The sequence below is a fragment of the Nipponia nippon genome, unplaced genomic scaffold (genome assembly GCF_047370975.1).
Source record: "Nipponia nippon isolate SJK-2023a ecotype South Korea unplaced genomic scaffold, ASM4737097v1 scaffold_5, whole genome shotgun sequence".
NCBI lineage: Eukaryota > Metazoa > Chordata > Aves > Pelecaniformes > Threskiornithidae > Nipponia > Nipponia nippon.
Genome location: NW_028262369.1, coordinates 72,501,544 through 72,788,103, shown reverse-complemented (window position 1 = coordinate 72,788,103; position 286,560 = coordinate 72,501,544). Strand labels below are relative to the sequence as shown.

At 40.7% G+C, this 286,560-nt stretch overlaps 5 protein-coding genes across 23 annotated transcripts; 3 read left to right on the top strand and 2 right to left on the bottom strand.

Annotated features, from left to right (window-relative positions):
- Positions 1-2,226: 2,226 nt before the first annotated feature.
- On the bottom strand, positions 2,227-12,229 carry LOC104010274 (alpha-aspartyl dipeptidase). Its single transcript, XM_087733924.1, has 8 exons — positions 12,062-12,229; positions 11,884-11,972; positions 10,594-10,668; positions 9,930-10,009; positions 8,340-8,513; positions 6,804-6,863; positions 5,903-5,985; positions 2,227-5,366 (listed from the first exon to the last, which is right to left on the bottom strand). Exons 1-8 carry the CDS (start codon positions 12,160-12,162, stop codon positions 5,288-5,290), a joined length of 741 nt encoding a protein of 246 aa, XP_087590050.1. The 5' UTR covers positions 12,163-12,229; the 3' UTR covers positions 2,227-5,287.
- A 10-nt stretch (positions 12,230-12,239) lies between these two features.
- Positions 12,240-27,691, top strand: CYP20A1 (cytochrome P450 family 20 subfamily A member 1). Its single transcript, XM_087733923.1, has 13 exons — positions 12,240-12,372; positions 13,055-13,104; positions 13,192-13,358; positions 18,443-18,588; positions 19,267-19,434; positions 20,140-20,218; positions 21,376-21,491; positions 21,898-21,952; positions 23,348-23,468; positions 24,335-24,446; positions 25,090-25,154; positions 27,075-27,164; positions 27,334-27,691. The coding sequence occupies exons 1-13, from the start codon at positions 12,301-12,303 to the stop codon at positions 27,482-27,484; spliced, it is 1,392 nt and encodes a 463-aa protein (XP_087590049.1). The 5' UTR covers positions 12,240-12,300; the 3' UTR covers positions 27,485-27,691.
- Positions 27,692-43,316: 15,625 nt separating this feature from the next.
- Positions 43,317-112,931, top strand: ABI2 (abl interactor 2). Of its 19 annotated transcripts, XM_087730784.1 has the most exons (13): positions 43,324-43,547; positions 70,786-70,953; positions 79,193-79,369; positions 83,181-83,198; positions 90,358-90,455; positions 91,218-91,364; positions 92,391-92,515; positions 93,499-93,681; positions 96,255-96,413; positions 100,846-100,932; positions 101,258-101,431; positions 106,595-106,651; positions 107,103-112,931. In XM_087730784.1, exons 1-13 carry the CDS (start codon positions 43,431-43,433, stop codon positions 107,195-107,197), a joined length of 1,605 nt encoding a protein of 534 aa, XP_087586910.1. In that variant the 5' UTR covers positions 43,324-43,430; the 3' UTR covers positions 107,198-112,931. The 19 variants fall into 19 exon arrangements, with proteins under 19 accessions (XP_087586911.1, XP_087586922.1, XP_087586921.1 ...); XM_087730782.1 differs by having other exon boundaries at positions 43,321-43,547; positions 92,394-92,515; positions 106,595-112,931; XM_087730780.1 differs by having other exon boundaries at positions 43,330-43,547; positions 106,595-112,931.
- A 763-nt stretch (positions 112,932-113,694) lies between these two features.
- Positions 113,695-214,228, bottom strand: RAPH1 (Ras association (RalGDS/AF-6) and pleckstrin homology domains 1). Its single transcript, XM_087733545.1, is given in 15 exon segments — positions 113,695-121,557; positions 121,560-121,725; positions 126,380-126,522; positions 128,175-128,295; positions 128,971-129,069; positions 132,181-132,291; positions 133,510-133,653; positions 135,118-135,183; positions 136,866-136,987; positions 140,690-140,849; positions 142,202-142,279; positions 170,147-170,664; positions 171,555-171,660; positions 175,207-175,326; positions 213,844-214,228. Coding segments are annotated over 14 exon segments (3,756 nt in total). The 5' UTR covers positions 213,844-214,228; the 3' UTR covers positions 113,695-119,755.
- A 58,747-nt stretch (positions 214,229-272,975) lies between these two features.
- Positions 272,976-284,697, top strand: CD28 (CD28 molecule). The gene is made up of 4 exons (XM_009462306.2): positions 272,976-273,145; positions 279,494-279,847; positions 280,120-280,238; positions 283,192-284,697. Exons 1-4 carry the CDS (start codon positions 273,091-273,093, stop codon positions 283,330-283,332), a joined length of 669 nt encoding a protein of 222 aa, XP_009460581.1. The 5' UTR covers positions 272,976-273,090; the 3' UTR covers positions 283,333-284,697.
- The last annotated feature ends 1,863 nt before the right edge of the window (positions 284,698-286,560 follow it).

The following is a 286,560-nucleotide window of genomic DNA, read 5'->3' as shown; positions in this document are numbered from 1 at the left end:
TTCTTTACTGGTAAAAAAAATCCTCTTAATGATTGATTAGTGTGTTGTGTAAAGAAAGTTGCGTTGCTTTTTCTTAACTTCTGTAAATTAAATAAAAATCAGACTAGTGAACAAGTGGGTCTATGCATAGTTGCAATATTCTAACTAATCACTGTGACAGACTGGATCATCTGGAAAGCTTGTAGAAAATAGGAATTGTTTCCCTGAGTCACTTGCCAAGTGAGCATTGAATTTCCAAAAGTAGAGCGGTGTGTTTTTTTTCAGACTCCATGTATGTAAAAAACCCACATCCTATATTTTCAAATAAGCTATAGAGAAGTGAAAAACACTATTTTTAATCAATTATCTATTCAGTAAGAATACTAAGGGTACTCTGGATGTATTAACTGTGTATATGAGAATGTGAAGTATGTTTGTCCATTATGATTTCATGAAGAAAGGATTTCAGGGGAGCTCTTTCAAGAGTAGATTAGATTTTCAGCTTAGAATGCGAGATTTTTCTGTGTTACGGGAAGTTGAAAAAAGAACTCATTTGGGACATTGAGTTGATGGTTTTTATAAGTATGCATATATGTTCTGTTTAAAGGCATATATGAGGTTAAGTGTTTACTTGCAGGGGAAGGGGGCAGGAAATTATGATGTTTCGGGCTAGCAGAATCAAGTGGAAAAATTGAGGAGATAAGTCTTTTGTAATGTTTGGTGAGAGCATAGTTTTCTTTTTGTCACTTGCACAGAGGGGTTTGCATAAGGGTTTGAAAATGTCCTACTGTGGGTTAAGTATGTTTATACAACAGTTGAATTAATGCCTTTAGTAGCTTAATATTAAGGAATACTCAATACACTGTGTCAGATTAAGCAAAATATAATGTAGTTGTAATAATTGGGGATGAAAGAGTATATGGTGAAGAGCTTTGGCATTTGAATACCATCATTTCAGTGCATCACAAGCATTAGGTGATCTTTACAAATATCAGGGACAGGTTTAAATATGGACAGTTCTTGGGCTCTCAGACTTGAGGCTAGTTTGTGCCCTGCACAAAGCAGAATGAGGAGAGGGACGGGTGAGCTCTGAGTTGCTTCGTGCTCTATGCAGAATGGCAACATCCATTGCCATTTGATCTTTCATCTGGTCCTTGACGATGGGAGGTATACACCATCATGCGCTTAGTGTTCTTGCCAGAGGCCCTCTGGAAAGACCCCCATAGGTTTGAAGGTCTGCACTTTGCCTTTATCTAAAACCAGCTTTAAATAAAAGATACAGGTGGTAAGTGTGAGCATTAGCTGGTATGTTGTTTCTTTTGGTTTTAACTTATTTATATAAGTCTTTTTAAAAGTAGAAAATAATTTTTCTGATCAGCTGTTTAGGTTGGTTGAATTGCAGTCTGTTATGCAGTGCACTGTGAATTAGTGAACAACTGACTTTCATAATTCTTTGATTTCTTCAAGTCAGTAAAGCTTAGGTTCACATTTTGGTTTTCACATAGCATTGGTGAAATAAGAGTCTCCTTTGTTTTTGAACTAAGATTTATTTAAGTGTAAAAAGTAAAGCTGTGAGATGAGAGAATTCTGATTAAGAATTCAGAATAAAGTCTTCAGCGACATTTGTTTCATAACACTACGTTCGTCAAGATCTTCTTGGTAGTATCTTCTTACATTTAATTTTTGGAACAACCCTAATGATATTTATTGAAGTTTAAGATATGCTTACTGTTAAAGCTAAGTAAGTAGGAGTATAAATATATATATCTATCTCTAAAAGAAACTGAAAACTGACTCTCTTTTCATACTTGTATATAAATGAGATCAAGTAGTTAGCAGTATTGTGTAACTTCTCCCTAACACGGTTTTGAACTTGCATACCAAAGGATATTTTGAAGACATCTCTCCTTTATTTCAAGTAAAATGTTTAAATTTCTCTTTATCAATTTACTTATAATTCTTGATAGTATTTTTAGTTGTCTTTTTATCTATAGTGAAGAATCTCATCTAGTCTGTGCAGTTCTTTGTACTATATGAGCATTCAAAAAGCGAAATGTGTGCTGTTCAAGTTAGCGTCTGACTTAGGTGAATTATTCTATATCAATATAATTGCTATCTAATACCCGCTCATAGGACATCTAGAAACCACATCTTCTATCATCCATATACTTTACCAACACCAGGGCAAAATAATAATCCCAATCTTAAACTAACTGCATTTTTCCTGATGGTTAATACACATTGTGGAAATTAGGTTTTAGGAAGCCTGTTTGATTTAAAAAGAAAAAAAAAAACAAAAACAAACCACCACAAAAAAAAAAACCACCCACACACAGATTACAATTGTTTTGCTAATCTGCAACATTGATATAAACAAGCTTTTGCCCCCCGGTATACCTTAGATCATGAATATTATCACAAAACAGGTTTATCAAAGCCTTTACAGGCTTTAAATATTCTAGGCAATTGGCTGCTTTATAAGGATCCTCTTTAAAGTGTATTTCTGTGTCCTTTAAATGAAGTGCAAAGAACTAAGTTTCTGTACTGTAAAAATTCTGTATGGGACTGGTAATAGTCCTACATCAGTCTGCTTTAAGATAGTCCTGCGGGAATGATGAATTTATTTTTATTTGTAATGCACAATAATTAGGTAGGTCTTTTGACTCTTGCCTTAGTCAATGGGAGCTGTATACCTCACTTCCCTAGACTGTGTCTCCCTCTTCCCTGTTTCCTCTGCAAATCTTTCCCAATCTCAATTAACAAAATCATTAGAAAATACATGTACAGCAACCAAATGCTTCACAAAGCTTTTGCTGTGTATGTGTATTTAGTGGAAAATGTGTATCTATATATGGATTATGGTATGGTAGGGAGCTTTAGAGCTAGGGAGGGGAGCAGAGGAGGTGTCAGCCTCCTTCTGCTCCTACATTGAGAGTCTGTGTAGACACTTGCTCTGTGTTGTCACCTGAAGGCACTCCTCTCTTCCACTGCTAAACACACCTTGCTAGCTAGGTTAGATGCTGACGCAAGGTGCTGTGAATATTTAATTTTTTTTCCTTTCAAAGAATTAAAAAAACAAAACCCACACATATAAATGCATATCCTAATGTGAACCTAAGGCCTGATCTAATAAATACTGTTAGATGGAAGTACTACATAAGGTTATATTTAATTGGGTGGAAATTCAAGCATGTGCTTCAGTGCTTTCTAGAATGGGCTTTTCATGCTTTTGGTTTAAAAGCTATGCTGGTTTCAGCTGTAAACATGACACTTGTTAGTAGTCTCCTTTTGGGGAGAGTGATAGTTTTTGTGCAGTCATATGCATGTGGGTTCATTGTATACCAATGTTAGACTCAACTGAATAGTTTGGAAGATGTCTTTCCTTCCATCCCAAAGAGCCAAATTCCCCTTATTATTATTAATTGCCCTTGTTAGCACATACTTTTAAAGGAAGCAAGGGTTTTCTGAAAAGCTACTGCAGTTAAAAAGAAGAAATTGGTAAAATACTGTTGTCCCCTTCTTCACTATTATAGTCATCAGGTGCCTGAATGCAGAAATGCCTCTGAGTGGCAGCACAGCATGCTCTGCACAGTTTGAGTTGAGTGCTATTCATCTTACTGCAGTCTTGAACACCCCATATGTGAGGAACTGCTTGTAGTATTTAATCAAAGGTACCCTTGTGTTTGTTTTTAATTCACCTTTTTGCTGTGCATCTGTAGAAGAAAACTGGTGTGTCTTTCTTTTAGTTACCATTTACCCAAATGGCCCAGATAAAATAAGTGTTTCGCTGCTTTTCTTCAGGAGAGAGATCCTCCAGTTGTGTGTTCTTTCTATTTTCATCTACTGGACTCAGGAAATTTGGCAAGTATTTCCAGAGCTTAGGTCTGGGATTATGCTCAGCACACACACAATTTCATAACCCGTCTTCTGTCCCAGAAGCACGATTGTCAGTATAGATTATGGTTTAAAGCTGCTAAGGTGTTTTGAGATTGAAATATAACATCCAGCCATATATATCATAGATCTAACTGAACTTAGAGGCCACTTGTTTATTTAGCTTCCTATCTAGTCCATATTTTCCTCTTGAGGGAGCCATATTTTTTGCCTTGAAGTAACTTAAAAATAAACTTAGTCTTGCACCTGACAGTACTGCTTTAGTCATACGTAGCTGTGAACTGTTGCTTAAAGAAAGCCATGAGGGGGAAAAAAAATTAAAGGAAAACTTGCAATTTTAAATTAAAGGAAAACTTGCGATTTTGCGAAACAACCCTTCACTATGCAGGAGCAGCTTAATATGAGATTAGAGAAATGCTGCTTATAAGACTTACCTCCATTTGGTCAGTGTTTTGATGGAAGCTGTCATGCTACTCAGTTTGCTTCATGAATTTTTACTAAAGCTAATGAGGGAGTGGAAACAAAGGCCTTACAGCAACAGTTAACCATGTCTTCTAATAATTCTTACAGATTGTGCAATTATGTGATTATAAATGGATTTTTAAATGCCAAAAAATGCCTTTTTTTTAAGAGTTAAATGTTAGGTCTGAAGAGAGTTGGAAATATCTACTTTCAAAAATGAGCCTTCAGGCACTGTAATGAACTTGCTGTCAGTCTTCTGTGCAATATCTTTTTCCCTTCTGGGTGCTTTAAGAGTATACTGTATGTCTTCTTTTGTTTTGATCAGTATGTTTTAAGAGTGTGTATATTGGCTAATGATGGATTTTTTTTCTGTACAGCATGGTGGAAGATGTTTTAAAATTTTGCACTTTTCTAGGATTTGCAAGTTTGTAACCTGACAATTTTTAATGTGCACACTTTTGTACATAATTAGCATTGTATATATTTAACATGAGACTGAAGCAAATAAAAGTAATTGAATGCATAACTTCTCCTTTTTATTATTAGCTCAAAAATGAAATTAATAGTGTGGGAGTACGCTCAATGAACAATTCTTTCATTTAGCAGGTAAAGCTAGGCAGCAGGAACAGCTGATTCGGTGTTCAGTCTTAATTGTGTTAAAGTAGCTTTTTTTTTTTTGGTGGGGAAGGAATCAGAGTGGACACATGAATGTGCAGACCCTTTCAGACTAAGAATAGCTATGATTACTCAAGTATTGCAATAAAAATAGTCTTTTTGCTGGGAAGGAGAGATGTCCGAGACATGAATTAGGGTGGGGAAAAGAGCCCACTAATGCATATTTATCTTTATTTATAAAGCTAAGGTTCTCCACCCACCCTGGGTCTAGAAGCATCTCTTTCCTTCCTCCTCATTGTCTTCCCATATAGTGACTTTTGCTGCAGAATACGCAAGGCTACAGATTCTGGAGATTACTGTCAATCAGGAGGAAACTGAAATCTGTTCCAGGCTCATGTTCAGTTGGTTTCTTACCCCTGTAAACAAGACAAACCATGCTGTGAGCTTTCACAGGAGCTAGGACTACTGTGCTTCCATCTGTTACTAGGGATAGAACAAGGCTTCCTTATTCATAACAAGCAGAGCTCCCTTCCTTGCCTGCATCATGGGACGTAGATATTAGATTTCTTAGTAATGACTAAAGACATGAGTTCCCTTGTTCTAGAGTTCAACGCATTAGGGCCAAACTGGCGTTCCCCTGGCCTTCAGTAACAGAGCTGACTACTAGGGCGCTTTCTGTGAACGGTAACTATAGTTTGGAAACATAAGCATCACTGGGTGTAATGCCATAGAACTTACTGGGTAAGTTAGGCATCCTTTAGAGTGCTCTCATACTGTCCGCTCCTTCGGAGCATAAAGCAATACTCATGTTTTCCCCAGAGAGAAATGGAAGCAAGGGATTAAGTAACTTCTGATGTGGGGGACAGGCACCATGTACCAGGAGTCTAACAGAAGTCTCTCTTCCTTTCTATCTGAAGGAGGATATCCATTCAAATTCAAATGAAGCATTTACCTCAAGAACAGACGCGCTCCTGTCACTCCTTGCAAGGTAGCTTTGTCTCCTTCCACTAGCAGCATCGCACCTTCCCGCAAGCCCTAATATAGGTGGAAACATTTAACAGTATTTTCAAGCTTTTTGAAAGGCTAGAATGCTTGTCGTAATCAGGCCAGTCTTAGTGCAGCTCGCCATGACTACAAATTACTTTCTCGCTCACCTATTTCTAACAAAGACGCCAAGACAAAATTAGGTGAGTTACCTTGTTTTAGAAGCTGGTTTTCTTGTTTATTTTATTTTTCCCTTGTTATAAAGAAGGAGAAAAGGAAAATGTGTTTTTTCCACAATTACTTCCACTACCACTACTCTTAGATCCAGTTTGGGCCAAGCAACAGCCAGCTGGGTTTGTTAGAGCACCAACTTCATACTCTGAGCTCAAGCACAGGGACAGGAAACCCAGAGGTCCCATTTCCTCAAACAGACATACTGTAATTACAAACATACTACTAAACGAGCAAATTCAGAAACTTACAGAGATTAAAACAAAATGTAAAGTTAACAATATCTGCAAAAAGATTAAGGGGAGGTATCTTACCATCTGCATGCACGCCACCCCCAACATACAACGTATGACTGGTGGCCAGTAACTGGAAAGATCAGAGCTGCCCAAAATTCAGTGCTTGGCAACAGAACTCCAAGCATCTAATAGGCAGAATGCATTTCATTTGTTCTAACCCATTTTCTGCAAGTGAGCAAAATCCAAGGTTGAAGCTCTTAGCAAGAATATAACTAGCCTTCCGTGCCACAGTTCTGTAAGTCTTGTCAGGCAGGGGAACCCATGCTGAAAGCTAGCAAGGATTCATTTAAAATGTTTACCATGCTACAGCCATGAGCTTCCTGACTGGGAACTACTACTCACCAGAACTGGAGGGGTGTTTGGTTCTTCATGATATTGACGAATTCTTTCCTCTCTTGTCTCCTGCAATAATGAGTGTAGATTTAGCTGCCCAGGTAGTAAGGTAGGACTTGGAGCTATCCAAGTAGCAGGACACTGAGCAATTTCTTAATATTAAACAAAGCGGGTACTTCCCCGCAAGTAGAATGCTTTCATTAGACTAATGTATTGAAGGAAGTGGCAAGATTGACTTTAATAGATACTTATTCTACCCTTCATCACTAGCAGCAATTGCTGTAGGTTGAGCAAACAGAACTCACACAATCCCAACTCTGAAAAGCCTTAAAACTTATTTCCACTCAATTCATCCAGGTTTTTTGTTTTTTTTTAAATGCCATCTCTATGTGCTCGCCCTCAGAACAAGAGCACTGAGGGAGGTGATGGAAGCAAATGCCTGAGATGCTACCTTCGTGAAAGGGGGTAGTGAACCATGGATTTCCACTGATTAAATATCTGCTTGTTTGTTTGTCCTCAAGTAGGTATTCCATGGAAGAATTTCCTTTCTCTGCCATGTTTCCTGAGGGTTTGCTGCTGAACTGAGCAACAGTAGTTAAAGAAATCAAACCAGAAGGATTTGTTGGTAAGGAAATACAGGAACACAGCAGGGACTTGGTACAGCACAGAGCTTCCAGCCTCCTCTTGGAGAAATAGCAAAAGTTATTTATAGGGAAAAGACTGCCTGCTTATCTAGTGACAAGCTGATTAAATGAATACCTACAACTTCATTTAAATTCTAGAAGCACACCCTGATCCTCCATCTCTTCAGTGTCCCCTAATTCTTAATACTTCCTCTAACCATGAAGTAATGTTGATTACAAGGAGGAAAGTATTTGGGCTGTTAAAAGATGCACCACGGAAACTATTCCCTGAGGAATTAGCTCCTCCATACAGTGGAGATGTTAGTCTTTGTGCTTGATGGTTAAAGTGTTTTTCTTTCAGCTATACTGGTACATGTGCTTGCTCAGTACTGGACACGACAGGGTGAGCTTTCTGCAGAGACACTAGTGCCTATTTATTTTCTTACACAAGTTTGCACGCAATCTCAAGATCTCCCTGTTCTGATGGATCCTTCGGACCTTTAGATATTTTAGCCTCTTAATGTATGTTTAAGTTAGGTCTTCTCAAGCAGCAGGCAAGGCAGACTATGGCAGGACTTTTCAGAAACAGTGCAGTGCATTGCATCTTAACATTTCAAGTTTATCTTCCCTCCCACCCCACCAATACCATGCCAGGTATGAAGCAACAGTATTTCAGACATTGCACAGCTTCTGTTTTGTGAAAAACACTTTGTTCCACCTCAGTAATACTGTTGCCAGCTCCTCTTCCCACTCAAAGAAAAGCTTTAGGAGGGAGTAAAATGTTACTGCCGCACTGGCATTTCCAACTGCTCTAGGGAGCAGCTGTTAGACATTCTATAGCTTTGTAAGGCCTTGCAAATGCACGCTATCATTACACCTCTGCACCCTGGTTACTGTGTTAGCTCTGGCATGCTTTACTTACGCCCATGTGAGTGCTTTTAACATCTGGGTCCAGGTAGTGGGGGTTAATATTAAAAGGAACTAAACCTAGGGCCTGCAGGGAAGGTGGATAAACAATTGGCATGTCATTGGTAGTATTGATGCTGACGGTAGCAACGTTAGTTCCTGCGCTGGATCCCATGTAAGGAATCCCATCCTGAAAGACAAAAGCAATGATTAGTATGCAGTATCACAACTAGGAACTGCATTTTGTAGCATCTTCTATCAATCTCAGAGACTCGGCAATCAGATCAGACTTAGTCCTTCTAGCTCATCTCATTGCTAACTTTACAGGTGAAAAGCAGAAGAACAAGAATTCAGGTTTTGAGGTGGGCAATAGTAGTTTGTATATGTCATGGTTGTCAGAGCACTAGCTGTTGAATGTCCTGTACTCACAACTCTGTGACCTCATCACAAGAGAGAACTGGTAAAGGTTGTCAGTGCATATATTGGACTTCACTATTAAGAGAAGAGAGACTTCTCTACATTGCAGTTACAGAAAATATCTGAACTAGCTTTTCAGTAGCTTCTGAGGAGAGTAGACCATCTGAAGCTGAGTACAGTGTTGCCACAGCATCAGCTTACCAGTACCGTGACCAGCCAGTTCAGCTCTAGTTTAGGTATTACTGCAATGTACATAGTACTATGTACTATGCTGTATATGGAAGTATTCCACACAATCGTGCAAGTATATGGATAATGCTGAACAATTTGTAAAAATAAGCTATCTTGAGAAAACTAGTGCTAATATAACCAAATAGCTAGCTAGACTTCACTGGGACTCGAACATTTTGTGGCTTTTCTGCCCACAACAGGCATTGAATTTCTATATATTACGACAGCCAAGCTAACCTTTCTTCTCAGCAGCTGGCCTTTTCAAACATGCTGTGCTTGCATAAATCTGCCTGAAGTTGTTTGCAGTTCCACTTTGCTAGGGGAACACCTTACTTCTGTTCTCCATGGATGGCGTATCTTTGCTGTGCCTTACGAGATTCACCAGCCAGAACAGGGCTGCTGACCAGAAGGGCTCAGTGGCACTCGCACCTCTCAGTTCCAGGTCAAGGAGGTACCCAAGGTAACTACACCATTTTCAACATCAACAGGACATTATCTAAAAGGCATGTATGGATCCAACTCTATTGTCGGTTTATTAGCAGACAGCCTGCAACTTGAACACATCTATATCTATTAACGAGGTACGAAGTGGACATCTCAAGCTGAAAAACAGGGTTTATGGACATAGATTAAATCCTGCACTGCTCTTCATTGGTATTTTAAGTTGAGGGGCTTACTTCTAAGATACTACACAGCATTGTACATCCCAAGGTCTTGCAGTCCCACATCTGTGAAACTGCCCTAGAAAGACAGATTGCTGACCTTAGTCTTTTCAGGCTTCAGTGACTAATGACAGCCTTATTTGGCCACAGATTTCAGTTCACCAGGTTGCATGAGATGGCTCAATATGTGACGTATATTAAAAGAAAAGATGTAGAATCAACTTGGATTTGTCTGAACAAAAGCTTATGCGTGAGCTCCTGCCATTCTGACTTGGCCTGAGTCCTGTAGTTTTTACCTCAAGAACTCTTTTCCTGATCTCCTGTATCAGACAGTTGTCGTAGAGAGCTTTCAGGAGTCGGAAAGTGTTCCCACCTCCTGCAGAAAGAGAGTCCAGCTTTCTTAACGTGCTTTCACCACCAGTTTTAATTGAAGCCTTCACAAACTTGGCAGGCTCAATGATTCTATGCTCTGTTCAGGGTAGTATCCTGCTTTGAGCAGCAGAAAACCAGAAGCTCCAGAAGAACGGTCATTGGGCCGGCCACAGGCTCATGCCCTGAGGGCTTCTTGTAACACTGACTGTTTGACAGCAGACACTGTTCTAATACCCAGGAGCATAGTATTAGGACTACACTCAGTTTGAGCACAGTAGTCCTGAATCTTCTTAGACTTGATATAGCGATGATACAGCTGTGATGATCATGTTTTTAATGCTGAAGTACTGTTCAAATTAATAATTTGAAACTTACTTGAGATGAAGTTCCATTAATAAATCTCTCCTACTTCCCTCCCCACCACTAAATTTAGGGTCTTACTGTTCCCAATTAAAGTACCGTTTTCCGTAGTTTCTAATAATTGCTAGGCCCAACTTTTTCATTTTTGTCTCTACAGTGCCAGCTCTGAGCAGGGCTAATCCAGTGCCCTATATAAACCCTCATCAGGGAGCATGAAGTAAAACTTACCGATAAATATTGCTTCAGATTTCCTTACAGCTTCCACTGGATCACAAGATTCATGAATGCTGTCCAGCCCATAACCTTAAATGAAAAAGTATTTACCTTTGCCACTTCAGTTTGGCGGAAGAACGTGGCATGTTCAATCCCTCCCTGCCCCCCCGACCCCAAGCCAAATGTGTCGCCAGACAACCAGGGAAATTTCAGAGAACTCTACAACATAAAACAGAGTATACGTCCTACATTAGTGCAGGGCTTCTGCATCCAGCTGTACCAAAGGAAATATTTGCTTTATGGATATACGTGCTCGGTGTCTAAGAGCAGAGTATTTCACTCAGCAGGTGCAGGCTGAGGCACAAAGTCCTGCTGAGTATTACCAGCTAAGTAGAAAATAAGGAAAAAGCCATCAGTGTTCAGCTTGGCTGTGAGTCTGAGCAGTATGTGCCATCATTGGTCTAGCATTACTAGTGCAAATATCTGATCGGAGTATTTTTTTGTAATGGTTAAAATGTCTGGCTTTGACAGATCTGCCTCGCTGGGTTTCACTGAGTACAGGAGGTGCCCGGAGAGCCAGAAGAACCCGGACATTTGATAGCAGCAATCTTCCTGCAAGACAAGGAGCAAAGTGTGCTGCCCAGGGAAGTGAGTACTGATTATTACTAGAGTAACAGGTCCAAAGTTACCCTGAACAGTGATAGATATTAGGTGGAGGCGTTACTGTAGGCTGCTCTGAAAGATCTTTGCTTGAAGCAAAGCTCAGTTGCTGTTCATCATGGAAATATCTCGCTGGTTGAAGTGCATTATAGTAACGGTCTTCACTTAACACCAGTAGTTGCATGGCTTGAGCAGAGGTTTAAGATGTATGGGAAGAAATGTTCCCCCATGGGATTAAGGAGCATAAAAAGATGCCACTTAGTATTCAGGAACAAAAACTTCCTCCCTGAAGCGGTTAGAAGCGTTTGCAACAAGATTTCTTCCGGAGGCCTCTAAAGCACCTACTTCTAGGTAGAAGTCAGCAAACGGCTCCCTGCTGCTCTCACTCCCATTGCTGACCGTAGCTTCCCAGCGCGCAGCAGAGCCAGCCAAACCCCTCTCCACCGCTGCCTGCAGCACTACCCCCTCGGACCCCCGCACAACAGAGTGTTGCGGAGCTGCTGGCCCAGAGGCGCTCCCCGGCTCGTCCCCTCGGACGGCAGCGGCTGGCGAGTGCCGGCCCGGCCCGGCCAGCCCCCGCGGCAGAGGCGACGTGTCGGCGGCAGCTGCCCGAGGGGCTCGGCGCCCGGGGCGGGCCAGCCTTACCCAAGCTTTCAAACTTCTCCCTCGCGGTCCGGGCGTAGGCATCGCGGTCGTGCAGGGCGTAGGGAACGAACAGCACCCGCTTCACTTTCCTGGGAGAAGAGAGGGGAAAGAGCGCTTAGAGCGGCGGAGGCGGGGGCCGGCCCGGGGCAGGCTCCCGCAGCCCCTGCGCGGCGCTTACTCCCCGAGGAAGCTCTTGATGTGCTGCTGGCAGTGGCCCAGGTACCCCCCTCCGTGCAGGGTGGAGTTGGAGACCAGCAGCAGGCGCCGCGGGCCCCCCATGCCGCCCCGTGCTGTGCCAGCCGGCGCTGCGCGGAGCCCGGCCCGGCCCGGCCCGCCCCTTCCTGCCCCCCCGCCGGCGGCCCGCGGGGTGGGGCCGAGCCGCCGCTCCCGCTCCCGCCGCCCCGGCCCGGCCCGGCCATGCTGGACTTCGCCATCTTTGCCGTCACTTTCCTGCTCATCCTGGTGGGCGCCGTGCTCTACCTCTACCCGGTAAGGCCGCCGCCGGCGGGGGGAGGGCGCACGGCACGGCCGTGCCCGGCACGGCCCCCGGTGCAGGCGGGCAGGGAGCGGGCGGCCGCGGGGCCGAGCCGCCACCGCGCCCCGGGCGGCCTCGGCCCCTTCCCGCGACCCCTGGGCTCGGGCGGGGCTTCGGGCCCGCCCTGGCGGTGCCCCACGCGGGCGCCCCGCGGCCCGGGTCCTGCCGGGGACGTGGCTGGCGGCTGCGGGAGCGCTTGCCGTGGAGGGCGTCCCCGGCCGGCCGGCCCTCCCTTTGGCACGCCTCATCTTTTGCATGCCCCGCTGAATCCCTCTCGGAGAGGCTTTATCTACTCACCTCGCCGTTTTGCACGTGTTGAGATCTCCAGGGCAAAATCTGGGTGTAAGATCCACCTTGCAAACCTGACCCCTTAAACCTTTATGCAGGGATCTTTCATTTAACCAGATGAATAATCCTGTTTTAGCCAGTGGGACCGGGCACGCACTTACAGTTGATCGGCTTCATAAGCCTTAGCAGGTTTGAGGCCTGAAGATGTGGCTTATCCAGCTTTTGTTTAATGTTTGTAAGTAGTGCAGCAGTATTGATGTGGAAAATCCAGCTCTCCTGCCAGAAAGCTGTGGGGCTTGTATAAAATCTGAGTTCAAGGAGGTTGATGCGTTTCCTTTTACTCTCTAGGCATCTAGGCAAGCATCAGGTATCCCTGGGCTGGCTCCAACTGATGAAAAGTAAGTGCTTTCCATCCTCATATCAATCAAGTTCAGCCTTGCCGGTGGATGCTGTTCATGACCAAATATCTTCATTGTGTTCCTCAGGGATGGCAACCTGCCAGATATCATTGCCAGCAGCAGTTTGCATGAGTTCCTGGTGAATCTTCATGAGAAATATGGCCCGTTGGTCTCTTTCTGGTTTGGAAGGCGTCTTGTTGTCAGCCTTGGCTCAATTGATCTCCTAAAACAACATATTAACCCCAACCGGTTGTGTAAGTGCCCTTTGCTTTGTCTTTGAGTCCATTTGTTCCTTCTGGCCTTGCTGGGCATCTTATGTCAAAGGGAGCTGGGGTTTCATTCTAAATAGAAAGAAAATGAGACTTCATTTGCAGCTGATGTGGTGGTTCAGGTATGTCTTTGGTCCTGCTTATTGGATTTGAATATCAGTGACAAGAGTTGCTGCTGTCCAATGACCATCAAGAAATTAGTATGCTTGTGTCTTTTACCATCTACCTATAGGCAAATGTTTATGGAAAGCATCACGCTTGTTAGTCACTTGAAACGGCAAGGCGAAGATCCTGTAGGAACATACATTTTAAAAGCAGCTTGAAATACAATTTAAGAGGGGGAAATTTGCTAAATTAAGTCTGAAAAGAACTGTGCTAGTTTGTGATAGCTTCCTGGTGTGGTTCAGTGTGGAGGTTTTTAAAGTATTATTTGAAGAAGTTATTTAACTTTTGTTTTTCTTTGGCATGTAGAATTTTGTGCTGAAAACCTCTAGCGATCTTCCAGACTTGGAAGCAGTCAGTGGTGCCGGTAGCTGAATTGACCCTCTTAGTCCTGGGAGGATATTTTAATTTATGGTGTAAGTCTTTTAGGTGGATGTTTTGCTTCCTAAGGTGATCACAGACAATAAGTTAACTCAGTTGATGCTTGCATTTAACCTCTTGTTTTTCCAGTTTTCATCTTACAAGGTTGAATGAGGTGCTGGTTGCACACCTCTGACCTGATACTGTAGGCTGTCTTTAGACACAGGCAGATATCTCAGTATCCCTTTATGCTGGGGTGGTGATAGGTAAGCTTCTTGCACAGTTGCATGACAGACTCAAAAAAAATGGTGATGATCTGGGAAAGGAGTGGGAGTAATGAAGATCAGCAAGACACAGTCGATAGCAATGGCACTCCAGAAGGTGGAAACCTACCCTGAAAGGTCTGAATGCACTCAAGTGTGTTTGGGGGAAATTGAGCAGACAGTCACTTTCTCAAAGCTCAGAGAAGTGGTGACAGGACCCTCAGCAGGCAAGTTCTCAGAAATGTACTAAATTTGGGAGTACCCAAATACTGGAGAAAAACAAATAGGGTGCCTGGACTTCAATGCAGGAAAGATGACCCAGGCAGTTACAGACTAGTCTGGTGTCCTGCTATACCAAGGGACAAACAATTTTTTAAGGGTGGGGATAAATAGGAAATGCATACCATACTTCTTTGATAATTAGACTTCTAGACAAGGAAAGTGGTAGGAATGTGTTCTGTCAGGGTTTCGGTTCAGCATTTGCTTGGACACTGCTTGGGTCATCACTGAAGCTGGTGATAATGGGATATGAGAAGTGAAAGAGGGAGTGAGGCTGGATTGTGTTGAGAAAGAGAAATGCTGGGCTGGGGAAGTTAAATACTCCCACTTAGGTTAGCAGCTTGCCCGGATGGCGTCACGCTGGGACCCCCTGTCAACACAGTGAGGCAAAGTGTTGGAGCAAGGAGATGGGTACCCCTGAGGGCTGGGGTAGCAGAAACAGAGAGAGGAGAAGCAAGAGCAGGCTGTATTAATTGCCTGCAGGATGACATGGCCATGGAAAAAAAGAAAAGGGTGCACTGAGTCATCTATTTTCTGTAGAGAGAGGAAAGCATCTAGGCTATTGCACAAGATGAACATGAGCCAGACCTGGAATCCTGTGTACGGCTCTGACCTCTGTACTCAGGCATGATTTTGAATAAAGCAAGTGCAAAGAAAGGCTGCCAGTGCTTTCAGAGGAGTGGGGAGCCTGTCGTGCAGGAGGAGCCAGGGAAAGTGTGTTCAGCCCAGCAGAAGGAAGAGCTTATGAGGGGATCCTCGTAAAGGCAGCAGCAGCAGGCTTAAGAAGAAGGGTTCTCATGATCTGTACTGAACTCAGACCTGAAAATGCAGTGACGTTAGTTCTATCAGTGCTTTCCTTTTAGCACTGATGCTTGTTAGAAGTGCTCAAACTTTATTACAGGTGAGGAGTCTTACTGATTGTTTTTCCTGGAGCTTTGATGTATAGACAACACATAGTAGCTGAATGGCTGTAGCAGAACAGTTCCTGTACCATTTCCTGGTGAGTGGGAATAGGTGTTGTGGTAGCTCTCAGCCACCAACTGGCTCTGGGAAGCTTGCAGCTTTGTCGGAGACTTGGCCTTGCCTGGATCTCTTCTGTGCACACAGTGCTGTGGGGCAGGAGACAGCCCACTGTGGACTTGGTTATATCCAACTCCTGACTCTCCAGCCCCACCTGAAAACCCTTGCTATGTGACTCCTCCTCAGTCTGCTGGGGTACCTGAGGCCAGAGCTGCTCTTCACAGGTGCCTGCTTGTTGGTTTCCAAGTTTGAGGGGTAGGGTTTGGCTCCAGGAAGCATAGAAAGATTCCTCTCATCTCATGTGTGTGTCACAGGTATGGCCAAACTTCTTGGAGAGATAAAAAGAGAGAGGAGTTGATAGTGGATCTCTCGTGAGATCCTTGAAGTTGGACTAATTGCATTCATAGTTATTAACAGGTTCCCAATGCCAGGAAACTGTTTTTCCTCATGCTTAAAGCAGTGTTTGAAGTTGGTATGTTTTCATGGCCTCTTAAAGCTTGGTCGAGGTTAATTTGCAAGGAGAATTCAAAGGAAATAAAACTTCGCTGCTGATACTGGTGATTCCCATGAGAGGCTCTGGGGAAGCAATCCAGTCCTGCAAAGGCTGTGGATGAGAAGAGCGTGGACTAGTTCAGGATTGCCAGGAGCAATGGGTTTACAGACCCACTTGGAAAATTCCCATGAGTCAATGTTGCCTTTTGGGTTGGGACAATGCACCTGAAGCACATTGAATGCTGGAGATGGGGCTATGGGTCCTGGCCTGTTTGAGCAGGACAGCTTCATTGCTGTTCTGTGTGCATTGGTACTGTGCAGCTTCAGAGGTCCTTTCCATCTCTGATGTTCAGTTCTACTTGGCATTTGTCTTGACTATCCAGAGTTAGATCTTTTCTCCATATTTACTTACAATGGTGTCCAGGACAGCACTCTGAGGTTCTTGGGATGAGGGAGAAGATTTCCTTGTAAGCGGAAGGAACAGTTGAAGTTTTGATATGCTTCACTAAGAGGACTGAAAATGTAACCTGAGAGATGTTTTCAAGTCAAGGACAAAGGAAGAAGTCTGTGGAAGTTCTGGCAGGACAGAGCTCCATCTCCAAGGGGTGGTTTGTGCCTTGTGGAGTCACTAGTCTCCCATAGCTGTGGAGAAATAGCCATTTCCCAAATACAGTGAAGCCGGACCAGCCCTCAGCAAAGGGCAGCCTGGGCTCTGCAGTCCTGAGTTCACAACAGTGAATGTATCAGTGGCATGAGACTGCCAGTTTGCATTAGGGACAGGGGAGAAAAAAATGGAGCCTGTGGCTGATCCAGCAGTTTTCTTTTGTATGCACCAGGAGAGCTGTGCAGTTTCTGCAGGTGGTGGTGCTAAGCATCCTCTGGCCCCTCCAAATGCCTCTGCTTGCCAGATTTGCTGTGTGGGCTTTACCACCAGCCATGTGTCTTTCTGGCTACCCCAGTACTGTGCCTAGCTCTGCCAGGGACAGTTAGCAGGGATTCGTGGCATGAATAGCAGCAGCTACTCCACGGCAAAGTACCTTGGAGGAGGAATTTTCAGCAGCAACTAGAGTCACATAACAGCCTGCTCCACATGGAGAGCCGCAGGTACCATCTGCTGTGCCAAAAGACACATGCACGTAATCCTTGTCATTCAAAGTGGGAAAGAGGGTGAGATGCAGAGCTTAAAAACATTGGAAGGGAAACGATGTGAGAGAAGAGCATTTAGGAAAGTTTACCTTATTCATGCCTCTGGCCTCATTAGCTGCTTTTGTGTCATTAGGTAGTAAGTCCTCCACAGGTGGGAATTGTCTCTTCTTGTATGTTTGTCCAGTAGCATAATGAGGCCCTGATCTCTGCTGGGAATCCCAGATACATCCACAGTTGGTAGAGTCATATGTGTCTAGCCCAGCCTTGATGTTTTCTGATGCCTCAGAGGTTTCACTCTCCATCTGGGAGAAATAAGAGACTGTGATAAACAGTGAAAATATCCCTCTTGAAAACCCCCTGATTGCTGCTTCCAATTAGTTCCTTAAAGATTCTGCCAGTTCTGCAATACTCACAGAAAAGTTTACAAAAAGGGAAAAGCATATGCTGTGCTTTATTGCACACTTTTGCATTGACTCCTAATACACTTCAGCAAATTTATTAAGTAGAGGCCCCTGGTGGTGAAATTCAGAGTTAAAAATCTAACTGAAGTGAGTCACAGATATGGAAGATGGAGGATATGTGGTTTTGTCTAGTTTGTACACTGTTGGAAGCGTCTGTGCGGAAGGAAGGTGGAAAGCAAGGCGATTAGAAGTAGAAAGCATTCTGTATCTTAGTGGGGTACTGTTTTCTGTAAGAGCGTCTCTGCTGGAGGCAGCCCTGACTGAGAGAGGTAGGTGTTAATTTGGGAAGAGCTCATCAGCAGGGAACTCGGTACATGCAAGAGAAATAATGCAGGAGCACTAGGGTGTCAAATGAAGTTTGCTGGGGCTGTGAAGCAGGGTGAGGAGTGCAGAGAGCAACCTCTGTCTAAGTCTGTCATGCGAGCTGATACGTCTTGAGTGCATAGCCATGGTCGGGGTAGGTGGGCACACCAGATGTCAAGGGGGAATGTGCTAGAGGGGCTGCAGATCAGGCTGGAGGAGAAGGGGAAGGAGCATGCCACGCTTACTGCTGTCACCAAGTCAGTGGCACAACCAGCGGCAAGCTGGGAACAATCTTCCAAGGCATTATTACTACAGAGTCACTTGATAGAGCCAGCAGGCAACCTCTGCAGGGGGAGCTGATCACAGGATGGTACCCTGCCATAGAGAAGAGGCCTTAGGAGGTCCCAGCCAACACTGAGCAAGAGAAGCTTGACACCCCAAAGAGACTGTTCCTGGGGGAAGGAGCCATGCCTTGCTCACTGCCCAGAAGTAGCAGCGCATGATTAAAGAGATTGCTGTTTTCATCATCCCTATGTGGTGTGACTGCCTGACTTTCAAATGTGTTTCCTTTATTTGCTTTCAGTGGATCCCTTTGAGACAATGCTGAAGTCCCTCTTGAGGTATCAGTCCAGCCTGAATGGGGATACAGGAGAGAGCCACATGAGGAGGAAGCTGTATGAAAATGGTGTCACCAAGTCCTTGCAAAGTAACTTTGCTCTCATCCAGAAGGTGCGTAACTGCCTTTGTACAGCAGAGTAGCCCTGTGTGGCTCACAGGGGAAAGTTTAGTGAGAATGATCACTCAGATAAAGGAGCTACGTTCAAATTAGTGCTGGAACTATAAGCATCTGAGACAGCAAACAGCCTCTGCCCGTTCAAGCACGGTGTGAATGTTTGGTTTCTCTTAGCTCCAGTGGGTTAGGAGGAAGGGCTGAGCTTGGTGCCTTTTTATGCCAAGATAGCAGATGCAGTTAAAGATACTGGAGCATCTGAATTCTAGATTTATTTCCCAGGACAGGAGGGAGGAGCAAGGAACCAACTATTGGGACCACAAACAGTTGAAGAACTGTTCTGTTGATTCAGTCTGGCAGCCAGAATATTATCTGTTTTCCCAGCTTGGAGCTACTAGTATTGAAGGTTTTAAGGTTTCTTTTGAGGGGAAGGGGAAGGAAGAGAGGAGGACAGGGCTGCCTTGTTGGGGGAAAACCTTGGGAAGAGGCAGAAGATTTGAGGCTAAAATGTTACTGTTTAAGTTAACAATGGAAAGAAACCCTGGAAAGAGTGTAGCTTCATGCCATAGCAATGAAAGTGTGGTCTGCCTTAGGAACTGGGTGGGAATGTCTCCAGGGTATGTTTGGTAAATAGGCTGCTGATATTACTGCCAACTAATGGTTCCTTCCCTCTCAAGCTGTCAGAAGAGTTGCTAGCCAAATGGCTCTCCCTCCCTGAGGCACAACACGTGCCACTCTGCCAGCACATGCTGGGCTTTGCCATGAAGTCTGTCACGCAGACAGCTATGGGCAGCAGCTTTGAAGATGACCGGGAAGTCATCCGATTCCGCAGGCACCATGATGCAGTAAGTGTCACAAAGAGCGAGGAAATCTCCTATTATATTTTTCCACACCAAGAGCACACAGCTTGTGTCTGTGTACAGTTTAGTACAAGCTACTGCTGAGACTTTAACATTAAGCTGACATTAAGCTTAAGAGCTTGAGGGCTCTGCCTCAATTGTCCCACGCTGAAACTATCAGAAAGATCCGACTGCTGATCCTGCTGTCATTAGTCTAAGGTGTTTCTAAAGGATCTGTGGGGATTGGGAACTCAGATCCAATGGCAGTGGAGAGGTGTTTGGTACCTAAGTCAGTTAAATTCTACTAGGAATGCCAGTGCAACTTCTCTTTTTCAAAGATCTTCTGAAGGCTCTGTCACATTGTGGAGAAAGGAAAATCTGAGGAGGTCCCAAGCTGTGTCCACACGTGGGGATGTTAGATCTGCTGGTGATAGGGTGGGAAAGAAACAGTTTCATCTCCCATTCAAGATTCCCATGTCTTTTCCCCTATAGTTGTAATTACAGTTGTTTCACTTCAACTCAATTTCAGCGATCATAGATGTAATATCTGGAACGGGACATGGTGTCCTAAAGAGGAGACCGGTTCCGTATTCACAGGAAGTCTTCATTTTATTTGGTGTTTTTATTTTCCTGAACAGGGAAGAATAGAAGAGTCCCGGCAGTCTCAGCCTGTGGTGAGTGATGGTGCTCTTCTCTCTGTCCTTCTTTCAGATCTGGTCGGAGATTGGGAAGGGTTTCTTGGATGGGTCCCTTGACAAAAACATGACTAGGAAGAAGCTCTACGAAGATGGTAGGTTCCTCCCAAAATCACAGTCTTCCTCCCGCTCTGATTAATACTTGGAGTTAGCTAGTGTATGGAAGCACTTAATTTGTCCAGCTGTCTTGGCTTTTCTGCAGTTAATCATTGTTCCATAAGCTACCAGATGTGTCCTCCTTACTCTTGCATAAGATCATTGTTTTGGAGTTGAGTGACAAGCCTGCCATTGCACAAGAAGTTTGTAGGACTAGAACTCTAGTTCCAGGTCTAGTTCTAGGGTCTGTCCAGTCTGGAGGCTGATAGAAGATCCTGGGAAGTATCTTGTGCTTGCTCCCTTCCTGTTCTGTTCCCTAGTGTCCACTTTTGACATCTGTCTCCACCTAGTACAGTTGTCTGCCTCCAAGAGAGGCCAAACCAAGAGGCTTGGTGTTTAAGTGTTGCAGGCCTTCCTATGCGGAGAGGAGGGAGGAAGGGTAGTTCTAAGATGAAGGGGCTGAATTGGGCCTTGGTAAATCAAGTTTCAGATCCAACTGCTGCTCCATGTTTCCTGGATAGTCTTGAGTAGGCCATTTAAATCGGACAGCCAATGGCATCTAGGTCCCTAACTCCCCCCAGTTCCCACAACAGCCACCAGGCACCCAGATATCTTCAGATGTGTGGACAATTTGTGCCAAAACCCTCCCATGTTTTCCCCATCTTCCTCTCTGTTTGTGCAGACTCTTTAGCACAGAGCCATCCTCTTACACCATGCTTGTAGAACCCCTAGCAAAAGGGAGACCGTCAGTGGCTGGAGGTGCTGTAACACTTTAGTAATTATAACTCTACAGGCCATGAAGTTATCTGGCTCAAACGTTTTTTATGGGGGCTGATTAAACACGTTTTCTGATGGTTCAACACTAACTGTTATTTGACTTCCCCTTACGTGATTTCAGCTCACAGAGTACATGTCTCAGTTACACCTGTAAGGGTGGCTTTTTATAGGCAACCCGTCTTATTTGGTTCCTATATTTTCAACTAAATTGGAGATGCCACCTTCCAAATTGACAGTAACATGTAACAGAGGCTGCTTCTGTAAGTGAGCCCAGCAGGGACAGCTGGTCTGAAAATCTGCTTGGGGGAGATGGATTTGCTTCTCTGCAGCACTCAGGATGACCAGGTTTTAAAATAAACATTTCTTTTTCCTTCCAAAGCTCTAATGGAGATGGAATCAACCTTAAGGAAAGTTACAAAGGAGCGCCGAGGCAAATCATTCAACAGGCATGTCTTTATAGACACCTTGCTGCAGGGGAACCTGAGTGACCAGCAGGTCTGTGCAGCTGCTATGTCATTGTACAGTAATGGACTTTTGCTATTACAAGCTCATTACATTGTAGCCTTTGATTAATTTAAGTTTTTGCATCTTAGGTCAGATTCCTTGCTAAAGCAGGGTTTCTTGTTCTTTTTCCATTCCTACAATGTTTAATTGCATTAGACTTTGGTAGCTTTCCTTGCCACTGCTTTGTTGCTATTTTTATAAATCTGAAGTATGCTAGTATTAAGCATGTCTCATGTGCCATTCCAGTGGAAGTTCTGTAGAGTTCAGTCTGTGTCTTCTAGATGTATTTCCTGCTCTCTGCACTAAAGGGGTTTCACGCACTTCAATGGAGAATGTGCCACTTCTTATCTTTACAGTCGTATGAACTTCATTCTCTGAAGTAGATTTTATTTCCTAGATTCTGGAAGATACAATGATTTTCTCCTTGGCAGGATGCATAATCACTGCTAACTGTAAGTATAGATTGTAGGCGACTTTCCATCCTTACACTCAGCTGTCTAAAACTGTGTGTGATGACATGAGACTTATTCTAGGCTAATAAAAAATTATATTCATCATTCTGTTTCTCCTGAGCTACAGATGCATAGAGGAAGCTAATTTTACAGCGGACTCTCGACACAGCCTCACAGCTAGTGAGTTGAAACTAAGCTGTGTTTGACAATCTTCCCAGTCTTTTGGTGAACCTTAGAATTTCTTCCCATTGCTTTTTGCTTGCACTCTAACCCCAGCCAACTGATGCTAAATTTGATGAAAAAGCACCAAAAGATGTAAGCCACAAAGATCATGTTGTAAAATAGGTTCTGGCATGTGTGAGCAGAGTGCTGGAATCTCACTGGCCGCTTTGAATTTCTGGAGGATAGGTGTGTTCCATGTATGGAAGACTTTCAAAGGAGCTACTTTGGGATTGGTGCAAAAATTATGGAAAAAAACCCAAACAAACAAAACAAAAACCAACAAATAAAAATACATACTGGAACTGTGTAAAACCTCTTATGATAGGGGGATGATTATCAGGCCCTGTATCTCAGCCAGTGGGGCCAGGACTCCAGAGAAAACCTCCCAGGTGCAGCTGGGTGTTAAAGAACGTGGAAAGTAAATTTGGCAACTATGATAATACTCTCCCCAGAGAATATCCTCTCCAAGTACTGAGGAAGACTGTCATTTTAAGGGGCTTGACTCCTCAGGGATTCTAGATAGTTCTCATGAATAGACAATTTGGAGTGGTAGAAACATATCCTTGTAGCTTTAGGGAAACTGCATCCTACACACTTATTTCTTACACAAGGTTTCTTTTTCACTCTGCTATTGAAGATCTCTCTTGAGTACCTCACAAAATAGATGTAGGGGAGACAAGTGCTGGCCATCCTGCTGCACAGAGCTATACTGCTCTCTTCGCTCCCTGTCAGGAGCCCCAGACATTGGCTGTCTGGAGCACTCACCTGAGATGTGCTGGAGAAGCCCCCTAAATAAGGGAATTTTCTGATGCTTTGGACAAACCAGCCTTTCGTTTGCATGGTTGGTCTAATAACCCTGGTTCCCCAGGGTTTGTTGGCCTGTGTGGTCCCTTCCCCAGAGCTGTGAGGCTGAATGGCTTAGCCTCCTGCACAGCTCCCTAAGCTCTTCATAGCATTGGAAAGAGAATTTTAGCTTGCAGGGTCTCTTGTTACACAGGAGTTCAGCCTTTACTCCTGCCACTGAATACAGAATCAGTACAGCCTGCTGTGAACAGAGGTCACCTTTTTCTGGGTCAAAAAGTAATGTTGCAAGTACAGGAAGTAAGAAAACTGAATGCAGTTTGTAAAGGATTGAATTTTCTTGGTCCATTCTTGTCTTGATTTCTTCCCCAGTATGTACCTGGGTAGTCTACTTCCTGACAACCTCAGAAGATGTTCAGCAGAACCTCTACAAGGAGATGGACCGCGTTCTGGGGAAGGGACCAATTACACATGAGAAAATTGAGCAGCTCAGGTGGGTCCCATGGAAGGAACTGCAGAGGAAGGTTATCTCATGTGGTGGTGACAGGGACTTCATGTGCTGGAGCCTGATGCCCAGCCTATACTGGGCCAGGAGAAGGCATCCAAAAGCTACTCCCTTCTTTTTTCTGGAAGTGATCAAACCACAGGATGACTTGCACCACAGAGAGAATCTGCTGTAGGGCTCCAGACATGGGGACCAAGCTGCTGTCTTCATGTTGTCTATAGAAAACCCTTTAGGTTTGTCAGCAGAGGAGAGCACAGAGCTGCCAGGCCAAAATTTGTTTGCTTACTGTCTTGTTTGGTTTCTGTCCTAGTTTTCCAAAAGTAGAGGTAATCAGTGATTTTAATGGTTGGATTAATGTTAGACATATTTAGAGAGAAAGCATGGAATAATCTTTTCAAAGGGTCACAAAAGTAGGATGATGACTGGTCAACAGTGTGCCTTTATTTTTCATGCATCTGGGTGCATTTTGTATTTGGACTGGTGTTAGAGGTTCAGTAAGGGAGTATTGAGTATGTGGGTTTCTTGCTGCTTCTTGTACAGGTGAGAGGTCCAGGAAAAGGGCTGGTGTGTTTATGCTTTTTAGCAGAGTTAGTTTGGTTTAAAATCTGAAAAAAGTGTGGTGAGGAGAGATTTCGATAACCTTCCCTAAAAGCTGATAATGAGATTTCATGCTTCTTGCAAAGATGCTGAAACTCCTTGCCAGAAAAAGAAGTGCCTCAGTGTGGCTTGAGACGGCTCTGGGAGCAGAGTGTGACCCTAAATGCAGAAGGTTACTCAGCTCTCCTTGCTGCCACAAGGACGTGGACAAGCTTCTCTCTGGGAGTGGTAAACTAACCAAGTCTTACTGGTTGCAGATACTGTCGGCAAGTCCTGTGTGAGACAGTACGAACAGCAAAGCTTACTCCCATTGCGGCACAGCTGCAGGAGCTGGAGGGCAGAGTTGACCAACATACCATCCCCAAAGAGGTAGGGCAGTACTGGGAGCACCAGCCCACTCTCCTTTCCTGGAGGGGAATTTGCTGTTTCCTCTTCTTCCCGTGGAGGGGTGAGGCAGGAAGACCATTTCTTCTGACACAGTGGAACCTGAGCAGCCGCTCTGTCATCTGAAAGTACAATTTAGCTCAAAGTTTGCCCTGTAGTTCCTCTGTGGGAGAGGCTCTGGGAATTCATGTTCTCTTGCTGAGCAGATTTGCTTCTGGTTCTGGGTCCACCAGGGATGAATCATTTTTAAAGGGGCTTATGGGCTCAGTTCTGCATAAAAAAGAATGATTTCAGGCCTGATCATATCACCCATATTTCCCACACAAAGTAGTACCTTCCATTGCAGAGAATAAAGTAGTCCATGCATACATGCCAGCAAGAGTAGAGGAACGGGATCAGACCCTCTCTAACCACCAACAGTTGCAGCATGGGCCTTAGAAGTTAAAATCCTAACATCTGGGCATGGATTATGGAAATCTGTAGATGAATATAGAATATTATCTTTTTAATCCACCTAATAAATATGAGTAGTCTACAGAATAATCATCATCCAGCAGGACTGTCCAGAGGTGTCTTTAATTGTGCATTTCTTTCTGCTCTGACATACATCTCTTAATTTTCTTTGCAGACACTTGTGCTTTATGCTCTTGGTGTGATGCTGCAGGATAGTTCGTCATGGCCATCGTCATACAAGTATGTAGAGTCAAGACTTTTATTGCAACTAATTCCTTTCCTTTTTTGAATTAATATCCTTTAGATCTTACAGCATAGCCTGTTTGGCTGCAGGGCGTGCCTTAAGCAGATTTTGGAGATGAAAGGGAGTCTGTAAGAAAATCAGTTTATGAAGGTCTTGGTTTGTTTGTCTCCATGGGTGGGATTTTGGGGCAATTCAAGTCATGATCCTCCCATGCTCCAGTCTGCATGTGTGTATGTGTTTAATAATTTTTTTTTTTGCACACACACACACACACACACACACACCCACCCACCCACCCACCCCCCTTCCCTGGCAAATGCTGGTAAATTCTTTTTAAGGTTTTCTGTGAGAGAGAAACAGGGATTTGAATGGCTTTTGGGATCACTGCTTGTCATCATGGAACAATGATGCAAGGGAGGAAATGTCAGTCTGAAGTTTTGTTTTTTCAGGGGGAAGGACAATGCTACCTCATTACTTCTATCTGTGAAAACAAAACTGGATCCAGGCCAGTATTTTGGAGGTTAGAGAAAAAAATTGCTGTAGCTTCCTGTGGCCTCCAGGTGGCAAATATTAACACGTATCTGACTTACTTCACTTGGGCTGGGAAAAAAATGTAGGTCAGCTATTCTAGACAGAGAGAACCAACAGCTGAGATTTAGGAGAAAGAATAGAGCCTTTAGAACAGCGCTTGTCCTCTCCTGCAAGTGTAGCTCTTACAAAAGGTTCAGGCATTGACGCACCGACCTACAAGCATCTTGGCAGGGGTTGCCCACTAGGATAGGACACGCACTGTGTGTAGGAAGGGTTTGCTGAGGCCTCGTAGGAGGGACAGTGAGGACTCCTATGAACACTGTGTGTTTATTCCAAGGAGAAGGAGGTTGATGTTGAGGTTTAGCCTGAGGTAGATGTGTATTTCTCTGACGGAGATAGATCAGCTGTTTGTGATCCTTTCACCTACCTACTGTACAAAAACACTGTGCGTGGCTATATACACTGTACCCTCCCTATTTTTTTTTGCTAGGCAGCTGCATTTTCTTTCCTATTACAACATCTGCAGTTTGCCTCTTCAGGGGGAATGTAAGTTTGATGCTGCTTTTGCTGAGGGTCAGCACCCACGTGCCTTTTCACCTTGGTAGAAGCAGAGCTTGGATGTTCAGGCAGGGAGCCAAAGGCTTGAAGTATCAGCAGAAATATTTAGCAGAAAGTGAAAGAGAACTGCCTTCCATCCATCAAAATTCCTGTTTGTTTGGGTTTTTTTATTTTTAAATTGAATGATATTTTATTAGTTTCCCTGTGGTTAGTTGATTATGGGAATCTTGTTTTAACTCATGCCAGCCCTGGATAATAGGGCTCACAGCCTCCACCATCCTAATGCTGGAAACCACTTTTCTCACTTGAATGAGTCACCAGCTTCCCTCCCCCAGCAGATACACATACATATACACACACCAGCTGCTTGAAGAGAAGGGTGAGGGGCAAGGAGAAAAGGGAAATATTTTTGGAAGTGAGAGAGGAAGGGACACGAGGAGAGAGAGAGAGAGGGAGATAAATCAGATTGTGTGTACCCTGGAGGGGAACAGAGGGCAGGTAGCAGCATCAGCTCAGCTGTGTACTCAAGCTAAATACCCACTGCTGAGAGGTCATGCACATTAGTTCCAGCCCTGTGTCACACTAACTCAGTTTATCAGCATTTTGACCAAGCTGGGACACAGCTGACCAGCTGGGGACGTAGATGGAGTGGATGCACAATTGCCTTCTTATATCTGTGTGGAATTACCCAGCATGATTTAGAGAGAGCAAATTAGTGAGATTCTGTATTTTGTTGCCAGTTTCTTACCTCTGTGTGTGTGCACGTGTGTCCGGGGAAAGGATCCCGTGCCCGCACAGAAAGCCTCAGCGTATTTTGTCTTTGGTAGGTTTGACCCAGAGAGATTCAATGAGGAATCAGCCATGAAAAACCTCTCTTTGTTGGGTTTTTCAGGAAGCCAGGAGTGCCCGGAGTTGAGGTGAGCATAGGGAAGGAGGTCTTTGTGTGTCTCTGTGGCAGACAGGAGAGAAGGTGCTTTCAGCCTCTTCCTGATACTGCTGAGACAATCTGTCCAAGCTGGCACTTGTCCTTTGGCAGACTTACATCATAGCAAGGTTTTTATTCTTTTTTCCTGCCTCTTCCCTCAGGTTTGCCTATATGGTGGCTACAGTTCTGCTGAGCGTCCTGGTAAGGAAACTGTATCTCCGCCCAGTGAAAGGACAAGTCATGGAGACCAAATATGAGCTGGTAACCTCACCAAAGGAGGAAGCCTGGATAACGGTGTCTAAGAGAAGCTAAGAGCAAGCAAAACAAGGGGCTAAAAGTGCCAGCAGTGGAGATCTGAGCAAGGGTCTTAGGGGAAATCATGCTGGCGCCGCATTGACTCACTCAGCCAAGGAATTTTACATCCAAATTTTGTTACCTTCCACGTTCTTAACCACATACCTCTCTTGGGTACTTTTTCTAACTCAACTAGTAGTCATATTAAAGTAGATTTAATCTGTATGCCTTTTTTACATTTGCTTTTGGATCTCTGGCCAAACCATTGCAAAGGAAGCAACAAAACCTTGCAGTGGTGTATGTATGAACTGTTGGGTGCCAGCTAGTAAAAGACCAGACCTCTGGTTAATCCAGCCCCTTTCCAACAGCAGCCAGAGCTGATGAGACTGCCTCTCTTATGCAGTGGAATGCTTCTTCATGGATCCTAGCTAGATAAGACCTTGGAGGCACAAGGACAAAGCCTTTCTCTCTATATAGGTATTTTTATTCAAAGTGTCTTTCCTTCCCTTGAGCTATAGCTATAACTGTCAAGAAGAGCAGATACATCTTGTGAGAAGTATGTGTGAGTGTGTGTGAGAGAGAGAGAAAGAGAGAAATAAAAGTGGGGCGGGAATTGCACCACCGGATCTCTTGCTGTGTAACCCCACACTGAGAAATGCTAGTAAACCAAGAGGAATAAAATTGGTTTGGCCCCTGAGAAAACAGAAGCATCAGTAATAATATAAAGAAATGAAATAAAACCACAGAACAAAGCCCTGAGAAAGGGATTCTGTATCCTGACAGGTCTGAGGGCAGTGTCTAATCTAATCAGCATCAGAAACTGACAGATGCTTGCAATTCGTTCAGCACTGGGTCAGCATGAGACTGGTCATGCAGATACTGGAAAGGGAGAGTGCTGATTTTATAGGGCTCTGGATTAATGTTATACTTAATAACTTAAAAGCCTTTCAAAGAATCCTTTTCCTCCTCCAAAACGGGTGCCAGTCAAAGCAGCATCACATGCCACGTGTTCACATGCTTTTCCATGCTTCTTTCTTTCTCTTTTGGCCATCACAGGCCAGCTCCTGAAAGATTTTTCAGAGCCCCACTGAACGGCTTGCAAGGCAGGAACCTCTTACCCCGTCGTCTCATTGGAGTAATTGCCACCTGAGTTCCTTTTCAGGTTGTGTTTCTCCCTTACCCCCCTGCCCCCCTTACATAGGATCACCCTTTACCTGATCTTTATGAGTCTTTTCCCCCTAAACCTGACTTCTCTGTTCCTAGCACCCTTCCCACCCAAAAGCTGTGTGGTGGTAGGTGAGGTGTTGCTCAGGCTGCAGCTGCCCGAGCTGCTTTTGTACACAGCTACCGATGCACCACAGAGCAGGCCAGGAGCGTGTGGCTCCCGTTAGAGCTACTTTCTACCGCCTCTGGAGACAGGGCACACTTTATGTAGGGACACATACCTGGTAGCTGCAATTCCCATTTCTACAGACGTTCCTTTCATTGGCACCTTCCAGGTCAGGAAACGTGCTGCTCTTATAAAAATGTTTTGGCTCTTGCATTGCCGCTGAGTGCCAGCCTGAATGCAGTCCTGTCAGCTCTTACGGGGTTAACATCTGATGCCAGCCTCTGTGGGCACCAGACAAAGAAAATTCTGCTCTTGGGTTTAATGTGTCAGCTCTGCTTTTGGTGGAGCTGTAGAGATGCAGATCCCCCTCAGTGTAGTTCGTGTTGGGGAGAGGTGAGACAGAGATGCTGTTCTGTTTTTTGTCTGCTGGGCAGAAAAAGGAGGGTTGTGCAGTTCAGCTTGCTGCCTCTCTTGCATTGATTTTTATAATGAACTGTAAGAAAGCTCTTGCTAATCTGACCTCCATTTAACTGAAGGTTGGTCATGTCCCCAGATGGCAATTCTTGTTAGGCTTTGCTTCACTGGTTATGCAGAAAGGCCCGTTTTTTTTGAAGGTTGCAGATGTTTCCTAAACCTTCTGGAGAAATCAGTGTGGTAAAGGATTTTACCTTAAAGCATCCCTGGTGTGCAGAGGAGGCAAAATGGAGGCTGTTATTGCCTTCTTGGGAAAAAATGGTAGGATAGCACTGTCCATGCTAGGAACTGGACAAGGAATAGCTGGCTGTCATATAAATGAGTGGCGAAGATCTGCTTTCTTGCAGCCATGTTGTAGGAGTGAAGCTTTCAGACACCACAAAAGCTTCCAAAGTGTAATTGTCTGGCACTTCTGTTACAGCATTTCTCTGTCTTGCTGGAGCTGTACAGGCCAACTGCCTTGCAACAGCCCTTCCCCAGTTACAGGAATCAAAAATGGGAGTAATTCCATATAATTTGTTACAAATTTTCCATGAGCCTGCAAAGGTATTGCATCCCGTAAGACTGTGCTCTCAGTCCAGGCCAGTAACCAAGCCTGCTACAGGAGTCCATGACTGATATGAGAGAAGAATGTGGCCCAAAGTGCTGGAGGAAGCCAATGATTAGTTTGTGTTTGCTCAAAACTGCTGTCAAAAAAACACCCTGATTCATCAGTTAAGGAAATGTGTTGAGCGTGGAGGGAAAGGAGGGGGGTAAGGCGCTCTCAAGCATTTGTTATGCACTGCTCGGAGTGACACTGAGGTCACAGCCACATTGTTTGCTGAAGTCTGTAAGATGCCATTCGTCACTCTATGTGTGCTGGTCATTTCAAACAGCCGAACTATCAAGATTTAGTGCAGCCCTCATCAGCTGAGCTGTGGATCCTTTTCTTGTGCAGCAAACCCCCTTTTTTGTATGGGAATGTTCGTGGATCAGAGCTTTCTTGTGAAGTTTTAATCTATTTTGTTTGGAGGCTTGAAATACCAGTTTTGTCCCATTTCTCCCCTCACCCCTTGTCCAGCATGCACTGTCAGCTGGCTCTTGTTTGGCCTGGTTTCCTAAGAAAGACTTGTGTTCATACAGCGTGCCCACCTCCCCCGTGATGTTTGGCCATCTTCCCCTTTCTCTTCCCACAAGAAGTAACTTCTGAGCCCTTGGGCCAAATGAGCTGCATTTGACAGGGATCAGGGTTTGAAATCTCAACACTGCTATGTTCCTACAAATTTTGTGGGGAAAAAAAAAAAAAAAAAAAAAAAAAGACTGCGCATAGGGAGTCTATGCTAGACGTGTCACAAGATTGCAGCCAAAGCCGAAGCATTGTTAGATACCAGCCTGGGGAAAAGCCTGAGTCAGCGCCGGCGCTGTAGCAGATAGCCAATCTCGGGAGTCCAGTCAATAGAGAACAGAGTTTTGTCAGACCTGCTCAGACCCACGCACTAAGGACATATCTAAGGCCCAGAGATCCCTTCTGGCTGTAGCATGGGGATGCGGGCAAGCATTGCAACCTGTGGGAAAAAATGCCTAGTCTAGGAACAAAGCCAAGAGGGGGAGGTTGCTTCTATAATATAGGGAATTATTGCTTTTTATGCTTCATATTCCTGCTCTACACGAGAAAGCTGCTTCACAAATTCCACAGGATGGTTTTGAAAAACATACAGAAAAGCTGTCATTTCATTCCTTGGACTCTTACTGTAGAACAAGCTTCTACAGAGGGCTGCAAACTCATGGAAGGTAAGGGGCTAAATATATCTCTGTGCCTATGCAACCTGCTGCTCTCAGGAGCAGGCAGCCACCACAGGTGCTGAGAGCAGTCAGGCCATTGCTAATTGAGTGTCATGGCTGTTTCTGGCTGACAAAGCCTTATACTTTTGCCCCTTGTACTGGTGGCAACTGGTGAGACAGTTGTTAACATAACTTTGAGCACAGCAGACAGCTTATTGAGCTAGCCTCTCACTACCTCCAAAATATCCATGAATGGTGTTGCCTCTAGATTTTAATTAACCTGGGCTGCATATGGAGCCATTATTGCAAATTAGTAATAGTCTTCCGTTACCAGCAGTTCAAAGACTTGCTGGTAATGGCTGTGGCATGCAGCAGAGAGTTGAGGGCTGTATGTTTTATTTTCCATCATTAAATGGAAAGGATGGTCTTGGCGACTTCTGTCCTACTTGATGCAAAAGTAAATGTTGGTTGTCGGGCAGAGTGGATGTTTGCTGATTTAAAATAACTTGGGCAGCTCTCGTGCCAGCTCCCCCATTAGCTGTGCAGTTATATGAACCCAGGGCTGCTGGCAGTCCAAACTGGGAAAACAATACATCTATTTCACCTGCATAGTTCGTTAGTGAACATTTTGGTACTGCTTAACTCGCAGGTGAGTAGCATTGCCTTCTCACTCTTTCTGTCTCAGGTACTGTTCACGTGTTCTCGCTGACAGCAGGAGATATCTGTAGAGTCTCACCCCTCAATAGGGCTGTGTATAACCTTCCCAAGGTCTCTGTTAATGCTACCAAAGGGGCTCCCTGACATTGACACTTGGATATAGATATATCCTGATCAGCAGAGTGAAGTCTACACTTCATTGGCTTCCTTTCTGTGCTCAGATCCTCTTGTAGCTTTGGGGCAAAAGGAGTGGGGTAGAGCAATACCTTCATGAAAGCACTTTGAGCATACAGGACTTCACCCACTTCCCTACCCCTTTTATCAAGAGTGACAGGGAAGGGAAAAAAAGGCTTCTAATGAGAAGGAAAATCTTCATCACTTGTGGGTTATGCCACCAGGAAGTGGAACTGGTGGTATTACCGTGGCAGCTCTTGCTGCTTCTTTCCACTTGTCCGAAGCAGGAATTGCTGGAAAATATTCCAGGCATCTTCCTCTGGAGCCTGAGACTATGTACCCATCTTGGCATCCCTCTCTAGTTGAGCTCAGGACTGTTTTTTAGCAATCACTTTTCAACTAAACAAAAGGCCTGTTTGACATCTCTTGGGGTTCAATGCCAGGTTTTTGGCGGTAGCAGACGGGGAAGAGGAACTACCACATGCAGGAAAAAAAAGACGAAGAAAATGTTCCTCACATATGGAGGGTGGGGAAGGAGAAGATAAGGGTTTCCATGGCAACATTCCTTGAAGATAAGTATTTTTAAATCTGTGTGAATTTTAGCATTCAAAACACAGTTGTGTTTCCCACAAAAAGATTTGGGGGAGGGCTGGAATGGAAAGAATTTTTTCCCCTACTTTTCAGGTCATTCCTATTTCTTTCACAGAGGAGCCTGAAGCCAAGATAAATGAAGTACGTGCAATTGCTCTGATGTTAATGCTCCTGCAAAGAAAAGCCTTGCTTCCAGAAGGCAAAAAGCATCAGTCATAGCTCTGTATCTGCACCAACATCTCTGGCGCAAGCACTTGATCATCTCTTTAACGGGAAAAGTAGTTTAAATAGATCAATGCTAGGCCAGTAAAAGGTCACAAGGACAAATCTTGCAGGATTCCACATTAAAACCAGTGTAACTTGGAGCAAAATCTTAATTATAATTGACATACAGATAAGTGATAGTAGTGGTGGTAAGGTAGCCAAGGCCTTTTGCCTTGGCCAAAGAGGAGAGGCTGCAGAACTGAAAGGGCAAAGGAACCAGGTAAAATGTGTCCCTGGTGAGTGTCTCTGTTACCTCAACGACAGTGAAACATCACTGCAGGTGGGCAAGTGATGCTCCAGTGACGCTATTAGGCAGGAAATGTTTGCCCTTTATATGGGGTATCGGTGCTGGGGCCACTTCTGAACCTCTCTGAAGCTTCTCTGCTCCAGTCTCTGCAGTGCTGAGCAACTCACGGGCACTGGCACGCTCTGCTCCCACCTCCCTGCTGGCATCCAGGCAGGTCAGCTCTGTCACAAGCCTGGCAGCGAGACATCCAATGCTGCGCCTCCTTGGCTGCCAACTTTCTAGTCTCACCAAAAAAGGCTTTTTTTTTTTTTTTTTTTAATCAGTCTCTTCCAACTCAGTAATGACTCAGACACTGCAGCAAGGGTAAAGCGATCATCTTCCCCTTCAGAGCTTTACGGCAGAAAGCCCTGGGTATCCTCTCTAAACGAGAGCTTGCTGGGCCCAGCCATCAGCTGGATTCAGTTCTTTAATTTAACTGATGGAATGAGGTGCTCCAGCAATGCTGTGCATCTGCTGGCTCAGGGGCTGTGTTTCAGCAATAGACTAAATGATTGCTACAAGTACTTTCTTATCAGGGGAGGCTGGGAGGGAATGAATAGTCATATATAAAAGAGAAGATGCTATTCACCCATTAAGGCTCTTGCCCTGACCAAATTTCCCTAGGCCATGAATCCAGGAAAGGAGCAAAAAATCTACTAGAACAGTAAGAAAAATACAGTAAGTCATATTTGGCCATTTATCTTTTGGGGTGAGGGAGGGGAAGCAAATAAAGGTATCTGAAAAAGCAAAGTTCATATTGTCAAAAGTGTGGAAATTGGCATTTGGTAGCATTGTTTCCTATTGGCTGAGACCCTGATAGAGAATAAGCAAGGCTCAGATCTAGCTAAGGCAACTTTATTACCCTTGTCAACTTCCCCACATCTTCATTGATAAAGCCTACTGCCAGTGTGGAAAAAAGCTGCGCTTTTATGTCACTGTTGGATCCTCTGTTGGAATTCACTGTTGTCAGATATATTATTTTTAATTCTGGGAATAATATTCATGCCCTGATGTCAGCACTAACATGAAAATGCATACTCTGGCTTTGTAGTTTCTTGGACTGAAAAGCAACTGACTTGCTCATGCCAGGGCTTGTTAGCTGTGAGTTATTGATTATATATACCATGTCTATTCCTTCCCTTCCTTTAAGACCACTGGTGTTTTGTGCTGCACACTGATGCTCTGGCTCCCAGGCATTTGCCTTACAGCTGAACCCTGGGAGATGCAGGAACTCTGCGATACCTGACAGAAACACAGCAACTCCAGTCCCTGCTCAGCAGCCTTCAGTATCCAGTATGCCACAAGCTGACTCTTACTCCATCCTCGGGTGCTTGTAAGTCAGCCTGGTACAGTGACGGGGTTCGGGGCACCATGGACGTTAGACAGCAGTAACTAGATTGCTGCTGTGCAGGGGAGCGGAAGAACTGCTGCCTTGTTGCAACATGTATGAGCGTTCTCAGGCAGCTCTAAGCTTCCACAAATACAGTTTCCAGGCCAAAAAGCCCTGCCTTCTGGCAGCTTGGCTACCACCTGCCCCTGTCCTGCTTGGGGAAAAAGGAGGTTGCCCACTGTGTGGCAGATTAGTTTCTGAACGTGCCCTGGCTCTGTGAGGTGGCTGTCCTGCTTTTAAAAGCTCTTCCAGGGGTCTGAATGGGGGAAAGGTGCCTTGGGAGGAGTGAGCCATGTGAGTTAATGAGAGCTGGCAGGGATGCCTGCATGAATACACCATCGCACATCATGGAAAACCAACTGGACCAATGGTTGCAGCCGCCCCACATTCATTGGTGAGCAAAATATTTGGGAACAGAGAGGGTGTGTGAAGCACTTAGTACTTCCACTGTGCAGAATTTGTATTAAATTTGCCAGAGCCTGCGACTTGATTTGGCGGTATTGTTCTTGGAAAAGGAAGGAGCAAATTGATTGCTTGCTAACAGACTGCTCTAAATTAACCTCAAGCGTGGGCCTGGGCCTGCAAACCTTTGTATGACTGTGACTATTATTTATGCTGTATGAGTGCATTGAATACCACTGACTGTCATATATTGGCCTAGCACAGTTGCACTTAAATCTTAGTTGTGGCTTTCAGTCATTAGAAACCAAATTTTTGAAGCTGTTTAGATGTTTGGATTTTGAATATCGCATTAAGCACCTACTTGACTATTTAAATGCCTAGATGTCTTTCTAAGTCCAGTATTGCCATAATGCAAAGAAAAAGGAAATTATATAGAGGGTTTGCTGGATCAGGCCTCCGGTTTCATATCCCAGCAGTGATAACTAGGTAGGGCCTGTTGCTATATATATGCCAGTTCATAGTGAACCTCTTTTGTGCTTGAGGAAGCTTGATGGTGACTTTTACATAGTAAAGGTAAAAATACTGCAAACGTACATCCTGCATTAGCTTTTATGTATTTTATAGCTGTATTGTTCCAGTGTGGTAAACTGAGCTGAGCAATCACATTTTCTCAATTACCCTCAAGAACTGGAAATCCTTATCACCTCTCTGTTTCTTTCTCCCACTACTGCAGCACTGGTCTTCAAATTGTCACCACAGCTAAAAATCCTCATTCTGTAAATTAAACTGTGATTTAAAAAAATTGTACAGTGCAGCCTCCTCATAAAACTCCACCAAGTCTTTTGCTGATGTGACTCACTCAATTACTCATGTGGGCAGACGTTCAGATAATAAAAGTAGTTAATGGAAAGCTGTGAGAAATACTGCTGGTTCCTAAGGAGGCAGGGGAGGGGGAAGGCTACTGCGGGTATTTTATCCTAAGAGCTGCTGAATTCACTGAGCTCCCAGCCGTTTTTTTAAGATAAGGATTTCTCCATTCTGCTTTTTTCCTTTGTATAAAAACAGCTTGAAAAATCAGATTGGCAGTAGAGGAACAAAAGTACACCAGCTGTATATGTTTGCTCCTCTGCTCCTCTTCCTACATATTAGAGATGATAGCCAGTCTGTGCCCTGAAATAATCTCTTTATCCTAGCGATGTATATACTTCAACAACACTCAGTACTCTAATGAAGTCTGGATTCCTACATCAAGCAGTACAGCTAGCAAGTGGCTAAATGAGCCCTTTGGTTGGAGGTGTCACATATACTGACAAGGACCAGATTTTTCTGGAATAAATAACAGGCCCTTGAGATTTGGTGTGCAATAGGTCAGGTAATACAACTAGAAGGCAGATTTCAATGACATTTCAGTGAGTGCACACTGGAGGAATATGACACTTTTTGAAGATGGTGAGGCAGAAAGTCACTGAAGAATAGCACGATACCACTTCAGTGTGAGAGCCCCTTTACGCAATGAAATTATACATGTATGATGGCTTCAAAGAGATTTAGAATTAAGCCAAAACTGGAACTAGTGGAAGTGGACAAACTGATTAGAGCTGAGGGCTTGCTGGCATTTGCAAAACAACCAGAAGAGTTAACTCTTTGTTCTGTGGCTCTGAGGCTGCTAGATTTTTGATGGATGTGCTACTGCAAATGGCTGTGCAAGCCCCTTCCAACAACAGCGACGGATGTGAAAAGGGAGAGGGCACAAGGATGTGCTCATTCCTCATGCAAGATGAGCTGGGAGGGAGACTACGGCTTGACTTGTAAAATAGAGCTTCTGGCACAGAGAAGCAATGCATGGGTGTTGAGGCTGTGGACCTGAGAGAGTAAGCTGTCAGATTATATTTAGTGAATACATGCTGCAGAAAAGCGCAGAGAGGGAAGGAGGGGAACTAATGTGTAGCTGGGCCCCATGGGTAGTGAGCACACAGAGCAGGGAATGAGGCTGTTTAGAGAGGATGAATTGCCTTGGTGTTCCTGATTCAAATAAATTTCTGTGTGAGGCCAGGGATCTGCACAGACTTGTATGATTATTTTGAACAGCAGAGCTCAGCTTTATTTATCCTTCAGTAATGGCTCAACCCCAGACTCCATTAGGTGAAGGGTGACCAACCTGTGGCCTTCCAGCCATTCACCTCTGGCCCCACGCTAGGGATGTCTCCCGCAGCAACCCCCTTCCCTAGCTGGGGAAGCAGTAGTCCGATAGGGGCTCTTGAAACCAATGTCACAAGCCGCTGTACACCCCAGCTGCACACCCAGCTCAGCCCCAACCGACTAGAAGCTTGTTAGCTAAGGCTGGCGTCTGCAAAATAGGTTAAATACCCTGCCCCATTTGAATTCAGGGGTGTGAACACCTTGCTCCATTGTGTTCCCTAGAAAGCTCAGTCCTGAAGAGACAAAGATGGAAAAAAAAAATCCTTATACCTGTATGAGACACATCAAACCTTGTGTGCTGACACACGGTAGTTGGTCATTTGGGTCCTGTCTTATATTCCAGGGTGCAGAGGCTGTGACTTTGACTAGTTTGCAGCAGGATGGGTACACCTGAGGCTCTACCTCTTTCCTGCTAAAAGCTCAATTCAGAGATGTCTTTGCCTCTGAAATAAATGAGTCCTTTAAGCTCCCTCTCAGAGGAGACAATGCAGGGAGGGCTGGCTGCCTTCTGCACATAAATATTCTGTCAAACCAGATTCAGGCTGAGGTGGGTGAAGCTATCAGTCTCTATCTCCTGTTAGGCAGTACTGCAGCGTTCGGATTTGCGCTGTTACCATACTGTCAAAAAGAGCTGTGGGTGAGAGAAAGGGCTGAAATGCTCCCATGTGTTAGCCAAGCGGAAGGACGGAGCAGCTAGGAGAAGGAGAGAGATGCAAACCTGATAGTGAATAAAAGCTGCGCAAAGACGAGCGGCCTTCGCAGCCTTGTGAAAGGGGATTACTTGACTAGATGCATGATGGAAGGAGGAAAGATGACTTCACAGATGTGATTTATTATCCTTCCCATGCAAGGGAGTTAATGCTAATTCCAGGAACAACACACATTTGTTTGGTGGCTCGTAAGAATATGCAAGGCCATAAAAAACTTTTTAAAGTGGTTTATGTGGTAAAAGCATGACTACAAAGAGGACAGGATTAAAAAAGCTCCAGGGGGGCAAGTTCCTGGAGTTACGTAAGTAGCTAAAAATCTGAACTTTAATTACGTACAGGAAGAAACAAAGACCTCAGAGAATGGCTCTAACCATTGTAGCTGCACAGCAAACCTGCAAATGTGAAAAAAGCTTAAGTAGGCCAGTAACATCTGCTCCAGTCTGTAGTAAGCCGGAATCAATAGTTGAGAGAGGATGAATTTTCCCATGTGCTGTAGTAGAGCATTAACTCCACTATCTGCCCTTTAGGGTCTGTCTCCTCAGCAGCCATATCAGACCTTACCTGGGGGATGCCACAAGGGTCTGGACAGGGTGGGAAAGGACTGGCAGTTGGTCTGGGTTGGCGTCTTTGAGAAGGAATACTGGCAGGAAATAAAAACAAATTAAAGCGGTTCTTTCCCCCCCCCTCCCTGAGTGCTCTGTCGTTTGAACCCTCGGAGGGAAACTGATGAGCAACTGCGCTGGCTTCTCTTTGAAGCCATTTGTTGCCTGTTTTCTTTTAAAGTCTGAAATGTTAGAAAGAGATCATTATTTTTCTTATTTAGCTTGACCTCTTCCTCCCTTGAAGAGTTTCTCCCTTGTACTGGCTCTGTCCTCACACAGTGCTGTGTTGAAATACAGTTCAAGAGAAAACTTGAATTCCTAGAAAAAAGCTTGGTATTTAGAATGAGACATGTCCTAGAACAAACAGTCTGAAACTCTGCAACACGTCCTGTCCCTCTGTGGAGGTGTTGTGAGGTATCAGGTGTCAATCATGCACTGCCTCTGTCTGAGGTGGTTCTGCAACAGCAGTGTTAGGGCAAACGCTTCCATGAGGTGTAAACTACCCCATGGGTTGCTTCTCCTACCCTTTGCGCAGCAAGCGCTTTACCCAGATGCAGTTTCTCATAAGCAGAGAGGTTATCTGTGGTTACAATCTTGATTGCCCAGCAAATTGCTGAATGCTCGAGGAAGCAGGAGGAGAATGTGCAGCTGCAGGGTATGTGGGTTTTTCATTCTGTTTTACAGTGAGGACTGGAGGTTGAGTGTTTAAGACACCTCAGGATCCTGACACCCTTTATTCCAGCGTTGGACTTGCATGAGCTGCATTCTGTGCCAGGAGGCCACCCCTGGCAGTCTGGAATAGCCGTGGGAGTTAAATAAGCTGCTGTTTGCTTCAGGTGCTTTGGATTATGAGACTGGCAAAGACCTGCCACCCAGCCAGAGGCAGATCCAGACACTATGTGAAGTGAACAGGATGGCATGACTTTGTCTTTGTTGAGGGAGTGAAGGCTACTGTACTTCAGTTACGGACTATTTTCTTCAATCCTCCAGTTTTCCCTCTCTCCCCCACCCCTTCAGCAAATGTCACCTGCCAGCTAAAGGGCATGGGCCTATGTATATGATCAGTAAGCATAACTGTATGTTTGGTGTCAGAGCCCTTTGTCCTTTATCCAGCTGCAAATCTGCTCAGCTCCATGTGATGCAGCAAGCACAGGGATTTTCGGCTTTTGTTTCTACCGTTTACAAAATGTGGGGGGAAAAAAAAAAAAAAAGGGAAAAATCCTTATAAAACTAGAGTAATTTACACAAGTGAACTGAAAACTTGCAGCAGGATCTGTCAGAGATCTGACGTGGTCATCTGTCTAAACGGGATGTTTACTCACATACATGTGGTGATTGTGCTGTTCAGTTTTCCATATAGCAAAGAAAACGGAAGAGGCTTTTGATGATTGAGATTTCTTACTGTCATGCCAAAAATAGGTGGCCTTTGAGTTACCCCATTATTACTTCTCTCTAATTAAGAATTGGTAATTCAAACTGTGGCATGTGGGACACGCACCCTAAGTGCCCACCTGCAAGATTGCACATGACCAAAGGATCTGCTTGTCTGTGCAAGTTTTTGTGAGCAGGGGACTTCCTTGGGTGATTGGCAGAGGCAAAAACCTAACGCATACAAGAGAACTTGGAAGAACCGTGGTCTCCCTGTGCTTTTGGATCTCGACCTCCAATTTGGAGTCTCCAGCTAGATGCTTGCCTTTCTATTTCCTGGTGACTGTTTGAACAGCATGTTTAGGTGGAAAATGTTTGCTTCCCAGTCTTGAAAATATTGATCTAAGGGAAAATCTTGCACAAAAGGATTAAAAAAAAGTTGGAAAAGTTAAAGTGTGTAATACTGTAATTAGGGCTGAGGGAGTATAAAAACTTAAAATCAGTTTAGCACATCACTTGACAGATGGGAAGGCATTTATATAAATTTAGGGAAGTGGTAGTTGCATTCAGTTGGTCTAATTTAAACACTATTTGTAATTATTTTTTGTATGTGTACAGAGGATTATAGGATGGCCATTATTCTGACAGGAGGGCTCTTCATATTTAAATTTAAATCCACAAAAGAGTACCCTATTAAAATGTAAACATGCTGTGATAAGAAGCACCTAATTATGCAGATAGGTTAGTCCAGCTATTCTGGTGAACAGCTGTGTGCACATATTTCAGATAATGCTTTTTCTTACACCCTAAAAATCGCCAGCAGGGCTACTGAGAGGTCAAGAGGTGCGTGACCCACAGGCGGGAGCTCCCTGTAAGAAGGTTTGCTGATGCGGAGTGCAGATCTGAGAGCAGACGGGCTCTCACAGGTTTCCACAGAAAGCAGGCCCTGACAGCACCCAAAAGCACAGAGAGAAGATGACACAATTAACAGTTCCCCCTCCCTACAGTCTGGTGCTGCTAATCCAAGTTAAAACTCCCAACAGCATCTTTGGAGAACCTTCCTCTTTACATCTTGACAGCTTTCTCCTTTTGCCAAGAGAAAGATCATGCAGGCTTACTGGGGAGCTGCCAAATGACAGCTTGACTTCACACCTGAAAAGCAAATGAATGAAGAGAGAAGGAAAGCCTCAGCCTGCCACAAACGTCAGGAGTCCTGGGAGCGTGGGCGTGAGCAACCCCTGGAGCTGCAGCAGCAGCAGATGTGACATGAGCAGAGTCCACGCTGAAGCTACTGTGGAGGAGGGAGCATGGAGCCCATTACCAAAGTGTGAAGGTGTTATTCATCAGCTGCAGGCCCTCGGGTGAGGTGGAAGCCTGGCCGTGGCTCATTCTTAGAGGTGTGGGACAAGGCTTGGAGCTCCACACTGTACAGAGCCCTTTGTGAGTTAATTTGGTTGGCTTTTCTTCCCAGAGCCCTTGCAGCAAAGGCTCAGATCAGCTCTCTCAAAAGGCGCATTAACAATCGGGGCTGACGACCAGGATTTATTCTTTAACTACAGCAAAATCAGTATTTTTGGACATATAACTCATGCTTCATAAACTTAGCGGGTAGAGGACACTAAAAGCGAGGTTGCATGACACTCACTTCTTCAGTTCTTGTCATTTTAGGGCAGGGAGTGTCGGTATCCGTTGCAGGGAACTGCGGGTGGCCTGACACCGTGCCAGCACAGCCCTGTGCTGGAGCGTGGCTGCTAGGTGACAGAGTACGGGTGCTCTTGAGCAGTCACCCCTCTTCGCAGCACACACATCGTGGTGGTGGATCTCTAGCAGCGTGTTCTGTGATTCTTAAGCTTTTTGTGAGATTAAGACTACTAGAGCTGTAAAATATGAATTACCCTTGGCACTTTAACTGCCTGTAGAAAAATTAAAATACCCAATCAAGTAGTTGAAGTTGTGAATTTTAGCCCACATTTAAAAATGGGAGAAAAATGCTTTGCACAGGAGGGTTTTTAAAGCAGTATAATGAACACTGCGCCTGACTCATCCTTCACATGGGAGAACTAAGCAAGCTAAGAGGAAATGTCTCCAGGCAGACATCCCTCCAGGCAGGGATTTCTATCTCATTTTTCTTCTAAGGGAAGAAACTTAAAAGGACTGGCCCAAAGACTACATGCTTGCTGCCTGACCCCACCAGGTGTCTTCAATCTGTTTGTAATTCTAGACATCACCTGGAGGCCAGGCATATCTAGCTGGATGCCTTTGCAACAGCTTTCAAGGCATGAGAACAACTGTTCTCATAGCACCAGGTTGGTGTACAAGGACCACAGCACTGGATCTACTGGATCTAGCTGGTGACTACCACAGAAGTGTCTGTAAAATGAAGGCTGGCAAAACATCAGGCTGTCGTATCAAAGTATGCAAGGGATGTCAGATAACCCAGGCAGAGGCAGCAGGAGCTCTGTGGAGCCTCATGGGAACATGAGGTGAGTAATCACAGCTGCAGTTCATTACAAAGACACAAATGAGCTCCCCTAGACAAAGCTGGGACACTTCTGCTGAGAGAGCTAATCACTTTTTTTTTTTTTGGTGGGAGAAAGGCAAGTTTTAGGTTCAGGTGAAGGAATTCAGTGGGAAAGCCTTCCACATTCCTTTAAGGGTGGGCATTTTCATCACAATTGTAGAGATACTGAGTGCTTGCCCGGGACATAAAGGAAATCAGCGTTAAAGCCAGGAACTGACCAAACAGACCTCCTAACTCATGGCTTCAGCGCTGGGCTTCAGCCATGAGGCCCTCCTTCCTCTGTTTCTGCTGACCCTTCATTATACGCTTTTCTCTGTAAAAACTGAAAAGCTGACTACTTAGCAGCTGACAGTTTACCCTTCCTCTCGCCCCTGGACAAAAGCAGCTTTTCAGACAGAATCTGCACAAAAGAAACATTTGGTTCTTCCTCTGCTGCTCAGAGGAGCTGAGCAGCATCTACGTTAAAAGCATGAGGGTCTGACCCCGGCTCACACTCTATTCAAAGACAAAGCTCCAAGTGATATCAACAGATGTGGCGTTAGACCTAGGCTCTGGAAAGAGCGCTGCTAGCTAGCTGCCATTGAGTAAATTAATGCGAAATGATGAAAAAAAAGCCAAGACTTCCTAAAATGAAAACACACGTTATTATTTGGTATTGGCCCTTCGGACTAACGCTGCGGCGCGGCGGCTGGTGCCGGGGGAAGCCCCCAGAGCTACAAGACGCTCGCCGCTGGCCTCCCCCGCCCCGGGGCAAGACTGCGGGGGCCGAGCCCCCACCTGCAAACGGCCATTAAAAAAATAAAAACCAAAATAACGCAGGAACCGCTCGTTCCAGTGGCTTTTCTTACGAGATGCTGGCGGTGAGGGAGGCGGGAGGGCCCCGGGCCCCCTCCCCTCTCGCTCCGGGGGCTCCGGCTCGCAGGCGAGGCCCAGGCAGGGCACCGCCGGACGCCGCCCGCCGCCCTCGGCCGGACCGGAAGTGGGCGCGCGGGGGGCGCGGGGGGCGGGCGCATGCGCAGGAGGTGTTGCCCGGCCGCGCCCCGCCCCCGCCGCGGTGGGGGTCTGGCGCGCTCCCTGCCCGCGGCGCGAGGCCGGGCCCGGGCGGCGGGTAGCGCCGTGGGGTGGGGGGGGGCTTGTGGCGCGAGCGCGCGCGCGGAGGGGGCAGGGGGTGGAGGGGGGCGAGGAGGAGGACGGACGGACGGACGGACGGACGGACGGGGTGAGAGGATGTGAAGATGGCGGAGCTGCAGATGCTGCTGGAGGAGGAGATCCCGGGGGGGCGCCGGGCCCTGTTCGACAGCTACACGAACCTCGAGCGGGTGGCCGAGTACTGCGAGACCAACTACATCCAGGTGCGGCGGGCGGGGCGAGGCGCGCGCAGCCTAACGGTCGCCGTCCTAGCCTAACGGTCGCTGTCCCCGCCTAATGGTCGCCGGCCCCGCGGCGGACCCGGCGGCGGCGGGGGGTGGGCATGGGGCAGCCCTGGCGGGGCAGGGTCGTGCCCTCCCCCGCCATTTGCTGTGGGGCTGCCTCCGCTGCCCGGTCCCGGGGTCGGCGGCGGGTGAGGGGAGCGGGGTCGTGCCACCCTCGTCCCCTTGGCGGTGGGAGGGTGACAGGCGGGTGGCAGCGGCTGCTGCAGCCCGGGGAGGAGGAAAGCTGGTTCACCTCCAGAATGAACTACCCCGGCGTGACGAGGCGTTTAAATATTTAATTGATTTCTAAATTAAATTCCTTCCACTTTGTAAGCGTGTTGAATATTTATTTCGGATTGTGTCTCTGTCGCTCCTTTTCGTTCCCTTCCCACCTTCCGCTCTCCTTTGCTGACAGCACTGAGATGATGTGATAAACCGAGGAGATATCTGACTCCTGTAAATATAGTATTTGTGCTTATTAATTTAGAGTACAATGACATATGTTTTAATTGGGATATGCCTGTCCGTTTATATTTGTCTTCCCAAGCAGGGCTGCGGTATTCGACAGGATGGGCAGCTACCAAGTGGTAGGTGCAGGACGAAAGCATGATGTAGTAGAGATGATACAGAATTAGGGAGAAAGAGATCAAGCACGAGTTGCTACTGCGGTGTGTGATTTTTGTGGTGACCACTCTGAAGTCAGGTTGGTGTTAGGACTCTGGGTTTTTCCTTTCTTTCTCTTTTTACTAGGAAGAGAAGCAAAATATAGGCAGTTTACTTTGATAGTGATAGGGCCAAATGAAAGAGTTCCCCCCAAAACAAATTTAAAAAAAAGGGAAAAAAAAACCCAACACATTAGTTGTGGGTCATTCCTAAGAAGGGTCTGAGTGTGTAGGAAAGAAAAGAGGGGGACTTGGGTTTGTGGTGTCAATGTTGAGAGAAGTACAAAGGGTCCCAGTTTTATTTTTGCTTTCAGTCCCCTAAGTGGAGAGTGCTTGTGTGTTTCCAGGGGGCAAGTAGGGATGAGATCTCTGGTGAGACTATTCTGTCAGTGAAAATGGGAGAGAATATTTAACCAGTGACAGAGAATACTTAAAATGTCCCTGTAAAAAAGCTCTGACTGTTTCTTTTGAATTGTTGAATGACCAACTGTCCTTTAGAGAGGCGACTTTGTGTATTTTGGGTCATTTACAAAACATGAAAATTACAGTGTAATTATATAGATATGTTTTTATCATGTAATAACTTTTCCTGTGTTGAGTTAGTGTGACTTACATTCTTTAAGAGAAATATATTGAAATATTTTCTTACAGTCATAACCTGACATATGTAAATTTTTGCTTTTTTGAAAACTGGGAAACTGATTTTTCTGGAATAGGGGAGAGGAGTCTTGAAAGGCAGAACTGGATAGGAAGAAGTGGATGTAGTTTGGTTTTTTTGTTCTTTGACCTTTTTTTTGTGTTCTTCATATAAACCAAAGTTTATAAAACCTTTACTGAACAGCTCCACTTTTATTGTTTTAGTAAAAACTACAGAGGAGGACTCCATTCTTTTTTGTACAAATAGAGAACGAAAAAAGATGGTTATTGCCCCAGACAGCATACAGTCTGTAAGGACAGTCTAAGATAATAGGAGATGGATACAAGCAGATGGTGAGTGAAGGAAAAGAATGAGGCACTCTTGGTCAGCCTGATGGATTCTGGCTACCACACAGCAATACCCTGACTGTCGGCAATTTATCCAAGCATCGTGACAACAGAGAGCTCGAAGGGGGAGGTGGGAATGAAAGAATGGAATTGTGTTGTGAGTGTTGACTGTGAGGTGCAGTATGGGTCACAGCATGAACATGTTGAAATTTTAAACAAGTGGGGAATGGAGGACATCAGCCAGGTGATAGGCTCCAGCCTTTGGAATTGGCTGAGAGACCATAGAGTGGGATTACTGTAGAGAAGACATCCAGCGTGAGGGGATTCTGGATTTAGTGATGTGAGTGTCCTAGTAACGAATCTGTCAGCAAACCCACCCCCCCTTCACGGTGCCAGACCTACATAGACTCCTGCACAGGATCTGTATACAAAGCTGATTTTTCCTTCTCTGCAAGAGTAGGAATAGGTAAACGGATATAATTATTGTTTATTTGGATATTGGTGATTTTGCTTCTAATTATAATTATTATTCCAAAGCTGTTATGTCCAATTAAGTCCAAATTATATTAAAAAACAGTAGCCTTGGATTTTGTGGCAAAGATGAGCTTGTGATTGCTTGGAAGCATGTGGAAGAGTAATTGTCCAGAAGGTCACGTGGTGAAGATGGACTAATTCTACTGTAATCCTTTAGTGTTTCATTGTTGACAGAAGATTTTGTCGTGGATATTCTTGAGATCTCCTGGAGGAGGCTCAGAATGTGACTGAGATCTGAACTTGGTCTGCAGGATGATAGACAGTGCGGTGATGGGGGCACTGAAGGCATTACATTGGCCTGTATTTGTCAGTAGACAAGCTGCTTCCTTTTCTTTTTGTGCCAGTTGGTGCTTCGAGGTTTTCTTGTCGAGTACAAAAATTGTTGCAAAAGTCAGTGGAGGCATAGGTCAGTTTAATAGAGAATTTGACGTTCAGTGCTAAGGTGAATGTGTTTTTCCTCTTTCGTCCCGTTAGCAACATCATAGCAGCTTCAAAATAATCGAACGTGTAATCTCTTACATGTGGAAATTGCTGGTTCATAGCAGTAGAGTTGTGGCGACTGCAACTCATTTGACTTCTGCTTATGAAATGAAAAATCCATTCTTTAAAATTTTGGCAGTGTTTATCCAAATTATGATTGATACTTGATGAGCTCCATTAGTTTAGCAACAGGGAATGTTACATAAATTGCTACCCTTCCCCTGAGTCTGTGATACAGTAGTATATCAGAGCACATCAGCTTAAAATTTTGTGGAAAATGATAGGAAATACAGCAAATAGATAAGAAATGGACCTGCAGCAATGAAAGACGAAAGGCTACTGTTTGGGCAAAACCCGAGTGGTTTTCATTCATTGTTCTTCACCAGTGGTTGTCCTTTTTAAATTTTCCCACCGGGTAAGTCAGTCTCCCAGCCCTCCAGCCAATCAGTTACCTAGTAAGGTGATGTATTTTTCAAGAGACACTACTCCGTTAAATAGGAAAAGAAATTGATAGAAGAAAAACCTAAAGTATAATTTCAGCTTGCATACTACAGCAATGAGTTTAATAAATTTTCTGTGATTATGATTCTACTTTAAATAATAATAATAATAATAATTCAGTTTAAGCATAAATTGCTCACTTTAATCTGCTTATGTTACTACAGAAATCAAATAACTTTTCTTACCAAAAAGGTCTTATTCTTCTAATAACTTGGAGAAATCATACAGTTATTTCTACGTCACACCTCTTCTTCTTAAAGAGAAGGGGAATATATGCATTTTTATTTCGGAGGATGTTTTTGTGGTATCTGATGCAATGTCAATCACAGATTAAATTTTATACCGTCTGTTCAACACTTTATGTGCTAGTGCTGTGTCCTCTGTTACCCAAGTTCAGTCTCAGTCTAAACTGTGCAACAGAGTAATTCTATAAAATTTGGTTATCTGGTATACTTGATATTATAAAAACCCCATGTTTGCAGTCTGCGTTGATATACCTGTGTCTCTCATAAAAAGCAGAGAATAGTTATACTGGACAGTGTGCCATGTTTACAAAATTTTCATATTCCTGCATTATTTTTGATCAGGGGTATCCTAAAGAAAATTTCTAGCTATGATTGTGTAAGTAACAAAACCAAGCAATTATGCGATTTGCACATCTCGTTACTGGTATACTAACATAAATTTTAATACTATCTTGGCCTGTCCAGTTTCTTTGAGCTTGCCCTGTATAAGTCTATTCTGGAATAATCTTTTGTTTGTTTCTTGTGATCATCGCTCTTTTAAAAAATCAGCTTTTCATTTTGTGCAGTGCATGGAGCTTTCTAGAGTAACTGAATGCTTGTGTCTGTTAACTCTTTGTTGAAAGAGTCAGAAAAAATTACCAGATGGAGACATTTCAGCCAGTAAATATCTATTGGGAACAGATTCAGGGTGGGGGGGAAGTCCCACCACCAAAGTTAATGTGCAGAATTGAGTGAAAAGCCAAGCCTCTGTGCCCTGCTCAGCTTTCAGAAGGAGCATACGATTTCTGTGTGCTGTGTTGCCCAGATTCTTCTAAAATGCTCTGTATTTCTTAGTTTTTCAAGATTATTATGCTTTACTTGTCAGCTCTAGAGACTAAAAAGGAAGAGTGAGCTTCTGATTCTCCTCTCTTGATAGTCTTCAGGTTACCATGACTGTATTGCATTTTATGTACCGAAACAGCCTTCTAGTGTTTGTGAGGGGAAGGATGGGAAGGGGATTTTTATCGCTGTTCTTAGTATTCCATCCTTCTGGTTATTAGAAGTACCTGCTTTCAGCTCCTGCAGATAGCTTTATTTAAATAGACATAAAGGTCAAAACTACTTGTTTCTCAGTAATTTTGCTATAGTCTGTACATTGATGAGTTTCATAGTAATTTTCCACATACCTGTTAATTTTACTTAGACCTCCTAAGCAAAACCAAGTAGCTGTAGATTTGGAAGCATCTTCCAGTAGGTTGAACAAGAGAATAAGCCATCTATTAGCATACTAGTTTTAAATTACAGAAATGGTGGTCCTTTACAAATACTAACCTAGTGCTTACAGCTTTAGTAATGTAATGTGAAATTTCTGCAGAGCTGCTTGTAATGACTGGTATCAGTATGTAACTTGTGTAAGTATATAGGGAATTGCAGGTGTTATGGTTTATAAACAAGTTCAAGAAAGATCTCTGTTGTCTTTACTGAAGATGAGATGTGTATTACCTTAACAAAGGCAACTGAGTTAGATTTCTAAAATTTATTTAACCATCAGAAATGTGAGTATCAGAGGAAAGTTGTTTTCAACCTTTCTGTTCCTTAAACTTATTTCTTTTATAATCCAGCTTTGGTGATTAAACTTAGCGTTGATGGAACACTTGTTCTGCAGGCATGAAAGTGGATATTGATTAGGGCCAGCGAATATTAGTCCAGAACTTCAGGAAGATGCTGACAAGTTGAAACTCTTTAAAAATACTACTAGGAAATGGATAATATGCTGTAATATCTTAGTCCTAAGTGCAATGAATGAATACATAGGTCTGTCTCCCTTAGCCTCCCTTGCATTATCAAGACATATAAAACCAAAACTCTTCTGAAGTGACACCAAATGTTTTCAGTGTTTATGACAGAATTAGAAAAAAGTCCTTAAAGGATGTTGTTTATGTGTGTTTGATTCTAATTTTCTGAAATAAAATTCCATGGTAGTAGTTCAGTCACAATATATGCCCATCGGAATTGTAGCTATGTTAAATGGTTGCACAAATTGTTACTGCGTGTCTCTCTGTACTCAAGGTTTCCAGTGAGCTTGTTGTTAGTTTGGTAAGTTTAGTGAGCATAATCTAGGTAATAGCACCATCTTGTCTGTTTCCTTTTAAGTGAGTCAGTGTAGCTGGTAAAGTTGGTGAAGTATTTATCACTCAACCAATCTACTTTTCCTTTGCATTAACGATGCCGTGTTTTGCCAGGAAGGCTAATTTAATGCATTTAATAGTGTCACAAGTTCAACCTGGAGTTCAGGAAGAGTAGGATTGATTCTCTATTGAGTGGATGTGGAAATAGCATGAGCCATTTTATTAGTGGTAATGGGAGTTGCTGGTGGTAATACTGTATGTATAGGGGTGAAAATAAAATTTGTAAATATGAAAGTTGCTAATATAAAGTAAGTGTTGTAACCCTAAATGTTAGTTACAAGTGGCATTCTAGTTGTTCCCTTCTGTAATTTATTTTCAGATTGTGGTTATTGAATAATATTGATCAAGAATTGTAATTCAGAGTAGCCAGCTTCTGCATCCTACAGTTAATAAGCTCTCTAAAATTTATTGTCTGTTGCTCATGTTTTACTTGCGTTTGCAGTCATTAATCTTTGTGGCTTAGTGCTGTAGGTTTTAAGGCAGGAAGTGGTGCACCACTGTGGTGCACCATGTAAGACAAGAGCTTCTCCAGTCAGTGCTTTAAGCAAGTGAAATCTTACTCTGTTACGTTCAGCAGAATATTTTATTGGAGAAGAAAACATTGATTTAAGTACCATGTTTTGCAGCAGATTTTCAGTAGTCTACGTCTAGAGTCTGCTGGCCTATTTTTCTTGGATTTTGTTTTCAAATATTATGTTTTCACACTTAATCGTGCACTTGAAATTAACCTCTTGCTTAGTAATCGAAGTTCTGTAAATTTTGTTGGATACCGGTACCTGGAACTTTAGTCATTGGGCTACTCATACGTTATGAAGCAAAACTGCACGTCAGTAGAAACCACAGCACGCTGAATTTAGGTGCCTTTCCTCTTTTCAGGGTTCTCACAGGTTAGGTTGGCAATTTTTTCTTGAAGTGAATGAATGAATCTGTTCTTGCAAATGAGTTGTGCCTATTTCAGTGAGAAATCTTAATTTTCTGGTTCCTAGGTGCAACGAACAAGTTGTTCTGCCAAATTTATAGTGATATGCTCTGAACTATGGACTCTCTGTATGCTATTCACTTTTCTTGTAGCTTATTTCCCAGTAGATGTCATTGTAATATCTATTCTTAATGGTCTTTCAGTTTGAAAATATAAGTGCTTGTTTTATTATTATTGGCTTAGTGTCACCGTAGTGAAGTTATTTTATGCTTAGTGAATTGCAGGGTAAGGAACAAATATTACTTGGTTTGGGGTTTTGGTAGCCTGTATGTGTTGTTTATATACAGAGCCAAAGCTAGTTTTGTGCTGAACTCATAAATTCAGTATTTTTTCTTAAAGTTAAAAACTCTTTAGGTAAATGTGAATGTTTTTATTAGGGTATTTTGTAACTTTGTTGTGAATTTACTGCTTTAATACATATGAACTCTGTCAAAATTCTTGGTAATAACTTTTGTCTATTTTTGATCTGGTGGTTGTTTTGTCAAAGTTGATCGATACAATAGATCATATCAGGTTTTTAAAACTCTACTCTTAGAAGATCAGATCATGGCTATTAAATTGCTATTTCAGCTGATATTATTAACAGATTTTAGGGAAGCCTGAGATGCTTTCGTTTGAAGATGCTTATTTCAACCTGCATGCCGTCATTAGCAAAATGATTTTAATTCTTCTCAATTTTCAAACTGATATTTACACGAACAAATAGATAAGCTTCAGAAGAACTGAAGAACTGTTTCCTGTATTGTGAACTACTGTTCTTTTATGTTTTTATGAGTATCTGTCATATTATGAATTCTGTTGGAAATAAATGATAAAACAAGCTGATGATCCTGATTTTTGATGTCTTATGGGAAACGTTTTATGGGCAAATTATTGTGGGGTTGATAAACATTGCTGGAAAGCAGATATTAATTTCTGTTATTTTTTGGTGAATCTTTTTGGTAAAGGATTAGGATAAACCTTACAAGAATTTATGTGAGGTTTTGTTTTTTAGTGTTAATATAAATAGGTTTACTGGATTCAAGGAAGGAGAAGAAAGTGATTTAAATTTGGATTTTAGAGTTGAAGGAAATCTTTCTATCATAGCTACGTAGAATACAAATGAGGAATTTTTGCTTTTGAGTGGCTTGTCAGAGGAAGGTTTGAAAAACATATTTGCTTGCTTGTCAGTGTTAAATATAGAGTTTCAGTGATGGGAATGAGGGTTTCAGAAGACTGCCCCAGTCTTTCCAGCAATGGAGGGCAGATAGCAATTTTCTCTTCATCCAATGTATTACCAGCTGGGTGGCTCTGGCAGTGGCTCTAAATTTTGTGTTGCGTGCAGGACTATTAAGAGGCATTCAGATTGAGATTTATGAAGGCCTGTCCTAACAGGCTTGTCCAGTGTTAAAGTGTTGAGATTGAATGAGCTGCCTTCTGGACCATCCTGAAAAAGACTGGGTTTTGTAGATTTGAAAGCTTGCATTTAAAATTGCTAAGTGCATAAATTCTTCCTGTTACCCACCTGGAAACCTTTGGAATGTAAGGTGGCTAGAAATTAAAGCAGTGCCTGTCAAAAGCTGCAAATATTAGGTTTTGCTGCTGTTTAAGGGCAAGATTGCTGAGCTAATCTAACATCTTTCTGCTTCTAATTCTACCTATATCCTTGTCATGGGTCTGGTCCTTATCTGATCGTTTGTGAGCCAGTTCAGTTAGCTAAACCAAGAGAAAACTAACTAGGGCAAGAAAAGCATTGTCGTCTTTGCTCAGTGATGGTGGGAGTGTGAAGCGAGGGAGGAGGGGGGAATGACGTAGGGAAGGAGTGGGACCATCCCTGATGAGGGCAGTGAGCTGCTAGATTAACTATTCTAAGGTAAGAGAGTTGTTCTTCAAGATATCAGGCATCAAACTTGGTTATTTCAAGCTTTTGTGCAGCAGCAGTGTCACTCTTTGGGCCTGAAGGTTAGTAGTGAAAATGTCAGTTGTTGTTTCTGCCCCCCCCAGTGGAAACTGTGAGCGGTAGGGACTGACACTTGTTAAACATGAAAGGGTCATGACAGGCAACCTTTGGTAATGTGTGACTTTTGAAAGCAGAATTAGTGCCTGTCTTTCTGTATAGTCTGTCTCATAGAACAATCTAAGTCTGGTTTTGGTACTGCTGTTCTTAGCAGACAGGGGTATGTAAACATACCTGGAATAGTACTTTTGAGTCTGATCTCTCTTCAAAGAGAAAATTTTAGTCTGTTTAAGAAACAATATATACGAAGCCACTTATTACTGAGTAGTGCAGTATGAATTCAAAGCAAACAAATTTGTCTTGATTTGCTTTAATGATTAAATAGTATGTGTTTACTGAATATACAGTGCAAATTCTCAAAATAATTTCAGAGTGTCTTTTTAAACTGTAAGTTTGAGAGGTGTTGGATATTGCAAAGTTTGTAATTCACTCTAATTTTTTAACTAGGTGGTAAGTTTGTAAGTTGGCATGAGAAGTGGAGCTTGTCTGCAGCTTTATAAGTGAGGCAGAATGTTTGCTGCAGAGTGCAGAAGTTTGTTGTTTAATGACTTTATTGGGTAAAAAACACAGGTCTGCTGCAACTTGTGTGGACTATAAATATGTTAAATATCCCATATTAAATGGCTATCTTGAATCAGTTATATATTTATCTGTCTGGAGAGTGTGTGTGGGGACTCACGAAGTATTTGGCCAAAAGGAGGAAAAAACCTCTTATATAATAGAATACTAAAGATACTATGTCATTATGGAAAGTTTACAGTAATTTTCGCTATTTATAAATATATCTAAAAGGACAAACAATAAAAACAAAAGCCAACCTCTTATCCCCCACACTGCTAACAGCAAAATAGGAGGCTGAGGTGGATAACAGACATCAGAGAGACTGAAAAATGCCCGTATGTGGAGAACATTGAAAAAGGGGCTGTTATTTTTGACAGAGAAATAATAAATTATAAGGATACGCAAATAAAGTTGTGAAGAGTATGAACTATATACACTGTTTTTCCACTTTTCTTGGGTAAAGTACCCGGATACAGCTGTTGGTAATCTCAGAAATTATCTTCAAAGATTTAGGCCTGTTTGTTTTCCTGTCTTCAGGGAAATGGTGCCCATGGAGTTACCCTCTCTCAGAAGGAACAGAATGACTGAGTATGCAGAAGCTTCGAGGAGAAAACTCTGAATGAGAGAGTAGTGTGTAGTCAGCCTAAACTAGTGAGGCTGTTGATTTTGTAGCCTTTTTTGTCAAGTTCTCAGTGCATTGTCACAAGAGCAGTCCTTTCTGGAAAGAAAGAAGAAATTCTTTCTGACTATATGTGCATCTCTGTAACTCAATCAGTTTCAATAATAGAAGGTAAAAAGTTACCTGTAGACTCTGAATCTCTGTTATAGTTGTCTGGTGGTGATAATACTTAATTTAAAGTATCTCCAAATTGAGGACACTTCTGTAATCACTTGATGGGACAAGTTAATAGAACTATTGTAAATCATTACCATGTTGTGATGAACTGCTTAAACTTAAACTTTAGATTTTTTTAAATATATGTGCAGTCTTTACATTTATTTTAGTCAATAATTTGATATATAACACAAATACAATAGGGCAAATCCAGTTTTGATGACTGGAGCAAGAGGGAGGGATAGAAGTCTAATTTTTGTTTTTCTCCTTTGTATACATAAGTCTATAATAATATGTACCAAATGCAGAGATGCTTGAAAACAAGAATTTTCACTGTAATGACCCTGTTGTAAACATTTGTAGCATATTAAGACCCCTCATTTAAGTAGGGTTTATCAATTGTTTGTATTATGCAAGACAGGTTCTTATGAATTGTCTCACTTGATCAACAGATGGGCAGTTAATGCTGACATATAAATTATTTAACCTTTTATGCATATATAAAAGAAGAAATTTTTCATGAAATGAACAAGTGGGGAATACAGCACCAGTAATCAACTTGTGGTCTGGAATGGCTGTGCTTAAAAGTGCTATAAAGAGAAGAGGATTTTGCCTTTGCTTATTTTCTTATGATAAACAAAGGTTAATATTTTCCTTGTATTTCACCTTCCATGAAATTTTCTTACCTTTTTTTTAGTTGTATCTTCTGTTAAGGATCCAGAGAAGAATGAGAGATTTCTTTGCCTGCTGAGGGTTCAAAGTATTGTATTTTACTAAATTTAGCTTCTTTTATAAACAGCATGCTCAACTTTTTAATATTCAGTGTATAATCTCAGCCAGATTTTCTGTGTGACATCTTAAAAATGAAAAACATACGTAAGGAAATTCTTTCTTTTTAGTTTTAAATGAATTATACAAAAAAACGCCAAAACCAAATCCTAAAACCGAGCAGCATTTTCTTCCATTTTCTGTGCGACCCTTGAGGCTGCATAATGATAGTTGCAACAGTAGGAGTTTCTGTGGACCTGTCTTTTTCCATAAACAGTGTGATGTGTTTTATAATTTGAGGAAGAAATATGTGGAGACAAAGTACCAATTTTAGATCTGAAGTTTGGTTTGGGGATCTACCGCAGAGTTACTATACGAGTACGACTTCAATTCCCCTTCTGATAAAGGGGACCAAAAATGCTTTTTTTTTTTTTTTGAGGGAGAGAAATTATATTCTTCCTGTGATATTTTTTTGAACTGATTTGACCTTAGTTTTCAGGCCTCTTGGCATTACCACATGGTAAATGCTATGTTCAATGAAACTCCCAGGGCTGCTCTGAAAGGCCAGAATTCTGAAAATGACGTTTGTTGTTTAGGTTCTGTTGGAGATGGAGATGTTAAGCCGTGGAGATTGAAATGCAAGGATTATTAAGGGTTTTTTTTTGTTTTGTGTGTATGTATGTATATTTCTTTATCAAACTGCATTCTTTTTTTTTTTTTTTTGGGGGGGGCGCGAAAGAAATAGATGCCATTCTCCTCATTACATGCCTCTGCACAAACCAAATCACAACTTGAGCAGTCAGCTGCTTCTGCTTAATTCTTTTGATTTTAAGTAACACAGCTCTTATGTGATGCTTTTCATCTCTAGATCTCATACTTTACAAATCAGGGTAAATACTGCTTTTGTTTACAAACAGTGGAAGTAGCTTTTTTTTTTCAAGGACATTTTGGTCTGGATTTCATATGCACTTAAGGCTGTGTTTGAGCACAGTCTTTCAAGAATTGTTTGCATATGTTTCTTCTGCCAAATGTAGAGGGGAAAGAGGGTGGTATTTCCTGTGTTTTAGGGACAAGCTGTTGAGTAAGATGACTGGAAGATGGCGAGTGTTACAAAAAAGCCAATTGCCTGTGTCTAGGAAGGTGGAGCATTAGAGGTTATGCAGTTGGCGGGGCATTCTGCAAAATGAAGGAGAGAATTGCTTGTCTAAAAAGCAGCTTGAAAATTCCTGCTTTCTCTGTGCCTCTCTGCCTTAAAGCCTCTCTCTCATATTGTGAAACTCTCCGTTCCTTTCCAGGATAGTTTTATTTATTGCCTAGCTAGATAGGTAGAGAGGTTATATTATTTAAACATGTCTTGTCAAATGAAAAGGTCATTTGTGCAGCACTTCAATTCATTAGGCTATAGAGAAAAGCCTTTTTTTTCTCATAGTAGTAGAACTTGCTTAATATACAGTTGTAGCAATCTGTTAGGACAACTTGAAAACGAATGAATTCACATAAAAAAAAAGAAAGAATGCGAGGCAAGAGAACCTTTTGTGACATAGATAAGGCATTCAGCATTTGAAATGTTCTTATTTTGTTGTTACATCTCTCTAATATTTCTATTCTTGTGACCATGAAGAGCTCAGAATTGTCAGAACAAGAACGTTGTTGAAACTGGGTGAATAAGCTAGGTTTGAGACTCTCGTTCCGTGTCATGGTGAATGTAAACACAAAGGTGGGGATTCTTATGCTATCTAAGCATAATGACATTACAATATAGTGCTTACAGGTATGCTTGTAAGTTGCAGGCATGCTGTTGGTGCGGTTTGAGTAGGCTGGCTTCAAGTCCACATGTAATACTTGCATCCTTAGTGATGTATTTTACAGCTGAGAGCTCCTGCCATTGTGAGAGTTACCAGAATGCGTGAAACTATCTAGTATTCCTGCTGTAGTTGGATACGATGAAATTTGGCCTATATGAGGAACAGCGTAATAATTCTTAACTGCGGGATTAAAGTTACTTTTTTACTGAAATATTTGTGACCTAATTTAGATTGTATAGCAGGGAGGAATTGTTTTCCCTATTTGAGACAACCATAGTCTGTATATGACTTTTCTTTGAAAATTGTGTGTAAAAATTGACTTTTAAGACTACTGCATCTAAAAGAGTTCATTAGTAGAAATTTTTTTAGGTGAGGATAATAATGGATTGATTTACTTCATGAATGTTCTGAGTTTAAGTTCTATTGGGCTACTCTGGATGTGGCTGTTGCAGGGGAAAAATAGCAGTACATTTTCAGCTTCTGCCAAGATGTCTGTGACAGATGGTGTCTTGTCTGTCCAACATGAATTCTTCCCTCTCTATAAATATTGATTGGAGAAAAAAAATGGTGTTCCACAGCTTTAAAAAAATGTGTCCTGGTTGATACAGGAGCGACTAAGGAATATTTATACAGATCTTGGGCAGAACAGCACCAGTACATGCAGAAATCAGTATCTGAACAAATCTAAAAGGACCTGATGGAAATCTGGCTCACATTAGACAAACAGAGAAAAAAAATGTGTGCATGTTTTGAGGAAGTAATATTAAAATAGTCCCTGCAAGTGCTTTTGTGGTAAAAAATGTTCTTTAGTGGAAGCTGAGGTCTGGAACATGATTTAATACATGTGCAGAGATGGATAGCTGCTAAGTTTTGGGCATTGCAGATGCTCTATACTACTTTCAGAGGCCTGGTCTGATTCATTCATCTGTCCTCTTCTGAAGCACCCTTTCAGCTTTTGTGATAATCAACTTTTTTGGGACAGACTTGGTAGAACTTGTGCAATTGTATGTGCTGCTTATCTTTCATTTTGTAATTGCTGTCAAGTTTACACAGATCTGGATCCCAAATAACTTGACTGTCCAAATGCACAGATTTGGATCCCAAATAACTTGACTGTCTGATTCTTTGCAAGGTGTGCTGATAGAACTAAGTCCTTGGCTGCTGCCTCTACAAGGTCCTGCACAGAGATTTGCTTCTGGATGTTGACTGGGATATTGCTGAAGTTGTGTATTTCAAAGAGTCTTAGCATGTAATTTTGCGTGGCGTTCACGTGAGTTGTAGTTAAGTGCTGTCTTCAACTGACATTTGAACGTTAGAACAAAGGAACTTAAACTTTTTAGAAACAGAAACTCTTGTTTGGTATTGTTGTCATTCTCATGGGGTTAGTCATGGTCATTTAAGTTTATTAACCTCCTATGCTCTTGATTCAAAGAAGGTATTTGGTACATGATCTACTTTCTTTGGGTGAATGAGTAAAAATAACTGTGTATAATTCATAGCACTTCTGCTGAAGTGTCCAGTTCTATTATTTTGGCTATCAGGTAATGCCAATACTTTGCTCTAAGACAGTAGTCTTAAACATTCACTGGATGAAATCCTTCATCTTTAGCAGATGGACAACTCTCCACATTGCTAGAGAGAAACTCTGCAATGGCTCTGTGACCTGCAATACAATCATAGTGTTTTCCAGTCTGAGGAATGTAAGAATTATTGTATGTGGAGAAAAACTTTGCCCAAGTTGGATTTGTTTATCAAGCATACTGTTTTTTATACCTCAGTGTGATACTTGTTAATTCTTAAAATAAGTAATTGGCTAATTTGCAGAAAGAAGTAGTATTTAAATTGTGTGGAGATGACTGCATTGCAATTGCAGTGTAGTTGCAGTGCATGGGAGATCAAATGCACATCCTTTTATGCATGTAAAATGTCCTTATATTGCTTTAAAAAATTGAGTTACCACTGGCATAGAACAGTCTCTTTCTGGGCAAGAAGCACTGCAATTAGTGTGAAAGTAGGTCATGTTAGGAAAACGTGTGTGTAAAATACAGATCTCACTGGAAATAATTACAGAAAACTTGATGCTGTGGTGGTAAGTTATATGCTGCAGGTTGAATATAGCAACTCTGCTTACTGTTCTTAAGCTACATAGCAATTGACAGAAGATTTGTTTCTAATTTTGAAGTAAATGGACCAAAACTACTGGTTAAACTGGGAAAAAGAGAATAACTACTAATTACAGTGCCTGCAGAAAAGGTTTTTTCTGCTTACTTTCTGAGATTCTTAAATTGTAGCAGCATAGCAAAGTTTGAGTCTGGTTAAAATGAAAAGCCTCCTGCAACATTCTGGTTTTTTATGTGTTGACAGCTCTATTACAAACATGAACAAAATTGATAAACTTCTGAAAAACCGTGGTTTATAGCAGTCTACCCTTGGGAATTAGGCTGGGACTCCTCTCTTGAGGACGTGACTTTTATATTTATTAAATGTTCACTAGTTACTCAAGAAGTGCACAACAGAGATCTAGGGTTTGGAGATCAGTCTCTGCATAAGAGGCCAGAATCCCATTCTCACTCTGCCAATATTGTGTTTTGTCCAGTGCTATGGTAACGGGAGCAAAAGGTTGTAAAAACATTCTTTGCCAGAAAAGTGAGTAGATACAGCTCTCAGGGCACATAGGGAACAAATCTATTGAATAAGAAGGCGCTGGTTTTGCTTAGCAGTTTTCAGAGTGAACTTTTACTAACTTTCTTTCACTTTTTTTTGTTGATCATGATTGTTTAGTTAGACTTCATCCTTGGTTCAGCTATGGGTGGGTATCATTGAGTGTTACCACCACCTTCAGCAGATGGGTAGTACAACAGAGGTCAGCTTTCAGCAGGCTGAACACGGGTATCAAGAACAAATCGACCTGTTGTCTGCTTGCTTCTGCTCTCTTTCTGGCAAGATCTTCCAGTGAGGGCAAGGCCTGTGAGTTGTGTGGACTGTTGTGGTTTTTTCAGCGTCAGACAAGGGTATATTTGTGTCTGGTCATGTAACAGGGGTGCAAATACGCATTTTGGGTGATAGGACTCTGGCATATGTGATGATGCAGCGTTGAAGGAGCCAGAGACTTTGGCCTTTAGATGGTTCTACAATAGGCAAGGAAGGCTGTCCTGTTTGTTTGTTTGTTTGTTTAAAAGCAAAAAAGAAAGTGGGAGAGATTGGGGAACCTTTCATGGAGAAACACAGGGAAGCTCCTTCTGATTTTTTAGTTCTGTGGTTTAGAGCTGATCAACTGCCACTGCAGCTCTCCCAGGCTCTGCTAATTTGAGCATAAATCTCTAGGTTTTGGAGTTCTAGTGTGCTGTCAATGGTTCTGTTGCCTCCTAGAGGAGTATTGTATGTTGTAACTGTTGTGTGAAGGTTTCTTGTTTTGATCTCTACTTATATGAAATAAAAGGATTATTTTTTGTTGTTCTGTCAGATTGTGGGCATGTATCTGAAGACAGTTTGTTCCTTTCAGTATGTCTGAATTGGCAGCAGCTTTAAAAAGTGCCAAGTAAGAATAACTTCAAATTTAGAGTTAACTGATCACTGTGAAGGGATTTGTGTGATCCAAGTGTGGTTATTTCCTAGAAATGGAAGAATGATTATGCAAATTCCTGACCCCAGTTAGTTTAAGCCCTCTCCTCTGTCTACCTTCTTTGAAATGGCATACTTCTGTTACCTGGTAGCCATGCCATTTTATTTCTCTTAAAGCTTTTTTTTAGCCATAGTTATCAAAGTAGCCGATTTAAAATATAATAACTTCTAGAATGATAAAATTTTGGGGCGTGCTCATGTGAGGCAGTAGGGACAGTGAATGGCAATCGAAAGGCTTGTGTTAGTTGGCTTGACAACGTGGGAAGAGTTCTGAGGATAACAGGATTGTATTTGTTGTGGACAGACAGCAGAGGCTTTCCAGCAGCTTGTGTTCCTTGGATTACCTTACTTCTCCTTACAGTGCCTAGCGAAGTGGGACTCTGCAACACAGCTCAATGGCGGCCTGATGTAGCTGTGATAACTGATGCGGGTGTCATCTCCACATTTGCCTGTCTCTCTTTTGGGAGCTATTGGCTGAATAGGGTGTATATCTTCCCCTTATATGCTGCAGTTACACTCTGGCAATTACAAGCTGTCCTGCCATCTGACTAATTACATTAGTACATTAGGCTATAAACTGTGATGGTGGATGACATGGCTGCATGTCCTACTTAGCTTTTCTTGCTATGAGATTGTAACGTCTGGCAGTGGACACTTGGAAGCAGAACCTGCTTCTACTGCCACAGATAACTCTGCCTGTGATTCTAAATTAAAGCCATTAGTTGGCCTCAGTCATTGCTATGTAATGAATTGAATTTATAGTGGAACGAAAAAACTGGCAAAGCTGGGAAATAACTCAGATGTTACATAAACCCCTGTGACTGGATAATGTTTTGGGAAGCTGAAATAGACATCCTTTCTAGGCAATGGTAGATTTTGTCAGATTTCTTGAGAGAGAGAGAAAAAATCTGTTCATCTGATATTGCTAAGGAGGAAACAATTGGTGCAAATAACATTTTTTGTACAGCAGAATGTAATTACTATGGGATTGTAGTTTACCTTCTGAAGGCTGTTTTGCATCTGAAAAGTAACTTTTGCAAATGCTACAATGACTTGTTTTATTTTTATCAAGTAGCTGTAAAATCAAATATGAGTTGAATTGAATTAATCAATGATTTTTACTTGTACACTCAGTGAAAACTCTGCACGCTAAAGCACCTGTGGTGAATGAGGAATTGTAGAACAGCAGATAAATGAGATAGAGTTAAGCCTGCAGATCTTTGCTGTTCTGAGGTTCTTCGTTCAGCAGATTTGTATTGGCGTAGTCTCTTATGGCCACAAATATATTGATTTTGTACTGGTATTAAAGCCAAAATTCGCCTTGTATTTGGAACTCTAATAATAATTATGTTGTTGTATGAACTAGAAAATGATGCACTTCCCTCAGCTGTGTTATTGCAGAAGCACTAACAGAGTAAGGTGAAGCCTGCATTGATTAACAGAATGAGCAGTGAGTCTTAAATGCACGTGGGGAATAAGTTTCTCTCACTGCTGCTTGCTTCTCAAGTGAGAGCTACGTCTGATGCTGTAAAGCAGTGATGAATAACTATTAATATAACTACGTTAACTACATTTCAGATGCAAATACATTTGGATGCTATCATGCTGTTCAGTTTCTTGCAATCTATCATTTTAAACTATATTATTTATGTGTTGAACAAACTTTATTACAACCTTGTCTAGTAGGTTTATATGAATGCAGCATGCCCTGTTTTTTTTTTGCATAAACAAGACTACGGCTCTACTTTCAAAGAATAGGAACTTGCTAGTTTTGGAGAGCAGGACATTTGCATGTGAAAAACAGCATCCTGGCTTGTATCAGGAATAGTGTGGCCAGCAGGACCAGGGAAGTGATTGTCCCCCTGTACTCAGTACTGGTGAGGCTGCATGCACCTTGACTACTGTGTTCTGTTTTGGGCCCCTCCCTACAAGAAAAGGACATCGAGGTGCTGGAGCGTGTCCAAAGAAGGGCAACGAGGCTGGTTGCCTCTGGAACACAAGTCTTCTGAGGAGCAGCTGGGGGAATTGGGGTTGTTTAGTCTGGAGAAGAGGAGGCTGAGGGGAGACCTTATCGCTCTCTACAACTACCTGAAAGGAGGCTGTAGCGAGGTGGGGGTTGGTCTCTTCTCCCAAGTAACAAGCAATAGGACAAGAGGAAACGGCCTCAAGCTGCGCCAGGGGAGGTTTAGATTGGATATTAGGAAAAACTTCTTCACCAAAAGGATAGTCAGTCACTGGAACAGACTGCCCAGGGAAGTGGCTGAGTCCCCATCCCCAGAGGTATTTAAAAGGCGGGTAGATGTGGTGCTTAGGGACATCGTTCAGTGGTGGACTTGGCAGTGTTAGGCTAACGGTTGGACTTGATGATCTTAAAGATCTTTTCCAACCTAAACGATTCTATGATTCTGTGAAAACTGGTCATCTGTGCTTGTGAATGTATGGAAATAAATACTAAGTGTGATCCTGGTGACGGTTAAGGGAAACAGATGACAGATTTGTTGCAGTGATGCTGGCAGCATCAAAACAGTGGTGCAAGTGATTCGATGTCAGGGAAGCTGTGCTTGTCCACAGCTATCATTTGTTATCTTTTTCTTTTGAGTGCAGTAGGCTGATATTCTTGTCATAGATTTCAAACCAGTGAGTTAGTTTTGCCCTCACTGGCAGCCTTGAATGCAGTATGTATTTTAAAAAGTTGCTTTTCCATTTAGGAGGTATGTATATTTCATGCATATTTTTTTTGAAAGGTAGCTTTCCTAGCTGTTAATCAAACCTACATTTTGAGGCTCAGCACAGAAATGAACATATCAACTGCAATGAAAACACGACTTCAACTTAATGCAAATGACCTGATATTGACTGCAGTGGATTATTGATGCTGAGTTTCAGCTGGCTTAAAAATTAGGAAGTCACATTTATGATCAAGAAATTCTAGTGACATTTAGTGTGTCATTATAGTTTTTTAGTAATCTGAAAAGCAGAACAACCTGATGTCAAAGACTTTACAAAAGCATGAATACTGAGAGTATACTCCTGAGCTAGCATGCTTGTTATTAGTGTGCAGATAAATTAACCTAAATTATCATCATAATCTAATTATAAAAATGGAAATAACCTTATTTATATTTATATTCATATCAGTGGAATATGATGAATGCAATTAACCTTGCATTTGGAAATGGCTTTTCTTTTTTAAATATTGCATTTATTGCTTGCTCTTTGAAAGTTGTTTGAATTACAAAATCTAATGATAGGTTTTAAGCATTCTTAATTCTGAAACTGGTATCTTCTGTAATGATTACGTTTGGCCTAAATGCCAAAGTTCCATATACAGCTTTCTTGATTGCTTAGATTACTGTGTGATCTCAGCTCAGAAGGTGATATGTTTGATTAGATTTAGAATATACAGAATTCACAGTACTATGAGAGTAGTCCTAATCCCATTTCTTTTGAGTTGTATTCAGAAGAGTTTACTTCAGTAACTTAATATTTAAGGGTGTTTAAATTTTAAAAGCACTTCATGTGAACAGCAAGTTAAATGCTTTCATTTAGGTGTTGAGGAGAGACTTTGGATACAATTGTGAAGAAATGTACTTTTCGGTTTGACAGATGTTTATAAGGTGGGATGGTTTAGGTACCTGACTGTAACCTCTGTCTGTGCCTGGAAGGTCCACCTACAACTCCAATTTCATTGTAGTACCAATTCTTGCATTGTGTTCAGTTCTGAGAGTAGTTCATTAATAAAAAAAGGAGACTAACATGCTCCGTTCTTCACAGATGGGACAAAAAGTTGTCCAGCAGGTTACTTTAGTTAACTGTCCAGATAATGTCATGTTAAAACTATTGTGAAGTAAAATATTCTATCTCCAAAGTCTAGAGCTACCATTTCTACTAAGTTGTATGCCAAATTATCACTCCCATTAATCTTGTTGCTTACCCTGTTGCGTGGTCTCAGTGTATCTTGCTGCTAATGTATTCTTTTGAATACAGAATGACAGAAAGTTGACAGAGAACTTATCAGTGGATTTGTGGAAGGGTATGTGTGAAGAAATGTTTCCCATTTGTATCTGAAGTGTTGTTTGCTTATGTTTCTTAACATTTGATTAATTCATAATGTTTAGGGTGTAGAGTACATGTAAATGGGCAAGCTGACTACCAACTCTCCTTAAGTTTAAAATAAACGTGTATACATTTGAGGAGGGTCATGAGGTGATCAAGCTAGCCCTCCCACTTCCTAAAATAATGATAACAGCAATAATTACATGAATAAGTAATTATGTAGAGAAAAATGTTTACACATAGAGTTGAATTTGGAGATTATAGTATCACAATTGACAGAGAACAAAAAAATCTACCCCCAACTCCAAGTACTTTGGAGCTCTGGTTATACTGAAGAACAGGTAGACCGGGTTTCCCCCCGTGTTCAATGTACTGATAGAATGCATGGATCCTCCTGCACACCCGAAAGGGAAATTTTGAGGTTTTCTGGTAGTTCTATGGCATTTATTTTTTCAGGAGCTCTGGGAGATCTCATTTCCTTCTGTTCTAACATGTCAGTGATTGCTTCTGCTGTTTCATGCTTGTTTCACCTGCATGTTATAGACCAACTACTTAACGAATTGTATGGTATATGTTTTTCATGCTGGGAATGAGTGGTTCTGGTAGTGAAGAAGGAGTAAGGGATATTCTTTAGCAAGTAAGTATTTAATGAGGTAGTTTGTTAAAACAGAAAGCTATTGTATTTTTCACTGGCAGTTATGTAACTTTTTGGCATGACTTTGGCATAATTATTGGATAATGATGCTCAGTTTTCTTCGCAATCGTTTTTTCTAGCTTACGAAAAGACCTCAGAAAGCACTTGGATGGGCTAAGCAAATACCATCTGTGCAGCTGAATAAATGTGTGTAAAATATTTAATTATGTATGAGGCTTTCAGTAACTTCAAGGAATTCAGCAACAAATAAAATGGAAAGGATGATATAAGAGCTCAGTCTTCTATTTTTCACAGAAAAACTGAAGTGTGCTTTGTGAGTATCACAGTTGGGCACATTTCGTACCGAATAACACAAGTTTATTGAACTCTGTGGCATGCAGCTTTTGTTCTTGAGGCTTCTTGAAGCTGATGCAACCCCAACAGAAACCTGAGGGGTTTTGCTTGCTGGTCTTAGACAAATGCTTGCTTGGGTTTATATTAACAGTAATCAAAAGAAACAACTGTTATATTGATTAAATGAAACTAATCTTCTGCCTCATTCTTAAAATTTCAGTTACTTTTTTGTCACATATATTAAATATGAATTTTGTTTCACTAAACAGTACTGTTTTAAACAGTAGCAAGAAATGTATATGTTGGGGAACTGATTATTAGATTCTGGACACACTTTTCAGTGTAGTTAGTCTGATGTCAAACTGTATAACTTCAGCTTCCACTTTGACATCTAAATATTACTATGTAAATGCGTAAATTCATTTGGCCAAATTATTTTGGCATTTTGCATACTTTACTGCATGTTTTATTCTCTCATCTGCCCCACACTCTCCGTTCAGTATAATTTTTTCTTCTTTGTAATTTGCTTTTATATTGCTTGTATAAATACAAAAGTTTGTATTTCCCTAGGCAGGAGAAGAAACATTGAGAGGTTTAATTCGTAAAGTAAAAGGATATCTTACATACTCAGGAGTCCAGGCCGTTTCTTATGCAAATTTGGTAATGTAGTTGTGCTATGTAAATGGAACTTTCAGAGTGGCTAGAAAAAGTGATGCCTAGGCTCTGCATCCTGACATGAAAAGTAGTCATCTTTGCACTTAGTGCAAGTTGAATTCCACATCCTTTCTCGTGCTAGCAATTTGGGGTATACAATCTAATATAAAAATGAGAAATATTTTCAGGTGAACATTTATATCATCTTTCCTGAGCTGTGTTAGACTTAGTGTCCATCTTTCTTTGGCATGTGGAAGTGGAAACTGTTAATAGTTCTCTAGGGTCTGAAAGCGAGCACATACTATTGCACCGTGTATGTAATACATGCCTTTTCTGACTGAATTTGAAGTCTGTACATTCATAGCTGACTTGAATGACTTTGATCTCCTGTTATCTAAAAGCCCGGCGTTGTATAAAGTAGTCACTGTAGTCTATGTTGTAGCTCTCAGACTGGATCCATCCTGTCTATAGGTTTTCGTTTGTTTGTTTCCTGGACGAGGCAAAAAACCTGTTTTAGTAGTGGGTGCTTCCTACAAATGGAAAACATTCTCCAGGGGAGAGCTGGGCAGAGCAATGGCTGCTGCTGTGTCTAGGTGCATGGGGTACCATTTCCTGCTGCAGTGGAGGTAGTAGCCTCTCCCAGTGGTAACCGACACCATCCTCGCCCCATACGTGGCGGGCAGGAGCATCAGAGGAGCAATCTGTGGTGAGTTAAAATAGTGCTCTTGCTTACTGCTGAAGAGCAGGAGAAAAGGATGCTGCTTTGTGACTCAGCGTGGACCACCTGATGCGTGCATTGTGTGGAGAAAAATGATAAACAGAATAGATGCTAAGCTGCTGTGTGTAAATTGGATAACGTGGGCACAGAAGACATCAATGATCCAAACATTTTATCTTTTTAAGGCTGTGAAGATGATCCAGCTGTGATGCTCAAGTATCTTCTTAACATTGTTTGAAAAGTCGAAGATGGAAGTTTAAGAGGTGGAGACACAGCAGCATTCTTAACACAGTTAATGGAAAAATATTAAGGGAAACAAATGTGGCACTGTGCACAGGTCTTGTGAAAAAAAAAAGTAGGTAGTGGAGGGCTGGCAAAACTGCAGTGATATCTACTTTCCTCTACTTGTTCCTTTTCTCTAGCAAGCAGAGCAACTCTGGGTAGTTCTTCCCTCATTATTCTTGATTGTGTGCTCCCTTGTGTGTCTGTGGCTGTGCAGTGGTCTGCATGAGGGAGAACTCATAATTTGGTTTATGGATCAAATAACTTTCATTTGGGACTTGCCTCCTGGTCTAATTCACTACAGCAAAGGGATTGTGCAGTTTGTGTTGGGAAGCTCTACTTCCACAGGTGAAACTAGATGAAACTTCCACTGATGAAACTAGAACCTGAGGCTCCATAATATGATTAGTTGCTCAAACCATAATTCAGCAAACATGATTTGCGCTTCCTTTGTGGCATCTACTTAGTTTTGCTAGTGGAAGTGTTTGCAAGTTTGCATGGCAGGGAAGATAATGGAATTGATTGGAGTTTAAAATAACCATTTGTTTCTTCGGTTATCTGTAAACTAGATTAGGTACTCAATCCACCATGCAGCCCTACAGATATAGTACTGCCACAACTGAATGGATGTGTTGGGACTAGGAATGAGAGGCTGACGATGTTGGCAGTGTTGTAGAAACCTTACTTGCCAAACAATGGCTTTGATTTCTTAAGTTTAATATCCATTTAAAAAAAGTACAGATCAAGCCGATCAAACAGTTGGAAGCATTGCTTCCCTAAGAGTGACGTATGTATAGATGTTATGATGTCAGTTTTTTTCATAGGCATGCAGAAATTCATGTGCATGAGAGCTAGATTAAAGGTATTTAAAAACTTTAAAATGGAGAGATATTCAATGGTCTGTTTCATGGCATTTAATTTAGGTCAGGGCACTGAAAACATACTTGCTACCAGTTCTTGATCATGCGACTGCAACGTGTCTGAGAACTGAAGGGCTTCAAGGACTCTGGTTAATATCCTTAAATATTCATGGTAATGAGTCTTTATTTTGTTATAACGAACATAGCAGAATATGTTTCTCTTGTTTTCAATATTCTACATAGAAACAGTATTCCATAGGTTACTGAAACTACTGTAGAGAGGCTATCAGTTTGATTAGGACCAAGGTAGTATTTTTATCTTTCTCTAGAGAATTTTGGTAGGTGTGGATATTGAAATAACTTTTTGTCTGCCTTACAGTCAGGTATGAGGCATATTGGCTGGTATTTTGGTTTTCTGAAGATCAGAGTATCAGATCTTGGTCTGATGAGGGTTATGTTTGAATTTGGTTTACTGATAACTTGAAATCATGACCTTACTTGCAGAAATCCCTTTAGTTACATAGTTACATACTCAGATGGTTATCAGTGTACCATTTAGTTGTCTAAATCTGTTGCTAGGTTTGAGCATGGCAGCAGTTGTAAGCAATATGATTTGATGTGCATTGGGAGTATGCATGGGGAGCTTGTTACATAGGAGCATATGATAAGATACCATCTCTGGAAATCTACTTTCCAAATTAAAAGCTAGATTTTGTGCTAAACAGAACTTACCATTTCAGGTTAAATTTTAACTGACATTTATTATTACATCTCCACAGGGGAACTTTAGATTTGCTAAAAGTATTGCAGACTGTTTTTCCTAGTTGTGTGAGACCCAAGTTTTCATCTCTTGAAAGTTTTTAGGGTAAACTTGATTGTTTTAAAATGCTGTCATTAATTAATTTTTTTTGTTTTTGTTGTGAAATGGCTTGGCAATAGTCGGTTCAAATAGTCATTTTAATTTGACAATTCAACACATTCTGCATCTTTCAGTATACAGGAGAAAGTTCAAACTTCAATTTTGCTGTGCCAAGCATGAGTGGAGTTTGCTTCAGGGAACTTTGGGCTCTGTAAAAAGGCCTGCAGAGCAAATCATAGTTGTTCAGGTTATCAGCCAAATACACAAACTAGACCTCTCAATCAAAAGAGTTTTTGTACTGATAACTGTTCCAAATGTGTTTGTCGGATTGTTGTTTTATGAAATTTTTAACGTGTTTGAACACTGAGAAGCCAGTTTCTTGTTGGTTTGAACTGGTGTGAATGGGGGTGACTTGAATTTAGCTGTTAGGCTACGTAAGTGGAAGGACTAGCTCTGAACACTTATTCATATTTGTACTTCTTTAAGCAGTGAAACCATAGCAGAGGCTCATAATTTCTAAAACGGTAGATTGTTTTCCTTTTGTTCAAACACTTTGGCTATTAATGAAAAAATACTGTGTTTGCTGGCTTCTACTTAGCTATTCTGGATGTACAGTGTGCTAATGTAAATCAGCAGTTTCTGCTTCTATAAATAGACTTTTTCAGCAGCTGCAGAGCAAAACTGACAAGCTTCTGGTCATTTTTGTTATTGCCATTCAGAAATTGTTTGAATAGCTGTGAAAGTGTCCAGTGGTATCTATGCCTTCTGTAGTGACATTTGCAGACTGAGCTTAGGTTGTCAGTAGGGAGGAGGAAAGAGAGTGAATTTATAAGTCAACAGTGTGAGAGCAGAGGCAAAGAGCTCTGTATTCCTTCATTTGGGAGTCCTTAAGCTGAGTTTGGAGCTCTTTTATATAAAAGACACGCTATCCAGCTGGCTAAAAGTCATGAGTTCTTTAACAGGGTCTGGGGATAGAATTTATGTAACTTCTTTATAGCTGGATATAAGGCAGCCTTTACAAGCGTTCTCTGTTGGGGAACATCATCATACTGTGCCTTGAGAAACTGTCTCCTAAAATTTTCAGTTCCTTCTGCTGCTGGGTCTGGTTTTGTCTGCTGCATGGGAAAGAAAGAGCCAGGCAAGAATGCTTACCTTCTACAGCGTTCCTCCCCTCCTGCACCATTGTGGGAGCTCTTGTATGGCTGCAGAGCAGCTGCTGCTGTTCAGAAGCAAACTAGGAAGTGGTACCAGTGTGGCTTGCAAGAAGAAGAAATGCTAACAGGCCAACCAAGTTACCGTTGTTGTTTGTGGACACAGGAGAGGTTGCCAGGAAAGAAAAAGTGTTGAATATCTTTCATGTGCGCATTTAATTGAAGTCCCGTGTCTGTGTTTACATGGGTGTTTTGTTTTTTTTTTTTCTTGAAAGCTAGCAGTCTCACTACAAGGTCTTAGGAAATATCTTGGGCTGCAAGAATTATTTTCCTGAAATAGATATATGCTTACTTCCAATGTTTCCCAAAGTACATATACTAAAATGGATGGTAGATTCAGCTTGTGCTGAAAGACATGGAATGACTTTATATTCCTCCTCTAATAAAAGCACGTCTTGAATCTTGATACCCAACCTCTGTGAATAATATATAAAGGAAAGGAAATTATGAAATATAGTACTATAATAGCAGGTGGGAGTAGAGAACATTTGTCAACTGTTGCTTTAGAAACAGCACCATCAGCCTGTGAGGTGGCTAAAGATCACCTAAAAGTGAAATTCAGTGTATTCCAAAGCCTTGGAAACTGGAAAGTTTCTTAGCATCTTAATTGTATGTTTTACCAGTGCTTTAATCTGTATTCTTTGTACTGAATTAGATCTTAGTGATGTTAACTATTATTCAAGAAGAAACACAGAACCCTGACAACTAGACTCTTAGCTTATTATTTTTAATGTTTGAAATGTATGTATGTTTTTAAACTTCTAATGGATGTCTTCTGGCTTGATTGCTTAAATATTTTTAGTGCTCTGCTACTAGAAAAATGGATCATACTAATTCATCATAGAAGAAAATACTGACAATGTGAAAAAGCACAAAACGTTTAAAAAGAAAACGTGGACTTGTTCTTTTTAAAAATGATTCCTCTCACATTTTATTCAGCATTTTAAGGGAGTAATTATAGTTCATTCACTGTGAACGACCATTTGTGGCATTAATGAGGTCTAAATAATTAGGAGAGATGAGGAATATGGTATTTGCCAGATCCTGCAGTCTGTTATGAGATCTAATTGAAGTACAAAGTTTAGAAGAACTAAATGGTTCTAAATAGTACAAACTTTAGAAGAACTAAAGAATAAGTATCTCAGAGTGCTTTTAAAGTTTATTGCTAAAATGCAGTATAAAAAGTTGCACTTTTAAGTATTTCAAGAAAAGATGAGCGTGTTGTGTAGTAGCTTAATTCCTTAATTCTTAATTTTGTGGAATGAATGGAAAGGAGGAAAAATCGTAATTTTGATGTAAAATTAGTTTGACTGGTATAATTCTTTGTCCTTTAAAGACGGACAAAAGGAGTTCATTCAAGAATCTTTGTGTGAGAGACTTTACTAAATAAACCTTTTATTTCTGCTTTTAGTCAGCAGATAAGCAGCGAGCCCTGGAAGAAACCAAAGCCTACACAACCCAGTCATTAGCAAGCGTAGCCTATCTGATCAACACTTTGGCCAACAATGTTCTCCAAATGCTGGATATCCAGGCATCCCAACTTCGACGCATGGAATCTTCAATCAACCATATTTCACAAGTGAGACTTTTCTACTGATTTTTTTTTCTCTTTGTTCTTGAAATTAACCACAGCGAGTAAAACTCTCACCTGACATTTTGTGACTGAGAAAAATAGTCGCATTTAGAACAGAAGGATGCATTTCTTCTCATATTAATTCTGGGAATGGGTCTCATCATGTGATTATGTGTCTGTGTTAGTGTGAGCATTTTACATAGGATATGAGATTAAATGTATTCTTGGCCAGTTTATTGTTTGGAGAGGGGTCCATTCTGCATAAGTGAAAAGCACAGAAAAATCGCTAATGGAAAAATCAGAATACTATGTTAAGGGATAGATTAAGCTTTCCAGCTCCTGTTTGGTGACCTACTGTACCTGGTATTTATTGGCTACAGCACTTAAAATTAAAAGAAGGAAATATGAAATGGATGGTGGAAAACAGTACTTGTCATTTTTCTACTTTTCCTGTTGCTGTAATACTGGTATCTAGTGACAAAAGCATAGATGACAAAAATAGTTTGCTCCTGGCTTTTCTTAATAAAATGCAATTTGCAATGACATGAACAGAAGGCAAAATTAATGTTTCAAGTTTGTGTATGGCTGCAGAACTCCTGCCATTGTTTGCAGTTTTTCTGAGCAGCAGTAAACTAAGCTACTGTTATCAGGAACCCATGTCCCATCACCATGCTGATGAGAGAATTTTGACTGCCAGAATGGGCTGAGGGTGCATGATAGATTTATTGGAGGTTTACATGCCAATGATGGATTAAAAGAGAAATTAAGAGCAATGATACAGCACTTTCTGTTTTTCTGCTACTGGTGAGTTGGTTGGCATCCTTACTGAATATTTTGTGTCTTATTTGACCGATAAATTTTGGCTGCTAGGGTTTCTTGATCTCCATGTGATAACATCATAAATTAAATAAAGAATATTGTGGTATTTAGAAAGGCCTTTGAAAGTAGGAGCTGTGTAAGGTAGGAAATAAGCAGATTGAGCTGATCTGTTAACTTGCTGGGGCTGAAAGGATTGCTGAGCTAGCAGAGGTTTGAAGCAGCAAAAGTGAATACTTTTATGCTAGCTTATTGGGCTGAATCACTGAGGGGTCAGGTGAATTCCAGAGCAGGTGCAAAGGAAGGGGTGGGGAGGACTTTCCCTTCTGGTAGTAGTACGCTATTAGATTGCCTCGGTTCTCTCATGCAACTGCATCCTCAAAAATAAGCTGAAAAGTTTGGGTTTTTTTCTGCTACATGCTTCTTGTTAATCCATGGACAAGTCAATTCATTTTTTCCCCAGAAAATGTCAAATTACTCTGTGTGTGTGTGCGCGCGCGTGTGTGTATGTGCTATATATATATGCGCTATATATATATATATGCTGTGTATGTGTGTATATGCCTCTGTGCATGTATATAGGTGTGTGTGTATGTATGTGCGTCTTGACAGGCTAGTGCCAGCTGACAAGTATTTCAACTATTTGAGAGCCTGACACAAAAGACAGTATACGAATAAAAATATTCAGAGTTCACTGGATTGTGCATTTTGGAGATGTGGAAAGTTCATTTTGTCACACAGTTTCTGTAAAGTAGTTTTTGGAGAAAGGCCCATAGCATTTTAAATTTTTTCCTTCTGAGAAACAGATTGAGATGCTAGGTTAGATTGTCTTTGGCATTTGTACAAAATGGCTGGTTATTTAAAATGGAGCACTAAATTACCAGTGCCCAACACCTAATGAAGATGTATCTGCCAAAATTCATAGGCTGCGCTTGAACAACCAAATAGAAGTTATTTTTTTTTAAAATATAGCTGTAAAATTAAAGGGGTTTTTGTTGTTTTGGGGGGGGGGGTTTGGTTGGTTGGTTGGTTTTTTTTTGTTTTGGTTTTTTTGGAGTCTGCATCGTTCATATGTAGGATGCTCCCCAGATCTTCATGGAAGAAATTATATCAGAGGAGGAGACAGTACTCGACTTTTGGATATTACATACATGAAGTGTGTTGATCCAATGAACTTTATTAAGCTGAATTCAGTATGTTCGGAAATGGCTTCATCCCATGATACCAGTGTTGTAGATGGTTATATTATCTGTCTAAATTTCAGTGGTTGTTTTTCTTTTAAAAATAAATTTATTTTCTCACAGTTTCTGTGTAATAAATAATTTCTTTTCAGGAAATTTGATTATACTTCTCCTGGAACAAGCCTAACCTGCAGAAGACTTCCTCGGTCTTTTTTATGTTGGGTGTAAAGTTTAGTGGACTGTTTACTAGTACCACTTAAAAAGCCTCATGATATAATACCTCATTGCCAAATTATGATTTCAGTCAGTCTGACTTGAAATGGTGTCAGTAACGTAGAACAGAAAACAGGGCGGTAATTACCATCTGCTTGCAGTGCATTATTGCACTAATGCTTTGGTCAGTAGGTATTGATATTTAAGTTTAGAAAACACTAATCCAAATTATGGTATCTGGATGTATAATACTGCTTTTAATTCTGATTAGGAATTCCACATATTCTCCAAAGAAGGGAACAAAATCATGTGGTTCTTAGTAAGAAAACTTTTTCAAAAGTGCTTGTTTTGTTCAAGTGTAGCTCCAACTGGAAGAGATGTGATTAACTTTAGAAGATAAAATATTCTGGTTCTCCGTTCATTGATAGAATGCCAATTTATATAACTTTCCGTGTTTCCTTCTAAATGCCAACTTAATCAAAGAGCTGAAAAGGAAGCTGATAACCATTTGTGTTTTTTCAGATTATATATAGGTCCTGAATAAGGAAATTGTTACTATTGAAACTATTTTTATGCAAGTGATTAAATCCTATTGGTTTAAAATTTAGGATTACTTTGATTTGGTCTGAAAGCTGATGAATCTATTCTTATTTGCCTTCTTGTCCAGAATGAGATGATATGCAGCGTTTCATATTTGGCTGAAAATTTAAATCCTAAACACAGATCATCTGTATAAATATTTATACATGTTAAAAAAAATTGTGTTAAAGTTTTCAAGTTAGCAGACACTGTGAAATGTTGCTAATGTCCAAATTCTTTAAATTAATCTGGCAGATTTTCAGGTTTTAATATTTGTATGATGAGAAATATTTTTTCAGGTTTAGTTATAGAATACTCTTAGTTAGCAAAGTCATCTTTAAAACTCTTCTCTGATGCTAATTATATGAACAAGCGCGTTATCACAATGACGAGTGATAGTGATGAATTATCTCCAATGGCACTGCGTGATCTGCTTCATCCTCTTCTTACAGAATCTGACTCCCATGATATCGGCCGTGAGAACAGATATTGAATAGACTGCAGACTTGAACTTCTCTATAGTTAGCATGTGTTGCTTAGCTGAACTGTAGCAATATGTGTGAGCTGGTTGGTCTCTGCAGGTTCACTTGGACCTTCCATTGATACGCCAGTAAAGGCTTGTAGCCGTTTTCAGTTGTCTTATTCTTGCAATTTACAAGAATAGCCAAATGCTTTCAAAAATGGTAATGAAAATCTAATTTTCCACAGTATATATTACCTGTTTATGGAGCAAGTAGCTTTTCAGCATTTTTGTATCATTATGACCTCTTTCTTTGTGTATAAATTACGTACAAGTTGAGTGGAGGCAGTTAATGTCACATTTCTAACGTGTCAAAATTAGACAGTTACTCATTTTAAAGTAATAATCTAGTTTTCAAGGTAATTTGCAATTGGTTTGTTTAAATGCTATCAAATTAGATTTAAAAAAAAAAATAAAAGCCCAGCAACACTATATTTAAGCATTCTTGTAAGATTTTTTTTAAACTGAATTTTAAAAGCCCAGACTAATAGACTGATGATAGATTTAAATTAGAATGTTTTGAGAAGAGGAAGAAATAAAGGCTTCTGGAGACTTTTATTTATGAAATGTCATTACAGTTTAGACTTTCAAAGTGCTGTCATGGTTTAACCCTGGCCAGCAACTAAGCACCACACAGCTGCTCACTCACTCCCCCCCAGCAGGTTGTGGGGAGAGAATCAGAAGAGTACAAGTCAGAAAACTTGTGGATTGAGATAAAAACAGTTTAATAATCAAAATAAAATAATAATACTGATAATAAATTGCAATGAAGAGGAAAATAACAAAAAGAGAGAAATAAAACCCAAGAAAGAGAAGTGATGCAAATGAAAACAATTGCTCACCACCAACTGACCGATGCCCAGCCAGTCCCCTAGCAGCAGCCCCCCCGCCAACCTCCCCCGGCTTTATATTGCTAAGAATGACATCATATGGTATAGAACATTCCTTTGGTCAGCTGTCCCAGATGGGTCCCCTCCCAGCTTCTTGTGCACCCCCAGCCTCCTCGCTGGTGGGGTGGTGTGAGAAGCAGAAAAGGCCTTGACTCTGTGTAAGCACTGCTCAGCAGTAACTAAAACATCCCTGGGTTATCAACACTGTTTCTAGTGCAAATCTAAAGCATAGCCCCATACTAGCTACTCTGAAGGAAATTAACTCTACCCCAGCCAAAACCAGCACAAGAAATTTCACTTACAGGTAGAACAGAATATTTCTCAAAACTCTGAGTTCAGTGACTTTTAAGTGAAGTGGTAAATAGTGTTAACTTTAGAGTCCTAGAAATGATTTAATGTTTTGTCTATTTTAATCTTTACAGATCTTGAGACTGTTTTTAGTGTATTCAATATGGAAACATGATGTTTCAAAATGGCCAGCAAATTCCTAATAGAAAAAAATGCAGTGGTTTATACTTTTTCCCCCCCTTAAGCTATCACTTCTTTTAATTGCAGGCATCTTGGAAAGCATACGAAAAGATGATAGTAATGAGCCTAAACTCTAACCAACTGTCATTTAAAAGCTTTTGCCAAAGGTAATGGAGCTATGGGGGAAAAAGTGTGTCATAATGCTGTCAAGAGTCTGAAATTTCTTGTTAGAAAACAGTGTTTTAAGTTATAGAAGGGCACAGTGTATCCCATCTGCTTTTCCTGACAGACTTTCCAAGCCAGGTGTTTTGTTAGTCTAGCTCTAACCCCAAGAATTTCTCAATGAATGTTTCTAAACTGCTGAATAAGCATTCTGCTAGCATTCTCCTGTCTCGCTTAAGGGATTGATGCTAGTACTGGAGGCAATAATTACCTGTGTGTTGAGGATAAATGTTTTAATTTTCTGCAGTAGCAGGTTAATCTTTGTTCCTTTCTGTACTAATCAAATACCTCAATGTTGCTTTCTGCTGTTTTATAGGTGTCTTAAGGTCTTATGACTCCAGTAGTCTACTAAGCAAGAAAATGAAATTTTTTATAAACCTGCCAGCAAAATGCTTTTCAATACAATTTTAGGAGTATGTACCAGAATTACATGCCGTTTTTATACTCTTAGTTATTCCATAGCTATTCAAGGTAAAGGAGATGTTCTGAATTGTCATGCAAGAGAATTCCCATTAGATGAGCTTCAGGTTTTAATTAGGTTTTATGCATTTCATTGTTTGTTACTGTAGCCATGCCTCACTGATCACCTTAAGGATCCTTAAGGAAACCAGTTGTACTCACAACTCCTATGAATAATTAAAGAACCACACTTTTCATTCATGGAAACAAGTTTCCACAGTGCCAAGATACCATCGCTACGATAACCTATGTATTAAATATCTGTACTCGTATTTATAGATAATTGTGTAAGCACATACTAGAAGAACATCTTTAAAGTTGCAGAGGTCAAGCACTTGAAATGGAGAGAAAGGGAGAAATCGTCTTGCCAACACTGCACTAATTACTTTACTTTCTGATTTGTAGATCGAAATTAAGGCTCTGAGAGTGTAGTGTCCAAAGCATAAACTAGTTTCGAGTGCCCAGATTCAGACCCATAAGATTTTGATGTTTCAGTACATTTGAAACATCATATGGCATTTGAGGTGCAGCTGCTATTGCAGCTGAGGTTGTTTAACATTCTAGCAAATGGTATCAGAGGCCTGTGAGACAAGGAACATACAAGTCAATGTAATGTTTTTGCACTTCTCTAGTGACATGTCTAGATCATAGATGAAGTCGGAGATAATCGTTGAGATTGAATTCTTCAGTGGTATTAAACACGAGACTGTCCTCCAAGTTGTTGCAATAACATACCGTTTGCTTAACCCCTCAATAGATGAGGTGAGGATTCTGTAGATGATCTCTTTGGCATGACTGCTACTTGTTCCAAAACTTCTCCTTCCACTATGCTGCAAAAGCAAAGGTCTGGCACGGATAAGGGATAAAAACCTGCAATGGAAGATAAAATATTGAATCTTACCCTGATGCAGAATGGTACACTTTTGGTACTCTGGCCTGGAACATGTTTGTGTGTTCTGTTTGCACTGGTGCTTGTACAATCAATAATATCGTAAGAGCTGTGAAGATCTGATCTGCACTGTTGTATTGGAGGGTGGTATATAGACCTGGTCATCGCAGGGAGCTTCGAGAAGGACTTTGGCAAAATTGGTTGGAGACTGGTTTGGCTGTTAAGTAGTCGTGGAAATATCTGTGTTTCTGATAAGCTTCTATGAACCATGGATTTCTGCAGAGTTTATATATTGGCCAAATCTTGGTGGGTTTTTGTGAGGGTGATGTTAAGATGTGTCCCAGATAGTTTAACTACCCCTATTAAATTTCAAATCATGCTCAATGAACTTGAGCTTTCCAAAGAGAGGGTTGCCGACATATTTTGACCTTGAATAATCTATTTTTCTGTAGCTTTGTTTTAAGAAATAGCTCTTCAGCTTTAGTAGAAACCTTACAGTTCTAGGCAGGTGGTACTAGAGGTGGCAGAAATGTACATGACAAAGCTGTCTTCAATGCTTAATTTTAGCAAAGTTGCAAGATTTTGAAAATATGCTGCTGGGAAGTACTGGGTAATCTTGATAGGTAATAATTGAAGTTGCCATATAATGCCCCTGTTATCTGTGGAAATTCTTCTCTGGAAAGAATGTGAAGAAACAACTTCTTGGAAGTGGTTGGTTGTTGGTTTTTTTATTTATTTTTTTATAGTTTTAAAGGTTGTGATGATTACACAAGGTAATACACGGTCCATTTTGCTTGTTTTCCTATCAGTAACACAAACAAAAGGGTAAAACAGTGTAACCAACCCCACTGCCGCAATCCCTGCCCACAAAAAAATAAAATTAAAATATGTTATGAGGATGATTCTCATTTGTACCTGTTCCTTAGTTACTACAGAGCCTGTCTCCTAACTGTGAGAAGTCGTTCTGGTACCATTCATAATCACTGAAGTGGTAACAAGAAATCCTATGAATGTTTAGAAATCCTAATGGTAGTGATTCTGGCTGTTTTCTTACTCTTTTGTTAACCCTGGAGCTAAAAATGTTTGTTCACAACTCTGGCAAATTTCCACATAAGGAAAGCTGTTTTGTGAGCAAGGAGTTATTTTTGTTTTAAATGATGCAAGCAACTCCATGATTTAAGAGATTTTATTTTCCTGGAAGGGATAGATAGACTTTTTGGTAACTTTTTCCTAGTCTTGTGGCCTAACAAGATTCAAATATGTGTTTTTAGGCAATGAATTTTCAGCAGGGCTTTGTCTTACACTAGAGATTCTCCTGTGGTACTCATTGTAATACGTGGAGGGAAGGATTTTCGGTGTTGGCCTTGGGCATTCTAAGTGAAGGTACTAGGCTTAACCGCTGGCTTCATTGTGAATAAATTAGTACTGAGCACCTTCTACAATCTAATCATTGCTTTGTGATGAGTGATTTGTAATGACTGAAATACCTTGTCGATTTGTCTGAGTGAAATTTTATTCTATCATATGACTACCAGTCCTAGTGTAGCAAACTGTTCTGCAGTGTAAGAAAACCTGCTTATGGTTTGTTTTTGAGGTCATAAAAATTAAGGTTTGGGAAGGTATCCTTGCACTTAATCTAGTTGGAGACTATTTCAAAGACAAGCTTAGAGAAAAATTGTAAATTTAAAAAGGATGATTGAAAGAATTGTATAAAGCAGTGTCAGTAAATTAATGGGAACTACTAAGAATGGAAAGGAGAAGGAATTTGGCTGAACTGTAAAGAATGAGAGTACCAGAAAACCCAAAGAACCTGTGGCTATTAGTGTGGGTTTAGAGGTGGCAAGTTTAACAAATTGAACAAAGATCATGTAATCAAGTATATGTAGTGATATGTTTAGCACAGTGTACAGAGATCTTAGAAACGTTGGAACTGATTCAATTTTTTTTTTATACTGACTCTGTATTCAAATGCATACCACTGTTAGTAAATACACTGCGTCTTTTGTAGACGGTGGACATTCACAAAGAGAAAGTTGCTAGAAGAGAAATTGGTATCTTGACTACAAACAAAAACACCTCAAGAACTCACAAAATCATTGCACCAGCTAACTTGGAGCGACCAGTTCGCTACATCAGGAAACCTATTGATTATACAATTCTAGATGATATTGGACATGGAGTGAAGGTAGGTGATATTGTTAAAACAGCCAAACTGCAAATACGTTGTCTTTGTGTATTTTCAAAATAACCTGATGCTTTTCATGGTAATATACCAGTTTCTCCTTGCCTAGCCAGTGTGTCTCTAAACATAAGAGGAGTCCTGTCCAGTTTGCAGTTGCCCCTTCCCGTTCCTTTGCCCCAGTGTTTCTAAACCTTGCAAACCCACCGAATCTTATTTTTGAGCATATTCGGGACTATGGGTCTCACCTTTTAAAATGCTTCTGAATACCTACTTGTGTGATGCTGCTATTATTGTTTGGATCAGTTGCCAGGGATATACCTGGGGACTGAAAGGCTAATGACTGTCACTTTTCTGCCTGAATTAGCACCACAAAGTATGATCCAGCTGTAATTGCCACTGGTTTACTTTGAAGCTCACCCGAAGAAAGGGTTTGCATAAGAAGTATTATGTGCTCCCTTTTCTTCTTTCTGTCAGAGTCAGTTATACCCATCTCCTGTGATGTGCTTTGTTAAAGTGAGCTCTCTATGACTTTTGTGCCATATGGGGTTTCAGAATGGGAATATTGCTGCCAAGTTTGAAGCCAGCTGGTCCTCCCTTTTAAGACTAGGAAAAAAGGAGGAATTTCAGGGCAAAGATCAGACTGAGACACAACTGGTGGCTTTTGTATGCAAGTGGTAGATCAGTGTACACGACACCAGTAATATTGTGTGTGAGATCAGACATGCATTTTTTAAAAGGACGTCCTGAATGTAAACACAGTCTCAGCAGGTGTGAGCTCATTATTAACTTGTGCTGCCAGGAAAACAAATACGGAAATGAGAACACTGACAGTGTTAAAGTTCCAGGAGAAGAAAGGTAAATAACACAAAGTGGTGTCATTTTTACATGACAAACTAACAAATCTGTAAACCTGCTAAGTAGCAGTAAGGTAAGATGCTTCTTCCAGTCAAAGTACACCAGAATTTCTTTTGCTTGACACCTAACTGCATTAGGTTGTCTATGTTGTTCAGTTGGAACTGTCTGGATAGTCATGTAAATGACAATAGGTTGTTTAACCAAACTCTTAAAAATTCAAATTCTGAACAGTGCTATTTAAATATCTTTCCCAAGCGATTTTACTCAAGGTCGTCTCAACATTCTGTTCGTTAACAGAAAGTCTTTTTTCCCCATTTCCTACCAAAAGAGTCAACCTCACTCTGTAACCTTAAACAGATGTAAAAAAGACAAGTGACTCTTTAAGCTTGATTTGGAAAAGGAAACCAAACCAAACCAAAAAAGCCCAGCATTAATAGCTACAGTTTTGACCAGGAAATTATTATCAGTCTTGTGTTAAAATCTACTGCCAATTCTTACAAATTTTGAATTTATGCAGGTCAGCAGAACTCCTTCTGGATATGGATGGAGCATATTAACCTGTAGGATTAATGTTGCTAATATTTTAATGATCACTTTTGTTTTAATGAGATTATTTTAGAACTCATTAAAGAATAGTTTTTAATTGCTCTGCACTGAAAGCGCTGGCTCTAAACCATTATAATTGGTATCCCACTTACCTCAGTGTAGCAGAATCATGCTCACTCTGATGCAATGAATTACGTTCTTCTGAAAGAACATAGTTCATCAAATGGATGATGACTCAAATGCGTGATTGCATCCATTTGTTATGCTTGTGATATGCTTGAAACATATTAAAAATTATATTTACAATGTACTGTATTTATGTAGAAAATAAAAAAGTATTGCGTACTTGTGAAACTATAAGCAGAGAACTTGACATCATGCTATCCTTAACATTAAGATCCATAGAGCTGTTCCAATCCGGTTAATCCTGTGTTCAGCACAGAAGAAAGAACCACTCTCTTGCTAATGGGGAGAAAGTGGCCAGTTGTGCTTATGAACCTGTTGTTTTTGTTCTGCTTGAGTAACTGCAGATTAGTTTACTAGATCTCTGCCTGGAGAACAACGAGCAAAAAAAGAAAAAGGGTAGGAGCTTTAAATTTGCCTATTTATAGCTCTCTATTGCTTGAGCTGTGTCATTTTTCCCTTCGAATGAGTATTCAGAAGGAGTTATTGGATAAATAGCATTAAAGTTCCAGTTAGCATCACGTGCTGCAGTCTGCATTCTTTGTCCTCTTTCTGCTTTTTCTGCTATAGGGCTTCCCCTCTAGTACTTGGACCAGAATTGTGCATTGTCAGGACAATCAAAGAGCTAATGCAGCAACCATTCATTGCAACCCCTGAGAAAGATGGCAGACTGGACAGAGAATTATACAGTAGAAAAAGGGAGCATCGTTGGCCAAGAGATCCAGTATGCCATGTTGAGGGAAGTAGTATAGGCACTTGAGCACCTATTCCTTCCATTCAGAAATTCAAAGCATCAGTGGATACCATCTTCAGGAACAGGTGCTCTACAATATAGTTTCTTAATCGGTGAGAGAGAATTTAAGTGCCACTATATATTTCCAGCAGTCCCTCCTCATCTTCCCTCCCTGAGGCTACAATGCTGCAAAAATTTAAAGAACCTTTTGTCTTAGAGACTTGCTTTCAATTTTTTCAAATGTTTCCTGAGTTACAAAGTCTTCCAACCTGTTCTTCCCTCCAAAGACTTCTTTCGTCAAGAGAATGAAAAAAAAAAAAGTTTGATCCATTCAAAGTGGTGTGTATTAAGGCACTGTAATTATTAGGCAGTGCTGCTGAGGAAAAGCTCTCAGCTCACGGATCCTCTAATGTACCTGGCCACCCTGTCTGGCCAGTACAGGGGGACCTGGTTTTCCAGTGTAGCTGTGTGAAGCAGAGACCGTTTTGGTTAATAGATCCATGGAACAGTAAACTCAGACAGGAGATTTTCTAGTAAATCAGATTATGTTTCTTTTTTAATACATTGGGGTCTATTTGTGATCTAAATGGATGAAACAGAGTAGTCACTCTGGATGCTCCACTGTTGAGATTCTGTATATTTAATGTTTGGTGTTACAAAAAGTGTGAGAAATGTAATGATACGTTTAGAGTAGCTGAACTGAAAACGGATCAAACGATACTCAAATGGAAGGATGAGTATTTTTTAAAAAATTATTATGAGGAAAGAAGATACATGGTATTGTGCCCATAAGTTGTAGGACTTAATGTCATAAAGCTAGCACTTAGGCTCTAAAATAAGATTTTGCTGTTGGTTAATGTCTTAATATAAAGTTTAGAAAATATTGATATGTGGTGCATTGTCCACATAGAGTGCTGTATCTCTTATAAGGCGTAATGATTTGCTCTTGATCTTTGTTCAAGAGATATCTCATGGCATCAGGTTAAGAGTTAACTAACAGCATTGTCTAGGAAAGAACATATATTAGCTTAATATTCTAGAGGCTTCTGTTTCAGCTAGTTGTAAATATGCTAACTCATGTAACAATTTAAATGAGCTCAGGGTATTGATAAGGCTATTCTTTGGGAGCTCAAATAAATTCATCTCTGAAGTTAATCCATCTAGATCTCATGATCCATTCTGAAAGAAGTTCACTTTTTGTTAGCATTGTATGAACTTGAGTAAACGGTGTACAAGCATTTGAGCGTTAATTTTAAGGTGTTAATCTAAAGGCTTTATGGTCAATGTATATTAAGAGTTTCAGCTTGAAAATCTTTTGTTCATGACACATTCTGCTTTAACCACTCTTTCTATGATCTACTGATACATTATTTTGTTAATGCTGAATGCTTAACTTTTTTCTTTCTTTTTCCTTTCTCTTCATATCCTGAAGTTCCAACTAACCTTTCAATGCTTTTTTTTCCTTGCCTCTTTTGTTTGCTCCATTTATGCATTAAGTGGTTGCTTAGATTTAAGGTAAGAAACCCCAGGGCTGGATTTCCATTCTTATTCTTCTGAGACTATTACACACGGGGAGATGATTAACATGAATGTTACTGATGGTTTAAAACAACGCCTGTTCTCCCTCCTGTGTATCAGACCTTTTGTTGAATGATTTCATTGCAGATAAACATTTTGTGATATAAATTGATGTATTTATGGAAGGAAGCTACCACAGTTCATTTTAAAAGCTTTGTGGCAAAATATTGACTGCCTTCAGCCTATCTACCAGATCATTTGCAAGGGAGGAATGTTGTGCTAACCTTGTGTAGACAAAAAGATACAGTGAATAGATAGCATCTGAATATGAGCCTCCCCCTGTGTAATATTCTTTTTATCCTATATACGGTGTAAGTTATGATTTGATTGGGATTAATGTTTCAGCGTGAGATTGCTCAAATAATGGGCTCCAAAGGTGTGTAACAAATTCAAATCTGTGTATTATTTTTTTTTAAAGTTGCAGTATCCTTAATTTTTTCAGAAACTGCTAGCACTATTTACATACTGAGAGGCACTCATATATGGAAATTTTGGCAAATTTGATAGTTGTGTAAAATATTTAATAACCCTTAAACAAGCTAAGTGATTTATTTAGTTGAATATTAAATGAATAGTGCATCAAAGAACTCAGACTGAAGCATGTCAAATTCTCAAGGGTCTTAAAGAGGTTTAAATGTTAGTAGCCTTAGTGGCTGCAGAAGTAGCAATAAAAAGCATCAAATCAATTAGACAAGCAGTTAAATGAAGTTACATGATACTATGTTGGAGTTCATAGCATATTAATAGATAGGTTATAGCCTTTATTGAGTATTGTGATATCCTCCTCCTCCTGAAGTGCAGCTGGTTTGGGGAAAGAGGGAATGAAAGGTTTTTAGTAGCAGGTGTCACAGTTTTAAAGAGGGAACTGTATTTTAGAACATAGAATATTAATATGTAGTGTGAGTATATTAATTAAATGACGTTCCAAGATGATGTGAAATATTTTTCATGGCTAAGTATTTTCCATGACTGGAAAAAGCTAAAAGAAAATCCTGCACATTCCTGAAAAGATTGCCTGTAAAACCAGGTATTACTGTAGATATCCCAATGATGTCCCTATGGAATTGACCAGATGGTACTTTTAGTAAGGTATTGAAGTGTATGTAGCACATCTGATCACAATGGAAAATGTTTAATAGATGAGAGATTTCTCACATGTAATTTGAAATTTATGTTTACATACCTCTGTGAGGTACAGTATTTCAAGTCACATAGTGTTAAAATGCTTTTTATTGGAGAATTGCAAAATATATCTCCTCCCTGGCCCTTTCTGACTGTCCATGCAAAATGGATACTTCTAATGCTGAATATGCCTTATTCTGCGTGCATTTCATCTTGGATGATGGTTTTTCCCAGTGATCTTGAAAAAACAATTTGCAAACTCAGTTTTTGTTGCTCTCTGCAATTGCAGTTATAAAAAAGTAAGGACCGTCCTAACAAAAATTTAAAAGTTGTATAATTACAGATTACGTCCTAACAAAAATTTAAAAGTTGTATAATTACAGATTATGTGTGAACTGCCATATCTGTGCATCATCTGCAGTAGAGGTAAGAGTCTCTTCAGCTTTACAGGGAAAATAATTTTTTTCTATTTATAGGTTTGAAATGAAAATAACATTTTTTTATATAATGCCAGGTAAAATATTTCTTTATTTTTACTAGAGTGAACCTGATCAGAAATTTGATTTGGGAAATCACAATATGTCAATCAACTTCTCATTGCCAAAACATGAGGGTTTAAAAAAAAAAAAAAGGCAAAAAGCAGCACAGCACCTCTCAGTGGACATAAGTTATTCTTTAAGTCTCACTATAGTCACTGTGCATCAGCCTGAAAGAAGAAAACTAAAAAGCAGCTACTAACCCTAGTTTTGTGTGAATAATAATTTTACTTCACTTATGAGAGACTGGATATGAAGTGTTTAGCCTGCATTTATTTTTATGGCTGCAAGGAAACCTTAGTCTTAGGTAACAGTTACAGTATTAAACTGACTGACTGTAGCAGGGCTAACTATGCTTGTGTCTAGGTAGCTTAAATTTTAAACAGATTTTGAAGAAAATTCCGATTACAAGTTGGAGGAGTATCTGTAGCATCTCCTGTCAGCAAATCAATTGAAAATGACATTGTTTAAGCCTTTTTTGTATTTACCAGACTTGGTTCTTCAATTACTTTATGTAGGTGGATGTGGTAAAAACAAGTAAACTCACTTGCTGAAGCTTCTACTTGTGGTTATTTGCCAAGACAGGGTTGAAATTTAGACATTTCACTTCCATATTAACTGGTTAATCAACTGAAAAACATATGGTTTAATTAGACATGCAGAGTAAGTATTCGAGTGGCTGAGCACAGCCTGGAAAGGAATTTACTTTGAGGTAGCAGATGATGGGCCAAAAATCTGTTTATCCTCTCTGTAGTGTTAATAAGATGAAGCAAGGTGTGGGAAGGTAGTTTTCATTCAGCCTTAGGTTGTTTTTTGCTGGAGTCAGGTATAGTCAGCTCAAGAAGGTTGAGTAGCTGCTTGAAGTTCCTGAATATAATCCATGGAACATCACTGATGGGACACGTTTTCTTACTAGATTTTGAGCAAAAGATGATTCTTTTGATGTTCTGTAAGCTCTAGAAAATCTGATGTGACCATGAAGCACCACTTAAAAATTTCTGGGCTGAGTCCAACTTTGGCTTTAGATAGTAGCTCCTCCTGAGGTTTGATTGCACGGAATATCTGGTATTCAGGATTTCTGGAAAAAAAAAAACCAACACTTTGTTTCGGTAATTGAACTGACAATGAGATGTTCTTCAGAAAAGTAAAAATGTGGATTGAAATCTTTGTTGCAGGTAAGTGCCTTACAGCCGCGTAAATACATAGTGCATTCGTGCAAATAGTTTTTGCACATCTGATGACCAGCTCTTATGTCTGACCAACTATGTATTTCTGTACTTCTTGTTCAGTGAATTTTTTTGCTCATGAAAACATTCCCAATAATTGAATGAACTGCAGGATTTCTCAGTTTTAACCAGTTTATTTCACTACAAATTTCTTATACAGTGGAGTGCTAAAGAAGCTCAATATGTTAAATGTTTATAAAAATGTAACTATGAAGGAAACTCAGTCATATGCAGGACCATAAGAAGATGATATAATCAAATAAGTCTTAATTATTAAAAAAATTAAACTTAAAATTATATTTTTCTAAGGGCTCTAGTCAGTCCCATATCATGTCTTGAAGTCATCAGACTTTCTAAAACTGACACTGTAGCTCAATATTGAAAATATTGGATGAAGTATGTTGTACGCTTTTTAAACAGAGTGGTCTGTAGTGGACCATTTCTTTACAGTTCATTTTGCGCCTGTTGCTGTGGAGTTGGATCTCAGAGCATTCTCCAGGATGTGTTACTTACCAAGGACCCGCTTATTTTAAGTTGTATGTGCAGTTTCTCCCTCAGCAAAACTTCCACTTCCAGCTCCAGTGCTGACAGAGATACAGCTTTGGTAGAAGACATTTTGTTCTGTAGTGCAGGTGCTTGCTAATTGACGTATAAAAAGCTTCTGCAAGGTATCCAGTGGGGGGAAAAAAAAAAAGCTTATCCAAGCTCTCCCTAGAATTATTTGGTGTTCTTCCATGTAATTTCAGTTGGTAATATTTTCTACTCTTTTGCTTTGGTGAGAAGACGCAAAAAAAGAATTGGAAAAATCCTTGCGCGCATTCTGTGTAGACCCTGCGCATTGCTTGTCTGCTCACACGGTTGCCTTCCTGCTTTTAGAACACTCAGCTGTTTTGTTTTTGTTTTTTTTTCTTTTTTTTCCCCTGAGCTTTGTGCCCAAATCATTACTGCCTCTCTTAATCTTTTTCTTTTTTTAGCACAGCGGTTAGCTGTTTTGGCAGTTGTGAGCAAAGGCAGAGATACTCCTTTGTGTTTCTGGTTGCAGGCTCTGTTTTGCCACACAGATTCCTAAAAGAATTTGCAAGCTCTTAACTACAAACCAACCACAGATCTGTGGGGTACTGCAGTCAAACAAACCACCGACAGATGCATTCCTCTGCTTTCACCCTCTAATTAAACCAGTTGCATCTGGATAGTTCCAGCTGTGCAGAGTTAGCAGAAATGTTGTCAGAAACAGTGCAACTTCTGGCAAATTCCAACTTACTCCAGAAAACGGATTTTTGAAACTTGACAGCAGATGCAAATATGACCTTGACTTCTAGTGGTTGCTTCAGATTTTAGAAGTTTGTAAGAGGGATGTGTGTGGATGAGGATTTGTGTATGGAAACTATCTTTATAACCATATGTGCAAAATGGAAAGTGCAATAAAGTTTTGCAAGAGGTGGGGCATTAATGGCTTTCCTTTTTTTTTAATTTTTTTTTTTTCATAGTAGAAGTCATCATTGAAGGGAACAGTTGGAAATGTTACAATGTTTGTATCTCAACTGAAGTTGCAAGTTGTATAGTTTTAAATTGTCGTCTTTTTTTTTTTATTCCTCAAGGCAGTCCGTAATCTTTTTTAGTGTCTTGCATGATATTATTTCCACAGATTTGTCTATTTTGATCAGAACTGTTGGAATCATTTTATATTCTTCATTTCTCTTCTGTGATTATTTGGCCATAAGTCAAAGGGGAAGTTATTCAGATAGGGTTGTTTAACTTACGGTAGCTAATCTTAAAGCCATCCATCCTGTCAGATTTGAAGACAGCCCTGTAAACTTCAATTACTTGCTCTTTCAACATTTCGATTTCAATGTTGAAAAGTCATTTCAAAGAGCCTGAAACAAAGCTTACTGTCAGTGCATTTCCCCATCTTTCAGTTTAGTTGTTCTTAAGAATGGCTTCTTTGTGACTAAAGTTTCTTAGCTAAAAAAGGATCACTTTTTCTTTGGGCACATTTTCTAAAGCTTTCTTCCCATCCTGTGTCAAGGATATGTTTATTGGCAGTGTTAATGAAAGTGGCTAGCAGTCACTGGAGTTCTGCGTTAGTCAGGCAAGTATTACTTCCACATCTTACTGTATACTGTGTGATGTCACCGCATCTTCCACCTCTGCTGTCCTTTCTTTTCATGTAACTCTAGCTCAGTGGAAGCCTAAAACTTCATTTTTGTTCCTGCGATGAGTGTATATGAATAATAAGATTCTTTATGGTTAAATATATGGAATTTTATGTTAACTGTACAGTGATAGCTAGTGGTTACATCATCTGGTCAGAAACAATAGTGTAGCCAGTTAAAACACCTGAATGGACTATTCAGGGGCACACATATTGGTCCAAGTTTGCTGTCATCTGAAGACATCCAGAACCGCTGCCCCACTAGGCTTAATGGGCTGTTTGAAATATAGCAAGTGACAATGCACCGAGTGTTTAATTAAGGTGGGGGGCTTTTGTTTGGTTTTTTTGACAACTCAAATAGTGGGTAAAACAGGCATCGTTAATGAAAGAGGAAATACAGGAGGTGCTGCAACTTTAAAAAAAAATTCAGATTTTGTGCTATTTCTTAATGTTCCGTGTATAGAATAAAATATACTTCATTTTACACTTTCCCTCTTCCCTTCAAGTAGTTGTAGTTCAGTGCTTACGTCATCCCTCACTTAAATTAGCTTTAGATTTCTTGTTGCTTAGAGTTGGCTTAAAGGACTTCATAATGCTGTGCAAAACAATTTTGTCTTAAATTGACATTACAAAGTACTCTTGCACAACTAAATCCAAACATCTGTTTTTGAATCTGACAAAAAAAACCCTTCCAACACTTGGTTTTCTTTTCCTCCCAGCAGATTGAAAATGTGGTAGCACTGGGATTATTTAGCGCCAGGGAATCAAGTTTCAGTGGATTAAAATACTGAATATATTACTCTTCACACTGTTCTCAATATTTATCAATTCACAAATCTAAACATTGCCAGGGTTTTAAGCGAGTTGTTAGACTCAAATTTTAAAGGAGTAATTTGCTTTTAATGATGTTTGCAAATACTTCTAATGCCTTGATCACTGTGCCTTTTTATATGGGAGGTGTGGGCAATAGGCAAGACTTATGCTTTGGAAATAAGAAGCACTGTGAAATAGAGCATGACAGGAGCAACAGAAAAAAGGGATGTAAGCGTACTTATTTAGGTTTGTTGAATATCTCTGGGTCTAAGGAATAGTTTGAGCATTCATAAACCCAAACTGTTTAACAGAGACTTGTAAGACGACCATGTGCCGATTGCTGTAAGGGTGCATGCATTGAGAGAATTATGCTTGGCTGGCAGTATACAGATAAGCAAAATGCCCGCATTGGTAACAATTGTTTATGATTCCTAGATTGATGAATTGGTCAAGAATGCAGATGAGTGTTTTAAAGAAGTTAGAGTAAATTCTTTTATATAAAAGTTACTTCATGATTATTTTAACCTGAAAGAGGGGGAGGGGACAACCGCAATTACATCATATCACATCACTGCTAAATATTTTTCTCCCCATCCATTTATTTATCGATTCTTAGATATTAAATTGCTACAGATTTGGTGGGGAAAAAAAGTGCCTCTTTCTATTTTTTTCCATATAGCTTTCTCTCTATGTTTACATACACATAAATAATATCTACAATAAATATTATCTTAAAAAATTTTGATGTCATACTGTGAAAACATCAAAACATTAATGGATCATATTTGGAGATTACTTTGACTTCTCTGTATTTGTATGAATTACATTGTGGCCTATTAGATAAACCTTAGTATTTTTAAAGAGTATTAGAAAATATTTTTGCAAATTTACCATTCAGTAGTGCAACCTGAAGCAACTGCCTTTATCTCAAAAGATGACTGGGAGGTTTAACCAAGTTAGATACAGTGTCTGTATTGTCAGTGATTTAATGTTTATGTGATAGCCTAAAGGCAAATTCACTTTTTGTATATACAATTTTTAAAAACCCTGTGTAATAAAGAGTCCTTTGAGCACAACTCTTGACTTCTAGCAGAGTGGAAATTGCATATAAAATGCATGGCCTCTCAATTTTTTTGTTTGTTTAAACCTTCCCCTACTTAGAGTTAATTGCTAAAGGCATCTCAGTGTCTCTCCCCCTAGAAGCTGAGCTTAGTGAAGGCCATTTTTCTCCCCGTTCTTTCATGCAGGTCAGCACACAGAATATGAAGATGGGTGGGCTGCCTCGTACAACACCACCCACCCAGAAGCCACCAAGTCCACCAATGTCGGGAAAAGGAACTATTGGGTAAGTGCAGTTACCAAATGTGTAAATGGCTTTGGTGAACAGAAGGGAAAAAAGGGAAGATACTTTCTTTTTCTGTAGTGGGGGCTTTTTTTTTTTTTCTTCCCGTTTTAACCATTCACAAAGGTCAAGAGGTGTTATATCCGCATCCCCTTCTACTGATCATGTCTTATATATCAGTTAGCACGTTTCTGCCAGAAGATGGTGGGCATCATCAGCCTTTCCCAACAGGAACCTTTTTATCATTGCAGATCACTTTCTACATGCTTTAGAGTAAAAAGTCATTAACTGTGTGGCTTTGACAGGTGGTGCTAAACAACTGGAAAATTAGTATGTGGCACTGTTCATTAATTATTTGTGCTGTGTGTGATAAAAGTACTTTCCTATTAAGTCTATGAACTTGACTTTGACCGTAGGAAAATGTGTTACAACTGAGATGAACGCTGTTTGTTGGTTTGTGATTGTGTGTATACATACAGACCGTGGTGCTTTATTTTAAAACAAGATATGGATTACTTTAAAAACAAGAATGGGATGTGCAACACAGAGTTTATGAATAGGAAATAGAAAAAATATCTTCATCTGGAGACTGAAGTACATGAAGAACATCCTTAATTGTTTTTTCTTATCCTACAAAATAGATAACTGCAAACTTATAGAAAAACATTACTGATTAGTATGTAGCTCTCTTTTAAAGAATGAAAAATCTTTGGTTTTGTCTCTATTGTCTTGATTTGCTTCTGAAATATGCTTGTCCTTGTGTAGGCGTCACTCTCCCTATCGTACGTTGGAGCCAGTACGTCCTCCGGTGGTACCAAATGACTATGTGCCTAGCCCAACACGCAATATGGCTCCCTCGCAACAGAGCCCTGTTAGAACAGCTTCTGTGAATCAGAGGAATCGCACGTACAGGTATCCAGTGTAGTTCTGTACAAAGTTTGGTTAGTATTGTATAAGCATATGGACAAAAAATGCTACAATGAATATCAGATCCATCAGTGAATTCATGATATGGACTGCTAACGTCATTTGGCATGACAAGAATGCACTCTAATAAAACCAGAACAGTGGATCACGTTAAGATTGTTCACTTAATCCCCTAGTCACCTTAATTTTAGTGCTATCACTTAGTTATAGTACTTAATGAATTACTAAAATTGTGAAGCATTTCAGGTAGGTACATCATGATATTATTATATGAAATGCTTACAAAACTGGGAGAAGACTTTGTACACCAGTTGACTTCTACATGTTGAAGGACTGCATAGTATGCTTATAGTTCACGTTTTTGTTTGAGCAGTCTTTGATATTTATAGATTGAGTAGCTGAAAAGGAGCATTGTATTTTGAGGATACTGATAACTTCAAACAGAATAAAGCTGAACTGTATTACCAAAGGTTTGGCAGAAGGCTAGCCTTTTCTCTAGGATAATAAGTGTTTCATAATGTGACAGGTCTAAATACTTCCCTTGAAATCTTTCTTTTTAAACATCATAAGTACTTGAAGATGGCTAAACAGATGCACTTAAAAATATAAGAAAATCTGATTTTTACTATTTACAATTTCCAAATTTCAGTAGTCCCCTATGAAAGCATATAAATCAGAGTCTAAACAGTCTATGCATGTTGTAAGTTATAGGAAAAAGGTCTGCATTTGCTCAGTAGGGGTTTAGCAATATTGGAATGATGTGCTTTGGAACAAGGTTCTGGAAGTGTTTCATTTTTGGGCATGTTCACTAAGACTAACTGAAAAACCTGTTTTGTGGTCAAAGTGAAGAGTTTTAGAAAAACTAAGCTTTCTATAGGTTTATATCATCCTTGTTTCTTTTCTCTTGTTCCGTGTTACTTCTTTGAATTAATAAGGTGCTATATAAGGGATCTTATGTTTCAGCATGCACAGCAGCAAATTCATACCCTGGGTTATTTTGGTTTCTTACAGCAGCAGTGGGAGTAGTGGAGGAAGCCACCCAAGTAGTCGGAGCAGCAGTCGAGAGAACAGTGGAAGTGGAAGTGTGGGTGTTCCTATTGCTGTTCCCACACCATCTCCTCCCAGTGTCTATCCAGGTAAATGGAAACTTGCGGTTTCTCTTTCTGACTCAGCATTAACCTTTAGCATTTGCAAGCCTCCTAAACACAGTGCTGAGTAAACGCCAAGAGAAGTCTCAAAGTTCATTATCCAGAAACATGCAAGCCTTGAAAATTGCTTGCTATTGATAGTATGAATTTGAATCAGGTAGTGTCTTTTGTGGGAGTGTCTGATGTGCTCTAATGCTTCTTTTATATATTAATTTGTTTATCAGAATTTTTTGCCTGGCTGCCTGCATGTGACTAGGTATAACACAATGCCTTTTTCAATGGGCTGGGGGAAACTTCTCCCTTGTCCTTTTAAGCAAATAAATGTTTTTTTTCATTGGCTGTTCAGGCAGATATATAGAAGCATGCTTTTAGAAAGTTAGATGAAATGAGAGGCAGGCACAGGATAAGCCTTTAGTACATTAATGCAAGCCTAGCTGAGTTGTCACAAAAAGAAACTTGTTCAATTTAATCGCCCCAGTCTTTCCAGAAATAGGAAGTGATATTAGTACTCCTTTTTCCTTTGCTCAGCCCTTTCAGTGAAGAAGAGTGTATAGTTGGCTTGCAGTGTGATCTGAAATGCATGATGCTTCTGAACCAAAGAGCTGGAAATCTTTGGCTTTCCTCTTCTGTATATTTTCTAATTCGTACAAAAGCTAAAGGCAGCCATGCAACAGTTCGAAGCGTAAATAACAAGGTGTAAAGACATCTTTCAAAAGTAATGGCTTTCAGTGAAAAGTTCTGGGTTCTCTTCAGACATGGAAAGAAGTGGATTTTCTTGACCCTCATTTACTGTCCACATAGGAATGAACCTTTCTTTAACAGCTCTGTTTTTCTCTCATCTCTTCACGCATTCTAAAATACTGTGCATCTAATAAATAGCTAACACTGAATAGTAAAAGGCTTTCTTTTTTTTTTTTTCTTGCTAACATATCTCCTTATTAACTCCGCCTCTTCCTCCTCTCTTCACTTAGCCCCTGCTGGCTCAGCTGGCACTTCTCCCCTTCCTGCTACCTCTGCTCCTGCCCCTACTCCTCCTGCTCCTGCCCCTTCCTCCGCTGCCCCAGATGCTGCTGCTGCTGCTGCAGGAGCTCAACCCCTTGCTGATGGCTTCACCTCTCCAACTCCCCCTGCTGTTTCTTCTACACCCTCTACAGGTGAGTGTCTGCTCCAGCCGGTGGGCAGATGAACCCAGATGTGATCACGATCCCAGGCTTTTCAAAGTTACTTAAGAAGCAGTGATTTTTTATTTTTTTTTTTTAATATAACTGGAAAATATTTGCTAATACCCAACTATAAGGTAATGATCATAGCAGACAATTCAAGGTGTGCTAGTTTTATAAACAGCAATCATTTAATTTTATCATTTTATTATTTTTACATTTATATAATTATTTATTACATTATCATTTTATTGCGGTTTGAATACTGAGGATCTCATAGAATAATTATGTTTGGGGGGCAACCAGCACTGATAGTGCTGGGTCTGATTATTCTCTTTCAGTAATGGAATAAAAAAAGTGCATCTAGCAAAGTATAATTTATATGACTTGTCTCTTCAATGCTTTCAAATGACAAGTCTCCTTTCAATGAACTGATAAAAAGGGCATCTTTTTGTGTTCAATGCCAGGTAAAATACAAGTTTTTATTATGCAGAATAGTACTAACGGATTTTGGTTTAATAGGTGGTACTTATGGTGTATATTGCAACTTGCTTTTCTTAATGCTTATGAAATCACCCTACGTTTTTTGGTTTTTTCATACAATGAAGTTGCAGCATATAGTACTTACTAACCGTATCAGCTTTTGATGAGGAGTTACACCTGCATTGTAAAGATCTCCTTTAGACAACCAAATTCATATATAGCTACCTACGTGCTTTGTTACTTTTCATTATAGTGGAGGCTGATCACAATGGTATGAATTGGTCTGTGTGTTTATTAGTGTTGGTCTCTTAGTAAGAATTTCACCAGGTGCCAGAAGTGTTCTTGAAATCGTATTTAGTATAAGGTGCTGTGGTTCATACAGAATTAGAAAATACTTACACTAAAATCCATTACTATGACTAGAAGCTTCTGAACTGTGATGAATTTTGGTATCAGAAGATGATCCTGATGTCTAAACTACTTTCATGTTTAGAAGATGAGCGGTGTCATATGGGGCCTCAGTCAGTTTTACATTTTTGGTGCACTGTCAGTATCCCAGTTCTTAAGCCATATTGCTTCTGTGTTTTTGACAAGTCAAAATCAAGCAGAGATTAATATTTTAATGGCTATAAAATCATACTCACAATTCCATAAGAGATTTCAGGTTACTTACTATTTTTAAGATCTTTTGTTTCCCTGTGGTATTAGTGAGGTTGCTTGCATGGCTTCTCTGAAATAAAGTATTTGAAGAGACTGGATAGTTTACTGTTTATGAAGGTGTAGTTTTTGGTAATTAAGGATCTCTTACCTGTTTCTTCTCTCCTCCCTGCTCTCCAATCACCACCGATTTCTACCAGTGCATCAAGTAACAGGGATACAGGCATATTGGAAAGACACGTTAGGAAAAATGTGAAAAGGCCTATATACTAGGTGGATTACTTCTTACCTGTTGTTCTTCCTCATCTGTAAAAAGTGCATTTTTTGAGATGTACCTACCTGTACAAAGCAGGAGGAATTTGAATCTCTAGTTCATGCATTTGCTCTTAGAAGCAAGTAACACAGCAAGCAACTTGCATTTTATTTACTGACGTAGTGTGAAGTTTTGCAAAGCAATCAAAACATAGTGGAGAACAATGCAGGTTTTTAAAAAAGTGCACATTCGTTTGTTCTGTTTCCCTGTTTACTTCCCTGCATGCATGTCTCCTCAGCCACAGTGGCCATCCCTTCTTCCCTGATTTTCTTGAAAACTCTGAAATTTACCTCTAGTACAAATGCTGGGGGCAGAATAGTTAGGGAGGGTAATAACCTATATATGGGTATAACAAATCCAGTTTACTGTTATATACAGTATATAAGGCAGAGAACTTTCTGTGAGCACAGAAGATAGCTTAATGGTCTTGCTTCATTTATTGCTTGCTTAGATTCAGGATCATTTACTTTGATACAGGAAGTGATTAAAATGGAGAGCAAGTTTTTAAGGAGTAGTTTCAATTGGCAGCTCCCTGAAAGAGGGTCTTTGAGCATCATTTCATTTATTCCATCCTTCAAGCAGTTGCTAACATTCTCTTCTCCCCAGATGATTTTCTGCATATTTCCTATACAGCACTAAGATAGTTAGTACTGTGTTTTTCAGTTGTACAAGTTAACAGCTTTGAATCTTGGGAATGGCACAGAGTTAGTTTGTATGTGTATGTTGCTTAATTGCTGGACTGTGAAGTGTTATTTTTTTGCAGGTTTGTAAGTAACTAAATTTGCAAGAAGTTATTATAATACATTATATAAAATGGATAACTGGGAATTATTTTCTTTCGTTTTGAAACTTCATAGCTTAGACACCTTTGTATTTTCATACTGGCCTTTGTGAGCAGTGCTGGGTACAGGCAGTTGGGAGAGTTGTTTTTTGTGTTGCTGTTGAGACATCCAGTGTCCTTCCACTCTGGCAGCTGAACTGGCTGACTGCTCCCAGGATGCAGACTATCTTGAAAAAAACAAAAACTTTTCTAAGCCTTTGAATCTTGAATGCAGATATAAAAAAGGCAGGCATTGTTCTTCTCTTTGCTAATACATTTCTCTTTCTAACCTAGGTCACCCAGTTCAGTTCTACAGCATGAATAGGCCTGCATCTCGACACACCCCCCCAACAATAGGGGGATCTTTGCCATATCGGCGTCCTCCTTCGATCACATCACAGCCAAGCCTTCAGAACCAGATGAACGGAGGACCGTTTTATAACCAGAACCCAGGTAAGAAAGTTTTTCTGCTCTGTTGAATTCAACCCAGTGGTGAATGGAGTGGCCTCCAGATCTCTGAAATCTTACGTTCTGTCTCCATTGCAGATCTTGCAGTTAGTCTCAGGTAACTTTCAGTATGTTGCTGGTAGCCATGCCAAAGCTGCGGTCCAAGTACAGAGCATTCAGCTTCCATTATGGCAAGCAGCTTAAAACAATACTGGCTTTGTTGCCAAATAAATTACTTTTGATCTCACAGTCCCTATTAGACAAGCTTTAGTCCTTTACTACACCATGTGTCATGTATCTGCTTTGGTGTGTGATGGGTATTTGCTTTTGCACCAGAACACTGATTCTTCATTAATCAGTCTTTATCTTGTATGGTTTTTCCTTCTGATTAATGGACAGTTCAAGAAATTGTACTTGTTATACAAGGGTAAGCATTAGACACCTTAGAGACAACAGTGGTGTTTGGTATGGGATGCAAGGGAACTGTGTCATCTGCTAAGTCCACAGGTGATGTTATTTTGATGGGCAACCTGTCTTAAAAAGGAGGATGGGATATTAACAAGGAGTGGCGTGTCTTGCATGTCAGGCAGAACGCAGTAGCTTTTCATTGAAGGAGTCCTTTTCCCTGTGCTTCTGATGTGAGGTGGAGGTTTTGCTACCAGAGTAGGGGAGACTTTCTTTTTTGACAAAGCTACAGAAAGATGCAGGAGGCATACTGGAGGTTCCTTGTTAGGAAATGCCCTATTACCAGCAACGCTGAATGTTGACTTGCAAGCACTGCAGTGCATTTGTGTTTTGTTGTGGTGGTGGTGGTGGGTTTTGGGTTTGGTTTTGGTTTTGTTGTGTTTTGTTTTGTTTTTTTTTTTTAAATTGAGCACTGAACTTGGAATTAGATCAAATGCTGCAATCTGCATTTAAGGGATTTGATCAGGTTCAAATATTACTGCTTGTGAGCTGCTCTGCAGAGAGATGTGTGTGCTTAACTTGAAGGAAATGGATGGTCCTGCTGGGGCCAGGAGGGAGGAGGAGGTTATATGACTAAATTGCAGCCCAGTTGCCTGAAATATGAGGTGTTTGTTAAGCACATTATGTTCATATTGAAGGCTGAAGCAGAACAGGCGAGAAGGAGAGGGTATCAGCAATAAAAGAAACCCTTCAGGATTACCTTTGCAGTAAAGAGGATTTTCAGTATATCCAGAGAGTTTCTGACAACTGCTGTGTATTTCTGCTTTAGCAAAGGGATAATTTTCTGCAAGCTACCATTGCATTGTTAATAGGTAATCACAGAAGATGCCAAATAGACTTTAAATAAGTTACATAACCACAGTTCAGTCTCTGTACCTTGAAAAGAAGATAATGATTATGGCGATTAGTCACTTGAGCTGTAAATCACAAACAAAATACTTCAATTATACTGGCATACTTGATACAATATAAATAAGCAGTTGTAGTAAGACATTTTTATATACCTAGCAGAATACAGAATTTTATATTATACTAAATAGCTTTGCAGTTACACTAAATCAAGTTTTTTTGGCCTGTACCTTGAAAAGAGAGGATGCCCAAGCATGTATAATTGATGAAGACCCTAAGAACAGAGGGACTGTTGTGTCTGTAAGGGGCAGGGTTAGTAGTGACAGGACAGGGGCCACAAATGGTTCTCCGCATTCCTGAAGAGAGGGAGAAAACGCAAACTAAAGAGGTGAAAAAGAGACCTTACAGAGGTGAAAAAGAGACCTTACAACAGACAGAGGAGCATGCCAACTATGGCTTGTTCTTCTTCGCAGGCTGTTTGGCAATAAAGCAGTACTGTTTTTTCCACTTCCATTTTTTAGTATGTTGGCATAGTCATTTCTGTTTATTCACTTCTTGGGAGGATGAAAGATAGTTGCCTTGCCCTGTTCTTTTGAATGCCACTTCTAAGATAATATAATTTCTCTACTTCATGGTGAGGCCTTTTTAACAACTGAAAAGAAAATATTAAGAAATGCAGACTCTAAATGATCTCAGCATACGTCTGTCCCAAAGCCACTCTTGCCAGCCGTGCCACCTAACAAGCGTTTTGACTTTGCAACCTTAGATACCAGTATCTAAGCAGTATAGAGCTCAGCACAGGATAAAAACCCTGTGGGAGAAACTGGGCAAGTACTGAGATGGTGGTCTGCACTACACACTATTTATATAGCTGAATTCTTATCAGGCTGAAGCTATCTAGTGGAAGGTGCTCTTGAGTATTTCTGAATTAATTTACAGCAACTGTGTAGATGAACTCTTAATCTACCAATGGTCTATATGGAAGGAAGCTGGGAGGGAACGTTTAAGCTGGTGTTTATCTCATCTTTTGAGACAGCAGAGGTACAGTAAAGTTCTTCTGATGCACTTTATAAACAAAGTCATTATTAATAAAATATTTATTGTATTGGCTCCTAAAGGTCAAAACTAGCTTAGCCTCATTATATATCGTATAGAGCCAATATAACGTGATAGTCCCTGCGCTGTGCATAGACTGAAGCACAAACCAAATGGTTAAGATGAACAAGGAATGATGTCAGCTAGTGTTAGCATCACCATTTTGATTAAACTACACAAGCCAAACTAAACTAAGGGATTTCTTTTTGTATTTGCTTGGAGTGCTGGTCTAGAGTGATTTATTTTTCTACGAGGAAAGCCGCATTATTTCTTTCAAAGAAATATATATAGCACACAAACAAAGTACACTGAAGGGACTTAGGAAACTGAAGCTAGTCTCATGTGATGGATATGAGTTGTATGAATCCATATGATGTTGAATAGAGGAAACATTTTGAAACTGAACATTTTTATAGCATATATTAATTAAAAAGGCAGGGACTTCGTAGTTGCACAAGAATGCTGAATTCATGAATATTACTGCATTTCAGTAGGACTTCAAATTCAAGTTCCCTTTTCCTGCTTTGAAAAAATGCAAGACCAAATCTTTTTCTAGCTACTGTGGTTACACTTGAAGGAATAAATATTCTCAGAGGTCAAAGGAGCTGTAATTAGAAACATACTTTGTTTTTTGTCACGAAATACCAATTAAATGTTGAGAGAATAGAGCTTGCTCTATATGGAAGTACAAGGATATTTTTGCAACAAGAAGGATGGTTGCTCTGTTGTTTTTTTTTGTTTGGGGTGTGTGGTTGTGAAAGGAATGTGCATGTGAATGACAGAAGAAATTCAAAGAACTTCAGATAATAGTTACTGAAATAAGCAAACAGAAGAAAATTTGAGACATGAATTTTAAATGCCCTGGAGTCCTTTTCATTTGCTATGATGATATGAATTAATTCTGAAAAATACTACATCATACCTGGCAGTTTTCTTACCGGCTCTGGAATTAGTTTGAAATTTATTTAGTTCTGTTCTGCAAGCTAAATAAATGTACTGGTACATGAAGTATAGACCTTTTTCCCTCATTCTTTTGGACATGACTAAACGTTTTTGTATGTGACTACTAACAAAATTATTTTGTTGTGCTTTTCTTGAGGTGTGGTTTCTGAAAAAGGATCTTGTAACTTGCTTAAAGAATATTACTGCATTACTCTTGCAAAGTGATACTAAAACTAGATAAAACTAGTCAACTATTTTTTTTACTTAACTAGATAACTTTCATTCCTGGCTTCAACCACAGTTCAGTGTTACAACATTTGCAACTGGCTGATAGTATATTCTTTAAATGTGAATTCACACCTATCGTACAGAGACAGCTCTTCTGGTACCAGTAAAAGGGCTGTTCAGAGTTCAGTGCATTGGTCTGCAAAATCAGGTGGGAAGGAAACGAGGCAGCACATCTGGAATAGGCCCTGTTGTTTGGCAGCAGCACAGTGCGCTTTGTTCTACCAGTAAGGTCAGAAGTCCTGTGTCGTCCAAGTACACTCGGTTCTCAAAGGCGTCTTTTTCTGTTTCGCCTGAAATAACTGCCTCATTTGATGGGGTTTTTTTGGCTACGTTTTGGAGAAAACTAGTTATATCCATTGTCATTACTAAGGATTTGTGGATGCTGTTACAGAAGTCACCTCTACAATTATAAATTTGATCTGAAAGGTGGAGGATTATAGGGAGAGAATATGTTATTCATATGTTTGTTAGTGGGGTCTGTTCATAAAGTGCTATATTGTAGTAATAAACTTCAAGTTAAGGAATCTCATGGTCAGATCAGAAAAATACTTCAGTATGGATTCTTAATCTTATGAAAAAGAGCTGGGTTGGAAATTTTAAAAATAGAGAAATCTCCTTGAAGTAAAGATTAGGAATATGCTTAAACCACCTGAGACATTTTTCTTTGAATGGCAGCCTTTTAATCTCAGCTTTTTGGCAGACTGCTACACTGTCTGAGTGGTGATGATGTCTACTTTTCTGTTTGCTGCTTTGTTGTGTTTCTAACTGAATGCCTCTCTCTTTTTAATTTCTGTGGCAGCATCCCTTGCTCCTCCTCCCCCCTCCATCCTACAGGTAACTCCACAGTTACCACTAATGGGATTTGTGGCCAGAGTTCAAGAAAACAGTAAGTTTGCTGCTTCCTTGTGCTATGATTTATTACTGGATGTGGCTTTTGTTTTGAGTGGATGAAGGATTTGTCTGTATATAGCCAGAATACTGCCGTCTCTACTGCCTCTGCAAGTTTGTCTTCAATTGTGAAGAGAGGGAAAAGGAAATAATTTTATTGGAGGAACCTGATCCTTCCTTCTCTGAATTTTATTGTCTCTAGTGTATTTCCACAAGTTCTAACTATTGGTCCCAGTGCAACTAACTGGGATAGGGAGTATTACTTCAACCTGCTACCATGGTTCTAGAGACATTTTCATGGTTATACTATTGCTTATTTTTAGTTTCAGATACTCCTCCCCCGCCACCGCCTGTGGATGAGCCAGTGTTGGATGAATCTCCACCTCCACCCCCACCTCCAGAGGATTATGAGGAGGAGGAAGCAGCTGTGGTGGAGTACAGCGATCCATATGCTGAGGAGGACCCTCCTTGGGCACCAAGGACCTACTTAGAAAAGGGTAGGTTTAGAGCTAGTAGAGATGGTAGGGTCATGTTTGTAACAACGTTTTGTATAAGCTCCTGCCATCCTGCTTTGGACGTGGAGTCTGCCTAGACTCCTTTGTAGCCAGTATTTGGTATTGTGGTAGAGGTGCTCCTCCAAATGGCAACTTAAAGAACAAAAGTTAAGCTACTCTTCTGCGTCTGACTCTTTCACTCCTTTCTCCCCAAAGGAAAGATAATGATTAGATGGCTAATTACATATTTTTTAGGTCCTCTGTAATCTACTTAAGACTCAGCTTTCAGTAGTCTGCTTGATCCTAATAATCAAACTCGTATTGAGGTCAAAAATGAACGAATCAGTGCTGCAATTGCACTTGAACTTTGAACATATGGGTGCTTCTGGAGAGGTGCTGCAATGTGTGTTTGGGGCTCTGGAAGCTGCAGTGCTGCATCAGTGTGGGGCTGTGCTGAGCTAAAAAGTGCTGGGTCTGTGTAGGACTGAGTAACTGTGGCATTGCTGCGTGGCTGCATCTAGATGTCTTCCAGTTCTGAAGCAGGTGTGTGGAAGCATGCTGGAGTAAAACTACAGGTAAAATAAACTGAGTAGGTAAAGGGCTTAGGGGCACTTGAATATGAAAAGATCTACTGCCTGGTGTTCTCCTGTGAAACAGGGTCACATACCTCTTAGTAAAGGGTGATATAAAATCTAATGTTGCAAAGCAACCAGGCATCTCAGCTGAGTGACTGTTAGACACATTTAGTCTGCATCGGGGAAAAAATTCAAGAACGCCAAAAAGATATACCCAGTGCAGGACGTGGCGGTCGGGGGAGAAGATGGAAGAGGCTCTTTCTGCCAACTCCAGCCCAGAGAAAATATTACTATTCCTGAGGAATATGTGGGAGTGTTTTTGTTATTCCCCCACCCTCCTTCTAGCTGGTGTAAGTGTTTAGTGCAAGGAGTACCCAGGCTTTGCTGACAAGCTGAGACCGTTTGTCAGACAAAGTGGCTGACTTGCAGGGTGTTTACATGACTGACTTTATCTATTGACTCCCCATACCCCTGATTGACAGCAAGCGTCACGATTATTCTGTTGAGGCGTGCAGGCTCTTTGTTTGATTAAAAGTTGCTTCAGCTTATTCTTGTTAGGGAAGCTTATTTCCATGAGCAAGGACAGGGAAAAAAGGGATCTCATATACAAAGTACTCTTCTTGCTGTGCAGTTTGGAGGGTATTCCTGGTTATTGATATTAGTTACCTGGCTTCACAAAAATCAGGTTTTAGAGTGGGGTGGGGTTCCTGATGTTGCATTTCTTTCTTTGGGGGAGGATGGCAAATTTCTTCAGGTTCGGACCACTACAGATCATTTCAGCAAATACTGGATGTGCTGCATTACTTTATGAACTCCTCCATATCAGGCAGTTCTGAGAATGCACAGTATCTGCTCAGTTTCATTGTGGCTGATGTATTTTGTGCTGGATGAAGATTGCAGGCATGTTACTTTTTGATAGGGGAGAGAGTCTCAAGATTTTTCTCTGTATTTTTCCAGGCATAAGACACTCTTTAGCCTCATTCTACATTCGTATCACTATCTTTGTTATGTTTCTGTTACTCCTGCCACCTGGCCCTCAGCAAATCCTCAGGGGCATTTCAGCTAGGAGCAAAAGAGAAAAAAAGAGGATGCTGATGTGCATTGCCTGTTTATAGTGTCTCATACTAATGCAAACGGTGGGGGGTGGGGGGGTGGGTGTGTGGAAGAGAAGTCACAAAATCATGTGGCACGTGGCCTGGGAAAACAACTGTCTATTTGAAGAAATAATGACATTTGAATTATAGCATATTGTTCTGATCTGCTTTTCTGTGTGACTTCCATGAGCTTGTGAACTAAAATAATTTATATAGGTGCATGTATGCACAGATCTATTCCATCTCAGCAGGCATTCCAGGCACTTCTATTTTGATATTTACAGGGAAAATCACATGGGATAGCAAAACTGTAATGGGAGTCTTTTAAAGGCTGGAGAAAGTCAGGTTTTTAGTCAGAATGTTTTTCCTACAGAAAAGCAAAAGTATAGGAGACTAGACATTCTCCTGTATTGATGTAGGGTCCCATGCAAAACCATAATTTTGATCTGTATTTTGAAAACTAGATGACTAAAACATCTAAAAGGTTGGTCTGTTCTTAGAAACACTCATAAAAGTAATAAAATTAAAGTGCTTACAATGTATAAAGAACTGTTAAATAGTAATTTTAGGATACCAGAAAAAATGAGATTCACATAGGTGTGGATTCTGTTGTAGTTATATGAATAGCTCTACTTACATTCAGCCCATGTCTTGAGATTTGACTGCTTTGCTGGAGTTGGGAGAGAAGGGCTTGGCTGCGATTTGGTTTTTTTTTTTTTTTTTTTTTTTGTAGCAAACGAGCTTTGAAGTTAATGAAAAGCCCCATGCTAAAAGAGGACTTTCATACTCAAAGAATGTGTATACTTAACCTGCTGTGAACTAATAATGCTCTATCTTCTGCAAAATAATTATTCCTATGGCAACTCCTTAAGTTCCCATAAATAGTATTCTGTGCCACATGATTCAAAGCAGACAAAACTGACGGAAGGAGGTGTCAAATACAGAGGGTTGCTATATATTGAGATGGGATTCAGTATGATCCTGTTCTGTAAAGGGGTCATGCAGTGTGGGAGGTACATTTAACATTACGACATGCTCTAACCTACAGCTGAGGAATGAAGTGAACAGCATTTTGAACAGATGGAGAAACTCTTAGGCAGGATACAGTTACTCGGGATGTTCAAACTTGAGGGTGCTACCACATGGCTGTAATAGCAACAGCCAACCAGCAATGTCCAGGAAGGCGCACTGCAGTTTTCCGTTGAGCTGTGTGTCTGGGTGCGTGGCATGAAAAGGTAAGAAAATGACCCAGCTTTGCAAATCAGGTGAACAGAAATGGGTATCTAGAAGGAAAAATTGCCCTCATACCACATAGAGAAAGTGCGTGGTCACAGCTATCGGATTTCAGTTGGATAATCAGTCTGGTCTGCATTTGTGGTCAGTTTCATATAACGGAGTTCTGCCAAAGTCTGTGTAATTGTTGAAGAACCAAAGGTCACTGATTGGAAGAATATCAACCTAAATGAGTGATTCTGGTTTTCATATCTGCATTGAAACGTGTTCAGATAGAAACTAAAAGAAGTCCTGGCTCAGTCTCGCAGGGAAGGATGCCACCTCCTGAGTCAGTATTGCTGCTTCCTGTCTCATCTGGAGCCTTTTTTGCAATACTGGCCTGGGCTCCTGGTAACTCATGGTATGTGAGAAGCTCACAGCTTGAACTGGTGGGACTACAGAGAGAAGGATTAAACAGTCTTTTAGGGAGAGGGACATGGCCAGTACAAAAGTAGCTGCAGGAGGAAGCAATGGTGATGTAAAAACAAAACCAGGCTTCAGGTAATTTTATAAGAGGTTTAACAAGAAGCGAATTTTCATCACAAACTTAGGGAAGAGTTTCCTACTTGTGATCATGAAATAATCCATTCAGTGTCAGAAGGGACTAGAGTACACTCAAAGATGAGAAAGAAAGACATTGGAAGTTACTGTGATCCTTGGATTATTATTATCAAGAGAATGAAGAACGGCAGCTCAGTGAATCTAGGAAGAAATGTTTTAAAATTAACTAAAGGCAGTTAAAAAGGAATTTTGAAGGACTTCAATTGAATGTATCACATGTTCATATAGTGACTTCCGTTTTTCAAGCTAAAAATTTACTCATTTTTCCATATGTGTTTTGTTTCCTTAGAATGATGTGTCTAAAACTAGTTAGAATGAGTTACTTAACAACTGTGCTGGTATAAGTGTAGAGCCAGCAACATGTGGTTTTTTAAATATGCTCTGGTCAAATGATACAAATCTCCTGTTTGGGAGATTTATTTAAAAAAAAAAAAAATTCTCTGTACATACTCTGATTCCCCACTGGGATTGATTTGTATATTTTACTTTATAATTTCTTCAGGATCCAGGTTTCCCTAGTAAATATTTGTATTGATCCTTTTGCTCCCTCAAAAGGAAATGACCTCTGTTCTTTTGGAAAGAATGATGAGTTTAATAGGACTCTTGGACACTGTGCTCATGAACACATGCTGTTAATATTTTTTTTTTCTCCTTGCTTTGTTTCAGAGTATCTTCCCTTCTGTCCCCAGTACAAGATTTTAGGATCCCTGTCCAACATCCATTTTGTTTCCAATGGCAGCACGGCATGTTTCATTGCCAAGTGCTCAAAGCAGTGACTGATGCTATTTGTTAAAGTATTCAGAGTCCGGCATAGCTAATTTTCCATATGGAACACATAACGATAGGACTGAGAATGGAAAAACATATTGACTTGATGTCTGTCTTCTGCCATTTCAGGGCAATACTCTCTTTTAATATTTGCCAGTGCTTTGTCCAATTTCTTTGACTTTCCTAACAGCTTTTGTGCCTTCAGTAAAATATTCTGCAGCTGTAAGAAAAATGTCCTGATACAGTAGGCATACATTTTGTTTCAGAGGACCACCTTACTACTTCCTAGCTTCTAACTGGGATTCACCCATCTTGGCGCCGTATTACCCTCAGAGTGACTTTAGCTACTGGGACTGCACATACGCATTTTACAGATGTAAATGTGGAGGTAGCTAAGGTAGATGGAAGTCTCGGGCATTAGCCTTGGCTCATTCTTACTGTGATCTGAAGAGAGCTCTTACTACTCTCCCTCTTCCACGTTTTTCTGCTGACTGTTACTTGTGCAGAGACCTGGTTTTGCACATACATCTAATACATGAATCTTGGAGTTGGTCTGAGTTGTCATAGCCATGGGGAGTTACATCCACCTTCTTGTATCATTCCACAACAAAAGTTTATCATGTATTTGTAAACTTTTCCTCTAGTGGGTCTGGAAGTAGTAAGAATAGACGAGTTAAAGTAGTCCTGGCTCATATGCTTCAAAGTATGAACTCTTATAGAAGGGGTTGGAAGAAAGTGCCCCTCTCAGCAGGTCATTCTGCACCCGTAGAGGTGAGGCAGTGCAGCTCTCTGAGATTGCCTTGAATGTGGAGAACTTTGTTCGAGGTAGGCTAATTTTCCTCCTCCTCCATGTATCTCTCGTAACAGTCATGCTGTCATGCTCTGTTCTTTCCTAGTGGTGGCGATCTATGACTACACGAAGGACAAAGAAGATGAGCTCTCGTTTCAAGAAGGTGCCATCATTTATGTCATCAAGAAAAATGATGACGGCTGGTATGAGGGGGTCATGAATGGAGTGACGGGGCTCTTCCCAGGGAACTATGTGGAGTCGATCATGCATTACTCGGAGTGAAGACTAGAGGACAGAACACTGCATCTCCTGCTGCAGGAGCTGTCAGGGCTTCCCAGGTCTCCACCAGCCTCTGGGGCCCCATCCACTATAACTGAATGAAGGATAATTGTAACAACCACTCTTTTTTTTTTTTTTTTTTTTTCTTTCTTCCCTCCTCTCCTCTCCCCTCATTATAAAACAATAGTGATTTGAGTTGTTTGAACAAATGGCTCTTCCGGCTGCCAGCTGAGGCCATCCTGAGCCATCTGACGTTGAATTAAGCTGACCCATTCAGATGTAACAAACTCATTGAGTAGCTGATACTTCACTTGAATTCTCACTTCTCCTGACAGGCTTTGGGATCTGTCTCAGGAATCCTGTGTGCCCTTGTGGTACTACCCTTGGCAGCAGTGCCTGGCGCTTGGGATGTCCTGGATGCTTGTGGTGAAGGGTTACTGGCCAGTCGACATCCCTCCTGTTTCTACACTACGCTCCTGTGCAGCTGGAAGAACAGTCGTGTGCTAGCAAACACTGGGATTTCTACACAGAGCCGTTCCTGTAACTGACTTCCAGATAGCTGGATACATCTTTAGCATAAACACTTCTGCAGCTGCTCTGCACATGTAGGCTGACACAGGGGCACACAGAGCTGGCTTTCATTCACTCACCTTTCAGTTTAGACAATTAAGATGGCTGCAGCCCAGAGGACCCCCACCCCCATTTCCTCATCTTTTGAATGCCACAGATTTGTTTTGTGTTCTGCACTGATGTAAATGTGCTCCTCTCTGCAGTGAGCTACTCGCCATGGGTGCTGCCGGTTTAAACAGAACTCACAGATGCCGTTGACGGTGAAGGCAAAACAAAGTTTACAGGTCCTCCTGGGGTCTGAGGATAAACTCTAGGGGCTGTGATCTAAGGTTCAAGTCTACTCACGCCTGCTTGCACTAGAGAAACTTACCCCCAACTTTAGTCTTATGCACAATATAATCTTAAAAATTCAATCAGGTATTGTAAATTGGCTATTTTGTACTTGATGACTAGATTTGCATATGTACTGTGAGAGCCCTGTGCAGAGGCAGGACAAACGGCAATTGTCGTCTTCATGTCTGTTGCCAAAATCTCTTCAGTGGAAGTAAAAAGGGCTGTTGTGTGTACTGGTTTCCCATGGAAATCCAAGCAGTAACTAGTAGTAGTCCTAGCTCTTCCCCCAGCCCTCTCCATTGTTTATTATAAAGAAATAGATATTTTGAGCTGTACTGGTGGATCTGGGGTGGAGTAATATCAAGTGAAGGCTCTGTAGCCCCTTGCGTTGATAGTTTGCTTTTTAACCTAGTCTCAGTTAAACATGCTGCTCACTGATTCTGCCTAGGAGATAAGTGTAAAGTGATGGCTGTACTAGTCTGCCCTTAGGAAGGACTAAATGTTATCTTTGGGTAAATGTCATGCATTAACAGAGTGAACTGATTAAACCTCCTGTTGCAGTCCTGTCAGCCTGCAGACTGAGCTGACCCCTGTATTGTGAGAGCCTCCTGGGCCAGGGCATCTTCCGGGCAATTTCTGACTGTTGCCTGGCCAATTCCAGCTGGTACCAACCGTAGCTTGTCAAAGGTGAGACAATGCTGCAGCTGTCTTCGGAGGCCTGTGTGTCAAATAGAGCAGTGCACAAGAGAGCACTTACCGGGGCTGTGTTTGTGTCGGTCTTGGCGACAATACAGGTAACTGACCCAATCCCCTTGCTTGGTAATAGTGCAGTATCAGGATGGAGGTGCAGGTTTGGCGCAAACCTGGGCAGGGAGGTGCCATAGCTGCTCAAGGGGGAGGAAAGAGGAAACAGACAGCTGCGGTGTGTTTGTGGGATATGGATGAATTTGATCATCTGCTGTGAGCTTGCGGAACAGTGCGTTAACTCCTGTGACAGTGCGTAAGGAACTAGTTTGGTTGAAGCCTACAGGAGGTACAACTTTGAAGAAAGGGGTGTGAAGATAGAAGTTACTTTCTTCCCTGCTGAATCCACAGCCGTGTAGCCAAGACATTTGTCTTCTTTCTGGAAGCTGACAGCATTATTGTTTGGGATGAGTGTTAGCCAGAATAGATACCCTTCTACCTTCCTCTGTGAAAACTTTTGTCTTGCAGCAAGACTAACAGAAGCAGCCATGTTCAGCTCTCTCAGCCCGTCGTTTCTCTGGGAGCGAGCCTAGAAACATGGGTTGTGCAGTCACTGGGACGACTGTTCCTAGTGTCATAGGGCAGGTCTATGCTTTTTGCACAGGGAGGTGGTGCTTGCAGCCCTGCTAGCAGCCGGGGTGATGGAACAGCAGTATTGCACAAGCCTTTGGTGCTCACAGGGTGGCTGTGTTTTCCAGCTCTTTCCCAGGACTATCAGAGCTTTCCTGGTTTCTCTTGCCCTGGGTATGTTTGTGGTGAAGGCTGAGCACACAGTGCTCAGATGCACTATGTTATGGCAGCTTAGTGAGTTACTAAATGAGAGCTGAACCTCTCTCCCTGTGAATCCATGCTCCAGCCAGGAGGTCACATATTAGTGAAATGTGTCTTTAACTCTGTGTAAGAGCATGGGCTTGAATACTTCTGACAGCTGGGTGGGGATAACGTGTTCTTCCACTGTGTGTTGTACACACGTGTCTCATCTTCATTCAGCCGGTTGGTCATCTTGCAAGTTTTCTGTGTTGCAAGAGCAGAGCAGTGTGAACGCTGGGAAGTGCTGAATGCTCGTCAAAGCTCAGCACAGAAGATGAGGCTGCAAAACCTTGAAAGTGGAATGTGTGAAGCTCCTTAAAGAACTGGCTTTGGTCTGATGGGCCAGGGGTTAGTCTGGTCCCTGCTGATAGCGTGTGGAATTGTTTATCCTGCAAGAGCTCCTGTGGATGGAATTTTTGGGTCACCTCCTGCTGGTTTTATGCTTTATTATGCAGTACTAATGTAAAGAAACTTGTTGAGTTTTATGCATATTTTTTATTTTGTACAGATTTTAATTCTGTGGCTTGTTTAGGGATGATGTGGTGTAATGGTCATAGACCAGGCCAAGGTAAACAGGCTTTGTATATTAATGTTACATAGATTGCATGCTAGTGAAGTCAGTGAGGGTTGTGTTTCCAGTTTTGTCCCTGTTACTTCTCCTTCTCCAAAACCTTCACCCCTCTCCTTTTTTAATTTACATGTTTACTTTGGGGGGGGGGAGAGAGACACCTCAGTATTTCAAATAGGTGCACAACATCTCTTCACCGAGTTCTGCTGCCACAGCTGAGGGTTGTCAGCATCACAGGCTGTTGAATCAGCAGTGTGTATGCATGGGGGGGTGGGGTGGGGGAACGGGACACCAGACGCTCCAGAATAGCCCAAAGAAAGAGTGCTGTATGGCCAAAATGAGTATGTTTCTCCCTCTGTGAGAGCTGCCTTAGCCCAGCCAGCTGTTTTCATTGTGTACAGAAATCAGTCAGCATCCTCTAGCGGTGCATTTTGCTTTGGTTTGCTGTATCAGACATTTCTTCCTTGCTCTTGGCCCCAGGGACAAAGCTATTAACTACAGCTGCCTTTCTGCCATGTGCCTGTGTGAGAGGAGGTCCGACAGAGTCTGTCCCCATCTAGTGAAGCAGGTTTTTTTTGGTGCCTTCATTCTAGCCTAAGAGAGAGAGATGGCTGAGGTTGCATGTGTCTCACTCATTTCCCCTCTCCCTTCTTTCTCTTTTTGTTCTTCTTCCCCCCCCCCCCCCCCCCCCCCAAATGGATTCATGTTCTTTGTTTCTCTCCCTGGCTGTTGCAGCAGAGGGCTGAGAGGGACAGGCGAGGCAAGCAGCAGATTTTGCGCTTGAGCATCCTGATGGTGCGCCCATGCCCACTGGCTGGAGAGCACCAGAGAGCTGAAGCAATGCCTGAAGACTTGCTGGCCTGACTGGTGAGACACAGGCAGACACAGAGCCATTGCTCTCACTGGAGGCCAAGAGGTGGGGCACGGACCTAGGGCTAGATGGCAGAGTTTGGTGCGTGTTACCAGGAGGCTGACCGCGTTCCTGGGACTCAGCTTGTCCTTGTGGTTAGGGATAATAGGAACAAGTTGAGTTGGGTGTTCCTCAAAGTGGCTGGAAAGTGCTGTTGGTTTGAACCACAGCTCCCCAGTGGTCTGTGGCTGGGTGGCTTACCAGTGGGTGCCAGGAAGGCTTAGACCCAGCTGCTAGTTCTTGCTACAGCAGTTTGTTCTCCTTTCACAGTTCCTGAGCATTTTCTTTCTTTGCTGCTGAGGGCTCTTGGTGACAGCCAAAGTTGACAGTGGCAGTGATGCAGCTTCTGAAAAGTGGCACTTTTATCTAGGGTGTTTCAGTTGATCATGAAAAGAAAGCGAGGCAGCAGCAGGACTCGTGCTCCTTTTCTGGCAGAGGGTAGGCTGCCCACCTGGTGTGTATGTGCGTATTGTTGACTAGAGGTGGAGGAGAGTTGTGCACTGATTCAAACTGTCGTGCTTCTGTGGTGTCTCCCACCTGTGCCTGATGGTGACTAAATGCTCTGCTCTTCGCAGCAACTTCCACTACTACCTAGCAAGTGCTGCAGATGTGTCTCTCTGCTGGAAATGAGCTCTCTTTTTGTTTGGTATGTCTCTGGGCTTCAGGCATAAATCAAAAGCAAGACTTCCACATTTTCCTTTCTGGAAAGGATGGCACTTCATGTGGGTTAGTAAGCTGGGAGTATTTACAGGGCTTCTCCTCCCAGAGGTGGGACAGGACATCTTGTGAAAGAGGTGGTGTCTGTATTCTCTGCAGGGAACTTTTTGGAAGCTGCTAGAGGATGCTGTTGGAAAGACCATGGTGCTGTGGCTCCTACTGGGAGTGGCACTTGCATTGAGAGCATGGAGTCACTGATTGAGCACTGCAGCATTTCAGGACGCATTACAGATGCCAGGCAGAGACTTCAGTTCTATGCTGCCAACAGTGGCAGTGAGAAAGGTTGCATTCACTAAGGCGAGTATTTACAACCCTAATCTCTAGCGAAGCTAGTGGTGTAAACTGAGCACTAGTAGGTAGACGATGGGCTATAGCTTATGGAGCGCCACTTTAAAGGATTTAGCATGCTTACCGGTGTCTTCACCTTCCCCACCTTTTGGCATCTCTCAGTATTAGGCACCACCACATTTTGTGGATAAAATGGTATTACACAGAGGTCAGAATAGTGCAAGAAGGGAACAGTTTGGGGCTGGTGGCTCCCCCCTCCCAGTAGCTACAGTCAGTGTGTAGTAACAGCCCCATTGATCTACTTTTGATTTTGAAACTGCAAGAACAGTGGGACCCCCACCCCGTGTCCATGGGAAGGTTGCTGAAAGCTTGATGCGGCCAAGGTTTGCCAACTGCTGTTACAAAGAATGCTTTCACAGACCATGGTGTTCTGCTGCTTTCATTCAAAAAAACTCACCCATGTGTTTTGTGCAATCTCCTGCCCATGCAGGAAGTTTTTTTTTTTTCTTTGGTACTCTAAACATAATAATTTTATTAGCACCTTTGCTTATTACAAGACATACTAGAAAACAGTAAAGTCAGCAGCAGCCTGTTGTCCAGAGGTAAGCCTACACCCAGCATCCTGCTGAACACTGACGTGGTGACTGTGCTGAAACCTGTGCAGTACGTTTGTTCCTGTTTCTCTTAAAACCTCAGAAGGATCCTACCACTACTGACTAATGAGGAAGAGCTGTGTACAAATCCATTTCCATTACAGCGCCTTGCTAAAGTGCTGACATGTCTGAGATTTTTTTGTAAAGAACAAGTGCTTCTTTTCACATTTGAAAAAGTGTCTTTTGCAACTTGCATGGACAAGTAGTTTCTATGAATTCTCTGGAAATGTCAGTGTCTAACATGGATTTTGTCCATGCACTTTTTTCTGAAAGCAGATACCCCCACCCACCCCCCACCTTTGGTTTGCAGGCAGAGGAGAAGCACACCGTGCTTTTGCTTTTGGCACTGCTGATGCAGTGGATGAGTGCAGAGCCCACTGTAAATGACCAAGCCCGCAGGACTCTGGGGAGCTGTATGCCACCAGTAACGTTTTATTGTGTGTGCCATTTGAACCACCTTCCAGTGAGTGCAAAACCCAATTTTTAAATTTTTTTAATTGTACTTGGAATTAACTGTTGCTGTGTACTAAACCCTCTTGTTACAAGCCCTAAATAAAAAGAACAAAGCACACACCACGTGTTCTGTGAGCGTGCCACTGCCGCGTCACGTTCCTTGTCTTTGGCTACAGACTTTTCAACGCAGCAGGGAGAGGGACAGCGGCTTGTGTATGCAGGAGCCCTGTCCCCGAGGAGCTCTGAGCACAGCACTTCCCACAGCAAAGGTATGAGTATCATTGGCATCCAGCCTGCTGCCTTCAGCAGCTCCTCTCCCCACTTCTGTACGACTACTCTGTTCCTGTAATTGCCACTAATGTACCACCACAACTCTCTGCTGTAAAAGCTGATGACTGATGCAGGGCCAGCCTGCGAGCATGCCCCAGGAGGAGGTGAACAGAGCTGAATTCCCTACAGCGGACCCCGGAGAGGGGCCGCAGCAACACTTACCAGCCATCAGCTGTTCTTGCATGAGCAGAGCTGCACAGGACCCTGCAGGCCTGAGGGAGGAGGCAGATGGAAAAGGTGAGCCTTCACACTGGGTCCTCTTTAGACCTCTAACTGGTGCGTACCACGCTACTGGTACAGCCAGCTCTGACCCACTGGAAAGGACTGTGCAAAGGAACAATAAAAAGCAATTTTATTGAGAGTGAGCATATAAATGGTAAGCTGTAGGCCATCAGACACCTGATCCCTACAGAGGGGAACCACCGATGCCCTGAGAACACAATGCGGGTTCTGAACTCATGAAAAAGGAAAATGGCAAGACAGAGGATTAAAACAGATTATTAAATTTAACTACATCTTTATTGAATTGTGCATATTCCATTGTATAATGATCTATATTGGGTACTCTATAACGTAGTATTTCTTTTGTCCTCTCCCATGCTTAAAAAAGTATATTTATACATATATTTATATATATTTATAATATGGCAAAGCTCCCCCCAACCTGAAACTATCAGTCTAAAAGAGCTTTGATTTTTCTTTTTGGAAAGGGAAGAAGAGGGGAGGCAATCCCATTGAAGGACAAAATGTGCAATTTTCTTTTTAAAGCAGTAAACATGAATGTATTTACAGCACTCGGCACAAGTTTGCTGCACAGACAAATCATCATTGCAATGACACTTTTTTCTTACTTTTGCATCCCCAGTATTACACAGAATATCACCAGTGGCTGCTAACATTTAGTATAAGCCATAAAACAAACTGCTGCTCCAGTTAATTTCTGGTCCACTGCAGTCCACTAGAAGGAGACCTAAGATCTGCAATTACAACTTGTGACAACAAAGCATTTAAGTTTTCCTGTTAGAAGTACAAGCTTTACAGTGCTGCACCAAATCAGCAGCAGGGAGCCTTGGGCACCGGTTCATTTGCTAAACTGTCCTTTGCCCCTGCCCCTTGCACTGGGCACCCGGTTACCAGCGCTGGCTAAAGGCAAGAGATGCACAACAGCTAACAGGGGCAGCCCTGTTCTCTTTGCCAAACGGAGCACTTCAGCTCCCGGCAACTTAGCCTCAGGAGAGGCTGGTGCAAGCACATCTGCGTACCTGGAATTTAGCTCTGAACGCATCTTTGGCATCTTGGAAAAGGTGGGAGGAAGCTGTTTTCCATTGTAGGGACCAGTTGCTTCAATTCCTAAGTCTCCTAAAAGCCAAGTCGCCTTTAAGCACCTAAAATAACAGGGGGTTCCAGAACCTGTTACTCAAGTTCCTTCTCATTTCCCTCGCTAAATCCCTGCCGTGGGGGATTGTGCATACAGCACTAGTTCCTCTTCCTCCTGTTCTTCCAACTTCTCTTAACTCCTCACCAGAGAGACACGCTTCTGACGAACAGAGAGCTCACTGCGTCCTTGCCCTGCTGAGTGCCTCCGAGCACCAAACAAACAGCCATCAACCCAAATCACTACTGTTCCCGCATTGGTGGCGATTAATTTACAGTGCGAGGGATAAGCATGTTAAACTGCACCTCAGTTGCAGTTTAGTGTCTTAAACTTTTCAAAACTAGACAAAGCCTGTGACTGACTGCATCACAGTATTAGCGAGTGCTGACCCCTGCAACATCACGCTGGTTTTGTCAGTCTTCATGGGCATTTTTTTAATCGAAGGAGAAAAAGAATTCAGAAAGAAAAATTACTCAACTTTAGACAAACTTATAATTCCAAAATAAAAGCTTAAAACCCACCAGCACGTAACGTCTAAGAAAAACTATCCCCTGTAGTGTTGAATCCTCTCTGGTTTGGAGTCTGCCCCGACTGTGCGAGGGAATGCAAAGCTAAAACACCAGGAGCCACAAATAGGCTTTGGGAAAACATCTCCTCCCCCAAAGTAGTAAGACTCCCCTCACCTCCAAAGGAGGAGCACTGAACAAGTACGTGATCTACACCTCAACAATGAAAAAAGGAACAAAAACCCCCCCAAACTCACATGTTGTGGCTGCATCCTCACTACCTTCTGTCAGGAATTTATATAGCTTTCCTGGAGTGCAACTGATTTTAACATGACACTATCTGACGTAATAGTCATAGTAAGACCCACTTATAATCTTATTTTGAATAAGAGACAAATTTACCTGCAATGGTAGCATTGAAGTAGAACAGTTTAGTTCTATGCAGTTTTCTGTAATAAGGAGAAAAATTCTCTTTTGCCCTTCTGCTGTTGAAATGGCACTTTTGGTTCCTTTAACTGTGGAAAAAATAATTTTAACTCAGAGGAAAACTGGCCACACTTTATCTCTGAGCTGATTTCAGTTATCTGGTTGCCTAAGGGCACAGAAAGAAGAAATTAGAAAACCTTTAAATGTGCAAGTCTAGAACAGTAAATCTTAAAATGCACTTGTTGAAAAAAACTGCTCCCTCTCCCATCCGACCCGAAACCAAAGTGATCCAGGTACCTTCACTTTGTTTCCCTGACGTGCGGGTCAGTCGCTGTTGCCCTGTAGGAAACACTAAGTTCAGGAGAGGAGCTCTTTGGCTTTGAGGTCCCGCACCAAGTCAGAGCAAGCAGTGGTGGTTTGCCGCAGGAGGAAAACCCTGCACAGGGGGAAGCAGGAGCTTTCCTCTGCCATAAAAAATAACAGAATTATTTTATTGTGAGACTTGTGCCTAACCTCCTCCCCAACCACGGGATATGAAAGACTGAACAGAACCCCCAGCATATCCACCTCAAACATGTTACCTACAGGTAGTTTAGGACCTGTGGGGTTTTTGTTTTTTTAAAATGATTTCTCCTCTAAGGTTAGTGCTGATACAAGAGCCTAGTTTTCCCTTCCAAAGCAACTCCCAGAGACCTGAATGACAATCAAAGTGTCCGAGAAGACTGGCTCCCTGCTGCTCGCAGAGGTGGATGCTACTGCTGCATGGCAGAGAGGAAATGAAGACCACATCTGGAACAGATTAACGAATGCAGCTGTATGCTCCCAGCTGCCCTGGCAGCAGCAGGGCTTTCCCCAACACCCTCCTTAAAGGCCATACGCTTCATCATGTAACACAACTACAGCTGTACTCTCTCAGTATTTTAGGATCAAAGCATCTGCTATCTGTGTCCAGAGTATGAAAACTCAGCTCTCACACGTTCATTTCCATAGTGCCAAAAGGATTAAAGCCCATGTTTGTAGCAGGAAGCTTCTTGCTGTGTGTCTGAGATCTGGCCCCTTTGTTTTCTGATTTAAATAAATATAACGGTGCAATTAGGAGACCAGCGCACACAGGGAAAAAAATAACTTACTTGCAAATAAGGCATAAATATTTGCTGTCACCACAACAGTAAATACACTGGAAAAGCAAGTTACAATGAGGGGTCTCATAAGCTGAAAAGGCAACCAGGTTGTCTGAACCACACTGTAGCCAAATTTCAGTGCTCAGCTGAGAGAAAGCAAGCTGCAGCCACTCGCTAGATTTCTGTATCGCTACTGGCTGAGGAAGTCAGCTGTAACAAGAAAGAATACAGGGTGCCACCTTTGCTGACGCTCATTCTTTTTGCTGCAAACTTAAGAATTACACTTCTGTCTCCCAGCAAGCTGTATAGCAGCCTGCAGTAGTAAGCATGGAGTCGTGTCTAGGGAGATACTGGGTAAATGAACTCGGGCACAGGAAAGTGAGAACAAAGCTCGAATGCCTCTGCAGAAATTGCACTCAAAACATTGCTCTGCCGAGACCAAAGCCCAGAGGTACCCGCACTGAATGAACAAAAGAAAAAAGGCTGGAACTGACACGCACCAGTGGAGCTGTCTTGGGGGAAAAAGAACAACAGATGGGGCCAGCAGAATTCCCTGACTGCTCTCATCCGGGAGCACAGGCTGCATCAGCCTGGAGGCATCTTGCCAGGGAGCAGGAGAATGTGCCCGCTTCCCTGTCGTCAGCAACAGCTGGGGAGTTGCGACCGTACCCGCAAACTTTTGCTCCACTGGTGGGCGTGAGCCCCAGGGGCTGCGTACAGTACAAAGCAGCAGGAGGACCAATGTTGAAAATTACAGCACCCATGAATTGCAGTGTAGCTTAACCACCTTCGCCAGCTACACTGAGCATGCTTAAAATCAACAATGCAAATGCTTTTAAGGACACTTCATAAGCACAAAAATAGTAGAAACAAAACTTTGTGAACAATTTGAAAGATACAAAAAAGTGCCTTTCCATAGCAGTGCTTTAAAAATGCACACAATGGTATATATACTCTTATTGCTCAAAAAAACTAGTCTGAAATCTTAAAACAATTTCCAGAGGTGCTGAAACAGATTTTTAAAAAATCATATGAAACAGGTCAGCAGAGACAGCACCATTAGTTTTTCTCTTTTCATGATGCACTTATTTAAAACTCTATAGTTATAGACGTGTCATTTTTCCTCTCTAATTAGCAAAGCTTTTTTCCTATTCATAAATTATTCACAAAGACATTTATTTTATTATTTGGATTTTTTAAAAAACACTTTATAAAAAGAAAGGAATGGGGGACACTGTCACAATATTTCTTAAACCTATCAGCCTGAATTACTCTAATGAGAGATTGGTTTACATCTTTTTTTACACGCTTGAGGATACTGTCAGGTCAGGCTACTTCCTTTGTTTCGTTCTTTGGGGGAAGGAAAGCATCTCGAATTTGCTTTTGGAGGAAAGGTAAACAAACAGTAAAATCATTTCCCATCTGAGCCTTGTGACAGTATCCTCATGGTGACGAGGCAAGTTGTAACAATCGAAGATGGGGTAGGTACAGTCCAAGTATTTTAGTTACTTTACAAAGGCTGTGTAGCACTACCCGGTAATGAACGTGCATGATACATAAGACCACTTACGCTAACTACGCTACTTTATCACCATGTCCGAATAGGTGGGTGAGACTGTACGATCGAGCTACTGAAGTACAAGAAAAAGGACCCTAGTACTTGATCTGGTGATTGACTGTGAATCGGTGGAAACGAAAAAAACTAAGCAAATACGATAGTCCATTTCCTACTCATATGGACCCTTAAATTAAACTATTAGCAAATGTTATTGCCTCTCAAGGTTGCATTTTTTTCCAGTCTTCTCCCTTGACTGCTAGAAGTGCAACTTTGTAATTAACAGGTTTATGCACTGGTCAAAGTCTCTGGCGGGTCAAAGAAAAGAGAGAGAATTCCCACGGTGCTTGGCCTGAAATTACCAATCCCTTCTCTTTCTAGAAGGGAAAGCTTCCTGACAGTTTCTAATGAATTACAAACAATACTTTCTTTCAATGTTTCCAGATATTTGCTTTTGTAAAGATAATACATCTTACCGGGCACAGACAAGGTGAGACTGTACGCTGTGTATGTTTGTGCGAGAATGTAACACTCTCTACAGAAACCTACCTTTTCATTCAGGGAAAGAATTACACGTACAAGTGATGTATCGGTGTGGGTCAGCCTTGTGGGTCGGCATCAATTGCAGGAGTCCTGGCAGCTTTCAGAAGGGGTTAACGCAAATATATTCATCTTGAGCCACAGAAACAAGTGATCAAGCCTACTATAAAGTTAGAATGCATAATGGATTGGAATGATATATATTTATCCGACTTACCGCATGGACAAATAACCTTGAAATAATTTGTAGCAGTGTATATTTTTAAACTGTTTGGAAGGGAGGGGGAGGCTCTTTATAGTATAAATATATTTCACTCCAGCCCACTATATATAAAATCTATTTTCTTCCCCAGAACATACTAATTTTCAGTAGTATTATGACCAGAATGTTTTGGTATGTTGCAGCTGTACTTCTCAATCAATGGACAACGTACAGTTACCAGCAGAACGCTTCAGCCCTGCACCACTTACCCACCACAAACTGCCAAGAGGTTTGTGGGGGTTTTGGTTGGTTGGTTGGTTGGGTTTTTTCCTTCCTTTCTTTAAAGTGCCCCCTACATCTTCATCTTTGTGGTAAGATTTGACTAGTTGCAGAGTCTGATTCCAGATAATATAGTGACTGAAACAATAAATACGGTTCTACAAAAACATTCTGGTTATCTTCTATAATTGCGACGAAATATATCACAATATATTATATACCTACACTTATAATACATGCACAAACATGTCTCACATGGACAGACACTACAAAAAATTATCTCCCCCCCTCCCCTAAATGCAGAAAAAGTAAGAAAATGGAGTTTTGGTCCAATCCATATGAAGGGTAAAAGAAACTGAAATGGTAAGTCAATGCCTTTCTATCCACCTTTCCCCATAAAATATCAACACCCCCAAGCCCCCAACTTTTTTGGCCTAGCCATGAAAGGGGACTGTCTTTACACGCAGCCTTAGCTACAGTTTGAGATCACCTCTTTTGACGGGGCTATCATCCACGTCCCCACATTCTCTCCAAGTGTGCAAGGTCACAGGTCGGCCGATCACGGAGCGGCCCACAAGTCACGGAGAGCACCGGCCCCTGGGGACTGACTACCAGTCCCGAGACAGCTTGGTGTTCTGATCCCTTTTGGGAGGAGCGGGGGGTGGCCCCCTCCGTAACGTTGCATAGCCGGATATATGACTGCCCCCGAAGCTGCTCGTCTTCTGCTGGTCAGCCAGCAGCTCCGGCGGAGGCGGAGGCAGGGCCATGTCGTCCATGGTGGCTGTGGGTTCTGTTCTGGACATCCGCGCGGAGGAGAGGGAGCCGTGCCGGGTGATGGATTTCCGCTGCAGCGTCCGGTTGAGGTCTGCCAGGAATCCCGGCTGAACGCTAAGGCTGGACTTGGGTGAAGTGGGCACTTGAGGGCCAGCTGACCCTGGTGGCTCTGCGACCTCCGCCTGCGTGAGTCGAGTGCTGTCGTTCCGCTTGGGACGTGTGGGTGGTGGGGCTTTTTTCACAGATGGTTTTGACCATGCCTGAGGCTGGGGATTGACAACCGCGACTTTTGGGGAAGTGCTGCCTGAAAACACAGATGGGATCTCAACTGGTGGGAGAGGAAGATCTATTTCAGGTGGTGGTGGTGGAAAGTCTGAGTCGGATGGTGGTGAAGGGAATTCGACCACAGGCTCCTTCCCAGACACACCCAGAGCAGAAGCCTTGACTGGGATCCCTCCTTGTGGAAGGACAATGGGCAGGCTCACCCCAGAAAGGTTCAGCTTTCCTGGCTTTGGAGGGGCTGCAGGAGGCGATGACTCCTTGGAAGGAGACCCTGACGGCTCTGGTGGGTGTGCAAATTTGCTGACAAGGCGGTCCACTGAAGATCTCTTGGACTCATGGTACTCAGTGGAGCTGGTGGACTTGATACTGGAGTTTCGCTGAGGTGTTGGAGGTGGTTTCTTCCCTCCGGGGCTTGATATCTTGCTGGTCTTTTTGACTGGAGACCCTGATTTGTCAGGGGGGGGAGAACCTGCAGAGGAAGCTGGGGAAGGAGGTGGAGGAGGAAACACTAAGCTGCTCTCTGGCGGAGGAGGGGGGAAATCTGGGGAGGGAGCAGAAGCAGGCTGCCATTTGGGCTTTGCCTTCACTGCTGGAGGCGACTGTGGAGCCACGCTCAGTGGAAGGGGTTTCAGAGGCTGGGGCTCAGTGGCAGGTGGGGTGGGAGGAGGTGGGAACTGGCTAACTATCTGTTTCACCACTGACGGCACTGGGGACTGAGGGGATGGAGGAGGCTTCACAGAGAAACTCTGCTGCTTTGGGAACGTTGGCGGGGGAGTGGGGCCAGGAGGGGCAGGGGGCAGTGGAGGCACCTGGGGAGAGGTGACACTTGGTTGTTTCTTTATTGCAAGGGGCAAGGGAGCTGGCACGGGGGGAGTGACATGTGTGACCCCCGGTGACGCTGCCTTCCCACTAGGCTGCGGGGACAGAGCTGCCATGACAGGCTTTGGGGGTGCCTGGGGCAGTGGTGGGGCAGGCACAGGAGGAGGAGGTGGTGGCAATGAGGAGGTGGCAGTGGCCTGGCTTATGTTTGGTTGAACCTGATGGATTTTGGGGGGCGGTGGCGGCGGTGTGAACTGTGGCACAGAGGGGGCACAAGGTGCCGGCTTCAGTTGCGCCATGGCCGAGCCCGGTGTGGGGGGAGGCGGCGGAGGGGGGGGGGGCGGCATGACCCCGTTGGGGGGCACCAGTATTTGAGGCTTCCCCGAGGGTGGGGGAGGCGGGGGGGCCTGCTGGGCAGCAGGAGCTTTGGAAAAAGGCCCGCCCTGCTGGGCAGCGTTCTGCAGCCTGGTGATGGTGCTGTACTTGACAAACATGGTGGCGGACGGGCCTGCAGATGGGGCGGCCTGGCTGGGGAGGGGGGTGGGGGTGGGGGAGGCGGGGGTGGGGGAGGTGGGGGTGGGGGAGGTGGCGGGGGCAGTGGGGGGGACGGCTGCGATGCTGTGTAGGGGGTCGCCACTTTTGTCTGTGGGGACACAGGAGGTGCGACAGACATGAAGGGCCGACCTGCAGGCTCCATTCGGGCCTATTGGGAAGGGATTTTTAGTGAAAGTGGAAAGGGAGAAAAGGAAAGAGACAGAGAGAGAGGGAGGGAGGGAAACAAAGAGATTATAAAGTCAAGGTCTAAATGTGCCTGTCATTAAAAACTAAGTGGCAGATTACAGCATGCAGGAAGTATTAGCAAAACAATGCAGCAAGAGACAATTCCATACGCGGATAAGCCTGGACCGTGCAGTCTGACTGGGCAGGCAGGGAGGGGAGCTGGCAAGAACCAGTTGAGCCAGGCCTACTCCAGGCTAGGCGGAATGTTGTCAGGGAGAAAATACACCTTGACACTTCTGGGGGCAGGCAGCTGTACCCAGTGAGAACGGCTGGTCCTCCTCTGGGCAAGTACAACGACCCACACAGAGCACTCCCCAGAGCACCACAGGCCGCGACAGAGGCCATCAGGCAGAGCAAGACTCCGCGGACATCTCCTCAGCTCAGTAAGACTAGAGTTAAACACACGTGGCCTCCCAGAGCATCTGTCACGCCTTTACGTTGGTTAGCTCAGGCCTGACACTGTTCAGCGTTACAAAACGCACAAATCCTGAACTGCTCTAAAACATGTGATGAGCAAGCTTTACGCAGGAATACTATTGAGATTCTTCCACTCCACATGCTCAGATACCCAAGACTGGCAAGGAAAAAAATAAGGAAAAAGAGGGAAAACTGAGGTTTCCTAGGAAAACGTCCCCAAGAAGGAAATGTTTACAGCTCTGCAAAAGAAAGTTAGCTTGGGAATGAAAAGCTATACATGCAACCATTACGTTAAGCAGAAAAAGAAAGGAAAGACAGGGTAAAACTGACTAAGGGAAGGAGAAATGGGAAAGCAGCAGGCACAGTTTTAGTCTCCTCATTGGGTTTTGCTCAACTGAAATTGTTTCTCTAAAATTGTAGGCCTACATTCCTGTTAAAAATTAAAAAGATAATTGCATTACTCCAGTTTATAAACATCCCCCTAATACAAAGTGGTTTGGCTACAAGCCAAGTTGTGAATTTCACAGTGCACAGCATAGAAACATGCATCAGAAATGCAATACCAACATGGCAACTGACCACACTGGGCACCTATACTTCATTAGTAGATACTTTGCCACAAGTTAGCCCAATTATGCTCATTTGCACTGTATGAGCAGGTTTGCATATTGCTCTGTTCTAAACACAGGTGCACAGAGTTCCTGTATGCGCAAAAGAACACCAAAAGGATTAAGAGTCAGAAACAACAAACAGTGATTTACAACACACATGGGGTGTGCCTCTACCTGTCACACCAGGTCTGGAAGGCAAGAGTATAACAAAGTTCTGAAGCTAAATCAAAGTGTTCGCATAACAAAACAGGAGAGAAATCTTGATGTCTTGCAAGTGTTAGTCTGTAAATTACCATTCTCCCAATCACCCAGGTTAATGAATTTTCAAGTAGCACCACCTGACCTTAATTGTGCCCTGTATAAGGCACCACGGGTGTGCTGACCTTAGCTGTGCTGAGCTTCACTTTTGACACCTGAGACAGCAAAAGGCAACAGGAAAAATAAAAGCGGCATAAAACAGACAGAGAGGGAGACCAAGGCATAACAGAACAGCTATCCCTGAACGGCAAGACCTTGGAGAATCTTGAATTTGTCACTTAAAGCACACACAGTGAGCACACATTTTGATGCCTGTTGTAGCACCCCATGCGAAATAACGTGTTCAAAATCTAACAAGCAAAATGAGACATAATGAGATCTTCACTGCCCAACTGTGAAGAATGTGAACAGATGAATAAAGTATTCTTTGGGCAAACAGCAATCTTTCAAAATATGAAGTGGACAGATCACCTGCATTTTGGGAAAGGTGGGGGTTTTAATCTTAGATACATTTGAAACAGAGAGGAATTTTCCTCATATCCACTGACAGTCGTTTTCACAGTGAGCAAATTAAGCACTCAGGACAGGGAAAAGAATACTGTGCATCTCGGGAGGGGGAGCCCCTCCCATCGCCACAGAATCAAATTAAATTTCCACAACCAGAAACACATTCAGTGATACTTTGTTTATAGAAGGAACCTTGAAGCAGACCATTGGCCTTTTTCGTCCCTGTGTATCTTGAAAAATTTCTTATTGCATACTATCAATTCATATTTATAACATGCATCTTCATGACTACCTGGAACTCTCAGAAATGCTATAAAAAGAATAGTACCTATTTTTAAAATAACAGCTGTGCTTTTTTTTTAGCTGTTTTTCCTAAGAAAGCAAGCTTTTGCAATTGAACTGTTTGCCATCTCTTTTCCTATGCCAGTTGCTTTTGGATTGGTTAGCAAATTTCAGTCAAATATGACAGATCGCTAGAAATCTCAATGTATTTTCAACTTCAAGAAATTGTTGTGAAGTTACTGGCACCTGGTAGATGAGGGAAAAGCAAGCAGAACTCACCCATTTTTAACTTGTTGAGCAGTTAGCCACTGGCCGACCAGTACAACATCCTGCCTGGCTGGCCAGCCTCAATGTCATCTCCCTGCTGAGCCAAAGCGTGCTCTGTTCTGCCCTGCTTGCTGAGGGGGGTGAGACAAGGGGGACAAGGGGGGAGAGAGCTGTTGCAGAAGGAGAAGGGATGTGCTGGACAAGTCTCCGTTAATTCTGCCACTTGCAGCAACCTGCCTGTATGAACTTCTGAAGCCAGCTTTGCCACCACAGCACTGTGGAATAACTACCTCTGAAATAACTGTTTGGAGACTAATCTGCCTAAACCAGCGTGTCTCAGTATCACTGCAACTGCAACTACCTTTTCATGTAAATTACAATTTTTTTCAACACTGTTATTTCCTTTCTTGCCACACAGTTTAACATTTTCCACTGCCAGTCTGATTTATTAGTTATTTAAGTTCCTTGGGCCAGACCTGTACAGGATAAAAAAACATGTACTGTAGTTTCACTGAAGGTAAATTTGTCACCAATTTACTCAGAATTTTTTAACATGGCTTTGAATTATAATTTTACATGGTTCATTTCATATGGATTCTTTGGAAGTTTTACGGCAATCCATTCACCTGTGTTACTCATGAGGAAGAGAAATATACCTTTTCTTGGATTTGTGCATAGAAAGAAATTCAAATCGATGAAACCTTGAAACATGGATGGCCCTCAACAGGGAGAAGTCTGAATGTTTTATTTTTAAAATGGCTTTAATCAGATAACATAAAAATTCTTGGGGTTCATTTAAATAAGCAATTGCCAGCAGCACTATGGACTTCATAAGAACAACAGTGACCCCATTGTGGTAAACTTCAGACTTTTCTCTCAAAGCTCACAGAGAGTGTAGCAGCAAGATTTTCACACCAAAGCCAAAACTTCAGGAAACAGCACCATTACCTTTCTCGCAGCAGTACTCTTTCACCTCTGTCAGATACATGCTAGACAGACTCAAGTGCCCTATCTTTTGCATCTACCCCGCTCCTGCAGAGACGATGCACCCTGTACACATACACAAGCCATCTGCTGATGAACATGCACCAGGTGTTGCACTCATGCAGGAGAGAAATTTGGATGACAATTTAGCAAATGACAATTCCTGAGCTGAGTACTACAGTACTATTAGAATCAGCCGATTTCCAAGCCAGCAGGCACTGCAGAGCAGCTATGAATCCCAAAGAATGCAGCCATGTCAGTTTTCACGTTGTGCCACATGTGCTTTCTTATTTGAAAATGTGATGTTGTGTCTTATTTTTAGTTATTCATCTGATGCACCAATGTCAGGTGCGGTGACCCATGGTTTTAGTTTTAAAATACTTGCTTCTCTAGCTTGAACCCAGGGTCTAGGAAAGATTGAAAATTGGCAGGAGTGAAGATAGCTTCTCATAGCATCCTGCCAATGTACTTTCATATGTAATTGCTGCAGTTAATACTGACGTCATGGCTGTTCAGGAACCTGGAAATTCCTTTGAGCCTGACAACAAACCCGCTTAAGTGGCAATTCTGCCGTGTTTGGAAGTATTCCCCAAGAACCACACCAGTCAACTACCGCAGAAAGGACAGAAAACTAACCAAACCACAACAGACCTGAGCCCCAGGCTTCAGTGGGTTAAAATCTTTTGTAACTCTCTACCAGGAACAGGAGATACCAAACCTGCCTCAATCCACAATTGCTGTCAATTTTAGTACTTTTGCTTTGACCATATCTATGGTTACTGTTTCCATTTCCACCGAATATAATAGAAAACATTTGAGTAAAAACTACTGGAGTACTTTTTAAATAGATATACCTGCCTTCAGGTCTCAGTTATTCACATCTTTACAATGGAAAGATGTGACTAGTTAACTGGAGAAAGATCTTAGTGAAAGAATTTCATTCAACTTGTTAAGAGCTGATCTTTTTATTTTGTCTTTATTCAACATTAGTTAATAGGATTCTATGGGAAGGACTGTATCATGCCTTCAAAGAACAGAGGGCTTCTGTGCACACAAATAAAAGCAAGAACAGAAGGGTCCAGGGCTGAATTCCCTGAAAAAGTGATTCCTGAAGAAACAATTATATGGCAGTGTATGTCAATAACATAGAGTAAAAAAGAGAAGAAATCCCACTCAAGACAGAAGTGGAAGAGGTATCTGCCTCGTACATTTTGCTGGGCGTTGGTTCTCAAACTAAAGTCTTCTTGTTACCTTGCTGGATTCCTCCAGTTGAGTGCCTCGTTTCCAGGCCTCGGAGAACATGGAGCTGACAATACTTTGGGAACGGACATGTCCGGCTGGCTGGGTGTCAGAAACTCCACTGTCAGACTGATTAGAATGATTTGATTGAGATTCTGTTTAGAAGAAAGTTAAGAAACAATTAGCAGATGCTTCTGAATGTAACGGTAAAGCCGGTGTGCTTATAATGCAACTCTGTGTGACATTTATTGGTCACACTTGTAAAACATGTTATCCCACCAAAGGACATTGTTCCCACTAACTATTGCATAAGCTCTAGCTCACATCTAGGCCGTTGCTGTCTGGAAAACAAAACAGTGCAACAGATCCCTGGTATTAACCAAATGTGAAGCTCCACAAAGATGACAGCATGTCAGATATGCTGCAAAGTAAACATGCACTGCATTTGTATAGGTTCTGAAACACCCAACAGCTCCTGCACTTTGGGAAAAGCCCCTTTTCATGCACTGCATGCAGCCTGCTCTCTCCAGCACTCCTTCCCAGCACAGCCTTAGAAACAGACACAGGACATATGCTGAGGACAGGCAAACTACGCTAGCTGAGGCAGCAGTCGGCTTCTGACTCCTCCATTCCTCAAGGGAAGAGCAGCAATGATGTGCCTCCTGCAACTAGCAAATGCAGATGATGCTCTGTGTCCACAGGGTATCTTGAGAAGACAGCAGCAGCCACTGCCAGACCGATTTATCCAGCCTGGCATCTGCTTTCTGTGTAATCCCACACTGTCCTGGGGAAAAAGAGCATCTAGGCACAGGCTGGACTGTAGCTCTGGCAGAACATACATGGCTGGTGGGCTGTGGCTCAGCTCCCCACAACAAGAGAAACTTTATCAGAAAAACACCCAGCTTGGATGGAGAAATTGTCAGTAACTGGGAATTTACCACTACGCCCGGCAAGCTGTTCCACACAGTTGAAAAAACATGGTGCCTTCCCAGTTAGGCTGCATTTGCTTAGCTCATTCTCACAGGCTACTTTCTGAACCTTTCCAATTCAGTAGCATTACTTCCTGACCTGTATCTGCGATGGACAAAACACTTTCACACAATAACCTGTTTTCAATAATGAAACTTGCCCCTGAGGGTTCAGAATAACCTGGCAGAGCATCAGTCAGCTCTGAACAGTGAAATGAGACTATATAAACCATTCATCAATTTTTAAACTGTTATGTGCTACAAAAAAAGAGTCCCAGTCCTGCTGAGAGACAAACAGGAGCATATTACTGCAGGCACACACAGTTTGACACAGGAACAGAAACAGTACTTTCCAAGTTTGTCTCTAAAGAGATTGTTTGGATCTTTGCCTTTGGGAGGGACTATTTCTCATTTTCCAATTTCAAATATTTCAGTCAACAAAAGCAGTTTAAGAGCTACACACACAAGTCTCTATGCATCATTAGAACAGATTTGATTTCTTTTTTTCAGGTAGGTGAAGATAGAGGCATCAGGAATTTGAAAGGAAGTTTCCTCTTCTCAGTATCAGAAAAACATTCTTTTTTTGGAGGTGAACAAGAAAGTACTATATGTTCCAAATACATACACCACTGCAAGTAATATAATAAAATAGGGGTTTATATGTTTTTTTATATATATATATATGGCAAACATAAAGTCTATGTTTTAGACTAAACATAGCATAGAAGACTTTGGAGGAACAGTCCATTTCCTGCAGTAGTCTCTCCTGAGGTCTCCAGATAGCAGACGATAAAAAAGGTAATTAAATCTTTCTATTATGAGACAGATCACATTATTACCTGGCAAACTAGATGAGCTGGAGCCTGACTTGATACTGGAGCTAGACAAGGAAGTCCAGTCATATGCCGATTCTGTTCTCTTCAGTGCTTCCTGATAGTTCATGTATAGCTGCTTCCCATACTAAGCAAAATGACAAACATATTTAACAACTGTATAGACTGGGTACCCTTTTCACTGTTGAGCTCCACCTCTGGCTTCTCTATTCCACCTTTTTTTCCCCCAGAGAGAAACAACAGGCTCTTTGTTAAGGAGCTCAGGCAACATTAATTCAGCGCAAATTTCATTTAGTTTCATTTAACAAAAGTGGCAGCTCCCTTCCCCCAACCTTTTGACTTTTTATTAGTGAATTGCTGAAAGAAGGACAAACAGTTCTCTTATGCTAGAAGAGATAGTGTCAAGCAAGAAATGGGCCAATGAATAAACTAAGCCAACCTGGGGATCTTAGAAAACAATTGTTTTCTCAATTCTCTTTTTTTCCCATAATGCTTCTTTTTAAAATCTGTAAGGGAGCTGGCTAAAACCTAGCCACGATGTCAGTTAGAACTTCGCCATGTGACAAAGAGGTGGAGCAGAAACAAGAAGAAAGGGCCCAATTACTGAATTATCATAACAACAAAGCCTAACAATTTCGCTAGGGAATGAAATATATAAGCAGATTGTACAGTTCTTGTTCAGAATGGTTAAACAGAGGGAAGTTAGATTTAGCATGTATTTTGCTAAGTAACTGTAAATGGTTTCAAACAGATAATGACAACAACTCATAACAATGGTGCAAGACTGCCTACAGGAGGTTACCTTAGCAATGCGGATGCCATTGATCCATTGGTGTAGAGTTCTTACATCATCACAGCAAAGATACTTTATATACTGGGATTTCTTCTGGATCTGCGGATGCTGCAGAAAAATTGTTAATCCTCATGAATATTTTAATAGCTAGGAATGCAAGGAAAGCCATTTATCTGTTGAGGTCTATACAGGCAAACTTAATGCTGGAAGCTCTTCAATAGTCGTCTGTATTTTGAGCCCACTTAAAAATGTTTGAGAGTATTTCAGGAGGTGACAGTGGGGATTGCCTCACACACAGATTGGCAGTGTGTCCAGTGGACACTCATTTCAGATTTGAAACACTAAGAAAGGGTGAATCTTTCAGCATTTTAGTGCTGTACCTTCCACTTACCAACAGAGTCTTCTGTACCTGTAAAGCTCTTTAGAAATCTTCATACACTCAAGCCAAGTGGTCAGAACAGTCTCAGCTTTTAAAAACCTTTCCTAAACACAAGCAAGAGACTGCCAAAGAGTAAAGAGTCGTCTCCTTTCACCGCTCTACAGACTAACTCACCACCTGAGGGAGACAACTAATATTTCACCTTCCTCTCACACCAAAACAAACTGGAGGAAAACAAACACACTCGTCTTCTCTGCTTTCGTATGGCTTGAGTGAGACACTCCACAAATTGCACGCTCTTAAGCACAATTCCATTTCCAGCTTGTAGAGCCTTCAAGGTCCCCACCCTACTGATACAGGGCTATCATATACAATACTTGCCGCTCCCACGTGCATGCATAAAAAAGGTGCTGTATTTATCAATTCAGCGGTCAAAAGAGAGATGTATATTTTTCAAAAGTTGGACACTAGAAATCATTCTGGATGGATTATTCAGTTGTTTCCTCTCCATGCTATAGAAGTTATGTCTCATAGCTGTCGGGGCAACTCTGGATACTAAAGTTCTTATAAATTCCTCTGTTAGCTTACAGTTCAGCGACACAGTTTTGCTAGATGATGGTAGGTATTTAAGTTTTACTGAAGACTATCTGAAACATGTATCAAAGAACTTTTAATCTCTTTTCAGAATATTTTCTCCTGTTGTCTTCCAAACATCATTATTTCAAAATGAACATGAACATGTTTATCTCCATAAACAGAATATATATGACTAAATTCATTATGATATTAGATAATTGTGTTCATTTTTCACTACCACCCTCTTTCACATACACGTTCCATAACAAAGAAAAGTCTATAGAAGCACAAAAAAATTACTTCGCTAACAAGCCATCTTCTTCCTGCACTTGTTCAAAAATTTGGCTATATAGAATAAAAGAACCTCTCAGAAACCTAACGTTTAGGATCAAGGAGCTAGTATTATATACTAGCATACAAACATTATATTTAACAATAGCACAGTACCTGTCTTGCACAGTAAGGTTCAAGTTAAACAAAGGAAGCAAACATGTAAAGACAAATCCATTCTTGACTTCAGTGAGAATCGGCCTTTGAGTTTGTATTTGCCATTCACCTCTACAAAAACATGTTCCAAGTTTTGGAGCTGTTTCCCAGCTTAGTGAATTTTTGTGGCACAAAACTGAGTTTCTATTAAAAAAACCTGTATGGCTTCTATACATTGGTACTAATATAAAACATTGATGTAACATTCTAAGAATTGAGGAAAGCAGAACTCAATCCTGCTTAATATAGTGATTTCATGATTCATCAGTTCCACACGGAGAACACAGCTTCACTTTGTCTAAGTTACCCGACTAACTCTACCCCATTAATTTACTTAAATAACCCAATAAGGGACAACTTAGACACATTGAAATTTGACTTTAACATTTTCATGTCTTCATTTATGCTCAGAATGGCAATACTTAAAAAAAAAAAATCTACTTAGGTAAGACTTAGTCTAGTTTACTCCGTGTGGTCAGCAAGTCTGAAAAAATAATTCACTATTAACCTGTCCAAATGACGCGGACAGAAAGTCACACGTAAGCAGAAGAAATCAATTTACTTCAAGGAATTTATAAATACCTACAAACACTGTCATTTTTGCTTTTAACTGCATTCAATTAACTGCGCCAATGACCTATAAGAACATGGAAAATATTTCCTGTTTCAGCTGTATGCTTTCTCCCTTAATATCATGTCCCATATTTGATATTCAGTGTCTACCTCTCAGTGGGCCCAAATGCATGTTGCCCTGTCTAATGGAAGATGAAATCCTTTTTTCACAGTGGACAGGCAGCCACGCACTCCAGGCGCATAAGCATTCTAACGTACTGACATATGCAACACCACATGAGCTACAAATCAGGGAAGGTAAGAGGTCAAAGGAAAAGTCTAAGTGCAACTATAACCATCTCTTGTTACTTGCACCATTTTCAAACCCATGAGGGCACTAAACTTGCTATGAATGTACTGTGAAAACTTGTTTTAAAATAGATTTGTAGCTAGCTATCTTGCAGGAGCAGACACATTTTGAACATTGTGTGGGAGTCAAGAGAGACTGGGAGATGAGTTGATGCAATTTAAAATAACTTCAAGTACTCAAGTTATTAATCTCACGGTTTAAGATGAGGTCACTGCTTTCATAACATTTTTTTCTACTTGTTCTTTCTACCTGTCCTTTATACTCAGAAGTTTCTTCCTTTACAGCATCCCCTTTCCCTCAGGTTGGAAAATATGTGCAGACTTGACTCTCTACTACCAAGTTCTGCACAACTCTGGAAGACACTGTTTCAAGGGGTATTATATCTCACTGAACCTGAATTGTTGTAAGGTATAGAGTTGCCAAGGGACAAAGAGAGTTTAATGTTACGTTTTAGAGTACGATGAACAATTAAATAGATTGGGACTCATCAGTCTGGAAGCAAGACAATTCAGGGTAATATGAAGATGCTTACAAAGTTATGAGGAACACGGAAAACAGGCAACAATTGTTCACTAACTGTTCACTTCCTAGACAAGAACTAAGGCAATTTAGATTTCTCATGTGCAGAATGAAAATAATCTAGAAAACTGACAGGCATAGTTTTCCAATTGTTATATTACTATAGGAAGTGTTTTCTAAATTATAATCTCTGCCAAGATTAATATTGTGTTAATCAGCTCTTGCTCACAATTAGGAAGTGTAGTTATTATAAGGGACTAAGATTAGTATGGAAATGTTTCAAGCTCTTTAATTGCTCTTTTCAGTACGAGAATTTTTAAAACAATTAACAAGTTACCTTTAGCACTAAACAATAGTCTGTGGGTGCTTTGTATTTGTTCCGATAGTCCTGCCCGTAGTAAACATTGACATGATCCAGCTGTAGAAAGCACACAAGATCCCGCGAGACCTATTAAATACAAAAATAATAATTTACAAAATATCTTTATTAAAAAACCACACACATTGACAAAAATCAGTCTAGTGTTAATATCCAATACTAATATAAGGTCTAGTTAAGGTCTAATAATAGTTTCAATCTGATTTGAAAACTACCAATACAAGAATGAGACACAACCATGCATAAACTCTTGCATCAGACGTTCATTTTTAACCAGGATATCCTTTTTCAAATTCAGTCTGGTTTTTTGTGTTTTGTCTGCATTTTACCTTTTGACAACATTTTACACCAGACTACTACTGTTTATTCAGAATTGGTATCAGGAGAAAGTAAATAGGATTGGTTGACCAGGAACTTTTTTACAGCTGCTGGTTACGTTTCATCTTGGTAATAACCAAGGTGTCCAAATTCCAGTGGGACCATGAGTATAATTCTAATGATGTTTGGCAGTGATTGTAGGGCACAGAATTTCAACAGGCTATCGTGCATACAGATTGTTTTAATGAAGCAAAAGGCTGTGGAAAGAATATCTGAGATGTATTCAGCTCTAAAGGGAGCTGATGTGCCAACAGAGATTTCCTCTTCATTGGAGCTGTGTGGGGATCAGTTGATGCTGTCAAGAGTTATGGATTCATGGACAACTTGAACTCACAGTAGTACAGCCTTGAAGCTATAATGCATTTGTAGCAGCTTTCTATTTACTTTTCATTATTGGTACACACAGAACAGCAGTAAGTGACACTGAAGAAATGGCATTATGTTTACCAGTTTCAAAAAACATAGCACAAATTGGTCTGAAAAAAATCCCATTTATATCAACTAACTAAAACCAATAAAATTATGCAGACTAATTGTGGGGTTGGTCTGGTATTTTACGATTGGCATTTGCAGTGCAATTTGGTCCTTCATCTGAATTCTGCTTGAGAAAAGACAGCCTCTTAACTCCACCAGTCATTTTTCCTCAAGTGTTTCTGAACACCTAACCCTGAGCTCACTCAAAAAGCAGACCCTTGTCATCTTGTATTTTTAAATTTGGGGTTACACCCTTCACATCAAGAGTGATTACACCACAGTAATTTACACAATATTTCCATGATAAAGCTGCACTTTTAATTAATGTATGTGGCACTAAGCAAGGCACAGCTAAGCCAAAATTTTAGGCTGACTCTTGTGTGCATGATTTAGCAGTAATAAACAATTCAGGGAAATTGCTTTACAATAGCATACCTTTGCCTTCCCTTTAGGGACATAGTAGATTCCAGAAGCTCGAAGAAGAAAGTAACGTTTCTTCCAAGACTTCTTACCATCCTCTTTCAGCCACAAAACTCCCTCAATCTCTGGCACGGTTACAGAACTTCCACAGAAACATTCCTGCCAACAAACACAGTGGTTTGGGAAGAGAGAAAGAGACAGAACATACAGTATGCAGTATACAGCATACAGAATTTAATGACTGAAATTCTTTATCTCGGGAATGCACACATAACAGGGACAGCTCTTTTTTTCATGCAGTAATATGAATTAGAGATTAATTGTAGAAGCTATAAGGGAATTCAGACAAACACAATAGGGGACGATCTTAGCATTTTCTCAGTGCAAGAATGACAACAATAATATTAGCAGCTACTGTAAAGATTTTCTAACCACCGCTTATCAGTAATAGATCCCCCAATGGCTTTACTGGCTTTAAAGTCACAAGGTCACCTTATAGATGTAGCCTCATAAGTCTAAGTATACACAAAACCCAATTACATACCCATCAGATACAGCTATAATTCATTCCATGAGTACTTTGTTGCTACTAACTGCCAACACTACAACTTCTGTTAAGGTCCTATTTATAAAGCGCTAACAAAGGAAAACAAATGCTTTAAATACACTCCAGATTAATATGCAGCACAGAGATTTATGAGTAATCCTAGAAGACAGAAAGAATTAGATAGAATTACAACCCTCTGCATGTCATGGCTTCAAGCATCTTTTTGATCCACAGTATTCACATGACCACTTATTAAAACCCCTATTAATAATATACTAAGAGCATGCATATGCCACTTATAAGTTAAATTGTATTAAGTATAATCCAAAATTATATACCAAAACTATTTACTTTTGTGCAACTATTGAAATCATAATCATTATTCTGGAAATCAAGTGGAAGCTATGACACTTCAGCATGGGGTATGTCTCTACAAAAATGTCACAAAACCATTCAGTTTTCAGCTTATGGAGGCTATGTTTACTGTTTGCTTTATTTGCTCCACACATTTTTTTTGTTGTCCTTAGTTCTGTAAACTATTTAATGTGTTCGATATTAATTTACTTCCTTTTCTTGTCACTCATTTTTAAAATTTAATATTTGGTTGTTTATTTTGAAACGTAACTGAAACAATTTTTAACTACTTTGCTTATTAACAAAATTTAAAATATTAACATAGACCAGTCACTGAACCAATGCTATAGAATTTTGTAGAGAATAACCATTTGGAGAGCACTAGTAAAAAAAATCTCTACCACCACAGGTCAAAAAAACAGGTGACAGTTCTGCAAATTTTGACTGTTTTTAGCCACAGATACAGGTAAGCTCATTTTGATTATCACTGTGTATGGAATTTTAGTTATTAAACAAAATAAAGGCACCTTTTTATTAACTGATCGTATCTGAAACAGGGGAACGTCAAAATAGCCATTTATCTCAAATGTAACACGTTCCATTCACAGTTGTTCCAGAACTACATTCAGCTCCCTCCATCAATTTCAATCACCACAACCTTTTAGAGTTTAGCTTCAAACTCCGAAATGACCACTATGGCCTTTTTGTTTTGGCAGTCTTACCTCTAGCAGCACCTCCTTATTTCTGTCTGCCATCTCAGAGGTTTCTTTCTTCCCCAGAAGGTAGTTCTGTAAAAAGAGAAAGCTTAATATTTCTATAGGCATTTGGAAATCAAGCCAAATAACATTTCTCATTTATCTTTCTGTAGCATTAAAAACCCCCACCTATTATCTAAGTATAATACATTAATTGAACAAAACTTTGTAGTCCAACTGAAACTATTGGTCAGACTGCTAAATAATACCTGGAACTAAGTTATAACCACCTTTTCCAGAAATATCAATCAGTCCATACTCTTATCTTAAGTAACAACCTCAAACAACATTGTCCCTGCTTTCCACAAAACAAACTGCCTGGTACAATGCACCCAGAAATAAAAATACTATGAACTTGAAAATCCCACAATAAAAATATAAAAAAGCCCCAGAGATCTTTAAACTTGTTACATACTGCTGTCATTTATGCGTTCAAAGAAGCACACACAGAAGCAACGTACTTCTTTCCACCTTGCCCTGACAGTTTTGCTGAATAAAAACATTTATTATTCACAAAGAATTACAAAATACTCCTTGTCTTCTTAAAAGGAACCTAACTATGCATAGGTACTGTATCTTATTTAATAAGAAGTTTTGTACTCTTCTTCAGCTTGGAAAGGACTGGGACAATGAAAATCTTCCTCTTCCTAATCCCTAGCTCTTATACTGGAAAAAAACAATATACACAAACTTTAGCCAGTTCCATGTTTTAAACCAAGGAGAAATATTGGTTTTATGCTGGTACCTCATTCTTGTTGACAGTATCTCCCATATGTACTGATAGCAAATGCATCAACTACATGCTTTTAAAAAGAATTTAGCTTTGCTGCCTCATTGCAAAGCACTTGAATAAGACCTAGTTTTCAGTTCTTGCTTTTAAAAAAAAAAAAAAAAGTAGTACACTGATGGTGTCTCAAAAGGATGAGCATGCAAACTGATACTCAGTTTAAATCCAAAAAATTAGCACATAGATGCCATACAGATATAAAAATAATCTATGACCCCAAAAGGGAGACAGATCAAGTGATATTATATCCAGTTCTTTTTAATTCAAATTCTTCAAAGAGCCACCTTCTGCTTTTCTGTTTCTTTTCTTCTACTCCCTTACAATAATGAACTGCTGCCAGATATCAAATCCGTAGCTACCATTCGAGAGGAGAGAGGCCTTCGAGGCCATTTGAGAGAGAAGAGGGGCCTTTGGTTTCCTAGCCGGGGAACAGGAAACACAGGTGAATAGAGGCAGGTCCCAGGAGGGACACATGGTCTCTTCTTGTCACTTGCCATTTCACCATGGAGTAGCTATTCTCTTAGCTTTTCTCTTCCCCTTCTTGCCAGCAACTTAAGAATGCACAGTAGAGAGGCATTACTATTAGCAATATCTGTCAACACCTTTCTTACATATTTACATTTGAACAGCACTAAGTATTGGTGTAAATGCCATGAAACTGCTTGCCTTCATCTCCATTAAAATTACCCACAAACAAATGAGCAGACAGATTGCTTCAGCTCGTGGCTTTCTGCTAGGGACTTGATTTTGAGCCAACCACAATGTGGATGTACGTGGTGCTGAAATGTAAAGTTGCCTGGCATTTTAATACATACACAAGTATGAAAATAAAAGCACAGAAATGAACACTACCAAAAAAAGTAAGAAACTGCAATCAGGCATGCATGTGTGCACACACACACGTACTCAACATGAATCTCAGGCTTACCTGGGGATTCTTGAAAAGTGCGTATTTCTCTATACGTTCCACAAACATTAGTTTGTTTTGACTATCTCTTGTCCAGTTCAGAAGATTTTCAACTAAATTTTCATGATCTTCAAAGATCCTTTCTGCAGCAATAACAAGAGAGCAAATACATTCGAATCTGTCACATTTTGTGATAGAAACTACTCTGTAGTCATACTTGGGAGACAAGGCATATACGCAGAGAAAATAGAGTCCAAGGTCTACTAAAACGGGGAATAAGTTTACACTAAGAAGCTAAAAGAACTTAGTCAACTTTCAGACGTGCCGGGTTTCATCTTACACATACAGTCACTCAACACTCTCACTTCCATCTCTTCAGGCTTCTAGTTCCATCAATATATGAAGAGTTTTTCTTTTTTTTAGCTGACAAAGCCTACCATCCCACATGAACAGAGCAGACTCAAATGACAACATTTCAAATGTTAGGAGCACAAATAAGAAGGTTATCACATTTATATGTACTCCGGTCCACGCAATCCCCGAAGGAATTTATTAGGCAGCTTTTTCAGCACAAAATTTGTTTCTACATCCCCAATCACTATCTCACTCGTAAAGTATCAAAAAAAGTAATAGACAATGATCAGAGAGAAAACAAAATGTTTCCGAAATGCAGAATATATCTGTCTATTTCTTACAATCTATCCTGCTAAATAAATGATGTAGCAACAATGGCTTCTGAGAATTCTGAGCTTTGACTCTCTGGTGAAATAGTTATCATTAGTATAAGATACTGAAAATAGGCAAAAGAGAAGAGAGGAAGAAAAAAGAGGAAAATGTACTGAAATATCTGAAAACCCATCTTTGGGAAACCACTAGATCAATTTTCTCCTCCTTTCTAAGACACTGAAGTAGAATCCTGCTTTCTGCAATTTGTTCCCACAAATAGGCCACACAGTGGCATTTCAGCAAACTATTTCTTTCAGAATCCTTTGGGACTTGCTTGACCTTTCAATTGCATCTGAAAGCAGAACATGTTTTTTTCCACAAAATCAATTGCACCACACCCATTTTTACAGAGGGTATACAGCACTGATCACATCCGGACCTAGGAGCTATCTCTAACGAAGACTGAGATGACAGATGACATCTCAACACCTTTGGTAATTAGGAATACTAAGCAGAGTGAATGCAACATCTGTGGGGAACAAATTAAGGTTTGAGGTGACAACACAACATTACTGAGGTCTCAGTGAGATCTTTCTAAGAAGCTTTCGAGTTACAACTTCCATCAAGCTTTACCAGCAACAACAGAAATACTGTCCTCCAAGAAAGTAAAAAAAAGTGTCACCCAACATAAGAACACAACAAAAAAACTTCAGAGGACTGTGATATAAAAGCTTAAATCTCACTGCAGCCTCATTAGTGAAACTGGATAGCTTTCAAAACATATCAACTCTTACTACAATAACAACTCAAACATGAAACTTATTGGGAGTGTATGTACCTACAGTATGTAAAACTGCACATAATGCAATGTTCCTATTATGAAACATACTCTCTAAAATGGAAACATTGTAACTCACAGATACTTCACAGATGTACTCTGCTCTAACTAAAAAAACGAAAACAACCTTTGTCCCAACCAAAAGAAACCTTCCAGAGTTGTTTCTGTTACAAGCTTGCAGGGTAAAACTGGGCAAAGCATTTCATTCTCCATTCTGGAAATAATATCACTGAGTTCTTCTGAAAGTACACATAAAGCCCCTGGTTAAACCATTAGATAGTAACAGGTGGCCTTCTACTTCAAGTACACGTACCTAAATCAGACTCCTCAAAAACTTGTTAACCACACACATTTGAAGCAGACCACATAAAATGCAGAGACAATTGGGAACTCCGCAGGCCTCATGTCTTTCTCTGCAGTTTGTTAGCTTAAAGCTTTCACTGCATTTTATCGAACTGCGCAATTCATGAGCAACCAACTGACAAGACAACATGGTAAAATACACTGTGAAGGTACATAGGTGGTCTGTGTCTCACTAAAGGAAAATATTATAATAAAGGAGCTCCTTCCTCTTACATAGGCATTGCCAGAATAAAAACATTTCAAAAGATGAACCACTGGCAAAACAACACAATACAATACACAATAGTACATAGGATGAGGGCTTTGCTGTAATCATTTTTTCATCTGTTTTTTCAAGTTCCAGTATAAAATATATGAATCAAACAGGCTGCGTTTTGGATTGTCTTTTTAAAAAAACACATATGTGAAATCTATAAAAAACTATCTAAGTTGCCCTACCAAGGATCAAGGAAAGCCAAACTGAAAAATGAAAAAGGAAACTGAATTCTACCCTCTTCCATCTGTCTTAGGTTTATCATGTTGTAGTCTGAATTTAAAATTCTGTAATTATAAAGATGATGTTCTTTAGCTTGAAACTCTTTCAATACAGCAGTCAAACTCTGTCATTCCCAGTATGTCACTGAGCCCATGCAGCAGGGCATGAATATACTTGCAAAACACCCAACAAGAGAGATTTGTTAACCCTGGTTTCATTTCAAAATAATCTTAATTCAGTCACACTCTTAATTTGGCTAAATACCAGTTTATCTTTCTGTCCGCAGCCCAGCTCTTTGTTTCTAACAGAAGTTGAAAATATTTTTTCCAGTATTTTTTTCATTTATTCTTTCCAGGCTGCACAGTGAATGGAAGTGTCTTATGAAAGCAAATCTAGGATGGGAAATACCCCTGGTTGAGCCTTGAGTTCAGGTTCCTGCGACCTACACATTTAGAGATTTTTCAGTGGTAGAAACATAAAACTATTTCAGAACTAATAAGGTTATTTATCCATACTCTTCTCATTGGTAAAATGTTACAGAATTACACCTTTGATTTTTATATACCTAATTTGGATTTACATAGAATTTGTGCAAATTCTTTCTGGTTTCAAAATTGGGCAACTTTTAAGATTTCATTTATTAAAATTTCACAGTTTTGAGCCTATTAAGATGTTATTTTTCATATGAAAAGTAGAAGATTCAAAGGATACCTTGTCACCCTACAATGGCCTTTTTTGTTTAACAATAAGCAAAGTTAACATGCTACACTGCCTGAAATAGAAAAGGTTTCACCAAAAGAGAGAGGAAATATTAATTTGCATTTTAATTTGAAATCAAGATATTTGGGTTCAGTTCTGGGCTTTTCTTAAGTCAACGGGTAAGGTGCTTAACAGCTCTTCGATGTAATTCTTTTGATAATGGAGACTAACAATTTGGTTTTCTACCATTTTTCCCCTTCCTTTCCATTCAGATGCTATATCCTTTGGCTAAATGAACAACTTACATTGTGGTATGTGCAATGCAGCGCAAAGGAGCTTTAATTGCCTTTAGAGGCATATTGCCAATTGCATTAAAATATTTAACAGAAACAAAACGTAGACAGCTTTTTGTAGTAAGAGCTATTAGGATCAGTACAAAATATTATTCACAAGAGGAACATGCATGGTGAGTTTTTTATCCCTTACCTCTTTCTTCTGTGAGGAACACACCAAAACCAAGAGGCTCAGTGACTAGACATTAGTAAAATTCCTACATCACACCTTAGAATTTAGACGTTCTTTTGATATGAAAGAAGAAAACATTTCCAGATCATTCTGAAACAACGTTATTCACGAGCTTTATTACATGAATGAACATTCACTACACGAACTAACATTTGCTACATGAATGAACAGGATGATGAACATTATGAAGACAAGAATTTAAATCATTCTGAGCACACTGATATAGACCAGTATTACATCAATAGATACAAATTATAAATGTTTATAATTATTACTTACCCATTTGCAATTCAGAGATGGTTTCCACCAATGACCAGTCTAAACTGTAACCGCAATGCGATTTGTCCATCAGATTGTCTAATACTTGTCTCACTGTCTGCCTCTCATCCACCATCATTGTTTTTGAGCTGTCATCAGACATGTGGACTCTGATCACCAACTATTAAGCAGGAAAATTAGGAAAACAAGATGAAGAATTAATTTCCCACATTTCAAATAAAAACATGGTTTTTAAGATCTTGTTTCTTTTTCTAACATTTTGATACAATAGCATAAAATATTAAGTTCAATCAAAACACTCCCTCAAAATGTAAAAAGCCATAAAGGATGGTTAGATATTTGTATTGCTGACACTTAACCAGATACTGTTCTCCTTGAGTAAAAGACAGTAAATATAAAGGTCTTCCCAATACAACGACAATGTGCTTTAGCTATGTGTTAAGAAGGGAAAAAAAAATCTCCTGCCAAACTGTCCTGTTCTGATTAATAAAATGTCTTTGTGACAATTTTTCTCACATATCTAGGTGGAACAAACATAGATACAGAGTTCTGCACAACCTTATATAGAATCAGAATTTTTCAGATTTGCAATTCAAGCTTTCTGTCCGCTTCCTCCATATTTTCTAAAAATGCTGATTATGTAAACAATATACCTATATTAAATCTTCTTTTTCTGGAGAGTATCAACGATTAGTGCGAATGAAATCTGCTTTTAAAACACAATGGCTTTTCATAGGCACTTTAAAAAGGTCACTGTCCAGAAAGAAAAATGCAGCCTTTTTTTTAACCAATCAAAAAACTTAAGACAATAGATTCTTCTTGCCAATCATTATGCTACCTTTTTTATACTTTGTTCAGATGGAAAAGTTAAAACATACTGGTCGTAATACACTGGTTGGCTTGTTAATGCCCATCTTCCAGCCAGGACAGGTTTTCAGCTTTTTGATATATAAACACTAAATGTAAAAGGCATTTTAAGCAACTGAAAAACTCCAAACATAAAATAAGAATACTAAATTTCAAGGGAACACTTTATATTCTTTGATAGTGCATCAAGTAATGTCAGTAGACGTTCTCCACTTGGTAACCCCTGTTTGTAGTCTGGAATGCTTCTATTTCATTTATCCCTGGAAAATCCTGCTATGCATAATGGGAAGGGGTCTGTAAAGTAAACAGACCCAAATTTTAAATGTGTGACTGCTTAATATACAAAAACAACCTCGGGAGGCTGGACCTTCATTTCAGCTCTGGGTGGAAGTTGACAGTCTTCTCAATGTGCACTAGCTGGAAAATAAGCTATTCCTTAAGAAAAACATAATGTTATTCCATATGCTAAAATTTTCTTCATTAGGTCCAGTCTAGATGAGAAAGTACATTATCACTCAAGATCAGAACACTACAGTGTTCCTATTTTATTTAGGGCAACTTAAGGGTAATAGACACAAATGAGAAGAATTTTGCCTGCGTTTTCCAGGTGAATAGGTATCTTTCAAACCAGTATAAACAACTTACCTTTTTCACTTGTGCCTCCTTAATCTTCTCTAATGCAACTCTAATCTTCTCAGCTTTGAGTTTAGCAGCCTGTTCCTCCTAGGAGATAACACACGGAATTCCAGTTAACACAAACTTCAGTCCAGTTTTACTGGATTTAATTTTGAGGCTACCATGTTTTAAAACATGAACTGAAATGCTGATTTACCCACCTATAAATCCTCAACTATTTCTTAGTGATGATGAAGACTATTATCTTTTATTACAAAAAGTGTTACTATATCTATCTAGCATTTAGAAATACAACTGCCATTATCTCCAAAAGAACATACTGGCGGTATATATTTTGTATAGACACATTTGGCATTTCTCCGTTCTTCCATACTGTAAGTAGCCTTGTATATTGCTACCAAGTGTTTTAGCATATCATATATTTACAGTCATAGATTTGGACAATACATATTCGACAAGAGTGTATAATTGAGTACACCCAATAGATTTTTGGTTGATCAACATAAAACATAAATAGCATGCTGAGAAACAGCAGAATTTAACAGCACACAGAAAGTATGGAAAACAAATCCTATAAATAGGATTCCACGCTATGTGCATTAGTTGGGAAGATTTTAAACTATTAAATCCATTTGCCATAAGTAAGTAGCTTGAACGCTCCCTTTATCTTTACTAAATCCAGGCTGTATTTCTCCTCGCTTTAAGTATTTTAAGAGACATAAAGCAAACACACATTCTTTTCTTTTGTGCTCTTCTAAGTAATCTATTTTTGTTGCAACTGGAAACGCATTAAAAATTCAGATAATTTAAATCTATCTGCTGATGCTAAAGAAATCTGTATATTGTAAGACTAGCAATACTGTTTTTTAATTTCTGGAGATTATTGATATTTCTGTTGGAAGTGGATTTGAAATATGCAGCTAAACAAGCAGCCACTCTTTTTAAGATGCCATATGCAGGTTTCAGATTTTAGAAATCTTAAATTGTGGATGTTCATTGTGGTTAATATCTAAAAGCATCATAATTATTAAAAAAAATCTCTAGAACAATAAATAAACAAACAAGCAAATCCCCTCCAAAATATTCAATCTCCTTAGAAAAGAAAAAGTAAGATTTTTCTCAGATCAAAAGTAGCACAGCCCATCACAACACCACTTGGCATGCCAGAGACATTTAGTTCTGCATTGCTTTCTTGTATGAAGGTAATTCATGGTTTCTTTACCATGTGTTTAGATGGTTGCTTTTCTTGTAAAAGACAAGATTCAGCTATCCTGAAATCCACAGAGTTTAAGTTTTCCACTTTTCAGTGAATTACTAGTATTCCTGTCAACTGCTAAAGGGTATTCCCTATGCTACTTATTTACTCTTACTTAACAGCTTTTGTTCCCTCACACCTGTGACCATACCATGCACCAGAAAAAAACATCAGCTAGACAGGACAATAGGCTGCCTTGGGAGAAACATAATTCTTTTCAATAAAATGAATGAGTAAGTTGACACGAGCAGAAATAATGTGAGCTTGAAACATTATCTGGAAACTCAATTACCTAGGAACATAGGTTTTTATTAGTCTACAGGGAACTATGGCTTTTTATTCACCATAACGATGGTGTCATGTAGCTTAGAAAGGTTAAATCAGATTAGCATCCTATTAAAAACAAACAAACAGTGCCATGATACCTAGAATCACTTAAATGTAAAACACTTAGAATTCTAAAATATTCTTCCTTAACATTAGCTATTTCCATCTGTAGAAATATATTATTACTATAAAAAAAAGGCTTGAAAATACTTGTAAGTTTCTAAAAGTGATGCTACGCACCTGTGCATTATGAAATCAGCAAGAGCAAAACACTTCTCTTATTTTATCATACATATGAAGAAACTGTAATTTATGGTTTAAAAAAGCTGCTCATTAACCCAACCGTAAACCTTTATTGCTGTACAAAGGTTGACAGCATGTTTGGTTTTGGCCTTCCCTAAAGTCAAGCAGCACAATTTTCCACTCCATTTCACTGTACACCTGTGCAATGCAACCATCCATACAAACCCCAGCAGGAGCACTTTACAGCCACAGCGCGCAGGCACAGACAGCAACAAGAGAGCAAGCAACAAGGAATCAGCTGGGGGCCTCCCGTATACCTGCACCAACACACCTAAAACGTCTTTGTTGATCTCAAAGTTTATAATCCAACATTCCCTGAAATGTCTTTTAAAATAAATAAATATGTAGACCAAAAAAGATTTCGAGGATTTACTATCTTAACGCCTATCAATTACTTTTAACTTCCCACTCGATTTTAATGTGGGTTCAGAGATCAGGATTTCTTATACTTTACTAGAGTTTAACAAAGTCAGTTTATATTTAAATAAAACCCCAGAATTACGATTATAAAAATAAGAACGGGTTTCAACCAGCAACAAATTATAAAAAGAGGTCTGAATCTACTTACTGGAAATGCACAGAGGAAAAGGAGGCAGGAATTAGAAATTTCTGAAAGCACATAGTAGCCCAGGATTTTACACTATTAAAGTTTTACTTTATAGTTTGTGGTCAGGCCACTGTTGCATCATTACTGATGTGACAAACAATGTTTCACTGGAGCAGGAGGAGGATCTATCTATTTTGATTACTTAATAAAATAATTTAGTAACTACAGAATTCCCCAAAACTCACAACAATCTATTCTATTTCTCTCCTAATGGCCCAAGAAAAGAGCCATCCACATCCCCTCCCCATCGAAGCCACCCCAACACTGCCCTCAGACACAAACACAGGCTCTCTCCTCACCCGTACATGGAACCAAGACAACTCCTCAATGGGAGGAAGCCTGCACAATCCATCAGCTGGTACTAAGCTAACAACATTTTTCATTGCACATAGAGAAAGGTGACAAGTGGCAAAAATACCTGACTACAGCTGTAAACTATTCAACACCACAAACTAACAAGGCCAGGACATACAGTCTAATCACATCTAACTTAGGTATTTATTTCTCCTTTGCTAGGAAATCCTGCTAGTAATAGTGACGTGAGTTAGGTTGCCAAAGGATCATAAACACGCACATAAATGGCAAGACTGCTGCCTAGGTCATGGTTTCACAAGTGGTATATACCAATGTAAATCCCTGAAATGGCTGATACACCTGCCTCCCTTGCACAGCATTACTTCTCAGTTGTAGCAGCCATAGTGTTGCCGTGGCCACACAGACAATTCAGTCAGGGAACTGATCTAGTTGAAAATTAACACAGCAGAAAGATTCAGCAGAACCTACTCCTTGCTAAGACTGCCTTTATGGTCACATACATGCTATGCAAAAGCATAAAGGAGATACATACATATACCCACTGCGTAAAGCACAACACACAGTGTCATTTCCACCTCTGACAGGAAAAGGATATTCTCTTTGAGTAGCAATACACATCACTGTAAAATTGCAACATAAATCCCTTACTTTAATGGACTTCAGGAGTATTGTTACACTTGCACTTTGAAGCTTCGAGCTGAGATTACTTTTCGTTATGGAACACATCACACCTGATTTAAAAAATGTTTGGCAACGTACTAATGTTAAGAACTTGTTCATCCAAAATAACCTAACATGTTGCGAAGTAAAATTGAAAGAGTACAGCTCTGTAATGCAATGGTCTTAAATTAAAGACTTTTTCTTTATATTTTTATACCAGAACTCAGTTTTCAATAATTTTAGCCTATATTGGAATATTGGAAAGAATAACCCCAAAAGATCTAAAGTTAAGATTTCCTTAATATAATGAAAATCACAGCCTCCTGCCCCAGTTTCCAGTTAAATGTGCAGTTAAAGATATTCCAGCTGTGTTTTATATGGGTTATAAATATGGCTATAAATATGCGAGATGTGTGCTATGACAGAGCTGACCTTGCTCAAATAACTTTATGCCTCACACTTCTAGGTTAGGGTTTTATTTTTTGCTTCATTGTACATTTTTGAAGTGTCATTAACGGATCCCTTTTACACAGATCACAGGCAGAATGGAAAAAGGGCGGGGGGCAGCGGAAATCACTTAAAAAGGTTACAGTGTTTAGGAAAGCTAGTAATTAAATGATGAGGTAAGTAACAAAGTCCACATATCACTTAAGTTAGCAGGGTAGATACACAGATCACAAGATGCATAAAAGAAGAAATTTATGTTTAATATTTGAAATTTTTCTCTGAAGTCTTTCTTTGAATGCAGATAAGACGATAACTAAATACACAAGTAGCATTGACTTCTGAAGGACTAGGTATTCACTGTTTATTTTCCCAGCTGCAGCCTAGCCTCAAGGACTCTTCTTCCTGCAGATTTTTTATTGAAACAGAGGTTCCTGTTGCCCGAGAACACCGTATTAACATCTCAATTTATACCTAACTCCCCAAAATTTCAAGACATCTTTATTAGCCCCATGTGTCAATCAGACCATTAATCACATTAATGAAGTGTTTTCTGTTGGTTGATTTAATTTATTATTTAAAAAAAAAAAAAAGGAACACTAGAACAAGTGTGTATATGATCAGCATTGGAAGGGGAAAGCCGAATGAGTGAATATTAACAGCAGTTCTTCTGTGTTTCTTGATAAACTCATTACAACAGGCAGAACACCCCTACTGTAAAAACCAATGTGTGGCAATGGTGGCACAGCCCATTTACAAACAGTGAACTTGTGTTTACAGTAGTAGTTCATGACCATTCTCAAAACATATCTTTTATTGCATTTCTTCTCAAAATAACCCAGAATAACCTATATCTGAGTAAAGCAGAAAGAGAAACAAGACATTACTCTCTTTCAAAGCTCACTAAATGTGAGTGGACAGCAGCCATTTTCCTGGTGAGGGGTCCATCCTCCCTATTGTAGACTCATCCCATATTTCCTCCTTCTTCCTTCCCAACTTTATATTAAGTTTTCTAGACCTTTGGCACATTCCTGACTTATTGTCACCATAATGTATTATGTTAATATGGCAATGCACGTAAAGCAGTAGTATTGTTTTGGGGGTTGTGTCTCAGAATTATTCACCTGAAAAGTTGTTAAATATTACGATGACACTACACTGGGATAGTGTGTTACCACTACACTGTGGTAGTTGTTTTTCCTTTGTTCTACTTCTGTGCACTGTTCACAAACTTTTTGCTATTGGAAGCCTAACTCCAACACAGAAGATGGCTTCTGAATGGAAACTGGAAAGCAACAGTTACATTTTAAATGCGTTTCAAAGTCACACTGGTCCTTGTCACAAGTTTCTACAGAAGGGATCTTCTCCCCCCACAGTCTATTAGGGCAAAGAAGGAAGGCCAAGAGATAGATGGCAGTTGCTTATGAGCTTAAATGCATAATGGCATCTATGAATTTCTCCAGAACCTCCCTTGTGCTTGATCAAAATTATCCAGTACTTAAGCTTTTCACACTCTCCCCAGCAATCTTGGGCCATACTTCAACAACATATACTATTTGGCAAAGTGTTAATGCTAGAAATGTGATGCAAAGGAATTTTCAAAGACAAACCTGGCAGTGCTACTTCTTATTAAGGAGAACCACTGCACAACTTTAACAAGATCAGAATTTTATTTGCTTGTAATATCATTAAACCAACTGGTTGGGAAGAAAACTACAATGCTAGTGTCTATCGCAAACTGAAGCTGAGGAAGACAGGATGCAAAACCAGTACCTCAGCTACCTCAAAGGACGAGGAAAAGCAAAAGTTAAGTTTGTTCATCTCATTTCCCAATTTTTACAGAATGGCTGAGGTCATCTTGCCGAACTCCCCTGCTCAAGCAGAGCCACCTACAGCCAGCTGTCGAGGACCGTGTCCAGATGGCTTCTGGGTATCTGCAAAGGTGGAGACTCCACAAAGTCCCTGGGCAACCTGCACCAGTGCTCAGACCCTCCAGTAAAAAATTGTTTCCTGATGTTCAGAGGGAACCTACTCTGTTTCAGTTTGTGTCCATCGCCTCTGGTCCTGTCACTGGGCACCACTGAAAAGAGCCTGGCTCTGTCTCATCCTCTTTACACCCTCCCTTCGGATATTTGTACACATTGATGAGATCCCCCTGAGCCTTCTCTTTGCCAGGCTGAACACTCCCAGCTCTCTCAGCCTCTCCTCACAGGAGAGATGTTCCAGTCCCTTCATCATCTTCGTGGTCCTTTGCTGGAGACTCTTCAGTAACTCCCTATCTCTCTTGTACTGGGGAGCCCAGAACTGGACACAGTACTCCAGGTGGGGCCTCACCAGTGCTGAGGGGAAGGATCACCTCCACCCACCTGGTAGCAACACTCCTCCCAATGCAGATACCATTAGCCACCTTTGCTGCAAGGGCTCATGGTCAACTTGGTGTCCACCAGGACCGCCAGGTCCTCTTCTGGCAAGCTGCTTTCCAGCTGGGTGGTCCCCAGCATGGACTGGTACACGGGGTTGTTCCTCCCCAGGTGCAGAACTTCACACTTCCCTCTGCTGAACTTTGCAAGGTTCCTGTCAGCCCATTTCTCCAGCCTGTTGAGGTCCCTCTGGATGGCAGCACGACCCTCTGGCATCACAGCCACCCCTCCCAGTTTGGTGTCATCAGCAAACTTGCTGAGGGCACACTCTGCCCCATCATCCAGATCAGTAATGAAGATGTTAAAGAGGACTGGACCCAGTATTGACCCCTGGGGTACACCGCTAGTTACTGTCCTCCAACAAGACTTGGTGCCACTGATCACCACCCTCTGGGCCTCGCCATTCAGCCAGTTTTCAGTCCACATCACTGTCTGCTTATCCAGCCCATAGATCAACAGCTTGTCTGTGAGGGTTAGCTTGTCCAGAGGGCTAGGGCTGAGCAAAAGAGCGCCTAGAGGGGCCATTGGAGTGCCGCTGGAATTGGGCAGCCAGAGGCAAGCTGAAGCAAAGAGATCAGTGCTGAGGAATAGTTTTAGGTGTGGGTCAGAGGTGGGGGACTTAGTCCAAGCTTAAGCCAGAAATTAGGGTTAGCGTTTGTCCCACCATCCAGATCATTAACGAAGATGATGTAAAGTATTGGACCCAGTACTGACCTCTGGGGTGCACCACTGGTTCATGGCCTCCAACTAGACTTTGTGCCATTTTGAAGGTATGGCAGAATAGAATCTGATTCAGCAGGGATATACAGTCTGCTGTCCCCCTGAAAGAATGCTCAGATTTGACAAAGCTAGTAGAGATGAAGACAAAAAAAAACAAAATGCATTTGCAAGGAATTTCACTGGCTCTTTATTCCTTAAAGCATCTATCTGCACTAGATTATCTTCCCGCTTGCCTCTGAATAGGACCTGTCTTGTAACAGCTCTAGGCCAGGCTTCTCACTGGGGCTATCTAAGGCAAAAAATTATAGGAGAAGAGGTAGTAGATCTGGCACCAGGAAAAGGCAAGAAAGGGGAGAGGAGAAAAAAAAAAAAAAAAAGAAAAAAACAGGAGGGAGAATAGGCCTTCAAAACCACGGTAAGGAAGTCTGAGAGTAGAAAGAAGACTACAACATAACAGATGAAGCACTAGGACTGACTGGTAATGAGTTTTAGCTGGACGAAAAGCTCGACTGATACGCAGAACAGGGCAGAAACCCAGATTTGAGAACACAGGCTGTTTGTCTAACAATGTATCCACAACAGCTTATTATAATGCATTCCAAGACAAAGGTGACATTAAAACTACACAGGAACATCACAATAATCCCAGCGGATTAGTACAAAGCAGCTTGTTGAATAAAAATTTTATATCATAATTTTCAGCATTGCACAAAACCCTGCTACTAACCACCCACATCCTTTTTGTAGTTTCCAGGTGTGGCCATCACAACTTCCTCAAAAACTGGCTGGAGGAGGCTGGAGTTTTCAGATCATGCTTACATCCTTTGCAGCTTAGCAATCAATTGCTCTATTTTTAAACTGCATTAAAAAAAAAAAATCTAAAACAGATGCTTCATTCAAGATTGAGGACATCTGAATCAGATTGACCTAAGACGCATGAAGCCAACTTCACAACTGATTTATTCAAAGGTCTGAAGGGATTACAGCATGTAGTAACCAAAATGTACAAACCAAGGGAATCAACATGCATAAGAAGAATATTTGCCTTTCAGGTCAACAAGAAAAGAAGAATGAAGTACTAGATACTTGAGAAGAGAAGGCATAACATGATTCTTTTTCTCCAGATGCTGACATACATATCTGAAGCATTACATCATTAAATCACCATCATCTGGCTTCCTGAATGTAGTTTCAGCTTCACGTGCATCAGAATGGTGGAAGAAATGGTAACTTCAAAATCCAGCGTGTTACATTTCTATTTCCTATTTTCATGTCCTAAACTGGGATTTATTTGAGCCCTGAGTACTCTCTTAAAATTATTTCCATGTGGTCTAATATTTCACAGCCACAAGCTCAGTTTTCAGTATTCATTTGATGGCTTAATTCCAACCCCATAGAGAAACAAGCTTGCAGATTTGACATTAAAGATACATTGCTTTATTTTCAATAGTCAATAACTTACTTCACTGATATGCTTTCACTTCTTTCTGTTTTCAAAAAAAGGGGCTTGAACACTGTATGAACAATAACACACAGAGCTACATTTAAACATAAAGAGACCACCACAGTGAATAGATCAGTTTCTGTGCTGAGATCTGCCCTACAATGCAACAGGAACTGTGTTTGTGCATGGTTGTAATGCAAAAGGAATCTAGTCCATGACTAGAATTTTTTACAATTAGTTATACTACCAGAGGACAAAAATGATATTATCATTCCCCCAAGGTGTCTCTAGTCTCAATATAAGAAGTAGACAGATCAAAGAAGCGGAAGAACACAAGAAACAATAAGACAATAAGAAACAGTTGACACACCAGAGACACCAGCATAGAGCTGCAACATGATCCTACAGTTAACTGACCTAACACCTTGCTACAATTGCAAGGAAAAGCCCCATTTCTTGAGACTGCTTCTCTCATACTGGGGCTTATCTAATGTTACAGCAAGCTGAAGAGATCTAAGCAGCGAAGTGGACTTCCATTTCATCACTTTACTAAAGATATTTCCCTCTGCAGGAGGTCAGAGGAGAACCAGTAAGTATCCACACCAGGAGTGTGTGCTCAGTAGTCAGAAGTAGAGGGCACAGCAGTACTGAGACAGTCCTAAGCTGAGCTAACAATAAACATTATCCTCAGAACATCAGCAAGCTCACCATAAGCACCTGACTCAAAGGGCTACAAAGTCTAATAAGCCGAGACAAAGATTTATAAATCCAAACATTTAACTTCAGGAGTCTGTTAGAATCACTGATACGAAGTAGTCTGTGGTCATATGACGCAATGGACTTAATATTTTATGCTTTTTTTTTTTTAATTGAAGTTCCATATGCTAACCAACACTCATCCCATATATAAATAACCAGAAGGTAAGATATGAAAACACATGGAGAAGAAAGAGAGAAAATGATGGTTTCTGTTTTTGCCACAGCCATTGTTAATCTATTTGCAGTCAAGCAAGGTTTGCTGGTTTGGTGGCTGTTTGCTTTGTTGGGGGTGCAGGGGCAAGGAGCTGATGGGGGGAAAAGAAAGACGTATGGACCTAAATTTTAAGCAAAACAATCACAAGAGCAGAAAATTACTTGGTTTTGGCTCTTTATACTTCTCTAGAAGACAGCCTGAAAACTTGTTGTCAAGATGCATGCTGAGCATTTTAAGAAGAATGTTAAGGCATTTAAGAAAAAGCAGTAAACTAGTTCTAAACTTTTATCGGAAAACACAGACTACTTATGTACAGCAAACATTATCCTTATTGTTTTGAAGTCACCAAGGTACATTTTGTCACTTCAGGCTTGCCTGAGATTTCTCCTCTAGAGTGTCTTTTTTTGAAAAATAACCCGAGAAGTGGTTTGCAGTAGGCAGTAGCATCAGACATATCTGACACCTCAGCTACTGAGCATTCAAAGTTTTCTCAACAATGTGAAGCAGCATGTTCTTCATCCCAGCTTATTTGTTCATCAAGGAGATTTATAGCTTGCTCCATCCCTCCTACTCTAGTTTCAAAAGGATGTATGTATAGAAAATGTAATTCTTAACAAACTGAACCAGAAAAAGTGAACAGCAATTTGTGCTCTCTTAGGACATTACTGACCTCTTTCCTGTAAAGAAAATCAATTTATCATCAGGATTTGTACATAATTGGCTCATTAGACCACTGTCTCACTAGGATTTCTCCCCACATTATATCAAGACAGCATTCAAAATGTTAAAAAAAAAAGTCAACCCCATTACTTACTACAGTTCATCTTCAATACAGCAAGTGAACTTATTTTAAGGATACTACTGCCTTTTAACAGTACTGAATACTCCCACATACTTTCCACGGTTGTGATCTTTATGTTTTTAAATTCGTGAATGGGAATAGGAACAAAAGAACTTCTAGCTCAGTACATTTCCTTTTCAGCTAAAGCATTTTACCTGCTGACATGGCTGTTAAGTATTTGCCAAGAACTTGAGCACTTTGATAAAACTGCAGAACTCAACAATAAAATTCAGCCTTTAAAAGCACCTTGGACAATCAGGAAAATCATGTAAGCAAATGCACAAGTTCCTGGAAAGGGCAGGGGTGGGATGAGCATAGCACACACCAAAAGCATTCTTTCTACATAGAAATAGTCACATACAGGTGGAAAGAAGAAGCATCACCTTGGTCAGCAAATGAGAAGGCTTTCCTGCAATGTTTCTCAGAAGAAGGGAGGTTTCCCTGTCCAAATAGGAGTGCTTGTGCAGAAAGAAAGAGAAAGAACATAAGTCAAAAGAAGTCAGTATAGTAATTTTATAGCGTCTTGATTACAGAAGATAAAGTAGAGTTCAAGGAAAAAAACCCTACGTCATCACTTTATTTCCCTCCCATAAAAAGGTGAACATTCCCAAATACTACGAGCCTAACACACTGGTATAAAAGCAGTTGTGCTAATAGAGGGCACTATTTCAGTCTTCCCCTGTACAAAACATCACACAATAGAATTAAGAAAAGTTTTGCTTACCTGCTACTGGTTTCTTTTCTGCAAGAGACAACCTATTTTTAAAGACATTTAGAACTATAAAAGTAAGAAAACATGCACTTACAATGCTTTTCAAAATCTTGTCCAGTCTTCAAAAATTAAACATTCTACTTCCGTTACACAAACATAAAGCCAATAAAAACTGATCATCCTGGAGACAAGGAACGGGTTTCATGCTCTCTACACTGGCTGCTACTTCCACAGTGAAAGAAAAAAGTTGTTACCATAATAATAATCCAAACCTGACTTAGAATTATTTTTTCTTCCCTCCCCCCCCCTTTAAAAAAAAAAAAAAAAAAAAAAAAAGGACTTAGGTCTTTCTTCTCTTGTACCTTCCAAATTATGTGATCCAAGAAGTTAGAAACAAATCCCCATATTTCTCTTGGAAAAGAAATTAGCAGGAAATGTATTTTAATATATTTAAAAAAGGAAGGAAAATCAGTAGCAACCAGTAGAGAAAGACTGCTCAAAAGGCAAAAATCAGTTAATGACAGTTAATCGAGTGATTATCTTCTCCAGCATTTGCTACAGAGGAACAACAAAACCATCAGCCCACAGGAATTTGCAGAACCACAGTCACAAGTCTGCTAAGGAAATTTGGCTAATACTGTGGCACTTAACAAGAGCATTAAGTATATCTTCTGTGTACTGCCACTGTACTGCAAATTTTGTCCCATGTGGCTGTATCTGTCTCAGCCTTATTTGTGTGGATTGGTCCAATGCTATATAGAACAAGGCATGACAACTAAGCAGCCTACTATACTCTTGTTTAATAATTAGCAGCACAGAATCCCTGTCTCTGCTTCAGAGCCACAATAAGATATAGTCTCCTGAAAAAAATGAAGAGACCATGTCTACAACTTCATGCAAGGCAGTATCAAATAGTTTGGTGAATACAGGTCCTGCAGGGGGATTTTACTTGATGTGACTGCCACATGCTGGGATGAGTAATTAATGATCTCTAGGCAGGCTTTAGAAGTTACAGCTCAGGAAAGACTCTACACAGCATCTGAAGTAAAACCTAGGCTCCAGCCCAAGCTCCGCCTGGTACTTTGCCACTAATATAGACACAGGTTATGCTACAGACTGAATGAAGATTTTTCTGCCTGCAGATGAATTACCGTCTGTGTCTACATCATATGTTTTAGAAGCACAGCAGTGCTGCCTACTGACAAATTTTTCACACCTCAAGCACACACTGATGAGAGTTTTGTGATACAGGACCTGGCATAATTAAAAGGTCTCATGAATTGTTTAGAGTCATACAGATTAGACTTCCTGACATATGCAATCATATCATTTAGGACCGATGAACATTCTGCTTTTTCTACATACGCAGGATTTCCAGCAACTTCAATGATTCTTAAGAAAGGCTATCATTTAAAGAACAGTTCATTTACTCAGCCTGAGCAAGCCTGAGGTGATGTTAACATTGCTGGTGAATAATACAGCTGTACTTAACTTGAAGGCAGACTGATCCTCTTTATGATTTCTGCTAGGTGCATTTTTACTCCGAATTATATCCTTTCCTACACAGAAGCTCTAACTTCATACAAAGTCAGTTTAGAATGGTCTCATTGCAACGTATTACTACAGAACTCTTATACAAAAGAGCTAGGTTGTAACAGTGTTGGGAGACTATTTAATTGCTGGATTCACTAAAATACTCAGTGAAGCTTATTCAACATGAATAACACCGAGTCAAAGACTTAGATAATGTGTGCACAGTCAAAAGTTAGCTATAATTCTTTATTTCTACTAGAAGGTTTTTTAAAGCTGTATTTTTTATGTATAGGATAGCTTTCTCAATAAAATCCAGCCATCAGTTACAGCCATACCTTTTCATAAGCTTTTGTATAAAATGACTAATGCAAATGCAGTGCAAATGAAAAAGTTTCCCGAAGTTATTTCCACTATATAATAGAAAAAAATCACTTAATAGGCATAGCAGATACTAAAATTTTCTAGTAAAAGGGGATCTATAAAACCACTCTGTCAATAAAAGAATTTTAAAACCAACACTTATACTTTGATATTTTAAATGATGAGTACAGACCCACACTCCACTTAGGATTCCCAGTTAATCTAAGAACACCACTGCTCAGGCAGAACTCAAAATACCATAGCCTGGTGAGCATCCAGGAAAGGAAATGTGATAGGGCTTTAAGAGGATTCTTAAGAGGCAATAAGAAATTTTTCTCCTTGTCACGTCATCAAATCATGTAATTTGCACTTCCACAGAAACTGTAAGCGAAGAATCTGTCGATATAAACTGTGCTACAAGACTTCACAACAGTAACACTGTACAGGCCATAACACTAGCCATGCTGGAGACTGAACCTCATTAAGTTTGTTTCTTTATAATCTTCAGAAGATACTCTTCCTTCCCTAAAAAAAAAAAACCAAATATGAAGCCTACCATCAGCTATCGAATATGCTTGCAACTTCTTTTCGTGCCAAAAATTGCCTCTTTTGGGGACAATTTTTACACAATACATAAAAAGCTATTCAATTATGTTTTAGTGCTTCCTTATAATATAGAACAGACTTTGAACTAAGTTTACTTCAAAAGACCTGGATAGAGAAAAAACAGTTAAAAGAAAACCATCAAAAAATAGGAAAATTATGTTTTACACTCATTTTATACAAGAGGTATAAGCAGACATTGCAATGATGACTGTTTTGGACTGTTTTCTACCATAACTCCCAGCAGCAATTATTCCAAGTCACACTGAAAACTATGGATGTTAAAAATAATAATTTTAAAAATCCTCAAAATGCTATTAAAAAATGCTGATCAGAACATTAACACTCTATAAAATAAAATAAAATGTATACCTTTCTCAAGGCATGACAAAACAGCTGTGCACAGAAGTATAAAGTACAGAAACATTTTTACATTAAAAAATGAGGTATGACAATCAAAATATCAGAACTAACAAAAAAGCATATAAATAAGCTTCCTAATGTCTCCATAACGAACTTTAGCTGGTATGGATAATCACAACATAGAAAACTAGATTTGAGTAAAACTAAAATTAACATTTAAAAGTTCTAGATGGTGTTAGGACAAAAAAAATGTTAAATAGTTTTCATGTGTAGTTAATTCAGCAAAGACAGCTAGCCTTGATGTTTATAAAAACACGGAATATAGTCTTGTTCGAAATTACATTTTGGACTTCAAAGATTTCCTATATCCTTTCTTTGAAGACAGGAATGTAACATCCATCATCTTCAGGCCTAAATACCAGAAGTTCATGGACCAGCTGTTGAATATTGCATTTCACAGTGTTTTCAGAGAAGTCAACATAACATTCCTCTGAAATACAATGTAGCTGCTTATGCCAGAAAGTTTGTTCAATACTGAAACATTTTTATACCCATCACCAACCCTACATCTACAAAACATGTTTGCTAAACATGATAGAACAGACGGGCTACCAGGAAAACGAAAGTACCTTTCAGATTTTCAGAATATAATCGGTTGCATTATACTAAATGACAAATAATCCTCTACATGGCCAAAAGCTCAACATTTCCTCCCCTATTATCCTTGTCCGTTCCTTTATGAAAAATTCAGTGGGTTTAATTCTCTATGTTCTCAAGTCTTACAATGAAAGCCAGTTTCAAAAACAAAACAAACAAACAAAAACCCCCCAAAATCCCAAACAAACAAAAAAACCCCAACAAACCACAAAACCTGAAATGATTTCTAAACTAACACTGAATTATGAGCATATCAGAATTATTTTTTTGCAGACAGTAACTGATGGGTGGATTTTAAGAAGTAAAGATCCTTTTAGACGAAGTGATAAACTGAGCTGTCCAGCTAGGTTCTGAAGGATGCGGGCTGTGTAGCCTATCTTGCCACCATAGCAGGTCATCAGTTCACAGGTAACATGCTATACTCATTGCCTCATTTCTTCAATTCTACTTGCACATTTTTGCAAAACCTTGACAATCATGTTCATATTGAACACTGATCCATTTTCTTGTTACATATCTGATTATCACTTAGTACAGAAGTGGGACAAATTTAGAAAGATTCAATCTCATTGCTAAGAGAAAGAGTTGTTTCTAATACCTCTAATTTTAAGGTAAGGGCTCAGAATACATATATGTAGGGTTTAAAAACAGTACAATACAGTATGAAAGGTGCGAAATACATTCTTTACGTTGTCAATTTACAAATAATGGGAAGTGTAAGAAAAGGATGACCTGGCAATCTTCTAAGGTATTTTATCTTATTGTTCTAATGCCTTAAATATGTTAAAATACAAGAACTCCTTTCTGGTTAAATATTATCTGTAGGCTCAAAGACATCATTCACTCAAGATATGTACAACAGAATAACTTAGCTCAGTACATCAAAAAAAAAAAAGATAATGACAAGACACTGAGGACTTGTGTACATAAATATCTCACCACGTTTCTTGCAAAACTCTTTAAAAATTTAACATGAACACACACATCTAATTAAACCAGCTGGTGGCACTCTTGTGCCATTATTTTGGATTTAATATAACAGTTGAGAAACATTACAAAAACCTTTTTTAAAAGCCTCCTTCTGTTCCTAAGAAACAAACTAAAATGAGGGAAACTGAGTAAGCAGTGTCCAATAGAGAGCTATGCGCTTGCAAAACTTCGTAGAAAAGACAACTACTATAGCTTGCATTTCAACTACATCAGTGCATCGAACTCTTCAAACTCTAGCTTAAAGAATTAGAGTCCACTATTTTCAAAAGAGAATAGAACTTTAAGAATTAACAGTTTAAACATATTTTTTGTAATTTTGTCCCAAAGGGGGACAAAGATGGGAAAGGAGAACTGAAGTTTTTCTTTACAAACTCTTTGAGATTACGTATTCACATGGAATGTATAAGAGCATACAATATAAAATGATGAACATCTAATGAAAAAAATCCCAATGGGGGTTGTTCAGCCTGGAGAAAAGGAGGCTCAGGGGAGACCTTATCACTCTCTACAACTACCTGAAAGGAGGCTGCAGCAAGGTGGGGGTCGGCCTCTTCTCCCAAGTAACAAGTGATAGGATGAGAGGAATCAACCTCAAGTTGCGCCAGGGGAGGATTAGATTGGATAATAAGAAAAATTTCTTCACTGAAAGGGTTATCAAGCATTGGAACAGGCTGCCCAGGGAAGTGGTTGAGTCACCATCCCTGGAGGTATTTAAAAGACACCTAGATGTCTTAGGGACATGGTTTAGTGGTGGACTTCGCGGTATTAGGTTTACAGTTGGACTCGATGATCTTAAAGGTCTTTCCCAACCTAAGTGATTCTATGATTCTATTCTGTTCTATGATTCTATGGCTGCCAAGAGCAATCATGCTTCAGAAAAAAAGTTAAGTGCATTTTAAGTAGCCTTGCCCAATTAATAACTAGAAAATAAGCAACAATCAACTTCAAGAAGACTAAAAAGCTTGACTGCAATGATATACATGGTTACCTTACTGCACTATTGGGATACTAATGAATTAAACTCAAGCCACTAATGTGATTTTTCTGTTTCAGACAAATTGACACAACTATTGACATAAACAGAAGCCATATAAACATGTCGTAATAACTTACAGGAGTCAATTCAGCTTCCTCTTCCAAAAAGTTAATGGGATGCTTGGACTGATTGATGGAATGTCCCATAGAAACAGTAAAATGTAGGAAAATGGGAAGGGAAGGATGCAAAAGAGGAAGAGGGGAAAGGGAGGGAGGAGAAAGAAAGGCTTTATTATCACTCAAAAGAGGGAAGAAAGAAGCAGTGATGACAATTAACTTAAGCAAAGGAAACAAAACTAGATTAAGAAGTTGCAGTTTCCCCTCATCCAAATTTCTTATGGACAAATGATCAATGACTTGAAGACAAGAGGAGATTCAGGCTCTCTCCTATGGGAAGGGAGAAGGAAATAGGATACAAGTATGCTTTTGTCCACAGTAAGAGGGGAAGCAGTCAATAATCTCAGATAAAAGCACGGCAGTAAAACATCTACAAGCACACACAATGCATTTTTTCTACCTTTGTTGAAACAAATCAGAAAATAAACCCAGGTAACATTGTCTTTGCACAACCACTTGCTCACTAAGCCAACAATTGAGAGTTAAATTCTCTAAATACTACAAACAGAAAAAAACCATACTGTCACTCTACACAAGCTTATCTGCTTCCCATGTCAGTTCCTCCATACCAGTAAATAACATAATACACTCTGGTGACAATTACTAAGTACTTATAAGAAGAATGTCCATTTAGTAGAGATTTATCTTATTTCCAGTTGGTCATACTATTTTAGATCTCTGAGCACTCTCATACTGTAATTCATTTGAAAAGAAATTAAGAAGTATTTTCCTAATCTTTGGTAAGGGAAGGGGGAAAAAGAAAAGGGCGGGGGGAAGACATCTGTGTCAAAAAAAAAAAAAAAAAAAAAGACAAAATGTTCATGGTAGCGACAAGCTTCTTAGCGTGAAGTTGTTAAGGGATCAAGAATTGAATATTATGCTACTAAAAAGCAGAGTGCCTAAGATTTCCAATGCTTGCTCCTTTTCTTCAAAGGTACAGAAGTATTTGCTTCAGGCATGCTAATCCGGGTAACTGAGTTACACAGTTAAGGTTTCACAGATGCAAAAGGGGTTACAGTTTATTCTTATCAAAACCTCAGAAAAGAAGAATAGACACCCAGAAACTGAAGCACCAGCATTAGATAATGGAGCTGCCTGATACTTCCACATACAAGATGTGTTTTCAGTCGCTTATAAAAATTTTGCCAAGCTATAAGCACTAAAAGAGAAATTTTCCATGATGGGTTACTGTTACAGGATGATTAGTAGTCATTTACATTAGACAAAGTATTTCCAAGACAGGAAAGGAAGGTGCATCTCATTTAAAATATAGATGTTTTTAAAGACCTCTGCACATCTGACCATGAAATAGATTAGTGGCAGAGACATCCTCAAAGACTTGCTTTGTGCTGCCCCATGGGAAGCTACCCAAATTTGTCTGAGCATAAGCCTTTAGAATTAAAATTATAGTCCATAAAGTCTCAGTGAAGTCTGGAGCATCACAATTGAAAAAACTCAAGGCTGCATCCTCTCACAGAGCACTGCCCAGCCCTCCAACTGGACTGCACACTACTAGCCTTGAACAAAAGACTGGCCAAGTTTGAGAATGCTTGGATCCATTGTGGATCCAATGTGTACAGCAGCCTTCTTGAAATTGCAATGCCTGGCTGCTGCAGAACATATTGGAGCCAGACATGGGAAGTGAGAATCTGGAGCTATTACTCTGTGCTCCCAAGCAGCCAACCCTCCTCCTGAAACTCATGCAACTCCATTTCACTGCAGGCAACTGGAATTTCCTAACTCTAAGTGTTCAACTTTGCAACTTTAAGGAAGAAAAAAAAAAACCCATACACCAAAAAAAACCAACCACCAATCAAGCCCCCCCCCCCCCCAAAGTATACATTAATTTACATCAAGTATTTTTTAACTACTAGGGATGCTTATAACTTCATGCCAGTTCTGGCAGTTACAGTCTGAACACACTGAAATTTGCTGCAATTTAAGAAACACGTCTGTGGACATTTCAAATTAAGAAACTGCTGCACCATGTGCATGAGGTGCACTATTTGCTAGCCCATGTACCTCCCAGGTCATGTTGTGATGCGTCCCTGTCCAACACAAGTTCCTTGGGACACAGCAGGACAGAAAGGATTGCAAAAGCTAGTAAGCTTTTCAGCTCAAGCTTAGTTTCACTACTGGTTTTAAGAAATATAAGACTAAACTGCCACAAGAAAGAGGCAGTCCTGACCTTCCCCCAGCCATGTGCTCTCACATCCCTCTTGTGTGGACAGCAGTGATTTTGACCATGCGGTCCAGGGGATCAATGAACAACTAATTCAGAAGGATTATTTTTCAGGGAGACCACAAGCTGATCCAAATCATGAGGCAGCTGCGTAAACACTAGTGCCAATACAAGATGCGGCAAGATTGCCCAATTCAGCAGTAGCATGGACCTAAATTAGCATAAACCAAACGCAAAATCCCAAATAAAGTTTGCCTGCAGGGAGGAGGTTTCAAGCAGTGGAATTTTCCCAAAAGAAAAAAAAACATACCAGGAAAAAAATAAAGAAGATGGAGTATAATTTCACAGAAAATGTTTGTCTGATCTGTCCAAAAAGAGATGCATTAAGTGGAAGACTGAAAGAAGGAAGGAAAAAAAAAAAACCACGCCAAACCTTAGTAAGGCTAACTCACGCGTAATTGCATTAGTTAAAGAATATCAGATACTTCATCCTGTGAAGGGCTCTACCTGCAGCACAGAAGACATCAAAGCAGCTAAGAAACCTGAGGAATAAAAGTACATGTAGCTTTAATTGGTTTTGTTTGAATCTGCTGCCTTTTACACTAAGTAGTAACTCTATTAAGTAACATTTGCTTATGTCTGTTGACTTTTAAACTATGAATCAGTCCTAAAAAAAATGACAGTAGACATCAAATCATCCGAAGATCAATCACTAGAGGAGAATGGGTATACACAGCTGGGGAGTTAAAAGTCACAAATCTACCTTTTTGGTTAAAAGCAGATAAGCCATATGAAAAAAATAAACCTGCATTCATAAAGCAAACCACTGATGGGGCTAGTCTAAAATCTTGAATAACTTTTACAAACATGAGACTAGTAAATGTCCCAACACAGGACACTAACCAAGGCTGTTAATTTGGTTAACTAAAAATGAAGACTTTTCTTTGTATTTGCAGACAACTTTTATTATACTATAACAGACTAAACATGAACCAGCATGCACAAAACCGACACAGCTAAAAGGCCAGTTCTCAGTTGTTTCTTCAGAACAAGAAGTCTCATTTTTGGGGTTCAAACTTCTTTACAAACCTGACAAACCCTAGTTTTCATCCTATAAGTGAGAAGTATATGCAACTGAAGAAAACAGCATAAATTCTCTTCTCCTTTTAAGAGGAGTTTAATGTTCCACAATCGGCTGCTGCATTCTTAATTTTTGTCATCTGTTCCAAATTTGACTTTTGGCAACCTGAAGTAAGGACAAACAAGTAATCTGTTGCTAATTTCCTACAGATGTAGTATTTCTCTTCCCTAATCTAATTAGAAGTTGCAGAAAAAGTAAAGGAATTTGTCTTGGTTTTAAGCGGACTGGTGTATCTACAAAGAAATCGGCTGTTTTAAAAGCTCCATTAATTAATCACAACTTGTAGAGTGATATCTTCACTGGAAACTGCAACCAAAGCATACAACTCCCTGCAGCGCTTTTGACAAAAGTTGGTAACATCATAAGGCAAGAATTCTCATTTCTCAAGTCAAGTCTAGTGGCTTGGTCCAAGGCTGCTGCTTCCAAGAGGTACGTTGCCTACATTTACTTTGTCATTGATCTGTGGTATTTTGTCTCACAGATGAATCTAGTAAGAGTTCCAACCTCTGAACAACCATTTTCTTAGCTTGTCTGTATCAATGATAGAATTTTTTCCTCCATAAATCCTATCATAAGCACAAGTATTTTTCTGAAGTGCTGTGGAACCGGCATGAAAGCAGTGAGATTTATTTTAAAATGGGGTTATTTACACAGCACGTAACAGCGTGTGACAGCAACTTCTCTAATCAATGCATGTAAAGAGGCAGGAGGGGAAGCTAAAAGGATAAAAAAGGTCACTGGACTGCAGACAGTTTCCACCAGCAACAGCAGCTGTTCTACTCTTAGCATTATTAATCAAAACAGCACATGTACATACACACATAGCAGTCTAACCATTTTAAGACAGTACCAGCTCAGCTGACTACCACTGCCACCAGCTCACATTCTTTTCTTGTAATAGGCAAGAGTCTACTGCAACTGGGAAGTGAAGGCTCATGAACATTTAACTGTGTGCCTTCATCTTAAAAAGTCAGAACAGCTGGACAATAGAAACCATCAAGTGTTTGCTATCTCCAGAAGAACACAACGGAAGAAAGGCCAAGCACACCGCAGGCAAATTCTAACTGATACAATATGACTTTGCTGGAGACAGTCATCTCACTACTGCCACATGCAAGGGGCTACCAGGGAAGTTTCTGAAGAAGCAGTTTTAACTGTAGATAAATGTATTTGGGATAGCAGAGTTTGAGTCATTCAGTTGCTCGTCCACAAAAGACTCCAACATCACAGAACAACCAGAAAGAACAGCATTTAGGCATAGGCAACGCCTTTAGTGTTCATACTTAAGGTAACAAAATATACCATAACTGTAATTTTTCAGTTGATGCCAGCTTTGCCAGCCAGCTGTGTCAAACAAGACATGTATCATACTGTCCATTTTCCTGTTCCTTCCAGGGAGGGAACTTTTAAGCTTATTCAGCAGTGTGAGGCAAAGTTCACAGGCAAACTCAGAAGATAAATATATTCTTACATGTTTTGTGGTTCCTGCTGCACTTTAATTAGTGACCTCCTATGTGGAAAAAAGTTACAGGGTAAATTTTAAATTCATGGCTATGAAATAAGTCTGATACACTGATCAGAGAATCAAGATTTACCACAAAGCAAGATTTATTATGAGGATAACGTTTAGGTTCTCATTTCCCTTTCACCTATTTTACATCTCTTATAAGGGTCTTACAAGAAAGACGGTTACAGACTTCTTAGCAGGGCCAGTAGTGATAAGACAGGGGTAACGGTTTTAAACTAAAAGAGGGTAGATTCAGACTGGATATAAGGAAAAAATTTTTTTACAATGAGGGTAGTGAAACACTGGAACAGGTTGCCCAGAGAGGTGGTAGATGCCTCATCCTTGGAAACATTCAAGCCAGGCTGGATGGGGCTCTGAGCAACCAGATCTAGTTGTAGATGTCCCTGCCAATTGCAGGGAGGAGGGACTAGATGGCCTTTAAAGGTCCTTTCCATCCCAAAGTATTCTATGATCTCTATACCCCAATTTTTAAAACCTACCATTCCATGCATGTGCAGTAATTTAAACTTTTAGAATGTCTCCATTGGATTCCAATTCAAAATTCTTACCAAAACAAAATAATAATCCCTTCCCATCATTTCCTTTACAGATTCCATAAGTATAATGTGAAAAAAACGTTTAGGTGCTAGTTTTGCAGGCACTGGGAAGTGTGTATTAGCAATCTCTGGGTTCTAGTGCATCATATGACGAAAACTGTTTTACTGTCATGCGTAAACTTCGTGATGAATAGCCAAGCACATTTGATTACCAAAATACATAAGTATTGTTTATATTTCATAAACTGATATGTTTATCTCAGAGGATGTTTTGAAAGCCTCCAAAAATCTGGCAAGTGAAGAGTCATTTTACATGTATTTCAAGAACATTTGAAAACTGGACAGCTCACACTTCTTATGCCAACAAAATTGGAAGCCAAAGTAATGCTTCAAGATGACAAATGTATACAATTTTCCTTTAGTGTTGACTTATTAAAAAACATTTTGTGACTAATAATTGGAAAAAAAAGAAAGAGGAAGAGATGGTCTAATTGTGTTTCAAATTAAGTCTTTCCATTGACTATTTTCAGCTTAGGAAAAGGATAACTGGAAACACTCCAGAATACACTTTGTGTACAAAACTAAGGACATAATAGAACTGGCAGAAAATGAGATTAATTTAATTTTTTAAGAGTCTTTAGAAGAAACACAAAACAAACGTCTGTCATGCCTTGTTTGTTGCATATCTGTGACTACTCTCACAAATTGGAGACTAACATCCTTCGCATCTGCTAACCACACAAAACATGGAACATAAGGAAAACTACTCAAACCTAAAGCTCCCAAAATACAAGAGCCAATAACGCTCTATTCCTCCATGAGCTAAAACAGACCACAACTGTTCTTTAAATCACCTACAAATAATATGTGAGGTTCAGCAATCCAACTCTATTTTAAGACACTATTGCCTACCAAAGACCATATATATTATGGGTTGATCTCTCTGCATACAGAAACAGTCAACTGTATTTTCATACAATGTAACATTTAGTAATTACACATAAAACATGACCTACAATAATCTTTAATGGGGAGAAAAGCTGCTGTGTTATACCACGGTGTAGCAAGTATTATTTTAGTGACAACATGTCCATATGACAACCATGGCAAAATTGCTATGGAACACAAACTTTGTCTTTTCTTACACCCATTTCAAGCTTTCCACTTTATCCCACAGGAGTTATTAGCCAATACATATTTGTCTGTGTGTGCTGAGTTTACTTTACAACTATTACTAACTGTCATGCCCCCAAAGCTCTCGTTTTCCCCGAAAGAAACGTTAACGTTTACTCTATATTGCCACCTTCTCTACCAAGTGAAGCAAAGAACCTGTAGTTTTAGTGCACTGGCAGTGCACTATCATGATTTTCACCTCTTATACATCAAGCCTAAAACTACAATGAATTTAAGTAATAGCCAAAAAAAAAAAAAAAAAATCACGTAGCGTTACCAACTGCTAAATTATGCATTACCTTCGTATGTAAGTCAGAATCTCTCAACTGTGCAAAGTGGGTTACAGACATAAAGAACTCCTTCATGTTAGGAGGAGTAGGGTGACGCTGTACTGTGCAAGACTTCAAATTTATCTGCAACCTCTTCCTTGAGTACGTGCAGGGCAGTAACGACTGTCCATGAATGGACCCTTTCACCAATCAGACATAACTAGCCACATGAGCATGATCACCACAGTTCTCTATTCTCTCCCCACTACTTCTCCTATTGCTCTAGCACAGCTCACTGAAAATAGAGACAATTTCTTGGTGGCAGAGAGACCAAAGGAAGAAGGAAAAAGATAATATTGGTGGGTGGAGGGGACAAGTTAGTCATATAGTTGTCACTTCCCCTACCTTTAACTCATGCTATTACATTATTCATTCCGTCTGCATTCAAGGAAAGCATCCCACATGCAGAAACCAAGATTTAAAGTATATGCCACTCATTACACAACTAAAAGCACAGAAGACAAAACACAACCTACCAATTTAAAGAAGAATAATGTTCAAGCAAGGATTTGGGAAATTATTTGGTGAAAGACAAATTTCAACTTAGCAAAAATTACAGGGGGTTGGGGCGGAAACAACTTTTCTTATTCAGCAACGTTTAGAGGAGACTGAAGGCAAGAACGTAAGTGCAGACAGACAACACTTAGTACCACAAAGACAAGATCTCGAGACTACAAAGCAATAGTCTTTGAAGACATTAATGTTCACAGCATCCAAAGAGATAGTGTTAAGGATTGTTATGAAAGGGAGAAAATTAAACAAGTCATGATGACAACTAATAAAACCATGATTTTAGACAACCCAGAGAATTCCAGTCAAGTCTCCTGGAAGTGGCATAGAGACAAATTCAGAATGAGAACAACGAGGATGGTCCTGGCCAACAGGACCACCAAGAGTTATCACCTGTCATGATACTGATGTATCTTCAACCCCACAAAGCTCCTACAGCACAGACTGCTAGGAGAAAGAGGAAGACGACGACACCAAGTTGCCTGCCCAATTGCTCAGGCAAAAAGATTTGAATAACCCATTACCACCAGTGGGTGTATTCCTGCTCTCCCTTCCAGCCTCCAGTTCTTGGCTACAATCCCCCTACTGCACATCAGCACACATCAGACCCCACTGAGCCTATGCAATTCGCCCAAATCACACCGAGTGAGCCCCAGAATAAAAGTAGTAAATTCTGGTGTGTTAAGTACCAGCAAGTGCCAAAGCTGGGACAAAGGAGGAGATGAGACAGTGTAAACAGAGCTTTGGGGAAGGAAGGAAGAGAGGAAAAGGAAGTCATATCCTCCCATTTTTGGTGGCTGTGGAATTTGGAGCCTCTTTCCATAACATTTGTCACTATTATCAGCCAGAAAGTATACTAGACTATACATACCTTCAGTGAGCCAGTGCATGGCCATTCTTTTACAGGATTTCCCTGCATTTCCAGGTCAGAGAGCTCTTAAATACACAGCAGAATTATTTTTTAGGGTAGAATACAGAAGTCAACTGCAAAGCTTGATTTCCTATTTCAGACAAGCATTTCCTCCTATCAAAACAGTCTTCCATTTTACGTAGTTTTATTAGAATCACAAGAGGAAGAGCATAACATTAAGACGTGGAAAAAAGGATGACTTTTTAAAGTCCCTATACTGCCTGCAGAGGACAGAAAGGATCGCTCAGAAGGGCGCAGCTGCCAAGTCACTGACCTCTTTCATAAGAGCCATAGCAGCAAAGAAAAATTTTAAAGGTCAGCTCGACTACACATAGTCTCAAGTAAGACAGGCAAAAAGAAAAGAGCTAACTTAAAGGACTATGTGAGAATAACAGATCTCAAAACAGATCTGCTATGGCCATGAAGTAATAGCCTCTCCCACTTTCTGCATAAAAACTTTTTTTTTTCCCCCCCGACATGGGTACGAGGTCTTCTTCAAATGCCACTTCCTCAGAGGGATGTCCTCCATTAGAAACAGCACCACTGAGTCAACTGTGTGGGTGGGATGGTAGAATTCAGCCCTACTAGGAAATGGTGCTTTGGTTCACAACCTAGCCATGAAGATTAATAAACCCATGAACAGTAGTTTTCAGGCACTAAATGAATGAAAAAGGAAGTAAACTCCTTTGTTGGTACTTAATGATTCTACCAAAGAATCCTTGGGTTTCTGCCCATTTATAAGGTGAATTTCATTTAAAAACCACCACCACAGAATCTGTCACAAACTCCAAACAAATGTGATTTTCCCCTTTTCCATTCACCAGTGATGAGGAAAAAAAAGCTGCTTCACAGTGAAAAGTCCCATCCTATCACATAACAGTTTTAATACCCAACAGTTGAATACCAATTCTGTAAACTTGGGGAAAATTTCTCAGAGTTGAACACCTTCCTCAGGCTACTGAAATTAAAAAGAACAGATAGAGTAAAAACAAAGCAACACTGTTAATGAGCGTAGAGGTTTCTGCTCTCAGGAGGAGAGCAGAATCTGGATATCAAATTACCAACACTTTCTGGTTACCTCCTTCAAAGGAATCATTCTTATCAACTTATCTGAGCAGAGAAACAATAGCCACATTCTTATGAGAAGCAATCATCGGGTTTACAAAGGCAGCTCTCACATGTCTTTGTGAGAAGAGCTTTTGGGGGTGATTTTGAGCCTTGCAGTCAGTGGCTAAGAGCTCAGAAAGCAACTGCAACACTTGCAGCAATATAGATTAGCTTCCTGTGAAGACAAAGCCACTTCTTGACCTCTGTCTCTTGATTAACCAACGTCAAGTTACTTAAGTGCAGCAGGTGGTTTCTTGATTACTCATGCCATGCAAAGAATTGAAAAATCTGGGACACAAGAAAGGCAATCTTACTGATGCCTCAAGCGTATCACTCCTGAAGTAAGAGAGGCTGAGATCCAGAGGAAGACCTGCAAAATCAACTGCAGAAAACATCCTGCATTTTTATAAATTAAGAAATGCAAAGTTCAAGTTTTTCTTGTGCTATGCAAGTTACAGCAGCAATTAATTCAAGTAAATAATCTTTTCAGCCTGAGGAGAGACAAAAATGCAATATTGCCTAACTTTCTACAGTAGAAAAAAAAAGAGATATCAGCATGAATAACAGTCAGGGACCCAAAAAACAAAAGTTAGCCTTGTCATACCACAGAAAAAAAATGATTGACAAACAAACAACAATATAATCAATGACTGTCACAATCTGGCTCCAACACTTAAGCCTACAGCAATACTGCAAAGGTTTGCATTTTAACTTTCCAAAGAGAAAAGGACACATTTCTATCTACCTCAGTTTTGCTTCACTCAATATGAATGTCCAATAAAAATATACTGAACACCAACTTTTTATGCAAAAAGAAAGTTTACCTAAACTGTCACTCATTCATTTCTCATCATTTCAAATAAAGATTTAAATCTAAGTGTGACCTTGATGAGTTGATCATTAGACTGACACGCCTGCATCATTCACTCTTTATATCAGATGAACTTTTGCTGCAGATGGGTAGAGGCATGCTTTCAGCACAGTTCATTCAAATTAGTGTTAATTATTGATTAGAATAAACTCAGCTTGTTCTCTTTTACAGGAGAAAACTGGAACATGCATATTAGTACAACTGACTTTTGAACAGGCCAGATTTCTGGTTCAGAGAATACCTCTAGAAGACAGCTTCTAGTTCTCTAAATTCACTGGAACATTTTCCCCATTTCCTCACACAAGTCACCAGCACTTTCAGCACTCCCCAAACTGGCTGTGTTTTTACGGAAAAGTTTCCTCTCTGATTAAGCAACACTGAGGCACCAAAAGCCCAAATGAACATCTGCTATTGCTGTATAGCACCCCAGTTGTTTTTCTGTGTTGCAAATTGCTTCAAAGAGTTCTTCCTGTCATACATTAAACAAGAATATTAAGTAGCAGCAAATTACTGGTATAGTATGGCTCCAGATAGGCAATCCTAAATTGCTCCATGTGTTTCAAGTGTACTGTAACAGGAATGTAGCCTTGTCACTTGTACTTTCTTTTTTCCTCAGATTTAAATTAAAAGCACTATATGAGATTTACTTAGAATAAAAACATTAACTATAAAACACTAAAATCCATTACTAGCTTAGGAAGAGGAAGAGATGGGGAAAGCCCTTAAAAAAAGAAAAGTAGTGCACATTCTTTGAAAATATTCCTTGCAGACAGAAACAAAAACAGAGAAAGAAGTAGCCACAGCACGTGCAATCCATGCAAAAGCAATTTTATCTTTAATCAACCCCACTGCACTGAAGATGTTTAGCTACGAGTGTCAGCATGAGGGAGAGGGGAGAAAAAAGAAAAAAGAGAGTTTGAAGGAAAAAAAAAAAAAACCAAAACCACAAAACCAAACAAACCAAAATCTTGAATTAATGACACTCTACCTCAGTGATTGGTTGCCCTTGTGATGCCAAGTCCAGTTCCTGAGGTCTCGTCACCTTATCGATATCCAAGGAGTCCATGCTGGAAGCTGCAGAGGTTATACTGGAACGGGAGGAGTTACTGATTGAGCGCACCTCAGCATCACTCACTGTGCCAGCAGATGCTGTCCTCCTGTGCTGAGCAGTAACTACTGGTTTGGTGTCTTCTGCAACAGACTGTTGAGCTGCCTCATCCATACTCAAAGAGGCCTTCTCTAACTGTGCAGTGATGTCATCCAAAGATACGTTGGCATGTGATGGTTTAGTCACCTTACCAGATGAGGAGGATAATCCTTTTATGCTGCTGTGCTTAGTAGAAGGTCGGCTAGCAGGTGGTTTCTGAGATTTGGATTCTGGGGCAAGGCGTTTCACTGCAGCATTATTTGCTGAATGAGACCCAATGCTGCTGAGCTCCTGCTCTATGGAACAGAGATCAGCCATGAGGGCATCTAGATCCACAGTCTCCCCTTGATTCAGGGCTTCTGCAACAAACAAGAGTTTTTGGTATGTGCAGAGTTACTTCATTTGTCTGTGCAACTCTTCACTTTGTGTTATCAAATTTAACAGTTAGGGTAAGGGGAGCAAAGGAAGCTGTATTTTCTGTTCCCATCAGTACCGCAAAATCTCTGCTCACTGCTAAGCAGAAATTTATTTGCACTACTACTCTTGGCTGGTCTAAGAGCAAATAAAAAAACTATTTAGGTTAAATACATTTGCTGACAGAAGAAATCTATGAATGTTCAGATTACATTTGAAAAGTTTAAACTGCTGTCCTGTGAACAGAATCTAAAAATACATTTGTATAATATCATGCCTCAACTTTTCAAAAAAGTGTAGGTGTTTGCTAAGCATTTTCTGCTAAAGCAATGCAAGGTATGTGATACTGCTTCAAAAAAAAAACAAACAAAAAAACCAAAAACACAAAATACTGTACACATACTCAAGCCTATAAATTAAGGCTTCCTGTATTACAACCAGGGGAAGCTATTTTAAGACAAGGAAAAACATTATTTTTGTTTAACATGAAAGCATTCTGTACCTATATTCCTGCACCTTGTCCCATGAAGCAAGATGCTCTTTCTTCCCATTTAACAGATACACATAAATGCATTGTTTCATGAGAATAGATCCCAGAACGTGTATTTCTGTACAAACACTAGACTACAATTCTCAGATACTGAGTGCTGTAAAAGACACTGCTTTAGGATACTCAAAATTCTGTGCCATCAGAACGCAATGCCTTCAGCAAACAAGTTCTCACTTCAGCTAGAAGTGTATTTAAATGCTCTTATATTTTATAGTGTTCTCATTTATAGCTGGAACAGGTTTTTTCCCTAAACTGATATTTGAGGGGGTAAATAATTCAACAAACCATTCAAATTGTACATGGAGAAGCGATATGAGAAGTTGGCAAGATTGGTTTCCTGACGGAGAGGTGATCTCTTCACTGGTGCCACAGGCTTGTCTGTATCCAAACTCTGAAAAAGACAAGCAAAAGGGCAGAATAAAGTTTGACAAGGAACTCAACAAGCAAATCTTCAAGATGAATGAAAATTAATTTTCTCTTAAAGAAATTTTTAGAAAATTCCTGGCATAAAAAAAAAACCACCAAACCTCTTTTTCAGGCCTTAGACTGAAAGCATATGTCATCATACCACAGAGATTTAGCTTCAGATATTTAATGGAGAAAAGATGTTAAACACATTCTGGGTTTTTTTTAGAATCAAAAGGATGGAAGCATATTCCAAATGCATTTTTAAGTGGTGTTACATACTAGCTCATGTATGAAACACAGACAGCTGGCTGACCTGTAACAACAACTCTGCAGCAAACTGCACAAGTATCTAAACACATTCAAACTGTGGCACCCTCTCTAAGAAATGCATCATTAGCTTATGAGCAAAATCATGGCATAAACACACAAAAGCATTCAATGAAGAATTTTATTTTCTTAAAAGGGATTTTAAATTGGCTAAATTCAGACATTTTTCTCAATAAGCCTTTCCCGCGAAAAATGTTAAATTGTGAAAGCAAACGCCAGCCAGCTCACGTAGGATAAATTTTTTTAGCAAAACTAATATAGGTTAGAAATTAAAAAGAGATAAGACATCTTTCTACCCAATACATTGAATTGTTACATTACGAAGGCTAATTTGGGCATAAATATTACAATAAATACCAGCATTTTTGTAAGTAGCAAACAGCAGGGCACTATGATCCAGCTGGTAACCCAAGAGGTACATGACAGGGTCTGGAGTTGCTGCCCTTGGAGTCACAAGTGTTACATGGGGAATCTAGCTCTTGCTGTTGCTGAGGCCTGACAGGCCTGCAGAGGGTTTGAATTTAAGCAATGCTTGTACTGATAAAGTTTTCCTGAAGGTATGCTTGTCTGAAAGAAAAGCATCTTCTAGCTCTAACACAACAAAGAAACTTTGTGTGTTGTGTGAGAAACTCACCTAAGCTTTTTATTTCCATTTTCTACATCTTTACTCAAGCCTTTGTTAAAAATCAAACACACTATTTTCCCTCCCCACTATTTATTTTTTATGAACTCCCATCTCTCCTCAGTTTGGCTTGAGCTTAAAAAAAAAATAAAAATCACTTTATTAGGAAGTCAATCATCACTTAATGAGAAGCCAGCGATGCAGCCTTGTCTTCCATCAGGGGGGAAAAAACTTCACCTCTAGTACCTCTGATGGAGCTTACATATTGTCCCACACAGAACAGCTGAAAAACAATAAAATTTTTTAAAAAAAAAAAAAAATCTATCTATAACCCTAGAGGCAGCAGTGAAACTGGAGACAGAAGAGACAAGTTAGGGCTCATTCCTTCAGGCTGAACCCATAGACTGCCACAAAAGATTTCCTGTAAAGCAAATATATTCTGGTTAAAAGCATCTACAATGTGTTTTACTGAATTTAATAATAAAGTTATCTCACATCCTTGGAAACATATGTGATATGCTTACACCTATTATCAGAGCACATTCTCAGCAACACATTATGATGCTAAACTAGCAGTTTGGAGAACTGCTGAAAACTGCAACAGCACCAAAAGCTTAGTTCTGAATGATCATGAGAAGCAAGGTAAGATTTCCTTCATTTAACCTGCACCATAGAGCAGGATAACTAGAGCAGGATAAATGTTAACGCACTCTGCATCAGTGCCAAACACTGCTCACATGTGCTGCAAATTTTGTGACTACATTTTATGCTTTTATTAGACCAACAGTTAAAGAGGGCAAAGTGAATTCAAATGATCTCATGGGCATCTTAACAATTACAAATCTTTTAAAAAGCACTTCCATTTGAAAAGGAATCTTGGTCTTACTTTCAATCCCCCCACCCAAAATAAACATTTAGGAAATCTAAAAACAAAGTTAAAGTTCAAGGAACTGAGGGACAAAAAAACCCTTTCCTCCTACTGTTCTTAGAGTCCAGCTGATAAATAGCAACAAATGCTGAGACTACAGGAGAACGCACTTTGAAGCTCATTAGCTCTAATCACCCCCTCCCTTTATTGGGACTTTATTGGGACAGCTGCATCAAAACACAATCACTTTCCAAACAAACAAACTAAGACACAACTAACTGCATTAACTTGTTTATACAAAACCATATGAGGTCATTCAAAGTTTTGGGGGAATGTCATTTCTCAGTAGTCACAAAAGATAGAAGGGCAACTGTCAGGCTATGTTGCACTGCGTTGTACAGCAATACGAAAGTGAGAAACAAATAATGTGGGTCCTCCCCTTAACTATCTGTTAGTAGGTTTTAAGAATTTTGCATGGATCAGCACACAAATTGAGACATGACCACAAAGTCTGTATGTCAGTAGTGTAGATGTAAGCCCCAAGTAAAGTATGCTTATATTTCTGGGCTGCTCATACCTGAAAAAATGGGGCAGACAGCAAAAGGCCTAAGACCAATTACCCATTGTGCTCCCCTGTGAAGATCCTCACTCAAGGTAGTTTACAGAGCCACACCTTCAAAACTGCTCCCACTTATCATTAAAAATCCTTCACAGGAAGTTAAAACACAATAAGAATTATGATATACAGATTTATTTCACACTGTCTTCCATTCATCTCAAAAGGCAGGATTCTTTGTTGCCCTGCATGCACAAGTTCAGAAAATAAAAATTTTCCCCTAGAGTGCTATGTACATTTAGATCTTGCAGGCAGAGATTTAACCAGAAGATAACACAGATAAGCCTGAATTTGAAATGTTGTCACATGATTAGCTCAATTTTTTTTCCAGTCTTTGAGTAAGATGAAGATGAGAAGAGCTGCCTCTTCTCTAGCTTACTGAAACTTGAGGTATCATAACTTTGCTTAAGTCTACGTGACAAAGAGGGAGAAGATGAAATACATTATGCAGGAGGGCCAGTTCACACAGCTGAAAAAAACATAGCAGGCAGTTACAGAGAAATGGCCTATCACCCCAGGAGTCTGGCATACCATTCAAAACACAAGATCTGCTTGTGAAGGAAAATCACTAGAAAGAAGGCAGTGCCCAAAGAAGATGTACTATCAGTTGCCTCTCTGATGCAGGAAGAGTACTCTGGAATAACAGCGAGTCCTCTAGGGTGTATCAGGGCACCTTACCATGCCATCAGTGGCAACATTCACAATTTCTTGTTTGTTTTTGCTGTTCCGGTGCAACAAATAAATGCTGTCATAGCTGGACAATGTCCATCCATATGTTTGGAAATATAGCCTACCCCTAGCTAGCTGAAGTCAGTGTGTCTCTATATACAGGAGGACAAAATACCAACTCCATAGCTGTCAGAAGGAATCATACCCTTTGGGAAAGGTCGAACTAGCAGGTTGTGAACAATTAATTTAACAACTTTGAGATGGGGAAAACAAGCCAATTTAGAAACCTTGAAAGAGTACTGAGCTGGTCACATGGTCTAGTCTACCTTGCTGCAAGTGGCAGTGCTAAGTAGTTAGCATCCAACTGAAAAGAAACATGTAATACTTATAAAGAATTATTCTGTGAGATGACTGAAACCTCCCTAACCTGTGTGAGTTTGTCCAGTTCCCCCAGCCAGGCCCCAAACATCTTGTCCAGATCCTGATCTTCCTTATCACTATCTTCTTCGGCACCATGGTCAAGTTCTTCATCTGATAATTGCTCCATCTGAAAAAGAAAAAAAAAAAAGTTTGATACTCAAATTGTATCAGTGTCTAAGAGAACTGATGTCAGCTACTAAATTTCTGAAAAAGTGTTCCGAAGTCAAAGCACATGTCTGTCCATAAAATTTATAACAATTGTGTACGTTCACAGTTTATTATCCTGCTCACAAGTAAAGTTAGTGTGAAAGCTGCAATGGATAATTACAAAGCCATTCTTGCAGCTCACTTTTATCAAACCATGCAGAAAGATGAAGAACAGAGTCCACAATATTTAATACACCATCAGAAATTATTTCATGCTAGCCTTGCACGTGCATTCATTGCCAGCTATTGTTGGCAAAGTCTATTGACTTTACATTACAAAAATTCAACCCTTGTCCAAGGAATTCAGCTGACCACAGTTAAGCAACACCATTCAACCCACAGGAAGTGCAGTCTCACTGCACTGCAAACAGCTGACTCCACACATCTGTAAACAGAAATGCTTAAACAGACCACAGAGAATGTCAGCAATACATCCCATGAGAGGGTTTAAACCTTGGACACTGTCCAGATCCCTTCAATGATACTGGACAATTTTTACCCAACAAAGAAACTCCTCCCTGGAAGCAAAGAGTCACCATTACAGCTATCAGACCCTCCTTTATTCAACAAATTTGAGTGACCCATATAAAGACTTAACATTCTCCAAAGATTATCCACTATCACCTCAAAGGAAATTAATCTTTTGTTAAACAAGTCTCTATTCTCTTCCCCAAACATGTCCTCCAAGCCCCTTATATAGAGCTAAGATACACATGCCTTCCTGGATACATCCACACTGTTAAACCCAGGATCTGGTTCAGAATGAAAATTTAGATACTTGGGGGGAAAACGATGTAGGCAACAACTGGGGAGTAATCAGGCAATACAGAAGAGTAAATCCTAGATATGTGCTATAGAATGTCCAGAGAGACACGAGAACAGATTGCCACCAACAGCTACACATTGTGTGCTGTACAGCTTGATTTGGTCAAGTCATGGGCTACATAGTAATTTGCTGCATAGCTTTCAGAAAGCACCCGTTTACGTTTCATAGACTTAAAAGCAAATTTTCTAAATGCTAGTCTTCAGGAAAAGACAAATCTTGGTCCGAAAGACATCACAGTGTTGCAGAGTTAAACTGATGAGATGTTATGAAAGATGATAAAGGTGATCTCAGAGAAAAACTGTTCAATCCGTTTTTGACTTTATATGCCAATAGTTCATGCAAAAAATTTCCCTGATTTAAAAATAGCTTTTTCTTCTATTTATATATTGCTTATATTTCACTTTGCCTTGATAAAATAATCAGGGAACAGGAGACTTCAGAGGTGATCTACAATTCTGAGGTCTGCAGAAGCCCATGTCTCCCACAGATGCAAGATACTGCCATCCAGTTGCTCTAGGCAAAGCCACTTCAGTCTCCTACTGAGATTTTACTTTTGTGGGAGAGCACAATGCAGCTGCTTACCTTAAAAGAGGCAATAATATTAAAGCTAACCTGGCATGGCATACCACGCTGAGCAAACACTGAACAGATTAAATTCACCATCTGAATCTCATTTCTTCCAACACTTGTTTTGAGTACTGTAAAGTACTTCTAGCACTCCAGGGAAGGGAAAGAAGCTCTTCCTAAAATCTAAGAGTGATGCCCAAATCCAAAAAATGCCAATATGCTTATGTAATAGAGCTGCATCCTTCCACCAAGACTGCACCGGTTTTTATGTTCTAGAAGTGAGGCATGCCTCCCCCTGCAAAATTCCTCTCCATGACGTCACCTGAAAGCCCTCCCACATACAGAAATGGAGACAGCAGGGTAGCAGCAACTCATACTCTGCCTGAACTTCTGCAAAACAAACAGAAGCTGGATTCCACTTTCACACCCCTTCGAAGCTTTGCTTTGCTACTCCTTAGGCTTTTACATGGACCAGAAATATTGTAAATTCAAGACAAAAGGCATTATACTTAAGGTGACATGGTCAAACTGCTTAACACTGTTCACATTTGACAAGACAGCATTTCTCAATGTCTACATACACTGGAAGTAAAGAATTTTTATTTGAAGGCTAAGGGAAGCTATTAAAAGCATGCCTTAGGAAATATGACTATGAACTGGCAAATCAAATACATGGAAACTGTGATACAAAATCGACAGAGCTCAGTATTTACAGATACTTTGCACTCCTAGCCTCTCCCTCTTTGAGCTGTTTTTGCCACTTACCCTGCAGTCAGATGGGACTTGTTTTGCAGTGCATTCATTGTATGGCACTGTTCATAACTCATCCTTTCATTGAGAGAAGCTTGTTCTTTTTACTAATATTTCTGTGGAAAGAAACCAGCATTCTCAATTTCCCATAAGCTGTTGCTTTAGCTATTTTAACTTGGCGTCAGAGACACTGCTTTAGTTCCAGTTACTCTGTAGACAGAATTAGAAGCCTAAAGAAAACTTTTACAAGTAAAGTACTGTTGTGTCAGCAAGTCTGGCACTAAACCCTGTAGTATTTGCCAGCTCCTTGTAGTCCCCACCCAAGCTTCCTAACGTCAGCTGCATTTCCTATGAGCCTGTCAACGTTTGCTTGCAAAAGGCACACAGAGGATAGTGTCTCACTTAAAAAACAGCTAATATTAACTTGCTAGTTCTGTAAAAGGGATCTCTCTTAGCACAAGCTCCACTACTGGAAGGAAATATCCCAAAGGACATTAATTAAAGGATTAATTAAATAAATTAAGGCAGAGATAAAATGCTCAGATAACAGGATCTGAACTTTTTGACATAAGAACTCAAAACAGTAACAACTCAGAAAGAGTGCACATTCCCATTAAAAAGCTTGAAGTTTTCCTTTTTACAGCCATTTTCTTTCTCAGTGTTGTTGATCACATCAAACATGCACCATACTTTAGCAAATCATGATCTAACTGGGAGTTATCATACCTTTCTAAGGATATAACACTTTCAGTTATAATAAGAAAGAAAAATGGCATAAGTTTAAGGGTTGGGGGGGTGGGATTTTTTGTGTGTTTTGTTGGGGTTTGTTGGGGTTTTTTTTGTTGTTGTTGGTTTGTTGTTTGTTGGGGTTTTGGGGGGGTTTTTTGGTTTTGTTTTGGCTTGGTTGTTTTTTTGGTTTTGTTTTTTAAAGGAGTCATTTAGAACGAAATTAGGTCAAAAGAAACAGAAAAGGAACAACTGTTCTAGTGTAACACCATGAAGTAAGCCACTCACATTCCTAAAGCATTTGCAGGCTAGCAGAGTTTAAGTAGCTGTTCCTTCTGAATAGCTCACACCAGGTGAAGTGCCAAAGTAATTTTAGGATTCAAGTTATTTTTCAACACTTCACCTTCTATTCTGTTCAAGTGTATGCCAGAATAGAACTTAATGAAAATGAGCAGCATTGTTCTGGGATACCTAGATAAAATAAGGTACCAACACGGTACAGTCTTCCATATGCAAGTAAGGCTTCCTGCACTAAAGAGTGGTTGATGTACTATTTCATTATCCACTATGGACTGCATCAGTCAACTTTATCTGTTTGAAATGCTATTTGAACAGGCAGACCCATAATCACTGTAAGTCAACTGTCTAGCTTCCAGCACAGTTCATTAGGTTTGTTCACCTTTAAAATGCAGGAAGTAGAGTATTCCAATATTATTCTTATGAAAAATTACTGAGGCTTTCATTAGAAGTCACCAGCTGCAGCATTTAATCATAACCTACTATTTTAATTACACTGCAAGAAAAACAAAAAAAACTTACCAATAAATTAGAAAAAAAGAAACATTTACTCTTTCAAGCTGATTCTTATGCAAGCCATTGTGGCTTTCAGTATGCCAGGACAAGCACAAGATAATGTGATATAGAAACACATGAGAAAAAAAATGAAAAACCCAAGAACAATGCTTCAAATGTACCATTTTGACATTTTCAAGAAAAGACACCATCGCAGAATTCTGAAACTAACCAATTGCTGTCATCAGAAAGCAATGGCTGATCTTTGGTACAGACCTAAGTTACAGAAGTGTCTTTCAGTGAGACTTGCACTTTGAGACGGTAGTTCCTACCTTAAATCAACCCAGTTCAAGACAATAGGAAATTTTATTATATTAACAATATTTCCTTACAATGAAAACACTCTGCACTGAAAAAAAAAAAAGTAGTTGTAAAAGAATCAGACTGCAGGATTTGTCTACACCACACTTAATTAATGAGGGAAAGATTATCAGAGAAACAAAAATAGAATTCTGAGTCCAACTGGAAATGCCAACGTGCTTAAAGGGGCAGCAACAAGAACGTGTTCATTCACTGTAATTTCACAAGCACTGTAATAAGCATTTTCAACTAGAGATGGATGCTTAATTATGTTCAAAGGCAACTAACAGCATAAAACCCCAAAATGAAAACAAACCATCTTTCTTTCAGGCAACTGATGTTTTCAACCCCAACCTTTCTTATTATTTAAGCATAAGCTTGTACAAGCTTATGCTTGTTACTGAAATAAGGATTTTCTACCTAAAAACAACTATGGAATTTGTTACAAATCTATTATAGGTATGCAGTAGAAAATACACAAACGTTCAAAACACCATCTGAACAAGTAACTGGATTTCTGCATTTTAAGATCTAGCCTCAGGAACCAAAAGGAACTAAATAGCATGTGGTTTGGAAAATATACTCGGTTTGGAGCTGGTTTAGAAATCAGAATTCTTATTCCACTTGTGATCATCCATGTGTCATCATGCCAGTATCCATTTCTGTTTTGGAAGTCGTACATGACAGAATACTACAGTAGTACACTGTCCAAGCACATAAGGATAGTGTGTACACATACATAAAAGAGTAAGATTCTAGCAGGTTTTCACCTCCAATACTTGTTCACCTGACTGCTTAAAGAAATAAGGTTATTTACAAAGAAAAAATTGAAATGCTTTCACAAAACTGACAGCCAAAGCTCACATCCACATTTCTACGCATTTTCTTCAAGTAAATGCTAGTAAATAATGAAAGGTAGTTTAAGCACATAAATTATTTGTTTCATATTAATATTCTGTCCACATGACAAGGACCAATCAAATCCAGCATGTTTTCCAGTAAAAAATAAGAAAGTCTTATGCTATAACTGACACTAACATTTCTCCTTTGAATTTAATGCTGCAGCACACTAAGCCAACAATACAGTGCAGATCATTTGCTTTAGTATTTCCATGTTTCTTCTTAATAAGCATAAAATATTCTGAAATTAAGTGCTCCTGAAAAGGAGATTTGGAGGGGGATTAGAAAGTTATGGGAAATTCTTTGTGCATTATCTAATGTCCTATAACCCAGTTTACATTAAGAGTAATCTAGATGAAAACCTGAACAATAGTGCATTTGTTTTCTTTTAGCTTCAAATAGCATAGGTACTAGCTGAATACATCCCAAGGCTCCTACAGCACACAGACATTCCAATGCTTCTCAAATTCAAAAATGAGGTAGAAATCTGTCAGCCAAGAAACTCAAATTAAAAACGTCCCAAATAAAAATTTTATGTCAAGTGAAAGCCTCCTTCAATATATAGTATTTTGATCTAACTTTGAGTTTTGTTTTTCTTTTTTTAAACCATGCTTCAGGCAATAGTTTTCCAGGCTTGTAGTCACACAACACAGTGAAAACACATCAAATGTCTGATAAAAGATAAAGCTTCGGCCACTTCAGTAAAAGCAAAGAGACCTTTTATAACCAATAACCTCATATGTTTCTGAAATTACTGAGGCAATAATTTTAATAGTTAAAATTCTGTATTCATGTATTATACAAAGACAGCATCTGTTCCCACATTTTAAAAATCTGGTTTAGTTGGGAGGTGCAAAACTGCACAGTCCACAATATTCCCTCCCTTACCCACTGATCTATGCAACATGCAAGAATGTATTTTTGAAACCATGGAAAAGAAACCTGTGTGTCTGAAAATACACGTTTTGAATTGCAGACAGGCTAAAGTTTCAATAAAAGATGAATTAAAAGCTGCTGAAAGTAACAGTTATTCAGCCAAACACATACAGCATAATTTCTAATGCTACTCCTAAAATTAAGCACATGCCTGTACAAGAACTTTCCTTTGCCTCTAGCTGTTTGTATTTTAAGCCCAGTCAAACAACAACCTTGCCACTAAGCTCTTAAAAATATTTTTCTTTACATTATCTATAAGTTTGTAATATAAATATTTATAGTAACACAAGTGAACACATAACTTACATAAATTTTAGCAACTGCTAATGAAACAATTGTTTGAAAAAGCAACTGGAAGAAGAAAAAAGACTTAACCAGATATCAGATGGTAACATCAAAGCAAACTGTCTCACTGTTCCTGGAATCCCCCAAAATACATAAGTGCTGTATACAGTAAATACAGTTTTTCTAAAACTCAGTGCTGTTCACGAGAGCACTGTTATGCCTTTCAGATTATAACAGGCTGTTCAACAACTACCCCCAGAGATTCTAACCAGAAAAGTCAAACATAGCACAGTTGCTCCCTGGTCTTACACAGATTCAGCACCAAATCTTTAGAATGAAGCAGTGCGTTAAGCAGGGACATGACAACACATCACTCCTTACAGACAATGCAAATATGAAAGAATAAAGCTCTTTTTGGTTAGCAGCATGAAGAAATAGAAAAACATAATTCTCCATATTCACATCCACTGCAGTTACCAACCCCCTTTGTATTTAATCAAAACTTGTACACTCCCCCTCTAACTTTAGTTGACCCAAGCACCCACGATTTCCTGAAATAAACAAACTGAAGATACTAGAACATTTACTTCATCATCTTGATTTCTAACAAACAATGGGAAATACTTCCAACCTGCCATAGCAAAACCACTGTCCTGGTTTCAGCTGGGATAGAGTTAATTTTCTTCTTAGTAGCTGGTATAGTGCTGTGTTTTGGATTTAGGATGAGAATAATGTTGATAACACACTGATGTTTTGGTTCTTGCTGAGTACTGTTTACACTGGTCAAGGACTTTTCAGCTTCTCTTGCTCTGCCAGGTGCATAAGAAGCTGGGAAGGAGCACAGCCAGGACAGCTGACCCAGACTAGCCAAAGGGCTATTCCATACCATATGACATCATGCCCAGTATATAAGCTGGGGGAAGAAGAAGGAAGGGGGGGACGTTCGGAGTGATGGCGTTTGTCTTCCCAAGTAACCATTACACGTGATGGAGCCCTGCTTTCCTGAGGATGGCTGAACACCTGCCTGCCGATGGGAAGCAGTGAATGAATTCCTTGCTTTGCTTTGCTTGCGTGCGTGGCTTTTGCTTTACCTATTAAACCGTCTTTATCTCAACCCATGAGTTTTCTCACTTCTACTCTTCTGATTCTCTCCCCCATCCCACCGGGGCAGGGGGAGTGAGCAAGCGGCTGTGTGGGGCTTAGTTGCCAGCTGGGGTTAAACCTCAACAACCACTCACAAAATACCTATCCACCCTACCCTTCTTTGTTTGAAAGCTTGAAGAGAGAGGTAAAATGCAAAGTGGATCAAGCAGAAGTCTACCTTATATTCCATGGGATTGGTTTCTCATTATCACTTAAGCTGTCTTTGTGTTATTAGTACTATTTATATTGACTCTAGCTTTTCATAATTGCAGCCTGAAATTTTAAATTAGCCTCCATAGGGAGACCCTTGTATACAGAAACACATTTAAGAGATCTTTCTTCCTGTAAGAGAGACAACACACCAAAATTACTGAAATGTATACTGAAGAATCTAATTGCATCCAAAATTTGCACTGCTGAGAAGACACACAGTAAAAGCTTTATTCCTTCCAATATATTTCAGCGCCTGTCTCACATCTAGCCAAACAGATGTTGCCTTGAAAAGAAGGAACTTTATCAATCATTGTGTCCCATTTCCTGAACCAAGATTCCAGCCAGAGTACCCAAGTGGGCATTAAATTAATTTCCATAAAAAGAGCATCCTAGATTACATAATGTCTCACAGGAGATTCTTTATGAAGACAACCTGAAGACAGCTCTAAAAAACTATTTAGCCAGAGATCATAAAAACAAAAGTTGTCTTAGCTTAAATTTTTTTTTCAAGCAGAGGATAAAGCACAGGTGATGTTTAAAACAATGACACTCATTAGTTGCAGGAGCCAACATCTTAGTCTTACCAGCTAAGACTAGAGAATTTTCAGTGTGAAAACAGAATGAGATTATGAAAGCTAGGAAAATGTACAGTTTTAAATCTATGTTGAAGTATAGTCTGCCTTCAGTAAGCAAAGATGTACTTAAAAACATACATTAGCTGCAATTTTCCAGAATCTTCATTATGCAGTTATCATAACACTAACATATTGTAGCACCTCTTCCCATTCAGCTTTGGAATGATGTCCAAAAAAAAATAACAAAAACCATTTAAAAGCTGATGCAGAACAAGAGGCAGAACTAAGTTTAATGCGGTAACTTCAAGAAGTGTGTATCTGTAAATATTTTTTTACAAAACTAATGTTTTTTAAATATTAGTAAGAAGTAGACAGAGAATGCATTTTGTATTATAAGAATATCTTAGAGCAGCTGCAACCTTGACAAAAGTCAGCTAGATGTCCAAAAAAGGTTTCATAGTCAAGTTAAGCTTTATTACACAATTTGAGAATGTACAAATTCAAAGTTTTAAGGAGGTTATTTATGCTTGCCTCCAGACAATATATACTTTGAACATGCTCATGACAGTATTTGAAGAGGACATAAATACATAATCAGGTCAATCTGTCTTAGAGGTTTTTAGATAAATGGCAAATTTTGCTCAAGTAAATGATCATTTAAAAGGATCTCATTCTTACCCACTGAAGAACCACAAATGACTTGCAGCAAGTTCTGCTATTTCAGCCCTGAGTTTTTCTTTCAGAAGAATCCTTCCTACAAATCCTCAAGATTACACTTCCTATATGTTGCAGGCCATTTAACTTCGCCCAGGTCGAAGGCTGATGGAACCTCTACAATAAGTGAAATATTACTAAGCAAAATAGATTTCAGATGCCTCTGAGAGGTGATTCTTGGTCCACGCAGATTAGGAAAAAGAAAAGGCCTCGAACATTTCTTGCCAATGTGACCTGAGGGATAGAGGCGGAACAGATTTCAGCCAACTCTAGCCACTAGTCTGAGTGCACAGCAAGACAGACTATGCAAGCATCTCAGAATGAGGATTCCCTACCTCAGACCACTGGGGTCCTTGCTCTGCTTTCCCAATTCTACCTATGGCCACACACTTCAGGAAAACATAACACCCCTAAATATTTCATTAATTGTGAAGAGGGAGGAGGGAGCATAGGGAGCAGATAAACATTCCTGATCACAGCAGGCAACTCACTTAAGTCCTGAAGCATAATATTCAATTCAATTACAGTTATTATCCTAATACACAGATGCAAGTGATATGAGAACACTAAGGGCAATATAGGCAATTCTTTTGTCCCCAGAGTACACAAAGGAAGTGGAAGAGAGATCCAGAAGTATACATCTCCTAATGACGTGGTAGACACACACATATTGATCAGCCAGTCTAAAGCTCCACTAAAGCTTATATAAAACCTTCAGAAAACGAAACGAAGAACTTGGATATCTGGACTTTTACTGAAACTTTCCAAGGGCTTAATGATTCAAGTAAAAATGCAAGCCTTTAACATCTTTGTATACATTTATCATCAAAACTACACCAGACATGTTGGAAGAATGAAGGAAGGAAGATTTTCGTTTTCCAGATAAGGGCCAAGGCAAGGAATACAAAGCAAACTGCTCATGGTTTGGGAAGACAGAACAAGGAAAAGAAAACTGCCTACATCCATAACTACCTTCAGCAACATTCTGCATGTAACAACAGAACATAAAATCTGACTAAAAGAAAACCACAGAAACATGTACGGTATTTTACATAACCAGTTAAAGGATTCTATTTTGCAATGAGGACAACATTTTCAGACATACTATTAGCAACAGTCCAAATGATGATCCAAAAGGTCTAACACATTTTTCAAATAAAACGACACCTAATTCTGCTGTGTCTCATTTGGCCCTCTCTTTCCTCTACAGCTGCTAATGTTGACTGAATTACAATAGAAGGGGAAAAAAAAATCAAAACCAAGCAATAACACACAACAAAATCAAGGCTGTCTTATTCTGTAGGAGGGCCACACAACAGCCTTCATAAGAAGGATTCAACTGAGACATAAGCAAAACATCTTTTTGCGATGCAGATCTACCTTCTTCCCTCTCAGGCAGTATACAGTTCCATCCCTGTCCTTACTGTTCAAAATGCAGGTGACATTGACTATTCTATTTGCAGGCAATGCAAAAAGAGGTACTTTTATGTCAGCGCGATTGGTAAGGAAACTTAGTGAATGGGAAACTTCTTAATTCAGGATCAGCAGGTGACTGGACCAAGATGCACGAAACTGCATGAACGGATGTACACTCTGTAGGAGGGAATGTCTCAAACAGTACATAAAGAGACACAGCATGAAAGAACAGCTTTGTATACCTCCATAGTTAAAACTTCATGGGCAGTGAAAAACACTTGTCAGCTGTATTTAAAGGAAACCACTTTACTACCAACACTAAACTAAGCACTAATGCAACAGAAGCAGGTGAGACTAGCCTGTGCACAGGTGCTGTACATTCATGCCATTCTGGCCACTCCCTGAATGACAGCTCCACAGATGGCCCTGTGGATCTTCTCTTCAATCCAGAAAAGCATTAGAAGGCACAATGTAAACTAATTTTTATGAGCTTACTTGCCTTTTGCAACTTCATCCATTCCAGAAAAGATTATGTAGTCTCTCTTCTCCATCAGCAGACAAACAATAGCAATGAATTTTGTTTTAATATTTGGCCTTACACATAGATTCCAGGAAATACCCAAATATTCTTGTAGCTGTGGCCTAGTAATAACCATCACCAGGCTAAGAGCAGCACTTTTAGGCTCACCCTGCACTTGGGAAGGGAAGAAGCACTTGCCAACCAACCACTATAAAATTCACATCCCTTTACAGACCAGTCTATTGTGCCTGTACGGGGTCTTTTTCCACCAGGAATAAATACTCAAAGAATTCATTTTTACACAGGTACTAGGCTGTCTTTCAACTATAAGTAAGCAAAATAAAGCAAATAATTGCCAACTACCTGTAAAAGCCGGACATCTTAACAGTGCTTATAAAAGACGGTATATATGAAGGATCAAACCAACCAGGAGAAGGGAGGTGTAAGAAAATCGTTTAGGTCATAGGTCAAATGACAATGCAGATGAGAGTATTTCCTCATAAGACTCTGAGCTACTATATGCTTTAGTACAGTTAAAAACTAATTTTTGCTCAAGGGACCCTCTCAAAGGTTAAAAATAATCATTATGCTAATGCTCACTTAAGATACCACACCAGACACTGGTAATCTGTATGATGCGGGTACTATCTAGACTCAGAAGAAGATGCCAAATCCCTTTCAACAAGGACCTAGTGACAGGCTACAAACCATGGTTAAAAAAAAAAAAAAAAAAAAGAGTAGTGTTTTAGCTATGATAAATAAACAACATTCTTCACAGGTTGCTTTCATATCAGGGTATGTATTCTTTACACTAACCTTCAGCTGCAACAGGCTGGAAGTTGATTTAGGATTTCTGGCAAGAATTAAGATTACATTGTGAAAAGCTGTATAGCTGTATTTCACTATAGCTGGAACTACCATCTCCAGAAAAGGGGGGGGGGGGGGTGTGTCAAAAACCACAACTGTATGTTTTTCAGAAAACCCACAAATGACTGTGATACACCTAAAGTACACAGGTGTTTCATTCTTAGCATTTATGAGTCAACATATTTTGTTGTTCATAGTTAGCCATTACAAAATAGCATAACCTTAAGAAACACCACTTGGAAGAAAAAAAGTGTTTAGGGGAAGAGTAGGGAAATAATCTTTTAGCTGAAATATTATCAAAGAAGGAAAAAGTATATTCAATTTAGAAGACACTTGATTTACTTTAAACCCACTCCTAACAAGCTGAGTGAAAGAACAACACTGGCTTAAACGAAACATAAACATATCTAAACAATAGGCTACGCCAGCTCAATTAATTTTATATTTTAAGCCACTAGAAAGACCAGATGTAAGTATTTAAATTGGCCATCAACCTTCATCCTCCAGCTTCATTGCAAACTGCAAGCAGGGACATAAACCCCCCCTCTCTATCCCCATCACTCTTTTTCATCACCAACCTCTACAGAGAAGGATGTGTGTCTACTCAGGTGTGAGGCAGATGAGGATAGCCACTCTGATGGAGGAAAAAAAGGGATGTACAGTACTGCAACATGACGTTACCAGAAAAGAAAGAAATACTATGTAAGGAGAGGTTTTTCCATGGAAAAGCTGTGCCTTGTGGGAGGCTTGGAAGGACTGCATAGAGGAGAGCCTTGTGAGTCAAGGAGAGAGACTGATGTGGGGCACTGGACAGAGATGAGTCCTAGCAGTCAAGACTGGAAAGAAAGGCTGGAAGTTAGCAGGAATGGGGCAGTTTTCTATGACAGGAAAGCAGAGGGGATCATTTGGCAGTAAACCAACACTGCTCACTAGGTAGTGATGTGAGGCACATGGGCTGAAGGGGCCCTTGCCACACAATGAGATTTAGGAGCAACTATGTGGCATGAAAAGGAGAAAGTACAGACAAGTTCTGCACAGTATGGATGTAGGTGGAAAAACATGCTTATGAATCTCATAACTGCAGGAGAACCACCGCTTCAAGAGAATACTTCACCAGCATCTTCCCTTGGGTCTTGCAAGTGACTAGCCACAATTTCAGATCCCCATAAACCTCACATGCAATAAGAAGAGAGAAAGCCAACTTCCTGCTGCATAAACTGCAACTCACCATTTTCCTTGTTGATACTGGAAGAATCCAAGTTGTATTTTGACAACGCCACCAGGCAAGGAAAAAAAAAAAAATTCCCTTGAAGGAAGTCCTACACTTGCTCTTTTTCTCCTCAAAAAGTAAGAGAGAAGCCATTCCAAAAGTGATCTCAATCCACAAAGCAACTTCTGAGAGACATCTGGTTGAACAGCGTGCCAAAGCCTGTAACAATTCCACCACCACTATTCTCTAGTAAAGCCTGCACAAATTGCTGAAGAGGAGAAAGTCTGTGAGCAGATATAGAAAGGCATGTTCATCACTGATAAAGACTGAAAATACAACTTAACTCTTATTTGCCATTTTAGCAGAATGTCACTGAAAAACTCTCTCCAAAGTTTCTAAAAAAACGGAGAAAAATCGACAATATTTCTCCCTGTATTTTTTCTTTTTAATACTTTCTTCACTTGGGATTTTGCTGCTACTGTCAATTCAACATCCTTTCTCTGTAAGGATGGTTTAATTATGTTAAAACAAGAAGTCCACGTAATAACTCAAACCAGTATCAGCAATTCAAGGCATAAAGCTATGAAATTTGTCAGACTGCTAACGGGAATCTAAGCATTGCCTACTGAGCACTGACCTTAATCTCTAGTTTATAAGCCTCATGAAACTCATTAATTTTTTTAATTAATTTTGTATACTTAAGATGTGTTCTAAAGACATATGTTCATACTGAAAAGCTGCATTACTTCAGTTCCTAAATAAATCTTGGCAGCAGAGAGTGAGGGAGGGAAGCGGGGGGGAAAAACACCAGTTCTGGACTCTACTCCCTGGAATAAAAGCACTTCAACATAAAAAAGTTTTGTTATGTTAAAGGTTAGAGCAGTCTAAAAGCCAGTTAAGCACCAACTGATGCATACCAAAAGGACTTTATCTAGAATTTAATTGTAGAGATTAAGACCAAATGTAAATATTTAACACTGAATCAATGTTTTAAAGCACACATTCCTGAAAAAGTAAGAAAATCAGCTTCCATAGCAAAAAGGAAAAAAGAAAGTGTAAGTCATGCCACTGAGGAAGTAAACACAAGATTTCTACACAGTAAAACAACCATGGAAGACAGGCTGATAGCTGGGTCTTGTTAAAGGAAGACTTTCAACAGAAGGATTTAAATTCATGGGATTAGGCCAGCATTCCTAAGAAACACTGTTCAGATCCTAAGCTGCAGAGGCCTTGTCTAAACAGCTCAGCACCTGAGTCACATAAACAACTACTGTAAAGTCTGCTGCCACCACGCTTGATAGCTTTGTGAATGGGACTTTTCTTGCATATGAAAACTAAAGACAGTAGAGTGCTTTGCTACTGCAACTGTGGGGAAGAAAATAAAATAAATGAAGTGAGTTAACAGGCTCCATACTGCCACTCACAAACCTAAGTTTCAAGATTTCTTCCAAAAAGCTTCTTGATTAAAACTAATCCCCCCAAAACTTTTAAACTAATGAGCTTTTTATTCAGTAAAGGATAATCCTAAGCAGGTGGCTGAGTGCAGCTATTAAACATACAGACATACATACACTGTGCATTACGTTTCACATTACATTTTGCTTATAAACACGCTTGGAAGTTCTATCACTCAGTGTTCAATTATTCTTGTCTCTCATTTACATTTGATGCTGTGGTAAATCGATAAACCAAGGTAAGACAGATTTAGATGATGAGGAAAAAAGAACACCAAAGGCTGACTAAAATTATTTTAAAGTTTACAAAAAAGTTTTTTAAAAGTCACAATTTTTAGATCAGACTGATATAATTTATGGCTAGTTTTAAAGCCACCTGAAAGTAACGTGGGTACTTGTTTTCCACGCAACTTTTTTTTTTTAAATTCAAAAAGTGAATGAGCCTTTTTAAACACCAGGGCTTCTTAGCAAGGGTCACATTGACTGAAAAATACTGTGGAGTAGTCTCATTTCCATGCCAAGAAACACAAGTTCTTAGGGATAGGAATGAGATACTCCATGACATTCATCAATCTGGAGGACAGATACCCTCCTATCACAACTGAATTGTGAACATCAAGAGTCCCTGTAGCTTTCAAGAAGTTAAGACTGGTACACTACAGGATGGCTCATGGGCTTCACCACACAGCACCTTCCCACAGAATCCTCAGGAGCAAAATGCAGGATTATTTCTTTTGATAGCAACTACACTTTGACTGCCATCCTTCCTGGCAGCCACAGAGCCTCTCCTCCATCATGCTGGATTCATTTGGAACATGCTACTTAGTAAAAAGTCACAGGTGACTTCAGCTTGTCTATTTCTCAAGATAGACAGGGGGACAACTTTCAGAATAATTCACACAGACCACATTTAAGTTGCCCAGGAAAAGCAAAGCTGGAAGCAGATTGTGCGATATGCTGAAGGCAGCAGATCATTTGTGCTTGGCCTTTCAGAAAAAATTCACCTACAAGCACACGCTGGGCTGTGCATACCCAACAGTTCCAGTCACATAGGAGAGGAGGGGCTGCAGCACATGCTTCTTCCTCCTTCCTTCCTGTCCTCTCCTGGAATAAATGTACTGCTTGTTCAGATGAAGAAGCTGAGCACCAAAATGTTAAGATGCTTCCAATACCAAATCCTTCAATTTGACTTATTCTCAGGAACATGCTATTGTGAAAGGGGCAGCCTACCTCCTGGCTGCATTTACTCTGCATGATCAACTCATTCATCAAATACACCTACAACTATATCAGCTAGGTAAATCTACAAACACTTATTTTTTGCAAAACATTTGAGAAGTTCAGGCAATTTATTACTGGTATTGGCATCTAAAGGCTGCAGGATATTAAAAAAAAAACAAACCACGACACATTTTGGGTGGATGTTTTCTTTGCATTTAGAAAACACTGACAACTAGCTCAGAAGCAACAAAACGGTAAAGTTATCTTTCTCTCTATTCCAGAGCCAACTTTCTACAGTCCTTTCCAAAGGCATTTTTGGAAAAAATGTTTCTACAAGCTTTCCTGATGTCGTCTTTTTTTTTTTTAAGCTCCTGTTCCTACAGTTTAAAACAACAACTTACACATGAAAGCTTGAGCCAGCCTAATACCTCACTGCTGTCAAGGAAGGACTCTCCTTCCCCTCCATCCACTAGCACTTTGCTCCAGAACATCACTGAGCCTGCTCAACCTTCTAAACACCAAAATAATCTTTCTGCTGAGTTGGCAAGCAGAAATAGATTATCCTTTGACTGCACAAATACTAGAGCCAACACATTCTTTTGGGTTCATACCCAGACAGCTGGGAGAAGGGACAGAGAAAAAAAACAAGTGGGACTTCGCCTTTTTGGCAGCAGCAAGTTCACCTGGAACAGGCTCACCTGTAACTTGCAACTTCACTTCTAGCTCACAGAGCATACTATGAAAAATTCAAACACTTGGCTTACATTCTTAAGTTCATAATAAATAGAAAAGGCTGCCTTTCCAATTAGTACAGAGAAAATTTCAAATGCTACCTACTGTAGGGCATATGCAAACAAATACACATGACACTGAAAGTCATAATTTTACTGCATTTGCATTTGTTTATATTAAAATTGGATCAGTTCTACCAAATCAATAAAATGACAAGCCATAATGAATTACTTTAGCTAAAAATATATTTAAAGCTTGTACATTTCATTGCAAGCATTTAACGCTTTAGTACTTTTCAGATATCAAGTTAACCCCTAAAGAAGACTACTTTTAAACAGAAGTTGGAACAACTTTAAGAAGGAAAAAAAAATTAGAGCATTACCATCAATAAATACATTAATAATTCTGAATTCAGAAAACTTCCAGCATTAACTCTGTGGCACTGAAGCACAAGATAGGAAAACACAGCAAGCCCATGCCATTACAGAGAGCTTTCAAATTAGAGGCTAAATACAGAAATGGTACTTTCCCTGTTGCACTTTTTCATTTAATGCTTACAAGCACTGGTCAGACATTTCTGGAAACAAAAAACTTATTTCGCAAGCACAGGACCTTGCATGTTATCTGTGGAATTGGTGGTCTCAGAACCAGCCCAAAGGCAACATATGTAAGCACATCTGTGCTTGTAAATATATGAGCGTTTGTATATATATATACACGCAAAAATTTTAAAATATATTATTTATAAAATAATAAAAGAAAATAAAACTCTCTTGCCAATGTAAGTTACTAATTCATTAGAGTAATCTGTAGGTATTTACAAGATTGAAACGTTTGTACATGAGCAAAGGCACAGCTCTGTTAAAATGCATCACAGAACTGATGACATAAAGGTACAAATGAATGCTTGTTGCGACACAAATTCCACTAAAAAGTACAATTTGAAAGGACGGGCTTACACTTTAACAGGCCTGTATTTGTAGCATAGTTTTCCCAAATTATCAGGAACAAACAAGACATTCTTTCCTTAGATGTAAACACTCCTTTGCTACATAAAATGGTATGAAGAATTGGCATGAAGCTGCATCAGGGGCAGTTCAGACTGGACATCAGGAAAAGGTTCTTCACTGAGAGGGTGGTCGGTCACTGGAAAGGGCTTCCCAGGGAAGTGGTCACAGCACCAAGCCCATCAGAGTTCAAGGACCATCTGGAACTTAAGTCATATGATTTAGTTTTAAGTAGTCCTGCGAGGAGCAGGGAGTTGGACTTGATGATATATGACTTGACCCATAAGGTTCCTTCCGACTTGAGATATTCTATGAATATTTCATTTGGGTTTAATTATGCTATAATTGTGCAGTTTACTAGCAATTCTATGAAGTTAAAGTCACTTCAATTTTTCATTATCTGAAGCCACATTAACTAGTTGATATAGGCTGCCTCTCCTGCCAGTGTTAAAAGCATTCTGCAGTCTTCATACGAAAATTAAGCCATAATACACAAGTTCACATTTGTTTCAAAGTTTGTATATGGCTTCATTCAGATGAGTATGCACAATCTGCTGGCACCACCAGCACGCAGCTGACTGCTTCTGACTCTGCTGTGAGCAATGAGAAAAAGATATGGGGTGACCAGCTTCAGGCACACACCAGAGCACCCTTCCTCCTACATTCCCTTCACAGCCTTCCAGACTACAGTACATGCTTTATAAACCGTTACGTGCTAATAACTACATCTATATTTTGGGGTTTTGTTGGGTTTTTTCAAAAACCAAAAAGGTATGAGCATGAACAGTTAATGTCATACCGTAATATTTTCAGAAACACCTAAATTCAAAAATTTTTCATAAGAATACTTGGACATACTTTAATACTTAAAAAAAAAAATAATCACTCATAGTTCCAAGCAAGGAATCCTAAGCGCTCACAAAATTCTGCGTAGTGACCAGATATTAGCAGTGACAAGCTAAGTCTGGAGTAACTCGGGCAAAGTAAGAATTTTCTGATCTTTTCCCCACATTGCCAGAGTCAAGACTGCAAAATTCCTTTGGAATGACACTTGTAAAATCTCTTCTGCTAGACCTTTACTTAGTGTAAAGAGTACTTACAAGAATACTCTGCTGTAGATCCCTGAATACCTTAACTGTAAGCTTTTAAATAGAACCCTAATTGCTACTACAGACAATTTTTGTTTTTCAGTGTTTGAAACAACCTTTCTCTTATGGAAAGATGAAGAGGAACCCTGTATTCAGTTTCCTGGAGAAATGAATGACCACTTCCCATCATCCTTGTCCAGCTCAGACACATCTCATTAGCACACTCTCAAGGCTTACCTAACTCAAATGACACCTTGGAAATGTTTGGTTTTAACAGCTGTATAGAGCTCAGTACTCAAACAAGGGTATTAGCCAACTGCACTCTCAGCTGTGGCTATGGTTTCTCACAATAGTCTATGTAAACAGCTTGTTGCCATTGAAAGCAGGGTCTTTGTCTTCCCAATATCTGTCTCTAAAGGTGATCGCGAAATGTATATACCGTATTTATTATTATTTTGTTATATAACTGAGAATCAAACCCACAAACCTTAGAAAACTTCAAGTAAGCAACAGTTTGTCAAGAAACAAATGTTCCTGCCTCTTTTTGCCATCACATCTTAATATCAGAAGCCATCAAGGCTCATTCTTTCCTGAATTCAATAAAAAAATTGAATACTTGGCGAGAAGACTAACTTATAGATGACTTTTCTCACCTAGTCAGATATTTTAATTCCATCATCATTCCCTGCTACAAATGTAATGATACTACCAAAACATTGTTTAAACAAAGACAACCAAACAACAAAAAACCCCATCTTTTACAGATATATTGATACTACAGTAGCGTTAAAAAAACACCAAACCTTTTATAGATGTATTATTTTATTATTAACACACACTATCTCAGTTTTTTCCTACAGAACATAAAAATTCATGTCCTCATATGAAAACAATTACATGCCATTTCTAAGCATTAAAAATTAGTTAGAAAAACAGGGCTAAAAATGAGATCATACTGTAACACATACTGAATTTGCATCATGCTCAAAGAGCCATGCCCTTCCTAAGGCAAAATACTACCTCATTTTACAGTATTGCTGCAGCCAGTCTCAGTTGCTTTCCAAAATACTTCAGCCTGCATCCACAAGGCTGATCGCCAGTGCTGTCATTTCCTTCAGTATAATTTGGAAAGCAGCAGGAAACACAGCTCACAACAAATGCAGGAATACCTGACATAGACAAAACAAAATAGAACCTACTGTCCACTCTGAGCCCATTTTTGAAGTCTGACTAAGTATGCTCTATTGCAACTTAACCATAGTGAACTCCTCCCAGGATTAAGGGTATTCCAGTCAAGAATTCTCACAGATGAATATTTTTCTGCTACATAAAACCAGGACAAACTCTTATTGTAGACATACATTCTTTTGGCAGGACTGGGGAGGAGGTTATATCTAGTTCACAGAAAATTAGGTCACCCATTTCATAAGCAAATATAAACTGCATGTTGAAGTTTGTAAGAATTTCATAGGTACTCTCCCTCAACACGAGCAAATTTGGAAGAGATTTATCACAAATTCTGCATACAGCTACATTAATTATAAATGCAGGAGGAAGGAAGTTCGTATTTACAACCTTAGTCAAACAAAAAGCCATTATATCATCTTAACAGCTGTGTAACAATTTGGCAAGCCTCAGAGTGAAGGTTTTTTTCCAAACATCCCAAAAGAACAATTATTTTTATTTCCTAAAAAATATCTTCTCTGGTATAAAGACCTCTCTAAGGATTGAGCCAGATGAATAAACTACAGAATACAACACTAAAACTGGAAATATGTACCACAATGACTATTTTTACTGCTAAAGCAGCTGTACTGAGTTGACCACACTGTATAAGGAATGTCATTTGTGACACTAGAAATGGTAATTACTTGGACCACATTCACATCTTGTTAAGGACAAGGGTTGGCAAGAAAGAACTGATCTGCATTAATTTGCTGTAGCCAAAATGAGCCACAAAGCAGCAAAAGTAGCTATTTAAAATGCTGGTGACAGTGACCAGTTTAAAAGCCACATTACAATAAGTCTCTTAATTCATTAGCACCTCAATATTTAAAAGCAAAATAATTTCCAAGCTGTGTTTGTCTATTGCACTATGAAAAAGTTTAGGCAGATGCAGAAGTTTGTGGAACATTCCATTAGCCTACAGTCTCATTTCCTTGGATTGCTAACAGTGAGATATGAATTGACTAGAAAATTTTTTTTAGTTTCATTTTTTGTAGAAAATATTATTACGCTTGAATCTTAGCTCTCTGTCTCAAGTTGAATTTAATCAAAAAAGCAGCACTATGAAAGGATTTACAATGAAGCTTAAAAAAAATTTTATTTCATGGCTTTTATTGGTTTTCTATCTTCCTTCAGACCTCTGAACATCCACTCAGGTCTAAGTCTTGCTGGCAACTTCTTCCTGTTATCTTTCCAAACAATTTATAAAGTTTTGCTGATAGGAGCTACAGCCTAGCATACCTTAAAAGGCCAGGTTGTGACAAATCAGAACAGGTTTACACGCCAAAAAAGGAAACAATTTTTGCACAGTTATAGATTTCATTCCACTGGAAGCTTTCTGCACATTCTCCCTGCATCCCAACATACCTCTGCAGTAAAGGTAGCTTATAATTACTAAAATACATAATTAAATTCCTTATGTATACCTACTTATGAATAACTTCTGCCAGGGACCATGTCCAGACTCTAAAGGAACGTTGCATTTGATAGTGCCACATATCTGTTTCTATCAGCAGGAGGGAAACACTGGAATGAAATGCAGCTTCTTCTTTGGAGGTCCTGAAATCTATACAGGTGATGGACTTCATCCATCTTCACCCTTCAGAATTAGAGACGTCATTCCATCTCAAAGATGAGGTATTAGAGCTCTTACTAGTAAAATCTCTGCTTTTTTTTTTTTTTTTTTTTCTTTCTCCTTTTCCTTCACAAGAAGCATGTTAAAGTGCATTCATACAGGTCAGGGCATCTCATCTTGCCCACTTACATCACAGCAGGTAGTTTACTTGACTAACCCTAAAGCATACAAAGGAATGGATAGAGAATGTAGTCCTGTAGCTAGAAATGTAGCTCTTTTGTCAAGGTAGCCCCTGATATTAAAAACTGCCCTCTCCTTCTACTCAATAGTAGCAGTAGACCTAAAACTGTAAAGAAACTGTTTGGTTCCCAACCATCAAAACAAACAAGAAACTTCTTAAAAGCTGGAAAATTCAGGCAAACTCCAGCTTTTCAAGTAGTATGACACATCAGTAAAACCAACAAACAATTTCATTCAGTAAAACATTTTCAGAACGTGATCAGTGCTTTTTGATTTTAAGCCTAGGATCCAAGAACATTTTCATCAATGCTTTTCAGGAAGACTTAGCTATACGACAGGTCTTGTGCCACACTACACTTGAGATGAAAACATTTCATGAGGAAAACAGGTTTTCACACTGTAGTCTGATAAAAGACAAGTTGGTTGGTTCTAAGCATAAATGAAGGAAGTTAACTTTGGGCCTTTAAGATAAAGTAATAGAGGAAATAACAGAGTCCACCCTAAAACAGAAAGGCATCTGAATTTTCATAGCACATAGATGTATTACAAGAGGAATAAGAGATTGAATTATGTTCTTTGTGACTCAATGGCTGAAAGGATTTTATAGAATTCAAAGCAACAGTTTTTAAAACAGGTCAAATGATAACAAACCATGCCATAAAAAAATAAAAATATCCACCAACATCTGAGCTATATATCTAGGCTTAACAACCCCTGAGCATTTCTGATGCATTTAATCGCCATATACTCTTGTATAAACTGGAACATGGAGAAGTTGATTGCCAAATTGATTTTGCAGGTTGGGGTGGGACAAAAAAACCCAGACTTTAAATGAGGTCAAGGACAACCCAAACACTTAATAAAGTACAAAAGAAAAGTTTAGAAAAATCCCCTATGCTTGTTGACACCACTATGTAAAATATTTCAGATGCCACATCCAAAATAACCTCAGGATATAAACAAAAAAAAAAAAATAAATCTAGTTAACAACGTCATGTCTAAACACAGAAATCATCCACAAGTTCAGTTCATAGGTCATGCCGTATAAGAAATAGATGAAAGATATTAACAAAGCAGTTTAAAAATTCCACTAATTTTTATTATTAATAAAATTAATTTTCGTAAAGTAGGCTTTTCCCACTGTCAAGTCCTGCAAAAGCCTTTAAAACTGCTGAAGTGACTAATTCCAATCACTTCATTACAGTACTGGAGATTTCTTGATGCAAAGCTCCTACATAAGTACAAACACGTCATCACCCCCCTCTCATAATCAAGTATCGAAAGGAGCCAGAAGACCTCTCCCTCCTATCATAAGAAAAAAGGTTAAGACTAAACTATTTGCAGGGTGCAGCAGACAATCCAAGCAATTTGTATATTCAAAGTCAGAAAATCCAAGTTTCTCTATATAAATCTTCTGATTAATCTAAAACAAATTAGGTCTTCTGTTTCCAGGAGGAAGTGATAGCAGAAAGAAGAAACACAATGTTGAAAAGTCAAGAAATATTAGACTTGAAATAGTGTATTTGGGATTGGATAGCATTACACACATACAAAAGACAGTATGCCATTTAAAAATTAATTTTACAAGTCAAAGACTGGAAGGAAAACCTCAAAAAGCTTTTTCTTAAAACAAAAACAAACCAAAAAACACAAACAACAACATAAAATCAATGATGAGACTCCCCACCCCTTTTCAAGTAAAGAAAAACAAATGAGAAAATCCCACCTTCTGTAGGAAAAAGAAAAACAAGCCCAAAAGTCAGTGGAAGAAAGTTGGAAAATATTTCCACGCATTGCTGTTGCTGCAGTGCTAAACATTGCTGGTCACATGGACCAAGGATGGAGTCCTAGTACTCACTATCACTTTCTAGCTGCACCTGTGTTAGAGAAGTCAGAAAGTTAGAAAGGAAAAAATTTTACTCTGCTGTTATTTACACCAGTATACTTTTTGCACACTTGCTCATAAAAAGCACTAGACAAGAGGCAGGAAGTATTGCCAACATAATCCGTTATAAGAGTCCTCAAATACTTAAGTCTCAATAAATAAGTCTTTAGAACATTTCCACACAGAACATAGTTAGGGTTTGGGGTTGGGTTGTTTTTTGTTGGATTAAACTACTCATACACAAGGTAGGTTTTAAATTGTGCTGGCAAAGCTGAAGCAACTTCTGTTGTCATACAGCTGGATTTGGCATTCTGTTGAAAATGCTCTTTTGCATTTGACAGAAATCCTGCAACACACTTTGAAGTATGATACATATAAATAGAATAAATAAGGAAGCAATTACTTCGGCAATTTTCCCATCATATTGAATGAAGTCATACAAACAGTTCAGTTTTACTGAGAGAAAGCTGAAGATATGGGTCATGTTGTTTTGTTCTCCTTTTATTGTTCAACAGTATTCTAAAATCTCAGCCTCACATTCTGATATATTCTGTGTGAATATACAGCAGTGTAGCAAAAGCCTGACAAAACTGTAATCCATGCAACGTTAGTGTAATAACCACTCTTAGAAAGACTGGTCATCAAGGTGCGTGTGGAAGTTTTAGTCAAGAAACTAGCCAAAATTCATTATTTACTGGACAGTAGCTAGAATGATCAGCAGTGAATGACTCAAGGACTAGGTGCTAGTATGCTATAACATCAGTTGCAGCTGTTCTGTCACAGCTGCCAGCGGACCTTCACACTTATTAAGGGAACTGACTGGCTCTGGTCCCATGGCAATACCACTGAGAATGACTACCAGGAATCCATGCGTGGCTGTTAGCACTATTTCTGTGTCACTGTCTCTATCCATTCAGTGCAACCACTTACATGATCTGAAGATGAAACAGCTCAGTCATAAGCCTGAGCATGCCCCACAACAACATTTACGAAGAAATAACTGTAAAAAAATGGGATGCATCCTAAGACCTTGTTTATTCTTGGTATCAACTTTTCATCTGATGTCACAACTTCCTCTCGGAAGAAAACAATTAAAAGAGCAATACATCTGTGGAATCATTCACAGCCTTTTGTGATAAGTAGTAAGGTCAACCCTAACAGTACCCCTTTCCAGCTCTATTATTCCTGGCAGTTTATATTTTTTAAAATGAAATCAAGTCACAGAAAGCAAGTTCTCAGATCCTTTTTCAATTCTTGTGCATCATCTAAAGAATTTGTCCCAGCTGAGGAGAACATGCACAAAGCACAGGACTAGCATAGGTAATTATACTATCCAACCTCCCCCCATGTGCATTTTGAGATGGGGAACACCAAGAAGAGTATTCTGTCGAGTTCTCAGTGGATGTAATATCGCCTGTGGGACAATTCTAGCCAACAAAACTTAAGAGCACGCACGCAAACGTAAGCCCAAGTACAGGAAGGAATTGAGCACAGAGAAAAGGATTTTTCTACCTATCCAGTTTCAAATCAAGCAGCATTTCAGAAGCAAACATTCCAAGACCAATACCCAAACAGAAGACAAGAGAGCTACACATACAAGTTTCAAAACTACTCGTTGTCTGCAACTCAAGAACTAGAAGACTGTAAAAAGAAAAAAAAACATGCGTGTAACAAGACAGCAGAAAAAGTGTGGTTCAAAGATGACAAGGACAGCATTTAATCCACAATATAATGCTTCCTCTGTGGCAGACCTAACTTCCTCTTTTTAAATAATGTCCTACTCCTCAAGACACTATAAAAGATCAGCAATACACAGAGGGCACAAATCAATTTTTTTACAGAACGCAGAGTCATGGATATCATTTCATGATATCTTGCTCATCTTTGGAAAGAAAAAGATCAGAGTTAGTTACAAACAGATTTTCTAAACATGACCTATAAAATATATTAAGCATAGTGGCAATAAAAATACGAAAACTACATAGTTGTCAATCTGTATTCCATTATATACCAGGCTACTGCATGCACACCTCATGATAGGAAGATCATCACTATTTACTAGTGATGTTGAAATACAAGCCTCAAACCATATGTTCAAACTAGTTCCATGTAACTGCCTAGACGATTCTTGATGCACAGACTGCTGCCACCCCTCAGTGAAATGTTACTGATCACATTATAGATGCCAGCAGAACTTCAGAAATTACAAAAGAAATATTAAGTAAACTAAGGGCATCTTTTACCGGACCTTCAATTCCTCAAAGTAGTGTTCTTTAGTTTAATAGATTACTCCATCAGAGCACTACAGTTACCCACAATGAGTAGTGTCAGGCAAAATTTTAAATTTTCTTTTTGAAAAGTGAACTAATAATGTAACATTTTAGCTGGTTAACCATCTACATGTTCCAAATTCTATTTAAAAATAACAACTTCATACCCTGCATACCACTGTCTTGAACAATGGCTGTCACTATACTCCAAAAGTTCGATACTTCAGTCTGAGCGTCTTGGAATACACAGACATGATAAAAGGTGATTATTTAAGATACATACTTTATATACAGTATCCAGATACAAAACAATATATTTAATTATACTGCAAAAACAGGAAAAGCCCTACATTTGAATATATGTTAGTGCCATATTCCTGTCAATAATACTGCCTGAATCATGCTAAAATACCAACATTTCAAGGAAAGCAATCCAGCAAAAGTCATTTTAGGAATGAAGAAGCAGCTGCTGAATTTATCAGCAGGCTATGCCTTCTCAACTCTTATCACACATCATAACAGCGAAAGCATGCGCAGTTGTAAATCCAAATATTTAAATCCATACTGGAAGGCAAAAAGAATGCAGACAACATAAGGTCAGCTGCAATTTTAAACATTTTCATAAGAGAACAACTGCCCCTTTATCTTGGTTTTCAACTCCCTCTAACGTAGAAAAGTAAAGATTTAGGCAGCTTTAACTGGAACAATGTACTACGCAAGACATATCAGTATCTTACAACGTTTTATCATGTTTCATCAGATCATGTATATAGAAATGTTGTTCTCAAAAGCTCACAGCCTGTCAAGAGTTCTATCAAAGAGTATGCCAGACTAACCTCGTCTCAGAAAGTTAATAATGAGCATAAATACAGAAAACTAAGAGGTTCTGGCCTTCTAGTTTCAGGTGAGGTACATTTCAAAAAAGAGGAAAACCATGTACTTTCAAGATTGAAAAAAAATAGGTGGAATCCAAGCTCAGAAGGTAAGGGTTTTATTACGCTCTACAAAACTGAGAAACTAAATAAAGTCTTAGGAAGACACTGCTTTATAGCACATTCTCCTATTTTACAAACACTTCAGACCTATTTTATTACTGTTTTCAGGTTCACTTCTCATTTCTCAAATGCTAATGCACCCTTTGCTTTATAGCGTACTAAGACATGAGGTTGGCCCATGGCGACATTACACAGGGATGCATCAAATCGTGTTGTCACCTTCAAAATAAGAAAGTATATACTTCACAAGAATTAGTGGAAAACATTAATCATCAGAAGGTACTAGATACGAGGAATAATTTAAAAAATCACAAATAATACAATAACATGCCTTATGTACTGCACTCAGATCAGTCTTTAGGCCAGAAAGCAAGCAATAGGAGTTCAATTTAAACTCTTTTCGTGACAATGATAGCAGACAGCCTGTACATTAAATCAAAGTAATTTGTGTCAAGTGACAATTTTTTTTCCTACACTATGTGTATCTTAAAAGGCCACACAAACTTAACATACTTTTGAAGGATCTCTAACGTACTTTTGAAGGATCTAGGGGCAGGAAGAAAAAAAAAAAAAAGACACAAAATCATTCCACAAACTTTTTGGCGTAGCAGCCTATCCGAGCTAACTTTCCATATGACACCTGTAAATATACTAACTACCTGCATACTTCAGGGGAATGAAGATTAAGTGACACCTCTTTTCAAAGAGAGACACACAAGTCATCACATTTCAGAAATGAAACATGACTGAAGTTGAAAGTACACGGTCTGAAAATACTTTGTTTGCTCTACACTGGACTTTCAACCCCACAATGCACGCTAGTCATTCCAGGAATATTCCATTCCAATTGATAAAAGATAATTTAAGATTTTTCATTACAAAGCAGTAATAACTGCAAAGGTGAGGGTTTTTTTTATTTGCTGCTGTTTTTTAGGACCTTCTGAAGTTTTTGCACGGTTTTTGCACTAAATAGAAAGTTTCATTCAAGCTAATCACAAGCACATGAGTGTGGTTTTTTGGGGGTTTGTTTTCTATTTTATTTTTAAGAAGAAAGTCTCTGATTTTCACTAACTAGGATAGCAAGCACAAAAAGTTAAGCTGTATGCTGCTCTATCAACTGTATCTCAGTTAACACAGAGCAGTCTTCATAAAGACACTGTATGTTTCACTTCAAGAACTGTGACGTGGATATGTGGTTCCTCCTAAAAATTTCACTCATTTCCCTATTGCTTCAATTTTCCACTCTGCCAGCTGCCAGAAGGGAAGACAACATTCACGCTTTTCTATGGGGCCCTCCTTCTCTTTCCATGTAATTGCTGAAAATTAGACTTCTCACTTCTGCTATGCTTCTTAGAAAGAATCTGAGGTCTCTAATTCAGAACAAGTGAACATTTCTTTAAGAAAATAATTCCTTTCCTTCCTCCCTGGCCAGGAATTTATTGTTGGTATTCACATCAATCTGACAAACAGCCTTTCAGTTTCACAGAACTGATCGTAAGATATCACTAAGTTACTTATTTATAGACATACCTGAGTAGAGGTGAAAGAAAAAGTGATCTTCTGTTACTCAGCTTCGGGCAGAGTTGTTCCCTGACCTGTGATGTGTTCAGAGATGGCCAAAGGAATTCACAAGTTTTAGTCAGTATTACTACCTTGCAAAGTTACTAGCTAGTGAAAACTGCTGGCTTTCCCCCCCTCCCCATCTCCAAATAAAATGCCACTATTTAATAATACAAGTGCTTTTCTTAAGCCCTCAGACACAACTACTATTAACTAAAATCCAAACTACTAGAAATGTTGGTCACTGATATACACAACAAACTTGCAGAATGCTTTTCCGGGAATAGCATGCAATCACCCATGTTTCTATCAAAGCCACTTAGAACTACATGTCCAAGTAAAAGGTCATTTTCCTAAGTCATGCATTAAAGAGATAAGTGACAACTTCCTTGGAGAACAGAGGTCTGTAAGGCATTTTTCTTTAAAGGCTCAGAACAACTTAGGGAGTTTTTCCAGGATGGGAATTTTTTTTGAAATGCAGTAGAAAACACATTTGTGTAAAAGGTCTTTAGTGACCTGTGAAGAATGATTACAGACACCTGGAAAGTCCAAACTTGCATTAGTATATTAAAACAGATTCCAACAACGATCAACTCAATTTTAAATGATGCAGCAAGATTACGGTGATCCTTCTAGCAAGGAGAAAAGCGGGAAGCAAAATTACTAAGGATAAGTAGAGAGAGCTTGGAATGCTTGGCTTCTGGCACAGAATCAAAAATCCTATGCAAGATGCCTCATCACTATACAGGCATGAACTAGGCAAGTCAGGATGAAATTGAAAACAACCGTACATGAGCAGGAAGTTGCCTAGGAATAATCAACAGAGCAATACCAAAGACTGAGGCTTTATTTTAAGTCCAGACACAACCCATCAGTAATGTACCTCCCATAAAACAATTGTGAGGAACCTCCCTAGGCAGTGAACATTGCCCTCGCTTCTGAAGGAAGCTAGAGTAGATATGCCATTTATTTCACATAGGGTGTCTTGTGCTTGTAGACAGTTTCAGAGTTAACACAAATTTAAGAACTTCACATCTTAACTTATCTTTGTGTATTCCCAGCCAATGACATGAGAAAACCTGAGGGAACACTGTCATAGTCATAATGAAATGGTTTCACATTTGTTATATTACTTCTCTTCCCACCCAATTCAATACTTTCTGTTCCAAACCACAAAAAAGAGGAGTAACAAGCAATGAGCTCAGACACAAAGTAGAAAAAACAGAGGATCAAAATCAAGGCAATTAGTATGCAAGTACAGTATTTCTGTAAAACTAATAAGTTTCCCATGCCAATTTCACCTTTGAAAGATCATCATTAAGCTGCAAAAAACAGTCTCATTCATGAGATGTTTGAAAACATCCTGAAAACTCAGTGTTTTCAATATTGAGCTAGAACCTATCCCAGCTTGCCTAAATAAATATAGATAACGTTTGTCATCTAAATATGGAAACCAATTCATTTACAAAATCATGGTGCAAAGTATTTAGAATCATAGAATCATTTAGGTTGGAAAAGACCTTTAAGATCATCAAGTCCAACCATAAACCTGACACTGCCAAGTCCACCACTAAACCATGGCACCACATCTACATGTCTTTTAAATACATCCAGGGATGGGGACTCCACCACTTTCCTGGGCAGCCTCTTCCAGTGAAGAATTATTTCCTACCATCCAATCTAAACCTCCCCTGGAGCAACTTGAAGCCGTTTCCTCTCATCCTATTGCTTGTTACGAGGGAGAAGAGACCGACCCCCACCTTGCTACAACCTCCTTTCAGGTAGTTGCAGAGAGCAATAAGGTCTCCCCTCAGCCTCCTTTTCTCCAAACTAAACAACCCCAGCTCCCTCAGCTTCTCCTCATAAGACTTGTGCTCTAGACCCTTCACCAGCTTTGTTGCCCTTCTCTGGACACACTCCAGCACCTCAATGTCCTTCTTGTAGGGAGGGGCCCAACACTGAACACAGTAGTCAAGGTGCGGCCTTACCAGTGCTGAGTACAGGGGCACTATCACCTCCCTGGTCCTGCTGGCTACATTATTCCTGACACAAGCCAGGATGCTAGTGGCCTTCCTGGCCACCTGGGCACACTGCCAGCTCATATTCAGCTGGCTGTTGACTAACATCCCCAAGTCCTTTTCCGATGGGCAGCTTTCCAGCCACTCTTCCCCAAGCCTGTAGCGTTGCATGGGGTTGTTGTGACCCAAGTGCAGGATCTGGCACTCAGCCTTGTTGAACCTCGTACGATTGGCCTCAGCCCATCAATCCAGCCTGCCCAGATCCCTCTGCAGAGCCTTCCTACCCTCCCGCAGATCAACACTCCCGCTCAACTTGGTGTCGTCTGCAAACTTACTGAGGGTGCACTTGATCCCCTTGTCCAGATCATTGATAAAGATATTAAACAGAACTGGCCCCAATACTGAGCCCTGGGGAACACCACTTGTGGCCGGTCGCCAACTGGATTTAACTCCATTCACCACAACTCTCTGGGCTCGGCCATCCAGCCAGTTTTTTACCCAGCAAAGAGTACACCCGTCCAAGCCGTGAGCAGCCAGTTTCTCCAGGAGAACGCTGTGGGAAATGGTGTCAAAGGCCTTACTAAAATCCAGGTAGACAACATCCACAGCCTTTCCCTCATCCACTAAACAGGTCACCTTGTCATAGAAGGAGATCAGGTTAGTCAAGCAGGACCCGCCTTTCATAAACCCATGCTGGCTGAGCCTGATCCTCTGGTTGTCCCATACACGCCACATGATGGCACTCAGGATGATCTGCTCCATAACCTTCCCCATCACTGAGGTCAGGCTGACAGGCCTGTAGTTTCCCAGATCCTCCCTTCTGGCCCTTCTTGTAGATGGACGTCACATTTGCTAACCTCCAGTCAACTGAGACCTCCCCAGTTAGCCAAGACTGCTGATATATCGATGATGGAAAGTGGCTTGGTGAGCACTTCTGCCAGCTCCCTCAGTACCCTTGGGTGGATCCCATCTAGGCCCATAGATTTGTGTATGTCTGCATGGTGTAGCAGGTCACTAACCATTTCCCCTTGGATTATGGGGCTTCATTCTGCTCCCCGTCTCTGTCTTCCAGATCAGGGGGCTGGGTACCCTGAGAACAACTGGTCTGACTATTAAAGAATGAGGCAAAGAAGGCATTAAGTACCTCAGCCTTTTCCTCATCCTTGGTCACTATGTTCCCCCCCCCCCCCGCCGCATCCAATAAAGGATGGAGATTCTCCTTGGCCCTCCTTTTGTTGCTAATGATGATGTAGAAACACTTCCTACAACAGATTCTGAAACCCCGGATAGGTATTTTTAATACTTCTAATACTCATAAGATGAAAACAACAGCCTGGAAGGGAGTTTGTCTTTGTTTTTAAAAACACTTTTACATCCCAGAAATTAAAAGAACCTTTAATTTTGCAAAACTATATAATCATGGTCTAGGAAGATGCATACAAGGATGTAGCTTCTCTTCCTCTCTCAACAGCTCCCCAAAGTAGAACCTTTCACCACAACTCATCACCCCTTCAATTTTACCAATTTGGCACGCTGTGGATCATGCTGTAAACTGGATCACATAACTTATGCGGATTAAATCTCACCAGTCTCTTCTTTTTAAGAGTATTTTTACACATAACAGTTTAGTGATCACTAAAGCTAAATTAGACCTAAGAATATTTCTGCCAGGAAAAGCATAATGGAAAAAAAAAAAGTTGTCTCTAATCTCAGTTGCTTCTCTTTTGGTCTTATTAATACCATTTCATTAAGGGACCTATTAGAAAAAAACACCAAGTGGAACATACAGTGCTTGAGATTGGGTCAGCACCGTCAGAAACGCAAGCAGGGAGAACTGCAAACCTGTGGCTATTCCAGGCATAGGAAATGCATCTGTACAGAGATTAATGACTGGAAAAAGTTTATAAACAACGCATGGAGCAACTTGACTTCCTCCAAAGAACCTGCACATTTGTTTTGCTAATGTCATCTTCTATAGCATCTATAATGAAGTCTACCAGTGACATGTCATCACGAAGAGACAGAAAGAGGAGAAATGGAAAGCCAGCAAGCGTATACACAAGCCGTTTACTTTTGAACGTTTGTCTTTTCACTAATGGTATATCACAAGGATCAATTCAGCAACTTCACAGAGTTAAACGTAAGAGTATCACAACAAATCTACAAGCCCTTTGACAGAGAGGAAAATCTGTCACAGCTTCAGTATACTTTCTCAGTGATTAAACCAATCAAATACGCATTTTAGACAAAGAGATATTTCATCATAATAATCAATAAAATGATTTAAAAGAAATCCAAAGACATTAAAAAAAACACTAAATATTTTTTTCATCACTGATTAAAACAACACAGTTGTGGCGAAACTGTCTTAGCACCATCTGTAAGTTCCAAAAAACCCTTTATGAATTCTATGTTGTAACGGTAGCACTTTTCACAGTATGCAGTAACTCACTCAACTTTTAATGTTGCACTTAGCTCAGCAGGCAGTTTTATGACATATATTGAAGGGATTTAACTGCAAAGGTGATATCAGAGTAAGAATTCAACCATTTGAGATGGGATTATTTTATCATCAATGCTTGATACATATTCATTATTTGCACTTCTAACACTATTTAATGACACAGCTTTCAAAATCCAATTTTACAAGCAGATGATGCAAATTTACCAATTACAGTTCCAGTAAGGCTAGTAATTAAGTCTTTTGGACACTTCTGAAAGCATTTTTCCGTTTACAATGACTAACTGGATTTCGAAAAATAAAGTAAAATTTTGCACAGAGTAATCCTTGAAGAGTTTGCAGTACTTCCTCGAAAAACCTGCAGAGTTTTTCACAAGTCACTGATACACGATGATAGGATAGTAGAAGCAGAAGCTACTTGCACGACAATGGTTTTAGTTTGGGGGAGCACTTTTACCAGGACTCTGTAATCAAGTTCAGACATTAAGACTACAATCAGATAGAATGAACTATCTTTTCTATGCTAAAAATGTCTGTTCTTAAAGCAGAAAAGCGGTGACAAATGACAGAATTTGCATCAAGATGAAGTCTATCCATGTATCATTGGAAAGCAACAAGTTCTACTTGGAGCTTTTCTTTAGGGAGCAAACTACTAAACTGTTCCTTCCTACTGGAAGAGCCACAAAGGCAACAAATTAAAAAAAAAAAAAAACCACCACAACTACAAGAAGTAATTGTATTGCACATCTCAACTCTAAGCACAGTGCAGTTATGCTTTTTTAAATTTTTCTTTAACCCTGTATTTATTTAACCCGCAAAAAGATATGCCAGGAATACTACAGGTCCTACAAGCACAGCAAATTGGTAAGTCTTCAGGGAAAGGGAAGGACAAGATGAGATAATCACAACACTGGCAGTAGCAAAGGACCCTATGCCAACAATAGGCAATGGACTTCAACTCTCACTATCACATGAACAGAAGTTTCTGTCAGTCCCCATGCCACTGCTCCCAAAGCTTTCTGAAGGGTAAAGTTATCAGAGAGGATGAAGGATGCCAATTAGTCTCCCTCTAGCCCGTTTCTGTATATGTTTTATTTACCATATTTTTCTACTTCATACATGCTTTTGAGAGAAGTGATCAGGTTCTGTATTTAACTTCTCCAAGACTTTTTTAGATGAAAAGTGTAACACTGACACAAGTAATAAAACTGATCAGAGCCACGAAACTGGAGAATAACGTCACTTCTTGCTCCTGATTCTTTCTAATCCTGATCTGCTAGAAATCACCTATTGTGCTGTAACAAAAAGTAGGAAAAATTAAGGTCATTTGGATCTGTGCTTAACATAGCTTAAGCAAAAGAGCACTCTATTTTAGTATATGAACACAACTTGCTATTCTAAACACTTATATTGACAGGGTACTGACATCTTTACACAGTACAAGACCATTTCGGCAGATGTCAAATACAATTAGAATAATATAACGTTAACATTCCAATAAGGGATGATACTTAACATAATTTTCACACAAGACAAGAACAATCCTCATTCAGTTTACCATTTGCTCTATACAACATCAGTGCATTTCCATCAGCAACAACTTGAGTTCTTGAACACTTTAAAATATTTACTCAAGAAAAGTAAATATATCATAACAGTTTTGCTGCTGTGCATAGCAATTCCCTCACCAGACTTGCTACAATTTTTGTATAAAAACTTTCACCTTACACACTGCTCTCCTAAAAAGAAAGAGCAGAGGCAATGAAAACGCAATCACCTTTCTGATTACATCAATTTAAATTAATCTGATGAATTTCTGACACTAGAAATTCAGTAACAGGTAAAGATTATGTTCTATGACTAAAAAGTTTTAAAACTATTTTTATAGCAGCTCTGGAATTCCTCCTCCCCCTGACCCGTTCCTCTCTATAGAATTCAACTAACTCATTATGAAATAAGCCAGCAAAAAATAATTTTCCTAATATTCACCCTCAGGCCAGTTTCAAATTCTTGTGCACATCATCTTCCTCCATATAATTCCCAAGAAATAGAGTGATAGCTCACAGAACAAGACATTTCAAGTGCTCTTCATTAACAGATGTATTAAAAAAAAAAGCAAGCTCAACAAAAATATGATTCTATCTAACATCTTACATTGAACACTTCAACTAAGGCCTGCCCTAACAAATAATTAAAATTACTATTTAGGACAAAATAAAGAAGTGACTTTAACTCATTGAAAAGTCAAAAAATATCAGCCAATGTATCTGGATCAAGTTGCGTAAAAAGTATGCTGCAGATAGTTTTCTTAGCCTTTGTAAGATTTTAAACTATGAGGATGATTATTAGCAACCTGAATCATCGAGGAATTTTACTTGTCTTTCTCACAGGAACTGATATGCTTAATTGGATAGTTATTACTAATTTTTAGTATTAACCTCTTGAAAATAATATGCCGTTTTCAGTGAACACAGTTTTTAAGTTATGATAATGCTTGCAGATTAACAAGAAGAAACTCAAATCCCTCACCAATCTGAAGAACAATTATAACAGGCAATTATAGTGCAAGTTTCTTCACTGGCATTCCCTAACCTTGTAGACTTTCCTAAACATGGAGAGCATTCAACATGCGTACTCACTCAAAATCTGTGACTGCCAATTATGATAGAGGTATTTTTTAAATCCTTAAAAGGACTTACTCAATATGACAACTTTGGTTTTGTAAGTTACATTTCTTTAAACAAAATTAACATTCCACATAGAAATACGTTAAACATGACTACTCAGCATTCTGCTACCATTTCTACATATTACTAAACCTTATCAACAAAAGATCTGGATTGCCCCTCTCTATAAGGCTTGTTTTTCTGAGATTGCCTGATTCACCTGTAAATCAACATATGGTTTCTTCTAGCAATTGCAGAGAAAGGGTGTGAAACATCACAGAATAAGCATCCATCAGTGTTTGGATTATTGTTGAGGGCTGAAAAACAAGTTGGACATTTTTGGCTTTGGTAAGTGCCTGTAACAAGTTCTACATTTAATCAGCAGGGTCCTCAGTATGAGCAGATGTTAACGGGAAGCCGTGAAGCACATTATTTCAGTTCTACTTGAAAATTCAGTAATAAAGCTATTGTTTAACATAACAGAAAAGGCGGTGTGATTATTTTGCAACCTTTGGCTTCATTTGTAACACAAGAGATTTTTCTACTATTAAGAATGCGATCTAAATTACTTAACGGCTGGAATCCTCAGCACTATTCTTCTTCGTATTTGCCTAACTGGCTTAGTCACTCACAGTTAACTCTGTCCCAGTTTGACAGATTTTTTTTTTTTTTACCCCCTCCAGTGGCTGAAAGACATTTGAAGAAGGAAGGCAAGTTGTACAACCAGTAAAGATCAGATTAATACAGTGTAAAGTCGTTCAATTAAGAGCATAAAGAAATAAATATTTCTAGCCAGAAAAGCTAGCTGATTTTATTAAAAATCTTGATGCTGAAGGAAGAGATAAAGGACCACATATTCATATTCTTGCAAAATTCAAATAAAGAAGCAACACAACAGTTTTACAGCTAAAAAAATTTCAGCGGTTTGGGGGAAGGGAGAAATGAGGCAATATCCACATATTCTGATACTCAGGAGACTGAGACACCCTCTTGAAAAATAAAGCCTCTTAAAATCAAACATATTGAACCATGACCTACAAAAGTTACCACAGCAGTCTGACACACTCTTTAAAGCAACAGGTGTTCTCTGTACCATGGCTTACCTTATTAAGAAAAGAACAGGCTGCAATATATAGGAAGTTCAAAACAGTTTATGTCAATGCACTACTCCCCTGGAAAAAAACTATTTAAAATTCAAACCTGAAGGCAGTGGTCTCGAGACATTACTCAAGAAAGGCAGATTGAAGATGATATAAAATTTGTCAGTGTCCCTTTTCACATTATTTTTTATATTCTTTCAAGAGATTAACAGCTGGTAAACCGCATTGCTTTCCTGAACCATGGCTTAACTCTTAGCAATACTTTTCTCTCTGTCATCCCATGCTGAGTCAGAGAAACAGTGGTAAAAGGACTCTTCATAGCATGTCGTATAAGTCTAAAAAACAAGCCGTTTTAAGAAAATATCTATCTGAAAATGAGATTTGTAGGAGAGTAATAAATAAATTCCTTAGTGCCACTTACCTCCTTGTTCTATGAAAGCAAAAAGCCTCCCTAATGTGGATTTCTGTAACGTAATTTGAGTGTCTCCCACTGATATGAAAAACCATTTACCAAGTTAGGTGCAGCAAAACAGTTCTATATTCCACTACCCACCACACCCACCCAAGAAGGATATCAGCATATCATATATGGACATGTCTCCATCTTTATATAACTTACATGTAAAGTATTCCCTAGAACTGGAATTTACGACCTATACTTTTGTTCTTCAAGATGATTTAGCAAGTGATTTTTCTGTTTCTCTATTTTAATAGGAGATGTCTCAGCAGTAAAAAGCTGATTAAACAGACAGTAAAATAGGAAGATTTGTTGGTTTAGACATATTGTTTCAATAAACATCTAAATTCATTCATCAATATAAACATCTAAATTCATTTTTCTGCTCAAAGGTGTTTTACAAGCTAATATGTCCCTGTCTGGAGGACAGGGGAGTGAGGGGGAACAGATGAAAAGAGGCAATTTGTTTAAAATGGAGTAGGTGTGATTCTACAGTCTCACGAAACAGTAGTTCCCCATTCCTCCATCACATGAATGGCAATGTAAAGATATTAGCCATATGAAATAGCATACTTGTGCCAAACCGAGTGTACCCGTACTTCTCCAGTAAATGAGGAATTATACTACACATACTGCTGTTTGTCCCCTTCTGAATACCTATAACCAGGTAAAAACATAAAAAGCCTTGAAATACTAGCAAAAATTATAAAATGCAAAGACAGTGCCCAAACACACAGGTAACTATTTTCTGCCACGCAAGATAACAAATCCAAAAGAAATAAGACCTTCCAAAATGAACAGGTAAGTCATTGGCTTCTTAAATCAACTAGCATTAATGCAGGAGAAAAAAATAAGTATACCTATATGAATTTTACACAGGTCATGTGATACTCATGTATACAGACACTCCTCCTTTCCCTCCCACCATCAACGATTTTTCCTCATGCAAAAAAAAATAATATACCACTCTCCCCATCTTCATGAAAACCAATGCAGACACCAGCCTTGCTCGGGAGGCTCTTCACACACAAACCAGCCTCCCCTCAGTAAGTCGTACGGCTAAAAAGATTTCAGGTGGGTTTTTTTTTTAACAAAACATTGTAACGAACAATCCAAGCCAATCTTTCATTTCTGCACCAGGAAAGAGGCTTTGAGCGTGTTTTGTTCCCCGGGTCGCAGAGAGACTTGGCGATGCCTGTGCAGGGGACTCGACTGCCTGCAGCTCCACAGGGTGGAGACTCACCCAAGCTGACATTGTCTGGATGCCACAGACTACATCCCTCGCGCATCCCCGGCTTACTTCCCAGCCTCTTCTGAGGCATGCCTTACACGGGGAAAGCCGGGGGGGGGGGGGGGGGAAACACACACACAAAAAACCCCTCCACCCGTCACCAGCATTGCAAAGCCTGCTTTGAAAAAAATCACCCGCTGATGTCTGGGGCGTGGAGGGGCGCAGGACACAGACCGTTGGCTGTTAAATCCTCGCCCCTCTCATACTCCCTCGCTCCGGTCCTCCTCGCCCAGCCCCCAGCCGCAGCAGTCCCTCAGCGGCCCCCGCCCCGCCGCCGCGCTGAGGGGAAGCGGCAGGAAACGCCGCCCCCCGCCTGCCGGCCCCCCGCCTGCCGGCTCTCCCACCGCCGCCCCCCCCAAAAAACCCGACAAGAAGGCGGCTCCGCCACTCACCTCACCCCGGCTCCGGGGGAGCCCCCGGCGGGCAGCGGCGACTCCCCGCGAAATAGAGGGGCGAGGCGGCGGGCACGCTCCCGCTCGCTGCCGGCGGCGGTACCCGGGCTCCGCTCCGCCTGCAGACCCCCGCGGCTGCTGCTGCTGCTGCTGCTGCTGCTCCTGCTCCTCCCGCCGCCGCCGCTAATGGTGGCCACCGATACCGGTTCCCACTGCCGCTCCCTTCCTTTCCCGTTTCTTGTTTCCGCCGAGCGCGGAACCGCCTCCGCCCGGCCGCCGGAGCACGTCCCTGCCCGGCAGCGGAGGCACCGCTCCCTCCACGCCGCTCCCGCCCCAGCGCCCGCCGCCGCTCCGCGCTCCCCCCGCCGCTCACTTCCGGCGCGCAGGCCGCACCTCGCCCCGCCCCACCGGGCCCACCGCCCGCGCCCGGGGGGCGGCGAGGGCCCCGCGGGGCCGAGGCGGCCACTGGCCGTTAGGCGCGCGGGGGGCGGTTGGGCGCGCGAGCGGCGGTTGGGCGGTTGGCGCGCGGGGTGGGCCGGGCGCGGTGCCGAGGTGCCCCGCCGAGCGCTGCCGCCCTCGCGGCCACTGGCTCCCGGCCAGGCGGTCGCGTTGCCGAGCCTCCCGGCGCAGGTCCGCCCGGATCCGGCGGCGGCAAGCGCGCTTTCGCCGGGCGCCGGCCGTGCCCCGGGCAGCTTGCGGCACGGAACGTACGGTGCGGTTCGGTAGGCAGCTGCAAGGGCTGCGGACGTTAACCGTCCCGCGCCGGTCACCGCGGGCTGCTGTAGGCAGCGAATTACCAAGTCCTGGAAATGCTACGGAAACCCGCGGTCGTGCGTCCCGCAGGGCCGGCAGCGGCTGCCCCGGGCCGGTCCCGGACCGCGCCGCCTCGGCCGCGCTCTGCCGCGGCGGGGAGTTTCCCCCTGTTTCTCGTCCTGCCACAACTTCGGGGCGCAGATGACCATTTTTTAAATTATTTACCCAGTGGGATAAAACGCTGGGTGCTACTGCAAGTAATGCTATGCGCGAGGAGATTCGCTTAAATATAGTTTATTGCGTGGGCTGCTGGGGAAGATGTCAGGGTGGTGGGGCTCCAAGCTGTAGCGCTGAAGGGATGGCATTCACACTGCCTTCGGCTGGGAAGGTGCTTCTCTTCTCCCCTTTGCTAGAGCCGCTGTCATACCATGCCAGAGCATAGGCATGTTTTACATCAGGTTTTATCTGTCAGTATTTGACAAGGAGAAAACTTCAGTCAGCTAAAGCACAGTATTTTCCATAAATGAAAACAATTATGCAAAATCATGCTGGTTGTTTTCCTTCTGTAAATACTAATTTACTGACGAGGTTATAAGCTAGGTCAAAAGCAACGTGGAGAGGCAGATTTTAAAATGCAAGCTAGTACATGGAGAAAATTATTTTCATGTGTACATACAATTAAGTCATTTGAAAAACAAAGTTCATGTGTATAATTGTAATGTATATAGCAAAAAAATCTTTGCTATATAAATTAGCCTTTGCATGTAATCACTTCCAAATTTTGGACAACATAATAAAATGTCGACAATTAAGAATAGCCCAGACAAGCTGAAATCAAAGTTTTGGATGCAGAAATGGCAACTCTGAATTTCTTTTATAAATTATTAATGTGGAATAAAAATACGTGCATTCGTCACCAAAAGACTACAGTAGCCTTCTGGAGTTGCAAATAAAATAATTTTAATCCAACCATTCAAAATAATAGACCACTACTGCTTCACTGCTTCGTAGTTTGTGGAAATGTTCCACAACTAATAAATGTCTGGGATCACATTATTCAATAAAAGTGGTAAGTCCTTCAGTTTTCAGTGCCGTTTTACACTTGCTGAGTATCAGCAGTGAGAGCGAGCTAGCAGTGACTACAAATCTGATGTTATCAGCAGGGTTAGACTATGTCTCCAGGTTGTCTCAATCCCACCATGCTTTCCTGATGATCCTCGAGGGGTTCAGACTGACACCACCTCCCCCAGAAGCAGTCTGGAGATTCACGGAGTAAGCGCAGTGAGCGCATGGGCAGTACAAGGAGCAACCTGGGTGTGCCATGCCCAGGCTCATGCTGTGGCTCCCTGGCAGCTCCAGCTACGTCCAACCCAGCACAGAAGCGCTGCCAAGTTACGTTCAACACCACGGCAGCTCAGGAACTGCATGGCCGTGAAGTGCGCAAAGCTTCATACACTCAACTATGAAACTGTATCAAAGGGAAGAAAGAGGCTGCAGCTGACTGGTACAAACTCTCCTTTTGGCGCATGGAAATGTTATTCCTTGATATCAAACTTGCTAAGTTGCCCTGAGCCTAGGCAGACAACAGCCAATGTAATTAATTTAATGCAGGGTAGAGAACACAGCCAGACCATTTTAAGCTTGAGGACCAGACTGGGTCTGTGTGCATCCTACAGAACCGCTATCCAATTACATACACCAGTTACTAATGTAAAATCACCCCCCGGCCCAGGGAAATAGTGCATACCTGCAGTAGACGTTGGGTAAGGTTTTCAAAGTAGTACGGGGGATTTAATCATACATTTGCTGATAAAATTAACAGCTAATGAAATAATAAGAAGTTAAGCCTTTTGAGTGGGTTAAAAGGTCAGTTTAAATGTATATCTGCTTCCAAATAAGAAAGGATAAAATGGATCATTGTTTTTAATGAGGGCAATAATTCCATGACTATTGACCCTTCCTTCTCCCTAAATGTTGTCTATCAATCTCAATTTTAAGTACAGCTAAGCAGCGTTGGCAGCTGAGCTTAACTTTGAATCTTTCAAAGGTTTTATTTTCTGTATTTAAAAAATTCTGAATAAGAAAACATAAATAAACAAAGGTTACATAGACTTTTGGGTAGTTTTTGGACAGTTGGGGGAATTTCCACAAAAGACACACCAGGCAAAGGCTGGAAATGTGAGAGTTCAACATTAAAAAAACCAACTGCCATCTTGATTGCTTTGTTGGACCCAAGAAAACTCAATGACTTGTGCAGTAGAGATTTCACATTTTGGTGAAGACCAGCTGGGTCTGAACCAGACTCTATCAATCAAAACTATATATATATATATATATATGTGCATATATAGGTACATCTATATATACATGCGGTTATCCCATCATGGAACTTTGAGCGCCTGTGACCCCTGCCATTTCTAACAAAGAGAAGAGCAGTCTGACTGTTTCCACCTGCTTCTTTATCAAATTTTTGCCAACTAAAGTGTTTGAGGTACAAAATCATTAAAAAGCCTTTCCTGTGCATCAATAGCTTGCTCAACCTATACTGTATCTATTGCTGCTCAGGTAGCTATACTGGCATTTCCAAATGGGAGTTATGACAAAGTATTTACAGTATTTCTCAGCAACAGGTATAGCACCCATAGCCATTAACATAAATAATTCAGCTCATCCAGCCTATACGTTAAAAATGTCTTTTCTCAGATCTTATCTACTGTTCAGAGTAAACAAGAATATCTTGAAGAGGATCTGACCTTGAAGCAACAGGTGTAATGACAACAGTAGCCCGTAACAGGAATGAAGACTGGGACAGGAGCTTCTGGGGCTTCAAGCTAGCCAGCATGATACATAACCCATTGCAGAAACCACTCATGTTCTAGGTTAAGGCCACTGAGCTTTCTCAGGGCTACTGTTCTTCTTAGGAAAGGCTGCTGCTATTTGCACATGGGAACAAGTTCAAACAGAAGAGCACCAGAAACAGTGGAATGAAAACACCATTTTCTGAACTCATTTCATCAATGTAAATCAGGAAAAGCTTGACTAATTCCAGCTAAAGTACTCCTGATTTACAGTGGAGTGACAGCTCTGAATCCAAAGCACAGGATGGCTGTGAATGAAAATATGACCAACCTCTTCTTTATGCACTTTCCCCTCATTCCACCTCTGAGAACTAGAGAAGTACTGTCTTCCCATTTCTCTGGTGATGATTTAAAGCACAGAGAGAGTAAGCTACCTCCCTACAGTCAGAAAGGACGTCTCATTCATAGCCAAGGTCGGAATTCTGTGCTCATCAGTGCCAAACCAGTTCCTTGCTCGGGAGATTGCTCTTCTTCACAGACTCATTGGCTGATACTCTTTTTATGGAAGTGCCAGCATTACCATAATACAGACTAGCAAATAATCTACCTATAGCATTCATTATCATTATCACTCCATTTAGTGAAAACTCCAACCATCCCATCGCATCTCTCGAACAAATCAGCATGGCAAGAAAACATTTCTTCTTGACTCAAAGCAATCAGCTTATGCTGCTGAAGCAGGAAGCTTGTTTGTCCCCTGCATTGTTTTAATCTAGCGCATGCAGCTGCAAATGTTGTCTTTGCTCACAAAGCTTCCTAAATCCCTTTTTTAATTCTACTAAACTCTTTGCCTTGATGACTGCCTATGGCAATTGGATTCCATAGATACAAAATATACTGTGTGAAGTAGTATTGAAAACGTGTTCTGGAAGGTTTTGCTCTGTGAATTGGGGCATAGAGGCTGCAATTAACTGACTTCACTAGACACTTGATGAAGTTTCATCTTATGTGAAGTTCCCCTTTCCTCCATGATTTATATTACCCTCCTTTACTCCTTATTCCGCACAGCTGATTTTCTGGTTCCTTTTTATGTCCTCTGAGGAAAATCCTGGCCCTCATGAATGTATCTGAGCACCTGTGCAGTCATGCACATAAATATAGGGAAGCAACAGCACGCACAAAGATTAGGATCTTCCAACATATGGGGCACCACAGGGACTCCCTGGACTCTCCTCCCAGGCTGAAGTCAGTGATTGATTTTAATGGGAGCAGGGCTGAGCTAATGCTGGCACTTTGGAAAATCCCACCCAAGGGATTCAGTGATATCGAAAGTGCTTGAGGCAGGTTAACTGTGGGACATTTCCACTAATGGGGAATGGCGTAATTGTCTTTATTAATTTTCCTTCTCCAAAGTGCAATTGGAATGTATATATTTTTGTATCTTTTGGAACCAAATAATGTAAAATGCTTCTATTTCTAGAGATTCTTACTGAGAGGCAGATAAATGAGTGGCTTTCTGCAGCACAGTTACAGGCCTTAAGATCTACCACACCCCCAAGATCTATTAATACTCTCTAGCTGCCTTTCTTTTTCCTTCATCTGACTTAACATGATTACAAGGGAAAATAATGTAGCTGCGGGTCCCAATCATAGTAGTTGCACTGGCCATTCATAAAACAAGGTTTGTCATCATCTTCCTGGAGATGAGGAGACAATACTTTTCTATCTGACAGTACCTTTAAAACCAAGAGAAAAAAATCTCAGTGGTGAAGATGAATTGGAAAAGGCTCATTAGCATAAGAAAAAAAAAAGGCGCCATGAACTGGAATGAGGTGCCAACAACAGCAAGGGGGATGATGTAAACAAATGCTAATGTAGAGGACATTGACTCTGTCATGGTCAGTTTTTGGAGAAGTCACTACATGGTAAGGATGGCAAGTCTAAAAAAAGAGGCCAAAGCTATGGCAACAACTTTGCAAACAAGTCTGCAAATAAATACAGCTTGGAACATCTTTGCTTTCTTTGAGTGATGCCTCTGAAAATTATGAGGTTACTCATTCATAAGAATTATGAGGTTCTGGCACATAATTCACTTAAAATACAAATAGTAATTCTTTCTCACACATTCATTCCAACAACACTAAAATTTTCGGCATAGGAGCAAACATCACACCTAACTTCAAAAGCATTAAAACATCCCATTTGCTATGGTGTAATGGCAGAGGTTTGGTCATTAACATCACAGTGAAATGACAGCAGTATACCAGAAGTTTTGCAGTCGTGAGAACCATTGCTTTACATAAAAAAAACCCAAGTCTACAATATGCTTAAAATATTAAGGGAGGTGAGTGGCAGAGTGGGGTGGGAAAAGAAATTGAGTTTGTTTCTGCTTGCTACTTCTACTTTGCAGCTCAAATCTGTCTTGTAGTTCTGACGGAAAGTGCTTCTCCTCTTGCAATGACCTTTTTGATATGGCCTTATTGACTCTTTAGGCATAATGGCTCTGCTTGATATCAAACTGGAAGAGTCCCAGGATGATCCAGGGGACTGGATTAGGCATTTTTCTGGGTTAGGCTGGAAAGCACTTCTCAGAAGGGTTTGGGAGTTCATGTTATCCACGCTACCATTACAGAGTAAGGCATAAAAGAAGAAACAAGTAGTCCCTTACCTTTCAGATTACTTTTAACCTTCTGTTTTTACTTCCTCCGTGACAACGTTTCTCATTTTATGCTGAAAAGGTTCTATTTCATCTCACTTCAGAAGTGATGTCTTTTGCTTACTGAGTTAGAAAAAGACCAACGTTTTAATGTAAATGGCCTTCAAGACCAAACACCTTATATGCAGTTAATCCTCATTACAGAATAATTACCTGCTATTTCTGATTTAATAATTATTAAAGTATAAGTGATTTTATGAAAGTGTAATAGAGGTATCAGTCACACTGGTGTCTGAAATGATAGAACAGAGTTTTGGAGCTTCTCCTGCTGCACTGTGAAAATCCAATATACTCCATTTAGCTTCCTTTCTTTATAGACTGAAATATTTAAATTCAGTCAAACTCATTTATGCACTGGCCATAATTGCAGGGGGAAGCTTTGTGTGTCTGTGCTACAGCAATGTAGTACAGTTTCTGGAGCTGCAGGGACAGATATACACATCTCTGGTATACTCAGTGCTGGCACTACTGTTTGTTTTTCTAGTTACTATTAACTGTTCTTTCCCAGCTATCTTCAGCCATGTCTTGTCCTCAGATCTCGTTCTGGACAGTGACTTGCTCAAGTGGACTTTTTTTTTCTTTCAGGAGCCAGCTGGCACCAATCAAGTTGAAAGACTGAGTAGAAAGTACGGCTTTCTCCAGAAGTTCTGTGTTATTTAACTGTACCAAATGTTTACAGAGCAGAACTATTTTTTTCCTGTCATTTTTATGCATATGTGAAATATTTGACATATGCCTTGTAAATCATACATTAGGATTTACTGGAACTTCTGTCTTGGCCACTTAAGTGACATTGGCTGGACTTGTCACATTTTTTTAAAGAAGTAGTTTAAACTGGTGCAGTTGTTCTTTAACTAGTGAGCAACTGAAAATCATAGAATTGTAGAATAGTTTGGGTTGGAATGGACCTTTCAAGGTCACCTAGTGCAACCCCCCTGCAATGAGCAGGGACATCTTCAACTCGATCAGGTTGCTCAGAGCCCCGTCCAACCTGACCTTGGATGTTTCCAGGGATGGGGTGTCTACCACCTCTCTGGGCAACCTGTACCAGTGTTTCACCACCCTCATTGTAAAAAATTTCTTCCTTCTATCTAGTCTAAATCTACCCTCTTTCAGTTTAAAACCATTACACCTTGTCCTATCGCAACAGGCCCTGCTAAAAAGTTTGTCCCCATCTTTCTTACAAGCCCCCTTTAAGTACTGAAAGGCCGCCATAAGGTCTCCCCAGAGCCTTCTCTTCTCCAGGCTGAATAATCCCAACTCTCTCAGCCTTTCCTCATAGGAGAGGTGTTCCATAGTTGTCGGAAGTTTCAGATTCTTTTTTGAACAGCTGTAGATGAATGGACAGTAGATTTTTGAACAGTAAATGTCAGCTTTTTTCTCACTTGATTTTGAAACTTTTACAATTTATTTCAAAACTCTCATTCTGAAGTGAAAACTGGAAAATAAACATTTCAGCATGTTTAACACGGTCTGTGTGATGTTTCTGGACTTATCAAAGAGGACTGTCATGATTTTTTTAATAATTTTAGTGATGAGGTAGGAAAAATTAAATGGCACTTCAGAATAACTTTGAAGATTTTTATTCAAGATTTGGTGGGCAAAAATCCAAGCAATCCTCATTAGTAATTCTTTCCGAGAAAATTTCCTTCCTGAATCTTAATGTGTACTTTTGAGGTAGATGACTTGGGAGCATCTGTTTAGGAAAATTCAACTGCCTTACTTATCAGTGAGATTTCTCTCTTAGTCTAAGAGACGCGCGTGCAGTGTTATATACAGGTACACTCATACACATAATATATGTTTGCATGTAATTTGTACTGAAGTACTCTGGGATTACCTCTAACTAAATGAAGAGTGGGATTAAGTGAACATATGGTGCTAAGAAAGCTGGAAATAAAATCCCCCTGCATCTTACTCTGCCACACTTATATTGCTTATTAGAGGATTACTTCTGAGTCTGTGTGGACAGGCTTTCTGAGGAAGGAATTGACAGGCATAAAGTTTCACAGGTAGGTGCTGGTTATGAGGGAAATCCTGCAAAATTATACTGTCTAGGTGACAGGTACTTTGTCTTCTGTTAGAATCTTGAAACTCATTTTTCACTTGTACTGTATCAGTGTGTACCTGCAGAGAAAGAGAAGACCTAGTGGTTTTATTTTGACTCATCATCATATTGTGGCAGGTAATTTTTCTGTAAGTCAAACTACAGTCATAACTGGATGCTGCCTTCTTATTAAATGCCTTTTTATAAATGTGACTGGAAAGCTCATAAGCCTACACTAAATTGACAGATTTTCAGCCAGAAAAATCTATAAATTTACTTTAAAAAGTTATTTGTGATACTAGATTTAAATCCCATTATTTTCCTGATTATTTACCTGATAACTAGGCCTAAAATAGATACAAAAAACTTGCAACATCTATTGTATATACCATACCAACCAGTAGCAAACTGGATATCACAGTGTGATAATGACTTCAAAGGACAGAGCCCGTTGTCCCCCAGTAACTGTATGCCTATGCATTTAGCTAGTATAGCCAGTTCATGTTTAGCAACCTCAGTGAGTTCTTGCAGACCATAATTTGGAAGTCACCTTAATGGCACTTTTCTTTCTAGAGCTGTATGTATGCTAGGTTATTCTGCAGTCTTGCTACTTCCTCCAGATCCTCTCAGAGGTCCATTCACGTTAACAGATTTGCCCAGTAGACCCTCTTGACATAAGTTTCAAATCCTTGTAAAACTCAAACTCTAACTATTTCTTCCTCTTCTACTGACCAGTTGTCCTCTTCTCCTATAAGTACAAGCTATCTTCTCCTTTGTGGCCTAAAGTAAACTCCCTGGACAAATATATGAAGCCACTGCATGGTCCCTTACAAGCCTCTTCCATATGCACTCCATTTTGACATCTGTAAAGTTGATAACGCCACCACAGCAACCAGTAAGAATACAAATGTCTCAAAATAGTGATCTGGCAATGCTTACAGTGGAAAAAAATCAATGTGTGCAACTGCCTGTTTTTATCTTTGCTATTCTTCTCCTTCCTTGCCCATTTCCCCCACTGGATATTCTTCCACGTTTTGTATTGTGTCAAAACTGACTGTCAGCTCTTTAGTAAGACGCAGGTCCCCTGTCACATATGTGTGAATAGCTGGCATAAAAGAGCACTGAGAGCAAAGACAGGATCTGGGTTACCACACCCATACTCCTGCCTGGGGTGGCAATACTGACTCACACAGCAGGCAGCAAATCCCACATATTCAGGCTTCGTCAGCTGTAGGACAGATCTGCTGCCCTAACGGCCAGTGTGCAAGCAGTACGCCTGATGCCGTTGGACACCGTGGACAGTTGGTCTGGTTGAAGTGGCCAGACTGGAGACACCCAGCTATTGAGCTGCCTGGACAGAGTGACAGTTCCCACAGGGCTGCTTCAGCAGTTCCAGACAAATAGCCCCACCCATCTTCTTCCACCAGGACAATTTTTTTCCACAGGATCCCATGTTCTGTTACAATACAAACAATAAATTATACAAAAGAAGCCTGGTCTTTCCAGGGACTTACCCCTGCTGATTGACAAAAGTGTTGGAGAACATTCAAGGTGCTGTGCTCACCAGCAAAGGGGCCCGGGGCAGGTTGTGTTGTGGTGGTGGTGGTGGTGGTGTGGGTCACGGCTCTCGAAGCTGGGCTGCATGCCTGCTGCAGTGGGTAGGTATCCTGCACTGCCCGCTCCTCTGCTAGGAATGGGGAGCAGTGGCTTGGTGGGAAGTGCCAGCCCCTTTGTGGCTACAGGAGGATATGGCAAGGCTCTTAATGCAGTGGCTGCTTCCTGAGAAGCTCTTCTCTGCCACAGCTGAGAAATCGTGCTGGGTAGGGTCTGTGCACCTGGGCCAGGCTGGGGGAGTGGTGATGATTACAGCTGTGTCGCCTTTAAATAGTTTATGAATGAGTGGTTCTCTCTTTGTTTTTTGTTTTACAACCAACCAGAAATCAGCCCCAGCAGCACCCCATATGTTCTTTGCCTTTTGTTTGCTTGGGTATGTTTATTGTATGGGTTTACTTAGGATCCAACTATGACTATGTCATGGGTTTGTTGTGTACACTGTCAAAGACATGAGACTGAGCCCAACACCTGTGTTTAAAACATCATGATTGTGTCTGGAAAGTCAGAAAAATGGGAATATGATCTGTTCTGAGCAATTCTTACACCATTGTAAACAATTTTAGCTAGCTAAATAGAAATCCTGCCACTAAATACATGTGTCAAATTGCAACCAGATCCTCAGCATGCCAAGACCACATCACTATAGTTCCAGATTTCCCTTTCAGTGAGTAACCTGGTAGTGCCTTGTGACTGGTGTTACCTACTCCCTGCTCAGCTGACTGCCCCTGTGCAGATCCACCTTTCGGCAGGTCACAGTGGACTTGCAGGAACCCTGGGGCATACTGAGGGAAGAAGCATAACTTCTCTTCCAGAAGAGAATGTAACCAGAGCCTGAATTGCTGCTGGTCAGAACATTGTGTGCAGGACAGTGTAAGTAGGGTGTATTGAAGCTCAGACCTATCCCTGGGCAACAAATGTCCTCCTTCTTTCAAAAGACTTCAGAGAGACAAATTCTCCCTCTACATCCTTAGGTCTCCAAAATCTTCCCTAACCCCACATGTCCCCTCACCATCTTACCCTTGCTCTCTGAAAGGTATGTCTAATTAATTTTCTCTTTCTGTTGAGCCTGTGTTGAGACATCTTAGTCTGCAACGTCCACACCACTGTGAAGGTTCAGACTATTTGCAACCTTTCATAAACACTTCCTGCTTTAAGATTTCAAGATCCAAATGGCTCCCTAAGTGTTGATGTATTTGTTGCCTCCTTTGAACCTAAAGAATCTACAGATGGCAAGGAGATGTATGCAAGCAACTCATGGTGCTAATTCTCTCTGACAGTCTAAGATTAAGGCTAAGACCACTAAAAGGCTGTGCCATTATATGAGTATCAATTAGGGAAAGGAAATTTTGGCAGCATTTATAACTCTAACATATATGAGAGTGTCCTAAGAGGAAGGTATTTTGGCCACTGTAACTAATGCTGAACTAGTGTAAGCTATATGGGTTAAAGCATATTTGTTTTCCTTTGTATTAGTTGTCTCTCCAGTAGAACGATGTGTTTGAACAGTTGGCAAATTCAATCTAGCATTGACCTGGCACGTTGTCTCCTGCTACATGCAGGAGACATTCCTTTCTGATCAAGCATCACGTGGGATGACCATAATAAATCTAGATTACAGTTGAGACGCAGTGCTCAGTTTTAATTTTCTAGTGTTATTTAGTTTGTGATACAGTCCAAATATGGCTGGAACCCAGTGTGTGTATTTAACTTTGCTATGTATTTAACTTTGCCTTTCCCAGTGAAATGTGTCATGTATACTAAAGAGAACAGTTCTGCAGCACAAATTCCCTTCTGTCTAAGTAGTAATTGCTGTATAAAAACGAGGTCACTCTCTCTGTAAAGAACATTTAAAAAATGTTTATGAAATGATTTATTCTGCATAAAAAATAAAAAGGAATCTTTTAAATTGATGTGGTTTTGTTGTTTGCTTCTGCAAAAACAGCCTTAAATGAATACTTACAACAGCACGCAAAACAGGGCTGGAAGTGAGTAGGCCAAGGGTACTTCTTAATGGAAGTGATTTTCTGCTAAAGCTGAAGCAAACTGCATGAAGCTAGAAAAGGTCTCAAACCTGGCTGCTTAAAGTTAGGAATCTATGTGTCAATGACTAAATAAAATGGCCTGGTTTTCCAAAATGGTTGGCAGGCACCCACATTTCTCATTGAAATCAACAGGCATTGCATATGCTTAACACCCTGGAAAATCAGGCCACTTATATTTAGGAGTTTAAATATGACATTTGGAGCTTAATTTTCATCTCCTAGAGTTAAACTATTAAGCCAGAGTATCTAAAGCCTATTTTGAAGTAGGATGTCTGATCTAACGGTAGAGGTTAAAGTTAACTAAGCTAAATGATTCTTATGCTGACCTCCCACTGCCTCTGAAAACTTTACCCATATACTGAGATACCTTAGCTGTAGCCTAGGTTTCTAGCAGAGAAACTTGTTTTGAGAACTCTTCTTGGAAACCCTTCTGACAACAATGTTCTTCGTGGATATGAGCCCCAATAGTCACCATTTTCACAAGCAAAAACATGTTTGAATGCAATTGTTATCAAAATAAGGATTTTGCTATTTGGTTGATTTGGTTTCAAATTACAGCAGAAAAAGTAGCTGTGCGGCTACTGGGCAGAGGTACCATTGCCCTCTGAGAAGAGCTGGCTGCCTGGATCCTCAGTGCTCTGCTGACCTGTTGTCTGGACTTCCAAGTTGGGGAAGGCTGAAGGTTTTGGGGAAAGCATCTCTCACAGGCAGTGCTGAATTGGCATAGTCATTCAATCACACTGCCCAAGTCCTTTCCCACTAAATGCCTAGCCAAAAGTAAACACAGGTAAAAGAGTTTCCCTGCTTCTAATTCATGAAATAGAAACTTTATTTGCTTCTCACTGCTTGGCCTGGGAGGCTAAACAGGTGAGCTGATCTGCTTTTCTGGTTAACCATTACTATAGTGACTATAGCTCCTCTTGAGGGAACTGAGGGAGAGGTACTGGGTCTTAGTTCCCACTTTGCTCTGGAAAAGGATCAAGGACCACTTCCCTCCGGTCCTTGAGATCCTTGCGCCTGCATTTGTACCAGGAAAAGTCATGATGCGACAGGGTGGAACCTGGCTTCATCTTTCTGTTTATCGCATGGTGCATTAAAAGAGAGTGCTAATAGCCACAGCACTACTTTGCTAATCACCACCATATGTTAGAGTCCAGTCTCTCACCCTTGTAGAAGAATAATGGGTTATTACTTCAAACATTAATCAGAGCATCATACACAGCTCTGCTCACAGCTGCCAGCCTTTATGGATGCAGAATCCCAATCTTTGCGTGATACTTTGGCCTGTGTTAAGGTATTGTGAGTACCAGCAAAGACATGGGCAAGTCTCTGCAGTGTTGTATAGCTAGCTCAGGGCCTTGCAGCAGCAGCAGTGAAGCCGTGGGGATGGGGAGATTGTCCTCTGTAGCTGGTTTAAAGCTAAAATTGCAGTCACAGTGTTTCTGGAGGCTCAGTGATGCTCCTGCATCTGCACAGCTAACTTTAGTATGAACTTCCAGCATGTAGCCCATTTATTTTGCATGGTAGCAAAGAAGAAGTCCCTTAAAAAAATTCAAGCTCTTTCAAAGAATTTATCTCATCACCACTCCTTATTTTTAAATGTCCTGGCAAGCACAGCATTTTCTGTTTCCATTTATTTCCTCCGAGCCCCAAGACCTGGTGGTCACAGCCCCCTCTCCCTGGTTTGTCTGGTGGAAGCGAATCGAAGAAAATCATTATAATGCATGCTCTACCGCTGTGTGGTTTGAAAAAGGATTTAAATGGCAAGTACTGGAGAGATTGCAGGAGTCTGTTATTTTTTAAATACCATTTGAACAGTGCCCATGGTAGAAAGTCCTTTATCTTCTAGAGGCCAAGACTTCCCCAGTTGTGTAAACATGCTCTCAGAAGGCAGCTGTGTGTTAGATCACCACTGTGCTATCCACAAGTGGGGAAGGCTGGGGTTCATGCATCCTGCAAAGCCCTGACTCCAACCCACTTAAATTAGGAAAGACTCTTGCTGATTTTAATGGGCTTTGGACCAGATCTTACCCGTGAGCAGCAGTGAATGTGTGTGTGACCCAGATTCAAGAATGGGGTCTGCTGGGTACATTTGCCAGGTAAAGACTGAGTACTGGTGGGAACCATGATGACAATGCAGGCTCCCTAGAGCAACCTCTGAGCACTGTGCGTGACTGTAATCTGCCTCAAGCCATGACCTGTGTCTTCAGAAATCTTTCTGACATTGAGTAATTTATCCTTTTGATACATCTGCAGGGAAAATTCTGTGACTAGCTTATAGCAAAAGAAGTGGCCAGAGAAGCAGGGTTGCATTTGTAGGTGCTGAAGAGCTGGAACTCCTGAGGAGTGTGAAAGAAAGCTGAGGGTGTACCTTCTCTGTGATAAAAAAAAAAAATAAGGCTTCTACCTACTTTTATCCACAAAGTGATTTTGTCTGAAAGCCAGAATTAAAACTCGAAAGTTCCTGGCTTAGACCAAAACCCCATTGTGGGATAGTGTTTCATTATAGAAGTTATTTATCTACCGAAACTATTTAAAGACAGGAAGTGTTATCTGTGGCTAGGATTAATCATCTCTGTCACATAGCCTGTCTCCCGAACGAGAGATTAAGGCAGAGTATAGCTTCCTGACAGGCAAGAAGCAGTGCTATGGATTTTGTTAATTTCTGTGGTAAGAAGCAAAGCCAAGTAAATTGCACAATGCATGGCATGTTGGGACACTGTCAGCCAAAAATATCTCAGCTGAGGCTGCTCATTGTGCCAGACTTGATAGATGGAAATGGGCAAGGAAACCTCTATCACGCCCCGACATCCAAGCCTACTGTGCCGAAAAGGGAGAATGACCAAGATGTTGGACATTCAGCAGAGAGGAGGCAGCTTCCACTTTTCCTGCCAAACTTCTGTGCTCCCTCAAGAAAAAATGAGGGTGCAAGGAAAGGAGGGCACCACAGGGAGGGAGACAGATGGAAAACATGGAATGGCAACACCAAAGGTGCTGGTGGAGGAGCAGAGACGGAATGGCAGAAAATGTGGCAGCTTGAATTGCATTTGCTGCCTTGTGTGCTCAGTCAGCCCCAGGCACCTTGACCACACACAGCAGGCACGCAGACAGGGCACAGCGAGACCTGACCGCAGAACATCCTCTCCGGGCTCTTGTCATGCTGCCAAGTTGCAGATATAGTGCATTGCCCTTTGTGCACATTCAAAGAGGAGGGAAACTTGTGACAATGAGCCAGGGTAAGATTTTATTTGTTTGTTTAACTTGAAGGAAGAAGGTCATCACACCTATCTTTTGTCTCCCAAGATGAGGCTGCCTCATCTGCTCTATTTGTATAGCTGTCTACACAGCTGAAATATTTGCATTTTTTTCCTGGGCCCTGCAGCCAGTGCACCACTATTTGAGCTGGTAAGATGCCAGACTCTTACTCAGTTGTAAGACTTGAGCTGGTGATCTCGTCAGCTTTGTTATGTTATTGTCAGCCACAGCAGCAAGATAGCAGACACCACCACCAGGATCATCAAAAAGAACATTCGCTCTTAAGGAAAAAGAAGAATAAGCTGGGTCATAAATTACACCACAAATCTATTTCTAGGCAAAAAAAAAAATCTATTATTATCAGAACATGTATGCTAGAAAAAGGTCAGGGCTTGACCTGCTCTTGTTGGATGATATGTGCTGCTGTTAGTAATTATATGATTGGAGCCATATGGGATCTCCAGAAAATTATGTGCTAATTATGTGTTAATGTGATCAGTTCATATGTGCCTCATGACTGGCTCTCTAGTGCTGCTGTACAGTTTATTCCCCAGCAGATCGACTACGTGTGAGAACTTCAGAGATACATACAGGAATTTGTTATTTGAAGGAAAAGGAATCCGTGGGCTGACTCACTTTTTTTTTCACCTGAAATTGGTGATGGGGTTGTTCATTTCGAATGAGAATTATTCCTGTTCTTGTGGAGGAGAAGACGTTTTTTGAAGTTGAAGACAATAGAGTGCTGTCTTGTGTGCTACAGCCTGAGAGTAACAGAACAGGATCAACCCAGTGCAAACATCCCCTGCTTATCTTAGCAGGACATGCAAAGATTATTTTTAATCCTTTGAGTGCTTTGTACCTTTAAGACAGTATTTCTGAAACCAAGAAGTGCTCACTGTAACATTAAGTATTGATTACTTACAACACAGCTCACATTTGAAGTGTTTTTGTGGTATACCACTGAATTAATGCAGTTTGTATTTTCACTCTGCTCTTTCTTAAAGGTCTCAAGTTTCAATGAACCGATGGGCAGCTTAGAGCTCTGACACACTTCTTGTCCTCAGTCATCCTTACATACTGTTCGAGAGGGCTGGGCAGTAGCTAACATCTCTTCCGGTCCCTGATGCCACAGGCTCATGCATTAGAGCAGGCAATGAGACGACAGCGTAGTCACACTTGGAAGGGCTGCACCATTGAAGTAGAACTGTTCAATGCATTCGTTACATGTTACGCTTGGAGAGTGCGCTCAGGATCCAAAGGCACTGTCTGGCAGCTCAGCTTCACTTCATCCTCAGCATGGCTAATGAAAATAAGGTGTATCTTCTATACTACAGTAGACACGACAACCGAAACTGTGCCTCAAGACATAGGTGGCCTTCTCCGTGTTGTTTTTTCCCCCTGTGCTGCTTTAGTATTTTCAACCAGCTCCGTATGGGCAGCAGGCTGTGTGTATGTGTTTCTCTGCAGATATCATTGTTCCCTGCCTTTGAATCGCCTGCGTGTTGTAGTTTGCTCTTTTCTTCACTCCCCCCTGTGTAACTAGAGGGGCGGATGCTTTCTAGATAAGTACTGGGAAATGGCTGAATGTATATGTCTATGAAACATAATCAAACTAAATGAAAGCTGGGACTGACCCAAGCATTTTTATACATGCAAGCGGCTTAGTCGACTTCAGAGAGGCTGCTAGTGTTCATAAAGGATATCTGTGTGGATGAGACAGCAAGATGGACGCTTCATTTATTGTTATGATAATGTAACTAGCTTGAGGCTGCTAGGACATCATGATAAAGGATGTCTAAGAGAGATAGCAAGTTTATAAAGTGTTTCATTTTAAGGCATGTGGAGAATTATTAGCAGAGCAGCTGTAGCTTTTTGTGTCATTTCGTAATGCATGTGATGTGGCATTTTGAAACTAAAACCCTCTTTGTGGCTGACTTTTTGTCCCGTACATCATGGCCAACAGTCCACCTTTTCCACAGCATTCTCCAACTGAGTCTGTACAAAGGCTCAGACACCTTTGAAGGGTAAGGATCTTTAAAGTGCAAAACTGTTTTCCAATAAGTTAGGTGAGTTTGCCAGATTGAACTAACCAGCTCTGAGGAAGAAACAGTCTGTGTTTCTGCATCCCTGCAGCGGAAGAGCTGAGACATTCCCAGGCGTGGCCCTGGCAAAGTCCAGTACCCATGTATTCCTGGAATGAATGCCAGCTGCTTCCGCGTCTTCTCACTCGCACATTGCAACGCTGTACAGTCAAAGTCACCAGGACTCACAGAGAGCTCTGCAAATGATCTCAGGGGAAAGTAATCTAGGACCTTTTGCTCCTAAAAAAAAGAGACCCCTGAAACCGGAGTCACATTGCTAGAGGAGAAAAGAACCTTTTGACTGAAGAACAGAACCTGCAAATTCTTTACACTTTCACTCCTCCAGGAACTCCTGGGTGTTTCGCCTCAGCCATTAATTCTTCCGAACACCATCACTGTAAATTTAGAACTCATCCTGATCGCTTTAAACGAAAAGATAGGCACATGGAAGCACATAGCTGTAACATAACTTCTAGGTCAAAGAAAGGGTAAAGACTCAGACCTAAGGAATCCTGCCACTAGATTCAGCCACAAAACCTGCCTTCTTCCATCAGAGACATGAAATAGGTTCCAAATCATTGTGTGAACTCGGGAAAACCACTGAATCATTTCTTGTTTTAGTTTCCTCATCTCTGAATAAGGAAACGTTTTTACAGGAAGGGACTTACTTAGCTTAGAGATCCATGGAAAGCTCCTTCTACTCTGAAGGAAAATATGACAAGCATATAACAATGTTGTCATATACACGAAGAAAGCAGCACTAAGCCCAGCTCCCCTGTAGTAGGCTTGTAAATAATCAGCAACTTCCAGTGAAGATACTAAAATCAATGATATCTTCACACACCCAGGAAGGCCCTTTTGAGGCTCAGCCACCAAACGTGACCTTGTAAAAACATTACATTCCTATGAAAAACAAGTTTGGACACTGATAAGCACTGCTTACACTTGATCAAGCAGATTGAGAAGCATTAGATTGTTAATCTCTTATCCCTTCAAGGATCTTGTCCACTTGGAAATGAAAATCCGTTGTTACAAAGGCAGGGAATCCACCTTTTCAGTGGATTAACTGCTGGCTACCTAATGTCTTTTGTTCATATGCCAAAGCCCGTGCAGGATAGTGCTGTCTCTTCTCCCTCCCAAAATACTGCTGGAGATAAAGCAAGCTACTGCTTCCTGAGAGCTTCTGCTGCCCGCAGGCCATCCTGTCTGAGCCACCTGTGCAACCAGTCATTTTGCCTTCTCTTAAACTTCCTGCAGCGGAGGCAGGTTCATACAGGCTCCCCTGGTCTGCCCCTGCATAGCTCTCTCTCCCCCTTCAATTGCAGTAATACCTTTGCCTGATATTTTTGTTTGGGTGGGCTACAAATCAGCACGTACCCTGCTCAGGGCTGCAGGGTAGGGGCCCAAGCACCACCACCGCATTGCTCCCTATTCCAGTGCTTGCCTATGTAGTTCAGGGACACCGTCTGTCCCTTCCCTCACCTCTCCTAGGCTCATTCCAATCCCCACCCACCCGCACCTTAATCTAAGATCTGGCATTTAGATTTGACTGACTTTCGAAGTAAATGGGTCAGGTTATTTAGCATAGGCTGCTGGGTTGCAATTGCAGTTCTTCGCATGCTGAGTCACCCTGGCAGCAGATGTCATCTGCTTCTCATTTGAGGGAGAGGCACACAGTGAATTAAAAATGCCATGTGCACTGCTAAAATCTTATATAGCTGTATTCAGCTGGGATAAGTGGGAGTAACAAGACAGTCAAATTACAGGGGGTTCTACTATAAAGGCAGAAATTCCGGGGAAAAGCTTTTGTACAAGCGCTTAGTTCAGTTCTGCACGCGTGCTTCAGTGAACTGGCTAAATATAGAACCCTAACCACTGGAAAAGCAAAGGAAATGGAGACCCAGGAAAAATAAGCCACTGATGGTGATGCAGGAAATACTTCTGAATGAAACCATTTCCGCTGTAGCCTTTGTAATGTTCTCAGAAGACCGCAGTTGTAAAAAATGGGCTTGAGTGTCACATTGGCTTTACATTGTTGACAAGGAATCGCAAGGGATCTGTGTGGCAGTAGGGTAAACTGTGTTTGTTTTTACAGACATGTATAAAAATACACATCACTAGAAAATCAAAGCAACAGCCACAACAGACCAAAGACTTTCCATAGGAGGCAGAGAGCTTAATTCTCTGAGAGCCAGTGACCCCAGCTGCTCTCAGAGCTGAGAACGTCACTTGCTCTCAAGACCTGACCCAGAAGAAAGGAAATCAGGGCTGCATTTCATTATTTTGGCACAACGGACTTCAACAGCTGCAACTAGGGTTAACGAACTGCAAGTAAACTTCCAGAGGCACAAACCACGTCAGCCCTCCCTCAGAATCAGGCTCATTTATGTCCCTGAAAATCTGTCAATCAAAACTATTGCAAAAACAAGGTCCTTTGTACGTGGCTCAAGCTGCTGAAGTGGAAGAGACACCCTGAGTAAGCGCAGGTCAAATGGGGTTAAGCTTTCTTTCTTCGAAGAGTTATCTGGAAAGGATTACGAACCCAGCAGCAGCACTGGCCATCAAACGTGCTCAGCTGAACTCATGGTATCTTCCAGCAAAAAGCTTGGGTTTTGTTCCTCTAAATGTATTTGTTCTTGCAGGTGTTTATGGCACTTTCTAGCAGTTGACATTGGAAAAACGCCACACTTCTAGACTTGTATTTGTTGAAAAGAGGGAAGTTTTTACGCAACATTTGTCTCTGTTTTTCACAGAAAAGGAATCAATAGTTTTCTACTGGATTGAAACTTCTGTAAGTGCAGCCTGTTGGCTGACTAGCTGGGTTCATGGTTACATCCCTGTCTCACTCTTCCTACATGGCACTGCAAATTCGGAAAGCAAAAGTTTTTAACATTAAAACAGTCTTGGTTGTCACTGTAAAACTTTGGCCTCATTCCTGTCCCTTTAAATCACCTTCAGCCCGGTATTTCACTCCAATTTACATCAACAGGATTTCAGGAGAGGGAAGCTGAGCAGTGTTTTGTCTTTTATGACCTTTAAGATGAAGATTTTAAATGTTTTTACAAGATTAAAGAAAAAGATCTGTAGGGCTAACTAGGGGATTTGGAATACCTAGTTCCAATGAACAGGATTTGAGGCAGTAATTTCCCAGAAGGTGGCTTGGAAATGCCCTCCATGCAACGCAGAAAACCCCTCAGATCTGGGAAACTCACACGGATGACGTTTGTACAGCTTCGTACAGCTTCATCTTCCCACAGCCCAGCTCTATGCCGACACAGCCTCTGCAGCAGCCAAGCTCTCAGGCCTTCCCACATGCTGTTGGGAGGCCAATTTCACACAGTGGAACTGGAAAGCACTTCAGATAATACCATGAGCTTTGGATTATTTTGATTTTGTGTTTTTTTCCTACTGAGATCTATTAATTAGAACATTTGACTAGACTGGAGAAAAAAAATCTTAGGAAAACAGACTCCAGGGAACTATCTCAACTTAGTTGGCAAAAGAGCAAATTAGCTCATGGGTGACTTCTGTTTTCTTTTCCAATGATATTTGCTCTTTCAAGGCTTAGGAGTCTGTTTCATGTTTACCAAAATAAAAGCTATAATATTACTGAAATAAAGTCCTTGTAAGTAATTTAAGAAGGTGTGCAACAGTTTCCTTCTTCAAATAGTCATGGATTACATGGTCCTGCCTGTGAAATTTCTCTGGAGAGAATGGCACAGTCTGCAAACTTGCCCTAGATTTCCAGCATTTTATTGTGCCAAGGGCAGGACACAGGATTCGCCGCAGTGTCCCTCTCCTGCCAGAGGGCTGTAGTTGCTGTCACCCTCGCGTTCTGGGTGGAGCACTGGAATACAGAGTCCCTTGCCCCAAAGTGATCCTAAATCAAACCTGGTGCATCAGACAGGAGGTATTCACATCCAGCATTTTGGTTTGAGGCCCATTCTGAATACAAAGGCTTTTCTTTAAAATATGATGCTTGAATTTAGTAATGAGCAGCACGCGTTAAAAATGACTAGGCCAGTTTCCAATATACTCCCTCCCAGTGAGATGTACTGCATGTGGTGGTGTTATATAGCTTGATTACCATAGCACAGATGAGTCCCATGACACCATCTGTATTATCAGGGAAGAAGTGCCCAGGAAACAAAACCTTGAGCCATATTCAGTCCTGGTGTAAGCACCTGAATCTTCATTTTCTTTGATTATTTATTTCGCAGCTCAGAGTAGAAGCCTAATCAGAACTCCCTATCCTCACTGCTTATATAACAACTCTCTCCACTCCCCCTCTCCTTCTGTAGGCTTTACTTTCACAAAAAAAAAGAGGATGCAAATATTCTTCTAAAAATGCAAGTTGCCTAAGCCTTGCTACCTGTTAGGGGATATGGGGCAGTGGGAGACTGCAATTTGAGCAGTCAGGGCAAGTATAGAGGACCTAAAGACATGTAAGTTCTGTCTGATGGCACTAAGTCTGACTTTGGGCACAGTTAAATCAACATACAATGTGTTTGGCATATTATTTGTTGCAATTTTCTCTTCTCTCTCTTGCTATTTGGACTCAGTGCCTCTATGCATCTGACTGTTTTTAAACAGCCAGTGGGTGATTTTCCACATTCTTTCAGCTCTCAAAGTTAGATCACTGAAGCTATTTTCCTTGGATGGGTTTCATCCATATGGATTGTTGACTACCTTCTTGATCTGGTTTCCTGCCAGCATGAACATTTTTGTCAAGGGAGCTCCCTCCTGTAGTGGTGCAAGCGTTGTAGGTGGGTGGTGGGAGGTGTCTAATTAAGTGTCTTCTGTGAAGTAACCAGAGGTGTCAAAGAAAAGAAATTCAGGCTACTCTGAAAATGGCCTGCACTGTCAGTAGCAAATGTGAGACAAACTGCAAGCTCAAATGTCTGCTTTCGTGTGAGAGGGCTTAGTAAGAACATAGACATTCAGTCAGTGGGGAGATGAGAAAGCCCCTGGTGCCAGCAAACTGGGAAAGTTTATACTGTGTGGCTCACTCACTCTTGCTCTCTCATATTAGAGATACAGAGCTTACAGTTTTGCAAGAGACCTAGGAGATTACGTGGTTCTCAAGAAATTAAAACATCCAGTAAAAGTAAATTGGTCCTAACTACTGCTTTTAGAGAGAGTGCTTCCTTCTCCTCCCTTTTCTCTCCATCTTACAAAACCACCATGGCCAAATTTATGATTTGTAGCGAGAGGCCCTAGTTTAAATTTAGAGCCCTAAGAAGCCATTTAAACCTTCAGCACAAAAAAACCTGGCTGACACAGTTATCATGGGTTTATAGGGCAGCACCAAAGCATCCAGCGTTTCAAATAGCTCATTCACAAAATCTGTGTACTACATTCTGGAGGGAGTCAAATCCTGTTTGCCTTTTGGGAGTTGTCACATTGAAGCCAATTGGATTACTCATTTGTTTGAGGCAAGCAGGATTTAACCCTCCAAGAAACAAAATGGATTTGCTAAATGAAAGGGATTAGTTTTTTCTATATAATGTTGTGTTAAAAAAAAAAGACAAAAGGCATCTCTCCTCCCTCTCTTTTCTTGGTGCAATATGAGCAAGAAGCTGAATAGGACTCTTCTGTGCCCTACGCATCTTAATTTTAGTTGCCAGCTTCTTTGCCTTACCATGTTTAAGTCTGCATGCTAATGCTAACAGATGCTTTTCAGTATGCAGGTCATACCGGCCTGAATTGTTTCTGGAGGGTGGAGCCACTCTGTTGCTTTGGTGTTTGAGACAGGGTGTACTGTTTGGTCTCAGATGCAGACTAATTTGTGGTGGACTTAAGGTTGGGCATAGTTTCTGATTTGGCAGTGCTAGAGGCTGATGAGCCAGCTGCAGGTTTTTGCCATTCTTGGGATGTGCTGATACTGGAAAATAGGCTGCCTATGGTGATGGCTCACAAGAGAACAGATCAAGTGATTGACCCTTTCTTGAAATGAAACAAACCTTGCATTCAAGGTCTTAGTCTGGGTGAGCTCTGCATTTGGATTCATTCAGCATAGAAGGAACCTCTCTGGCAAAGTAGATGATAGTTAGGCAACAGGTCCTGTTGTACTGAAAGAACTTTCATCCCCTAAATTGGTGCACATGAGGGAGGCATGTTGCTCAATGAATGGACAACTTCTGCATGTCTGGAGTTAAAGAAATTGCAGCCACATTGCACGACATCTCTCACCTTTTGTCATCCTTCCTGAACACCCAAGACAAAAGTCACTGAGCAATCCTAGATTTCCATGGTCTTCCTGGAAGTTGCACATGCTTCCAGGTGCATCCTCGTTCACGGTCAGTGTATATTGGGCTTCTGCTCATGAGCTCTGCTGCAGTGGCAGCAGCCCCTGGTTTGAGAAGCTGGGCTCTGTATGGGCAGTAGGAGACAGATCCAGTCCTTTCCCTCTCTGCTTTTACAAAAGCCGGGAGGGGCAGCCCCTCTGAGACAAACCTGGCGGGCAGGGTGATACCATCCAGGGCCACATCCAGGCTGAAGGTAACCACCAGATTAAGACAGCTTGCCTGGTAGTCTCTGCATTTATACCCTTATGTGGCTCAGTAACCTTCCCATTTTTTGCTAGAGCTGTGTTCTGTCATGAACTTGTTCCTCTTAGCACTTATGGTCTGTTCTGAAACCTGAAACCCTGAGCATAAACTTGGAGCAGCATCTGTATCACAGGTAATGAAAATTCTCTATGGGATAGGAATAAGTCCTTACAGCAATGTCAGATTTATGCTTCTTCTCAGGACAGGGGGCAATACTCAAATGAGTGAGATGAGACTGGCAGAATTATAAGGACCTCTGTTTGGAAGATCCCACACAGATACAGAAGTGCTTCTTTTCTGTCAATATATCTAATGGGAGTTTCACAGAGAGAGGAGCAGACTGCAGGCTTTCAGTGTGAATATTTCTGAATCTGATCAGTATGAATCTGTTGCTGATTGTACTGCTATCTCTAAATTAGTTTTTATTCCTTCCCCAATTCAGAGAGACCCAACAGAGGAGTGGCTTCACAGCAGATAGTCTCTTCAATCAATGCTAAAAAGTTTTAGATGTTATGACAGTTCTTACCAAGGCCAAGATTCAACACAAAAGGAGGCAGCATATATGGGGAAGAGATTTACATACACATTAGTTCTCTACATAAATCTGTCTCCTTCCTGAAAAACAGCTGTGAGCTCCACAGACCCAGGATAGCTGTAGGACACAGAGGGGAGAAGATTTATTATTTCTTTTAATACTTTAGTGATGATGTTATTTGTCTGCCAAATGACAGACCTCTTGGTGGCAAGGATTTCATGTTCAGCCAGACTGCCATTTGAAGTAGCCTGAAAAGTTTGCAATCTGTTATCCAAATAAGAGAAGGAGAGAAAAGTTTGCTCAGAGACAGCTGTAACCCATGAAGAGCAAAACAAAATCCACGCTGGCAAGGAGCTGCCCCTCTGAGTCCAACTACTACAGTCTGCACAGCAGATTGATAACCTCCAGAAGGCCTCTGTTTTACACATGCTGGTACCAAGGAGGAGTAGAAGGCATTAACTGAGAAGCAAGAGAGGTCAAAGATGGGTGTTCTGAATGAGCTGAATGATCAAACTGTGCTGCAAGATCAATTCAGGTTAGTGTAATAGATCCCTCGGACGACACCTCTTTTTCATGTTGCTGCTCAGGCAGCCAAAGCCTAAGACCTCTGTTGCTGAGGAACAGACAGTGCAGGATTGCTTATACCTCTAATTGTACTAATTATTTTTGCACAGCTGCTGCCGAAAACATCTGCCCTGTGATGACAGTCCAAGTTGTCACATCATCAGACAAAGTATCAGGAAAAGGCAGCTTTCCTCCCATGAATCTCTGAACACCTTAGAGACAGAGGTAAAGAAGTTCAGTCAGGACAAAAGCTCCCATCTTGTCATGACGAGTGTTATAGTGTTGGCCTGTGGATTTTCCTCCATTAGTGAGAGGAGGCAGGAGGAAAGGCTTGTCATTGCTTCAGAGGAACAAGGAAAGCACTGTGTGTGAGGGGATGCAGCAGCTGGTGGGAGCGAGAACAGAGGCTCTGTAAAACGTGGGAGATGCTCTGCTCTGCTGGACGCTGTACCCAGTCCTCAGACAGTTACATGAGGAGAGAGCTGTGCCCACCCACAGCCAGCATGGAGGGTGCTCCTGGGACAGGCTCTTGCCCAGCTGAGCGCTGACCCTCCCTGCAGCCTGGGCAAGGCTCAGGCATTTGCCCCTGCAGGGTTTCCCTTCTGGGCTCTGCTGCCCCAAGGCACAGAGGCACCAGACGCTGTACAGGCAAAGCCCTCTTCAAGATTGGCCTCATCTGCATTCAAAGCCAGACGTGGGTGATGCTGCCTGGGGATTGCATTAATTGTTTACTTTTTCTCCTAATCTATCGGAAGACTTTGCCAAAGTATCTTCGAATGCAGCAGAAATGCCTGTTATTCTTGGACCTTACTAGTGTCCTTAGCTCCTGTAAATTACAGGAAGGGTGAGCGACACAGAGTGTGCATTATCTTCTAAAGAGGCTTTTTATTATTGCAGTGCCAAGCTAGGAGAGAGCATGAAAAGAGCAAAGCAGGCAGTGAGTATTATTTGAGTTGTTGTGCTGTTCAAGGCTTGAAAAGGGTTGCTGTGAGCCATTGTCAAACGGCCCCTGCTTTCAGTGTGGCTGGGTGGATATTCCCTAGTGTAGGGCTGCTGGGCTGAATCCAGCCCTAAATCTTTGAGAATAGGGCTGCTGTGAAGAGTGACATGCAGCTTTTTTCTACATGGGAATATCAAGACAGGAGTAGCTTAAAAAAAATAGGTCAGAGTATTTCTATTTTAAGTACTCGTCAAGAAATAAAGAGGTGCAGCTTGCTTTTTCTGGTTTGCATTTCAACACTTGTGAGGAGTGTCACGGTGACGGTGCCAGAGCTGAACTGGCAGCCTCAACTCTAGGGCACCCTCCACGAGTTGAGGTCACCCTGGGCTGCCCTGCCATGCTGCCCACAGCCCGGCCGCTCGCAGGCTCCCGCGCCCAAAGCTCCTGCTTCCTGGGGAGCAACGGGACGCTTAGGAAAATGTTCGCAATAAGTAAGAAATGCTCTCACAGTTTTTGCTTTATTGATGCTAAATATCTGCCAGGCTGCTCTGGAATAAAATAAAGCACAGTATCAGATCAAATTCACTAATAGCAAAATCCTATTAATGCTGCATTTTCTCACCGTACAAAGGCTAGTCATGGGATCCTCGGTAACAGTAGTCTCATTCTGCAGAGCAGATCTTATTTTACATTCTTGGGGCCAGACACTTAGTTGATATATGTAAGTATATCTCCAAGTTGTAGCTGCCCTGATTTATACTAGCTGCAATGCTGACCCTTTGTTAATTGCACAGATTACAATTCTCTGGAATTTCTCTTGCCACAGACTGCAATAAAAAAGCATTTTCTGGTGGTGAAAGGTCAGTAAACAGATCTGAGATGAAACAATCTCTCTGTGATTATAGTTATGCTTTAAGAATGATTTTGTCCTTCCGCAAACATAACATATGTGGTCTGCCTAAGAGTTTTGAATAAAACTGCTTGTGCACAATGACTACAAATAAAACAATAAAGTAAATTGTTTCCACTTTTAAGCACAATTGTTATTCCTGACTTTAAATCTGTCTATCTACATGCAGTTCATCCTCCTAGGAGCTGCTGATGATTACTAGCCTATTTCCTTCACTCATGGCTTATAAGACCATCCCCAGGGCAATGCCTGTTAATTTCTAATTTAGCCTGGTTTAACTAGCCCAGTTGTTCAGCAACCCTGAGACAGATAGAACTAGATTTCTGGACTTGCTTTTCCTCAAGTCAGCTGCAATCAGACTGAAGGTGAAGAGCCTGTAATCATTTAAGTGCAATATCAATTTACAGGCCTGTGCCTGCACCCTTCCTGGAGCTGGACGGTTTGGCAGGGGAAGATGTGTGCCTGGTGGCAGAGCAGGGGCAAACAGCCACTCCAGCTTGTACAGAACAGCTCATCTTCCTAGCCTGAACTGGTCTAGTTTTTCATAGAGCACTGTCATTGTTTCAACCTCATCTGCTGTTTGTGGGAGACAGGCTGAACCAACAATCTGGGGACCATAAACTTGTGTCTCCCCACAAGGGTCAGCAGCAGGACAAGCACCCTTGGTCCACCTGGCCTGGAGGGTTTGTCCTGAGGCCAGCCAGTGTGGGCCACCCTCCAGACTCTTTGCTCACGAGGAGCTATGCAACAGCCTATGGCAGTGACAGGCAGTCCAGGAGGAGACGGGCAGCACGCTTGAGCTGCTCTGAGCATCGGGATCCTCCGTGCTTTCGGTGTCTCCTCTTTGCTTGCCAGATGCTCCCTTCCATTTATGTCCCGTTCTCCCACAGACACGTGCAGGAGAGGCTCAGACATAGACCTTGCGAATGCCAGATACTGTCCATCCAAACCTGCGTCTGCCCCACCAAGTAAACATTACGATGCTATTAATATCCTGCGTTCCTTCCACCCTTCATGTCCACCTTGTTTAAACACCACTGCCTTTTTACACAGCTCAGAGCCTGCTCCAGACCTATGGAAGCCATGCATGCAAGTGCCTGCAGGCAGCTTGCTATGCGATGATGTCAGGTGTTGGAGCAGGGACTGTCATTTTACTTGACTGGAGGCTGTTTTTTTTACTCTGACCTTACCAGTGAGCATTTCCAGAATTTCTTGTATCACTACCAAGGGGGTGGCAGAAGCAGACCTTCTGCGAGGCACACACACGCATGTTCATTAGTCTTCAGGAAGAGAAGAGCTAAAATCAGCAGCAGACATTCCAACTTAAGATTTCCTCCATGGATTTCTAACTTGATGGTATGCAATGAAAAGAGACTTTGTAAAACAGAAGGAAAATAATTAGATCCCTTAAGTTTTTGCATCTAAATTGATGCAGACACTATAAACAAGTATTAGTCTAAGAACTCCACAGGCATCTGCAATTTCAGAGCCACTTCAGATTTTACAAATCACAGAATCTACTCTGGATTTTCATCAGAAGTATTAGCATTGATTTCTTACTAAACCTCTGTCTAGTTGCATAAGGGAATAAATTTAATATTCTCTTTCCCTGTTTTGGGTTTTAGTCCTTCCATCATGCTGCATGGAGGTATGATTTATTTGTCCTTATGAGAACCCATAATTAAAGTACAGATTGATTACACAATGTCTGACATAGCTGCAGACTCTATGCATTGCAAGTTGATTTTGAACCTATGGAGTATGACACAGCTGAGACTGCATATGGTTTAGTGTTATATGGGAGGAATTTATGGGAGATACTTGGAAGCAGAAATCAGATTAAAAGAGAGAATTATTATTTTTTGCTTGTCTAAATAAGGCTGTACATAGATTTTCTGCATTAGTCGAGGAAAAGGATTATGAATGCTTCCTCTAAGTGATGGTGTTATTAATGTTCACTTGACATGTGAAAAGCTTTATTCTGTGATTTAAAAAACAATGACATAGTTATTAGGCCAAACTGACCTGTATTACTTTAAATGTTTGCTACATGCATGGAAAATAATTAGAGCACAATTGAATATGGAGCATTCAATTGACGTATGAATAGTTCTGAATTCCTTCTTTGGGGTGAAGTTTCAAAAAACACCAAAGAGTGTAATCAATTTAACAGCAGGACTAACCCATCAATAAAGCAGAGATAGTATTCATTCAGACACTGCAAACACATTTGAATATGGAAACATATTTCAGCCTCAGGCTTCCAAAACCCACTTACATAGGATGGGGAGAAAATGGCTGTAAAACGTCAGTTACCTTGACGGTCTTTTTATTAAGCAAGGAAGTAGCCTGAATCTGTTTTGCCTGCAGATCTGGATTTACCTGTGTCATAAGAAATGACGGAAAGCCTTTGCTGGGAGTTATTAAAAAAAAAATGTAGAAGCTGAATTCAGTCCTTTTCCTGTCCAACACTGGCTGAGACTTTATTAGCCAGCATTGTTCACATCTGCTCACAGGGAGCACACCAGAGGACCATGTGATCCAGCTGTTGCTATGGTATCTAGTGGGATTTTAAGAGAACAACAGAAGAAACAGTGGCAAGAACCCCTCCAGCTGACACCTGAGTTAAAGGGACATTGCCAAAAATGATGAGTTGAACATGCTTAACCTTTATTTGTCAGATTTTTCTGAAGGAATTGAGTATTTAGCACTCCAGTGAGAATTAAGAGCACCTGGAGCCTCTGGGGGGAAAGGATAACAATACCAATAATACCATCATGCGATTTCTTTTCAAATACCTCCTTAATTTAGCAGAATGACATCTGCTTTAAACTGAGCTCTGAAAACATTCAGTAAGCCTAGCTCATCATCAGTGCAAGAGGACAGATACCTAGTTCATTACAGAAATCAATGTGTAGGTGAGGGCACAACAGCTAGCACCTTGAACCAACCTTTTCTTGTCTTCCCCCTCATTCCTGCCAGACTATAGGTAATAGAAAGACAGAAAAACCTTGTTCCCCAGATACTTCCCAAAGCAATATTGCTCACCCTAATGCCCCGCTGCTGCATTATGTATACGGCCTATCGGAAAAACAGAGGTACAGAATGAGGTACACACAAAAATCTGTTTTGGGGACTGTTTTTCCACCTTCTTCTTTAGACGGAGGTTTTCCAAGAGCTGTCAACTAATAAGCAATGAAATTCCAATGAGTGTTTGTTTGGCTGAGCACAATACTCAGCCTTTTGTGAGCCAGCCAGCAATTTAGAGCCTGCAAAGCCTCAGGAGACTGGGCTTTCCCCTCGTTTCTGCTGGTACTTCCCTTCAGTGGGTCCGTCAGAAATTCTGGGATTACTGTTCTGGCTCTGTTGCATGCCTGTGGCCAGCCAGGCTCAGCCTGTGATAATCAGTTTTGTGAAAGTGAAAACAATGTACTATGCATGGAGCATCCCTTGGTCTAGGCCCTGGAAGACACCCATGGATAAGAGAGCACCTATTTGAGATGACGTTATATTTGGTCATAAAGTGGCTGTGAAGCAGCTGTCCTTGCTCCTGGGGAAATTTGCTGTTTCTGCCATCCCATCCTTGAAGTCTTAGGGCTACTTTCTGTGCCTGGGCATTAGCCTACAGCCACCCAACATGCTCTGAGGTGGAGGGACTCTGAGGAAAAAGCCCAACAGAGGCCAGAGAGATGAGCACCCAGGGAGCTCAGTCTGCCATGCTGCTCTATTCACCTGCCCAGGGGAGGCTATAAATCTCCCCACTGAATGCCTGTCCATCCTCTCTGCCATGGTGCAGCTGTGGGTGACTGTAGTAGCATCCAAGAGAGCCTACAGAACTTGCCTCTGCATGGTGCCCTGGCCAGTTCTTGGGAATCAGTGTAGCAAGGGGTGCCAGTGTCCTCCCAGCTGTGAAAAGCTGAGGTTTGGGATTTCACCTAGTTATGGATGAAGCTTCAAGTGAGGCTGATTTCGTGCTGATGCTTCCTCCATTTCAAGCCTTAGCCTCGATGATGATAGCCTCTGACAGCCACCACCATGTTCACTGTGTAGCTGCAGAACTACTGTGTGCTCCTTGCAAAAACAGAGTACCAGACCTGATGCTAATGAAAGAACAGCGCATGCTGTGTTGAACGAAAATGATCAAGGAATCTGCTTTCCTGACTTGAACACAGATAGTTTGCTCTGCCAAAGCTAGGAGAGGCTTAAAAATGTATTTCTTCTCCCTGGTTCCTTTTGAATATTATAGACTTCATGAATTAATCAGGAGAATACTTGGTGTAGTAGGTGGAGATATGAGAGGCTGTTTATGTTCAGCAGGAACACAAAATGCTTTGTAAAACTAATCTATAAAACAAAGACTTGCAAGAATTGTATGCAGTTTAATAGCTCACTTATATAACTTGATGATAAAATATGCATAATCCAATATTATATGGCTTTTTCCCCCTGACAGGATATGCATAATTTAAGATTTTTTTTTTTCAACCACAAACCTTTTGCCATGACCCAGTCAAATATTATCATCCTAGAATGTATCACCCTGCAAACCAAACCAGGAGACATCCCACTCTGCACAAGTAGTCCTGCTACGCACATGCGACAGAACAGCTAAGAGCTTGGATAAGAAGAAGTGGCTCTCATATGCTTCCAAGATATTTCTTATAATTGGCCTCTGAAAGTTCATCTGCTAATTCCACAGCAGAGGAAGGCTGTAACTCTTAGTAACATAGAAAGAGGCACTTCATGGCAACACTCCTCAGTTCAGGAGTGCCAACAAGCCAGCTTATCAAAATGCTGATAAAGAAGCAACAGAAAAGAAGTCTGGGAACTTCTGCTGAAGGGGCTGTTCAGTGCGCTGGGGAATGGAGTGAGCAGAAGGCAGGAAACTCTGTAGTTAGTGAGGCTGCTGCCTAGGTTGTGTCTGCCCCTCGCTCTGCCCCTAACCAGTCAACCTCTCTTCCACTGTGCCTGGCACTAAACCTTTGTTTGCAAGCTTCTTCCTGTTGATTCCCACAGAATACTAATGTCTGTCTTTTTCCTTGTTTTGATTAATTTTGGTTGTCTAGGACAAAATCACGGCCCTCCTTTAGAAAGGGAGACCTTTGCCAGGGACACTGCTGGAGGTGGGAATTTGTCCCTGATATCCAATTCTTATCTTTCTTTTTTATAAACAGAAGCTATTTAATTGCACTGCCTATTGACATCACAAGTGACTATTTCCAGTCCTTTTTTTTTTCCTTTGTCTATGTATTTTTGCCTCAGCTTTCTTTGCCTAAGTCTTTCAACAAGCAGAAGTGCTTTTCAATAAAAAAAGCTATTTAAGCCACGAGAATTTCCTCTGCCTTCTGCTTCTGTACTTCTCCTTCTCTTCCCACATCCTCTACACCTTTGTATTTGCCTTTCTGTGCTTCTGCTGCTCAGCCTGTGTACAAGTGTGGCCTCACCTCTGCTACAGTTCTTAGTCATTTCCTCCTGCCCCTTGCAATCCCATTTCTCTTCATTCCCTAGCTGCCAGCTCTCTGTATCCCTGCATATGCAGTAGGGTCTTATTGCCATTTCCACATATACAGTGGGAGGTTACAAATATATCTGTTGATCCAATCAGCTCTGGAGTGGCTGTTCAGCTGCAGAGATCTCAGTCTCTCATTATTTCAATGGGCATGTGGAATAGAAACCTTTTGACATGGGAGAATATCAAGGTCTAGACTGGCATGAGCAAACTAGTCAAAGGTGACTCCATGTATGCCCTGTATGTCCCCAAATGTCCTCTCATGTCTATTTTAAGTTCTTACTCATTTGGAGACCAAATATTACTCTCAATAAACAATTTGCTTGGAAAATATCCTTTGTAGTCTTGGTGGTTTAGTGAACATTACTCAGTTACCCGAAATTATTTCCTTAGTTACATTTTTTATTAAGATGCCCAGAGTGTTTTGAGTATGAGGTAGGTTCCCAGGAATTAAAAATTAACACCACCGGGGTTTCCCTGGAGATTTCAGAACACGAAAGGGCAAATTGCTGGTGTACAGAAGGCAAACTCCTGTTATGGCAATGTGTTCACAGCTGTTATGAAGGGAGGCAAAGCCTTGCAAAGTGAGGTCAATAAACCAGACAGTAAATCAAGTTTATGAAAGTCGTGACTGGTGGGACTGCATTAAAATGTTATCTGGGAAATGTATGACAGCCATGGATGAAATAACTTTTGTCTCAGGAAGGCGGGTGGGAGCAGATTGATTTAGTCTGTTGAGAAGCAGAGAAGAAACACTTGAATATTGATACTTTGGAAACAGCCTCTGGACTAAACGACAGAGAGAGTCAGAGGCAAGACAATGTGTAGTGGCAACACACACAAGGCTCTGTTTAAAAGTTCTTATGTGACATAAATGGAAATGAAGTTTTGCAAAAAGAGACTTGTTCTTCTGGAGAATCCCACTCTCTTTTTTCTGTGTTTTATACTTTCTAGAGCTCATAGTGTGGGGTTTTTTTGCCAAATGTACCTACCTATTGCCCAGTGAGAAGCAATTTTTTTTTTTTTTAATACAGAGAGCAGGTGATATTAAGAAAGGATTCTGAGCATGATGGCAGGGAAGTTAAATTTGTTGAGTCTTTGCACCAACTTTCACATATGGCTTTCAGAATTAGCTCCAGTGAACATTTACTTCTGTTTGGAATATAAATTTTAGTTATTTCAATTTACAATAACTAATGGTTAAAAAGATAAATAATAAAATTAGTAAGTTGAATTATTCTCTCTATAAATACTCTAAACAGGCCTGAAATCTGGTAACCGAATGTGGTGATTTACTTGAAAAGTAAGTGTACAGCTGGCTGGTTTATCAGAAACAAATGATCCTTCCCCAGTCCTTGCTTACTTCCTCTGAAAGCTGTAACTGTTGCTGTTTTGCAGCCAGATACTCTGAATACAAAGAACAGTGTTAAATGGCTGCGTTCCAAGCACACATGGTAGTGGCTTTGTTATGACCTAACTACACACTATGTGAGGCAGTGTTTTTAAGGAGCAGTAGTGACTTCTATTAGACCAATGTAATTGGAAAACCAGGCAAGTTTTCTTCAAGTCTAGAATAAAAGCAGTTGTCCTCAAAGCTAAACACAGGTTGAGAACAATTGCTGTGAATTTAATTTTCAAACCTCTGTAAGATTCTTTGTTTGAAGTTGCCTTAAGATTTGCAGCTCCCTAATAGAGAATTAAATTAAGCTCCGAATTTGAGTGTCCGTCTGATTTTTCTACATGCAACAGTTTTGCTGCCTGGCAGCTGTTTTAATCGGCAGGCATTAATAATACATGTAATAGGCTTTTTTATAAAGACCACTTATTGTACTTAAGCACTTAAGGTATAACACGTACTCAGCTGACACAAGAGTACTGTGGTTCCAACCCCAAAGAACTCAGGCATCTTTAAAACTTATTCCTTACAGCCTATGGCTATGAGTAAACTGTCTTTGTTAGTGGGTTTGAGTTCAGGCTTGTTCCCCAAGCTGAGTGCTCTGGAAAGCTATAGAAATCTACAGAAACAAGACCAAACTGGAAGGAGCACAAATTGGAAGAGGAAGAGGAGGGGTGTGCCAATGAGCTCTGTAACCTGTTTCTTCCCTGGGGGGTGCCTGAAGTGCACTACCATGGAGAGTTCACTACTCTGTAAATACAGACATTTCAAAGATGTTATGTGTTGCCCTCGGTTACTGGAAACCCCTTCTAAAGCAAAGGAGTCATCCATCCTAAAAGCATTAACACTGGTAGATCCAGTCCAAGTTCTTTGATCAAGTAATGACAGCCCAAAATATTACTCTGAGTGGTGCCAGTTCTATCCTGCGCTTCAAGGGAACAGCAAAGCACCATTATTTGAATTACACATTTGGTCCCCAGGCTGCATTAAGCCCTTAGAAGAGGCTCTCAAACTTCATATCCCTAAAAGTAGTAGACGGAATAAAGAGAAACATGAAGGACAGGGGAAGGAAAAGAGCTCTACCAAATGAGAAAAGACATATTAGACTTCGTTTCTCCTGAGAATGCTGTCTGCCAGGTTGGTATAAAACTGGTGTTCAAACACAGATCTGCTCATTTAGAGTTCAGGCTGTACAACAGCACTTAGCTAACAGATGTTTCTCAATGTAAAAGGACACTATTGTCTCTAGGACTTGCATGCTCCAATGGTATCTAGCCATTAAAATAAAATTATAGAATCAGAAAGAACCAATCCTCATGTAGTAACATCTGTAGGATCCAGAAGTGAGGCAAGAGCCATTTATAATCATCCTGCTTGTCCTAAGTGCTATATCATATTACACCAAGATTTTCTGTAGATGCTCCAAGCACAACAAGGAAACAACAAAAACAAAGGAGAAAGGAGGCAGTAGAACTTAAAATACTGTGTTCAGCAACATCTGCTCTTTACAACAGTCACTATTACGTACACACACTCACTCGTCTTCCCTGTCTCACCCGAGTCAAAGACTAAATCAGATTCAGCCAGAAGGTGGCCTAATTAGATTGCTTTTATATTCAAGGTAGCACCACCTGGAGTCATTAACACTATAAATTATAGGAGTTCTCTCATGACAGAGCACTACAGCGCTTGATGAATAGGAAGAGGCAGAGCTGAGTGGCTTTAGAAATCAAGACAGAAGGAATCAGAAGAGCATGGGAGACTTCTGGGACTGCATCTCAGTGGGTTTTATGAAACAACATTATGTATTAAGAATAAGAGGCTTAGACAACAGAAAACATCAGAATGAATAGTGTTTATGCTTTATGGACTCAGCATGAAGTTTGAGGCTCTAAATGTGCCTTCATTTTCAAAACAGAGGGGTAAAAAAAGGGAAAAGTTTCTCAGAGAGATGATATTTTTAATACCAAACAACACTGCTATATGGATAGCTTATCAATATGCCGGGCCACACGTAATTCCTGGCTCCTGATTTCTCTGAGAAAGTTCCAGTATGACACAGGAGCAGAGAAGACAGAGAGAGAGTCTTTGCCTGTTATTGCTGCTCTTCAGAGGTATGGAAGCACTAAGACATGACACAGCAAACCCCTCAGCAGGGACTGGTGATATGGTGTGGCCAACTTTAACCATTTTTGCATGGTCTGATTTAAAAAGACCCTGGCATTTAACATCCTATGAAAATAAGGCCTTGCTTTGATGCATCTACAGATGTACCCAGAAATCAAGCCACTATTCAAAAATATCCTCTCCAGGAGCTTTATTCACAAAGAGCTTATGTTGCAAAGCACGACTGTCAGAAGTCTGACATCTGATAGATGGGCAGGTTAGCCACTCCATATATGAAGCAGGAATAAACTAGAAAATTGAGGTAGATACAGGACAGCATCAGGAAGAAAGAGAAAGGCACAAATGTAGGAATGTGTCTGAGGATGCAGTGGAAAATACCTAGCCAAATTACTCTAAGTCGTATTTTTTTATTAGAAAGACAACACAGCTATAGATCAGAGAACTGAGATTCCACACACAGAGTATTATTTGTATAACTGAAGTTGCCAAATGATGGAAGTATGGGATCTTTTTTAAGATTCACAAGAACTGTGTGACCCTGCAACACCTTCCATCATGTGGCAGATGATCATCCATCATCCCAGGCAAGAACAGAGTTCTGTTTTTTGCAGTGTGGGAGCAGTTCATTTGGATGCCTGGGAAAAAAAAAATTATATAACGCTTGGAAGCATTTCCAACATGAAGTTAACTTTCTTTCACAGAACACTAATGGTCATGGAGATGACACTGAAGGCCAAACTCTGCAGCCTGTCTGTATCAAGACACAGTGGTGAGATAAAGAACGAGCCCAGAGGTGGATTTTGAGAAAAAATGAGGCATTTTTGACATGATCAGGCTTCCCATACAGTAAATGATGTGGTTGTTTCAAAAATTATTTTTAAAGAAAATGGTGAAAATTAGCTCTTTTGGTATTTTTCTTTTGATTCCATTTCCCTTTGCATCTCCACTGCTAAATGTTATATAGTTTGAAATAAATAATAGTTCCACCGTGTTCGCCAAAGGTATTACAAAGCACAGAAGGGTTGTCATGGAGACAGAAATTCTTAAGTGAAGCAATCGAATCCCTAAAATATTTAAGCAACACTTACTCTGCAGGACAAACATGAAGTAGAATATTTGAGACAAGAAGCTGGGTTGGAATTTCTCATGTTGAAATTGAAGAAGAAAATAAGCCAAACCTCATCTTGGGAAATAAAACCAAATGGCTGCTAGATGTTTTTAAATGAGAAAAAAATGTGTACAGCCACTTTCATGTCTACACAAGGACATGTCAACTCATCAGAGAAAAAGAAATAAGCATAGCTACATCCGTGACTTTCACCTGCTTCCTGGCTGAAGTGGTGCGACGTGTCTTTTCTGATGAGGAAAGCAGGTTTCTCTGGGTGATTCAAACCATCAAGAAGAATGAATTGTATTTTCATTTTGTCTGCAATTTCTTTTTGAGTGACTGCTTAACCTACTGTGTTGATGCAGTGAGTCGGTGATACGCAAAAGCATAGGTGCCTTGTGAGAGGACACTAAAGAGGTAGCTCAGACCTACAGAAGTCTAATTCCTACCTAGCATTGTTATAACACCAAACCTTCTCAGACCTAAAGTAATGCAAGGGGCAGCTGCCAAAGGCAATCTGTTGATTGCTTTTTCCATCACACTTAATTAAGCTAGCTTTGACCTGGTAATTACATCTACAATCAAAAGGGATGTGTTTTGTGAGACAAAAATCGGATAGCTGAATTCAAAGTGTACCCACCAAACTGTCTGTATCCAACACTGCTGGGAGGCATTAGGAAATGAATTTTGACCAGGGTTTCAGTCTTTCCCATTACTCCTGGCCCTTATTGCTCCTTTTTGACAGGTTTCTTTTTCTCCTCTCTTTGTATCATCTAGTCATTTCCTCTCCTCACTTTGCACTAAGCAGCTAGGGGAGAATAACAAGGAGTCAGAGGAAAGGAGCAAAACACTGGCTGTAAAGAAGAAAGCAGAAATGGAAATCTGGACAGATGTCTCAAGCAAAGCTCCCATGGACCTTCACTGGGATATCTGCCCAAGTAAGGGAGCATGGGGAGGGCAGGAAATGGCCTAAAGAGATCTTCAAAATATTGCAGAGCTTGTATTTAATTCAGATCAAGTGTTCCTGGGGACAGTTTGTGGTAATGAGGAGAATGTACTGAAGGTGTAGGAGGGACACATAGTTTTTGCGATATCGCTGCTTTCCCAGGCTCTCCCGAGTCTGTCATTTTGAGAGCTACATGTTTTAACCCTCAGGAGAACACAGACTGGAAAAAGAAAAGGTTCGGTGTGAGACAATTTATGGCAGGCCAAATACCACAAATGTATCCATTTGGCCTTATAATAAATCCCCCACTGATTAATGCAACTTCCTAAAGTTACTGATAAAGGAGCCCTGCATTCCCTGAAAACACTGAATGGTTAGAGGGCTGTAGCTCTGACAGCTAATATCCACAGCATGCTTAATGCAAGTGCCTCACCACCTCCGGTTGCTAATTGACAGAGAAAAGGAGGAGGTGGGCAGTAAGTAAAGGTTCCTCGTCTAATAACTGGCTTATCCCCACATAAACCAGTGATAGCTGATACTTGTCACCCGATGCAGGGGAATGTGGGACACTGAACTTGTCACACTTTGGCACCGCCACAGCAAGTTTGTGTTCTCTCTTAATCCTGGATTCCTGCTTTCGCTCCTTGTTTTCATGGCTCTGAATGTTTCAAACCTTGCCTTTCTGGTTTTCCTTTCTCATTCCTGATAAAGGCTCCTCCAGGTCTCTCAAACAACATCAAGGCTTTTTTAGCACAGGTGTTTACACCTCCCAATAGCAACTCGCTCATCCTCTTCTCTTCACATGCCAAACTTCTGCCTCTTCTTTATGCTTATTCTGCTTGACAATCTCTCTTTCACAAAGCATTTACAGCAATGCTGCTTCCCCGAAATACATGAGTGTCTCAGCACTCATTCTGTTATTTTGCAGAAGGCTCTTAAAAGTTTGAAAAGTCAGTGGTTATCTCATGCAGCTCAGGGAACAGACTGGCTTTTTAAAGCACTGACCTCTGTATGTGTGCAGGTTAAAGGCAAGGATCCACCTTCCGAGCCATGCACAGTGGGGCTTCAGGGGAACAAGTGAGCAATTATATAGTGACTTCGCCAGTGTATCACTGTTATGGGTCCTCTGGGCTACTCAAGTAGTCCAGAGTAATCAGGGTGCATTTTGTTCTGGGTACAAAGGCCTTCCTCTCCCATGCACTTCTGATGCTATTCTTGCACCCTGTTCACCATCAGCCTTTATTTCACAAGGTTAGTCCAAGTAGTCGCTGTGAGGGTGACAGACCTCTCTCCTTGGGATGTGCAGCACCCACAAGCCACTTGGAATCAGGGTCTGGATTTCACAGCTCACATGAGTCTCTGCAGTCCTTGCCCAGCCTTAAGGTTGATGGAGCTTTTGAGCAGGGTCACACTTTGAGCTGGCCTTAGAACACAGATGGCACTACTTAAACAGTTATGCAAATAATACAAACTTTTTGTTAGTTATCAGGCCTAGACGACACATCCAGCTCCCACAAAGCACTCTCTTCTCCTCTACACATGCAAACACTGTAATTTTTGTATTATGCTGATTCAGTAATGGATCATTTGGTAATCATTCATTAACTGAAACACTCATGTCCAACAGCAGCACAGTATCTCATGTTTGCACCTTCGGAAACCCTCAAGAGATGACTAAAAAGCCCCAAACCCTCAGAAATGTCAGGGTCTGGGAACCCCTTTGTTTTAAATGAAACTAAAGACCAATCTTTTCCCTGAAATGCTCAGCTTGTTCTGAATGTCTGTTTAAATCAAATACAGATATGCTCTATTCTTTCTGCAGAACTGTTTCCCTGCTCAGAGACAGAGAAAAGAATGTTGCAACATAAGTGCATGTGCATCTCCCCATAAAATAAACCTCACACCCAGGTCTGCGATCAGTTGGGTGTCCCAGGGGATGAGGAGGTATTTTAACAATGCTGCAGCTTGTTGGAAGAGAAAGAAGGGGAGGAAGTGGAGAAGGCATGGGGGGCAGAAAAAGAACAGATTTTTCATTATAAGGATGACATTTACAAATACCATTCCCTTTGGGTGAAGTTACATTTAAGCTAGACAGCTCAGACAATATTAAAACTGAGATGAGGCTTTATTTCGGAAGTGCTTTTCTTCTGAGGAACCTGAGACACTTTCAGAGAAGCATGAATTAAGCCTCACAGCAGCAGTGTGCATGAAGCAACGATTATTCCCCATTTAGTAGATGGGGTATAAAAATGCAAAGAGGTCACGTGCGCGGTTCAAGGGCGTACAGGAAGTCTGTGGCACAGCACAGAAATAGAATCCAGAACTCTTGACTCCTAGACTTGTGCTTTAACCACAAACTCATCCTTCTTCCCTTAAATATTCAAGAAGTTGAAAGCCACGCAGCATCAACAAGTCAAAGATCTGAGCGATGCTTGCCTTAGATTTTGTAAGTATATACCTAAAATAGTATATGCATAGATAGGAAAAGATAATTACCTGGGGCATTACATAGTAAGTGTAGTATAAATGGCAAATTTGTTTTCTACCTTGGTGTGCTGCTGGAATAGAACTCCCTGACCTCATTCTTTATCCCAGCTGGAAAAGGATTTCAGGAAATGGAGCTGGGAGAGGACAGTTAGTGCATGTTTGTTGACCTGGACCTTTCTTACTTCAATCAATGAGATATTTACAAGAAAAATAAATAAATAAATATTCGTAAGTGTTTTGCACTCTGATAAAGATGACGCTACCAGGAGAATGCAGGAGCAAATGATGAGCTTTTTTATCTGTAGTAAAAGCTCTGACAGGGTTTAAAAAAAGATGTTAAATTATAACAGAAAGAAATAACAAATAAGCCTGGAAAAATTGTTGCTTATTATCGTGTTTGAATGGAGGCATGGCAGCAAAGATCACCTATTTCTGAAGTGTAATTCTTCAGTGTTAAACAGGAAAGGCTACTCTCAAGAGAAATTTCTAAAATGAAAAGTTGCTTGTGTTTTCACTGGTTAATGCTTAAAATCTGTTTTCTGGGTTCAATTCATCAATTTAAAACATCGTACAAAGAAGGCAATTTTAGACAAGTCTAACCTTCTTTCATGACTAAGGAAAAAAAATCCAGTCATGTTTTCCAGTGTTCGATCACTGTGCAGGTTTGTGTGACACTGGCTATTTACTTTTGGTCTGAAAGAAGGCCCTTCACAGACTGGTATGTGCTCTTTACTGAGATATCTTTGAATTCCAAGACACAGCTGCATCTCCAGTACTATTAGTTTGGTCGGAAGGCATTAGTCTCAAAACCAGGGAGAGACAGAAAACATTTGCCTCCCCTAAGTGGCTGGTCTTGGGTGAGGACTAGTAACAGTAAATTGAAAGGAAGAGAAAAAGGAGAGACCTCTTGCTTTTCTTTTCAGTTTTGTTTTGTTTTCTAGCTCTGGTATTTAAGGCCTATTTGTCTGAATGCATGTGTGTTCTGGGTCCTGATTTCTAGCCTCACTGTTTTACAGTGGTACTTTAAAAAAACACATAGCAGATTCCTTTTAATTGCCCAGGTCTTTTAGTGAGCAGCCTATTGCACTGAGCAATTGAAACACCAAATTAAACAAGACACCAATACTTCAAATGCAGTGCTCCAGCTCAGAGATATGCAGAGAAAAGCTAATTTCTGGGCAGGTCCTTGGGCCTGGAAGAACTGTTCTTCATACAGGGGTAAAGACAGACCTGCTTTTTGCCTCATTCCAAAGGAAAGGAGAGCTGCGGCTGGGCTGGTGTGGGAGTCCAGTCCAAGCATATCATTTGGATGCCAGCCTTCCTCCCCACACTGAAGCAGTTCCTGGTTTTGTCTATACATATATGCAACAAGATATGGACCAATAAATGTGAAGGGAAAAGAATTAGCACAAGACCAAGCTACCAGAACAGCCATATCTATTAGACATCTCCTCAGAGCAGAATTGCCACCCCTCATTAAGCTGTGGCCATTACTTGTTATTATTACTGAGTTTATATTGCTGCATTGGGGTTTTCCAGTGTACAGAAACACAATATCTAAGGATTCGCTGGGGGATGGGTTAGATTCGTTTTCAAATCAGAACTAATCTATGCTAGGCAGACAGGCACTTGAGGATGATTTAAGAGAAAATGCACAGTCAGATACATTCAGGTAGCAGCCAACAAAATGAAGGCTCATGCGTCACTGACTTCTGAAATTTTGTCCTTTTCCAAAGCCCCATCCTGACGCTATACTGTGTGATTTGAGGGCTGTACCCTAGTTGTGCTTATTCTGTGGGCTGTGCATTAGAAAATATTGCCTTTTTGCTGCTCAGTCATTCATACCTTCCAGCTTGATGCTCATTATAGTCCTGCAAGGAGGTGAACCTCTAAGCTAGGATCCCTTGCAGTCTAATGGCAACACGAATTACTGGATTTACTAATGAGATGTTACAGGAAACTGATAGAGGTAATTTGTACAGAGAGAAGTAATCGGCCCAGATAAAATAAACACGGAGTCGAATCTTTGTACAGAATTCATTGGAAACCTGAAACAAGCTTTTTGTCATATGTTATCTGTTTTTAATTAGGGAAAATACAGTACAGGGCAGGTTTTCTAAACAGTGTCTATTTGTCTCTGTCTTATACATAAAATTCTGTGGCTCCAAAATGGACTAGAATTTCACAAACCTGAACTGACAGTAAGAAAGAGACTAAAGATGTACAAAGAATGGTCTACGTTCACAGCCTTAAAGGATATGTTCTTTGCTGTTGTGGTGCTGTGACTCAAATTACTAAGGTGCTGAAAAGCCAAAGGGACTCTTTTGCTGCATGGGTCTGCACTTGCACCAAGAGAATGATGATATTGTAGCATGACACATCAGTATACTCAGAGGTAGCATTGAATACTGAGAAAAGGTCACACTGTATCCAATTCAAAACTGGTAGAAAATAGTACCTTGAAGATCCCCGCTGCACTCGGCAGGGGAGGGCTGAGTAAGTACATGAAACACAACAGCACTCTGACAAGCATTCATTCCTCTGTTAAAGTTCTTGCTGCTGTTTGGTGCAGTACCAAAAAGACAGGAAGAACAGGGATCATTTCCTGTGGGATTTTTATTTTTTCACCTTAGTAGCACAATCCCCTTCTTTTTAAAGACATTTGATTAATTAACTTAGTAGGTAAAAGCCAGTGAATGACATTTCATTTATGCCTTGCAGATTTAACAATCGTTTTCATCACATTAGTCACCCAGAAAAATCTTCCTCAATATTGCTATTGGGCAATATTGTTTCCATATCATGTCCAGAAGTTGCAGAACAGCTAAAATACATCTGCTACTTATGATTATCTTGATGTATCCTATTACTTGTATTGCAATCATGGCTAGGTGACCTGGCACAGATCGTGTTCCTCTGGGTTGGCCAGTTCTTGACACAGAAACATCCTTGCCTGAAGGGTTGTGAGAAATGGAAGAAGAGAGAGTGAAGAAGACCACTAAGACTTTCAGGCGCAGCTCCTCAGACTTCTCCTTACCATGAAATGACACAGCAGTGTTTTCCTCCGTTACCATGGCATGCTGCAAACAACTCCAACACACTAGCTAGAAATTAAGTGGGCAAACCTCTAAGTTTGGCAGTTTGAATAAACATCTGCAAGGATCTGGCTGGACTTGAGGACAGGCTGTCCTTTGCAAAAGAAACCACAGAAATTGGTAGAGACGCACCCCTTTTCCAAGGACCTCTGCAGAGTCTAGAGGAAAGGGTATGAGGCAAATAAGATCTATATCCAGAAAAGGAGAGAGACGGGGGAGTGGCTGGAAAAAAGTATCCCATGGTGGGGAATCCTCTACAGTGCAGAAAGGTAGAAGGAATTAGAAAACAGAGAGATGAATGGAGGAGACCAGACAGAGAGGTGCTCTCTACTCCACAAAGAAGAGCAGGATGCATATTATATTGCAGATGACATCTGCAGTGCCTTATGTATCACGTGTGATCACACAATCATGGGCATCTTCCCAGGGAACTTCTTGGAAGGCTTCTAGGCCTATGGTCTTGGAGAAGGGCAGGTTCTCCTGAAAGATATTACCAGCTGCAAGAGAAGCAGGGACCACAGAGCTGTAAGCTGAAGATACTAATGATCTGCAGTCTGGGCAAAATTTAGGAGTTTATTTAGGAAACCACTGGGGGCAGAAAGAAGCAGAGTGAACCCTGCTAGAACATTAAATCATAAAAGGCTGGAGTTGTCTGACTTTCCCAAGGCTATTCTTATTTCTATTCCTAAAGCTTCCTATCACAGGTTTTGTGAGAGTTTAGGTCAGCCACTTGGGTTGGGATGGACATTTTTTTTCTGAGTAAGCACTACATATAATAAAATATAGATTGCTTCAGGTGGTGCCTCCCTTTCCAGGAAGAAGTGCTGTTCAGAAGGTACACCCAGTGATCACAGTGATGGTGGGGCCGTTGGCCAACCTCCTTTCCTGGGTGACTTGGCTGAATGCGGCAGAGTGTCAGATGCTTCGCATCTGTGTGCTCCCATTCTTGCGCTGTTATGTACACATCCGAGTCTCAGCTGAGGCTGCAACCAGGAATAACCCAAAATACCACAGCAACAGCTGTTTTGTTGGATTTTATGGAGCTGAAACCCAGGAGTACTGGAAATCTTAAAATAAAGCTTTTTGCCATAAAAGAAACTTCCAGATGCATGAGCCCTGAGTGTGAACAAGCAATATTTGGCTAGTAAGCTTGCCATTTTGATGTCTGCCACTTGCCATTTGATTTATAATTAATATTCAATACCTTGCTGAATACCACAGTAACTCATGAGAACATTAATGAATGATTTGGTGGTAAAAGGGTGTATAATTTCACTGGAGGGCCACCATCAACCTGACCACATATTTTAGCAGGGTTTCTTCCCTGGATAGATTGTTCTTGAATAAAAAATTCAAAACCTGAGCGCAGTCCTTACTAAAAACTTTCACAGGTTTGACAAGCCAGTGAGCAAGTGCTATGATGCTCAAAACTACGTACGATGTGTAGTATGTTAATTTTACCAGACAGTCAAGGAACCTCCTTTTACGTGAAGTATTTATTTCAAAGAAAACCAGGTCATTTGTTCCACAGGTGGCAGGATGCTGTGCGCAAATATTCTCCCTACATTTATGATCTTACAGTAAGGCGAAAAGACTTCACCTACAAAAGATTCACAAAGCTTTACAAGTGCCGTATCTGCTCACTGTGATGTGTTACACACTTTCCAATAGCTATAGAAAAAGGGGTGTGAGGGGATCGTGATCCTAAGCAGGATTTGTACACCACCTGAACAGCTCAAGATGAACGTCTAACCAGTCAAAAGCCTCCAGCACTAGAGATGGAAACCTGTGGTCAGTCTGCTGCTCTGCTTGGGTACTCTTGCCTTTAGAAAGCTTTCCTTAATGCTGTAGTCTCACTTGATGCAGTGCAATCCCATCACTATGTGCCTTGCCTACGACAGACATGGACAACACGTGATTTCCTTCCCCTTTGCAGCAGCCTTTTGTGACTTCAACGACTGCTATTCTCCACTTGGTCCTCTCTTCTCTGAGTGAACACACACCCTTCAATCCTTTCCAGACTTCTGACTGATCTTACTGCACTCCTTTCACCCCCTTCCAGCTGGGCACAGCTTTCTGGCTACACAATGCCCCAACCACCACTTGCTACTCTAGCTAAGGCACTACTGATGTGGAACCAAGCTGAAGGACAACTTCACATAACTTTGAGTCCAGTCTCCCAGTTTATGCAGTGTGGTGTTTGCCTTTTTCATGATAGTAGTGATTTGTGTTTAGCCTGTGATCAACGAATGGGTCCTCACAGATCTTTTTTTTTTCTTCTGCAGAGCTGCTATCTCACCTGCTGTTCCTCACTGCATACTCGTGCTGCAGACTGCTCCTGCATGGCTAGCGAACCTTGCACTTTACGGTTTTTGTGTAAGACCAGTTCTACAGTTTGTTCAGATTTTACTGTGCAAATCCTATCCCCCAGCATGCCTGCAGTCCCTCCCACCCAGGGCTGTGTGGAGATTTGAAAAACAGACTCTATTCATCATCCAAGATATTAATGAAAGTAATGAACAGTGCCAGGCCAGACCAGACTCCTGGGGAACTCAGAACCAAGGAGCTCAGTTTATCTTTCTATTTTGACAGCAAATTGTCTGTAACTACTGAGCCTTGTTTCCCATCAGTTTGATACCCACTTTGCATCTGGCCATATTTCTCTTCCTTGCTTACATACAGCTCTGCCAAAAGCCTTATGCAAATCAAGATATATGGCATTTACTGCTTCTCCCTGTCAGCATGGTAGGGATTATCTCATCAAATGATGAAATTAGATGGTTTGACATGGTCTGTTCTTCAGAAAGCCATGTTTTTCCTCCAAGTACTTATGAATAATGGCTTGAGTAATTTTTCCAGTATTTTTACAAGAACTGAAATAAGCTGATCTCTTTATAATGCTCTGACTCTTCTTTCTCCCTTTTTTTGAAGAGAAGTATTACATTTGCCCTCTTCCCTTCTTCAATATCTCACATTCCTTGAGAGAACCACAAATGGTTCTGAAATTACATCAGGTAATTCTCCAAGTACTCTGGGCTATAATGCATCAAGCCCAGTCAATTTGAATATAGTTGGCTTCTTTATGCCCTCTCCAACCCATTCTCTCCTTATCGTAGGTGCAGATCATGCTGCTTTGCTGTGGTGTCAGTTGTGTTGGTTACCTGCCTGCAGCTGGCTCCCGAAGCCCCTGAGACAAAAACAGCACATGGCTTTCTCAGTAACATTTCCCCTTTCTGTTCAGTAATTAGCCATTTCCCTGGGATTTGTTTTACTCTGAGCGTACCTGCAGAAGTGTTTCTTGTTACCCTTTAGGGAATTTGCTCATGTTACCTAATTTTGTGCTCTTGCTTTTGTGTTTCAATCTTATATGCTAGTGCCATGCTTGTATACTCATCCTCAGTAATCCTCTAGTTTCTTAATACTTATCTTCTCTTTCTTAGCAGTCTTTCCCTTATATCTGCCCAGAGCAGGATCTTCCCAACCAAATCTCCGAGTGTTTTAAAATATGGCTTCTTGAGGTCTATACTCTTTATTTTGCTGTCCTCCTTCAATTTCCAAAGGAAGGCCATGGAAGCTGGAAGCAGTTAGCTCCTCTGAAAATAAGACTTGAACTGTGCTTTTATTATTTTGATCACAAGGCCAGCATTTTAACTGTACAGCAAGAAGAGCTCTAGGCCTGTAGAGACATTATTGTAGACACATTTTCTGCCAGACTGTGTTACAGTGCGGATGCCTCTCAAGCTTTCTTATCTGTGCGTGGTATCTGATGCAAGGTGCACAGAGTGCTTTGTGAAAGTTTTCAAAAATTGACAGCATCTCCAGCTGCTAAGGTCTCTTGTGCTTCTAGTCCCCATCAGCAGAAAACAGTCTCATATCATCAGGGTTTTCACAAATGCTACAGAGACAGCTGATTGTGTCACCCCCAGACACATTTTGTCTTGCTGGGAAACATACAACTGTCTCCATGGGGTTTTAGCTACACCTGTTAAAGTGCATTTACCCAGGTATAAATCACCAATGCCAACTGCCCACAGTGTAGCACAACCGTACCTTTCTGAAATTGTATTCCATTTGAACACATCTGCTACCTAATAGCAAAGATGGCTTTGAAAATTTAGATGACAAACTAGAGAAGACTTGTGTGTGTGGTCTGCGCTGAGAGGGCACACTTAGAAGGCTCTAGGCCTTACGGTTTCAAGAGCCAAACAGCATATTTTTCAAATTCTGAATCATTTGGATTAGAAACTGATCTCAAGCCTTTCAGCTGGTTCCTACACCTACGACATGTGAGATGATATCCTGGAAGTCATCAAAATTCAGCCCTTGTCTGTCTTACTTGAACAATAGTGATGCTGACGGAACAACCACAAACGAAATAACAAATCAACAAGCTAATCTACATCCTTCCAGCATCACTTCCTAAAATATGATGTAACCACATAAGCATACCACAGGCTATATCTTACATGTCTCACACAAAACCTAAGCACCTGCAAACATTAGGGAGTGTAGACCTAAAGTTAAAACTTGCAGCTTTACATTAACTGAAGAACACATACAACTCTTGCCTTGCTTTCATGTTCTGTCCAGAACTAGCAGCAGGATTAGCTAGCTATTCCAAGAAAAAAAAAGCAAAAAAGCTTTATAACATTTCTGACCAGGATGGAATATTGCAGAAACCAAAATGTGGGAAGACAGTCTTCTCACATCATCCGCAGTCCAGGCTTACCAGCTTAACAGAATTCAATAGGTCAAATAATGAGCTGGTATGAAATCCTGGCCCAATGAAATCCATGGCAAAACTCGCATTGATTTTTCCGGGGCCAGGATTTCAGTCTGGTCAAACTGTGTCTAAATGCTGACCTTTTTAAAAAAGCGGCAAATGTCATGCAGCATTTTGTACACGAATATATTCATACTCAGACAAACTGGAATGTTTTTGGGCAATGAAATACACATGGGGTGACTTTGCTGTCAGGCCAAAATGGGCTCTGGAAGACACTGTCCCCACTGTACGTGAAAGGATGGACAAAGGAATACTCCGCAGTGCAGGCAGATAGTAGCCAAGTAGGGTGCTCTGTGGAGCTAGGATTTGGTATGAGAGCCCATGACTCCCTATACCGATGAGAGTTATGTTATTCTCAGCAAGATGCAATGAGCTCAAATGCTACTCAGCAACAGAAGAGGTTTCTCTGTTGTGCAGATTGAGAGAGGCTGGTGCTGTTTGGAAGAGATGAGTCGGGTTTTCTGGAACTCACACATACACAGCTGCAGCACCTGGGCCCCAGATGGTTTGCTCTCTCCCAGCTGCTTAGCCCATGATCACTGCTGTCCTTCAGTGGATGGGACAATTATAAACAGGCATTCCTACCATGGGTGCAACCTGGGTCTTGACTGTGGAGTTGTTCCTTCTGCTTTGAAATCTATACTGCTGTCTTAAACTTAAAACAATACTTTACCACTTCAGCTGATGCCAGCTGAACCATATACTCCACCTGAGACTGCCTGTTCACGCCTGACCTATGTACGGTGTGTGCTCTTCTCACTTCCTGCCAGTGTTTACAGCCAGGCTGCAGCAAGAACTCAAGTGCTCCTGTGCTGTCTCTTGCTCTCCACACCTTTGTAGGCTTCTGCCTGTCCAGAACTGATGTTTGCTCTAGTGCTCCGATATTAGCTTAGGTTCAATGCATTATTTTAAGCAAATAAACAAATGAAAACTAGCATAACCTATCCCCGGGGACGAAAGGAAGAGCCAAGAGCAGATGTTGAAATATCAAAGTGATGATGTCAGTTAAACCTCTTTACAAAACAGTCGAGTGGAAAGACTGAAAAGGAAGGTTGCACTTTTCCTCCAATACAGGTCAAATAAAGAGCTAAACACTCCTTCTCCTTCCCATCATTGCAGTACTACTAGAAATTGTGCCTTTTCAAATAGTTTCCCTGATATAATCAAAGATATTTACCTTCTTTGTACAGGTTTACTGCCCTCACACTGTTAATCCCCTCTAGGCATTCAGAAAAAGAGGAATCTATTTCTACTAGCTTTATTAGTGCAATGTAATTTTCCCAGACCCAGAACTGAAGGAATTGTTTATGGTAATAACTGATTTGTTTACTCTAGTCCATTTTTTCCTACTTGTGATTTTACCATCACATCATCCTGACTTCTGTGTTTGTAGGATTAATTGTAAATATTCACCAAACAGATTATATAAATACATGTCAATTGATGAGTTGTTTGCAGACCAATGTCTTTGAAAATACCCAATTTATTTTTTACCCCTAAGGGTATGTGGCTGGTTGCCTAATTCACATGCAATCGTTTCTGACAGAGAAACTAAAACTTTAAAAATAGGAGAATAATGATGGAAGCGTATCAGTTACTGAACAGATAATAATGCCCCTGTATGATGATCTTCCAGATTAATATTAATCTGTGTTAAAAATTGTTTACAAAATGTTTAGGACTCACAAATAAATTGTTAAACTAACAGCTTAAATAAACATGACCCCGGGAAACCAGGAGTGAGATCTATTAATGAGAATAGTCACAAATCACTTCCTTCTAGTTCCAAAAGCTCTGATTCTTACTAATTTATCTTTTATCCTGCAGGGCTGCTCTGTGAAAACCTCCAAGGATATTACATGTAATACAAAACCTACATGCAACTAATCATGGAAATTTGACTAATACTAACTAAGGGAAATTTGACTGAACAGGCAAAATGTTATATGGAATAATTTGTTTTCCAAAAAAACATTTACAAAATTACTTCCAGCTATGAAAGGAGGATTGAATTAAAGATTGTCTTTTTGATATGCCACATGGACAATTTGGAGACTTGTGAGAATATTTCTTAATAAAAAGTGTGTGCAAGTACCTTAAGATGTAGAATTAGGGCTAATGGAGTCATCAACAATAATCTGCTGAAGCCAAGGAAAAATGACACCAGAAAACTTCATGATTCTGAGGCATAAAAGTAAAAAGCTCAGAAATTTAATCATTAATTCCAATTTTATCATAAAACCTCAGTAGACTTGGCTACAAAAATGTACTTTAATTTTTATAAACTCTCAGACTGTCCTGAAATCAGCAAAATGAGAGTTTTTACATTACTTTTAATAACCTCCAAAGCTTAGTGAGATATTAAAATTTGATTGTATTTTAATATAATCTGAAAGATTATCAAGGCAGTTCCAATAAGCAATATGTAGCAGGACCTCTTCAGGGTCAAACTTTGTGTATAGGAAAAGATGCAGTTATTCTGGTTTTATTAGTAAGGAATCCATGTGTATAAGAGACAGCAGCAATGTGAAGTGGAAGCCTGTATACCTAGCTTTCTAATCCTAACAGTTGCCTGCTGGCTCATATACAAGTTTCCTAGGTAGTTCTAGCATATGGTGTTTGATTATCAATCAGTTACGGGATAATCTCTGGTTTAAGGGCCTGGTTTAGCCTGTAAACACGGTACACCCGATCTGCAGTCTGCTGTCTCCCATGAGCCCTTTAGCGGTGGTCAGGCAGGTCAGCCATGTGATATGCCAGCCAAAGGACAGCAAAATGCCCGTTCACATTAACAGGCTCTGCATGTGCCTGTTGGTTCATGTGATGAGGGATAAATCTGTGCCATTACATGTCATTGGCACGTCTGGGGTACCAATACTTGTTGGCTCCATGTCCTAAAACATGTTAGGGGAGACACCTAAACATTCAGCACCCAGGTGGCTCCCTAATGGACTTTATGGCTTGCACCGGTAGACAGAGTGGACATCTCTGAAATAAAGCATGGAAATTTTTTCTGCTTCTTGTGTGGATGTGACTTCTAATAAACCATCATATGGTTTTTTTTCTCCTCCTCTTCAAACCAGCAAGGATTCCTATCCTCTGAACCCACCAAGGTCTTTGTAAACAGCAAAATGGCTATTTTCAATTTCCCATTTAAAGGAACAGTTTAAAGGAATGCTGGCATGTTGAATAAAAGCAGGATTTCTCTTCTAAGAAAAAATCCATTATAAAATTAATAAGTGCTTGTCACAATTCACATGCATATCCAAATGAGTAAGCAGATGCTTCCTACTGTGATTTGAAAAGGGCTTCCTCCTGCTTTAGGCACTTTTCACAGTTAAGAATCAGGAATTTTGGTCCCTAGTTCCTGTGTGGAAATATTTAAAACTCTTTCTAATGTATTTATGATGTTTTCCTATGCACCCCAGCACAAACATTTCCAGTGTGCTATGACTCAGTACTTTTTTTGAAGTGGCAGAAATACAATGAAAAGCCTGTTTCTCATAGTATTTTGGCAGAAAACAACTCTGTGGGCTGGTGTTGGCAACACCACAGTCTAAGAATAGGGCACTTCTCAGGCAGAAAGTTGTTGAATTTGGACATAAGCTAGGTTTGCCTAGGCGTAAAGAAGCCACTGTCTTCAGGGAAAGGAGTAATTTGGAAATGCTTATCCTACAAGTTAGAGTGCATTAGTGTCTACCAAAATAATTATTTCCTGTGAAGGCTACTCAGAATGAAGTAATCTCAAAGAATATATTCCATTGTACGAGCGAGGTCGCTGGGCAGCCCCTCCAACACTTCCTCAAAGGGCCTCTCATTGTATAGAGTGCTCTATTCCAGTTTCAGTTGTTCATAAACACGAGTAATACTTCCTTCCAAGTTTGTGTAAATGGGAAGAACTGTAAATGGATGGTGCTTCACTGTACATGTACCATGCTGATAGCACTACTACCACCTTTATAAAACGTAGCGCTTGGGTGAGACAAAAAGTAACACAACAATGAGGAAGTGAAAGAGTTAAAGCTTTTAAAAATGGCCCTGATCATGACAGCCTTAAAACCTAATATTCTGAGCTGATCTTGGGCTGTCCTAGTTCCGCTGAATGCATTGGAGGTGGAAGTGTTTTCTCTAGCTAAGGCTTTACCCATAAATACAGGCTATGTAGATTGTTCTCTACAAATAAAGGCAATGCAGACAATTCCCTGGAAACCCCAGCTACAGCATTCCCTTACTATGGGTGATGTTTGCCAAGTGACTCAAGTGTCTACACCACCAGTTTGATTTCATTCTTATTTCACCCCAGGGCTCTGGTTTACTGATTATCCATACAGTTCACGTGCTGCTTTTGGCAGCAATGATTTTGGTCAATTATTTCTCTCCAAAAGGAAATGCTGGTACAGTTGGCAGACCAGCCAGCTCCCGGCAGATCATATTGGATGTGTACCTCTCAGGCTTGGACTGCTGCTCTATGCGACTGCCGTTCAGCACAGCCCCAGAAAGCCTTCCTCCCTCAGCAGCCCTCTGCAGACCCTCAGACCTTGCAGGACCTGTGACACTCCACCTTGCCCTCAGGTAAGAAAACACAGCCCTAGCAGACAGAAACCTTGTTATTGATATTTAGGGATCTATGTAACTTCTCTGGACAAGCTGTAGACATCTAGGTCTGGAAGCCGTCTTTTTGCACAGAGCTGAATTCTGAATCTGTCTGCTCAAGATTTCTAGGCCTTAAGTTCTTTGGAAGATGCTTCCTCTTATTTAAAATTGCTTGTAATATTCCTGCAGTGCTCATTTAGATCTCTTGTTTTCTGCAGGATAAAGGAGAGGGAAAGAAATTCTCTCCCTCTTAAAGAATGAGGCATTCTGAACTCTCTCATATACAGGACACCACTGCTTTGTTGCCATATCCTTCATGTCTTTACTGGTTATTTTCCAACTTTTCCCATAGCCCTCTCCTTAGGAAGGACAGAAGATTACTAGCTTGTCATTCACTGCAGAAATGGAAGAGCTAGCCCAGCTCCCTCCACCTGCCTGGCAGCAGCTCTAAAACAGAGGCTGAGAAGAGCTAAGGATTATTTTTCCAGGGTCTCTTAGCTCTACCAGTCCCAAGCATCAGGTCCTCAGCTGAAATGGAACAATTTTGTCAGCTTCAATGGTAATATGCAGGGGTCTCACTCACTTTTTCTACCCAAGAGAAACAAGAAGCAGGCAGTGTAGTTAACAGAAATTATTCTCCTTCTAACCTTAATCTGAAAACTCTTTTACTGCAGCACATTTAGCATATACATACTCACCTGTGGGCTTTATTTCAGGTGTTCCTACCTAAACATGTGACTTCTAATGAAGCAGCAGCCATATGTCATATTACAGGCAGGTGATAGATGGAGTTAATCATGCAGCTTTGAGCCATTCCTTGTGTACCTGTTAATCCACCTCCTTTGAGACTTGTTCTAACAGTCCAAACGAGGAATATGTACAGCCAGAAGAAACAGTTACAACTTTGAAACTTGGATGAGATTTTTAACTTGAAAAGAGCCAGGAATGTACATGTGTGAACTCCTGCCCCTTTCCCAACAAACACGAATGAACAGCTTCCAGCTATTGGCATTAAAAATAATCAGCCTGCAGGTAAATATTTCTTTCCCCAGATAGGGAAGGCTTCCCTCAAGCTCTCTCTCAAATTTGTATGTGTTTGATGGTAGCACTTAGTCCTATATTAGTGACACATTTATGGGCTGCTATCTTGAGGGCTGGAAACAAAAATTTCACATCTTTCCAAAAAAGAAAGCTCCCTTTCCACTGTGACATGTCATATTAAGCTCCAGCCCTGGAAGGTTCCTACGTACCAGACATCAGTTGTAACATTTTAAGGTACAGAAAACCAACTTAGAATCTTCTCTAAAGGAGTATATTGATTTTCCCTTCTAAGTGTGATGGTTGTATTTGTGGTATGAAGGCATCTGGATTCAGAGAAAGAAGGATGTGAAAAGAGTCACAACACAGTGAAAATTCATGAGTGTGTAAGGGAAACGACAACATAGAACAGAGGCCATCAGAAAGCCAGTCAGACCTTGGAAGCTGGAGAGCACAGGGCTACTTGTAGAGGTTCCTAGCTCTGCCGCTAACCTGAGGTATGTCCTCGGCCATGTCTCTTCACCTCGCTGTGACTCCATTGCCCATCTGTAAAGTGAAGATAACAACATGTAACTTCATGAAGTGCTTCAGATGACAAATGCAACATAATTTCTTAGGGTTATCTTACTGGACACAGTAGGGGGTGAATAACATAGATCATTCATTGTCTCCCTAGTTAGAAATAACATGACTATTTTTTAAACTCTTTCTGTCACCCCACTTCTGCATCTCTACGGCAGCTACTTAAAGCACATTCTCCTTGTAATAAAGATGTGAAAGAATCAACCTTCCATCTGTACCAAGTATGCATAGCATTATTCATAACAAATCATTACTTACAGCAGCAATGGAAGAATACAGATGTTTTAAGATTTGCAGTTGTAGGAAAGAAAGCATTTACTCTAGCAGTTGACAACATACAAGCATGCAGAACAAGCAGAATAAAGCCTACCTAGACTACTCGCTCAAGGTCTGTGTTATGATTCTTCATGGCGGGGAAGAAAGAGGAAGATCCTCTCAGACAACTGTTAAATTTAATCTTTATATGGAGTTGCAGGATAGTCCAGAGACTTAAAAGTTAATTGTCTAGGATAGTTAAAAGGGTATTCTAGTGACCTACTGTTCTCCCATTAGTCTGGAGTCCTCAGGAATAAATGAATGATAGTATATTGCTGCAATTACTCTTCTAGTATGCATGTACATTTTTATTTGCCTGAGAACAGGAGTATGAGCTGGGAACAACTATGGCACTATACAACTTCCAGCGACTGAAGGGAGACTTCATTTATTTTAAAATTAGCTTCTAAACTATCCACTTCTTTAATCATAACAAATTTGGAATCTCTTTCTTAACAGCTGAACACTTGGCTCAGGATATGTGGGTCATTACTTCCTCATTCTTTAACATAAAGGCAAACTGGCAGCCTGCTTGGGATGTCTTGGGACTCTTTTAAAGATATCCAGATAATCCTCTGAGAAACCGTACTAGATTATATCAGCATTTCTCTAAAACTCAGGTCATAACTCCTGTCAGTGCTTAGTTTTCTAACAGTAGGCATGAAAAACGATGATCAAATACCTGGACTGTTATTTTATTTACATACGGTGATGAGTAAAAAGCCCAAGCCCATAGTCTAGATTCTTGTGTACCCTGAAAACCCATTTACAAACTTCTCATTAACTTCTCTTGGATTGCAATTTCAGCCATTTTGTGATGGGATGGAAACCTTCTTTTTCCATGGCCAAATTGCATTTTTAGCTCTTTCAGTGCTCTCAGAGCTCTAGCTCTAGCTCTGCTGAAACTATAATGTTAGTCTGGATTTCCATCACTGTGACAGCAAGCAGAGCCTGTCTGCCAGTGTACAGACAGACTTAACAGACTGAAATCTGAATGCAAAATGGGGTAAGAATAGGAATGAACAGTGCCTGAATTAATACTACTGCAGAACACCCTTGGGTAATGCTCAGGGTATAGAAGGAGAGATACTTAGAGAGGTGGGAGAATAATGAAAAATTAAGAGTGAGGGCATATCAGGGGACATTTTAATATTTTTTTTTTTCCTAGATAAACTTTTATGTGGTTTGCCCTAAGTGCAAGATGGCTTGCTGTAAGCTATAATATCTTCTACCCCTACCCTCATGATGACTTTGGCAACAGAAAAAGATCACATATGTGAAGTGACAAACTCAAGTATCTAAGTGATCAGAAATTAACTGTTTAAATTAGAGCCAGGGCTGCAATTCGGAGAAGGGAAGGAGCCATACCCTCGGGAACACAATGATGATTTGTGCCCTTTTAAAATCCTAGAAAACCAAGAAGTGCAGATGAGCCAAGAGCTATTTTGGGGGAAAAAAAATCCCCTTCCTTACTCCAGGGACCAAAGAGGAAACCATTAGGCAAAACTAAAATCATGACTGAAGGACCAGAGTCTCTGAAAAGGACAACACTGGTACCACTGTTTATCAGCACAGAGAGAAATGATGCAGCTTGGTCTCCAGGACCACAGTGAACAATTTCTCAGTGGCTCCTCTTCCCTCTCTTCTATTCTGCCAGTCCAGTCCCTGTTTGCAATTGGTGCCTTGGTCTGTCCTCACCATGGGAGAAGCACATGAGGAGCAACAAGGATCATGAATTTTCATCAGAATTGTTTAGGTTGGAAGAGACCTTTAAGATCATCGAGTCCAACCATTAACCTAGCACTGCCAAGTCCACCACTAAACCATGTCCTTAAGCACCACATCTACACGTCTTTTAAATACCTCCAGGGATGAGGACTCCACCACTTTCCTGGGCAGCCTGTTCCAGTGCCTGACAACCCTTTTGGTGAAGAATTTTTTCCTAATATCCAATCTAAACCTCCCTTGGTGCAGCTTGAGGCCATTTCCTCTCATCCTATCGCTTGTTACTTGGGAGAAGAGACCGACCCCCCACCTCGCTACAACCTCCTTTCAGGTAGTTGTAGAGAGCAATAAGGTCTCCCCTCAGCTTCCTCTTCTCCAGGCTCCCTCAGCTTCTCCTCGTAAGACTTGTGCTCTAGACCCTTCACCAGCTTCGTTGCCCTTCTTTGGACACGCTCCAGCACCTCGATGTCCTTCTTGTAGGGAGGGGCCCAACACTGAAGACAGTAGTCAAGGTGCGGCCTCACCAGTGCCAAGTACAGGGGGACAATCACTTCCCTGGTCCTGCTGGCCACACTATTCCTGATACAAGCCAGGATGCTAGTGGCCTTCTTGGCCACCTAGGCATACTGCCAGCTCATATTCAGCCGGCTGTTGACCAACACCCCCAGGTCCTTTTGCACCAGGCAGCTCTCCAGCCACCCTTCCCCAGGCCTGTAGAGTTGCCTGGGTTTGTTGTGACCCAAGTGCAAGACCTGACACTTCGCCTTGTTGAACCTCATACAATTGACCTTGGCCCATCCATCCAGCCTGTCCAGATCCCTCTGTAGGGCCTTCCTGCACTCAAGGGTAGAAAGGATGGAAGGGAATAAATGGGTCCACAGCCACACTGAAGAGAGCGCACACTGTTCCCTCTTGGTTTTTGTTAGTGGTATTCCTAGAGCAGAGTCTCTTCCTACGCAACTGTTTCCACAGTTGGGTTTCCATCTGAATGGTGCCCCTTTGCCAACATATGCCAGTGAAATGAATGGCAGTAGCTCGCTCTCTGCAATATACTCTGCTAATTCTGTGATGAGGGGAGAATGTACTCTCTGAGCATTTCCAGTCCACATCCCAAATAAAGAAAGAACCTGACAGCCAGGATGCAGAAGCATGCAGCAGGCTCGATAAAGGTTGTGTAGGTTCAGTTACCTGAGCCAGAAGGTGTGACAACAGTGGTTTTCATCTCCAAGACATGGCAGTTCAGCAAAAAGATACTGAACTTTGTAACTTTGTTCGGGGATTCTCACTTCAAGATAAGCTGAGACTATTTCATTGATAACTGCAGATACACTCATATGTCTCAAAAAAGGTTTCAGGATATTTATCTAGAAACCACAAAAGTGGGCTAAGAAAGAGAGAATCTGACTTTTTTCTCTTTTTTATTTTTTAAGTACAGGGAAATTCCAAAACTTTCAGTATTGCAGGCAATTTACACCGGTTACAAAACAAAAGAATATTGTTAAAATTCCTAGACTGCAAATGGATATACCAGCTAAGCTTCTCTCAGATTGCATATGTAATTTCTGATAAAACATGGCCTAAAGACCTCAGATACTAAGGGGAAAGGAAGAACAGTTCATGGCTCTTCATCCCTTTCTACAACAGCCCAATTTTCTCGAAAGTCTTCCTGCTAAACACTTCCCCTTTTCTCTCAAATAAATCACAGATAATGATGGGCATTGATAGAGTTAACTATTCTGGTGGACAAAAGTAAATAGTTAATAACCAGAGTTCCTCACAGTTATAAATGCCATTAACTGGCTCTCACAATCCTGCTGTTTCAAGGGGAGAGGTGACATTGAGCTTGCAGGGCAAAGAAGAGTGAGTATTTACCACGTGAGTCGAAGAGAAAAACTTTAAATAAGAAGACCTCTAGTGAAAGCACTAATTGAGAAGTGCACTTGCTGCATGCTGCCTTTATTTAGATGTCAGTTGGATTACAGTTGTGCTCCTTTATAACCTGGGATTTTTTTCAAAAAGGGAAGGTATACCAGATCACTGTTTCTTGCACTGTCTGGTCTGCATTTAGGCAAGCAGATGCAGAAAAAATGAAAATGAACAAACCTAGATCATCTACTACCAAAATATGTCAGCGTCCTCAGGGGCTGGGAAGGCAGGCAGAAGCAAGCCAGCAGGCCAAGGGAGGAAGGGTTCTGCTCCTAGGAGTGAGGTAAGATGGAGCTTCCTGAGCACACAACTTCCTGAGGGGCCAGGTTTGGCCACCAGCAACTTGGAAACTGCTGTTTGCTTCTACCATGATGATGGGAACAGCGTACGTCTGTATGTACTCTTGGAAAAGAAACAGCGCTGCACCTCTAGGGAAGTCCATTTCTCCCTGATAGGAGCAACCCTGCAGAGCCCTGAACACAAGCCCGCATCTTGCAATACAGGGACAGGAGTCCCTATTTTGAAAGGTGGGCTTCCACTACCTTTTAGGCGTTACTGAGCTTTGCAGAGGCAACTTCCTAAGGCTAAAGTCATCAAACAATTTGACTTCCTGTTCAAGCATTGCCATTACAGTGGTTTCACTTGGCTGTGTATCATGTGCTGCGGAGGGAGGAGGAGAGAAGTTGTGTGAGCAGCCGAGGGTGCAGCCTGGCCCCACAGGGAAGGAAGGCTGGTGGCGCGGGGCCCTGGGAGACGTGGCAGTGCCTGGAGGGGGTGGGGACAAGGCGTCAGGCCCACCATTAGCACCATGCTCCTGGGGATCCTCGTGGCGCTCTGCTTCATCCCCACTGCTGATGTAACAGGTAACAAAACCCCCCACATTTCAATTCTTTCCATTATTTTTCCTCACTTTGATCATCGGGGGAGAAGGTCTAGTATAGCTTTGAATTAATTTTGCACAAATTATTCTGTGTTTCGATGAAAGGGGAGAGACAGAGCATGCTGCTAAGACTGCACATGGATCAACTTGATACAACAAAGAGGCTGATTTTTTTTCTGCCACAAGTATCCCTCCAAAATAAGACCCAAGAGCTTTCCTTTAATTTGACTTCTTTTTGGATGCATTTGATAATTGCATGCATAGATAGAGGGGGGTTTATTCACCTTCCCCCCGGGCTTTACAAATTTTGCTCACAAGTGCCTTCTCTTGGGCGGCAGAGGGGCTGAGCAGACCTGGTGCCAGTGCCTCTCTTGGGGCAGGTTCTCCACCACCCCCAAGTCTCCTGTGCAAAGCTCCAGGTCCCACCATGGCCCGGCTCAGTGTGATGGGCTGCAGAGCTGAGCCCACCCACATCCTCACAGAACCAGCAAATAAAAGGACCAAAAGTAGAGTTGCTTACTGAGCTCAGAGATGGGAGGATGGGAACTGTGCAGTTTCTGATTTTTGCATTGTTTAGTAGTTTATTGATACTTACTAGATATCTAGCTTCTTTCTGAAAAAATCTTCAACAACGAAAAATGTCTATTTGTGATTTTGAAATCCTGAGTCTTAGTGAGTCTTTCTGAATCTTCAGTTGTTGTGGCTGAGGGTATTTTGTCTTGCTGATGCAGTGTTCGTATGTTCAGAGTTAACACGTCTTTCCAAGGGGTACATCAAAATGCAAAGCAAGGCAAGGGATGATGACTTTTGCTAGGAGAGACAGACAATTTTTCAAACCGCTGGCCAGTGAACTGTTGTTATTGGGTCTTCTCCAAATGTCAGTGTTTTGTATTTTACAGGGAAGCTACAGAGTAACAAAAACCTGTTTTCCAGTACAAAACTTTTCACATATAGAACATCTTTAAAGAGTTCCTTTTTCTAATATGAGAGATACAATTGAATCTATTTTTTCCTTATTTCTGCCTTATTTTTCTAGAATTCTTTTCCTCAGTGAAGGCATTGTAATTTTCATGACACCATGATCTACATTTCTTTAAGAGATTATAGGCTTTTTCTTCCCTGTCCTTTTCCCATGTTTATAATACTGTGTTTGCAATATCATAATTATTTCCACAGCGGGCCCCTGGGTTATCAGAGAAGACACTGATTCCAGGAGGGGATAAGTATCAGCAGTGGGTTAACAGTTTTAAAAACATTTCCATGAGGTGTGAACAGCTTTTAAGCAACTCTTTTGAATTGCAACAAAATAAAATATAGCGTGTGGTTATCAGACACAGGGGTTATGCCACGACTCTATAGACATTTATACACTTGCTTTGCATAAAGAACTTGAGTTTCCCCGATAGCTCCACTGAGGCTGTTCAACTGCTTAAAGAGAAGCACAGGTGGTCACTTGCTTCTCAGGGCTCTCATCTTTTTCCCATATCTTTTCTCCACCCCTCCTTCATTTCAATCAAGATGATTGATCCTCAGTACATGGAAAACATTAAGGCAGGTCAAAACTCTGCAGGGCTTCCTCAAGCCACAAAGTGTATTATAGGCCTCAGGTATTTTGTTTTGGGGAAGACAACAGAATTTGTCCTGTTCTGTTGTTGTTTGACTGTATCAGTGAGTGCTGCAGGTTGAGTTTGAATCATGGAAAGGGACTTAAAAGATCAGTTTGTTCATTTCCCTTTTGCAGAAACACTAACGTTTACAAAGTTTGTCCTCCCCTGCTTTTTGTTGGCTAAATAATTACCTCACTATGGTCTGTCAGAGAGGCAGCTAGATGAAGTTGCCTGTCCTGTGTATTTTGTGAAATAAGTAATGATGTAAGTGGGTTCCCACTGCAGTGTACCACAAATGACCTCACCTTTATACTACCCGCATAACCTTCTGGCTTATGGTCTCTGGGTGTCAAAATCAACCTCTAACCCACTAAGGTTACCAGAATGCAGAAGATGTATGAGGCAAGGTTAGCCGAGATTAAGATGACATCAACAAATTCTCATTTAAAAAAAAAAAAAAAAATCACAAACTGACAAGAAAACCCCCTGTGCTCACCCTGGGTTTGATTAAAGCAAGAGTGTCACCTGGGCTTTATGTAGTACTATGCTTCCTGCAGTACTTGCACCAAAGTAGGAAAGATTAGCAGAAAGCAAGTCTAGAACAGCTAGAAGGGGCAGATCCCTCCAGCTGCACATTATACACACAGCTGGGTGACCTAAAACCAAAATAAAAGAGAAAGACCCTTGTACCTGGGAAAGAAGAGTAAAGGTAATTGAACAACAGAGCAGCAGCAACAAAAATGGAATAGCTTTGTTTGTAACATAGCTGTGTGCCTTTCTGTTTGTGAATTAAATAAACTCCTTTCAGGTTTTCCCCTATCCCCCCAGGGACTTAATTGGGCCATTTCTTTACTATGCTTATAGATATCCCAACTTATCCCAGATTCCTTGCTCTGGCAAATAGCTCCTTGAAGTCAACTGGCATGGAAAAGAAAGAAAGGAGAGTACAAAATATTTTTAGCAGAATATTTTTTCCAATAGCTGATGATGATTCATGGAAAGTTCTGGAAAAAAAAACCTCAAAATAGTTATTTTCCATACTTTGTCATCTCTATTTCACTTTCTTGGCAAATAAGAAAGAAAGAAAAAAACTTCAATGAAGTTTTGCTTGCACCAGGGCTCCATGATTAGAGAGTCAGTATTTTACGGATATTCTATATGGATGACATTTTTTTCATGATGCAAAAAAACCTCACATGTGATTATAACAAATGTCTAGCATGACAAATAAGGTATAAAAAAGCTTAACAAACATTTAGAGATCTTACACATCATTGCATATAAATTCCAAGATCCTGAGAAAGCTTGCAGCCTGTGCACACTAACTTAAATGATTTTACATTTTTAGACTGCACAGCTTTTTGAAACTGTAGACAAAGATTTTTCATAACTGCCATTTTCATGGCCAAGATATAGATATTTATTACTATGCAGCATGACTGAACACAGCTTTGGAAATGGCAATCATAACCCTGTTTAGGGGAAAGCATACACTAATGGAAACACATACTAAATGTTTCAGAGTTTCACCATTTTAACAAACTCAAAGCAACACTTACGAGAAAAACTGTCTCTCTGAAGGCAAAAGCAGCCTCAGCCCATGTTTGCTCAGAATCGTCCAGATCCTACTAAGAATATAATCAAATCCTATTCAGATCACAAGTGAAGTAAGGGATGTTTGGCCTTACTCTGTTTTCCCTGTGAAACTAATAGGCATTTTGGCATGACTGACTTTCTTCAATTCAAAAAAAATCCAAGCCCGGAGGAGGAAGATGAGAGCCGAGCCTGTCTAACATGCCTGTGGGGTAAGCCTGCCTTGCTCCTGCTGGCATTGCAGCCCAACCAATTCATGTGGTGCTAATTAGTTCCTATAAATGAAAAACAAAAGATCTCGCTCAATCAAATCAGATTTGAACTAGTAGAGCCACTTTGTGAAAATGGATTTGGGTGCTTAGTTTAAATCATGTAGGATCAGTCTTTGTTTAATGATCCACAAATGAACTTTTTCCCACTGCTCAGCCACCCTCCATCCCAACAGCAGGAGCATGGGGCTGGGTTAGCAACACCCAGCATGCATGCCAAGGCCAACAGACCGGACCATAAATCCAAGAGGTGGAAATAAGTTGAAGGAACTTATTTTTTTAGGTGGGTGTATCAAAAGAGACTGGTTGCCAATTAGCACAATATCATAGCAGGGACATACATAGTCCAAAGCTGTAGCTAAATAGTGGAGCTCAAGGCATGAAGCTATATACTAAACATCAGGAATCCAGATTAGCTGACAACAGCAGAAGGTGGGCGTAAGTCATTGGGGTCTGCGGATAAGTCTAAATAACATTTGAAGGTGGTCCCTCAGTGATGAGATTTTCAGTGTTCTTTGTCTTTCCTCTGGCCACAGCAAAAATCTGATCAGACTGAGCAATAAACATCCATTAGCTTTCTGTAAGTACTTGCAGTGAAAAACAGGCAAGCATTTTTCTGAAGCGTAATGCTTCTGCAAGTGTCTGTTCCGGGATGCCTATTTTGGTTGTGAACTCTGAGACAAAAGAGGTCTCTTCTGGAGGTGTATTCAGTCCCTGTGACGATCAGGGTTGTAGTGGTGGGCACTACTGCAGTGCAAATCAGAATAACTCTGTCTCAAGTGAGAGGTGTAGCATTCTGCTGTGCTAAAGGTAGAACAATTCTACTGCAGACTTGCACATTGCCACTTAGGCCAAAGATCAATTTTCTGGCCAACAAAAATATGATCAAATACCTTGTCTAAAGGGGTGGAATCCAAACCTCACCCCTTACTAGAATGCCTTATAAGCCTATGCGAGAGCTTTTGTCGGAAAATGCTGATTCGATGAAACTGAAATGTTTTGCTGAAATGTCTTCATTTCGATGAAAATTCACCACAGGCAGCACCTCCAGTAGAAACCTGCCTTGTCTGTTATTAATCTGCTGCTCAGTTCCAGGATTCCAAGATTCATGTCTCTCTCTGCTGGAAAGCCTGGAAATGCTCATCCTTCATCAAAACAAAAAGTTTCACAGTGTTTGGGTTCCCTGCAAACATGGGATTTCAGAGCTGTGATGAGCTCTGCTCCCCGCCCCCACACTAACTCTATTGAACAAAGAGACACAAGGAGGATGGACTACAATCTTTCTTTGCTAAAGACAAGGCAGTAGAGCATTCCCTGTCTTATGTCTTCCTGCTCTCATGAGAAGAAAGGGCTGGTAAACAAGACTTTCAGTGAGAAAATGAACAACTTCAGCAGTTTCATGGGTTGGGCTGGAACTGGAGAACCTGCTAGCTGTGGGTTGTTTTTACTGCTCACACCCTACCACTAGTACTGGCCATCTCATGCATCTCTTTGTGTTTACTTTACTCCCCGGATCACGTTCATCCCAAAGGAGTATCCTACTCAAGAAGCTGGGGTACTCCATCTTCTTGTGCAGGTGTGAACACACTGAATGTAGCTACTTGGTTCTAAATATTGTTAAAGAAAGACGGTGAAATACTTGTTTGCTGGGCATTCTGGATCTGGCCTCCTTCCTGCTCCATTTCCCTTACTAGCCTTTTTAAAGTCTCGTCACATGGATTAAGTAGAAAGAATATAGGTTTTGCAGCAGATTTTGAGGACAAGAGATACGACTATCGTTCTTACAACCACAGCAATTCTCCAGGATCTATAAAAGGCTACTAATACCTCATATGAGTTGAGCTTGCATGAAGACTTACACAGTCATATACACACACAGAAGGGCTGTCCTTAGTTCTGGCAGGTTCCTAGCTTGAAAGCTAAATCTCCCTTGCTCTTACTTACAGGTCATAATTTGAAAAGTAGGGCCCCATTTGTACAGAATGATTTTTCTTGGAAGAAGTTGTCTTTCTGCATAGTCCTTGCAGTGTTTCATTGTTTGGCAGATGGTAGCACAGAGGTCTACACGTCAGAAAACATTTCCTGTTTATGTATCAGTCCGGTCAATTCAAATTGAATTATACCTTCATGTGACATGGTTTTTTGCAAGCTATTCAAGTGCTAAGTGCCAATGCAGTGTCAAATTAGTCAGCTCCTAAGTCCTTTGAGAGATTAAGAATCTACTACAGCTGCTAGCTAGAGAAATGACTTATTTCACATTAAAATAATAGCAGTTCATGGTTTTAGTGCTCATTGTCCAAGGTCCAAACCCTTGAAATGGTTCAGCAAATTCCACCTGCAAACTCTTCAAGTCTGTCCTTGGATTAAAAAGAAAATGTATAAATAATATTCTCTTATCTGACTGCTAAACTAAGCATTTAACACAGTATTTTCACTCCATAATGTCCCCTGGGAAACTGCTTGCTATGGAAAGGCTAGAGGAAGGTGGCCATATATATATATATACACACACACCCCGCACACACACGTAGAGTAGCCTTCTGAGCCCCGACATTAAATCTTAATTGCATGGACCACTTTCTGTACTAGTGTTATGACTCTGAAGAAGAACACTCTTGACCTCACTGTCTCCCTTAGTGACTATGTAATTATTTTTATAGAGGAGGATTGCTGCAACAAGAGCTCCTGTGAGAAACCGATTCTGCAGCTTGGTGGTTACGTAGTCCCTAGTAGGGAGTGTCAGCAGGGGAGAGGAGATATGGAGAAGAGCTGCAGGGGAGGATGTGTGGTTCTGAAGTCTCATACTGTATTTTATAAACAAGTATTTTTCTCACTTTCTCCCCTCCCCTCCCTCCCTTCCAGAAAACAAGATTTTAGTGTCTCAGCGTCCTTTGCTCACTGTAGCTAACAAAAGTGCAACTCTAGTCTGCAACTACACATACAATGGAACAGGGAAGGAATTTCGAGCTTCGCTGCACAAAGGAACGGACAGTGCAGTTGAAGTTTGCTTTATTTCATGGAACACGACCAAAATTAGCAGTAATTCAAATAAAGAATTCAACTGCCAGGGAATTCACGATAAAGACAAAGTAATCTTCAATCTTTGGAACATGAGCGCCAGCCAAACTGACATCTACTTCTGCAAAATCGAGGCCATGTATCCACCTCCATATGTCTACAATGAGAAGAGCAATGGAACCGTCATTCATGTGAAAGGTAAGCTGGGAAATCTCTGTAGGCCAGTATCCTCCCTATACACACTCCCTACATGATGGCTTGAGGCAGTCTGTTTCCTTAAAAAGAAAAAAAAAAAAAAAAAAAAAGTTGGGTTGCCTGGTAAAACTACATTCCTGCTTCTGATGTCCTGAAGAAGACATCTTAAAATGATGATTAATACAAATGACACATTGGAACAAGGAGTAAATAAGCAGAGATGGAGGTTTTTGCTTTCATGTACTTAAAATTTTTCTTTGTTCTTTTCCTTAAAGAGACACCCATCCAAACACAAGAGCCTCAGTCTGCAATTCCTTTGTGGACTATGGTGGCAGTGACTGGAGTTCTTGCTTTCTACAGTATGCTAATAACCGCGGTTTTTATTAACTACTGGGTAAGAAACGACTATTTTCCTTTGCTATGTATACTCTTTGTCCCTAGTTCATTTCTCGGGCTATACTTGCCATGTTTACCACAAAGTCACTGATACCCCTCACTTCAGGATCACGGTGCTTCTTCACCCCAGCTATATATGCACACCCATGCCATGCCCCAAAAGAGTTGAAACACCAGATTGTCTCCAGGTGGGCAGTTAGGCCTCTGCAGTAGAGTCCTAAAGCAAGTAGTAATGCCATAGTGTTGGCAGTACCCTGTACACCAGCAATACTGGGACACTGTCTCTGGCTCTGCCAATTGTCCCTGTCAGGGAAATCTAGCACTACAAGCATTCCTGGCAAAACGCTTTGAGACTATACTGACAGAAGGAGCTCACCTACAGTAAAACAATCTTTAGGGAACCCTCAGTTGGCCGAAGAACACCTGCACTGATGTCTTGTGCCTATCCAGCAATTCCCCCAAGTACCCACTATTTCTGGCAGCTTGACTGCAAGGGAAGAAGAGCACCGGGATCACAGTAGTCCCTTGTCTGCCTCTGTACATTAACCCTAAGAAATCTGAGACAGTCTTATGGCTCAATATTTTTGCTTTCTAATCTCTCTGGAGAGCTGGCTGGCCCAGGTCACATCCAGTTCTGCCTGCCGGAGTAAAGAGAGAGTGAGGCGTGATGCAAAGGCAGCAGAAGGACATCATCCTAGACAAGTCTTAGAATCGTGATCTCCCAGAGCTGATTTACACTACTTACTCCATGTGGAAAAGACTTAAACAATGACCATAAAGAGCTCGGTTCCTTGCACTCTGCCTTTCCCCTGTATCTTTGTCATTACATAGCGATTTTCAACACGTTACAAGGTAGCCTGTATAAAGGGCCCAGAGTGCCTGACAGGTTAAATGTTGCATGCATACAGAAAGCCACCCTCACTGCTAGCTGAAGCTTGAGATCTGTTAAGTGTTTCACAAAAATACACTTGCTCAATATATGGTTATTTCTAATGGAAAACAATCAAATGGGGCACTGCCATAGGAAAACGCAAAGGCAGGTTAAGTGGTCATTCTTTGTGCCTTATTGTAGAGGCTGACTCCTAGGAGAGCTGAGAGAATTACAGCAAACAGCTGCTGGTGTTACAGTGCTGTTCTACAGTGGCTGTGCCCTGATCAGATATTGTAGCTTCAAATCCATCATTTACAATCTGAACCATTTTCTCTTTGCTATATTTGTTTGGTACCTAATGGCTACGCACTTTGCTACTAACACGTCTGCCCCCAGCAAGAGTGACAAGGCTGCATTGCGATGTGTGCCATTTGCTGCACCAGTTTTTACCTGCTGTTATAGCTGCTGGTGGTATTCTCCTGATAATATGTACTTTGAGTGTGGATGTATTTAGAGTGTTGCTGAATGTAAATACAGCTGCATAGAAAACATTGTGAATTGTAAAAAAAGCCCTTAAAATATGATACTTGACAGCCATGGCAAGCTTGTTTCGCTTGAGTTCCTGAAAGCAGCTAAAGATTTGTCTATTTTCATACAGTTCTGCCTTCCCTGGAGGAAAATAGCTTTCCTCTCCAAAAGTAACAGTCTTTGATCCTGTAACAGTCCAGCATTCACTCATGCTAGCAAAACATCTTTCTCCCATGCAGAATTACCTCTTAGGTCAATTAAAATTCCTATATTATGGAGATGAACACATACAGGTAAAGCTTTTGTATCTAATGATTTACATGCATCGACTGCATTGCATGGCTTAAGCAGCACGTAACTTACATTCAACACCTTGCATATATATAACATTAATACAAAAAAAGCTTGAAATGTAACTGCCCCACTCTGCATGTACAGCATAATTCAGCAATCAGATTTTCTAACACAAACCTCCTCCAATTCCACAGCATCACAAATACATTGCAGCATATGCAAATATTTATGCACATAGGAAGGAAATTTCAGTAAAAAGGAGATTGCAAAAGAAGGTATGATCAGTATTAAGGAACAAGCATGGAAGCACTTTACCTAGCCCCTGATCAATAAAGCCTTAAGCTACGCAAAAACACCAACCTTGTGCACAGCCTGCAGCAGTTAGAGGTTCAAATGCTGCTGTAGCTACAAACTTCCTCTGTGACTATAGGCAAATGATTTCACCTGTCTTCTGTTACTCTTATTTCGGAAAGAGATGATGCCTCTTTTGTCTCACAGGGGCATTATAAGGCAGGAATTCAACAGTGGAAATGGGATTTTTGAGGCCCAGATAGTGAGACAGATAAAAGATTAACATCAGCTCTGATTCTTTTGCCCCTTGAAGGAGTGCTCAGAACAACATATAACATTGTGTGTTACTGCTGTAAATGGTAGGCTAACCATGATACACATAGCCTGGGCTGATTTTTCCTGCTCTTATTCTGTTTGAGTTAAGCTAATTTCTTTTTTCCTCCCAATAAATGAGGACAGCCTTCACTGCTCAGACTGCATTGCTTCTGCTGAGTCATTCCACAGCTGAGAATTGATGGTCAGAGGCATCAGTTTGTATCCTTGGTTTGCAGCATTCCTTTACCTGGAGAACTAACACTGTGAATTTCTTAGCAGATAAACTGGAGACTTACATTCAGGTTGGGCAAATTCCATAGATTATTTTATGAGAACATGTGTTCTAATTCTTCTGTAAATGTATTTAAACCTGAGGCTGCCTTATAAATATGTCTGCTTCCCTGAACCAGGACCTAGGGCCAGAACTGTCAGCAGTTAATATGAGAGTTGGGTGAGACAATTTGTTAATTCAAAGAAGGAAAAATTAATCAAATCCATTATTAATTTGTCTCAGGTCTTATTAACAGTCAAACCCCCTCTGCTCAAAGGATCCCTGTTCCCTTTCTGTTTCTCCCTTTTCAGGTGTTCACCCCAGGCAGGACAGACTAATTGCAGAAATGTTTTCACACTTCTCTTCCCCCTTCTCCCACAGCAAAAATCCAAAAAGAATATATACCATCAGAGTGACTACATGAACATGACTCCCCGGCATCCACCACACCAGAAGAACAAGGGTTACCCATCCTATGCACCAACACGAGACTACACTGCATATCGGTCCTGGCAGCCTTGATACCCACCAGCTGGCCCACCAGCAGCCTCGTGTGCTCCTCAGCAGTCACTTGCTCTTGGACGTGAAAGGACAGCCTCTCATTTTCTCATCATGTTTGTCGTTATTTATCATGGATACCTACACCATAGCAAGTATTGGCTAAACTTTGATATAATATACTAAAAGAAAAAACAAACAAACAAACATAAAAAGAGGGGGGAAAAGTAAAAAAGGATTGTTCTACATGACAGCTGAAAATGAGATACAGCTTGTGTTGAGGGTTGTCAGTGGGTAAGACAGAAAAATGGCATCAGACCTCAGAGCTGGTCTCCTCCTAACACTTGTGGTTTTGCTCAGCTGTTGGGAGAGCCAGAACTTCTGACCTTTCCCAATAACTGCTGCCTTAGATTTAACCCTTAATTTCCTTTCCTGTGTGTCTAATCCCCAGAAACCCTTGTTCCTGTTAAATACAGCAAAATGTAAAAAAAAAAAAAAATCTTTTATTCCCTACAAGACCAGGGCACAGTTTGAAGTTCAAAACACATGCTTGAAAGAAAGAGGGAAAAGTCAGCCAGAAGGCATCCAAGCCATTAGGCTATGGCACAAATGGGTCACCAGGACAAATCAAGCTGGTAGAAAACTACTAAACCTTCAACATGTGAGTCCTTAGTCTGGACACTTTGTAAATGTTCATAAGGCCATTCGAAGTCATGAGCAAGGAACTCCACAGAGTGAGAAAGTAATCAACCTGAAGACAAAATCAAGACAAGCAGGAGAGGAAGAAAGATCTGTTGTCGTCATGAAGAACCCCATTTCTGTTTTGTTTCCCTCCTACAGCGAGGGAACACAAAGTCATATGGGAAGCATTAGAAGACACAGAAGTCAGATTTTGAGGAGAGCTTTACTTTCATTTTTGTTTCTATCCAAAAGGCATTCTGCTGATTACTCCTCAAAATTCATGCATATCTTCTGGCACCTAGGTTGTACCAGAGCTCTTTTGAAAATCTGGGTCCAGTTATGAGCAACTAAAGATCACTTGAATTTTTTTCCCATAAGCACCCAGTTTTTGGGGTGTGAGAGGGTCCTTTGTTCCCACCATTGTGAACTGGACCTGCAAGTGCTCAGCTGCCTGCAGGGACTGCTCTGGACACTTCAATGAACTTTGTATTGACTGGAGGTTACTTTTCTATCTACAGATGTTCTTCAGGAATGCTCCATGCTGGAGTAGAACAAAGTCTTCAGCAAAACCTGCTTCATTCTTTCAATTAAGCATGTTTACATTAACAAGACATCCTAAACTGTAATTGGGGTTGTCTTGGCATGAAATCCCTTTTCATACTGAGGAGATGAGGTTTATTTTATAGGGACTACTGAATAAACAATAAAATGAAAAATAAATCCATATTCCCACCTTGAAATAAAATTGGGATTGTACAACATTTATTTTCCTCCGAATTGGGATAAGAAGATTCTTTCTCTTTTTGAGGGGACATAACAAAAGTAGAGATGTGGAAGTGTGGCAACAATCTGCTTTGACATCTTATCCCAAGAAAAAAACCTTTGGCACTTCCAAACTGGAAGTTTTATTTGAGTTTGCTGACTGGGCCCCAAACCATTCATTCTGAGTCATATTGCCATGAACCATGTTCCTTGAGGGTGCTGTGCCACCTCTGAGCAGCGGTGAGGTGCCTGCTGTCCCCCCAGCCAGGCACAGCTCCACCAGGGCACGGCGCAGAGCCCACAATGGCAACGGCAAGTGAGGCCTGAGCACCCACTGCCATGAGGCAGTGCTGTGCATTTGGCACGGGACCGTGGTCTTGGACCCAGCAGGCCCCGAGAGCTTTGCTCTGGGTCAGTTCAGCAAACCCAAAAGCTTGTGATTGAGTTGAAGAACTTCAAAACAAAGTCTTTTTATTTATTTCTTCTCCTTTCCCCTCACCACATGCACAAACTCCCCAAAGCTGACATTTCTACACATACATTTTTTACTCTATGCTCCTGAAAAGCCCGTTAATGCGCCTTTGTACAACAGCCAAGGCAGCAAGGAGCACGTGCAGGGGGCGGAGGGGAGAGAGCCAGGCAGGACCCGTGGCAGTCCCTGCATGGTCCCAGCTTGGCATTCCTTGGTGGCACTGACTGGGGGGATGCTAACGCCTTGCCACCTCCCTCCTCACTTAGAGGGGAGAAGTAGATGATACTGTGCCAGGGGCATCCAGCCCCTCCTGGCAGAGAGCAGCAGGCTGGGGACAGTCCTCCGTCAGGGTACGGCACTGGCTCGCCATGCTCCATGCCATCTACCAGCGTTGTCGTTGTATAACACAACATTAACAAGTACTCTGATTACAATGCGCTGTGAAAAATCACATCTTCTAGTGCAAATGTAAGGTGAGATGGCAAATGCGTATCAAAAGCATAAAACAGGGTAAACGTTCTTTGTTTAAACTGTGTATATATATAGATTTAGATATAGATGTAGCTATTTCATTATATCTATATTCCTTAGAGCTTTATTATACTTTTTGCAATCTCCTTTTAAAATTATTAAATAGATAGATATAGTAAATTAAGTCCTGAATAACTGCATTGGGCCTGAGGCTAGTCAGAGGAAAGTATTACTTTCTAAAGTGAATGTTGGTATAATTTGCTTTCCTTCCCCTAACACTTTTGTAATTTCCATATTTAGAACATTTGATAGCTCCCAGGACATGATACTGGAAAGTAAGGCCTGGAACATCTGGAACAAGTATATAATTCATTTGACTGACCAAATAGAAGAGGAGATACAGGGAAACATCCTAAACATATAATGAAAAAAATGAGGGGAACCAGGACAGCAGAGGCCCCAGCGCTGTGTTAAAATGGACATCGCCGTTATATTAAAGCACTATAGGGACATGAATTACAGACTGCTGGAGATGAGACACCAGTAAATACCTTTTATCCACCACTGGAAGGGACTAAAAGAAAGTGTTTGCAGAGAAGCAAACCAGTTAAGTCTGGAGTCTGGCTCTGCATATGTGGATTAGCATATATGACAGAGCAATCCTAATTTATTCCATCTGGTTTTAGGCAACGCATAACATGCCAGGACAGCCCTGGCCCTCCCTGGCCCTGCCTTTGGGGTCTAGATGCTGTTTACGGGATGATGTAAGGAGAAACCTCCCTCTGTTCCTGCTCTGAACTTGGAAACTGGCCCTCCTGGGGGCAGTGAGAGATCAATAGGGTTTTCTGCCTTGCGCACAGGTCTTA

What these genes read in the sequence shown, in the direction of transcription:
- LOC104010274 (XM_087733924.1), bottom strand. Translation starts at nt 12,162, where the DNA reads ATGGGGGGCCCGCGGCGCCTGCTGCTGGTCTCCAACTCCACCCTGCAC. An exon ending in CAAACACCCCTCCAGTTCTG is followed by an intron (nt 5,986 to 6,803) that starts GTGAGTAGTAGT and finishes CACCTATATTAG; the next exon opens with GGCTTGCGGGAAGGTGCGAT. An exon ending in GGAGCGCGTCTGTTCTTGAG is followed by an intron (nt 5,367 to 5,902) that starts GTAAATGCTTCA and finishes TCTTGTTTACAG; the next exon opens with GGGTAAGAAACCAACTGAAC.
- CYP20A1 (XM_087733923.1), top strand. Translation starts at nt 12,301, where the DNA reads ATGCTGGACTTCGCCATCTTTGCCGTCACTTTCCTGCTCATCCTGGTG. An exon ending in TATTAACCCCAACCGGTTGT is followed by an intron (nt 13,359 to 18,442) that starts GTAAGTGCCCTT and finishes ATTTGCTTTCAG; the next exon opens with TGGATCCCTTTGAGACAATG. An exon ending in TCATGGCCATCGTCATACAA is followed by an intron (nt 25,155 to 27,074) that starts GTATGTAGAGTC and finishes TGTCTTTGGTAG; the next exon opens with GTTTGACCCAGAGAGATTCA.
- ABI2 (XM_087730780.1), top strand. Translation starts at nt 43,431, where the DNA reads ATGGCGGAGCTGCAGATGCTGCTGGAGGAGGAGATCCCGGGGGGGCGC. An exon ending in TTCTTCTACACCCTCTACAG is followed by an intron (nt 93,682 to 96,254) that starts GTGAGTGTCTGC and finishes TTTCTAACCTAG; the next exon opens with GTCACCCAGTTCAGTTCTAC. An exon ending in GTTTTATAACCAGAACCCAG is followed by an intron (nt 96,414 to 100,845) that starts GTAAGAAAGTTT and finishes TTTCTGTGGCAG; the next exon opens with CATCCCTTGCTCCTCCTCCC.
- CD28 (XM_009462306.2), top strand. Translation starts at nt 273,091, where the DNA reads ATGCTCCTGGGGATCCTCGTGGCGCTCTGCTTCATCCCCACTGCTGAT. An exon ending in CCCCACTGCTGATGTAACAG is followed by an intron (nt 273,146 to 279,493) that starts GTAACAAAACCC and finishes CCTCCCTTCCAG; the next exon opens with AAAACAAGATTTTAGTGTCT. An exon ending in AACCGTCATTCATGTGAAAG is followed by an intron (nt 279,848 to 280,119) that starts GTAAGCTGGGAA and finishes TTTTCCTTAAAG; the next exon opens with AGACACCCATCCAAACACAA.